This window comes from Strigops habroptila, chromosome 5 (assembly GCF_004027225.2).
Source record: "Strigops habroptila isolate Jane chromosome 5, bStrHab1.2.pri, whole genome shotgun sequence".
Lineage (NCBI taxonomy): Eukaryota > Metazoa > Chordata > Aves > Psittaciformes > Psittacidae > Strigops > Strigops habroptila.
Genome location: NC_044281.2, coordinates 18683794 through 18952268, shown reverse-complemented (window position 1 = coordinate 18952268; position 268475 = coordinate 18683794). Strand labels below are relative to the sequence as shown.

General features: G+C 39.7%; 5 protein-coding genes across 7 annotated transcripts; 2 read left to right on the top strand and 3 right to left on the bottom strand.

The window, feature by feature from the left end:
- Positions 1-24707: 24707 nt before the first annotated feature.
- SP3 (Sp3 transcription factor) lies at positions 24708-60270 on the bottom strand. Of its 2 annotated transcripts, XM_030486320.1 has the most exons (8): positions 60013-60261; positions 59561-59685; positions 59267-59383; positions 48941-49052; positions 47690-48856; positions 35498-35690; positions 28505-28701; positions 25251-25960 (listed from the first exon to the last, which is right to left on the bottom strand). In XM_030486320.1, the coding sequence occupies exons 1-8, from the start codon at positions 60017-60019 to the stop codon at positions 25644-25646; spliced, it is 2235 nt and encodes a 744-aa protein (XP_030342180.1). In that variant the 5' UTR covers positions 60020-60261; the 3' UTR covers positions 25251-25643. The 2 variants fall into 2 exon arrangements, with proteins under 2 accessions (XP_030342178.1, XP_030342180.1); XM_030486318.2 differs by having other exon boundaries at positions 24708-25960; positions 47690-49052; positions 60013-60270.
- Positions 60271-97184: 36914 nt separating this feature from the next.
- Positions 97185-198431, bottom strand: OLA1 (Obg like ATPase 1). Its single transcript, XM_030487939.1, has 11 exons — positions 198323-198431; positions 197990-198090; positions 196005-196148; positions 185995-186122; positions 149388-149563; positions 137110-137190; positions 136753-136850; positions 104707-104847; positions 103927-104023; positions 101751-101873; positions 97185-97710 (listed from the first exon to the last, which is right to left on the bottom strand). Exons 2-11 carry the CDS (start codon positions 198088-198090, stop codon positions 97609-97611), a joined length of 1191 nt encoding a protein of 396 aa, XP_030343799.1. The 5' UTR covers positions 198323-198431; the 3' UTR covers positions 97185-97608.
- Positions 198432-225765: 27334 nt separating this feature from the next.
- On the top strand, positions 225766-228450 carry SP9 (Sp9 transcription factor). Its single transcript, XM_030487937.1, has 2 exons — positions 225766-225931; positions 226699-228450. The coding sequence occupies exons 1-2, from the start codon at positions 225911-225913 to the stop codon at positions 228052-228054; spliced, it is 1377 nt and encodes a 458-aa protein (XP_030343797.1). The 5' UTR covers positions 225766-225910; the 3' UTR covers positions 228055-228450.
- Positions 228451-234443: 5993 nt separating this feature from the next.
- Positions 234444-258511, bottom strand: CIR1 (corepressor interacting with RBPJ, CIR1). 2 transcript variants are annotated; one of them, XM_030487935.1, is made up of 10 exons: positions 258347-258511; positions 257530-257624; positions 256594-256667; positions 255399-255412; positions 255250-255305; positions 254837-254885; positions 254501-254618; positions 239318-239424; positions 237763-237848; positions 234444-236037 (listed from the first exon to the last, which is right to left on the bottom strand). In XM_030487935.1, exons 1-10 carry the CDS (start codon positions 258416-258418, stop codon positions 235305-235307), a joined length of 1404 nt encoding a protein of 467 aa, XP_030343795.1. In that variant the 5' UTR covers positions 258419-258511; the 3' UTR covers positions 234444-235304. The 2 variants fall into 2 exon arrangements, with proteins under 2 accessions (XP_030343795.1, XP_030343796.1); XM_030487936.1 differs by lacking the exon at positions 255399-255412 and having other exon boundaries at positions 258347-258510.
- An 18-nt stretch (positions 258512-258529) lies between these two features.
- Positions 258530-266362, top strand: SCRN3 (secernin 3). The gene is made up of 7 exons (XM_030487934.2): positions 258530-258775; positions 258938-259119; positions 259880-260079; positions 260757-260969; positions 263545-263707; positions 264053-264233; positions 265034-266362. Exons 1-7 carry the CDS (start codon positions 258608-258610, stop codon positions 265187-265189), a joined length of 1263 nt encoding a protein of 420 aa, XP_030343794.1. The 5' UTR covers positions 258530-258607; the 3' UTR covers positions 265190-266362.
- The last annotated feature ends 2113 nt before the right edge of the window (positions 266363-268475 follow it).

Sequence of the window (268475 nt, the reverse complement as noted above, 5' to 3'; positions counted from 1 at the left end):
CAAACAAGACACAATGCAATATTTCAAAGACCATGAGAGCAGATAGCAAAATAAGTCTCTCTCCTCTCAGCTTCTCTGGAAAAGAACTAAGAAGTTGCTGCTTGTGAAAGTGAATGAGTGGAATTTATCTGCCAGCCCATTCCAATGAATAGTCAGAAAAGAAATAAAGTAGAATAGTTTAGAAAAGAAATAATGTAGAATAGTTTAGAAATTCTCACCCATGGTAATCCTTCATTGCCAACACTTCTTTTGCTACTGACATTAGTGTATCTTGTCAATAGAACTGTGTTTACACTTTGACAATTTTGTGTGCGTAAAAAGAAACAACAAAGTTAAACAGGATGAACTGAAAGGAAAACAAACGTCAGTATGTCAATGCCCTAGAAAAAGGTCATTTTTGTACTTACAATGTGCTGCCAAAATTTCAGCATCTTGATGTTACATAATACTTCATTTACGTTCCCTCTCCACTGCTTAGGGATCACTCCTTGCGTAATGAACAAAAGCAATTCAGACTAATGCAGACCATTTAATCAGTACTTCATTGCGCTTGACAAAAGCTGGTAACTGAGCTTTCTTCTCCCTCCTGCTAAGTTCAGGGGGAACTTTGAAAGTTCATGGGAGTTAGAGGTGTCTCAGTTCCCAGCACTGTTGCGAAGTACAGGTATGGTTTACAACAGCTTTAATGCATTACAGGAGATCTAGCTCACAAGATGGTGTTCTGAATGCACATTAGAAGCCAAAAACACCAAATCCTAACACACCTTGATAATGACAGATTTACCTAAACAGTAACACCTCTTTTACACATTTTTTGAAACTTTTATTTCCCTCAGTGTTATTGATCACCAAATTCAAACAACTTCTATAAGTAAAGCAAACTAAAAAAGAAAAAAGGCATATAACTTCGTAAAATGTGATGATAATAATAAAACATGATATATTGCACGTAAGAGTTACCTCTACAGAAAGAGCTCTATGGAAATGTTACAGCATTTGTATTTACTAACATGTTATAGTCCAGTGGGCTGTGTTTACTTTTCTGTGCTTGCCTTCCAACGCCCATGAAACTCTTCCCTCATGCACTGAATATCTTCACTGAACACCTTTCCTTTTTGACTCCCAATCACTATTTTCTCCAATCGAGAATGTCAGTAGCTGGTGTGAAAAGCTTTAGGGAACAACAGAGACATCAAAGCTTCTTCTATCCTCTTTCACCAATAAAATGTTTAACTTTGGTGACCAGCAAAAGTGACTTCAGTCACTGTCAGTGGCTTCATTCAGGTGCCGCCAACACTGGAAGACATTTTCACTTTTTTTTACCCAAGAAGTAAGTGTGTTTACTAAAAAATGCAGATTGAGACAACCCAAAACTAACTGCCCATTTAGTAAGCAGTTTGGGCAGCTACAAAATTTTTACTTTGGTGCTATTTGTAAAATAGCATTAGTGTTGGCAACTTACTCCTTGTACCTTCTTTCATGTAGAAACTCAGAGCACTCAGTCAGGAATTTGCAGGTATTTGAAGTCACCTATTTGTCCCATACTTGCCCTCTTCAGAGAGTGCCCTCTCTGAGAACTTTTTCCCCACTCTTTCCCTGGGATTTCAGGTGAGAAATTTCCAGAAATCAATTGTACTTCAATGACTTTTCTTCCATTAAGCTATCAAAACTCAAAATTCATTTTCCTAATTGAGTCAATCTCCAATACATTTACAAAATTTAAATCTAATTGTAATAAATACAAAAAGCAAAAAAGGTGAGGGCTATAGAACGCAAACCTGACAGTGTAGTGACTTTATCCTGCTGAAGAGAAGTATTACATGACACCAGGTCACAAGCTCAGTGCAGACACAAAAGTGAGACCACGGCAGTTACGGTCAGACTCAAGAACTTAAGTCTTCACTGAAACACCTTCACTGAAAATCCAACTGTGTTTGATTTCCAGATACAAGTTCTTCCACTCTCTGTTTCAGGGCAGTCAAATGTAATTCAGCTTTGGTCTAAAAACCCCATATTGTCGCAGTGTATATTAGCTCAGGAAAAAAGAAGCACTAAAACAGCTGTGAAGCTTTTGGACTGAAGTTGCCTTCTGCCCAGAGCTCAGCAGAACTTATGTCTGCTAAAATCAGTCTACACTGGCAGAGACAGCTTGATTCACTTGTTTATTGTTAATGATGTTCTTTCCTGATAAATTTGAAATCAATTTCACTGTACTAAACCTATTCAAAAAACAAACAAACAAACCCCAGACAAAACAGACTGTAGCTACAATATGATTCTGGGACAATTTTGATTAATCAAATTTCAACTGCTGCGAACAAACCATTTTCAAAAGTAGAGTCCTTCTCCCCGGTAACTGCCAATTACAGCCAAAACATCCTGCCTTTCCTTATCCCAGCTGAACATACACATTGCTTTTCTGACTATTCAAGCAGCATAGGCTGTGCTATGTTCCTAGTCCACTGCTTTTTAAAGTACAAGACAACAGATTGTATTTAATTTTGCATACAGCTCAAATGTTAAAGTGATTACACTAACCCAATATACAGCAGCATTTCAAAAATTGCATTAAACTGAGAAAATACCAGTGCAGAATCAAAGTCCTACTGTTTAACAGCTCCCCCCTTTTCTAGGGCTTTAAGGAATTGTCACCTTTTAAGTATAAAAACCAGACTTAAGACTTCTGAATGGATGCACTTTGACAGAATTTTTTGACTCCTTCTTCTAGGTCTATTTTGAAAATCTCTGCATAAGCACATTTCAAGTTCTAAAAATACATATAATTATTCCCATAAGTTTGAAATCTTGCACTTCTATACTTCAAAATACAAGATTCCACTTAATCATACATATAGCTGTGCAATATCAGCCTGGATAGTAACGGTATCCCTGTAAAATAAATGAGTAAAAATTGTTTTGCTCTGCAGAGCTTGATGTATAATAATTAATACCCATTTTGTTAGAGGTGTATGAAATACAGGAAAATATATAAATCCTGACAGAAAAAATCACCAGAGATACACGTGCATTACTATGACAGTCAGGGCAGATACTTCGTGGTATCAATGAGATCTGTAGTAGAGTGAGCTGAATAAATCAAACAAATTTCTAGATCAGGGAGGGAGGCAGAAGCAGCAGCATTTGGATTTTTGAGGAAGATCTCTTGAATTAAAAAAAAAAAAAAAAACATGGATTGACATCAGCCTGAAAGTTCTTAATTCTAAAGATTTCTGTCCTTCTTTTTCCAAATAAATGAAAAACGTCATTAAAAAAACCCCACAAACAAACAAATCCACCCAAACCAAAAATACCCAAAAGAGAACAATTCAGCTTTAGGAGGAAAAAAAAAATCAAAAACTGTGGTCAAATATTCAACATCAGATGTTCTGACTTCATTAAAGTTTGCTTAATTTTTTCCTGACAAAAAAGCTTGCCAGTGTTGATCAGAAGTTAGCAATGGTTTGAATTTTTCAAGATCCTTTTATGATGCGTACACTGTGAAGAGTAAAACCCATCATCCTACCCTTAGAGCTATCTTTTCCTCAACATCGTGCAAGATGTAGTAAATATTTACATCCTCACGCTTCATTCTAGTCCCCTGTATAATGATATGCTGCCATACTTACACTGTCTTTATGTAAAGTCTGATTCATTAATGATTGTAAGGCACACTGAGGCTCACTTAAAAGCATATCAGAAACAGCTTTTGCAAAGAGCATCATAAATGAAGTGTCATTATAATAAATTTTAACTTTTCTATAAGAAAAGGTACAATTACATTCATATGTATTTCTAAACACTAAACAGAATGATATCAGAAGTTTTTGATCAACAAAAATGCACTGCTATCCATGTTTAAGTACAGAAGAGATCATTCAGTAACAATTCTATTTTTAACATCTCATATTTGTGATCTGGAAGCCAAGTATAAGAATAGGCTTGAGCTGATCCTTACCAGACACCAGACAACTGAGGGTTAAAATCTGCATCTCTGCTTTGTTCCTGCTCTCCTATGCCAAGGTGCAACAAAGAGGCCTAGCTCCAGGTGATTCAATGTGCCATATGTGCTGCATTTCCTGCAGACTGTAGGAGTTGAGAACAGCATTTCCAGGTTTACAGCTAGCCCGATTTTCTTGCTTTTCATCAGTTTAAGCCTGCCCCCTCCTGTTGTTTATACATTTTATTTAATTTGTGCTCTTTTTTACTTTTTTTAATACCAGGGACAATTAAAAACATACAACAAAAAGGCACACGAAGGGAAAATGGAAGTATTCCCCGAACGACTTGCAGCCAAATTCAGCCCTTTGGAGAATCTGCTCACAGAAGCATGAAATTTTCACAGATGTCTGGGTAGTGCAAGGGTAGCATGACTGACGTGTTCTGCTGCCCTTGCTATTCAGAATATTTTTGTGGGTGGCTCTGGGTATGGAAGGGGCTTCTCTTTCACTGTGTTTCAAAAGACAAATCAGCATAGCCATTTTCAAAAGGCTAAAAATGCTAAATATACTAAAAGCTTCATATACTAAAAACGCTGAGCTTTAGCCCCTCTGAGTGGTCCTGCTGATTTTGAAGGGGCCATTCACATGCGAAAGGTACAGCATTTGGCATGGGCTCAGTTGTATGGTCAGATTTTAGGACATAGCCAGCTTTGATGAGGCTCCTCAGACTGATAACTGGTTCTGAGCTCTGTCATGGAGGGGCAACAATGAACACAGGAGACAGAGACACTGTGGGTCATGCTGCAGCCATGCTCTACAGACCTTCAACAGCATTGATGCTGCAATGGAAGGAAAACAACAGGGAAACAAGACCATTCAGACTACAGTTTTGAGGTCATTATTATAGCTGCCATGCAGCATATCTTCTATGAGAACATCCTACTGCAACAGTAGTTCCCCTCACATAGACTCTTCATGGAGCAAGCATATTCACCCAGGTTTGCAGAGGCAATAAGATGGGAATCACTGGCAGTAATTGTCCCCCTGCTACCACTTCCCCTTGGGATTTGGCACAGTGATGGTCTAAGCACTGCCAGAAACAACAGAACCATGAGATTAGTCCAATGCTGCAGACTAATCACTTCTCAGATTAATTTGGAAACTAAAGGTCTACAAAAGCATCTAGCATTGGTAAACATTTTGCATTTGTTACAAGTACTGTGAACCAGATTTCCCCTTCTCCAAATAATTCTATCCAAACCTCCCCAAAAAAAAAAGATCTAAAAGTTTTTAAATAAATTCCATGCATAAGCCTATTTTTAGCAACCAAGTGATGTATCTACAACACCAGGACTTGGGTCAACAGTCCTAATCCAAAAAGTCCTGCTTAGAACAAAACCATGTACTTAACATCACAATCCTATTTCTACATTCTGGTCTATAAGACTGTTTTCTAACCACATTCATGAAATTAAATAACAATGAATGTCTTATTAAATACAAGGTCTGATTCTCATCTCACAGGAATTGATAGCAAAGTTGCTAGCTGAAGTTTGGAACTGATCACACTCTGTTTATATCTAACGTATATAACATGCTAAGGTTTTTTTTGTTTGCTTTTTTGGGGTTTTTTTCCACAGGAAAAGATCTGGCAGCATACATCTGTTTCACAGTAAAAACAAGATATTAATATTACCCAGTCATTCAGCTGCTTCCCAGCCTTTGGGCAAACTTCGGTGAAGTAAGCAGGCTCTCTGTTTTCATACTTGTTAATTCTGCCAGCTTCCTCATAAGGAATTTACATGAGAATATGTTCATTTTCATGCAAGTTAGAGTCTGGGTTGGTTTTTCCTTTTTTTTCAAATAGCTTTCCAGAGTAATAAATATCATCTGGTTTTAAAGCTATAGCCTGCACTATGAGTTAGCTGCTGAGTGCCTGTTTAGTAAAGAAAATGTAGTAAACCAATATCATAATTGCATAAAATGGAATCCAGATACAATTCCGGTAGGTTACATTGAATGCCGATCACTAAGGAGAGAAAAAATAAGATCTTTCGGATAGTGTATTAATAACTCACAGCAACATTGGAAAAAATAATAAACTGTAAATTGCTTTTTGTATTGAACACATTCACTACCAAAAGAGGAGGAAGAACTTTCTTTTCATAGAAACTTACATTGCTGTAGGAAATACACCTTCTGGAATTCCAGCTGAAAGACAAAAAGTGAATGATATTTTCTATTTCTCCCGGGAGACATCTTTAAATTACCAAGGTAGGGACTCAATAGGAAGCTCTTTAACATACGAGTTTTATTGATCCTATCTGCCTTTGGAGTGAAATTTTTATCCTCAGCTGCCTTGATTTCCGCCACTCCTGACTCTCCTTTTGCCAATTCTCAATCCTTCTTTCAGTGTATCAGCAGAGGTCAAAAGATGAACACAGGCTTACGTGCAGTACTCCCACACTTCCAGTTTGGAACATGCTAAGCAAATGCAACATTTGTACTGCCAGGGCACTGGAAAGAGGCCTTTGTGTAAACAAAATTCAAGTCTTCAAGTTATGGCCTAGGGAAGACTTAAATAGTGCTGACATCTCTGAGATAGCCTCCACGGATATCCTTAAACTGAACTCCCAATGTCTTGTCCCAGCATGCACAGGATTCAGAGCTGGCTGCCTGAGAAGACAGTTGTTTCAATCTTCTAGTCAACAGTTTGGGAGTGACTCTGACACAGTGATAGATCTTGAGAGCCAAAGATTCACTCTTTCAGTCGAATGAGTGAAAATCACTTCTTGAAACCAGGACTACAGATGAGCTAAAATATTCACCTCTCAAAAAAAGTGAGTAGTGTTCTCCTTTAAATGTGATGGTGCATACAATAGCAAAGAAGAAAAAAGGGGGGGCGGGGAGAAAGTTTGTGTGAGAGAGATTCTGGAATACACAGAGTTAATTGCTCGACAAGAAATCCTATCACTGTTCAGAGTATAATGTAATATGCTCCTCTTAAAGGAAGTTGTCAGTGTCTGATGGGTTTTTATTACAATTGCTCACCATAAAACGCACTATTTAATTACTAGCATGAAAGTGATTCTAGCATAAAGGAAGAAGGGGAAATGAGACCTCTTCACCTTTTCAACAGTTAATGCACTTGTGCACATAAAAATACAATGCTTTTTCATATGTATTTTTAATGATGCATTGCATTTTCTTACATCTGTGGGATGTAATTTCTCTGTTGATGTCCTTAGATATGATGCAATACCTAAAGCAATATATGACTACAATATATAATTTAAATAAATCTAAAATTCTTAAGATATTGGTCAAGAAAAGATTAGTGATTTTGCACCTCACTTGACAGTCCATTAAATGGCACACAGCTAAGTGCTCAGCTTCTAAAATACGCCATCTTTCCCAAGGCATTTCATGTTGAACTTCTAAGACCAGACAACTTTCTAAAACGTTGAATTAATGTTTCTGCAATGCTGTGTATAATCTGGAACTTGCCTTTTATTTTTTTTCCTAACTAGCCAACCAGGTTTCAAAACATCCATTCTTGAAGATTATATAGATACTGTAATAACGTAATTGTCAAAATAAACAAACTAACACAGAACATAATGACAGAAAACACAAATATTTTTAACAGTGAGCACCAGATTTTAAACGAAGCAGAGCACAAGTCACAGTTTCTGACAAACAGTGCTTTTTTGGTGTGCATTTTGGAAGCTACAAACTGTAAGTGTACACGGCCATTCAAAATGTAGATGCACTATCAAAGAAATAACTGATCATAATGTGAATTTTCCTTACTCTGACTGAAAACTCTTGTACCAGGGCAACCATATCCATTGGGAAAGCAGTATTATTTGGAAAGAGGCCAGATCAGACAGATGGCAGAGAAAAGGGGATCAGTGAAATGTTCAGTGTTTGGAAAGTTTCAGTAGCAATGTAACATTTTAAAGGACAAAGAAATTGGTTGGTCTCTTCGGCTTCTGATATTACTAAAAACAAATGTATGGCATAAACAAAACACTTTTTTCTAAATTAAACCAAATAAATATAATCACCTGTGGTTTTGAGAAAAAGATGTGAAATATTTCTTGAAACAAGGTATCAAAATGCATATATTTCATAAAACTTATGATTCATATATAATCAAAGATATTTTCTTGTGTTTTCTAAATGAGTATACACTGTATTAAGAAAATCATGCCTCTTAGCTTCCTTGATTTTTAAGATAAGTTTTTGAAATTAGGGCAATCTGATTATTGTTTTCATGATCTGTATGACCATCTGTAACTTACGACCTTTTAACTATGATAAAAACTTGACAGATACAGTTCAGGTGTGTGATCAACAGGCTATTCACTTCAAGTCACTGCTCTTAATTTGATGTACTACTGCACACAAAAACCTGAGATCAACAAACAGACGCCATCTGTTTTCATTTCTCATGCACCGAGTTTATGGATGCCCAGTGAAATCCTAAAGATTTAACTAGATCTAATCAAGCTATCAAACAATGATTCAAGTAGATCTGTTCCTGTTGCCAACAACAAAAAAAAAGTTGATGTGGCTCCATCATCCAGCCGCTTTGACTCCCACCCAAGTGACTCTGGGAGACTGGTAAATTCGGGAGTGAGACTCTGACTCCTACAACTGCATCCATAGTGCTCAGGGAGGTAGGTGGCAGCTAATAATGCAACAAGCATCTGCTCAGACATCAGGGGAATCCTGGCGAACTACAGTGAAACCAGTTATCTTTTGCAGACCCTCTGAACCATTCAGGGGAAATAATTCAGATAGCCACACTATCGGGTGTCCTGCAAATATTTTTGTATTAAACCCAAGGCATGTGTATGTACATATTCTTTCTATTGGCTCCTATCCAGTTCAAACACATGGGCAATATGGAACCCACTGTGACAGTTATCATGCTATACAATTATTTTCATTTGTGCTGCCACAAATAAAGAATTAAAGATAAAAGTGGTACCTCTGGTATGAAATCTAGCTTTTGTTGTTAAGATTATTTCCTTGCCCAGTGACATAAAAGTGATCAGTATGCCATTATGTGGATAAAACAATTAAAAAGTTTCTCAGAACTAACTCTGTCATCTTGGACAGCAAAATTACTGCTGCAAGGAGCCACCAGCACATTTGTTTTCATTATTACCAAATGTACCATCCTCATCAAAATGATAATTTGACAGGGGTTTTTTTTGTTCAACTCATGACAATTTATCCATGTCAGTGTTTATTATCGTACTGTCATGAAAGCTCCTCTGCAGACTGCCAGTTCATTATCTATACACGACTTTAAAGCAGTATTTTGCCTGATCAGAAATGCCAAGCAACTTATCATTTTGCATTTGCCAAAATTATTTTGTAATAAGTCACTGTTTCTTTTTCCTTAGAAAACAATCTATACTGAATCTTTTCTTAAAACATTAGATAGCCAATACATCTACTAGATTAGTATAGTTTCATTGGAGTACAGTGCCATAGTTTCAATGGAATATATCTTGGAAAAAAAATTTTGGCTAACTAATGAAAATAAGTATCAATTCTTAACCATATTTTCCATTAAATTCTTGTATCAATTCTCAGATGTCAGGGGTTTTGTCCACTTAGAAGAATATAAAGCTGGAAAAAAGCAGGTTTATTATTAGCAAAACAGAAAGATTCATAAATGCTGAGTCTCAGAACATTTTACATACTATTCTGGAAAATCTACAAAGACATAGCAAAATATAACAACAAGATATAGCCATGTAAAGAAATACAGAAGACTACATTAGTGATCAGTGTTCAGTTATGAGGGAATTGGATTTCTGGCTGCTGCTTATTCCTTCAAATTTTAAGATCTCCTGTCTTTAAAAAACCCTCTTATAAACTCTGTTGAACATTTCCTAATCACCACTAACCCTCACTATGTTCACCTTCATATGATGTTGCTATGTACATTTTAAAGTTGTTTCCATTTTTTCTGCCTGAAATTTTTCTGAGGTAGACCAGCCCCTGCCTCACTCAGTTGGCCTCAACAGTCAGCATCACTCTTCTTGATGCCCTGTTCTTTCTTGACTTGAGGTTTAACATTTTCTTTTACTTCTAGTATCTGCTTGCCTTTGCAGGGTGTATGGAGAAATCCCTGTGACTGTGCCCTCCAGCTTGCCAGCTTTCTATCAGGTATTTTGTTTCCTTGCGCTCCCCCATCCACACCCGAAATCTCTAACCTTACACCTATGCTGCAACTCCTTTGGGCCTCTGTCCTTGGTTAGTCTTCCCCTGAAAACTCCAAACATTACCTCCTATGACTTCAAACAGAAATTCCACTAGTGCACACTCCCAACACAAATTACCTCAGTTTCCCAACATCTGCGTCATTCTGAACATACATTCTCATTCACTCTCTGAAAGCTCCTTCTGGATCACTAGCTGATGATCACTGTGGCTGAAATAGAGCTGTTACCCTCCCCACCCTCACTCTCTCTCTTCAAGCTAACCTTGCATAAGGTCTTCTGGCATAGCCACAGTGAATAATACTTCCATCCTGCCCATTGCTCAAACACGTAATCCAGACAACATCTTCGACTTAGACTTCTCTATAGGTCTATAGAGCCTTGCTGGTTAGTGCTTGAGATAGTTTTCCCACCCGTCCATACAGATAAAAGTCTTCTCCAAGTTCTCATCATCTCACATCTTGGCTAGTCCAGTATTGTTTCCTCCAATCCTGCCAAATGCCACCTTGTTAGATTGTCAAAGGAGAACACATGCACTTTATCCTACACCTGGGAGGAGCTTTCCAGAAATACCTGTGCAGGATTCTATCTTCAAATCATTCCCTCAAACTCTCTTTTAGCACCGTGCCAACTAAATGCTGAGAAAACTGCTATGCTATGCTCCCAGACTCGCACTGTCATTGGGTCCTTCCACTTGCCTGTCTCCATGTCCACCTGCTGTCATCTCATTTTACACCTACATTGCAAGGTCTTTGGGTCAGGGACAGCCTCTTGTGTTTGTATAGTGCCACCCAGAGCAAAGCCCACTTTATGACTAAGAATTCTGGAGAACATAGACCAGTACTGCAAACCACAGCAAAGTGTCACTGTGGTGAGAGCAGCTGTCTCTGTCAACATAGCTTTCCTTACCGCAGAAGGGAGAGAAACCCCAGTAGACCTTTCTTCCCACACTTGTCCGCTTGCAGCTTCTCTTAACAAAACAATGTCTGCTTGACTCTGAGGCAGTTTCTCCAAGGGACACATCAGTGTCTCACACTTTGAAGTCTGTCTAGCAGCCAACCAGTCCTTTTCCCATCTTCAGAGAACGAATAAGGTAAAGCTTTAAGAGATACAGCAAACAAAAACAGCGTCAAAACAAGCAGAGGCCAGATCCAGAACCTATTATATTTAAAGAAAAAGCTAAATTTACTTTAATGAGCTTTGACAAGGGTCCGCTTTTCTAAAGAAAAACAGGCTTTTTGCTGAAATTAGTCAAGTCATCACAGTAAGAGGCAGAGCTCTCTTCCAGTCCCACCACTGAGTTATTCAGCCATTCCCAGCCACCTGCTGGCAGTTCACACTCCCTCTCCGGGCTGCCTTCCTGTAAAACTAACATATTCCAGCTGTTCTGTGGTCTCAGGCCTTAACCCTTGCCTCCCCTTACTAAGTACTTACTGTCTTCCTTTGCATCTTCCCTTTTCCCAAGCAACTTCAGGTCTCCCTCTTTATTCAACTCTGTGATGAGGCCTAAGAGAAAGGTGAGCCATTTAGATTGCAGAGTAAAACAAACAAGCAAACGAGATCCAAACTGGGAACTTCTTGCTTTGAATTCAAGCGTGCTAATTCTGTAGGGGTGAATAAGATTAAAAAAATTAGCTCTGTTCTGGATCTGAATATTCTGCAACCATTTGGTATTCTAATTCTAATGGGAACATAAAAATAAATTATAAACAGGTCTTTAGCATTGCCCTTTCAAATTAATATTTTAGGAAACAAAATTAGTCCTTGACACCCAAGTTTATATATATACTCTATATATACTTTTCATATATGTATGAATATACACTTCCTTGTTCTAGTTCTATAGAAAAATTGCTGCCTTGGTATATTTATAATATGATATTAAAGCAGATACAGCCTTAGTACTGTCAGATACAGCCTTAGTGTTGTTGCCATGTGTTACTGGTCATCATGAGAACAAAGTCAAAGAAAAAACCCTGCAGCTTCTTTGTGAAAAGGAAAAAAAAGAAAAAGAAGTCTTATTTTGGTTTCACTAAACTAAACAAAAAGGTATGACGACAATTTCATATGTGTCTTCTTGTCCTCCACTTCTGTTCCCAGACACTATGGTTTATACTGATAATCAAATACAGCACACAGAATGAGTACTTATTCTTCAGCTCCATCCGTGGTTCCCACCTATTAGGGGAAGAGTAAACAAGATCTTGCTGCCATTAATTCTTCAAGAAGATTGCCTTACTTTGCTGCTTTTCAAAATACGTTTTTACATCCTCAGGCACTGCGTGTGGCCAGCCATCGTAACTGTTTCAGTTGGAAGGAACATCAAGAATCTGTCAACAGGAAAGTAATTGGGGTTCTAAAATGTGAATCTGGGAGATGGTGGGGGGAGAATACTTATACTTCTGAAAGGAACCTCTCAGGAATAAGAGGTACTGTACAGACACCAAGATAACATGATAGCATACATTTATAGGTATAAATATACCCCCTCACATTCCAGCTGTTCACATATGAAGAGTCAATTTACATTCTGTCTCTTCTGTCTGTTTTGTGGCAGGACATACACAGTTCCTATTACAAAGTCATTAGCTGACATACCTTATTGCAGAACTAATGTACTCTGTCAAATTCCTACACACGGAAGCACTTACGACTGTAAATAAAATATCCATGACTGGTAACATTGACTTGCACATTTTCAATCTTTAAAAATTGTTTTTAAATTATATATTACTTCTAAAGGCATCAGGAACTGGACGGCATGGAAAGTAATTAGAGCATTGCATATCCATAGGAAGTACTTTAACAGATGTAGAAAAGCAGGGATAAGATGGATTATCCTAAAGCATGCAGGAATTGGTTCAGAGATGTCTCAAAATTTTGCAACTGAATTCTGAAAAAGAATGAGCAAATATGGGAAATCTTATGCAAACCACTTAAAATAATCCTGTGGATGAGGACTTGTCTTCTCTACTGAGCTCATATCCAGAGGCTTTTCCCTGCCTCTAAGGAAGATAATCAATGAGATATGGAATCTGTTTTGGATATTTATTTCTAGATGAAATATAAATTATTCCTTGGTTCCTTTCACCTTTTGTAACTTGGGAGCTTTAGGTCCTGCCTCTTAAGCTCTTGAAACTCAGAGTCCATTTGAAAGCTTTCACTATGATATGAGTACCTTGTGAAAGAAGAAAGCCAGTAATGTCTACCAACCTAAATGACAACTGACTTTCAAGACAGTTAAATTGACAGTCACATGGGTTCCAGTATATGCTTCATTTGAAGATGCTAAAATCATATGTCTAAAAAGTGGGAATTTGAGAAGTACTGATTTAAACCCTGAGTTATGCATCTCTCTGATTTATTTTTCTATTTGACTCTTTAGGAAGATTTATAGGGAAACTGAAAACATTTAATTTCCTACTCGAGCTTCTTTTTATGGAAATTGGTATCTTAGTAAAATAGCCTTCAATTGCCACACTCTTAAAATAGCTGCAGGAAGTCCAAGGTATGGGAACACAGGGCAAGAGGCATAACTTTGCCTGTTTTCTCTTTACCATTTTTAGTAAATGGTGCCCTTACTATAAGCAAGGTTGATATATGGTGATGATTACATCCTTCTAATATACTGCACGACAATGAAGTTTAACAGAGATGCTTTAGCAAGCTCTTGCAAAGCAATGTATCAACTTCCAAAAGCAGAAGCTGACCAGTATTCAAAAGCATAGTAATTGCTATTACAAGTTGCCAAGTAAGGTGAGTTTAAAAGTCCTGATCTCTGGGCTAGCTGGCATTTTTCTGAAGATATTTTCTAATCTTTTTCTTACTCAGATGGCTTCAAATGGTGATTTGGGCAGCTGGAACCTGGGGGCATATTTGCTTCATTACATACATTATTTTGTCAGCTGGAGCCGATTTTTTGTTAATATACAGATGGACACAGAAAACCTTCAAAGACTTTACAAATATATTTTGTTTTAAATGTAAATACCACCCTGGTATCATTAATAGCCAAGCTAGCTTGTTTCTCTTAGCATTCTATGCCTTATACACCAATAATCTCAGGGCTTTATTTTGCCTGATATAAATTTTCATTAAGCCTGAGGAGGGCTCTTTCTGTCTTTCCTGACTGATTCAGGTTTAATTGGCCTCTAAGGATAGTAAGCTGCTTGAGGGTTCTTTCAGAATCTGTGTTCCTCTGCTGCTTTGCCAAATATTTTTTTTTTTTTTTAATTTCATCCAGCAATTTGTTTCTATCAGGTTCTTTCCCCCAATTTCCCTGCCAGAGACAAAGCTGCTATGTTTTTTCCTCTCGTTATATTTTATAAGCATTCTCCCCCATCAGTGTTCTCAGAAGAAATGCTGTTTTTCAGGTAGCTCCACCTTTTATTTCAAAGTCTATTATGATATGTCCTAAGAAAAGGTTTAGTCAGGAAAATTTTGCTATCTATCTCTACTCCAGTCTAACTGAATCTCCATAATAGATGTGCGGGCTGATCATGCTATTTAACCTCTTTCAAGCAGGGCAAAACTGAATATAAGGAAGTCAGAACATAATCAAATCTAAGATAGAGGAAATATGAAAAATAAAGAAAATAAAACCCCCCCCCCATACATAAAGAATTGAAAAATACACAGAAAAGCACTTTCTTTTCATCTTTCTTTCTCTTTCTTAATAATCATATAGAATTATTGCAGCTTTTTTACTTTCTTTTTAACAGGGATGACTAGGATTCTTACACAATTTCCTTTAAACTGAATTAAGAGGTTTGCTATCATTGTGTGTTTTCCTCACTTTTTGTTCTTTTCTGCATGGATACAGAAGTCTCCATTTCAGCAACATATCATTTCCATAAACAGTACCGGATCTATTATTTGCTTGCTGTACCTCTAATTTCACTTTCACAGTTTCAGAAATAGTCCCACTCTGCAACTTAAGTAGCAGATTTCTAAGCTGGTAGCTCACAATTTGCTTTCTCAAGCTGTCTTTGCAGCCACTATTCCTCTGTTCCTCTATGCAGCTTTATTTATTTAACAAATTTCCAACCATAAAGTTTGTGACAGCCAAAGCCATCTCTCTTTTCATATGGCTGAACACTCAAAGAGTCAAGCTTAGCCTGAGATGGATTCTGATCTCTCACAAATGATACTTGGGTTTTCAGTAATGTAAACTACAAATTTTTAACCACAATGTTCTCAGATATGCTCTCATGTTTGAATCATTTTCATTGTGTTCAAGAGCCTTTAAAAATGGAAAAGACATCTATTCCAGAATTTGGTGAAGTTCTGGATAGTTACAGAAGAAATTGTAACAAGAGGAGTCTAGTAAAAGTCAGTAATTTACTGTATAACATTTGTTATGCCTAAGAACTAAAAATTGCACAGAAAGGCTAAAAAACGTATACTGAGTACTATTCTCTGACAGGGAGAGAGGGCAGAGGAAAGACTCTAGAGAGATAAAGAGAATGGGAGAGAAATGATACGGAGGGGATAGAGAAATAAAACATTAAGACAGAGAGAGGAATGACAGAAGCCCTCTGTTTCTGACCCAAATTAGGCGGATGCTTCCTATTAAAGCAGCCATCTCAAATTAACAGCTTGAATTAAATCAAGGAGAACATGATTCCATCACAATCTTTGAGATAAAACCGAACAACTGGATAGATGTTCAAGACTGATGTTAGAAATGTTTTCTGTAGTCTTTCTTGAAATGAAAAGAATGAGAGAGAAGAGCATGGAAGTAAATAGTTAAACGGTTTTATGCAAGTACTTATGTTTACCTGGCTGAAGAGAAGCAGGAAAGCATGTTCTCCCAGCTCAGATGCTTGCTTGTAAATAGTCTTGGACCCTTTCACTACCTTCGTCTTCCTCAAAATATGCAGAATTTTCATGCTCCAAGAAAAAGGAATCTAAAATAACAAGCAATAATATTTCATTGCCTTCAAATGATTGCATATACAAAGGGTATATAATGAAGGATAAAAGATCCCTTTTATAAACAGTGAAGCCACACTGACCCGATAGCATCAAATGCTGTACCTGTATCTCAGCCTGTTTGGGAAGTCTTGGGATTGCAGGACCACATTTCACTTGTCTGCTATGCACAGATCTTCTGCACACACTAAACTAACAGATCACAAACTGTGCTGCCAGACAGAGAAACTAAACAAGAAAAGAGCAAAAAACTTTTGGCCTCTGTGGTCTTTTCCAGTTATTGCTACTTCAACCGTTTCTTAGACTAAGCGCAGGTTAAAATATACTCGGAGAGAAATGTCATTTTAAATTGCAGGGATCACTAAGATGTACTGAACAGTGCACTTGAAAAACAAATCACATTTTGCATGCACACACCAGTCTTTTAATATTCAGGTTGCAAACTGTTTCTATTTGACATGTCAAATATGTGGGGGTTTTGGTGTTGTTGGTTTGGGGTTTTTAACTTACATAACTTTATCAATTTTTTTAAATGATTCTGTTGTAATCTTTTACAGCTGTTTACATGCTCTGGTCCTGAAATCTGCAATCTTCTCACAGTATCTGGTGCTGAATTTCAAAACTAGTTTGTTTTTAAAGTACGAAAAAAGTCATGTACATTGGGAGAAATTTATTCAAAATACTTACTCAATAAGTGTTTCACTTGATTCATTTTTTGTTGCATTACACTGACCTGAGCTTTACTGTGGCAATCCCTCACTCTTGTCTTAAAGTAGATGTAAGCCTCACCAAAACAAAAGCATAAAACTTGTTTGTAAGCAATAAATTATTTATGAATTTGCACATTTAATCATATTTTTTATAAAAGTAAGAATGAGGGGTGTTTTTCTAATTGTATAGACTTTATTGTATGAAATTATATAGACTGTGATACGTGATGACTGGACAACAGACATTCAGAAATATCTCTTTTACCTTACTTAACATTCGCAGATGTAAAGGTCCCTCAAAGTGACACCAGGCCATAATTAACTCTTTTCCCCCTTTTACGTGTTCAACATTTGAGAGCAGGGTCCTCATTTTCTTCACACTGCCTCTCTCATAAGCAGGACAGAACAAAGTTTTGAGCATTTCTACCCCAGAGCTTTCTGCCTCCCACAAATAAACAGACAGGAAACATCTGTTGCTCTTGCTCGTAAGAGGCAGGAGGAGCAAAGGGGCTTCTAAGAAATTTGGAGAGCTGCGGAAGAGGCGAGTGTTAAGTGAGGCTGAAAACAAAAGCAGTGAGAGGTTTAACGTTGGAAGTGACAGTTCACCTCCCCTACTCATCCATGACTGCTCTGTATTCCTATTCACTAGGGTTTGACATCGTACACGTACCGAGAGGCAAAACTGTAAAATATGCCAGGTCCTTCAATCCTCCCACATTTGAAATACCTCTCATAGCTATTCCTTCCTCTGAGTCCCAAAATGACATTAAGTACTGATATAATTTTAAAAGCTGTGTTATGTACAGAAAAGACTCGAATGGTTCCTTTGGAAGCATTTCAAGCTGCTAAATAATCATGTATTTAAGGCACACTACCTGTAGTAAAACCAGCTACAAACGTACATGGAAAAATTATGAATAAATCCCATTATGTCAGACAGCAGCTTTGCCACAAATAACCCTAGACAGAATTACGCATTTAAGCCAAAAACATAAGGCGCTGGCCCGCATATGACACCCCCTCACAGCCGCAATGACCCTCCTCACTGCCATGGCAGCGCTCTGACCAAACATCACTTAAAAACGAAGCCCAACACCGACCAAAGGTCACTTAAAAACAAAGCCCAACACCACACGCTCACACCCTTGGCCTGCACCACAGCCAGACTCATCCCACCCTCAGCCCCTGGTCACCCTTTCCCTCCTCAGCCCCACATGCTGCCTGTAAAGGGCAAAGGGGGAGCGGGGGGATCCTGGGGCCACAGTGCCCACCCCACCGCTAGGCTGTGGATCCCCTGCTGCACACAGGACCTGGGCCAGCCCTTTGGACCAGACTCCAAAATAAATAATGTTACTCAATTTGTGCTCTCTGCGTGTGTGTACGCCTGCGGAGATGGATGCAGCTCAGCTGCGGCGGTGTGTGGAGGTCTGTGGGTCCTCTGCCTGGCACGAGCGTCCCTGTGGTGTCCGGGTCTATGCTGCTGTCACAGGCCAGCTTCGGCTGCCTTATGTGGCAAGAGAGCTATGGAGACCAGCTCTAGCCACAGCAGGCAAACAAAGCTTTTGTGGCGGGGGAGCCGAGAAACAACCTTCTTTCTCAGTCAACAAATAAAGCTGACATGCGAAAGAGACATAAAGCCAAGAGGCAAGCATTGATTTTGCCACAGGACCAAGCCCCTCTCTCATATTTAGTTTCCAATTCAATTCCTAAACGCTGATATCCCTGTATTTAAAACCAAAGGACAGTATTCAGCCAAGACACCGCTCAAGCAACAGTCCACAGTTCAATTTTCAGCACATAGCTGTTTTTACCCATCATAAATCACCTTCAATAGTGTATATTACCAGGTATAAGCTTGATTAGTCCTCAAGTAATAATGCATATCTGTGGCAAACCTCCACCTAGCATGTGCTCTCTTGCTGGGTTTATGGTATGTGGTGACCTGTCAGGAGAACTACGACGGGAAAGAGAGATGCACAAAGCAATAAAGAGACAAAAAGCAGCAAGGACTGCTATGAAAACATCACAAATGCCAGAAAGCTTTATGTAGCGCTCACATTTTGCCTTCTGGCCCTCTTTCCTTGCTTTATCACATCTCATCTGATCCATCTATAGCTCCCACTGAAGGGCTACTTTCGCACTTGTCTGGAACCTGGACCCCAGAAGGTTTCAGTGGAGGGTCCAGGGATTAGGACCCATAAACTATACGAACTCTCACTGTTGTGCATCTCCACAGCCTTCTGCAGCCCTGCTCCAAATCACTTGTGAAACACATCTGTTCATAGCTCTTTCCTGCCATCCTCGCTTGGTTCTAATGTTCACAAGTCTTCCTACCAGCCCATAAGCTGTGCCACAAGAGCACTCTTTTTAGTAACTTCTCGTTCAGTGGCTGGTACTAACAAGGCGCTTGTTACCAGCTCATTTACCTCAGCTCTTACCCACTCCCCAGGGCTGCTCTTGACAAATATGGCGGTGCTGCCACACAGCCCTCTATCTGCTGTAGCAGGGGTCCCAACAGGGGTCTCAGGCTTCCACAGTAAGGGATACAGCAGTGCCAGATTAGCTTGTGCTCAACACCTCCAAAACAGGCAAAGAGTGTGACCTGAAATAGCAGGAGCTCGGAGAAGCTGAAGGGCTGGTGGAAGCTCCCAGTGCAGGCTGTAGCCAACCTAAGAACACAAGATATGTCTTCTTCACTTTCAGGAGCCATCATTTTCACCACTAAAATTTCCAGTAGTACCATCTGCAGTACTAGAACCAGACTCTAGTACCAGGGAAAAGAATGGTTCACAGAATACACACACACAGAGAAAAAGTCTCCAAACCCCACAGCAAGCAGAAGCAATAGGATTTCGTTGCATTCAACTACCTACTGACAACGACTCACGCAGTGGCCTTAACAGAAAGGATAGAAAGCGAGAATCAATTTAACCAGTAAATGTAGATAAGTCTCATCAGAAACATCATCATGACATCTCCACCATGGAGTGAACATATGCAGAGAATCCCAGTGATCTTCCCTGCAAACCTATATTATGGTGTCATTTCTTAACACAGAAGCAATGGTTACTTGCAATGTGGTGGAGTAGACTGTTACTCTCCCAAGTGTTTGACTGCCAAATCAAAACACAATCTGATAGAGGAAAAAAAAAATCTAGTTAGGAAGTATCTGTGATGAAATAGCCATTTGTGGGTTTTGTGCATAAATTATGAATAAAATTCTGTGAATATCTTGCATAGAGGAGTAAGTTCTACAGAAACAGAAGGGAGAACTTAAGAACGTGGGTGGGTGGGTGGCCCAACATATGTGAAAGTCAGGGACTCCTTTGGATAACATAACATTTCAGTGATACTTTATCCACACCTGGAACCCAGCTCGACCATCTCTCTGAGGCTTCTTTTCTTGTCACGGTCCTTATTTGAAAGACCTTTTTGGAGAAAGGTGTGTTGGAATATATGATACCACTTATCAATTAATCATTAGTGCTTGAAAATTACTTGCTACAGTGATCTAGCAGCCTATAATCCTTGCAAAGGTATTGTTCTTTAAGTAGTTCTGTGAAAAATGCATGTGTTTTAAGATATATAGAGAAGTAAATCTTGTTCTATCTGTGAGGCTTGCCACTAGCATGCCCAAGATTTGAGCTTTCAGAGGGAGCTGGAAAGCTGTGCACAAACAATAGTTACAAGTCTTGCTTTGGAACTTTTTCCTGCTGGTGTCCCTCTCAATGTCTTCAAACTCTGTGCAACTGGTCTTTTTGAGAAAGCATAGCAGGGGAGGGAAAATTATTTCCTTGCAGATAATTTTCAGAGCATTCTTCTGCCAACTCAGCAATGATAGTGCTTGAGAATGTGTACCAACTTGCCTGGACAGAGGCTCGGTCAGTGTCAAGATGCAAAAAGTGAGTTCTGGAGTTACAGAGAGACTCCGGTTTGAGTCAGAAATGCCTTTTCTTTGTTTCAAGATTAAGTAAGCCTATGAAGAACCCCTTGTATAAAATATTCCTTTTGATACAATCTTTTAGAAACTAGAGCATAGAATAACCTGACACAAACCACCAGTACCCCACTGGTGTGGACAATGGGTATGATTCTTGCCTATTAGAGACACTAGGGGCAGCACAGGGTTTGTCTCTGCTGTGTGATCAGAGAAGGGCAGCTGACTTTGTTTTATGCTTTCCTTAATTTCAAAATAAGCAAACCTTAAACCTTCTTTGTATGGGCAATTTTAGGTCCCAATGACCACTAAACCATGGGATTTACCATACAAAGTTTGAAGCTAACTATAACTGTCGGAGAGAGTGGAGACTTACCACTGAAGTCACAGGCAGGAACATTTCTGCCTTCTGGGTGAATCTTCAAATAACATACTACCTCCCCACACGCACATATACAGAAAAACATATGTAAATCTTGTATCCAACACAACACATCCTGTATGTGGAACCTAAAAATTAAATTATGCTCAGATTTTATACATAGTTATTTTCCAGGTAGAGAGTCTGAGGCACTGCAAAAAAGGCATGCAGCACAATTCTAAGCTGGGGGACAACTTGAACCTTTTGATGGCTGCAAAACCCCAGAATCACACTCAAGAGCTTTTTACTCTTACCTTTTTTTTTTTCTTTGCCTGTGGTCTCTTGGTCATCTTAGGAACTGGGAAGGACCAATGAATCCAGACAAGAGATGAAGGCTCCCACACACCACTGCTTCACTGCCAGGAAGTGGTCACAGGTTCTTGTGATAAATTACTGATCCCATTTGGAGCAATACTGCAAAAAGCACCTACACATCTGACTAAGATTCTAGCAGACGTCCTACAGATTATAGATACAGATTACAAGAAAGATGTACCAGAATACACTGAAGTAGTAATGAACAGCAACTCTGGAGCACCAAAAGGAGGTGGTCTTTTTATAGAAAGTATCATCTGCTAGATAAGATTTGAGCCAGCCACATCAGCTGCTTCTGCCCTGTTCTACAGTGCATGCTCCACACTTCTGGTCGTAATGGTGATGGTAAAAAGCTGGAGGAAAGACAGCCACCTGCTCGTTAGTTCTTTACTTAAAGGAACTAAGAGCCACTTAACAGCTGACTATTAGTTTCATTCCCCAGCACCCAAAACAACTAGTCAGAGAATATACCAAAGCTTCCCTGAAGTCGTTGGGAAGGCTGATCTTTCAGATTCCAGCATCTCAAAATGCCTCAAGCCAAAACCTGATATTTCCTGTTCAGACAAGCTGAAAGAGCAGCTCTGTGCAGCCCCTTCCCAGAGGAAAATCTGAATCTTCAAACCAGAAATCCTGCTCCTCACCAGCGTTTCAGTGATTATATCTTTCTCATTAGTCACACTGCCCCTTGGCCTAGTAAATAGCAATGATTAAAACCTCTTGTCCTCTACAAGAATCAGTAGTATTTTGTAACTTGCAAGGGTTGAACCATCAGTTCATACAGGAATGAGGCCAAAAATACTTATAGCAAGTTATGTACAGGCCTTGTACTTCTGAAAATAAGTACTCTGACTGTTGAAATTGATAACATGGACTGCTCTCAAGCTCATGCTCCCTTGCAGAACCAGTTTTAAGGTCTTCTTAATTAGCAATTACTTCAGACTGCAAGAGATACAAACCATCCAAGAATCTAAAGACTACTGTACCGAGAAACCATACAAACCAGGAAGCCTAACATGAAAATAAATATGTAAAGTGCAATAGAATCTACCAATAAGAAGCAAGAAGCACACCAAGCAATCATCATCAGGAACCCAAGCAGAACTGATTCACAGACAAACTCGGAAAGCCTTCCATAGAACACATAATTTTGTCTTGGCATCGTATGAGTTGCTAGAGTGACAATGAAGAAAGCCATAAGGTAGCAACAACACAGATACACCAAAGATCTTATACTTTGGATGGTGAACCTTTGCCCTGGAGGTAAGCAGAGATATTTCAAAATTTACTATCACGGAACACGTGAACACATGCAGCAGTGTTCTCAACACTATGACAGTGCTCTGTCATAGAACACTATAACAGTGTTCTCAAAAACACTATGGCTATGAGCCATTAGGCAATGGCCCTTAGACCACAGGCTTTCCCTCACTTTTTCGTACGTATTTCCAGAGTTACCTTCTTCCAAAACTTCTACCTTCTGAAGCTTCTTAACAACAAAATATCCTTCCTAAAAAAGTGTCACCTAAACATTAATTAATTACTTGAAGCACTTAGCCCTAAAGTTCTGAGAAACTCAAAACTTTAATCTCACCTTCAGCAATGAAACATCAAAACCCTCGGCACCAAAACTGCTCCATCCAGATGCACGTCAGTGAAAAGTGTCATTCATAAAACTTTTGAAAAGCAGTTTCATTAAGAAAGTATCCCTCTTCCCTCCCTCTTAAAATAATGCACTAATATAGCTATAAATGGCTAGAGATATGAGGAACATAACCTAAATATTAGCAATTGAAGTAATTTATACTAACATACCCTGTGAACTAAAACAACTTTTGGAAACCAAGCCTACTCACCTGTCTGAAGGAAGTGGATTCAGAGTATATTAAAACATTGACAACATCCATGGAACATTGCAAGTCTAAGCAGAACTGTCTTCCCTCCCAAGCTGCTGCTTTTGTGACTTCCCAACCAATTTAATTCTCTTACTATATTGAATAGAAGGTTAAGCTGATGGTGAATTAACTCCCTTTTCTCTGTACCTGTTAATTCCTTTGCTCTGAATCTCAAAAGATTTGCATTACATATTTTTTCCATTAAGCTGCAAATGCAGAAAATCTTCCCTTTTTTCCAGTTCTCTCTTTTCTAGGCTGAACGCTACCATATATATCCTAAATTATCCAGGTCTTTCCTCTGGCCATTTGATACTCCAAGACTTCAGACTTCACAAATAAAAGCTTTTCACTTTCATTACAGCATCATATACAACCATTGCCCTCTTCAATCTCAGTTCCCACTGGTCTTTCTTATTCCATGTACAACATCCCTTTCAGCCACAGTTCCCTATCAAGCCTGTCTGTATTGTGGCACGTAAGCATCAGAGAGCTTAAATGTAACTTTATTTTCATATTCTATAGGACAGGGCCTGTGTTTCCTAGTGCCCTGCTCAGCATAAGGTCAGAAAAGTCACCACTTTATATACCAATGTAGTATACAGCAACGCGTGTCTGTGCACATACAGGTGGGGTTTTTTGAGAGCAAGGAGGTGGTGTATTACCATTTCCTCACCCACAGGCAAAGGAAGCACCATTTCTACTTCCCACCAGCTAATGCAAAATAATAAAACATCTCAGGCTATCAAGAGGCATTACGAAATTACACCTCGTTCGTTAACAAGAAGTACAGTAAACATAAGTCAAAAGAAAAAAAAAATAGTGTTTTATTAACTACCACACTGTTATAATACACTTTAAACGTACAATAAGGTAGCCTTTAAATTTGAGGTGGTTTTAAGAATAACAAATGAACAGATTTCCAAATGTTTGTAAATAGGTGAACTGCAGTAAGTATTGTTGTACATTTTTTGAAAATGGTATAGCACTTACAGACTGGCTATATAACTTCATTTTGTACATTTTTCTATAATTGAAAATATAAACAGTAATTAAAAAATAAAAAGAAAATTCAGCATAATAAAAAACATATATGTTTATCAGTTAAATGTACTGGATACATACAATTTTTAAGGGAAGAAGCAAAAAAGGAAAGATGGCTGATATTTAAATGCAGATTGACTAACCAAAAACTAAACAACAAACAAATAAAAACCTCATAAACCCCCTAGTTCACTATGACTATATCCATATGTTTGGGAGTACTGTCAATATGGAAGTGATTTTTCTGTTGTATTTGCATATGTTATATTTTACTGGTAATTTACATAATGGCTTTTAAGGCCCTGGCAGACAGATGTTTTTTGGAAAAAAAGATTTGATAAAAATCACTGCTGAGACACAATACACCTTATTTTTGGTCCTCCAATGTTCAAAAGAAGGGATATACTTCACTATAACATTTGCCTTACCACCCAAATGCCTCAACCTATACATATTTATTTCTTTAACATTTTAAGCTTTTCAAACATTGGTTATATTGCCCACCTTGGTTATTGAAAGAATATTACAAGACATCATTTTGGCAAATTAAATCTTAAACATGGCTTTTCAATAGGATTTAAAAGGTGACTATCCCTAGAGTTCCATGTTAAAATGTAGTTTTCAAAATCTTACAAGAGTAATGCTTAAAATATTGTACATAGTTAACCTAATTAAAATAATTAGCTTCAAAATGACAAGTTGATGAGCTAAGTAAAGCCTACACTATGTAACATTTGCTTGGAAACTTGATTTGTCAGTTATGCATAATAAAAATTCCAGTCATCAAGAAAATTACAAAATTTCTTTTATCATAACATGATTTCTTTTCACCCATCAACTTCTTTTATCTTACAATAGATAAATACCAACATGTTCTCATTTTTTACACTAAACCACACAGGATTGATGCATTTGGTTAGACTACCATTTCCATCGTTAAATTCCTTTTTTTTTTTTTTTTTAATATAACTTGGTAAAATTTCATCTCTTCTAGATTCCAAAAGTACCTACAAAACCCATGCAATTTTACCATTTTAATATACTATGGAATATCATACAAAGTAAGGCATTTCAGTGTCATGTATAACCAAGTTACTGTCAATCCAAAAATTTTTGCACATCAATAAAAAGATATCTAAGAACTTAGGAACAATATTCTTCTCACTACTGTATAAAAATAACCACAATTAATAGGTATCTTGTGTAATATTTACTCCATTGTCTCGTTTCCCGAAACTGTGACAAGCTGTAAAGGTATTTCAGTGTTGGTAAGAATATCCTGATTGCTGGTGCCAGATGTATTAACAGTTCCTATTCCTGAAACAGAACCTTGTTGAATATTTGCAAGGATAAGTGTTGTTCCTCCTGCAGTAATCAAAGTATCATCAGGTGTTGCTTCTACTGATGCCAGCACTGTACTGCTAGAGTGAATACCTTTTTTATTCTGATGTGTTTTAATGTGTTTGGCAAGGTGGTCACTTCTCATAAAGCGTTTTGAACATTCTGGACAGACAAATTTCTTCTCACCTGTCACAGAAGATAAGAAAAAAATATGTTTTCAAGAATATTAAAAATATCACATGTGCACCAAAAACTGGGATAACTTACTGCCTTTAACAGTCAGAATTCTAACATCATCTATACTGAAGAAAAAAACAATTCAATACGATAAACTTCTGTGTTAAATTTCTAGACACCCATACTTTAAAAGAATTGATTTATTTTTCTGTCTCACCGAGCTTGGAGAGATCTTTCAGACAAGCTAAAGACTATTGCCATCTCATATTCTCAGGCTGCTAAGTTTCACCGCAATTATTATCAATAAATAACTTTTAAGAGGAGAACACAACCTACCAAATGATGGACAGGGAAGACTATATGAGTTCCTGCAGAATCATGCTTGAGACTGATAGACAAGATTATAGAATGCTTTGGGTTGGGAGGGACCTTAAAGATCATCTAGTTCCAACCCCCCTGCCATAAGCAGGGACACCTTCCACTAGACCAGGTTGCTCAAAGCCCTGTTAAACACTTCCACGGATGGGGCATTCACAACTTCTCTGGGCAACCTGTTCCAGCATCTCACCGCCTTCACTACATGCCCTTGTAAAAAGTCCCTCTCTAGCTTTCTTGTAGGCTGCTGTAAGATTTCTGAGAGCCTTCTCTTCCCCAGACCAACAGCTCCAACTCTCTCAGCCTGTCTTCATAAGAGAGGTGCTCCAGCCCTCTGATCATCGGTAATTCAGGTTTGAAGGGACATCTGGAGGTCTCTAGTCTGATCTCTCACTAAGCAGGGTCAGCTATGAAGTCAGACCTGGTTGCTCAGGAATTTATCCAGTTTCATCTTGAAAATCTTTAAGGATGGAGACCGCATAAACTCTCTGGGCCTCCTGTTCCAGTGCCTGGCTGTCTTCTGGTCTGAATCTCTCGTTTCAACCTACGTCTGTTGCCTCTCATCCTCAACCATGCACCACCATGGAAAGTCTGAAGTCTTCTTAACGGTGGCCTTGCAGGTTATTAAAAGGTTGCTATTAAGTTTGCCCCTGCCCTTACTGTTCTCTTTGTACAGCTGAATAAGCCCAGTCCCCACCGCCTCTCCTCATAAGGCAAATGCTCCAGCTTCCTGATCATCTTGGTCACCCTTTAGTGAACTTGATCCTGTTGATCAATGCCTTTCTTATATTGGGGGCTGAAAACTAGATGCAATACTCCAAATGCCATCTAACCAGTGCTGAGAAGAAGGGGATAATCACTTCCCTAGAACTAGTGTCGCTGCTTTTGTTGATAAAAGCCCCGGCCATCTTTGCTGCTGGCTCTTGCTCATGTTCTGGTTGTCTATCAAGACTTCCAGGTACTTTTCAGCAGACCTGATTTCCAACTCTCAGTGCTTAGCCTGTATTGCTGCAAAGGTTAATTCCCTCCCAGGAACAGTACTTTGTGTTTATGCTTGCTGAATTTCATAAGGTTCCTCTCAGCCCATTCATTCAGCCTCAGTCCTCTGAATAGCAGCCTTGCCCCCAACTGCATGGACCAGTTGCCCCAGTTTGGTGTCATCTGCAAACCTAATAACAGTGCACTCTGTTGCCTCCTCGAAGTCAGTGATAAAGATGTTAAAACAGGTGAAAGGATAGATCCCTGAAGTTCTCTACCTTTTATTGGCATGCAGGTACACTAGGAACCATTAATTACACCTCAAAGCTGGATCATTCAACTAGCTTCTTTTTTTAAACACATCTGGCTGTCCATACAGATGGAACATAACATCTTGAACATTGGGTTCAAGCACCCAACATGTCTAGTAACAGCATGCCATTAGGTACGAAACATAAAATATTTTTCATGGACATTGCAAAGACATTTTTCTAAGCAATGTAAATGCTGATAAGCACTTAAATTATTTATCTATTGTCACTGGGTTTTTCGAATTGTCCAATTTTAAAAGGTAAGCATCCTGTAGAATGTAATTATGGGTTCAGTTTGTAGGAAAATAGGCAATCCAGACAACAGATTTGAAACAAACTGCTCCTGGAAAAGATGGTAAATCTAGACTAATTTCTTTTCTTTGTGTTAGACAAAAGAAATGTGAACCTGGAGTCCCTAATGGGGGGTCTAACCATGAAACTAGAAGATGCAGAATGATGCACCACCACATTCTCTCCCTTAATTTTGTGAATAGCATCTAATCTCTTCAACGTCTAGTCCACTGTTTTTATTTTTCTTTTCTAAAAAGAGAGAAAACTATTGAAGTTTTAAGCTGGAACAACAGTTCAATATGGTTCAAACAAATGAAACACATTGCTGAACCTGAATCAAAGTATTCTGATTAAGCTATATTAAATATTAGCTTAAACGTCAGTTCTGAATCAAATAAAGGTAGCTGGTTTTCCTCCTCAGACCTACCAATGACACCAAAGCGTGTACACAGCTCTAAATATTACCTGATTTTAGAAAAGTCACAAAACATTAAAATCAACCCAATACAAAGATCTGTTCTCCCCTTAAAAGCTATTTACCCAAGCCCCCTCCATGACACGTCTTTAGTTAAATACACCAGAAAGAAAGACTGACAACCTGTGTGCGTTCTTCGGTGCCGCTGAAGCTCATCGCTGCGAGTGAACCTTTTGCCACAGAACATCCAAGTACAAACAAATGGACGCTCTCCAGAATGCCAGCGGAGATGAGCTCTCAAATGTGAGGTTTTCCCATATACTTTACCACACCCTGGTATGTGACAAATATGTTGCTTCTTTTTTCCCAAATTGGAGCCTCTGCAAATAAATAAATAGATAAATAATTCCTAAATAATGGACATACATATAAGTGAGGTAACATACACCAACAGATCTGCAAACAAACCTGAGCAGCTTCTCGTTTTTATTTCAAATACAAGCAGAGTCCAGTACACTCCATAAGAAGCTGGAACTAAATTCTATAATTCTATCCCGATTCTGCAACAAACTACAAATTCATCAGCATATGAAACGTAAATGATAGAAGTGTAATGAAGCATACATGAAGTTGGAAATAGAGTCGTTACAGCAGTTTGTACCACTTTGATGCTGAAGAGCCCGTATTTTAAATTTCCTCAGTTTCAGTTTTTACCGTACCAAAGACAGTTCTGGCAAAGAAAAACACAAATGATTGTAATTGCCAAAACGGAAACTGGAGATTTTGGCAACTGGGAAGAGAACAGATGGGATTTTTGGCATCTTGAGGAAACCTGAGAAGCAGCTTGAGGTTGGAGGACAAGCGTACTAACCTGAGTATTGCCATTAAAAGGAGTGGCAGTAAACCAACTGATCTTTCTAAAACTTAAATTAATTCCTTGGTATTTCAGGGGGAAAAAAAAAAAAAAAATCTATCCAAATGAACAGGCCACTCACAGTATAATCCAGCCCACCAAGCTCGATGCTTGTTTTCAGATGCTGTCTCACTGAAACGGTACGTGATTGATTCAGGGGAAGCACCTAACACAAAAGCCTAACATTTTGTTTTGTGTTGGCAGTTTTCTTGTTTGGTTGGTTTGGTATTTTTGGTTGATTGGTTGGTTGAGATTTTTTATTTTTAAAAACAAAAACACAGATAAGAGCCTCTGAAGACCCAGAGAAAGAGCCCAGTCAGGCCAGTGCAGGACACCATGAAGGATTTTAGCCCATTTAAGTGTTTGCTGCTGATGAAAGTAGTACCCCAGGGAACAGATCTGTCTGACAGCGCAGCTATATGAATGGTAAATGCTGGCACAAGGGAGGAGATTGGAAAATGCAGCCAAAGATCAGGCTATCATATTCGTCAACAATGTTAACTTAGAACAGCTTAAGTGGATTCTGAAATCACAGTCTTGGGCACTTCATCCTCCATGGCTGATTATACAATTTTCCATTGCCTCCCCAGGGCAATTTTTTTCCTTAAATTGAGTGTTCAACTTCTTAACCATCCAGTGCTGAAAGATTTGCCAAGCAACTATTAGACCTAGATTCACATCCCTGTATTCAGACCAATTCTGGTTTACATATAATGAGGGTTCAGTTTAAAATGCACATACACTTTTAAGGAGCTAGCACTTGGAACAAGCATCTCTGAATAGGCACAGAAATTAATTCACTCTAAAAAGTCACAGCATCTAAAGGGAATTCCAACCTAAGCACATGTGAACCTAAAACATTACAGACAGTCCAGAAAAGGAGATAAAATCCAATTAAGTCCTAGAAAATGTTTCTAAGAAGTCTCAATATAGAGTGATCTTCATAGTGCTTCTTTAGTCAGTTTGTCTTAGAAGAAAAAACTATCACTTTTACATACTAATTATTTGCCATGACAGTGTAGGTTTTGATTTCAGAACAGGTTCAATGGCAGTAGAAGTAGAGAGTCCAGAAGGCTTTTGAGCCTGCTGTGGTAGCAGTAGACTCATATGAGCCTATAGATAAGGTGACAGAAGAGATTCTGCTTATCTATCTGTTTTGGTTTGGGTTTTTTATCTATTTTATTTTATTGCCACCCCTCAATCCTTAGCCTCACAGACAGTTCACCTGGGCCTGTTTTATCCAGCTTGTTTCTAAATCTCATGCAAAAAATTCTCTGACATCTGACCTGGTATGTTAAGCTCTTCCATCATTATTAGTCTTGGCAAGAATACTTTGGACTTAATTTTCCCTTTCAAACATCCCAAAAGATCACTTCTTTGGAACAGGACAAACAACTGCCCTTTTTACATCACCTACCTGAGCTGAAACACCCATTATTGGTTAACCTTTGCTACACCTAAACTGTCAGATTCACACTCTTCCACAGCCTTCCTTCAAGCCAAGGTTAGAAAATAAAATTAACTGTAATGTCACGCATTTAACTTTGTACTATGCCACCTACACAAAAGCTCAATATTCGTAAGTTTCGAACATTCAGACAAACTCAGGCACTTAGCAAAGAGTCTTTAGATTTCCCCCTTTCTTTTCTCATTTCTCAGCCTCTGCATATGCCTGGGCCACCACACAAAACACTGTACCTGTAACAGTTCCCGTGGCATTCATCTACAAGCCCAAAACTCCCAGCTCCTGGGACTCCAAGGAAGTAATTTTCTGTATTACTCCTTTTGTCCTACTACAACTGTTTCCACAGTTCTCAGGCTCTACGTTCACCTTAATGATTCAGTTCAGGTCCTCTTGTTTGGTGGCTCAAGACATTCAGCAACTGCAGTGCAAGGCAAAGGAACACCCATGGTCTTTCTCCATTATACAGTCTTGGTAACGGAAAGAATTCTCCAGAGGATCCTGCTGTTCTGTGTCCTTAATTGCCTGTCCAACTCCATGTAACCCTAAGGAGTGCTCAGCTTTATAACAAAATGTATTTCTGCATTTGAGAATCTATTTCTGTACATATTTTTTTGTATTTGGTGTTTCATCCTCACATCTTCTCCAAATATATTAGCCTTCCCCTCCACAATAATCAGTACAAATATTTTGTAACCTTGCATTATACAGTACATAAATGACATGACTAATGACATGAAATCACATCAAAATTCCCCTAAAATAATTTTAAGGTTCTTAAGTCAATCACTTGTAGTTGTTTAATTGCACCTTTAGTCTAGACTGAAGGAAACCAAGGTTCAACTCGTTGTCAGCTTACTGTGCATAGGAAGCGTAGCATATGTAGATCTAAGCACTTCACCTAACTGGTGACAGAATTCCTTAGCGGACTTCTAAGTTCGAAGTAAAGGGAAAGTTAAAGATCCACAGAATGAAACCCACAAGACTACTGTGAATGAGTAACTAAGTGTATTTAATCTATATAGCTTCATGTAGGCATCTGCATGTTTGTTTCATGTGTGCTCTAAACTGACTGGATATGAGCCAAATTCTATCTGGATGCTTTGCAGCTGTGACAGTCTGGCACTATGCCCCGACACATCATGCTAAGAGGCCTTTCTTGCTGCGCTGGCCAATAACCATCATCACTGAGTAAAACGATACGACTCAGGCCTACTCCTTGACTAGAATCTTCAAATCAATTAATATTTAAGTATTTTCATAGTACATTTTAGCTTTATAAAGATCAGAAATCATGTTTCTCAGTAACCATTCAGAATGCAATGGTTTCAGCAGGAGACAGCTTCTTTCACTGAGAAACTGGACTTTCAGTCCAGCAGTACATCCAGAAGGAACATGAAGTATTCCAAGGTTAAAACACAGACCTATGAGTTATTTTAAGAATGCGTATTTTAGAGTTGCATACCTGAAGTGGTACTGAGAAGCACTGTTTCTCTACAGATCCAGACAGTAGTAGTTACATCTCAATGTAACTGCAGATGTAACTGAGGGGAGGCTGAACTTTCCACGTAACTTTAGACACTCTAACTAGAAGCTTAACACAGTCTGTTTGGGATGAGAGTCATTGTTTGAGGTACATATATCTCTCTTTCTCCACTTGCTTATCGCCCATTTACAATATAAGCTGGAGGCTACAATGTTTTAATTTATGTATCTAATACATCATCCTCTTCCTTTCCTATCTTCCCCCTTGCCAAGTAAGGTAAAGATAACAGCCACTTCCTGCTTCAGAGGACTGGTACAAATTGAAATTCTTTGAAGACTTCAATGTAGTCTAATTCCATATCGAGAATCAAAAAACACCCAAGAAAAGCCAACATCAAAAACCAGAAGGAACTGTCCTCAACTCCCCTTGCCATCCAGAAAACAAAAAAGACAAGAAATACCAAAACTAAGGTTACGCAAAAGATGAAATTATGATGAAGTCTGAATATGCAAAGTCATGCACTACCTTTTCCTACCCCATTCAGTGCACAGGAGGGATAGTATTCACTGAGTGAAATGCTATGCATCTTTTTCTTACTGATTTAATGCAATTTTCTTGTCTTACTAGTTAAGTATTATTTAAGTACTATCTTAAATACAGAATTATTCAAGCTCCCCTGAGGTTTTTTTATCTCATCACAGGCACTCACAAGACTCAGTGCCTAAGCAATTCACAAACACTAATGAATTTATCATCTTGCAACACTCCTATGTAGTGAACTTGAACTAGTACAATCATTTCGTACATCCAAATCTGAGACAGAAAAAGATTAAGGCCAAAACTGTCAAGCAGCCACCAGTGTGAGGCGTCAAGTTCAAGATAGCAGAAGCATATTTTCTGAAGAGTACTGTAGATGTTTGCAATTCAGCTCAATCCACTTATTTACAAGAATGAACTCAGAACTTTTGAGAAAAAGGTGGGGTGGATAGACAAACACCTCAAAAACTTCAGAGCCCTGTTGCTGCAGTCCCATATCTCATTTCCTAAATGCCTTCCAGTTTCTGCAATTAGTGAAGCAGGTGCCAATTGCTACGCAGCCCTGATTCACTCCCTGTGCATCATCCATCCCATCCACTGAATGGCAGTGGGGGTCATATGAAAAAAATAGTATGCAGTCATGTGATTAGAAACCAAATTATAATGTATATGCACAAGGGATTAAAATTGCCCACGATATCTTAACTTTGGCATTTGCCAACTTCCAAGTTTTCGACTTTGCAACCTTTGCACCATTTTAAGAATTGTGACTGCTATCTGAAGAAATTCATAAAAGCAAATGTCCTATTATCCAGAACTCTGCGAGTCATCAGCAGATTTGAAAGACAAATCAAAAAACTCAGAAATACAGCACTGGAGATACAAATAACTGTAGCAGCTATGGAATGTGATCAACATATATCAGAATGAGAAGGAAAATACTTCTCCAAATGGGCTTACTCTTTTTTGCTAGACTCTGAAGGAATTCTACATTCTGGTGGGAAAGTTGCTCTAGCAACTGTAGACACTTTCACTCTTTTTTTGTTTCCCACCACTGTCTCCTTCATTATCCTGTTTCTATTCCAGTTCTAATTCTTCTCACATCCTAACTTCCTGTCCTACTTTTCCTACTTACTTTGTACATTTGATGTGTTCAGTCCTTCCTTTACAGTGGATTTAAGTTTCCCACCTATCTAAACTCTGTTCTAGCTCTTATCTCAAATCCTTCCCAAATTCCTACATCTGAATTTCAGTCAGACTAAACCCTTCTTCAGACTTTATCATCTCAAAAAGATTCTCTCTTGGGCTTTTTCTTTAAAACTTGGTGTTACAGCAACTCCAGTTAGGAGGAAGACGATTTTAAAGTACAGATGTCTCTAGATTAAAGACACTATAGTTTGGAATAGAGCATGAGGAAGATGGAACATGTGAAATCTCTGTTTTCTAAGAGGATGGCCAGTGCAAATAACATTTTCAGAGTTCTCGCAGACTGAAGCAAATCTCAACCCAGGGTACACTTTGGGCAGATCTTCATAGCAGAGCCAAGGTTCACCACGAACTTAGAAATGTCTGTGCTAGGTTTCAGTGAACTATATATGAGGATTTACGAAGAGGAAATTGATAGACAAAGATGCTGTATAACCTTAACTGCAGATACTACCACTAGCTTCGTGATGTAAATGTTTAAAAGTGTTTTGTCTCGAACACTTAATATTTACTCTGCATAGCTGCCTAAAGATATTACCTCTCCATACTTGCGAGGAGGGTATCTAGGATATACAGCAGAAACTCACAAGAGTTTTGCCAAAAAGACATATTCAGTACTATTAGAACTCTTAAAGCCATAGGACACTGACAGGTTCTTCAAAGAGAACTCCGTAATTTGCACTATAGTTCTCATACAAATAAAGATTTCCGTTTTAGGGAATAAACTACTCTCAAAATGACAAATTTTAGTGTACTGGAAAGAAGCCCCTGTCAATCATATCAAGAAACACACCTAAATATTTTCACTTGTAAAAGGCAGCCTATTATCCCCACCTCCTCTCTTATATACATAATCAAAATGTTTAAAACAAAGTGTTTTGGAATAGAATAAAATCTTTATAACAACAACAAAAAGCTGGAGAATACTTTCTTAAGACACAGAATAATAAAACATGTCTTCTTATGTGGCCCTGAAGTTTTATACGAATTGGAACTTAGTACCTCTGTTAGCCACTGACCCTCCACTAACTCCACTGACTGAAAACAATCAGCCAGTGCAAAATTTGGTATTTAGAGTTATTACACAAACCTTGTTTTTCTTCAGAAACCAATGAATAAGAAAACCAGGATAACTGTATTTTTATAACACTCTCAAAGCAATCAAACTGTGGAAAAAATGCTCAATCAGTGAGGAAATGCGGGAACACAGGATTTAATCAAGTCCTTGACATATGATAGGAAGCCAATCACGGATGTGCATATTCCAAAATATTTCATTTTCATATTATTTAGGGCAATGTTCTGTTCCTTCTCACTTGTACTAGGTGGCATCTAACTCCAGCTTTTTTCTAATTAATCTCAATGGAGTAACTCAGAGAAGATGGAATAATCTGTTCATCCATCTGCAAACTCAGAAATAAAGGTGTCAGTCCTTTATTGCATAAGCTCTTTTACATAATCCTTTAGTTTTCTTTCTCTGCAGACAATTGCTGTTAACTAAGGCTCCTTTTTTCCTCACTGATTATTTGTTTTCATCATTACATGTATTATACGACAGTGAACATTACGTACCTTCCACCACCTTCTTTGCAGTTGGGACATGTGCAAGCTACCCGTCGCAATCTTTTTGCCTCTTGATGTGGTTGGTCCCCTTCCTCATCTACCACCTGTACTCTCAAATGTGTTAGATCATTGGTATTCAGTGTAGAATCACCACTGAGCTGCCACTCTTCTGGATCTGGCTCCTCTTCTTTAATCCTAATATCTGAGGAAAAGAACAAACACAGATCCATAAGTAGCCCATTAAATAGAGAGAAGGAAACCATAACGATCAAATCTTTTTTACTGTTGAGAGCACTATGTCAGTCAAAAGTCAGCATCCTTTAGTGCATACTGACGTTGCTCCTGTGCCCTTGTAACCTGTAACGTATTTAAGAAGTTTATCTTACTATACATTTCAAAGTTGAAGACAAGCTATAATGAATTATTAAAGTTTAAGTTTGAACTGTTCTTGGTAGGGAATGCTGTCACCAGGAGGATATTGCTTGCTTGAAACTTGGGAAGAACCTGAAGAAAAGAAGTTGGACAAAGGTTGGGAAAAAAAAAAAAAAGTAAATGCATGTTTCAAATAATCCTGAGTTTCACATAATCCATTTATATTTCCACAGGATTTCTCAATCTGTGGATTGGGTGTTGTAGTAGAAAGAGCTTTTCTTTTTCAGAAGTTTTCCGTCTGCACAGTGATAGGAGAAATCAATTAAATAAAAGGTTTTGACCTAACACAGAAAAAAAAAAAAAAAATTTATGCTTTTGTTCCATTTTCCCCTTCTCACCTCAAATTGATGCCTTTTCCACCACACATAGAGAAGAAAACATTTAGGAAATAATGTTATTCAGCATTAGAGAGAGGTGAGCAACACACAATGTACTTCAACATTTTGATGAGCTAGTAGTTAAAATATGTCTTTGCAGTTTCATGGATGCAAAAAACCCTCTTAAGGGGTTGCAGATGCATGGACATTTGCAAGTATGTGTACCCTGTCCCCACAGAGTAGTCATTCAAGCTAATCCAAGAACTAATTACAGCATCATAGCATGCTGCAAAACAACTATTTTAACAGATGTACATTTTAATAGGATTTTAAAAGACAGTTTCTATATATCATTTCAGAAAGCTGAACCCCAGCCCCTTCTTTGATTCAGCAGAGTAGCTGTGTGTCTTTAAGAGGCTGCTTTCTCTGCAGAACAAACTCAGTTACCATGTAGATTTTTATCCTTAACTCAAATCCCACTGTAACACCAAAACCTTAACTGAGGGCTGTAGCCACTCTAAATTCTTTCTGCGAGTCTGTGCATAAACCATCATCTGTATAATGAAGACAAATTGCATGAAGAAAACTTAAGAAAAACTGCTGTGTCAGATCATGAACACCATCCTGTCCCATTAGAGATCAGGAAAGAAATTAATGATAAAACATGTAAAGAGTAATAGCTACCTGGTCTACCTTCCTAATCATCTCCAGCATTCATCAGACACAAGGGGTATAGCTACACACAAAAAATTTGCTTGTTGTTAATAAAGTCCCAGTCCAGTCACTCTCAACACCACAGTCTGCCTTCCTTTTACTTGCACATGTATAACCATTTGCAGGACTGTGCTGTAAACTACATCACTGATGTAACTAAAGTTAAAATAATTCTCTAGGAAGTCACTGCATTGGGAAGAGAATTCCATGTTAGAAACAGGGAAGTCTAGAATATTTATCTGGTTTGGCTACAAAAATCAATGCTAGCAAATTATTTGCATTAATATGACAGGCTCTGAGCTGTGAGAATCCAAGAGCTGCCACACTCACTTTTGCTGACTCTCTGCACATATAGCAATGTCCAGCAGAACTACTGTGGTAAGCCTGTCCAAAGTCACCTGCACACTGAGCTTCACTGTTAGCATAAGAAGTTCACAATTTCACACAGCAACTTAACAATTATCTTCCATGTGAAGACCTAGAAAACCTGTGGTTACTTCCAGACACCAAACTATCTTTCCTACCAAATTAAATTATCTTCTGACACTCACCTACAAAATAATATTATCTGTAACAATTTGACTATACACATTATGTATTAAATTTATTTTACATAAGCCAAGATTAAAACACTATATAACATACAATGAGTTATAGAATTAACCTTTCAAATTTGACACTATTAAGCATACTAATACACTCACATACAGTAAGTTTAGAAAAAGGCAAAATCCTGATTTACTCTTATTCAACAGGGTACATAACAGGAATTCAAATGCAGCAAAGTAGCAAGGCTACCAGCACAGGCCAGTTCAAGCCTCCAAAGTAGCTCTTAAGGACTGAGATACATTACGCACCATACTCGAAGTTCTTTTACGAATCAAGTGTTCCACAAAACATACACTGCATAAATTCTGGGTTTATTTAAAATACGAATTAAAGTAATGTTAATAAAACACTGAATTAAGAAGATAATTTCATTATGAATTTACTAACATTAGACATGGGCATATAATGAGTTTGTAATGTCCATAGCTGAATCCAGTTAGCACTGCACACACATAGTACAAGAGATATCAGCGTGTCCCAGCAAAGATGAATGGATCAAATTAAAGTACGGATCTGTGTTCCCAAGAACCAACTCCACTACTGAAGTCAAGCATTCCACATCACATATGACTTCTCCTGTTACACCGGCACACCCAAGTCACACTCTAATAACAGATACACCTAACAATAGAAACACCTCCAGAACATCTACTACTGCACGCCAGTACCTAGGAACTTCTCCCTTCAACTCACGCAACGTTTGTTCCACTTCGCAAACTTTCATCATGACTTCCTTCCACTTTTTTTAATCAATATCTCTATTTCCAGTTACTTCCAAACACCACCATTACTGCAGCAGCACAAAGGCTCATAATAGTTTTATAATGGTGGAGGAATAAATGAGAAAATTATTTGAACAAAAAAAAAAAAAAAAAAAAAAAAAGAGGGACACGTAAAACCCCTGAGAGTTGAAGATACTGGAGAAAATAACAATTTGCATAGACATATGATAGTTTACAGTACTATTTTAAAAAATGCAAAACCAAAATGAAATCAAAGTACTGTGTTTGTAATTTTGTGCTGTTTCCTGGTTATCCTAATAAGGCAGAAAGTGTAGCTATTGCTTTAGGTATTCCTCAGAAGGACCATCTTCTACTCCAGGCACACAAAGTACAAATGTGAACTGGCAATTTACAGACAGGACTTTTTAATACTTAATTATGTAGATTATACTTTAAATAGAACAAAATTAAAAGAAGTATCAAGAGATGAAGTGCTTATATAAACTCCCCAGGATGTAGTACAGCAGAGAGTGGACTGTATCAAAACCCGTAGTGAATGTGATTGCCTATTTTGGGGGATGCCGCTGTAACTTTGAGAACAGTAAGAAAATGAAGGAGTAGAAGGGACAAACCATGGAGAAAAGCAAAAGTTAAGAGTCATCTCCAATGTAATGGAACTGGAGATTATGCAAATTCATATAGATGGCACCAACTCTGCATTTCTCCCTCGGCGTTCCTCTGGATGTGCTCCATTCTAATTCCATCTCAGCTGACAGAATACTAGGTTTTACACACACTCTGCAAAAAATTTGGCCTAAAAAAGAAATAAAAATTATATAATCCCTAAAGCCATGACAAGTTGATACAAACACCAGCAAATTTGAGGCAACTTTTGTTTTCTACCAACTAAACACAGGCTAAATGAAGGTTACATTTTCTTTACTATTTTATTTTCATGCTTTCAAATTTCTATATGCCCTTCTTAATTAAGTTCAAAACTTAGTACTAGTTAAGTATGAAGGGGAAATTTTGACAAACATACTGTTCCAAAATGCCTACAGATTATGAAAATCATATATTCTGTTCAAATTCTTCTTAGTATCTAGTGAGCTAGATTTGTTTTAGGTTTTACTTTCCTCTAAAGGATGGATATTGGGATTTTTGTGTACAACTTTGTTCCAAAGGTAGTATTTCATAGGCACAGAAAGCCTAGAAATGGCTACAATATGAAGAAAATTTAAGTGTATTTGGCAAATAAAAACAGTAACTAAGAGATTTGTTCAAAGTGCTTCAGAGAATAATAATTAAACTGACAGGATGAAACTATGCAGGTGTAAATGGAGTTTAAACTGTTCTTGAGTACATTTCTGGTGTCAAGAGAATTACTGCTGCCCACTGACACACCCAGTCATTTACCTACTTGATCACACAAGATAAATGCAACAGTAAAGCTTCACGTTCTTGGGTCTGTTTCAACTAGAACTTTAAGAAAATGCTGTTTTCTTCATCTATGAGAAAAGTAACTAGCTTACCCAACAGCCACAGAAATAGGGGTAAACTGAGAATGGAGGAGGATACTGTGCAAAAACACTTCCTTTGAGGACTATGCCACCACTTTGGCTTTTTATGTGTCTGCCTCTGCAGAATGTCATGTAAAGGCACTCCGAGTGTTACCTCTCTCTCGAAACTGCAGGCTTCTAGTTTAGCTGTTTTCCTAGATGTTGAAAGCCATCCTGCCTTTTCACTCAGCTAAGCTTTACAGGTTCCTGATCTGCAAAGCAGAAATATAGTCTTTCAACTGAAAACAGATCTGCAACAGCACTCCACATACCTTCACACCTATTTCCTCACGGCATCACAAATTGGCTGACTACAGTTTCAACGTCTTGTAATCAGTCATGCCTATTCATTTATTTTTCTAAATAGATGCCTCTCTTGCCACCCCTCCCAAGAAAACAGATATGAACTCCCATCCCCTTTCCATCTTCTCTTGGTAATTTTGTTTTCAGTTTTCTCTACGGTGCAACCCACATTCCCTCAGTATCTTGACTCACCTTGCCTTAATCTCTGTATGTCAGGACACTATAATAAAGATGTTCAAATTTCTTGGACACTGTCCTTGTTCATTCCCATCTAAATAAAACCTCCTAAACTAAACTATATAAATTAAACCCTCCCTATTAGTTGGCCAGCTGTGTGAGTCTTTCAGACATGAAACTCAAAGTTAATGATTTCTACTCTGATTTGCCCCCTAAAACTTTTAAGTGTAAATTTAGGCATTTTCATTATGTAATAAATTACATGGCAACAGAAGATACACTACAGAATGTCATCTTGAAATACCTGTGAACCTCAATTCAGAAGACTGGCATTTAATTTCAACAGTTCTAAATCAGATTTTAAGTTTCTGAAGAAAACAACTGCTGTGTATAGGTCTAAGAACAGGACCTCACAGTGTTGAATATTTAAGCAATACCACCAAAGGGATTAAAAATAGGGTTACAGATTTTTTTCTTGCAAGAAATGCCACATACTGTATTTCCAAGTGATCCTATGCATTAGTCTAAGTTAATTATTTAAAAATTTGCATCACAGAAGAATTTAAGCCAATGCTACCACAACATGTATAACGCATCAAAGAACAGTTACTTACCCTACAGTAACTGCAGTTCTTCGAGACGTGTTATCTACAGATACACAAGATTTTAGATTCTTATGGACAGTTATGCCTTTAGTTTTAACTTTTTTCCCCATAGCTGAAAATCTAAGAGAGGATAACTAGAAAGGGGGAAGAAGAGTTATCATGCTTGATATAGAAGCAGCCAGGAACTGCTGAAATAGGTAAGGAAAGCAAGATGACACAGAGAAATCTGTGACCAGCAGGGTTAACTATTCCTACATAAAGGAGTATTATATTGCTGCTAAGGTCAAACAACAGAATTGTCAGCAGTAATTCAAGAAGGCAGAACTGTTCAATAAGTATTTCTGTTCTGTATTTAGGTACAAGCCAAATAATGGTCCTATCACTAGATGAGAATGAAAAGCTTCCCACTGATAGAAGACAGGAAGATGTAAAAACAGCTATGAAATAAACAATAAATCAACAGATTAGGATAATTTTCATTCAGTAATTTTAAGAGAAGGCTGAAGAGCTCTCTGCAGCTTTAATGTTGCAAGCCTTTGGCCATTTGAATGCTCCAGTGGGTTAGAAAAAAGCTAGCACTGTGATAATACTGAAAAAGGGTAAACAAAGACTCAAAGAAGTCAGGAAAGAATTAATGACACTCAAAATGGGATTACAGGAACAATTTGATTCAGAAGTTGTTTGTTTGGGTTTTTTTAAATCAATAATGACCTTGTTGTTGATATGATGAGAGTTCTGCACAGCAAGTGACTTACTGGGTTACAGTAAAACATTTTGACTAAGAAAAATGAAGTACAAAACATACGTGGAATACATGGATTAAAAACTGACGTGAAGTTTAAATGTAGATTGAGAACTATCATTTCGGTATGATAAATAACGATGACATGTCACGGACAACATCCTTAAAAGTTACTACCTTTTGAAAAAATGTGCTTTCTACAAGCAGTGAATGACAACTCAGTGTTATATTCAAGAGGGCAATAACAACTAAGATCCTGGTGAACATTCTTGGCATTATGAAAAGGCTGTCGTTGTCCTTGGTAGAAACTTTAGATACTATTTATGAGCCAGATGCACTGAGAATTTAGCTTGAGAGATCAGAACCAAAGCATGTGATCCTGCCAGGAGGTTCAAAATGCAAGAAAACTGCACAGAACCTGAAACAATGGACCTAAAGTGCTGAGACTGCAAAAGACAGAAGATGAACTTCCACACTTCATTAAGTTGAAGCAGTACTGGAAATAAAATCCCTTGCCTCTTTCACTTCATAGGTACTTGCCACACACCCCCACAGATTTAAAAGAGTCCTCCTTTTGGTTCAAGAGTATCTTGTAAAAAAGGGTATTTGAAAAACGAAAAAGGAAGGAGTACCTGAAACTGGGTAATATATTCTTTCGTGAACATCCTGAGGGTATCTGAGCCTAAGATAAGTCAGGCTACCCTCTTTAACCTTGACAGTCTAAGTTGCAGCATCAGACACTCCGCATACATGACAGAATATTCACTTAAGAGTAACTCATACACCGAGTTACACCTCACTACCACGGGCTGTAAGAAAATGAATTAGACTCTGAGCTGTTTTGGAACACAAAGCAGAAAGCACACGAAGTACAGACACAGAGGAAGGATGCGGCAATTCCATTTTTTCAAGAATTTAAAAAGCCAATTCTATTCCACAGCAGCAGATACTGCATTAAAAAAACCATAATCAGACTGAAGTTATGCAAACTTTCTTACACTTTAAGTGAGGTAATTTACTATATGCTGCTACAAGCAAGATTGTGAAACACATACAAGCATGCTGGTCTAATTCTTCCATAATTTATTAATTTCCTTTGAAAATTATGAGAAAATAAGGAATGTAATTTAAGCATGCTGAAACCAAACTATTTACACAAGATTGGTACATAAATAGTTCTAATTCCTGCACCAACTTAAATTCGCCAGTTTCCAATTTAATTTTTCAAATAAAAAAATAAAACAGTGGGGCAATTATTTTTAAACTATTTTAACTTTATGACATGCAAATTAAATGCCTCAAATGTAAATGGGATATCCCAAAACAGATGTTCTCAGATGAAAATATTTACTTAACATCGGTGCTTCAGTTTACCTCATGCATTTCAAAAGCCTTTTTTTAATAATCAGATTCAATTTTATAATAATACCATGACCTTCTTTCAAAAGTTTGGTATAAAGAATGCCTCAGAAGGAAAAACTGCATGACTGAAAGTAAAATTAATCTGGTTAAAAACTGGAACTTAAAAAGAAAGAGAAAACCCTAAGTTGTTTAATACTGAAAACCAGCCAAAGCTTTTTATAAAGTTCTAGATGCCAGAAGAAAGCTATGCTCAAAGTAGCACTACTTCACCAGAAGCATTAAAACACTGAAACAACCACCCCTGCAAGTAAAACTGCAAATACTCCTCTTTTAATTTTGTTTGTTTGGGGGTTTAGACTGTTTTACCTAACAGAAGTTAAACCAAAGCCTCACAAGATACCAGCAGATGAAAGACAAGTTGTCACATGGGCAACTATTTACCTTGAAAATTGCCAGCCAGCTTTTTGGCCAAATTTTGAATAGCTAAATTACTGCAGCATGATAAAGACTTCAGGTTCTGGCAGGACTGGAATGAAGTCCCCACCACAAACAGCCAACCACTCCCGCTCGCTATCAACTGGTGTAAGCTGATCAGCAGGCATGACTGTAAGCTTCAACAGCAGCAAGCAGATGAGTCCATTCGGTAACGGGGTATACCCCTGCAGAGGAGGAACTGGGCACTTTGAGCCAACTCTTGAAAGGATTCCTTTTGACTTTGTTCCAACTGTAGACCAACACGGAAAACTGTTTGCAGGGTTTTTTTATTTTTAAATAAATAAATCTTCCAGCTGAGTGTGGCTGGGTTGACAAGCAGCAAAGTCCCTTCTCAAGCCAATGCTACTTTCTTTCAGGCCACTTGCTAGTTTCTTCAGATGCTACTGGAATTGCCAAAAGAAGTATTTAAAAAATAACAAAAAAAAAAAAAAAAAGAAAAGGCATTTTTATAAAAAGTTAAGCAACCCAAATAAGACCTGGTAAAATCAGCTTTCTTTCCAGGAAATAACAAATCCAATACTGTGATTCAATACATTATAAATTAGCTGAGACAATACTACAACTAGATTTTCATTAACACTGTTAAACCTGGACAACAGCCTGGGGGGAATCCAGTAACTTAAAAATTCTTTCAAATTGACAAAACTTACAGGATCAGATACATGAAAACCAAGCTGGTACATTTCAGTACCCTGCATTTTTCCAAAAGGAATGCTATTTCTATGAAATGTTTGAAGAAGAAATCTATAAACATGCTAATAGGAATAAATACCTTTCTTGAACATGTAAGTTGCTAAAGAGCAATGGGAACTGTGAGTGCAATTTGTTACACACAATGCAGTATTTTATTACAAACTGCTAACAGAAGTAGACTGCTAGAGAGCTTTCTCGGGTGTAACTTCATCTCGAGCCCAGAAGATTGAAGCCAGGACACAGGTGAGGAAGATACCTCTTTGCCCGAGTTTAACATGTAGATACTATTTGATACAGCTTTTTCTTCCGAAAAGCGATGTAACCAATACCCTTCCCTTCTCCACTGCAAGACACCAGTAAACACAATGAGGAGGAACATGAGCTCTAACAAACATTCTAGCACGCTCAGCCAAGACTTTTCAGGACAAATTGAGTGCATGGAAGTTTCTGGCTATGTACACCAGGCAAAGCACACGTTTTGGCAGAACTGTAATTGCTGGTCATTTTTCAAAGAAAACTGTACATTTACTGGGCAAAGCTGCTAGCTTTGCATTAGGGTTGTGCTACCTTTCCATTACTTAAACAAAATGTAGGACCTAGGTAAACACATTGTTTCCTCTCACACACTCATTCTGTTGCTTACCTGGGAAGCAAGGCTTGGAAGAACACCTCTCACACAATGGGTTGTAGCTACCAAAATCCAAAGCCTCACCCACAGCTCTCACAGCTACATGGCTAACAGAGCAATCTATGTTATTTGGACTTCAGATAATTACCAACCATCTGAGACCCAAGACCAGGAATATGTTCTTTTTATTTTTGCCTCAGGTAGAAAAGTTTTGTTAAATGAAAACAAAGTACAGCCCAATTGTATCTGTTGGAAGGAAGCACATTATCTGGGCTGGAGAGAGAAAACACAGGGAAACCCTTCTTAACTTGCTTCAAAGCTTGTCAGTAGTCTGCAGAAAAGAGGAATCAAGAAGCCTCTCACCCTTTAGGTTTAGTTTCTCTCATTCTGCTGTCCCTTTCACATATTTTCCTCTTTCAGTATAAAGCTAAACTGGTTTTCCTCATTTGCAGATCAGAACAACAACGTATTTTTGACCTGCAAAAAAAATTTTATAATTTCATTACCTGCTGCTAATTGCATATTTGTTCTTCAACCTGAAAAAAGGGTGCCACACATATTGTGGAGAGTTATAAATAAGGAGAGGAACATCACTGAAGATTCTCTCAGACAACTTCAATATAGACAAAATACCAGATGCATATGGAAAAGACACTGAAGGTCAATCAAGATAATTCAGTCTGATCCTGTTAGAAGCAGTTTCACATTGATTGATACTTTGGAAAAGTGAGTTTCTTGTAACATAAAGGAGGGACCAATTAAATTCTTCCCAAATTTAGGGGATGGCAGTTTAATACCTTCCAATCCATTTACTATTCCTGGACAAGTAGGAAAAACGTCACTATAATTCTCCACCTTATCTTTAATATAGCAAGGTGTTTATAGCTGTTCAGGCAATAGTTTCTGCTATTCATCTACTGCTTCTGCCTATTTAATCACATTTTATCACTATTACTCTTTTCCCTTCCCATGTGAAATTTCTCACAGGAAAATACAGTTAAGGAAAGCCTGCATTTTATTATGAACCACCGTTAAAACACTCTCAATGGCTGCTAATAGACAAACTAATGCACACAGCAAGCTCAACTCTTTCATGTGTCTTTTTGTGTGGTTCCTCCCTCCTTTCCCCTTCTGTCTTCTCAGTTTTATGCTATGCCACTCCACAAGCAATACATTAGCTGCATGATCGCATACCAAATAGAAGTATCAGAAATAAAAAAGTTTTCATCCTCCTTGAATCTTACATTAGCCACAGAGCCCTTTTTCCACAAGTTAGATTTTGGCATCTGAGTTTAGCTGTATTATCATGCACAATACATGCTTTTTGTTACTGATGTCTATACCCCATGTTCTCATAGGTAACAAGGTGTGATGGAGACAAGGCCAAGACTTGCTGTGGTCACTGGAAATAGAAAATTTAAGAATCAAGATTGTCCCCCCAGAACAAAGGCTGTGAGCAGTACACTCATCTGTTTGGTGCTGTTGCCTACAAGCCAGTCAAGAGTAGGCTTACCTAGGTGTAGGTAATTTTGTCTTGCTAATATAGAACTTGCTTCCAAAACAAAATGAACAAAAAACCTCATCCCAGCTCATCATTTTAAATTCAAATTTTAGATCACAAAGGGAAAGTGAGCTTCCTGATGTAGAATATACCAATATCAGTAACTATGTAAGTATTATAATCAGTATGCTTCTGAAACGAAGCCGCTTCAGTGGCTCCTCTAGGCATTTTTCACTTAATACTGCACTCTTCTCACATGCTTAAATAGGGATACAATACAAAATATTTATGTTTGACTTAAACATTTATGCTTCAGTATCTTAATGAATCAGAGTCTTGGATCACATTATTATAGTAAAGCAGTTATTCCCAAGCTACTTTGTGCAACAGTGTTCCCTCCCAACTTACCTCTACTGCTCACTCTTCCCCTCATAACTAGCCTGGGCACAACCCTGCAATGATGAGATTAAATGGCTTCTGGTACAGCAAAATGTCTTGAACCTCAATCATATCTTATCCTTTCTTTTAAGTAGCTACACCCTGAAATTTGGAATGCACTGTATCACATTTAACAAAAATAAACAGGCATGTTTATTTTTTCTCACATTAAGAAACACCTATTTTAAGAAAACATCCTTTCTTCTCTGCTTACAGAGATAAAACACACTGTGAAGTTTATCGTTAACAATTGCACATTCTGAAACATAATGTAAATAAATAGTACTGGAAATTTACATACGTTCTTAAGCACAGCTTCCATTTTGATTATTACATGCTTGTTTCACTTCTGCTTACACAAGTTTTGTACATTGTAGTTACACCAATATTAAACCAGTAGGAAACGAATTTAACAAAACAGCAGATGTATAACAGCACCTCAGGGGGTTTGAAAATTTTCAGAGGAAAAAAAAAAAAAAATTCTATCAAGGGAAATGTTTGGATTTTCCATGAAAACTTCATCTATTCAGGACTGGGAATAATGGGGTATGCTAAAGATACTGCTGATAGTCAGATGATAGTCAGATTTCCCCTCTCCCAATTTAGTACACAGGTCTTCTCCATGGTAAGACTTTTAAGTACCAATAAACATTGTATTATAAGTGCTGTTAACCAATATGACCAGCTGGGAGTTACAGGAGCTTATACTAAAAGAAGCGAGGTGGGGCCATGTTCTACCATTACAGTAGTTTCTAAAGGAACAGTAATTTCAATAAAATCTGTCATCATTATGTTTAACCCACTGTATTTTGTAAGCTTCTGCAGCAAGACAATAATGTTACTATTATCACAACCACACACAATAATAAAAAACAACTTTCTTCAAAAAGAGTAAAATAAATACCTGCAGGACTGCCAGCATTTTCTCCTTGATGCAGTTGAATACCAGCAGAATCTATAGAGTTTACTGTAACTGTCTGTAGATTTGGCAATTGAGCAGTGCTTAGACTAACTGGAGTTGACGTCAACGCCCCACCTGCTGCAACTTGACCAAGAGTGAGAGTCTGCACAGGGGTTAGAGTTATTTGTTGACCAGGTGCATTCTGAATTTGCAAGTTCTGCAAGTTCTGAACTCCTTGCACTTGAAATGTCTGCCAGGTTATCTGCCCAGAAGGGGTCACTGTTTGTGCCTGAATTAAAAAAGTTCCAGGATTCAGCTGCAGTTGCAGATTTTGAAGAGCCTGTTGAGATATACTTTGACTTGCTTGCACACCATGGATTGTCTGTTGCGCAATACCTTGTACAATCTGGGCTTGACTGGTTGGCTGCTGAGACTCTTGAAGCTGTATGTGTTGTACAATTGGCTGTGCTGTGGAGACCTGAATATTCTGAGCCTGCGTGTCATCAGAGACTGATGTCTGGATGTAATTTCCCTGAAGATCAGAACTATGAACCTGACCACTAGTTGTGGTCAAGTTGTTTGCATTTTGTTCCAATATACTTGAACTGTCTATGGTAACGGGCAACTGTGATGAAGATGATGTTGGCACGAATAAGTCATTATCAGTGGCGGTTTCTGTGATTTCAGGAGAAACTTGCTCACCAGTCCTTTCAGAAGTATCTGAACTATCCATGGCGTGTCCAGTATTTATCAAGTGCCCATCTGCATTAATGCCTGCTGTCATGGTTTGAGAACCACTGCCAAGTCCCAGAGAATCTAGATCAACACTATTGATGGGTACAAAAGTAATATTTCCTGGCAGTCCAAGAGGGACGTTAGCAACTACTTGTGCTTGGCCAGGGAAAGACGAACCACCAATTGCAACTCCCTGAACCTGGACTTGACCAGACTGTGATAAGATATTCTGAATATTAGCTGAAGGTGTTCCAGAGGCAATGATGGTTTGATTAGAGCCAGGAATGATCTGAATTTGACCAGTTTCTTGATTTATACTGCTATTATCAGAAGAGGCTGCAAAGCCAAGTTGAACCTGCTGACCATCCGCTGTCTGGATCTGGGGTATTACTTGGTATTGTACGTTAGACACTGTACCATTCGACGAATCTGATCCTGGTGCAACAGAAAAGATTTGTTGATTTTGCAAACTCTGAATAGGAAGGACATACTGCCCACTTGAAGTTACTGTGGCCGCACCTGGTATCTGTACTATATTACCAGCTTCATCCTTTATAGTGGCAGGAGCTGTAGACAAGACCTCCCATCTATTTGGAGTTCCTGTTAATTGCACAGAAGCCAAGTCTCCTGTCTGAATAAAAAAAAAAAAAAGAAAACACAAAATTAAAACAAGAGATGTACAGACTACATGCTAACACAGTCATGCAATTCAACACTAGGGAAACATGCAGCGCAGCCCATATGAATAACAGCAACACAATTAGAACTATGAAGTACGGATATTGTAAGTGAGCTAATGCCTAGTTCAGGGTAACCAACCTGTGGGTCATGAGCTGCATGTTGCTCGCGAGCAGGCCAAAAGCAGCTCCTGTGCCATGGCTATGTCAGGTGACCAGCAGCAGGGTTATTCTGGTGTGGGGCTGCTGCGTAATCCAAATCCCTGGCTGTGGGAAGAAGGGAGCTGGCGGGGGCTGTTGGGAGCTCTCATCACCAGGTTACCCTGGGACTCAGCTACACTCCTTACCTAGCCCGGCACCTATCACACAGAAGTGAAGGAATTGCCATGAAACCAGGGTTGCCTGTATCTCCTGGAGCTTCACTGCCTTCTGACTGACTCTGTGTTATATATAGTATAGATGTGCATGTTGTGACTCTCAGGAGTACAGAGAGTGTTAAGAGGTGACTTAGTCACACAGTTGGAAAGACTGAATAGTCTCAGTTTAAGTTACACATTAGACAAAGTCCTAGTATTTATAAGCTTGTATGAGTTACTGTTTCACTAGGGAAGAAGGCCTCTAAACTTAAAGGACTTCTACACTGAAATCACAGTTGGATTAGTTATATGCATCCGTTAGGAGACACACACACAAAAATACAAATCTATCTTCATTAAGTTGGAGTAATAGGAAAGGTCAGTGTTTCAGAACAAACCCCCGAATGGTTAAAGAACCAAAGGACTGATGTAGTATGCTTTTGTTTCTTATTCAGTAAAGGTAAATTGCACTTACCTTTCTTTACCAAAGCAAGCTTTTTCAGAATAGAGTATTAAGAATTAGGTTTAACATCCTGCAATGCTTAGCACAGATCTGTGAGGTCAACCAACTTGGTAAGTAACCACCAATCTAAAAAAGATGTAGTTAAGTTTCTCCTTATCTGTTTTATGGCACTACAGTAAACCAATGGAGTTACTTTGTACCTAGTAATAAATAAACAACTTGTCTTACAACTCATTCAGCTCTGTGAAACAAATTTTGTCTCTTTGGCAGAGTCCACATGACATAAAGCTCTAGTTTGTCCTTCTCCACTGATCCTGTGATCATTCCTGGTAGGAAAGTTACCAGAGCATACCGCAGCTTCCTTCTGATGCTGCACTCTGACTTCCTTTAGAATAAAACTTGGACATGCAAATTACAGCACATAGCTTATTCTTCTCTAACATTACATTGAGACTTAGCCAGCCTGAATGAATCTTGTGGCATGCATCCGAGTGAATTTAGCCCACAGTGTAGGCTGGGACTTTCCTAGTTTCACTTTCTTACCCTGTTCCAAGCTGTAACACTAAAATGTTTATGCATACAAGAAAAATACTCTGTTTAAGTCTGAGTACTTATTAAAAAAATAGTTTTACTCTGCTTGGTAAACTTCATTTCCAGTAAGGAAATACACATCTTGGTTCCAAATTCCTCTGTACACATAATAACTGTGAATAAAAAAAAAGAATTCTAGCCACCTTTTGCCTTAAAGATACATATAATCTTTCAGGTAGTTTATTAGTAAATAGATACAGCATCACCAGAACAAAACTAATCTCATGGCCTTAATGCTTCAAGGATCAGAAAAAGGAGTAACGGTAATTCCATTTTATTATTTTATTTTCCTCTTACACTGATCAGCCTTTCATTTAAAGAACATATTTAAATCCTTTACTCTTTCAAGCTCTTAATTTATGAGATTAGGAAAAAATATGCAATACTCCATACCACACCATCTTACCTAGAAAAAGGCAAAAAATTCAATTTTTCTTTACTACCATATTAGCTTTATACTCTTACATTTACACATAGGTATCGGCTGCTGAAATGCTGCTAAAAAGGTTGTAACTACTCAGTTCACTAGTATAGAAATACTTATTAACTGTAGGTTTTAAAAACTGAAGGTTTTATAAAGTATCAAAAGACACAGAAAATTCATACATAAACATCAGTCAGAAAATACCAAAAGCAAAAATATGATTGTTACATGTTTAATGTGTGTCATCGTAAAATGAATGTATAATATAATGTGGTTATACTATCTGTTAGAACAAGAGAGAAAGAAAAAGTAATGGGAACCATTACACGTCTAATATAAATTTCACACTAACTTAAGACTATGTACAAGCAAATGTTGAACGTTTAGGCTATAGGTGGCCTGACCTAATACCTCATAGTATGTCTATCTCTACCCACATGTATAAGAGTATAAGAGTATCCTCCACAGAAATAAATCAAAGGGAACCCGTTTCCTTCATGATATGGAAATGACCTGCCTTATTCTTCTCCTCCCCAAACATACATTAATTTCCATATCGCCATCCAATGGCTTTTGCCTTTTTCATGTTGGGCACACATCTCTCCTCACCTTTTCATGATCTGCTGAAATCTTCCCTCAAATGCTATTCTGTAAGGGTTTTAGCTCAACCGAGCCTCTCTTTTAGTAGATGCACTTGTCAGTCCCTGGAGGAGTTCAGGGTAGCCATGGACGTGGACATGAAGCTATTGCTACACATAGCACATGAAATGCCTGTTATTCACACATTGCTCTTACGGTTGGCTTTATCAGACACTACCAGATGAATCATGAGGAGGGAGGGGCAAAAAGAGGGTGAGGCTTTCAAGAAGCTATCTGGCAGCTATCAAAATTACTAGTTTTAAAGCATGAAAAAAACCTGTATGGTAAAGAGTATTTGAGGATGATCTCTAACCTCAACTGGTTATCAATCTGCCGTCACAAGTTTGACTTATACCCTTTCTCAAAGTCTGCTGGGGTAGTAGGATATTTCTTGGACTCCTTTTCCTACTGAAAAGAGTAGTAACTTCTCACTGCATCCTCAGCAATTAAGCATTGTTGCAGTAACTCAAAGTTCTACCACTGATGTATGAGCAGCAACATCTGCAGCCCACTCACTGATCTTTACAGTGCAGTCATAGTAGACCAGAGTTTGCTTGTTGTCTATTAGCCATCCATCAAAAATACTAGAAAATTCTACTAGGGTAGAAATAAAGCAAGAGATCTCTTTCTTATCAATTGATACTCAGATAGCAGTTACATGAAAACTGTTCCTTTAAGAGAAGGCTAGACGGTTGCAATCCAAAGGCTCTGGGACAAAGATCTGAGGAAAGTTCAGCATTAGCACTACTCTGCCAAGGAGGACAGAACAGGAAGCAACGGGGTGTTCACTGGTAGCAGTATCAGGAAACAAGAGAAAGAGACAGGAACAGAGCAGAGAGGCTCTTGCACAAGGCATGCAAAGAATTAAAACCAAATGATAGGTCCACCTGAAGAAAGGTCAAGTACCACCAAAGAGTGGAAGCAACAACCGCTGTTCAGCGTCTTTTGATTCTTTAACAAGCCTTGTATAATTTCCAGTGGGGTAAAATAAAAAGATCTCCCTGAGCCAAAATTCTCATCCCTGAAGAATGAGGGGTCATACTAAACAAAAATCTAAAAACTGTCTTGTTCAATACGTTTAGAGAAAATTAAAGCGACATTAAGTCAAATGTGGAAGGAAATAAGAGAAACACGCACAAAGGATAAAATACCTTTAGAAAGCAATCTAAACCATGCTGAAGGATTGGACTTGGAAAAAAAATATAACATCCTTCACCAAAGTAAAATTGGAAAGGGGAGAAACATCCTTGTAAGAACTGATATATGTTGTAGACACCTGCGTTTGACCATGTTAAATGTGATCAACTGGACACATGCCATTACCCATCAGTATTTTACTGCTAAAGAACTTTTTATCTGTGCTGATCTATTGTGGACTGCTTTTTGCTGCACTTTTCAGAAAGTCACTTTTGCCCCATTTAGTCCTGGAGCAAAAGCATCAGCAAAATGAGCAGAGGTGGACAGATAATGAGTCATGAGCTCCTAAACATTTAAAAATCACATACCTAATGAAGAAGATTGGCCACTGCCTCATCCAAATTGTTGTTTTATGAAAGAGTTAGGGCTCTAATGCATGAGCTTAACACCATGCGTTTACCAAGCTACAGTAAACTACCTGTGCATTCTTAGGTCATTACAAATATAAGATAAAATGCACTTGCTTCAACTCTTTCATTAAGGTATGAGCTAATACATTCTATCTTGTATTTGCCATAGGTTAAACACATGTTCAACATCAGTCACTGTGGTTCAGCTGACACAAAGCTGCTTGTTAAGGCAAATTAATTCTGTTGCATGTTTTCAGCTGTCTTACAACGAAGCACTCAATTCAGAGAAATACATTTTCCCAAATCAAAAGTTTAGAGAATCAAAGAATGTTTCAGGGGAAAAAAGTATTATCTGGGGCTTCTTAAAATGTTATTTTAAAAGCCAATTCCAATCTGGGGAAATGTATCTAACATTTAATTGTGTCTCATTTAAGGAACATCTACATCTTATTGCTTGAGATGGACAACTGGACCCAAACCTTTTACAGCTTGTTCTAGTCAGCAGAAGTTCAGAACCCATCTAAACTAAGACAATACAACATTGTTGACATCAGTAAAGCAACAAGGAGGCATTTTTAACTAGATTGTATCTAACTTCATTTGTTTATTAATTATTAATCTATATACGTGTATTCTTCTCTATATAACTCCATGCCAAAACAGAATTTTGCATAGAAGTTTGTGTGAAATGGTTTGTTTTCCTTATGCCTTCAACTCAGGTGCTGAAGGCTCTATCAAATAATCAAGAAGGACATTAAAGATGACCTGAAGGCCAGTCATTCTCAACTTCATCTTTGGGAAGGCAATGGAGAAAATAACCTTGAAAATAACCTTGGAAAAAAAGAATTACCTTCAAATAACCTTGGGGAGAGGAAGAAGATGATCAGAACTAGTCAGCCTAAACTTCGGAAGGGGAAACAATGCTTAATTAACTAACCTGACAATCTTCTATGATGAGACAATTGGCTTGGTAGATGGAGTTACGCAGGGGATATTATTTATCACTATTTCCCTCAGGCTTTTTACTCTGTTCCCCATAAGAAAAAGCTTTTTTGTCTTTTATTTTCACTTTTTTTTACCATAAGGGTGATCAAACACCAGAACAGGCTGCCCAGAGACACAGTCCCGAGCAACCTGCACGCATTGACCGCGTTTTGAGCAAGGAGGCTGGGACCAGACAATCTCCAGAGATCCTTACCAGCCTCAACTGTTCTATGAAATCTTACACTTCTTAATAATGTTTACATTTCAGAGAGAGAACATTCTGGTTTATGCTATCTTTAAACATGGAAATGTTTTAAAACATATATTTTCTTACTTCTACACTTGGTTCTGATCCAGCACTAGGAAGACGTAATTGGAATGCAAAAATCAAAGAACATTTTAAAAGGTGAGCTTTTGGGAAGCATACCATTAGGCACTACATTCTACCTGAAACTTCTTTGTTTTGCAGAAGTATAAAACAGAGAGAAACAACACAATCCCAGGCAGACTTTTCTATGGTGGCTGAAAACATTCTGGTGTATCTGTTCACATGCAGCAACTTAGCATCAGCATATTATCACCCATAAAGGAAAAAATGGATGTGAGAATAACCTCAAGCTTCCTCAAAACCATCATACAAGCTAGAGAACTGAGTATGGATAACTGAGACACATGGCATTCATCCATATTTTTGCCTAGCAGGAAACATGAAATTTAAAATGCCTTCACATCTCTCTATCCTATCAGCACTGCTGACCTAAGCTGAGGTTAAGCTGCTTGCATCTCAGATGGTTAAAGGAACATTCTGAGGCATAAACAGACTGGAATTCCAGATTTTTGTTAAGTTCTGTGAAGCACTGATACTGGATTCTAAAGCTCAAGATATGCCAAAGCAATCTTGCAACACTCCAGCACTCTGTAAAAGATACAAACAAATGCTTTGTCTACAGCAGAGAAGCGATACTCATCTTCCCCACTTCCCCCCATAACTGCTAATTATTAACCTCTCCAAATGTCTTCCACATATTGTTGGTAAGCAACAACACGAATCAATCATTCCTCCTGCCTTTTTTTTTTTTTTTTTTTCAGACTAAAGAATCAGTGTAGCCTGTTGCATGTTAGATGCAACTACATACCACAACTGGGGCAGCCATCTCTGACAGCTCCCATGCTTTAGAAGCTGAGAAAGCCAACAGTTTTCTCATCCAGCCTGCCTCTTTTCTCAAATCACTCACCTTCCAGTCATCCCACCGCACACTCCCATCATAGAATCAACTAGGTTGACTCATCAAGTCCAACCATTACCCCAGGACTGCCAGTCTTGCACTGTATCCTCACCCACTCCAGTCATGTCCCGCACAGCCATAAAAACGGCCCTTGAGAGCATGACAGTTCAAGAGGGTGTCTTCAGCTTTGTGTTGCAATGAAGTAAGAGAACATAAACAACTGGTTATCACCTCAATTCTGTAACTTCTTAAACAATCATCTGATCATAATCATACGACAACCATAGAACTGGCCATCAAGACTTTGTTCGACCTGAATTTTAGGATCTGTTTCCTCTTTTGTTTTCTCTCCCATGCATGGCTCTGTCACCTTTTGCTTTGCTTCTTTTCACCTAATGCTAAGGTCTTTTCAGATGTTTAAACTGGAATGAAACTAGAGTATTTGTAACTAAATGAAAAAGAATCTGAAACCAAAAGTTTAAACTAGAATTATTAGTTAGTGATAAACAGTGAAAAAGCAAGACCCAAACTAAAACTTCTCAGACTTTAAATTCCTAAGAGAGGGAAAGACATCCAGAGAGGTCAAAGCATATGAGCTGTCATCCCGGGTCAGGCAGGAGCGCACACCATCCCAGCAAGGCTTTCACACATGCCAGCAGGTAGCAATATTCAAGGGCTTTCCATGGCAAGCATCTGAACCAGTCATGGATGCAGCAGTATGGCAACTGAAGAAAAGATTCTCAGGTAAGCAAGCCACAAGGTCAAGGCCATCTCCATTAAAACCAAACACCAGCAGGCAAAACACCAAGCACTGCTGTTGGATGACTGTAGGCAGAAAAAAAATCATGGTGTCAAAGCCTAAGCTGAAAGGCGGCAATCTCCATCAACGCACAAAGACGAGATTAGCAGTAATGCCTGCTAGTATTTTGTCATCCAAAAGTAAATAGAGCTCTAACCAGAATCCTGGGCCAAGCTGAAAACCTTGTGGACTAGAGACAGCCTGCCCAGTTCATTGACAGAATGGAAAGCAAAGAGGGTCGAGTTTAGTTCTGTCAACTGTTTTCTTCACTTGCTTTCTGTACCAAGCAGTTGTCACTTTCATTAGTATTTCTATTTCCACACTAATCCTTTCAGTGGCATAGAAGTGGCGTCCACCCAAACAGCAGGCTTGGATTCAGATATCAACACAGAATCATAGAATAAGGTCCACTGAAAGGTCATCTGGTCCCACCTCTAAGCTCAAAGCGGGGCCATCTAGATCACAGCAAATCCAATCACGTTTGCTCCAGCTCTTCCCTAAATCCCAAACACGCGATATTCCTTGCATTCCTATGGGAGTTTTTTTGTTGCTGTTGCTTTTAAATCATACTGCTGGTCTCTTGGGGAGCAGCTGCAGCATGCCATTTCAGCCAGGAAAGCAGTGTGCAGTAACCGGCTAGCCTACTATAGTGGCTCCAGCCCTGCCAGCTCCTACTCAAGCAAATGTCAGTAAAGCATTAACAAAATACTCCCAAAGAGTCAGCACCACTTTCCTTATACATGCAAGCTCTTCAAATGCTTCTAAAAGGAAATGCATAGTTTAACTTCTCCTATCCATTCACATGGATTGAGAGTTCTGCCAGACATTCAGCAGTCAGAACTGCAGTCCAGGTACAGAAAACACTGGGAAAGGGCTGCCTCCCCATCGCTGCATTAGGCACCATCACCCACACACAGGTATCAAACCGATTAATCTATACTCCTGAGAAAGGGATGAGCATCACAAACCCCAGGATGACAATTATGTCTGTGTCCATGCATAGAGATTTACTATGCCATAGGAGTTATGAGTTACCTACAATTTAAGCCCTTTTAGCTTCTCCCTCCCTCTTCCACCCCCCAACAAGATAGGCTCAGGGGACCGGGGGGGGTGGGGTGGTAAGTGTGTGTGCGGATCTTTATTGCACTAAATCCCTTGCAGCATTCTGTTTTTCACGAGGAATATATTTCAGGGACTTCAGTCCCCCCCTTCCCTTTATTAAGGTCATCTTAATTAACTTCAGTGTCTAGTTCAGCTGCTGTAGGTATCTCCTCCAATTTATATTTAGTTTCCACCCAAAATATTCTGAATCATTCAAGAGCTATGCGGTAGGAGTGTAAAAATTACCAGAATGCTATAACCTACCTCACAGCAGATATGTAGGAGGGGCCTATCTTCATGTATGGAAAGTAGTGAGTTTATATTCATATTTAGTTTTAACTAAGATTTTGGCTTCTCTTGAATTGCTTCCGCCTTGTCCTGAAAAGCCCTTATACATAAACATAACAACAGACAAATGTAACAGGAATAAAGTACTATTTCAAAACTGCTTTGCCCACTTTGAACTACCAGGAACCATTTGTCCTGTGCTAGCACTTTAGTAGCCTGTCAGACCCAGCACAGCTCGTGCCAAGCCATCAATCTATCCTCAAGACGCACAATTCCAGCTTGAAAATGAAAACAACCTTAAGGTAGATATAGGAAAGCAAGCTATCATTTAAGCATTACTCATTTTTCGCTATGTATGTTTAGGCAAGAGACAGATCCAACACTCCACTTTTCAGCACTGCATGCATCTGGTATCATGAAACAAATCTTAGAGGCATCAGGCACTTAACATTGTCTAGAAGGATCTTTAAAACGTTGCTTAAGAAAATAAACAGGTTCAGCAGAAAGAACACTTGAAAGGGGGTCAGAATCTTAATATATTTTTTCGAGCTCTGTCATTAGTCTACAAACTGCTGCGTGACCTCAGACAACTATTTTGTTCAGCTTCCTTTTATGTAAAGTAAGCTGAAACATACAGATGAAAAGTATTTTAAAGTTTAACACTCGAGTATTTAGTAAACTTAACATTATGGTTAACATTTTGACATTTGTTAAAAGCTTGCCAAAGCCACTTCATCCATCAGTACAATGCTTTGCAGTTTTATTTCCTACTTGCAGAATCCTAAGAACATACGAGGCTATTGTACAGCAGGCATAAAAAAAACAAGACTCGCTTTAAAAGCAAAAGAAAACCAGGTAATTTTTTGCGCAAGGACTAAGACCAAAAAAGGCTTAATCATGTTATTTCAGAAGATATTTTGAAACTCCCTTTTAATATACCGATATTTTTAGGCATCGGTTATTCAGAAACATGCCACCTCTTTTAACTTCAGGAGCATACGTCAACAAGAGAGTTTAGCTAGACCAATTAAGGAACATGCGAGTTTCCATTAGGCTTTTGTTCTGCAGACTGTTAAACTGGCTTCAACAAGAATACGTTTCCAGTCTGCAAGATCCATTTCACCACACAAGGTCGCAAGGTCATCAAGGCTCCTTTCAGAGCCGACAGCGCATGAGAAATAAGGACAGAAATTCGGTTTGCAATACGAGGGGCTGCACGATAACTGCGCCTAGAAAAAACAGCGTCGATACAGGAAGCAGCTTTCCACCACTGCGTTCGCTTCTAAACAGCCATTTTACTTCTAACTACATCCTTCCCTACAGCCAGCCTTCATTTTGTGTTCCTGCCTGGGTGCGCGGTTGCAGGCTGACAGCTGAGGAGAGGGTACCGGCTGCGCTCAGGTGGAGGTGAGATGCCTCCCAGCCTCGCCGGGTGCCGAGCGAGCCGCTCCGGTGCCAGGGCCGGGGGAGGGAGGTTTCCCGCCTCCCCCCGTTTTTGAAAGTAAATGAAGGCGCCGCTCGCAATGGCGGGGGAGGGGGGAGCCAGGCTCCCTCCTCCTCCCGGGAGCCCGGCTCCTCCTGGAGAGGCAGGGGAGCCCGGGGACCCCTCTCCTGGCAGGTCGGCCCTGCTATCGTCCCTCCCCCCGGGCGGGCAGTGCCGTGTGTCCCGTCCCTCCCCCCGGGCGGGCGGGCTGGCTGTGCTGTCTCTCCCCCCGGCAGGCCGTGCGAGAGCGGCGGGGCGGGCACTCACCGCTCCGGCAGAGTGAGAGGCAGCGGCGGCGGCGGCGGCCTCATCCTCCTCCGGCGACGGCGGGCCGATCTTGCTGCAGGTGGCCGCCAGCAGAGCGAGCGGTGACGGCTGAGCGTCCTACCCACAATGGGCGGGTTCAGGGAAAGAAAGTGGGTGGCGGTTAGTGCGGGACAGCGACCGGGCTCCTCGCAGACGCGCACACAGGAAGCGGCGGCGGCGGCACCGGCTCCCGCACCCGCTCACAACGTGTCACCCGGGGGAGGGGGGAAGGGGCCCGGCCAGGCCTGCGCTTACCTGGGGGGCGGCCGCCCCGGCGGAGGCCGAGGCGGCGCCGTTGCCGTGCTGGAGATACTCGCTGTGGCTGCTGCTGTCCACGTCCAAGGCAGCCATTTCCTCTTGTTTCACGGGCTTCTCGGGAGCTGCGGGCACAGCGGGGAGGGGGAGGGGAGAGTCACTGACGGGAGCGATCACCCCCCTCCCTCCCTCTCCCTCCCTCCCTCTCCCCCCCCCTAACCCCAGCGCTCCCCCCGCCCTCCCGCACGGAGCCCTCCTCCTCCTCCTCCTCCTCCTCCCCGTGCTGCTGCCCCTGCCCCTCTTCTCCCTCCTCCCCCTGCTCCTCCTGCTGCTGCTCTCAGTGCCGCTCTCGCCTCGCTCGCACACGGACGCTCCGGGGCCGGAGCGGGGAAGCGCAGGGCCGGAGCAGGAGCAGGGAGCCCCGCGGGGCGGCTCGGTCGGTGCGTACGTACCGGTCATGGTGTGAGTGCGAGCGGCCGGCTGGCTGGCTGGGCGGGAGGCAGGCAAGGCAGGCTGGCTGGCTCGCACACAGGCCCTGCTGGCTGGGGCTAGGCGGCTGCCGCCGGGGACATGCTTATTGTGCTCACGGCGGGCTGAAGCGGCGGCGGCGGCCCGAGCCTACTCCGGGGTTTTTTTTCCTATTTTGATTGACGGTGCGGGAAAGCCGAAAGGTGGGGCTTGCAGCGGGAGAGGGGGCCCGGCCGACACCGCCGCCCGCCCGCCCGCCTGCCAGCCCGGAACTCCCGCCTACGTCCGCGCTCATTGGCTGCGCTTCGCCGCCGCCGCCGCTCGCAATGGCCACCCGGCCTGCCAGTCACCCGCCAGGGGCGGTGGAGCGGGCGGGGGGAGCCCCATGCCGAGGCGGCTTCCTGTTTGCCAGGGCTTGTGCGAGGAACAATGAGCGGGACTCGCCGAGAGCTAGCGGCCTGCTCCGCCACCGGGCCCGCGCGGCCCCTGCGCCGCGGGGAGGCAGCGCCGCTGCCGCGCTCCCCTCTGCCGCCGCGCCGGGGAGGGGGGGGGGACGCGGCCCGCGGGGCCTGGCCGCCTGCCCGCGCCGCAGGGGTCAGCGCAGAGGCACAGCTGCGCGGCGGCGCTGCGCCCCCCCTCCCCGCATCACCACCACCACCCCCCCCGCCGCGCAGGCGGCGCGGTGAGCGTGTGCCCGGGAGGCGCCGGGCTGGAGCCGCGCTCGTTTGAAATCTGCTGGCGGGGTTGTCACTCAGGGCTGGTGGCGGCCGCGGCTCCCGGGAGCCGGCCGAGCTGCGCCCCGCCGCTGCCGCCGCGCTTTGTCCCCGCCGGCGCTAAGATGTCGGTGCGCCGTCCCAGGGGAGCCGGCCCGCCCGGGCAGGCCCTGCCTGGCGGCGGCAGCGCGCAGTGCCCGGTGTCGGAGCCCGCAGGACCGGCCGCCCCCTCCTGCGGGACGGGGGGCCGGGTCAGCGGCGGCCTGTGGCCGGTGGAGGCGCGGCCCGGCAGCCACACCTCGATGGCTGACCTGCGGGCCGTTGCATAAGCTTTGTGGCCGTGGGGGGCTCGCACCCGGTTGACCCGGGCAGGCTGGACCTGAAATCTTCTGTGCCTCTTCTGTAAAATAAAACCCATGGAGGATAAGGCCGCGAGTAAGATTTTAACGTGCCAGGAGTGTCGGCGGTAACAAGGTGCTGTGCTCTGAGCTGGGGAGCCAAGCCTAAGCACACAGCGAGCGTTTATGCCAGCAGGTTTTACTTTAGTCATGTTAAGGAGAATTAATAGATGCCCCTGAGCGCCGGCTTGCTGTGGTGTCCTTCACGTTGTGCAACACAAAGGAAATTGAGAGCACTCGGAAGCTAAACTAAGGCAGGAAATATGTTTAAAGCATTATATGACTATATGATTATACAGAAATGATTATTGGTGGGGCCTGTTTCTGTGTTACACCATGTAGCTTGTGAAGGGTTCCTGTAAAGGGGAACAACTTCAGCTTGGCCTTCCCTCACATCCAAGTGCACGTGTGGGGTGGTAGGACAGTGCATACACTTATAGGCAGTGAACTTGACCCTTGGCTTGTAAACTTCCCTGAAGAATTAATTTTTCTTAGTCACCTTTCATGTGGTGTTCCAGGGACTGTGTGAGTAAGGCTGAAAAGCATTGGAGTGAAGAACTCAAGCGTAGTCATCACAGAGAATTACCCGAGAGATACAGTGAGCACAGTTTCATCTGTCCATAGTTGTGCTGAGTATTTGAAGTCACAAGCTACACAGATAAACGCATGGAGAAGTTGGTAACTAGGAAACGTAAAAATATGGTCTGGATTTTCAACAGCCTCTCCAAGCAGAGAGTAAACAGTGCTTTTTAATGAGTCCAGCACTGTGACCTTGCAGTAACTGCCCAGGCTTAACCTAGAAACTATTGCAGAACAGGAAAAAGCACACTGAGAAAATGTACGTTTAGTATCAGGAAGTTATGATAGGGGAAGACTGCAGAATCTTCCCTGGCAGTGGAAGATTGCTCTTACTGTGTGATGTGTAGTCTTATTTTAAGCCCATTTACTTTTGCTGGTATGTTTAGAGTGTGATGTAATAGTAAGTTGTAAATTAATCCAAAAGCTGTTCGTCACAATTCATTTTTTTCCAGGGTAGTTCTTTAAATTAAAAAAAAAGCCAACCCCAACTTCTGTTTTTAAAACATCTGTATTTCTTTACATAGTCTTTTGTGATTCTACTTTAGAATCAGTTGTTGGCAAGTTAAATAACATAGGCATAAAGGAGAAGAAGCTTTTTCTTGCAATTCATATTTTTTACTTTAATAACAACACTCTGAGAAGTAGAAGCTGTAACTAGGAGCAGCAGTCACGTTTATTTTGGCATAATATAATGTCAGAAATAATTTTTAGCCAGTAAAAGCTAAGATACACAACCTTTAAAATGAGCCAGTATATATACATCAGCAAATTTTAGAGGAGAAATTAAAATGTGAGATTACATGATCCACAAGACTACTGTAGAATCCAAAAATACATCTGGTGTAAAAAAATGCAATTTGTTTTGCAGTATCAGAAGTTGTTAGTGAAATGTATGATAGCCTGTCATCCTGGAACCAGAACGACTAAAGATGACTTTGGGCTTCTCATAACCTAGGAAGTGGTTCATCTGAAGATTGATATGTAAGAGAAATAGTTCCTGTTCATATGCTGGGAAGATGGGAATGATATTAAAAAGCCGCCCCTTGCTAATTAGCAGGGTATTGCCAAACATTATCAATGATGTTTTGCTTTAGGAAGGTTATGTGGTCTGGGACTGAAACTGAATATGAAAGTTGGTCTTTCTTCTACGATTGGATGTACATTGAGAGCTCTGTGACTTCAGTGAGATGTTGTCAGTAGAGTAGTTTACCTGTATGGATCTGATTGCAGGTGTAACTGCAATGCTTTAGGACAGAAGGATTTCAAATATCAATAATGGGATTGGTTTTTTATGTGTAAGAGTTTTTCAGTGCAGTGAAACTCGGATGTAAATAGGCTTTACAACACTAGTTGAGGACCAAGTTTTTCCAGTCAAGTACCTAAAATTGGAGGGGCGCTGTGATGGTAATACTAAGATAAAGAAGAAGCAAAACAGTAACAGAACATTAACAGACTATTAAAATGAGGTAAATTACAGGAAAGTTTTAAAAAGGGTATGCTATTATGAAAAAGGGGTGTAAAGAAGAGAGTCAGAAAGGTTAAATAGAAAACTGAGGGGTAATAAAAATGAAGTGTGTTTATTTACTGCTTCCCAGTGGAGGTTAAGAACACGTGAAAAGCAAGAAGAAAGGAAATGAGAGAAGACATGATTTTTAGCTTTTTGCTTATCAATATACTAGCATCAGGACATTCACTAGAAAAATCCTGGGTGCATCAGGGAGATCATGGTATCCGTACTGGATGGAAGTTCTGTTAGATGGTGGTCTTCCTGCTGAGTTAGCACTGTGCCGATACCCCCGCACAGAGTGAGCTCCATGGCCAATTAGAGGAGCCATTGTTTCCTCTTTCTTGAGATTACCCACCAGATGTACTGTATCAGTATGTGATCTGAATAAACTAGCCATGACCAGTGTATTATTGAAGAGCCTTGCCTCTTCAAGCGCTTGCCTCCTGCTTCTAGGCTGCTTGTGGTAAACTGCAGGTCCTGGGATGAGTTCTTAATCCATGTGCTGAAAATGTTGTGTTGTAATTCCAGCTCTGTAGGTAATTCCAGCTCTGTAAGTCTAGAGAAAGCAACACTGGTCTGTACATAATGAGAATACCTCCACCAGATACCAAAATGCAGCTATTTCAGAACTGAGACGCAGCCTTTGCAGCAAACAGCAGTACACTTCAGGAGAGGAAGTGGTGCCTACCAGCTTCTGATGAAACTTCAGGGAAGGTTTTGAAAGATCAAATAAGATGCAAATTGGAAAGAACGCTAAAACTTACCACCTACCCTGTGGTTTGATTGTAAGCTCAATGCTGCATTTGGCCACTGCAACTTAACGTCTCATTGGTTAAAGTTTTGGAGCTCAGTCTGGGGGAATATCAGTTCAGTGGAAATTCAGAAGGAAGTGCACCACCTAATGCAATTTCCATCCAGTACAGTGCCTGCTATAGTAGGAAATGTCTTTTCTGACTGTATATTCCTTTGAAACTTACGAGTTATGACATATTTCTGTCTTTAATAGTCCCTTGTATTGGTGACCCTGCATTTATTTAAAGGCACATAGTATTTAAGGGTCATTGGTATGTGGTCCAGTTCAGTTTTCAGATCTGTGGTACTCTGTTCCTCTGTAAAGTGGTGATTTTGCCATGCTGAACCCTTGAATGCAACTGGACAAGCTGGGCAGGAACGTGTTTTGCTGTGGTGTGTTCTGTACCACTGGGAAAACTCAGGCTGGGGTTGCTTTAGTTTGAAAGGCTGGATTTAAAATTACATCAAAGAATCAGTAGGGATTCGGTTCAACAGCTACCTTAAAACACAGTCTTTACTAGAGGGACAACAAGCAGAATTATCTGTAAATCTCATGCCTGAAAAAGTAACTAGGACACAAAAATCACCAATTCAGAGGAGGTATCCTTTTGAATTTGAGGTACCTCTTTTCCTTTAGTCATCTGTTTAAAATTTCAGTAGAATCTGGAAGGCCATATGTTTTGGTTTCTAAGTGCCAAACATTTACTTGGTACTACGAAAACCAAGATAATTACAAGGTTCTCATTCAGACCTATTCAACTTACTAGAGTTCAACTTCATTCTGAACTTTGGCCTTCCTTTCCGATTAGTTTAAGCGTTAGCAAACAGGAAAAAGAATCTAGCTACTAGTCCTAGACATCACACTCTTAACTTCTGTGTCGCATGTGGGGCCATTTGCTTAAGAATATTGAGAGATCTTTACACAGAGCCGCGGGCAGGGCTGACAGGAGGTTGCCTTGTGAGGATTCTTGAGTCAGCACATAGTAGTTGGAGATAGTTGCATGACTTGAGGTCATCCCTTTAGACATCAACAGAGAAAAGAGCCCTTGCCTGGGTGTACAGTCAGCAAGGAAGCAGCAGTGGTCAGAGAAAGGTGTTGGCTGGCCTGTGTTGTCATGCCCCAGAAGGTACCTCCCTGTTCTGAGATGAGTGGCTACAGGAGCACGAATTTTGCAAGGCAGGAGCAGGCTTGAGCAGTAGGTGTGGTTTGACCAGAAGAAGCTGGGCCAACCTAATAGCTCATTGACCTCGCCGTAATTTAATCAACTTATGCAACTGCCAGAAAACAAACCCTGCAAAAGTACAGCACCCCACATTGAAAGCTAAACTGAGTCAAACTAGACCCAGTGGGGGACAGGGCTCCATGGGTGGGAGCAGATGAGGAGAGGTAAGACTACCTTCAGCAGCAGCAAGTAGATTAATTGAGGGTGTCAAGCTTGCTAGACAGCACAGGAACTTGGTTTTGGCTATGTTTGTGTAAAGTGCCTGTCAGCAGCCCAGGATTTCTAGCCTCCAGAGGAGCACAAAACAGTACTCGAGAGCATCTGAAATATCAAGCCATTTGCATGGTCCACTGCACAAGTGTGATGGTATCCCAAGTGTAAGCATACAAAAGACAAATAACATTTGTTAAAAGTGAAATTGAGTTTTAGAAGAGTAATTCTCTGTTTTAAATGGGAAAGCAATTCTGAGAACACTAGTTTCTGCCTGAAACAACTCCATTGAAGAAAGGTCAAAGAGAAATCTGTGCTACCTTGATCCAGCTGTTAGCAGGGGAGACATTTGATTCCACTGATCTGCTCACGTCCAGTGGAAGCTGTTGATGGGATAAAGAAAGGCCTAAAACTAATGGACAGCACAGTAGGAACAAGCTAGCTCCAGACACTTTCTGCACTTGGCCTGAGACACGCAACCTAGCCACAGTAAGAGGAAGAACCTGTGAATAAGTAGCCTAACAACCCAGTCTGCACACAAATCGGAAGGCTGTGACTCTTCACCAACACAGATGACAGATCTTCAAGGAATGAGGCCAACAGAAAGTCTGTCCAAGCTGTACACACGCCATTGTGTGAGGACAGTCCTCTGGAACATTGTTTCTAGCCTAGTCATTGTATTTATGAATTCTTTTAAGCAATTGGAACAAAATAAGTCATGTTCCTTTTTAGTCAGAAGTTCTTCCCTGTTCGTTACATCTGCAACTCTCCCTGGGTAATAATATTTTTGTATATTTTGCAAATTGTCACATTCCATGGGGACATCTGATATGTGACTGATAAATAGGCTGTGTCCTTTATAACATGTTGGAGAAAACTAATTCGCTAGGTTTTTCTTTCTCGTGTTAAACTATGTGACCAAAACAGGGGAAGAATTTCAGTGTATTTGCACAAGGCTTTTTTGTCCCAATTAATTGTGTTGTCTTGTTTTCAGTTGTGTTTGCAAATAAATAAAGAGCATATTAGTTATATCTTCCCTGTAAAATCTGAGTGGTTTTTATTCAATTGGCCACTTATTCCACCTAACTAAGAACTTTTTTCATTAAGGAAATTTGTTTCTTACAAAGAGGAAGACAATTCATCTAATCTCTCTCCCAGTTGGAGAGAGGTGGCAGGAAAAAGCAGATAGGTACACAGCTGAAAACTTAGCCTTTGGCAGGAAGATCACTGTAGACAGCTCTTTCATTTCACCTCGCTTAAATGAGAAATACAAATCTCTTTCTTTAAGCTTCCTAAAAGTTACTGCCTTTGGGCCTCATAATTATCCTGTTTGTTTATGCTTAATGCCTACCCTTCAAGGTCATCACAACAGATGCAATTAAATTACAGAAATAATTGGAAAAAATAATAGATCCTTTAGGTAAGGTTAGAAAAATTGTTCAGAGGAAAACGTCCATAACCATGACTTGCAGAATCGGTAATCGGGCATCTAAGAATCCTACTCCATAGCCTGTCACAAAATTGGAATGGAAATAAATAAATAGATACATAGATAAATTCACCTGAAATAAAAAAACAAGTGTCTTGTTAGGTACCTCTTGTCTAGCATAATTCTGTCTTTCTCCCGATTTGGCATTTTACTTTTAATAGTACTGATAGAAAAGTAGGCCATTGTGGAAATGAAAGAGACTGGCAAATTATATACGTGCACGTGTGTTTACTGCAAAATTGAAAACTTAATAGCAGGAGTTATCTATTCTGAAAGGAAATATTTTTAGAGGGATGAAGTGACTTATTTTTAGGAATCTCAGGCTGAATTCCCAGAGCAAGAGCAAGCAGGACTCTGTGGCTCCCTCTAGGAGGAGGAAGTCTGGGGCTACAGTCCAAACCACATCCTGTGCTCTCTCTGGCAAGTCTCAGTCTAGCAGCCTGAAGGCCGCAGGGTTAAGGTGGTCTGAAAAGTGAGATGTCAAGTAAATGTCCATTGAGGGAGATCCATAAACCTGGATAATAGCTCTAAATCCTTACATACATTTAGGTGAGGGAGGTTTTTTGTTTCTTAAAAAATCCTTGACAGGATCTTTGAGAGAGGATTTGTGGGCAGGGACTTCCAGAAGAGGGGCTGGGAGCCATGTATGGCAGGAGAACCTTCTCCAGGAGGTGTCTGATGCAGGAACGACCTGACCTCACAGCAGTTCTCAGCATTTTGTTTTAGCTGGCACTCGGGGACTGCATGCAGCCCATGCCATCTCTAGACTGGCTGGCTTGGATGCTCCCAACGTGCCTGGTCCACTCTCACTCCCGTGAGGAACCCCAGTTGTTGAATAGAGTTCTGGCGTGTCCACATTGGCATATAAAGCCTTTGTGGCTTTTCCTACAAGCATAATTTCATTAAAGTAGACAAAAGCATTAAGAACAACAGAACAAATTAGGTTTGTACCGTTCTACTCATTAACTTTGAAAGAGGAGGCGGAAAGTTCTAGGGTTCATTTCAGGTTTTTCTGTGTCTACATCGCAGAGAAGTCAAAATTGAAAATTTGGGCAAGACTGTGGTAACAGATGTGTTCACCTCACCTTCCCAGAACACCACAGACAAGTGGTTCATCACAAATACCAAGGAAGAAAAGCTGAGTGAGGTCTGAAGTTCCAGGTCTGGTCATAGAAAAAAAGCTGGTTTTGGGGGGGGAGGTGGAAGGGAAGGGAGAAAAGAATATTTTAACTACTTTTGGGGTTTTTTTTAAAGAAATGCCTCAGTGAAAGAATCATCAATCTGCTTCAGCTTAAGTCAGAAAGAAGCATATTTGAGGCTTGAAAATGACAGTAACACACTGATGATGCTGACAAACCACCAATAAACTTTTTTAAACTGCTAATTAACCTCTGGCTTCTACAGACCTCTTTAAAAAAATGCACGTCTTCGTCACCTTTTTTGCAGTTCACTGGCAATCACGGTTCATGCTACTTCTCAGACCAGGCTGCAGATGAGTCTTGGTCCTTTTGACCTGTTTTCATTTCAGAATTACAGCCCACCCTTCCCAATCTAATGACACTTGCAAATGTCTGCACTTGGCTGCAGGTGTCCTTCCTATTTCTAAAAATTAATTAACGAAAGTTAATTATTTTTCAATGTATTGTTTTTCTCTCTTGTGTCAATTAATAGCTGAATTATTGAAGTGGATCATTGCTATTAGTTTGTTTTCACAAAGTTGGAAAACTCAGAAACTCCACTGTCATCTTAATTACTTACAAATGAAGGGTAAAATGCCTTCCTTTCCATGGCAAAACTCCAAGAGAGGTAATGGAGACAGGATCTCATGGCAAGCCTACCTTCCCCATGCATTCCTCCCATCTGAGCAGGACCACTTGAGCATGGGAGGCGAAGCATGCTTGCCATGCATAAGCGCAAGTATGCGGTTCCAGGACAAGAATCCCACTACGTCTTTTACTTTACGATAGCAGTGCCAGATTTTCAGCAGCACATGTTATGTTTAAACAGAATAGTAATTGAATACTCTCTCTGCTGCATAGGAAAAAGATATAAATCAGTTCATCCTCCTTTTCCCTTCCCAAAGAAACAGCATTACAACACTTTTTTCCTAGGCTGGATTCCTACAGAAATTAAAAGGGTTTTGAGATCATTATCTCTTCACATGCATAATAAATCTCTGTGCGTGTGTGCATGTGTACACACATACGTGCGTGAACATACTTGCACGTTGTGCAAGAGGGAGGGAACAAGAACAAACAGTAGCCAACTTTAACCACATCTGACAGCGATAAAAGGCTAAAAATGTTACATTCCTATACATTTCATGAAAACAGGCTGCTAAGTAAGAAGAGAGACTTGAGTTAAACCCTTATTAAATACCAAGAAAGCTGCAAAGATGAAAGATGTTATGAATACCCACCCACAGGAGAAGCTGTAGTCAGAGCTTCCAGCTATGTAGACCTAGGAGATCCAAACAGGATCTTGCCCAAGGGAAACCAAGCCCCACCCCATCAGATGTGTAGCTTATGGGACTGTTGTTTTGTACTGGAGTTCTCATCCATCGCTTTCCAGCTCTGAGGATGACATACTCAATTTTTACCATCTGACTTTGGGGAAAAAAAGACTTCTTTTTTTCTTTCTTCCTTTTCCCCTTTGTTCCCCAACCCTGATTTCATAGTCATAATGAACTGAAAACCAAGATGAAAGGAGAGACCAGAATTTGTTCTTAAAGATCCCATGGGATATTTTCACCAGTCTCCATGTGCAGCACACTACACAAGGAGAAAAAGAGCATCTTCAGATTCTCAGACCCTGGAGACTGGAGAAAAACTATATGCCCTGACAGCCTGGACTTAGGTCTTGTTTAAGTTAGCAAGAGCCAGTGCTGTTAAAAAGCCTTTCATCCCACTTTCTAACCTGTCACATCACTGATGTCCAAGGGTCTACCATTCTCAGAAGTTTGGTGAGGGACATGCATCTTGGGTCTATCAGCTTCCCTGATTTTCCTGTGATACAGGTGAGGTACCCATGCAGAAGACACAGCAGGAGGAAGGAGTAAGTCAGGCTTCTTGGCACTGTTGTCCCTTGCCGGTGCAGTGCAGGGTTCCCAGCTCTGCTGGTCTGCTTGGAAACATGCATGCAAGTGCCATGTGTCTTTGGCATCTCACTTCAATGCCAAATGAAAACAGAAAGCAAGAGGGGGCCCAAACCAGTGCTGCATAATGTACCAGTAAACACACTGTCTTCAAGACACTTACCCGCTCTAGTGCTTGTCTAGGTCAGATTTCCTCTCTGTTCATAGCTGGGGTGCATTCGAAGTTTTGTTTACTTCACCCCAGGGTTGCATATTCATCACCTATCAGGCACACATCCAGGGACAAACTCTGGTACTCCAACATTCACAATCCCCTCTGGATGACTGCCTGCCTGTTTATGTCCTAGTCACAGTAATTCATCTTTCAACTATACCTCTCTCCCGCACTGAACATTTCAGACCCTCCTTTGCTAGGCACGTTCACGTCTAAAAATATAATCCAGGAACTTTTTATTCTTCTTCATGTTGCATAGCAAGGAAACTTGGCTCTTGAGCTCAGCAATCTTGCTCCTAGATGCTGAGGCAATCAATGCACCTAGGCTGCCTTGGATGCCTGTAGCCGTATCTAGCAGTGCTCTGATTCACAGTCCTTCATACCCCAAACAAAGGAAGGAGAGATAATGAAAGAATTCAGCAGCCAAATCCTGCTATTCCCCTCTTCTTCCCAAAAAGGTTAACTCCAAGAAAAACAGAAGTGCCCATTCTTGTCACAGGGTGACAAAGGGATGTGTGTGGCATTATTATTATTATTGCTGCTACACGTGTGTGAGGTTAGCCTGAGATATTTTTAATGAACTTTTTTTTAATCTTTTGTTGCTAAGAGAATAATAATGACCTGGCGTGGTAATGAGAATCTCCAAGACTTGGAGCAATAAAATCAATTTACAGTCTTATAAACTAGCTACATTTTGCAATTTTATGGGAAAATAAATACCCATTGTCGTCAGTACGTTATACCTTGTCACTCCTGGGTTTTCCTATGCTAATATAGAATAAATCAGACAAATAGCCTTCTTTTTTGTGCTCTGACATTCATTACTTAAGGATATACAGAGGAAGTTAGAACAGCATGTTTGTCAAATAAGTAAATATTTAACAAATTGATTTTAACAGTCTAAGGGAACAGTATCATAAAACCTTAGAAATTTGGCAGTATTCTTATCTTCTTTTATGTGACACTCAAGTTAGTCATTGGAGCCATTTTATTGTCTGGATGAATGATAATTCCTGTAGTGGGACAATTCAATATAAACATCTGCAATAAAACAGGTCAGTTTAAATCTGCAAGTTAATTCTAGGCCAGAGGGAGAAAGCTGCCTTATTTACTGTTTCCTAAGGAGACAAGACCCCAGGGCAGTAGGACTCTGCATGGACTAGAAGTTAAACACACTCTTGATTTCTGAGTTTCTGGGACCCAGACCCTCGCAGGTCTGTAATTCACAGAATGTTATGCCCATGCTCCTGGTTGGAAGTTCTATAGTCAGAAAATGTTTCCTTATTCCCATGATTTTCAGGCAATGAAGGAGGCAGGATGGGAAGCAGGTTTCTAAAGGCCATGGTGGGAGGAAATAAATAGGTGTCCAAATGATCTGTGAAACTTTGTAATCTGCCTCTTTCAGTGAGAAGAAACTTAACTGGTCAAAGTCAGCATAAAGAGCCCCAGTTTGGCTTCTGTAAAAGCATGAGTCAGATATTACTTTTGCAAAGAGAAATCAATGGGAATTAAACTATGACAATGGTTTCCCACAGGAGCAGAGAGGCAGCCTCTCGCATCAAAAACAAGTGGCAGCCAACACGACAGAAACCCTCCTTTCTCCCATTTCCTCATTGGTTCATCTGCCATTTGTCCACATTTGATATGCAGATCATTAGTATGATGATTATAAGCAGAGAACAGACTTCACAGAGAACATAATCTGCTGTACCCGGAGCGAAAAGGCCTCAACCTGCCCAATATGTCATGTTCAGTTCAACTCCGCAGTCTGTACCAGACTGCTGGGGATGTATTAGAGTACTAAGTGAGCCACCAACTAGTGGCTATGCAAAGTATTTTCACTGCAGCAGCTAATCTACAAAGCCAAATATTTTCATGTTTACACTGCAAGAAACAAAATATCCTTATCTCGCAATATAAAACATTTGCTCTTTGTTGGATACCAACACTGTTAAACTCCAAAATTGTTTGAAATCCTGGCTTGTTGCTTATCTAATTCAGCAGTGCCCATTATAGAAGGAAATCAGAGAACTCCCTCTGATACTGCTCTACCTCCCCGTCTGAGGATTCGGTCCATTGAGGGTGTTTTCATAAAATCTTTGGTCATGGAAGAGATTACCCCTTTTTCACGGACACGAGTGAGATGTGGAAGAGTATTGAGGGCCTTGCCAGAGGTCACACAACCAAGAAATAAATTCTCATTTTTTTAATCCAAATCCATCCTCCCTTCCACCATCTTTCCACCTCAAAGAAGAAAAATGGAGCGACATTCTTCCTTGTCCTCTGTTTTGAATAAGAGCCTAATAATTTGACTACTCCATTCTGTTCTTCGGAAAACATTTTTTTCCTTCCTGTTGTAGATTTTCCACATACACATGCCTTCACCGTTTGCAAATTGCTGCCATACAGCATCAGTTAACATCCCTGGGAAGCAATAAACCAGCTACAGACCCTGCTTCCAAACAGCACCAGCCCAGGTTCCACCTTTACCAACTCAAGGCGTTAATGGCGGGAGTGGTTCTGAATTCAGCAGCAGCTCTGTGTCCTCTTGGGTGCTTTAGCATCCAAGCAGGGAATCCTGCAAAGCCCACCCAGGCCCAGCCTCTCCACTTTGTACCGTTTCACGCATGCTTGTGCATAGGAAGTATATCATTACAGCCCCTGAGCATTACAGCCAGCTTGAGCTTTTCAGCCTGGATGCTAATAGAAGCCATTCCCAACATTTTGTCAATTGGTGCTATTGCCAAGATACTGGCTAGAGATTTGTTAAATCTGGTTTTACACTTCTTTTTTTTAAGGTTGTATTGTACTTCAAAATTAATTTTGTTTTTCGAAGCCCACCCTTGCGGTATTGGTGACTCTTTCCTTGTGGGACAGTGCTCCTCTCTCAGTCACCTCTATATGGTTTTCAAGCCTTGCCACCTGCCCATCTAAGTTGTTAATTCTTTCTGGCATTTCTCTGTATCTTTCTTCCAGAGAAGAAAGGGGGCATTGAAGAATATCGTGCAGAGCCTCAAGCAGTTCCCAAATTGATCCTTCAAGGCTCAGGCTGGCGAGAGGGCAGCACGGCTCAGAGGCAGAGCCCGGCAGAATTTGCTGAGGAACCTTTGAGCCAGCAGCATGCCGCTTGAAAAGCCTTTCTCCTTCAGACACGTTTGTGCCTCGGATCACTACCAAATATAGAATGTATTCTTTAAAAGATGCTACTTTCCCCACATGAGGTATCTAAAACCATTGGAAAAAGCAAAGCTGAAAACTAGAATGATACCTCTTGCCATATATGAGATGTGATTAAATCAAAATGCCCCCACAGCCTGACCGGGTGGCCATCCAGACCTTCACTTTACTCACCCTGGTAGGCAGGTACCAGATACAATCAGGCTCCTCTGGAGCGCAGAGGTATTCACACACATGGCCATGGGCCAGGCTCCTTGCACACTGCAGGCTATGTAAAGGACTACACTGGCTGTTTGTGGTCGAGTAGCCTGTTTGCACATAGGAAGGGACATTCAGCAGGATCATTGTTAATAACACAACAATAACATTGTTAATAATGTAACCAAAACAAAGACATAACATTCCCATGCCCAGGTGCACTGTGGGACTTGCAGTTGCTGCTCTCGCCTCCTCATATCTGGCTTTACAGAAATGATCTGTCCAAATATTTTGCCTCTGTCACATGGAAAATAACATGACCAGCTCCCCTCCCACCAGGGCTCCAGGCACCCAGTGTTCCCACAGCCCCTTGCCTTTGTGCCTGTCACTCTCCAGCTGCTCTTGCAATGCTGAGCATTGCATGGTGGTGGGTAAAGCCAGTGCATGCCTTAGGCACGCACACTCACCTAGAAAGAGCCCAGAGCAGTGCGTTTGGGTTTATGTTTGAAGTGAAATTGTGATATTAAGAAAATGATTTGCATGGGTTACATGATGTGTCCTTCCATCAGGAAAGGTAAAGTCCTTCCTCCCACTGCTTTTTAACCTCTTTCTTGCTGTTTAAGTTTCCATTTCCATTCTGGGAAGCAGGCTTGCAGTTTAGTGGCAGTTCTTGATCTAAAAAACATTCTAGTTTATTTCACACAAAGAAGAAAAAAACATCTCTGGTTCAGTGCTTACACTGGGTAGTTGGTTTAGTCCTAAAAACCATGGCCAGCAGGACTAGGGAAGTGATCATCCCTCTTGAGCACAATGAGTAGCCAAGGGAACTGGGGTTGTTAGCCTGGAGAAAAGGAGGCTCAGGGGAGAGCTCTCTACAACTACCTGAAAGGAGGTTGATAGCAAGCTGGGTGTTGGTCTCTTCTCCCAGGTAACAAGAAGAAGTGGCCTCAGTTTGCACCAGGGAAGTTTTAGGTTTGATAGCACAAAAAGTTTCTTCATGGAAAGGGTTGTTGGGTGTTGGAACAGGCTGCCTAAAGTGGTTGAGTCACCATCCCTGGAGATATTTAAAAGGCATGTGCATGTGGCTCTTGGGGACGTGGTTTAGTGGTAGACTTGGCAGTGCTACATTAATGGCTGGACTCGATCTTAAAGGTCTTGACCAACCTAAAAGATTCTATGATTCTAAAAAAGGAGGGATAACTCTCCCTTCCTTTGTTTCTTTTCCACTTTTGCCCAGTCTCAGGTATACTTCCCTTGCGGCTGAACTCATCTCTATTTTTCTCATGTATCTTGTGAGTTTATCACTCCATCCACCACCAGCACATCTGACAGATGTTCATTTTCCATAGGCATTTACTTCCATGGTGAAGTCCTGAGTGAGCTCTGTTATGTAGCACAAACCAGCCTGAAGCTGCAATCACTTACCTTGTATGCTGGCCCTTGGGCTTCTTTCTTTTCAGGTGTGTCCTCAATGTCCTTCCCTGCTCTTCAGGTAGGGATATAGCTTCTCCTTCTTCTAGCTCTTCTTCCAGTCATGCAGAGTCTCCTCCAGGAGGAGCTAAATCCAGGGTTTTTTGGGGCTAATCCAGGCTTTGCTGTGGGGGCCCAAACCCTTCAGAGCTGGCAACCCCAGCTGGGCTTCTTTGCTTCTTCCCACCAGTTCTTCAATGCTGTCCTGAATCACATTAAGGCTCAACATTTACCAGGAACCAGCGACCCTTGAGCTGTGCAACACAAGGTGTGAAAAGCAAGATCACAAATACTGACAAGTTAAGGTATCCTGTGTTTTGATGCACAGTTGCTTGAATATTCAGAGGTCCCAGCTCAGTCCAACAGCTCTCTGACTCGCAGACATTTGCCTTGGTGTTTCTTTCCCTCACGTATAAAGACTAACCATATATAAGCCACTATTCTGGCCAAAACTGAAGGCTACATAAGCATTGTGGACATTGAGGAAGTGTGAAGGCCCAGCATTTTTCCTCATTGACACTGCTTTCCTAGAAGGTAAATCTAGTTAAGACAAGCCTTACCCCCCTGCAGAAACTGAGGGGAAAAAAACAACACATACTCCTAGTTTACATCTTTGATCCACCAGCTCTACACATGGAATTTTGCTGAGGGCTGTTTTCCCCTCGTGCTGCCAGTGAGACCCCAGGAGGCACTGTGTGCATTACAGCTGCAGGACAACAGCTGGGGGTCAAGAAAATCAGAGGCAGAAGGAGCATCAAAACTATTTTCTGACTCATCACAAAAAGCAACAGAGGGGAAAAAAAACCACTTTAAAATCTTCTCAAGATGTTTTAATATTAAACATTAAAAGTTATACAGATGTGATACTTGCAAGTCACTCCCAAATAAGCAAGAACTTTGCAAGCAGCTATTAGAATACTACACAGTTTGTAGTAAGGCTATTAAAATGCCCAAAATATTTACAGTCTTCCCTTCTAACCCAGGGGTGTGCCAAAATGCAAAAATTTATTCTGGTAACAAGAAGTCTTACAAACAAAATGGCCTTGCAATATTTCCCCAGCTGTGAATAGCAGGAATGCATTGGTTTCCTGATTGTTCACATACACCATTTAGCAGCAAACATCAGGTTTAAATATCAGGTCTCAACCATACGAGAGACACTACAGCTCCTGCTGGTCATCCAGCAGCAGGCATCTCCCAGCTTGGATTCAAAGAGCTTAAGCAAATGAAACAACATATCACACAATAGAGACTCTTATTAATGAACTCTTTCTAGCCGATGACTGTTTTTAGCTGCTCAGTTAAAAATCTCTGTGCACAAACCAGTCTTCTCAACTAGAGTAATGCAAAGAAAACCAGTATCTGCTCAAAAGTCAGCGAGGATTTAGTGCTGATGCGGTGCTAACAGATGAGCAGAAGGTAGAATCAACCTATTTCCTTGTTACAATCTGGGACTCTAGCAGAAGCCTGCAAAGGTCTTTCCTTTTCAATGCAAACCAAGTATCTCCTAAGTGACCTGTGTCTTCTAGTGTTACTGTAACTGCTATACTGAATTAGCCACTAGGGACGGCAAAAGAAAGTGTTCCATTCTGTTCTGGTTGAGCAGACAACGGCAGGGCAACCAGAGTCCTATCCAACAGGTCTTGTGGGGAAGGGCACCTCAAAAGGGCTGTGCATTACCATCTTGGTAAGCTGGACCGACAGTGGATCATACTTTGGTGTTTTATGCTTTCTTATATCCCACCCCAAGTTCTTGTTTCACTTTCCTGACCTAGTATACCTTCTCTCTCTTCCCATCATCCCTAGCTACGCTTTGTATTTATAGAAGTTTAATTTATCTTCAGCCTGTTTTCAATCTGTATTCTTCTTGCTCTCAGTATTTCCACCTCAAGCTACATGGCTTGTTCTCTCCTTTCGACATGAACATTTGGAACAAGCAGCAAAACAGTGTGAGCTCTGTACTTGTCCCTGAGAAGTACAGAGAAGAGGGGCATCGAGTAGATATGAGAAAAACACACAGAGAAAGAGGTTGACTTCCTTACAGCTGCCATGCTGCCTCTGAGCAAGGCTAGTCCTCCCACATGAGCCTAGAGCCACCAACCTGCTTCATACCAAAAGCAATGACTTCAGCAACCCAAATGTCACAAGGCTTTGCCTCCTCCTGCCTGATATTTCACATAGTGAAGGACGTGGGAAAGAACTTACCCATTAAAATAACACCCTCGGTGGATCTTTGCTGGACCAGCTGAAATTCCAAGCAACTGCAGCATTTCCATCAGTTCAGTGCAGGAAATACATGGCTCCCTGGCATAAATCACCTTTGTTCCCAGCTCTTCTTTTTCTGAACCCAGTGAGTCCCAGTGACCCTGGCATTGCACCCAGCCCAACGTGCAGTTCCAGCTGGCTCTGTCCTACTGTGCAGTTGCACTGGGACCTGCCGGGAAAGCTCCTGTGTAAGGTCCCAGTTCGGGGAGGAGGCGGATTGCTGCCTTTGGCCAGTTGCTTCCATGTGCTCCTCAAAAACCCCACGGAAATGAATGGGCCTTGTGAGCTCTTGCATAAACCTACCTTGATATGATTATCGGATCATAGACTTCAGGGGAAAAACAAGCCAGTTCCCCCCTTCTGCCCCTTCAGTCAAAGTAGTCTTAGAAATTCCTTAAACAGCAAGCAACTTTTAAGTGTCTGGTGTCTTTCAAATACTGAGCGATATCATTTATTCAGAGAGTCACAGCAAGGTTTTTGTCTTGAAGAAGCTTAATTTCCTGAAGCATATATCAAAATCCCACCCTATGAATCCCTTCTGTGCAACAGAGCTCTCCTTGTTAAAATTCTGCACAAGCACATTTCCTCCCTGCTCCCTCAGGTACCATTCTCTCTATGTACACTACAATAACAATTGTGCCTTTACTAAGATTGAACACAATAACCAGGTTTTTGTAGAGGATAATTAACAGCCAGCAGTGAATCTTAGCGTTTATTCAATGGGGTATGAATGAGCTATGAAAATTCTTTTTTGCTGGAGAGGTAATGGGATATTGTTGCAGTTGCATATGCTTTGCCTCTTGCATGATAGCATATTTATGGTGTTCATAGTTTAAAGTCAGAAATATGTACACAGATATTACGCATTTGTATTCAGGCAGTTATGCCTCAACATGTTTGCCTCTCTTTCTGTCATTAACGAAATCCCCACTCCATCTGCATCTAATCCAAATTCCTCATGTCCATTCTGAGCAGGATGAGTAGACCTGAGCCTCTCCAGCTGTTCCTTAGAGATGCGAAGGTTCATTTCTGGAATTCAATTTCCACAGTCTTACATAAACTATCTAGACCAGTGCCCTCACACAGGACACTTCACAGAGTACTTGAAGGTAAATACACTGACATTACACAGTTCTGAAATACACGAAGCCCCTAAATTTGTGCATGCATTTCATTTCTCAGTAGAAAACTGTTATGTTGTTCTTTACTATTGAATAGCTAAGTATGTGTAAAAGCAGCAACTCTCATTTGCAGTACTGTATGTATATCTATAAAGCATATTGTGTATTTTTATGCATTATATATAAAACACAAAAATATCAGACAATATAAGACTAAAAACCAATTGTGGCATAATTTAAATGAGAACATGGTCTTTTTAAAGTAGAAATACTAATGACTACTGGTAAAATGGCAAAAGGAAGAAAAAAATGTCCAGATACATTAAAAAAATAATAAATAAACCAAAGTTTTATCGGGACTATTCCCAAAGGCCACCGTTTCAGTTCTTGTCTAAGCTACCAGGAGATGACTAAGAGAAGAGAGGACTCGGGCTGAGGAGACACATGGTTTTTGCTGCTGATTCACAGAACACCTTTTCCCTGCCTTTTTGCAGCCTAAGAAATGTTGATGTTCTTTCTAGAAGCTACTGCAGAAAGTGCCCAACTCACTGGCTGCGCATTGCAGGTGCACTCCTGTGTCATCAGGGCATACAGAGACACGACTGCTTAGGTGCAATAGCCACATCAGCATGCGGCGAGCTTTGTCACTACTGTTACTTGGTTTTGCATTGCTAAGCACACAGGAAAACTTGGGAACGCTGCCAGAAAAGGAGCCTTTTGATCTGACCTCGGGCTTGTGAAATGGGTGGAAAAACACCTTAACGTGATTGCTGGTACGCATATAAGTGTGCCAGGCAGCTGGGGCTGGTGTAGTAGTCCTGGCTGTAAATGGGCCACAATGCGGAGCCTCCCATTGCTGGTCAGGGTTTGCTGAAGCTGGAAACGTGGCTGTACATGAGCACTTCACACCAGACCTCCTGCCAGTGGGCTTCACACCATTTCTGTAATTGTTACTGAAAAGCTGGTTTTTTAATTCTCCCCTGCAACCTAAAAATCCCCTTTCATTCATGCTGAAGGTGTGCTTCCAAAGCTGCGATCTTAAGAGAGGATGTGGAATAAAAACATTGCAGCCCTCGGCTACAGCGCAGCAGCCCTCAAAGGTGACCTCCAAAGGCAGCCCGCGAGCCTCTAACCTTGCCTGCCCTTTTATCATATTTTAAAGGAGTCTTGAATGTTTTGTTCTTTGAAAACAAGCAGGGAGAGATGAGAGGCTCTGCACGAGGGTTTGTTTGTTTGTTTGTTTTCCTTTCCACAAGTAGGTCCTGTCTCTCCTGGAAGGGGTTCTGGCTAACTGGGCAACTAATGAAACAATAATATTGCCTGAGACGAGGGAGTGGAAGTCTAGAGGGGAACATGCATTTATTTATCTAGATTTTGTTTTTATTCTGGCTGCTTAGCATTCCTTCTTCCTAGTTAACGTCTACTGGAGTTCAGTCATCAACTGTAATCTTGGAGAAACAAGCTTTATGTAAAACATCCAAGAGCTCCACTCCTCCTAGCAAAGCCTCTGTACTAAACACACAGCTGCCGGCCCGCAGAATGGGGTTTCAGGCAAGACCAACATTAGTACTGTGCACACTTTAGGGGTTAAATATAGCAAAAAAAGAGGACTTGTCTTTTAAGTATCTGTCCACTGACTTTTTAACCATCATGCAAAGGAAAACAATAAAAGGAAAAAACAAAATCACCTGTGGACAGCAGTCATGATTTAGTTCATCTGCAAGGGGTTCTTTTATGCATCATAAAACATGTGCTCTGTAGTCTTTAGCTAACATATCCTACACTATGATATAAGTGGATGCATAACATTTTGAACTGCTGGCCAGAAGACCACTTGACAAGAACCACACTTGAAGTTATTCATTACAAAGACGAGTTAAAAATGAATTTGCTTCTGCACAGGTGCGAAAAAGCCACTCTTTTTATGGCAAGGTTCTTCGGTATTAGATTAGGTTCAGTAGATGATGATGGAGATGCACGTAATGGGTTTGTAACTATGGGGAGGCAAAGCATCGCTCCTGACCCAGATAAACCTGAAGAGCTCTGCTGATGCCCTCCCCAGCTGGCAGCAGGAGCCCTGCCTGCACACCCCTGCAGCCGCTGGCCGCGCAGCTCCCTGCCTGGGGCTGGCGAGGCTCCGGCACCTTTCCCAGCTTCAGCAGCCTCATCACGGCGACAAACATGGATTACTACACTAAACACGTCAGGCTAAGTCAATAGTTTAATAACCACTATTAAGGCTTTTCCAAATCCATTTAACAACTGTAAATTATTCCAAAATAAAATAGCCTCAGCCAATCAGTTGTGTAGTCACTGACCCACCACTATGTGCTTATTTCTCAATTAAGCAAATCTCTGCACCCTGGTTGGCTTTAGCTGGTTTTGTACATTGTAAGATCCATTATATAAATCCCTGTCCCCTGCCTGAGAGCCTCAGCCGGCTGTTCCGGACACCAGGTTCGCCCTCACTGGTGGCAGGGCTGGGATGACCCTCTCCACTCCTCTTATCCCATGACATCCCCGCTCCTGCTGGCTCCTCCAGCCCGGGTGCAGGACTACCCTCAAGACCTGTGCCTGCATGTGCAAGGAGAAGGGTCACTCGGGGCTGGCGCTGTCCCTGAGCTCCCAGGACGGAGCTGGGGCAGCCGCCTCGCCTGTTGGAGCAGCTCCTGAGCTCCAGGCGGGCTCCAGGGCGCGCTACGTCCCGGGTGCTCCGCCAGCGCCAGGGAGAAGCGGCGGCGGCGGCGGCGGCAGCACCGACGGGGAGGTGACGGGGCGGGGGAGCGCGGCACGGCAGCGCCGTTAATGAGCCCCCGGCACCGCTCAGTCGTTTAGAGCCGCAGAGTTTAGAGTAGCCAATCAACCCGCCGGGGGGAGCGGGGAGAGCCCGTCAGGCGCAGCAGGAATAATTGGAGGGAGCTCCTAATTAATTTGATAATAACCCTATCCTGTACTAACACACTCCACATGCAAAACCGGGTAAAAAGTGCCAATTAGTGGTGGAAGGGAAAGGAAATGCGTGATGGGGATTCAGGGAACTTCTCAGCCAAGGCATGCAGGTGTGCTGGGCCCTCAGCAGCACTGTCCCTCCTCAGGCACTGGAGCGACCTGCTCACATCTCATATAGCCCTGTATCTGCTGTAGCCTATGTCTCCCATGGAATGAGTTAGCTTTCTTCTTGGTACTTGCATCCATCAACCAGCCATAGATGGGCTCATGATACATTTCAGACGTGCTCTAAGTCATTTTTCTGGTCGGTTTTGCATGAGATCCTCATCCTCCCCACACGCATGGAAGCCTTTGTGCCCTGCATGCCTGCAAGCCATGGAGGGAGGGACAGCCAGCAGAGCAGGGCCTCAGCTTCTTCAAAAGCAGGGGTCATCAGCTTACTTGTTTTTCTTGCCACTCATCCAGTCCATCAGGAGGCAAAGAAGAGCAAAAGCTCACAGGGAGCTAGGACTCCGCAGGGACCCTGGAGCTGCCCCTTGCTTCCCACTGCACTCATCACAAGCTGCTGCTAGTCCACAGATCATAGTTAGGATTTAATTTCTAAACACTGATGTTGGCCTGCCACCAGCATTTAAGATAGCCTTTGTTTTAACTTCCTTCTATTAGTCTGTGTCAAGCTGTTTTGTATTTTCACTCCTGAATCTTTTCAAAACTCTCAGCATTCTGTATTACAGCCCAATCCCAGGGCCAAAGCTAGCAAATAATTCAATACATTTTTCAGAAAATAAGCAGCTCTGATCTAATTATATGTTCTTAAAGTTTTACCAGGTATCTTGTACTCACCACTTTTAAAGCTCCCATAAAGCATGTGGCTGTAATGAGCTCCAGCTTGCTTTCCAGGCAAATATGAAAGAGGGGGTTTATATTAATATTTGTGAGCATGGACAAAAGTCAGTGCTCTGTGGGCACTATTGTGAGCACTGGGACAGGCGGTGGTTTGCTTATTTCCTAATCTGTGCCTTGCGAAGCAGAGGGCACATGCAGCAATCTGTGTATTCCAGTAGCCCATTGGCTCACAAAGCCAGCAAGGAGAGGAGCTGCAGGGAACAGAAAGGCAATTGCTGCTGGCTCCTGTCAGGGGAAGAGCAGAGAAAGGGGACACAAGTCCATCAGCCTGTCTTACAGCAGCTCCACAGTCACAGAGCAGGGGGTGACTTCCAGCCACTCGGTATCCAGCACTTGCTGTCAGCCGAAGGATAAAGACGGTTGTGGTGAAGCAGGTTCCAAACACATGATGGTGCCCCACATCCCAGAGTCACCAGCCCTTGGGGACATCAGCCAGGGGATAAATGGATGGGAGGGTAATTGCAGGAGGGGGTTTAAAACAAAGCCAGAAAAAGAAAACCCTCCCACAACATTCAAAAGCCTCTTTAAAAAGCTTCAGTTTAAAATGAAACACAAACCTGGCACCTGGCCACAGGACTGCACAGCTTTTACCTGTCCCCATATGTAAAGTCAACCTGAGTGAGCTGTTAAACATTTCAATGCAGCCCTCCAGCCCCCTAAAGGCACCTTCCTCATGTGAATTCCGCAGCCAACTCTCTGCAACAGCAAACTTTAGATCTGGAAACATTAACTACCTTCCCATCTCGTTAGAGAATAGAAGTATCCACCGGGACACAACGAACTGTAAACCAAATGCCCAACTTAGGGAAAGGCAGTCTACATGGCTCACTGCTGTGTTCATTGCAGGAGGACCTTTTCAAACTCACTCAACTTGGCTACATGATCATACAGCTTTCCATCCCGGATAAAACTGGCCCCAGCTCAGACTCCCCACAAACTACCTTTCTACTGTAGAGTCTGCCTTTTAATTAGACAATGATAAGAAGAGCTTTCTTTCATAGCATGTGCAACAGAGACGGCTTTGGCTGTGGAAAGAATCCCTGACACTGCTCCCGTCCTAGCACACAGCACAGGAGGAAGGGTCTGCTCCTCCTTCCCTGGGAATGTATTAATTTCAGGCCACATTGCAGTAGAGCAGATTCACCCCCCAGTAGGAATAAGAAATAAAACACACGCTTTCCTTGGAGCAAAGAGACCAAAACTGAAGCATAGCACATACTTAGTTAAAAAACCCAACACACACAACTTTGATGTGTTTGATGCAGGAAATGACATGGTTTCTCTAGCTACATTGCTATGAAATCTTAAGTGAAAGATTGCTTCCAGCAGAACTCTCTGATTAAATCTGGAGAGATTTAAGAAAAAATAAGGTTTCAAGGTCCAATTAATTTTCTGATTAAGAAGTCAAGATGGGTAAGGAGCTAGGAGCAGCAGCTGAGATGTGAGTCTCCTTGATTATGCTTCTGTTTGTTAATGAAGTTTTAAAAACCAAGGTACAGGAGAATAAAAAGCTGACCTTTGATGTATGTGATATGCCATAAACTAGAACCAGCCCTCCAGATTTTTGCTTGTCAGCTTTGCATTTACTAAACAGAAGTTGTCTTTAAAGATGATTTAACAAAATTACAGGTCTGTCTCTACAACTTAAGTTCTCCCTTAAAGGTAGCCTCTATACATTGCCCCTTCTTCCTTTCCAGTGTTAAAGTAAATAAGTAAATAAATAAAGGGGCCTAAAAGGTTTGAGGGCCAATGCTCCCTGCTTGCCTCTTTTTCTGGGTATCCCAAAGTCATGCAAATCTTGTCTTTCTTTTTTCTGCTAGAGAAATGTGTAGATGCTCTGGGCTTCTCCATGACAGGAGAGGGGTTTCCTTGCTCCTATGGAAAGCAGGAGAAAGGCAGCTCCTAACAAAAGGAGCTTTTCTTATAAATGTATTAGTAATGATCATAGATATGAAAACAGCCTAAATAAGAAACATTTCTGGGTGCTGAATGAGGATACCATGCACTCAGCAGAAGTGGGCCCATATCAGCCATTCTCCAGCCAGCCACAGAGCCTCACAGAACAGATGTGCCATTTCAGTGTTTAAAAACATACAACTGAAAACAAAAGCCCTTTCCAAGATCTTCTTTACATGCTAATAATCAAGCAGCACATTATTTTCAAGGAATAATGACTAGAAATCATTTCTGCAGAACCATGTTCCTAACAAAATCTAAACCTCCAACTTAAAAATTTGCCTAAAAAGAAGGAAAACAGCCAAACTTTCCAAAGTCAAGGAATTCAAGAGACTTTCCTGTGCCCAAATCAGCCACATACAAATGCTAGAAGAGGTTACTTTAAAAAGTGTGTGTGTGGGGAGGGAATTGCCCAGGAGTAAAGTCAACTATACTGAGATTCCAGTGTTCTGCAGGCAGTGAAAATTGTCTAACCCCCTGAAGTTTGCAATCCTTGTCTCAAGTACTGTATACTCCGTAAGTAAAACCTCCTGCCCCAGAAATCCAAGGGAGGGTGAAAGAACTCGCTTGAAGGTTTGCCTCTTTGAAAAAGACCTGAGGAAAGGAAAAAAAGGTCCATTTCAGGGCTCACAGAATAAGTGTATTTAGATACTCCTCCTTAAGAAAGGACCCAGATGCAAGCAAGGTTTGTGCCATAGTTTAAATCCAGGTTCCCAGGAAAACTTGCTTACAAAAAGATCAGAAGATCTGAGCATCATTACTGCAGAGGATTCTGAGAAATTATCTCCTAATATGCAGTTGAAGGCAGAACTAGTCTTGGTCTCTCTTTGGCTTGAACCTCTACTGAAATTTAATGCTGACAAATCAAAAAGGGATATATCCAGAATCTGTAACCCTGATAAAAATGGGAAATCTGTATCATCTTAATCAAAGGATATGCCACCCTGAGCTGGATCTGTGTCTTGTCCCTTGGCCTCATATGACTCCTGTGTGCTAGAGGTTAAGGGTTTGTTAAAGAATATCGGTTTTGATTAAGTGTCACATATGGTGTAAAACATCCTCTTTATCACTGGCAGTGAAGGTTGGGGGCCAGACAGTGCCTTTTAGTGAGCTTCTAATATAAATTAGGTGTCTTAGGTAATGGGTGGTTTTCAGACAGGATTGATCTTTCTATGGTCCAGTGAAAGTAGGTGTGTTTGGCGAGATGTCACAAAAGCGAGCTTCCTGGCACCTATACTAATGGGCTGGTTACCCCTTTTGGAGTAGGACTTGAAAAATGTAGCCCAGGAATTCCCCCTCCCCCTTCCTAACTTTTTCTTTTTCTTGATGTAATGGGCAAAGGTCTATATATCCTTTACTCCTTTGGTATTTCACTCCTTGTATTTGCAGTATCACTCAGTGAATCTTAAGCCACTCATCCTTTTAGTCACTTACAGCTCCCTAAACTTGCATGAACTTAAAGATGAAGCGGTTATGAGTAGACTAGGTTACTTACTATTTTTATCAGTGTACAACCTTTAAAGAAAAATGTATCATCAAGTACACCATCGCCACCACAACCAAATGATTTCTATTCCCCATTAAGTCCTCCTTGGAAACTTTGATTGCACAGAGACCTAGGAAGAACTGTAGAGATGTTAAACCCTAAGTTCCCCTGCCTCAAAAATAAGAGCAAACATGCATTTCTATAGACATCAAAACATGTCTGTATTTTCCTCTTTATGAAGCAGAAATTCTCTCAGCTTTGTGCAGAGTGGCATGATCAAAAGCGCAAACTGAGCACATGAGAGCCAGGAGCTCTAATGCAGAGTCTAACCATGGACCTCAGGTAAAGAGGGTATATACAAAATAAGCCTTTCTTTTGTAGTTCATTGACATGTCATAGTTAAAACTTTTCTGAAAAGTTTCCATGGATTTATGAAGAAGTGAAAGCACAAATGCACAGTTGGTATTGCAGGCTCACAAACCCAGCCAATGAACAAAATCCATGAATCTCTAAATATGCAAGAATATGGCACAAACATTTTAATATTTCACTGCATTTCCCACATACCCACTCATCATTTGAGCACTGGTAAATATCAAATTGGTTAAAAGTGTTTAGAGAATTAAGATACTTAAGTCTATTCTGATCCTGACCCAGAAAAGCTTCCTTGGTCCCCCCAGTTTAACTAACCAGGATAACCGAGTTTAGAGCATAAATACCCTTAATTTGCTTATAAAAATATATTCTTCTTTAGGCAAAGACTTAAGCATATCTGTAACTTTAAGCACAGAATAACTTCACTGAATACAATGGGATTATTATGATTAAAGTTGCAGTTGCCTGCAAACCATAACAGAACCAGCCTGAGACATGGCCTTCCTTTTTGATTATCTCAGATATGAAGCATAAAAACTCTTCTGATATCATGGACAACCTAGACAACATTTTCTCTCTCCTATCTCAGGGCCTCTCATGCTTATTTTTGCTTATTTGCTCACTGTTATAATGAGGTGACTTTGCCAAAGTGCTTTTGAATGTGTTTCTAATTAGAGACATTTTAAAAAACTGATTAACCAGGTGAGGTTTGGGGTTTTTTTTCAACAGTATCAAATGAAGGACACTTATTCTTACACCCCATGTTCCCAAACTGATTCTTAGTTGTCACTGCCTACATCCAACATGGATACGCTGGTTTATTCCCAGCTCACCCTGTGTGTGTGCAGGAGTAAACAGGATGTTTGCAGGACCAGGACCAGTCTGGCAGTGTGAACCTCTGTGCAGGCCCCATTTATCCAGGGGAAAGGGAAGTTTACTGGGGCTTACCTTTCAGAGCTGGGATGACAGCAGTGTCATAGCAGTGCTTCCTGGCCTGCCCTGCCATCCTCTGTATTCCATGGACAGAGACGCACAGAGACACCATCAGCGTCCCAAACCCCCTGTGAGGGGTCATGAGACAGGATTCAGTGACTGGCAGTTCATTTTGTCTGTGTCACAGCAAAATTACTGCAAAGACAGAAAATGGAGATATTGCCCAGCTGCAAAGAAGCGTTACAGAAATATTGGTGACTCTCCACCTTATTCCACATACAGAGATTTTGTACCTCCCATGTATTATTCAATTTGGCAGAGATAAGTAGTGCTAGAAGGATAACATTGAATAGAAGTTGCCTGAAGGATCAGTTCTACATTTATTACTCTCTTTTCTGTGCTGATGGGAATACAAGTTAATAAAAGTTGTGACAAAAAGGTGATTGGATTCCTGGGATTTCCCCTTTTATCCTGTGGTCATCAAATGGTGGACAGATCACCCGGCGAGCTGGCTCATGAAGTGTGAGGAAGGGGAGGTCCATTCTGTTAGGGAATGAAGCACAGAGTGAGGGGAGGATTTAAGGCCCATTGCCACAGGGGGTTCATGGTGGTCCAATTAAATGTACAATCACATGTACTACTTCATAGGTAGGTGATGGACAAGAACAAACATTGCTGCAGGATATCTAGGAGGCAAACAAAGGCGTTTGGAAATGCAGGGTTACGATTAGAGCAATCTACTTAAAGGGGTTACATTGAAATAAAGAGAAAATGGCTTATTTTTATCCTTACTTTTGAACGCCAACACAGCCCAGAAAAGTTTATGTCTTAAATGCAGTTGGATATCCCATCCCTTATATGTACCCCTCTGAAGGGGCAATCCTGCAAACCTTACTGGTGCAAGACTTCTCTGTACAGAATTGACATTTCAAGGGTTTGACAATTTTCCATGTGTGAGTGGAGGAGGGGAAAAATAAGTCCAAGACCCACTGACCTTTAAAGAACAGGTTTGTCCAATTCAAGGGTCAATTTTCATGACATGGAGCATTAAGTTTTTCAGCGCTCTCCCTGAGCACAAGGTCCCTGATTACTATCCTGCACCACTTTGGTTTTTTTAATTCCGATTAGTCTTTCTTCATTAAATGGGAGAAGAGTGGGTTTCACGTGCTGTGGTACAGGTCCACCTCTGCCATGGAGACAAAATGGAGGCCATCCCCGCTCCCTGTCCAGCCCACTCCCCGGGCACTGAGCCTGATGCGCACACGGTGCCAGTGTCTTTCTGAGCTGCGTTTTCACCATCTCCTCTCCCTCCAGGACCCGTGGTGCTTTGTGCCACCCCAGGGTGTGCTGGGCTTTGCCCAAGGCTCCTGTGGCGGCCCATGACAGATGAGCTTGACAGCCTGTGCCACAACCAGGTGACTGAGCATTAGCTTGCCTGCAAGTGCAGGCGCTAAGTAAATCTCGTTCCTAATCCAAATCGCTTTTGATAAGAACAAAAGCTGCGTGCAAATGAATATTTCCATCTTATTTCAAATTCTAGGTTTCAACTGCAATATTAATGCTATTTTACAGTGTAATTTACTTGTAATAATATGTCATTATTGCCATTTTACAGTTTTCTCTTAAAGTAGTAAAGAAAATGTTTTAAAAGGCACAAATAGCTGCAGCACAGACCTCCATTCAGCCTAAGAATCTGTGCTCTCCCATCAGAATGGCACGTAATTGAAAACAATGACAGCCCCAATGGGCTAAACACTCCCGTCATTAACGCATTTTTATTTTGGAATAAAAGAGCACACTTACAGCTTTTTTCCTAAATAGTAAATATAAATTAAGCATTTCTCTTCCGTTCCCAGAATGGCATCTGCCAGTGAAGCCAGGGCTGACCTCAGTGCGTCTCAAACCAACACACTGGGTTTAGACATAAACCTCCCCAAGGCAAAGGGTTCCCTGCAACACAGCACTTGACAGGCAGCCTGCAATAGGAGAAGCATCCTTACCTGGTGACAAGTACCTGAGCACCAGGTGACTGTACCACTGGGCTGGTGGGAATTGCAGAAAACTCGGGCAAGCCTTCAAAATCCAGCCTGTGTGAGAGGGCATGGAGATGTCACAAGGAGGAGGCATCACTTAATGGAGAGGATGTGTGTCATACATCGTACATGTAATGTTACACCAGTTATGTTTCCACCTCTCCTATATATTTTTGGATAAAAACTGATGCACTGTTAGTCCTCTTGATGAGTGAGGGAGCTGTCCCAGGGAATTGCTGACAGTCAAAGTCTTTGCTCTGTGAAAAGCTCCACAAACAGGAGGCAGGATCCCACTGTTAATTATGAAAAACATAAATACATCAACAGTTGGACTTAAATAGCAGCCATCCCTTGGTAGGAACTTAAAACCCTATTTATGCCTTGTTCAGACTACCAGCACCATTCCATGTAGGAAGTGTCCTCATTGCTCTGTCTCATGGCCTATGTGCTTCCAACCCGCAGGAGGAGGGATGGGAGCTGTGGTTGGCAGGAATGGAGATACGGACACTGCTCCTCCAGGGAAGAGTCCTTCCTGCGGTCTGTGTGGGACATCCCTGTGCAGCGACATGCTGCTCAGGTACCACTTGGACATGAGAAGGCTGTTTGAGATCCAAGCGGTCAGGAGGGTTGTAGGTTACACATCGAGTTGTCTCCTGAAGGCTGGGAGTTTATACCAGCAGCGACAATTGTTGAGCAGCTGTGAGGTTTACACTGCATTTCCGAAAAAAACAGGATTTCTCAGTGTGATCTCTGTCTGAATTTGGCAGAAAAATATTTAATGGCTTGCAAAACATTGGTAAATAAAAGCAGATCAAGATGATGTTGTTACAATAACAGATTACATTACTATTCTCTGTCCTTAGGAAAACCCTGATTACACCAAGATCCTCACAGGGTCTTATGAATAAGTCAGGAAGGGGCTCTAATGACCCCGCGTGAGAGCATACAAGCTGCAGCGCAGCCAGCAAGGTGCCAGGTGCCTCTCAGAAACAGGCACTAGCCTGGATGACTAACAGCAGTTATCACAGGGGGTTTGCTGATTTTCTTTGATAATTCGAGCCAGATTTTCTGCTAGTATAAACCAGTACTGCTCTATTGAAGCCAAAAGAGTGCTGCCAATTCATATCAGCAAAACCTGACCCTTAATTTATTTTTAATCCCTTCATTCTTCATTACCTTATTGAAGAATTGTACCTCAATCAGAAGATTCCCCACTACAGGGATGAGCAACAGACTTTTCTTGTTCATCAATGTATGGGAAACTCCAATAGCTGAAGTACTTTTCCACCTTTGCGAGCACACCTAGCATTGATTGCTGATCTTATATCTTGAATTGCATAATTACTGAACTAAGAGAAAATTACTTTTTGCTTGCAAGTGTCAGGACAGCTCTGAATCCATGAGTGACTCACCCTCAGGCACTGGTGTTTAATTTATGAGCTATTTATCTCCTTGCACACACCCCAGCACAAACAATTATACTTAGTAATTTGTTGATCTTATCAAGGCTGTTTGATGTTACTATTGCTACCTCCAATAATGCTGTGCTTTGAAACTTAAACAGGATTTATAACCAAATTTGGATACTTTGCACACAATTCAGATTTCAGGGAACTTTAACTCTTTGGTAACTAAAAGGTTTTGCATACAATTTTCAAAGGAGAGCAAATGTTGCATCTTTGCCTGACAAATTCGGCAAGGTGGCCCTTCAGCAGCATCAGAGCCCCTGCTAGGAGCTAGTTCTGCCCCTGCATGGCACAGGTGAGTTTTCCTAGCTGAGGACGAGAGAGGGAAGCAGGTCCCATCCTGGGCCAGGGCACCTGCCCATCACCTCCATCCCATGTGTGCTTTGGGCAGACTGCAGTGGCTGGATGCGGTTCCCACATGGATCTGTGGAGTCCTCCCTCGGAGCCTGTCCTACTGCTCTGGCTTGCTCCTGGGAAACCTTTTCACATGGGCCACAGCCTTCCTCCATACTGAGCAAGGACTTTGTTAACCTTTACATTATTACACGTTTACCTCAAATCCAACTTTATGAACCCCTTTGTGCAATCTAACTCTGTTATCAGGAGAAGGTACCAAACCTGGGGCCAAACATGCTTACTTCAGGCTGTACTTTGGGTGCAGGCAGCCACTGTGTGTCCATGGCTGTGAGGTGGTGAAGGTCCTCACCAAAGTGTTTCCCAAATGCTCCTCACAAGCCTTTCTTCCTCCTTGCATGCTGCTGTGATCATTAGGCTCACTGAAATACAGCAAGTGAACTCAGTATAAGAGGTACAAGTAGTGCAGGGATTTAACTCTGCACTTTCAAGCCCAGGCTTAAATTGGCTCTAACTACAGACGTGGAGGTCCTGCCGCAGGCGAGGCGGGGGATCCCTGCCCGTGGCTGTGGCAGTGGGGGATCGGCTGGCAGTGCAGGCAGCTCACACCACACCTTGCTCTGCTTGAGCTGAAGGGTCTGGGTCACTGAGAGTAAAAACATCACCAACACAGAGCCGTACTTCTTCCATCCCTGCCCTTGCTGGAATAGCCCTTGGAGTGTTATTTATTGTAAGGCCACTTCATCAGGAACTGTAGTGATAGGACAAGGGGTAACGGCTTTAAATTTAAACAGGGGGAAGTTCAGGTTAGACATAAGGAAGAAGTTCCTTACTGTGAGGGTGGTGAGGCACTGGCACAGGGTGCCCAGGGAAGTTGTGGCTGCCCCATCCCTGGCAGTGTTCAAGGCCAGGCTGGACAGGGCTTGGAGCAACTTGGTCTAGTGGGAGGTGTCCCTGTCCATGGCAGGGGGTTGGCACTAGGTCTTCTTAAGGTCCTTTCCAGTCCGAGCCATTCTATGATTCTATGATTATCTGTGTTTGGACATACCCCCATATATAATCTTCACCTTTTCAATCCCCCTGTCATGCAGAAGAGACCTTCCCCACCACCCATGCTCCTGTTCAACCTGCCCAGGTCTGCCAGCCCACTTACTTTCCAAGACTCGGGTGAATGTATTTTGTTCACTTACACATCACGTGTGCTCTTGCAACAGGCCCACATTTTATTTTCTGCAGGGTTTATGAAGTTTTTTTGTACTGAGCACATACATTTTGCATGTAGAGAATAAAGCGCTACAGGCGTTCTGTAACTGCACAGAGCCATAATGAGCTCTGATGAGCAGGCACCTACCAAATCATCGGTTTATGACAGCAAGCACACACATGTAACTTATTTCACAATATGCAACACGCTGCCATATGTATCTATTCCCATGGATCAGGAATGGGCACTACAAGAAATAACTGCTTCAAAGAGAGCCTTGAAATGCAGCATTTACTGTTAAACTTTCAAAGCCCAACCAGCACACCACTGTTTCAATCCGCTGGGATACTGGGATGAATACCACTATTTTGATTATCATTTTTTTAAATTCTTTTCAAAGCCTTCAGCAGTTTTCTTGGTTTAATGGAAGTGCAATGGTGGACTGGCACAAGCAAACATATGGAATTAGTACAGGAGAGTAAAAATTAAAACAAGTGAGTATTAGTTTTAAATGATTACTGGCTTCTAGTGAGTCTCCTCCTCTTCCCACCCCCCCAGCTTTCATCCTCTGTGAGCTGAGGGGAGAGAAATGTTAAAATTTAGCTAGGATTTTTGAAACTTGCCACACACATCGCTCTTTCAGAACGCAATGTTACGGTCCTACCCTGCACCTGGTAGAGGAAACACGCAGCATTTAAGCCACCCAACGGAACGGAGCACACAGCATCACTGCCAGCAGCCACAGCAGAGGACCGACGGAGCTCTGCAAGAACAGTTTGGGCAAGCCTGGCAGCCACAAGAACATCAAATAGTGCACCAAGAAAGCAGAGCACGCTGTCTTTGGGCTGAGCATGCTGCCTGGGGCTGCAGCTGCTGCCCAGCCGGGAGCCCAAGTGGGGGCCCCAGCCCGCGGCAGGCACCACTGACAACCACGACCAGCATCAATAAAGTGCTGGGAGGTGTTCAGCAAAGCTACCCTAGCTACAGTGCAGGCACTCCAGCTGGGAGCTGTTCTGTGGGAGAGGAGGAAGGGAAATACAGCTTATGACATGGTGTTTCCATGTTTCATGGCACTCTGGCATAGAAACTTCTTGACCAACCAAGCCCTGCGGTCTGGAAATAGATCAGGGTGAACTTGGGTGACGAAGGGGAGAAGGTAGATGGGAACCTGCAGCAGGTAAGAAAGGATCGTTCAGGGAAGGTAAATAATTTAAAACAACTACAATAATGCTACCACCTCTACAGGGCTGGACACAGCCAATGAAAGGCCAAAACCCATGAAATTAATACTTTTTTTTTCTCTTTTTAAATAAAGATTTTAATTAAAATGCAGAACTGGGAAGGACACCAAAGAGATCATGCTCTTTACTGGTGTTTGTGGATAGACTTTGAAGAAAAGTTGCTTTGGAAAGGAGGCAAGAATGGCAATATTGGGTCAGATCACAGGCCCTTCCAGTCCAGCATCCTGGGTTCTGACAGTGGCCAACAGATGCCTGACAGGGACAAGGTATACATACCAGTTCTTCTCCCAGCATCCACAATTTGTGACTTAAGGACACTCCAAGTGCAGAGGTGAAACCTTCATTTTTAACAGTTCAGGTTTTTTTCCCCAGTCAACCCCTTTTTTCTTCCCCCAGGACTTTGTCCAAGCATTCTGAACGCTTGCGGCCTCAGGCATCCACATCATCTTGTGGCAAGAAGCGCACAGCTGAAACCATGCAAAATAAGCATTTGGTTTAGCTTGTCACCCACACTAGCCTGAGCACTGAATTTATGAAGATATCAGAATCCTTCAGTTCCTTTGTGGAATATTCTGACCCCAAAGTTGCTCAAACAACAGCCGAGAGCTGGTGGCTCTTATCGTACTAAAATGTTTACTTCAGTTTTCAAATAGCCAGACAAACAAACCCAAGTTTGAGGCAGTTAGGTGGCTATATTTAGTTCATCACCAACCACTACCTGTTTTACTTTAGGTAACATAACATACTATGGAAACAATATGATGTTTTATCTGATATATTATCCACATGGGAAGCCCAAGCCTGCTCCCCTTGTGCTGTTCTGGGAAACACCGACTAGGACAGAAAACTGTCCTACACGAGAGGTATGCATGGGTACACATAATCTTCACAAGTTAAATCTCTGTTGTTCTTTGTGCTTCTTAGTCATCTGAAATATCACGTATTGGGGTGCCCAAGCACATCACCTAGATATTACTATTGATGCTGCTGATGAAAGACAGCAGTAAGCCCTTACTTGCCTACAGCACTGTTCTTATTTGACCAGGAACACACTTTTAAAAGTGAATCTCCTGATCACACCTACACACACACTTTCACTGCTTTGCTCTGCAGGAGGAGGCAAACTGGTTTTCCCTTAGGAATCTTACAGCAAACTGGTCCTCTTTTGAGACTGAAGTGAAAACTGCGCTCTAATTCCTCATGGGACCCGCCTGCAACCAGTCCAAGGTAGCCCCTCAAATACCTGACGTGGGACCCACTTTGCTCTCCGGATCTACTCCTACAGTCACCCCACACACTGCTGCAGGCACAGCTGCTTTCACTGACATCTCCACATCACCTTCCGGCATGCTCTTTTGGTCAGCTGGAGGCAGGTAGCAGCGATTTCCCTGCTGCACTAGCACTCGTTGAATTGCAGAAATATGCCATCAACACCATGGCTATTAGGCACTGCGGAATACAAGTTAAGAGGGTTAGTACTCTTCCTCCTCCCCTTCTGCGAAATTCCCTACTTTGCATGTTTTGGAAGAGCAGGGCCTACACCGTTTTCTCACCCTTCTCCAGCTGGAGAAACAAAATGTCTCCTTCTACTCACGATCATCATCCCCAGTGAGCACTGGTCATGGGGAGTGAAGAGCATGCAGGCAGATTTCACTTTTTTTTTTCCTTAAATAGCAAATGTGAGCAGGATGGATATATTGCACCTGGAGTGCATCAAAAATGTGTGCTTGGCTTAAGCCAAATGACAATTCGATTCAAATAGAGTGCTTGAAACTTATGGATATCTACAAGTTTTTAGGAGCACAGACCCACTGGGGAGAAACACAGGCTTGCAAATACTTAATGTGGCAGTTGCCACAAGTTACCAGTGATAGGAGTGACAGAGTTTATCAGATTATTTTTTCTTTTAATAAAACTTGGTTTTATTCTGGAATAATTGATTAGCTTCAGCAGTTACAAGAACATTAGCTAAAACAGCTAAAGAAACTATTCAGGCAGGTTAGTAAGCTGAAACATAAACCATAACGTATATTTTAAAGGTGTGACAAATATTTTAGGTTTGTTTCCTATTTTCAGAATATTGAAAATATTCTTCAGAAAAACCTGTGCATCATGAGAAACTTAGTTCAATTTTTAATTATTTTTAGGACAGGGAGGTATCGTGAAGCACACACATTCAAATCTAAACAAATACAGCTTATTAAACATAACTAAAAGATGCAATAATACAAAGTGATCCATTAATTGTACTGTCCTTTCTAACAACTTCTTCACAGACATGTGATAATTAGGGAGCACGGGAATATTTTGGAAACCAGACCAAGTTTCAGACAGGAGAAGGGAACACATTTCAGCAGGTATTAGTGCAGTGAAGAGGTTACTTCGCTTTCACCAACACATATACTCCACTTCTCACTCACCTTTCATTGCATCTGAAACCCAGCATGAGCCCTTCTCTGTTACTAGCACCTTGCTGACTTCCAAGAGAAACAGGTAGGCTCCGTTTTCTTTTGGATTTGACTTTTAACACAAGATTTGGTGGTCCTAATCTTTTCTCAATTATGTAACATCAAATTAACGCCAAGAACAAATACTATCCGCACCAGGGAGAGGACATAAAAGAGAATTTCAAGGGTTCCAAACCATCTGAAGTCCTAGCTTCCCTGCTTTACAGTACTCTTCCCTCCTCCTGCCACCATGAAAAAAGGAGATGCTCTTTAAAACAAAATCAACAACTACGTATTGAAGTTGTCTGCCCTCCTTCTTTCTCCTCAGTGCAATTAAAGGCACGATGCCAACTTTTCGACAATGAGCCCTGTGGCTCTGGCTGACCCATGTCTTACTCTTTCAGAAATGAGCAATAAAGCTCAAAGGCGGCATCTCAAGGGAAGCCTTGGAGCAGGACATCACCAGCAGTCCCGGTATCTTAAGCACAGAGGGGAGGTTAGCCAGCGATCAGTTGCCATTTACAAAGTTGGTAGCAAGCAAATTTATCACAGTAACGCGAGAGGTCTGGCATCACCAATGAGCCACAGGTAACATCAGCATCTCTCCCAGCCCTGACCCCACTGAATCTGTAGCCGAAACCACAGGCCCTTCAGAAAAAGTCAGGCTGCTTTAAATACTTTAAACATCCTGCAAGCAAGGACAATTCTACAACTGGCATTGAAAGTACAAGCTTGATTTTCCTTTTGCCAACAACTTATTTTTCTGTGTTACCCAAAGAGACTAGCTCTCCCTCATGGTTAAAGGGGGAAAGAAGTACTCACAGCTGCAACCTTATTCCAGCAGAACAACTTACATATCCAGCACAGCGTGACCTCTTCCTTCTCAACACTCTCTCACCCTGCACTGGCCTGAAAACCAGACCTGAGAGGACAACACACATCAGGCACCGCTGCTCCAGCTTCCACAATTTAGTAATTTCAAGGCAAGGGTTAAATACTTTTTCAAAATTATTTGAACAAAAAAGCTTCAGTCTCAAAGATAAAATGATTCTTCTACATGTATTTCCTCTCTCCAGTGAAAATCATTTATGCTGCATCGTTCTTATTATCGTTACTATCATCTTTCAGTGAATGTCCATCTACAAATTCATTAACTTTTTTGAGACAAATCACTGGCATCCTAATCTTCTGATTCCCATGAAAGACTCACTTTCGAGACACAATTGCAGCTGCCCCACACTGCCAGTTACTGTATCATACACGTCTTAAAATGCTGTAATCAGCATCCACCAGGTGCCGTATCGCATTCAGCACACCACAGTCAGTCAATACAGACATCCCCAAACACACCAAGGCTGGTTTTGTCAAATGTTTTATTGAGTGTAGACATCTGGAGTACTGTAAAACATGCATTATCTGTAGATTCAAAAAGGAGCAAGCCACATTGTCCTCACTGTCAAACGTGTCAGGCTTGGCATACATGATGGAGATTAATGAAGTATCATGAGAGTAATATGGTTCCTGAAAAGCTTCTACAATTTGGAGTAGGGTCTTAATCGTTTGAAATGCAAAGCTGTTCACATTTAGTGAACTTGCATGTTCGCTGGGGGTGCCATATTTTAATTCAAAACAAACAAGAATAATTTCACTGGGGGGAGGGGAGGTTCCCTAGGTAGAAACTGTTATGCTTTTTGTTTCCAGATATTCCATCCTAAATAAAAATTTATATGCTTTTTGAAGCAACACAGTTTGTTTCTGAGCAATGAACAACATCTGACATTCATTTCTTCTTGGGTTGTTGAGGTGTATTAAATTTAAAGAAGATAATATCTCCATCCTCCACTATGTAATTTCTGCCTTGTTGTCTGTATTTTCCAGCAGCCTGTAAACAGAACAGACAAAAGGAAAATGGGTTATTTCATTAGACATTTTATAGTATTTTTGAATTGTAATTATTTAAATACATTTTGGTACAGAAATGGTACTACTTCAGCTTCAGATTTTGACAGCCACAATACTCCTCGGTTTCACATAATTTGGTTTTACATACATATAAAATACAAACAAAAATAATTTAACCCCCACTTAATTGGTGATGCTTAAATGCCATCTGCAATATATAGTGGCAAATCTGTAAACCTTGGCAAGTCTTAAGATAAAGGACACTAAAACTCTTTTCTTCCCTCCCTACCCCCAAGCTTTCGGGTTTTTCTTCATCTAAAAAACCTGCAGATGGCAAACACTGGCAGCAGCAATCTACAACAGTTTTGCTGGAAAGGGCGATTGGCAGCAGTCTGCATCATGGCTGCATGGCTGTCAAACTGGTATATGAACTACTTCTGAGCGGCTGGACATGTGAGCGCTGTCAAAACGAAAGATGGGAACGCTACGCAGAAGTCACAACCGTACATGTCTTGCGCTTCAAGTGGGGCTCTCATCTGCTTGTGCCCAGACAATGAAGGACTGAGGAGCACAAAACACAGGCTCAGTTTTTCTGTCAGAGACATCCTTTAGAAGAAATTTGCTTCAGAAGGACAGATATAAGAGCAGATAGGCTGTGAAACCAGGATACAGGAGAAGGCATATAGACCAAAGACATGAAAAGGAAATTCGTTATGAAAATGCTATACTTGAGAGCAGAAAATAGGCAAGGAAGCTATTAAATATCAGTATTCTCCGCATTAGAATTTATTATCATATTTTTCTGTCGTTATCTCATCGTAATTAAACCTAGTACTACAGAGGCTACAGAGAAGCTGCAGCATTCGGACTGACAGACTGGGCGGGAGGTGGTCTGCAGAAGCATTTATCTTGAAAAGTGATCTACAATATGGAAAAGTTGAGAGCTTCTGCTTTAGTTCAATAACGATTCCTGTTTTGAAGTTTCCTCTTGCAGGAGAAAGTGCTTCCATGCAAGACCTCACTGTGCCATTATTCTCAATGACACTATCACAGTGGTGGCATGCTAAGATCCCATTACAAGAAAGCTGTTAACTAATGACCTTAGTTGCAGTAGAACAGATCAGATTAATGGTACATAGTTAACTTAGACACCTTTCTTTCACAAAACCTGCTCTGTAAAGCAACGTATTTCCCCATATTGCTGTCTAGAAATTTAGAGGCTCGATAACCTTGTTGGTGTCATTCCTTATCTAAATGTCATCACCAGTGATGCCAGCCTACAGAAAATTGCAGATAAAATAGCCTTGACAATAAATACATAGTGCAATAGTAATTGATATTACCTGATATGACACTATTGGTAAATAATAACCAGTAAATTGCAAATGTTTTTATATTCCACACCCCCCCCCCCCCCCCGGAAACCTGTTTAAACTATGAAAGCTTTACTTTCAAGTAGACTTAGTAGATCTTTCCTTTGAAGATCCTAATAATGCTCAAAGTCAAGAGTAATTAGACTAATTGATGGCATAAACACTAATAAAACGGTGCTGTAAAAATCATCAGCAGGCGTAAGCTGCAGGCACAGGTACAGAGACATTTTACAGTCGAATACACTTATTACTTGGAAATATTTGTAGAAAAAACTGACCTCCACAAAGTAACAATGTGCATTTTTTTAGCACACTTTTGCACGTGGTCAAAATGGCACAGACTTCTTTAATTAAATACATTTTGACACACTAATGCAAGTTTATGTATTTTTGTCACCAGTTTACAGTTAATTAAAAGTGACAGTGTTCCTTTAAATTCTCTGGAGACCATTTAATCCATTTCCATTGCTATCAGAAACACTGGTTGAAAAAATCAATACCCATTTGTGAATCTTGAGTATGTATTAAACAAGACACGTCTAACCAGTTCATTTGCACTTGAAAGCAGCCATCTGTAGAAGCCAGCTTTGCCTAAGCAGATATGATTGCTAATAATGTGATATCCCTGTAGACTACAAAGCCCACACAGAGCTATTCAGTGTATAGTTCACAGCACTGGCATTAAATTAGTTATGCTGTACTGGTGTTAAACACACACAAAATCAAACTTAAAAATCGATCAACTTGATAACATACAAAGCAAGCGACTCCCATTACCACTGTTATTTCAGTTGACTCCTGAAAGCTCCCAAATTTAATTTTGAAATTTACCAGCAATATAAAAGTAATTAGTATTGTGTATGGCATGAAACATTGTATTAAATGCAAATTAGAAAAAACTAGAGTAATATAACACATTTTTCTAAGAGCAAGGGTTTTTTCTAACCTTGATTTAAAAACTGAGTAACAAATTCAAATATGCTTCCTTTGCAGATACTTCAAAACAATAAAATATTAACCATTAAATATCATTTGAACATGGAAGCTTGATGTTTAGAATCTCACATTGTGAAAAGCAAATAAAATATACACGCAAAACAGATTAATTTAATAGGTATTAACTGATACAGCTTCTCAGGGAAAACACTCAGATTTGAGCATCAAAAACTGTTGCTGGCAAAATTTGAACCTTGGTTATATAAAGTGGTCTCTGACTGCAGAATATTAGATTTATTTATAGCTGTGGTTTCACTTTACAACTACAACTCTACTTCCCTTTTCATAAGGCAGTTCACATGCTGCAATGAACCAATTATACTGGGATTTTTTTCCCCTCACTTCCTGGGGTTCAAACAAACCTATTAAAGTCCCGCTGCTCAGTATGATCTTCCTTAGTGATACCACTGAGAATAAGCTGAATTTGAAACCACAGTTTTGCATACCTTTCAAGCTATCAAATAGCAAACAATAAAGCTGAATCTTTTACATTCTTTAACACATCATAGTGTGTAGGAACCTTCAAATACCGCAATTGATTAAATCAAACTAATATGCTTTGTAATTGCAATTTTATAAAATACAAATCTTAAAATATCAAAAATGCTAAATGAGAAATCAAATGTGTATGAAATAAAGGCAGGTTTCTCTGCTTAAAGACGGTGGAAATAATGTCATAGCAATGCAGAGAAGAACAGTTTTTCTTACAACATTTATTTGCCATGTACAAGTTCATTTCATATTTAGTAACTTCAAATCAGCTGTAATTTGTCAGCTGTAAGAAGGGCACAACTTTGGGCACCCAATCAGTCTCTGCCCTCTAGTGTTGAGAAAGCAGATAAAATTCTTCTTAATAGAAGTGTCACTACAAAGAAGCATGAGCTCAAGAAAAAAGTTTTTCATTAAATATCTGCACTGTCTATTCAGTAAATAGTAGTTAGGAAACTTCACCTACTGTAATATATTTTTGTGGCCTACATACAGCTATTACTGGCACCCTGAATAATCAAAGCAAGGCATGGCATTTTTGAATAAGACATCAAAGGGCAATTGAATTAAATACTGAAAAGGTAAGTTTTAAGATTCTAATTATGCCTATCGGAGCCTAGGAGTGCAATCTAGTAACCCTGGGGGGGGAAGGTATATTTTTATAATATAATATTGTATTAATCATTTGCACCTGACATTTACAATACTTTCACTGCAAACCCAAAACAAGATGACAGAGATCAGTTTCTGAAGAAACAGATTTTCTGGTTCTTGCATTTCCTTTTTAGAGGTGATTTGAAAATCTGATAGCTCATGTTAAAAATTTGATTTTTAAAAATCAAGTCAATTTTAAAGCTTACTAAATTCTGAACACTAACATGTAAACAGAGCAAAAAAATTTAACACAGCATTTGATCTTATTGGCAATATTTAGTCCATAAACTGCCATATCTTGAATACTGGAATAGTTGCATTCCTATTCAGTAAGTTGGTGCATCTGAACTCTTTCTTAAGCAAAAGATGAAAATAGATTTTGGTCTATTGCTAGAGGCAACTGCTAAGATTCGCTTAGCATCAAGAACTTCTTCCTAGTAAAAAATAGACTTGAAATGGAAAAATGGCACATATGGAGGAAGGGAGAAGAAAAAGATGGGGAGCTCACCTTGACAGCAGCTTCTGAACCTCCTTCTTTAAAATCTTCATATTTCATTACTTCAGCCATAATGAATCCCTTTTCAAAATCTGTGTGAATCTTCCCTGCTGCCTGAGGAGCCTTCGTCCCTTTCTGTCAAAGGAAAGACCAGAAGAAAATTAATTGCATTTAAGAAGACTGACTGCAGGAAAGAGGTTTCTCCTTTTTGATAGGCTTTCAGGATCTGCTGAAACTTTGTTTCCTATCAGTTAAAATGCCACGCATACAGCTGGGTAATCCTTCATATTGGGACATACAGATAGATGCCTTCATCTCAGATAAACCAACTGGTATTAAAGAAGGGCAGCTTTGTTTTTCCTAATAGGTATCAACAGCAGTATTGATTTTAGAAGCTATGATTGTGTTTTGCTGTGAGATTCACTTCGATCCCTACCTCTCCACACAGAAAGTGAGGAAAATAAAGATTTTTAAATAACTTAAAAATCTGAATTACTCAAGTCCTTTACTTACGTCCAAATAATTTCAATTAAATGATAACATTCACTGGCAAACCACATTGGTAATCAAAAATGATTTATGGATCTCAAGCCCTTCATATCAGCTTATTTTTATTTCAGAATAATTTTAGTAAGTCTAATATAGAACAAAATGACTATTTTTACCAAAATGTCAACAACCGAATCACGAAAAATTAAAAATCACTGGCAACTATTATAAGATAATTTAAGTTTATGCAATAGAGGAGAATGCATTATAACTGCATGCTTTAAATTACAAGGACATACATTCTGTGCACATACAACCATGGAGAGAAATTTGAGAAATAATGGTGACCTAAAGGCTGCTTAATAAAGCATGTTAAAGTGCTAAGGAGTCTGACACTGTAAAGCACAGTTTTTACAATAAAAGATGTATTGGGTTAATATGGCTACTCACTGATGCTTACCTGACTAAATATCTTTGCACATTAAATCAAAGATACTTAAAATCAGTCTTAAGATAAACCAGCTTTCAAATTTTCTAATAAAGAGCAAGCATTTCTCCTACTGAAAACACCGGAGTTTCAGAATGTGCTTTTAAAAACTATGGCAAGAATCAGAACAACAGAACTTCTGCTTTTATATTATTTTGCAGCTATTTCAGGGACTTCAGCTAGCAGTCACGTAAAAGGAGATGAGACGAAAAGGCTAAAAAAATAAATGTGCTTTTAGGAAAATAAGTTTAACACGCTAAAACATATACATAAACATCTGTAGCAGTATTAATAAAAATATAAATTTAGTGGAAATTATGTTAATGAAAACAAATTAATTCCATTGAATGAAATTAAATACAGCACTGAAATTCACTGCACAGCACTAAATACACTGATGCAAAAAATAAAAGCTCAGTGACAGATCTGCACCTCCAAAAGTTGGCATTTTTGTAATTTTTAAGATAGATTTTGTAACTATGTGCATTTCAAAATATTTTCTTTATAACATATTTACATTCAAAGGCAAACCACTACAGCTCAGCTCTTACTGTCCTCTGGGAATAAATTAGTCAATGTCTATGGCTATAATCACTCTACATCAATATTTAAAATACATGATTTAAATTTTAGGCATTACCTAAGTTCCTGGATAAACATATAAAACTACCAAAATAAACTAGGTCTAAATATTAAAGTCAGTAAAAGACCTGAATTACTGCACACTGATTTTAGGGTTTTGAGTCCAACTGTGTATCCATGAGGAATATAATGATGTTATATTGCTTTTATTGCTGAAAATGTAATCCGAGCAAAGCAAAGGAGGAATGAACCATCCACAACCCAAACAAACTTAGTGAATACAAAATGAAAAGCAACATCAATTTCACTGCAGACAAACCCAGTCACACAGATTAAGCAAGCACAATACTGGTACGTCTTATCTCTGACCACAGGAGGAGGGTAGACAGATTCTACAGGATGAAGAAATTCAGACTATGTAATAGGCAGAATCAATTGTTACCTGCCTCAATCAATGCAGCTCCACTTTCACTGTTCAGCAGCTCACAAATAATTAAAGTTATCCTGGACAAAAACCTCATCTGTAATGACTAGCTAACCGCCACCATGACAAACTTCAAAGTCAGTGATATCAATCTGAATTCAATAGTGTGGAACTGGATATAGCTGATGAATAAGTATGAATCTTACCCTGATGGTCCATGCACGCACTTCATCTGGGCCTGCAGTGAAAAAGTATTCTAGTTGGAGTGCTGCATATCCAGCCTTAATGATCTTTGCTAAAGCACTGAGAGAAAAAAAAGAATCCAACTCATTCAACATATACACATAAAACAGCTAAATGCCCCAAGTAATCAATTTACATGGAAAGACATCAGATATTTTGAAGGCGCTGGGTCTACTTTTAAACACAGCAATAATCGCAGTAGCCTTTTTTTCTTTGAACTCTCTTCAGAAGAACTACTTTTTTACTGCAGAATCATAAAGATGGTATTTTGAGTTGTTTATTCTGCATACTACAGAAATATGGGATAAATTTAAATCCCTATCACGCAGCACTTTTGGTTTCATGCAATGTTCAGGACTCCAGGTCATGAAAGCATAACTGTTTGACTGAAATGCAATATTGAAACAATTTATTATAGTTCTTCAGAAAAATTACGGCAAAATTTTCTCCACTGTCCCTATTCCCCATGGATGATGAAACAGTTTTGGTGATCATTCCTTCTCAAAAATATACATAACTAATACCTATGTTATAATTAAAACACTGTACAGAGATGACAGATGACAGTTAAAAACTTAATTTAAAATAAATCTTTTCACTCTGTCTCATGGTAAAGAAAGGAGAAGATTCTCTCTTTATAATGGTAATTACTCTGTCATTTATTATTCTATCAGCGCAAGCAATTAAATTACTGCAAGGAAATAGTTGATAATAAAGTGTAGGGAAAATGAATGCTAATTAACCTTTGTGTCATGTTCTCTTCCAGATACTTCTGTTTCTCCTCGGCACTCATATCTTGCAACTTGAGTTCCAAGGCCCCACTAAAAGGAATGACCAAAGCACCCGGGTCGTGCTTGTCCACCCACTCTTTAATTTTTATCAACCTGTAGACAACAAAGGGCACAACATTATCTTGTAGTGCATGCATGGCTGTACCACATTCATTATTATCAAGTAGCACATACATATTCATAAGAATTGCACGGATTTATGATGCCATCTTTTTGTGTATTGCTTTCCAAGGTCAAGGCATTAACAGGCAGCAATTGCTTCAGGTGTACTCCATTAACATTTCACTGTTTCTTGGTTTCTGTTTGGCATTTAATCTATCAGAAATGGGCATAATTTGAGACATAACTAGGTTTTTGGTAGAGGTTAAATACTTGCAATTTAAAATGCTAACTGAATAAAACTTTGTAGATCTGCGGATGTACATTTTTCTGAGACTTCCAAGAGTGATATTTATCAAATGCAGTAAAACTGGGGTGTCTTCAATTTTCCCTCTGACTTTCTCCCCACCCCCCAAAAGTATCTCAGTGGCTAGGGCAGCTGACAGTAGCAGACAGAAAAAAACACTACACTCTATAAACTCCCAGAGAACAAGCGCACCCTGCTTTTTCTGGCTATTGATCTTGGAGAATGCCATAGCTAATGAATACAGGGCTGTGTTTCTACTTGTTTCTCCCATCTTTCTACTCTCCCCAGGACAACGCTTCTAGATACTATACTACTATTATTCTTTTAAATAAAGAATCAAATTTCCAATTTCTTTTCATCTTCAATAGCTGGCAGCATCAGTAATAGTTTGCTGTACAGTTAATACATTTTTTTAGTTGAATGAAACTACAAATTTAGAGCTACAGATGTATGGTGTTAAGTTTTTGAATGTTCAATATCCTATTAAAATCAAGAAAATTTTCGCAGCAATAGCTTATGTTTAAACAATCTTTAAGCACATGCATCACATTCATGACTGCAAGTACTATTTACTTTAAATTTAAGAGAGACATTCATAAATTACCTGTAAGGAGTTCAATGTTATTTATAGGGCACTATTTCTGAACAGGTGTAGAATGGTAAGAATGACAACTCTGTATGCTCAGCAAGAAAACACGAGAGGCATGGGAATACTCCCTATATACTAAGAATCAAAGTATAAAATACAGTAGTTTGGGTGCTGTAGATGTTTCAGACCTGAAGCACCCACCATACAGCGCAGGATTTTATGCTTGCTGAGTTCTTTTTCTTAGTCCTGCTAATCTCCAAGATTTAGACTAAGGTTTTAACTGCTATTATACTAAAGTGCTTTGAAACTGTGGCCTGCAAACCTTTAAATAATCAATGCAAATGTCACTTCAGAAAAAAATGAACTGAACCACAAGTTCATCAACACACATTTGTCAAAGAAAATAGCAGGGGATCAGAGCTATTATGAGATTAAGTGCATGGCCCACTGAGTAGGGCTTTAGATGGGACAAAGAATATAGAAGTTCACTCAACAGTTTTCACACGTTTGTTATATAAGGCTGGTCTTCTATCATTTACTTATGTAAATACCCCATCAGTGGTTTTCAATCCTCATTATACTAATCTTTTTGTCCTGCCGTCACCCAATGAAAATATAGTCTGGTATCCAGAACTGATACTGAAACACTATTGCCTTCAGAAACGTCTGAACTGAAAAATCACAATTAAGGTGTGTTTCTGAATGTGACATGTGACATTTAACAGCACTTCTAAACCCAACATTTGTAGTAAACTAATTGATTTTGGCTAACAAACAGGATATCAAAGTTCAGAGCTTAAAAACATGAACCTTTTACAGAAAATGTATCTAGAAATGGATCTGCTATTCATAAGTGTACTTCAACATCTGTGCATACATCATTTTTATTTATATTTTTAAAAGAAAGTATCTAACATTGATCTCTGGACATGGTCTCTGGACTAACTAAATAACGTACCAAGTGAAAGAGAGAATGAAACACACGAACTTGAAAAAGTGAAATGAGCATAAAAGTAATGTCAAAAATTGGATTCAAATTCTGTTTGGTAAATATGGTCATCCTAACTAACAAACTAAGAACTATTGTGGAACAACAAGATAAGAAATAATTACTTTGGCTAAAACACCAATTCAGAATAATAATAGTCTTAGACTGTCATTTTAACAGCTTTTCTATTGAGTCCTTAGAGGGATTATTTGCATTCCTCAGGTATTCTATTGTACGATTCAGATGAATAAAGACTTACAAATCATTCCTCTACCGCCAGTGTGAGACTTTGATCCAGTGAATACACCATTGTACCTTAACTATAATTGGCAAAAAACCTGACAGTGTAGAGCATCACAAGCTTAATAACAAAGGAGAATATCTCAAAGTGTTGACAGATGATCTTCATAATGCAGGAGCAGAGCTGGTACATTTTAGCAATAAATGAGCACTGAGGTCTAAAGGTCTCTGAAGTGACTGACATCAGACCTGCTACAGCCTCACTAAAAGAATAAGGTACTGCACCCCACTCTGTACAGACAGTCAGGTTCTCTGCCCGAGTCTTTCACTTTTGCGACTTTCAGTGACACAGGAATTACTAAAAAGTACCAAGGAATTCCCCTAATGGTCATCAGAATAAAGAAAACAAACAAAAAAGTAAATACTCAAATACAAATAATGGTATATTTCTAAATGAAATTTTCCCCAAAGCAAAAATGCTTGACTAATAATCAATTAAGTAATAGTGCAAAAAACTGGGAACTATATGAAAACAGTGTACATGCTAAAAGCAATTTAAAATATCCTCTTTCTTATTCAGGTTTCTAAAACTGATGTTATTAGTAGAGTTAAAATTAAATTCTGATTATAGAACACAAAGCAAAAAGAAGAAAGGCTTTTTCTAGTACTACTCAGTAATAATAGCACAGGATCTCTTGGAGCACTTCTGGACATCCAATAGCCTTCCCCTATCAAGGTGGCTTGGTTCTTTCCTCCAGGTGGCTCTGTGGAGAGTAGGAGCGTTTCAACAGCAACAACAGAGGGTTCCTGAATTGAAATTTTATTCTGTTTGCCAAAAATGGACAAAATATCCTTTCTGGAAAAAAAATATAGACCCAAGACACAGTAAGACAATCATGCATTCTGAGATGGCAAAAAGAAAATCTTAAATAAAATCTGAATTGAAAACTCAATTAAAAAGACAACTGTGTAAAAACGTAACACAAGAATAAGACAGAGACAAGAACAAAACCAGATGCGAACAACTTGCATGCAAAGGCAGCACTCAAAATTCTGACCAAGGAAAACAGCCAAGAGGAATTAAGATGCTCACCTGCACCTAACACTGTTACTGTTGGCTCATGAGGACATAAGGAAAGACAAACGCATGTCAGCATATCTACTGCTAATTCAAAAAAGCTATGAAGACCAAGAGGTTTTATTGTCACTACTAGATTCCAAAATTTGACAAAGCTGTCATTTCAGGACATTCCAGTTTTTAACTCTGCATCAGCCTGACAAGGAAAAAGTAAACGAAAGAAGCCAATGACTTCAAGTGCAAAGGATCAGGACAACTACCAGAGTCAGCTCCTGATAGTTTAATCAGGATGTAGAACAGACCTTGGAGAAAGGTTTGAAAATGAGGGCACTCACTAAGAAAGCCAATAAGCAAAGATCACCAGAAAGGGGTGTTGCACAGAAGGGAATGCCTTCACTTTAAAATGGGGATTGTTCCGGAGGCAGAAGAAACAAAAACCTGCAGACAACTGAAATAAAGAGGTACAAAAGTTGCAGAATGTACATTAAATACAAATCGATATTTGGCAGAGTTTCACATGAGAGATCCAGCTGGGAGCAGAGACAGAGTTCAGATGGAAATCAGAAGTAGTGATGGAAGAGAGAAACTGCAGAGAGAACGTAAGCTCAGTGGACACCTGCAAGACAAGATGATCTGAAAAACTGACCCCTGAGAAGAAAGGTGACTCTTGAGAGAGGATGCTTTTGTACAACCAAGACCAAAAAAAACCCTCATCTATCTCATGGAAGAGAAACAATTGTTTTTCTGTTCTACGCCTAACTATGAGTGGAAACCAGCAGAAACAAACCAACATGACATCGAAGAAGAAAATACCAGGCAGCACCGCAAGAAGAAACAAATGCAGATAATGAGATAAGATCAAACTAAGTGATCAAAATATACAAAAGACTAAAAAAAAGACCTACAGATCGGAGTGAGAACAAGAGGACCTAGCAATTCCAACAGGCTCTTCCTGATGGCATTTTTGGGCAATCCTGGATTTTTCAAACCTTCCAAGCTCAATCTGTTTAGTGCTTTGTTCCCCAGTGTTGAGGAGTATTCTGTATGTGTAGCCTAAGCCACCTTAATTTCGATTTAAACGCATTAGTTTAACTGAGCCTATACACTATGGTCTGGGAATACACACCCCTTATTTCTATACAGCAGCATTTTACATACTTAAAACCTGAAGTCTTTCTTTTATTTTGAGCTTTCCTTGTAAGCCAAGTATTACTTCTAAACTTTGAACCTTTTTCTGGAATCTCTCCAATTGGTCTAAAAGTTCCTGGAAGCTCTCAACGGTAATGTCTTACAAGCATTAAAAATAGCTAAAGAATTAACTCATACATTTTTCAGGTGATCATCCTGTTTATAAACCCCAATATACTATTTGCTTTTTTTTTGTGACAGCACTGCAACATTATCTCATGTTCAGTTTATAACTTACTGTATGACCCTGCTTGACTGGCTATTCTTAATACTGGATTTGCATAGTTTATTATTCCTACATAAAATCCTTCTTAGAAGTTGCACCCTAGCTCTTTTTTTCCCTAATGATCTTGTCCATTTCTTGAGATGCTCTTAAATTTCAATTTGTTCTATACATACCTGGACATCACGTAGTTTGGGGTCATCTACAGATTTAACAAGAATGCTCATCATCCAGCTCATTAATGGAAATACATAACAGTATTCAACTAGAAGCCGCTTCTGTAGATCTCATAATGAGATATTCCTCCATTTGGAAAGTGAACCACTGATAACTATGCTCTGTGTATTATCTTCTAACCAGTCTTGCACACTCAACTGCCAGTAGTTTCCATCTAGCCAATTTTTCTTTCTTGTTTATGAGATTGTTGTAAGACACTGAAACCTTTAAAGGCTTAATAAAAATACCAATATGTAGTAAAGCATACTTTTTCACTACATGCAAGACCATTAAATTTATCACAAAAAATATTAGAGTCATCTGACAATTTAGGCAACTAATAAATAGCCAAAATAAATTTGTGAAGGCAACTGGGTTGCTTCCAGGTGATTAAAAACAGTTGAATTGTTCCAATATTTTTCTTGAAATTAAAGGAAAATTCATTGACTTCAAAATGTTTTGTTTCTTTTTTCCTCTTTGTGGCTTTCTTTTGCCTTTTGAAGCCTCACACATTATTCGCAAGTTATCTAAAATGATGACGAATTAGGCAACAATTATTGGCTTTTGCCAGGTCCCAAAACATTCTACTATGAATACCACTAGGTTTAGTTGATTTGGTGGGATGGGAGAGGAAGATTTCATTTACCTAAGCACCAATACTGCATGACAAAGGGCATAGGTGTTGTCCTTCCATTCTGTTCTGTTAGCATGCACAGACTCCACAAAGATCAGATAACACTGTCCTTAGTGCTGTACATATATATATGAATATGTAGTCTTATATAAATAAGAGACATTCACACCCTCACTAATTCCAAATTTATATAATCAACAAAGAACGGAATGGTGAAAATTATGAAACCAAAGTATACCCAAAATATGTCAGTGGCAGAACTTTAGAACAGGAAACAGAAGGCACAAGTGATACTCTAACAGGTTAACATGCTGCAACTCTTTATTGCTACCTGCCTTTTTTAGGGTATCCCTTTCTTCTTGCACTACACAAAGAGAAAGGAAGACTAAACAGGAAAACATTAAAGAAAATAAAGGTACTTGCTTCCCCCCCATGATAGTTTGCTCTTACGAAGACAAAATCTACATAAGGTTTGGGAGTACCTTTTCCTGACCAAGACAATCCCGTTCAAATCATCACTGACATTTACAAACTTATTTTTTTTATTCCCTGTTCCCAGATGGCCAGGAGGAATGCAGGAATCCTTAAATTGGCTCTTTCCTAACCCCCACCCTTCACCTGCAAATACTTTCCAGTAACATTTCATAACAAAAGCACTGCCTCCACACACTAGGCTGCTCCCTGGCCGGGAGCCTCCTCTCAGCCCCTCAAAACAACAGTTTTAGGAACTCAGAACTTCATTCATCCTTTGTATCCTTAATGTGTTAAGTTCTTCAATACCTTGCTAGAGACCAATGTCTCTGTCCCCTCCAGTATTTAGTCACTGCATTCAGACGAACCTTACAAAAGAACAATGTGGAGAACCTATCCCACGTGTTAGATGCCCTCATCTCCCAACACAGATTGACTTGAGCCTTGAAACATGCAGCTTAATAGTCCTTAAAATTCTTTACCACAACATTTTCAGGGACTTGTGACACACGTCATGATACCAGGAATCTTATGACAGACTAGGTGTATAAAGTATTTAATTCTACCAGATCTGGATTTCACACTTCTTAATTTCATTACAATTTCAACTGATACTCTATCAAGAAAAGAAGAATAGAAGTTTCTGACCAACACTGTCATTTGCCATTTATTAGAGATGGGTTTATAACTTTCCCTAACATTCTCCTTTGAAACGTAAGTAATCCCAGGCTCTCTGCCTCATGTGTGTCAAAGCAAGTTTTTCCAGTGCCTTGATCTTTATCATGGCCATTATCTTAAATCTCCTATAATTCTGCAAAATTATTTGTTAGATGGGGTGATCAGTACTGCACCTACTAATTTAGTTCATGTTGCATCCCAGATTCTAAATATTTTCATAATCTGGACATGAGCTTCTCATTCCATTCCTTACCCATCTAGATATTACACTTACTTTTCTGCTACCAGCTGCATACGGAGCAGGGACCAGCACTCCCTGCAGGCATACTCAAGCTGTTCACCAACAAAAATAATCTGGCAAAGAGCAGTTTTGGGAGGGAGAATTTATTTCTGTCATACCTCCCCTTTCCACCATTCTCTTAAGGTGGACTGATTCACTTTCCCATGTATCCTTACAAGTGGTTGTGCCAATGTAACTGAAGGAAGAGTGGTGCAGGACCAGATAAAGACTGTTAAGGACAGGAGTGCATTAAATTAGCCTGCCACCCAAAAACCAGCAACGCCAGGAAGACAAGCTCAATCAGGAATTTAGGTGTTTATTACTGGGGAATGCTTGTATATGGCATGACTCCTGAGCAAAAACTGTCCTACATGAGATCACTTAAAAATAGGCAAAAAACAGTATTAGGTGACAGGGACAAAAAAAAAAATAAATTAAGGCAATATTCCAGAAATTCATATGAAAGCACTTCCTGTCCTCCAGATAGAAGTCTGTTAACAAATTGTCTAAGATAATATGGTAGTATTATACAGTTCTCAGTTTATCTAGCCTAGAAAACTACCTGGAGATATGTGCTGTTTAATGGTATGTCAAACACACAGAAGGACATTATACTTGACTTACAACTTTATCCTACTGACCACTTTTTGAACATACTTCATATAAAGATTTGGCTTAACTGATATGAAACTTGTTTAGCTGTTTGGGTTTGCAAGATGTTGGAACTGTGAAAGAAGTAATATTAGCGAACACGCTATTACGTGTAAATCAAGTACAGACAGTAGTTCATGGACAAAATACTTCTATAATTAAGAGAAATCAAGCATACATAATAGAAAAATCAAGTTGATGACCTACAACCAAGTTTGAATTCAAAAATATCAAGATGGTAGAAAGAGAGAGAGAAAGAGGTAAATTAATCCAGAATGACTTTTTCTGCTAGTCGACACAGAGGTCCAGTAAGAAAAGACTTTTTTAAACACCTTATATAGCAAATTCTATCTAACAAAAGGTCAGTAATGGTAACCCTATTTTAAACATTTGTAAGAAGCATCATCATGAAGAAGAAAGATCTTGAAATCCATTTTTAAAACATTTGTTTCTGATCTGATTTTCAAGACTTCAGTAATATCTCTTTATCCACATTATGGTCCCCATTAGAGTGATCAAAACCAATTATGACTTAAACAATAATGAAAACGGTACTACACTGCTGCTGTAGCACCTGCTGGTATGTGAAAGGCTTACAGTCTCTAGTTCTCCTTGGTCTGCCAATTGTGAAAATTAATTCTGCCTTAACTCAAAAAAAGAAAAAAAGAGAGACAAAAAAAGACATGGCTGTTGCTGTCAGCAAGGATCAAGACTGAACTACTGATGAAACTGCATAACAATGCAGACCGCAACAAATTGTGCACATTACATTTCACAGTTACGGGCATAACAGGCTCCCCTTGCAGCACTTACACTTTGGACAAAAAGAAGCCTTTGGAAAGTCACATCTTGTTGTTCTTTCTGCTATCATTTATAAAATGCAGTGTTTTGCAAGGTTATCTGTGACAAAATAATTTAACAAATGCTCATCCATAAAATATAGCAGAAGGAACAAATCTCAATCACAGGACTTATGTGCAAAATTATTATTATTGAGATACTACTGCAGGAAGAATCCCTATTCCACAGTCAGGTTTACTTTATGGCGTGAGAATTTTAACTTTTGTCTCTTGACAGGGCTTCCTATGTCACACGGAAAACTGTATTCTTAAGGATCCTGAACAAAAAAAGTGGGACAATTAATATCAACGCTATTATAGCAAAGTCTCAAATATATAATTAAAAAAAAACCCCATGCATAAATAGCATATTTAATTTTTTAAAAAGTGATGCATTAACATGAGAAACTTTACATGAAATGCACAATGGACAACACCATTTAAAATTTATAATCTTTGATTCTTCTATGTACTACTGTGTGTACACAAGCAAATACAAGGCCATACTCCCCCCGCAAAATATGATCTATGTAAATCTCTTGTGTAATGAAATAAATATATACTAACACTTGAAATAAGACACTATAAAGAGTAATTTGGAATATATTCTACTAGTGCTAATTAAAAATCCTGCAATGAGCAACACAAATGCAGACTACAACACGTGTTAATTTTGGCTTTTGCTGATGTCACACAACAATGTAATGAAACCTAAACAACCTGGGTCAGAATAGTCTTCCCCAGTTCTCTTAATGAAACATCCTCTCCTGCTCACACATGATAGAAGGAGACACCCCGCCTTGTTTTCCAGAATTAGTCTGTGTGATCTTAATTGCAGAGCCTTTCCAGACCACAGAATTCACGACTGCCCTTCCTCCATCAGTTGTTAAAATCATGTAAGTATTAAAATTGCAAGAGTCAAATATTATACCACAATAACAGCATTAGATTTTCAAATACTAATATTTTGTGATCACACGAGACTATGAGTGACATTTTAAGAAGCTATTTTAATGAGACTAGTAATAAGAGTCAAAAAAGCTGGTGATACTGGACTAACTTATGGGGAATTTAACGAGGAAAAGACCAAACTTGATATTAGGCTGGAATATTAACTTTGATACTTATCCAGAGAAAGAACATCATCCAAGCTCTCAGCATAACAATGAAAGAGTTATTTAGTTGAATGGTTAATATTCAAACTACAGCAACTCAAAGAATACAAGGCTTCATTTCAGACACCTGATTGAGATACCTAATCTCGCACTGCTCCCTATATAGTTAATGAAGCAGGAGGCTCTTCTGGGGGCAGTCCACTTAAATTAGGGCTTCTGTTCTCACTTTTCTTAAAGTATCTTCCCTCTCCTGTTTTCATAGGCTGCTTCACAAACTAACCCTTACCTTACGCGCCTAAGATGCTTACATAAAATTATGTGGTGTGCCTCAGTCTTACCTCCTGCTGATACATTTCTTCAAAATGCTGTCTACTAAATACAACAGCATACTCTGTACTTTCATACGAACATGTCCATGTCCAACTAAAACACTAAATGAGTTAGGGATTTTCACAGTGTGCAGAGATGCCTTATATGAAATGCACTTCACTAACATGAAAAGCTGTCACAAAAATGTTCAATTCTACAGACACAGTCTGTTTACTATGGTGAAATAAAAAACCACAACAAACAAAAAGCAACCGTATCTGAATCATCTACTAAAACACACTTGTCCCAGGGGAACATTAACTTTGATTTTTTTTCAGAAGCAGGAGTAAATATCTGGATCAGTGTCTGAAATTATGCTCAGTTTATCTGACACACTGTAAAGGATCTGTTAGATTCAAAGATTTTCATGGCTAAAATGGAATGACAAAGTAAATTTCTGTCAGAAATAAATTTTAGTTTTGTGTTTGCAAATAATAGTTCTGTACAGACACAGACATGGAATGAGAATATTTGATTTTTTATAAAACTACTAGTTTACCTAACTAATCTTCATTTTCTTATCTATTATGGAATTAGGATACTCTCAATGGCCCCAGGAATTTTAGCAACAAAAAAATCATTTGACTAAAAAGAAGTTCCACCTTGAAGTGCTCTGTGGTATGTTTTACCCTTACAAACCCCAGTCCTAACAACAATGGGATCAAAAAACCAAAGCTAAAATGCAATCTACTTTAATTTTTATGACTTGGACTAGAAACCATCTTTCAATAGAAAGTCAGAATGTAAGCCCCAAAACATACTAATTCATGCTCAGTGTCTTCTGAGTAAAGAACAGGCTGCATGTGTGGTGGCATACATGATAGTTGTCAACATAAATGAAAATGTTCATGAATAAAAACCAGGCTGTATAAAGAGCTAATTATAATATTACTATCAATTGCTAGCTTGCACTTGCAAATCTTTCATATCATATAAATGCATTGTTTTTGACATTTCTCTGTAGCTAAACATCACATCATTTCACTTTTCAAAGTAGTTCAAATATGCACAGGATATACTATAAGGAATGTGGTCTGATCTACAGTTACACCAAAAAAGAAAAAACCTAAGACATAAATGTGCATTGTCATTAAAAATTAATTTAAAACATTAATCAGCTCCCAAGTAAAAAAAGAAAAAAAAAAAATAATCTAGACTTCTAACAGCCTTTCTACATTCTGTATATTCATCCTTTCTACCCGAAACAGCAGTTGAAAACACTTCAGCCAATCATGCAATTGAAGACTCAGATAATACATACACGCAAAGCAATAGGGAAAATGTGAATTATTCAACTTGCATCCAGATTTTTTCTTACCATTAGAAACACTTTATTTGCTTAAAGCACTCACACTCTTCTAGTACATGAATTGTAAGAAAAGTTCAGTAACCAATGAAAAGCACCATTCCTATTTTAGTGCTCAAATGGATTCTTCTTCTATTTTAGAAGTGCCATAGAATTAAGTTTGGAAAAGGCCTGCTCAACAGGCAAGAGCCCTAGTAAGGAATATATGGTTAAAAGCAGACCTAGCCAAAGGAAAATACTAAAAAATCATAGTGGGCAGTTATTCTGAGACACGATAGTCTATCCATTTCTCCACCAAAGAGTCATTTAATCAAAAGATACGGTGCCATTTTAGTTTTACTTTGTTTGAGCAATGACACCCTCAAAGAAGAAATGATCACAGAAAATAACCTTGGTAAACACAAGTAATTTGGTTTAAAGGAAAAAATAAAGCATGCCCTGATAAATTTATTCTCTCATTGATATGACATATGATTTTCTATGCAGGAGGAATAAATCTATAAAGCATTTGATAGTGTACTGTGTGAAACTACCTATTCAGCTAGAGAAGGGGGGAAGTGGATTTGTACAGACCGTGTACTGAGTAGTGCACTGGATCTGTTAACAGGAGAACGAACTGGTGTTTAAAGATATCATTAATCAAGTTTCACAAGGATCAAACTTACAACTGATCTTGTTTAGATATGTTAATGACCTTGACATAAGTATTACTTGCATGCAAAGTTTACGTTAAATGCAAGAGCAGGAGACATCTTCCTCAAGGAAAATCACCATCATTACCACCGATTGGAAGTGAGAGAAAAGGGGATCACTATGGGTTAGTATTCTTCAGGGCAATCCTAAGCCACCAAGACAATGCAACAAGGAAAAGACAAATGTAAACTACAGATCCTACTCGAAATAGTTCCCTTCATTTAACAGGATGCATTACGTCTGCATACAAGGTATTCATAAAAGCATGTGGAATACTATGTGCAGCTGTGGTCAGCTAAATTCAGAACAGGTCTAAGTTTATCAGAGGAATAAGAACCTCATCTAAATGACAGAGACGAAGAGAATATAATGCCTGCTTTAAATAAGTACTGGAGGTAAACACCAATTAGATAATATACCATTTAATCTATAGGACAAAGCTGCTAGAACCACCAACGAAATAGGACAGCCATGGAAAAACATAGGCTGGAAACAAGCAGAATATTTTCAAGCCAAGGCAGCAGCAAGGTTCTGTGAACAGCCTCCCAGTACTAAGTACAAAACAATCAGCTACTGTTAAAAAAAAAAAAAAAAATTAATTTATTTATGAAAGTCATTATACTGTGTAGCTACCAACAATAACTGGTTCTGTACTGAATGCAGAGGAGGAATTACAGTAATTTAAGGATTACCATTTAGTTACAAGGAAGTACTACACTTTGTGAATTCAGAAAGACATAAAGGCTATACAGAAATGCAAAAGGAGGACAAGGAGGTCGCAAACTCATACAAATCAAGTTCCTGCAGGTTTTGTAAAAACCAATGCCTCCACTGGGCAAAAGGCATGAAGAACTCAAACACCACATATTCCACTTGGCTGGAGCTAGCCAGCTGACCAGCAGCAACAGACTGGCAGATTGACCATTATGCAAAAAGTCCTCCCAAGACACAAAATATGCTACCTGCTGTTTAGTGCACCACTCAGTGCTTTTTAAAGGATGCATGCAAATTGGGAATCATTGTTGTAAGGAAACAATACTCTAACTCTCGAAAAACTAGACTTCAGAATTCAACCTTTTGGAAAACTTCATGAGTTTTGCTCTTCCAAAATAAAATGTAATCAATCAAATAAAGGTAAAAAGTAGCCCATAATAGCATGTACCCGTACCACCCACGAGGAGAGCATGGGCAAGGCTACAGTACTTGTATCACAACTTGGCAGTACGTCATTTCAAAATTTGGGCAAGGTACACATTTTATAAATAGCACTAATGAGAACACTGGACTTCAATAACCTAATTGGTCAAATGAAGAAAATTAAGAACATGGTTACTTAAGATGGTGTGAAAATTTAAATGGAATTTTCGTACTGGGCATCACGAACAGAAATCTAGAAGAGACAGAAGTAAAATCACCAAATCTCCAGCCATGTAAAATGCCTTTAACATAAAGCCATCCCTTTTTCTCCTCCAGTTCCACATCAGTATCTAGAACTGCTCCAGAGAAAGGGAATCCCATCATCAGAAGTCGTCTTTCCTATCCAACCCTATACTGCATCTTCAAGAGCTAGCCTGTCCTTTGCATGGAGCAAGACAAGGCTGGCTGTAAAGGAAAGGGAGCCGTCTGGTACAGCCATGAGCAGGCAACCCTTTGGCGCAGGACACGCGTTCTGAAATGCACTGGCAACCTTCATTCTGACATTTTCTGACTTCAAAGTGTTTCCTATTACAACATTAAGATACTTAATACAGCTGTACATAATTTCCGATTTCCAAAAAAAGCCATCAATAAACATGCTAAATTCTAAACTTAATGTACTCAACTACATACCCATTACACAAACCTATCTTTCAGCTAATGGATCTACAGTGAGTATTCAACCTTCAACAGACAAGAAGCTGGGAACAGGTAAGGTGTTCTGCTATAAGATGTCACAAATACTTGCTAAGAGCAGAGAAACAAAAAGACATAGTACCTCTGAATTTCATGCCATGCTTTGTAAGGAGAAAAATCTAGTGAGTACAGTCTATTCTGATCCTTCTTCATAAAATATGGCCACTTTCCCATCCCATTCAACAGTTCTTTGCATTCTGCTCAGTCTGGTTTCTTTTCCCAATGTCATTCTCCAGTCTTCAAAGCCTTCCATCCTGGTCCAACAGCTCTTTAGCAAGATGCTTCCAAATGCAACCCCCCACCATGTCATTCAATTCACACCTCCCCCCTAACCTGGCTTTTGGTCACTCCCACACTCCTACTTCCTTTTACCTTACTTGTGGGGTTAACATAATCTGGCCCTGGCCAGGCACCCACCTCCTATTCAGTTTCATTCGTTCTTCAACATACAGAGGTAGACACATTTGGATCAGAGGCACTTCCAAATTCCTGTCAGGTCTGCTCAATTCCTAAGTTCAGTAACAGCTATTTCAAAGAAAAATTCTTTAGCTGCTGCGTATCTCACAGTATTTAGCACTACATTAAATTTACCACTGCACTTTCTTACATTTTGTTTAAAAAATATATCAAATACTGAAATTTTAAAATCTGTGTTGTGCAAAAGATCTAATGCATTTTGATGATGCTTCTCACTAGAAACAGGACAAACTAATTATGTAACAGGCTGAAATGAAATAAGCACAGAGACAAAATGCAATTTAAAAACCAAAAATGAAAAAAACTAATTCACTGTATAGTTACTTAAGTACCAGAGACACAAAAATAATTCAATAAAGGTATTAGATCTTATCAGACGCATAGTGTAATATCTGTTTCAAAGAAATATTCCATACAAGTCCTTTGCTAGAGACTAGAAAAGCACAGAACATAGAGTTGTACTTCTAGTGCCTCCGCTTACTAGATGATATCTTCTCTTTACACAGGTGAAGGACAAAAAATGGGAACCTAAATAGAGCAGACAAACATGGTAAAGCTAACAAACATGGCATCTTTCCTACAAAGAGAAATTTTTCTTGGAAAAAGATGCAGCTGGTCGTTTCTCTAGCGCATTCACCTAGTTATTGCATGCTGTACTTTTGGTACATACCCGTGGAGCACGCGACAAGAAATGCCAAGAATGCAGGAGACTTAATATGACTTAATATTCTAGATGTAGCTGCCCGTATTGCTATTTACCAGAAAGAAACCACAGCTACATATTACATATAAATCAGAAAGAGGGTCAATTTTTAATGTTTTAATGAAAATAATGCAAAGTCTCAAACTTCAGATTGATGAGATCCCTGAACCACAAGTATTTTCCCAGCTCAACAGCAGTTATAAAATACTACATAATAATCCTTTATGGAGAAAGCACTTAACTGAATTTGTGCAAAATTTATATAGTTCAATTTTCAGAAAAGCACCACACTACAAATGCATTCCATTCATTCAGAAGCAACACAGCCTCAGTACTATAGAAGCTGAAGGTACTGCTCAATGCAATGATTCATAGTTTCCCTAATAGAAAGATTCAGCAGTTTTCAGTCGAGACCTTTATTCCCTCTCTGAATAAATGATGCCTGAAATTTTTATTCTTGTTCTAATGGAATTTCAATGGCCTTCACTGCAAATCTACTGGAAATTTTTGCATATTAAGTGGAAAAAATTAAATGATGTTAACCACGTTTTAATGTGATTAAGGCTGACAGGGTCATTATTTCTGCTAATCACTCAGTTTAAAAAGCTCAAACAAAACTTTGTAACAGCCAACGTTTTTTCTGCTTTTCCATATGTCTACTGTAGTTCAGAATTAAAATCGCTACAGAATATGAGACACAATGTATCATAAAAAGCATATACCAAGTGTTTTCTGCAATTTGTGCATGGAGTTCATTATAATTAATATCACGATTAAAAGGGGGGGCGTCAATCTTAAAATATGTATACCCCTTTACTTCTTTAGTTTTCCTCAATCGAAAGTCAAAATACAACAAGAGAATATTTCTTTTCCTGTAGCTCCTATTTGCTAGTGAAAAAGAGAAAATATTTCAGCATGTCTTTACCATGAACCAAAAGGTATGTGTAATCACTGAACATAATTTCTTTGAAAGTGTCTGTTGGGCTCAGCAATACAGAGTTCTGCTTGTTACCAGTTAGGTCAGCATAACCTGGAAAATGGGCATTAAAGTGGAACACAGGCCAGCTGCCATGACAAAGAGCAAACAGTATATAGTTTTCACAGTGTTTTGTATTTCCTCTTATGGACGATCAACAATAGAACAGAAAATTATGGAGACTGAGACTCCTCTCAGCTTGAGAGCCACAGCCTTACAGCCAGCCCTGCCTGCTCTTGCTCAAACATTTGCCACCGACAGCAGCACTGAATCCTAATGGAGCAACTCCCCAAGATCAGTAACAGAGAACACAGAAACCTTGAAGGTGATCAAAGAGGCTGGAAGGACTTAAAATTATAAAACCAGACATAAGGTTGTCTCATTCATACTACCAGAAGAGAGGGGGATGTTGTTTGTGGGATTTACTTTTTGTTTCTTTCTGGGTGGGAGGAGGCTGGTCAGAGGTTTTTTTGGGGTTGGGTTTTTTGCAGGATTAGCATTCTCTGTAAAGACCACCACTCTAACGCTTACTGCCTGCTTAATGATTACTACTACCCTCTGTGGATCCTCATTTCTGGAGGACCTGTACCTCTCACATCATGTTACCTCTCTCCTCACAAACCCAAAATATACAGATGATAAAAAAAAAAAGAGGAGGGAAGAGGAAAAAAAAAGGCAGTTCAGCATCCAAATTTATTTTTCTACTAACTAACTGTGTTTATACTTAAGTTACTTTAGAAGAGAATGAAAGTGCAGACAGACTGATTCGCATTGATCATTCCCATCTGGTTTAATAGATACATTTCAACCTTACTAAATCACTAAAAATAAAAACTGTATTACAGCAGCTTCTTGAATTACAAAAAACATTTTAAAAAACAGTAAACAAGATCATTACCTTCTTAACTTTGAGGCACATGAAATTTATCTGAAAAATATTTTATTTCCCTCCCATTCCTTGGAAAAGTATCCAATCACATATACAGAGATTTTTAGATCTACTTCATGATTACAACAAAAAATGCTGAGAAAAGAGACAGTGATTAATCATACAGAAGTCTTTTAATATAAGATTTTACTTCTACCTTCCTATCTAGCATGTACTACTAACTATATTTCAACCACCAGCAGCTTTTTCTTCCAAAAAGACTATTTGCTTCCTGCCTGAAAACCTTCCGTAACAAGAAAACATACAAACAAACAAAAAAAATCCAACATTAGATCATTTACTATCAAGGAACAAACAACGTTAACATCAGTATTATATTACAGCTGTAGTTTGTGATGTTCTCAAAAAGAAACATTACTTCTATTGTTGGACTTTCTAGTTTTAGTGTGAAGCCATGCACTAGTGCATCAACTAACAACCTCACTGAATTCTTGTGCTCATCTAAGAAGGGACCCTGCTGAATGTCCTAATGCATCTTATTGTGAATCTTCAGCAAATAAGACTTCACGTATGAGCTCATGATGTGCTTTGCTGCTGGAAAGTCACAGGCTCTGTGGGAAGCTTTTTATCTTCCCAGCAGTCAGTTCTCTGAGAACATCAGTGCAGCTACTGTAGTTACCTGTAGATTACTTGTATTTTCTCACATCTGTGTCCAGCAATCTAAACCATGATGATAAAGGGTCATTAGGTTTTGAGTGAGGAAGGGGATGGACTAGACAATTTGCTCTGATAAGCTCCTTGTTGTGAGCGCCGGTTTAGAATGTGAAATGCGGGGTTATGCACATTCTCAACTCAAAAGACAGTCCTCTTGGAACACCAATTAAAAATCATGCTCAGCCCATCTTAAACTACACAGACACATCTTACCTGAAATTTTTACAATTAATAATACTGCAATAAAATAATTCTGTCATGGTAAGAAGGACATCAACTGTCCATTAGCCACAAAAGAATTCAGGTACAATTACTAAGATAACTGCTGTTTGGAGCACAGCAAAGCAATTTCCCACAGTGGGACTTACAGTTCAATTTACCAGTTGGGCAAATATTTTGTGCTCTGTAGTGGTCTACAGAGTTAACAGTTACCTGTAACATTTGAGCACTATTATACTTGGAGAAAACTTTCTTCAACCTAAACAGGTGTTTCTGCTTTATGTGTTCCCATGAATATACATTTCTTTCCAACCCTGTTCTAGAAACTATTCTACGGCTTTTCAATTAATATTAAATGCAAATTTATGAAAAAGCCAATGGCTCTCTTCTCCCATTCCAAGCTACTCACAATGAGGTCTTGTAAGTTATAGGCTACTTGGAAGAAGGATGGGAATAAGCACAATGTCACCTATAAAATTATGTTAGTCCTCAAGTAATTTGGCAAGGTGGTAATAGGCTACTTTTCCTTACACGGTATTCTTAATTCAGTAAAACAATAATAATAAAAAACCCCCACATGAGTTAGACAATACTGTCACAAATGGAGAGACATGTACACAAAAATGGAAGAAGGCTGCATTTTCATATGCAGCAAAACCAGATTATACCATGAGCACAGCATACCGTGAGAAAGTTCCACTGATGTGCTCAGTGATAAAGCTGTAAGAATCCTTAAAAATATTTACAGTGAAATTTTGTGTCAAACTCCAGAGAGTATCATGGTATTATGTTAGGCAACAGACAAAATTGTTAGGCAAAAGACAAAGGAGCCATTGAGTATTTTTCTGGTCAACATACAAATTCAGAGATTTAAGAGTATGAAAAAATGTAACTACACTTCCCTATTCTCGAAATTAAAGATTAAAATGATTACCATTCAAACACTAACTCATCAGCTTAGATAGTTCAAAAGGCTTTTTCTCCATTGCCCTTGCAGAGATGATGATATCCTGCTATGTTGCTTCTGAGTCTTAATTTCAAGTCAGTGAAGAAAAACAGAAGACTGATATTTTACACAAAAAAATTAGATCTATTTCCAAAGTAGGGTAATAATAACAATGCACGCCCATAATGGATTTTCCACCAAAATCCAAAGACAGCATTTGAAAAAAAGCTTTTAAATTTTATCAGCTACTTTTATTTTATACACATATATCTCCTGGTTCTGACTTCTGCAAGAGGACTAGCTACGTACACTTGTATTTTTTTTTTTTTTACTTTTTTTATTACTATGTGTCCTTTAATGAAAATGCAACATTTTGAGAACTAACATTAACAGTCTGCATCATCAGAGAAAATGAATCCTTAATAATTATTCATACACCAAGTAACTGTAAACCCAAATCATTTCAGAAGACCTGAATGTGTCAAGAACTTTGACAATTATGACTGGAGCCAGGAAACTGTAGCACTGCAGAATTTCTTATGAATTTTTCTAGTTACTTTTTATAAATGCTGTCCTAGATGACAGCTTAATGTGTACCACATGCAATATTTATTCTTCTTCAGTGTCAGACTGTCTAGCCATCCAAGGGAATACAAAGAATGTCACTTGTTAGGATAAAAGCACAAGGAAGGTAATCAAGGACATATGTAACATCAGCCAATCATGCCCTATTTCAACATCCTATTCCATTCATAACAGTTCAACAATTATTTGCTTACTGATAACTTGCTTTCAGGCTGTTTGTGTTCCCCATAATGGTGGTTTGCATTTATTTTGCTCTTTAGAATTGGACACTTGCTGTGCCATGCATGTTTGTCAAAACTTTATATCTTCTGTCAGAAATACCTTTAGCATATCAAACAATTTCTGTTAGTCAGAAATCACTAATAGAACAATCTAGTTACCTTCTATGTCAATAGGGTACTAACATAACTAGAAATCACGAACAAAGGGTTATCATGCAACCACACACTACTGCAAGACAGGCAGCTAAAACCACGTTTCTGTTTAATATACTTTGAGCATATAGCTGTATCTTCAAGGAAAACCAAATACAGAAATTAGCCTTTGACTGGAATGGAAAATATTTCAGAAATATACTGTCTAAGCACAAAGACATTAACCTTTGGGTTTTAAGCTTGAATAACTAAATTCCTTGCTAGTCCTCCATGTCTCTTTACCATATTTTATTTATTATTTTACAAAATGCCTAGAAAGAATACTTGCAGACATCATTAGCTGCTGATTCCAATCCATCTGATGGATCAAGTTATGAAAATGCATTAATTCACAAAGACAAGTAGAGACAGGCAGATAGAGGGAGCCAAAGACAAACATTTACCCTCCATAAAGTTATTTTTAAATAATAATAATAATAATTTAAAAAATCCTATGGGAAACTGAACACGCATGTACATGCACGCACACTTCATTAATCTGAATACCCTGGGACACAATGATTTTATTAAATAAAAACAGGTATGGATTTAATGAGCCTCTGAAATAAAACATAAGCTGGAAGAACCATCACATGTTTTAGATTGACAACATTGTGCATGTTTTCAATGTATTAGGTGTAAGATTTTCTTCTCTTTTTTTAATATAAGCCATGTTTGGATTTAAATACATCTTCACTTCAGAAATGTAACACTGTGCCTGTCCATGAAGACAAGAGTGAGACTTGATATACGGTGGATCTGATTAATGCATTTTCATTGTTCAAGTCAATGAAGTACAAAACTAGCACATGCACTTATTTTCTTTCAAATATTTATCTTCTAAACATCTTTTAAGGTTTTAGAAACTATTGCCAGAGCACAGTAAATCCCAAACATTGTTTTATTTAACTTCTCTCCAAATTAACAATATTAAGGGTCAAGCATTGGTAATAAAGGATAACATGATACCCACACCAAATGTCCCATTTGACAGTTCTTCCATTAAACATATATAACCTAGGGACTTTCCTCTCGAATTTAAACACGAACAAGCACCTACTCCTGATTTCAAGATAAAGATGCATAGTTTTACGCATTGTAAAACTAGTGACTATCAACATTTGAACATTAGTCATTAGTATTAGTCATTAGAAGAAACTCAAGTTGTGAAAATAAAATACTCTGCCAGAACTTTAGAGCATAATCTAATCTTTCTTGGTCAAAACAAGCAGTTAAATGAAAACATATTTCCATTACTTAATACATAAAATTGAGCTGTAAATAACCATAAAAGTAAAAGGAAAAAATAACATGCATCAGATTTACAAAATAATCAATGAAAAAATGTCTGTCAATTATGAAACAAAGAATTTATTTCAGAGCAAAAGTAAACTTGAAAAAATAGATGCCCAAGCCATAGCAGCCTATATTTCCAGTTACAAAAAAGAATCTTCCTTCTTAAACAATATTTTTCTGTTCATACTAAATTATTTTTCTATTGGTTGATGTTCCCATTTACTCCCCATTCACAAGAAACAGAACAATAATCCATAAAATATTCCCCCAGAGAATGGAGATGCTGCAGACCATTCATGAACAATTTCAAGATAAGAATTGTTCCCAGACCCATAAATATCTCAAATACTAACTGCAGTGAGATAAAGAATGATAGATGAAATAAAATTAACTTCAACTATGAGAACTTAAAGGATTAACAGAACTCCATAGCATGTGAGAGCAAGAAATGCTTCAAGACATGATCCAGACAGACAAATTCAATAAGCAGAATTCTAGAGGTACATACATGTACTTGTTTGCAAATCAGATACACCAATACTAACAGATTATGAAAGGAAAGATACTTACTAATTTGGACATTGTTTAAAAGATACCATTATAGTGATACTGATTGCAATGCTCAATCCAAATTTCTACATACAGATGATTCTGCAAAAGCAATACAAGTTATTCTCTTGTTATTTCAGAATAGCGAAAAGTATTATCAGAGGGGTTTTTGCTCAAAAAAAACCAAACCCTGAAATGAAAGCTCATCTGCCAGTTCTTGCAGTTATTACTGCTGAAGTGTCTACCATAAGAATGAAAGACTGTCCTTCATCTAAAAATCACCAGTTACAAGCAGCAAGGAGGTATTGGATCCTACCACAGAGAAGGAGCTACTCAAATTGCTCCCATCGCACCCAGTGAGACCACAGCCACTCACCTCTCTACAGTCATTCAACAGCCTTCCTCTCCATCTTCTATATTCTCAATAGGATGCCCACAAAAATTACTGGTGGCTTTTAAAAGCCATGTCAGATATAATAATGACCCAAGAGATGTTGAAAGCTGGACACATACCCATAATCCCTATTTTCCCCTTGATTTGAAAGAGTAAATTACTTGCTTTATGGACTATGCACAACAACTTGTGTTTCTATGTTGTCCAGTTGACAAAAACAGGCTAACAATGTTCATTCATTCTGAAAGGCATAGAGCTTAATAAATTAAGAATAGTAAGTAATAACTCAATATACAATAACTTAATAAATAACTGCTATTAAAAATAATAGTATCTTGCACAATTCTTCATTAGCTTATTTGTAAAGCAAAAAAGGGCAAAATCCCCTTTATTAAAATAAAATAAAATAAAATAAAATAAAATAAAATAAACCTACTTTCTAGGTTAAGACCTACTCATTAATGGAACCAATTCAGGTTATTCTTTAAGCTCATAAACCAAACTATGGCATATGCAGATTAGTCTCTACTCCTCTTTCCCTGTCAAAATTCTCCTGAGGTTCAAATATGCAGAAAAAGGTAACTTGATTCAGTTATAGCAGTTAGCAGATAGCATTTTAACTGCAATGAGGGAAGCGTAACTGGACCTCTGTAACTTGCATCACAAAGGAGATACAAAATATTCTTGTAAGTCAACAATAAACTGAAAAAGCAGCAGAACTCATCTTCTCCAAGTAGATTTAGACACTCACTTTCAATCAAAGAAGAATCTTTATCCCTGGGAAATCTGAGTAGACTACTTCACCTTACTTCCTTCTCTTTCTCTCATCAATATTATTACATCCAAAAATGACTGCAGAGAAGGTGGCTGTGCTTGTAACACACAGGACACAAAAAAGTAAGGAAACAGAAGTTCTGCTTCTTCATTAGCAATGATGTTTCTCAGCAGGGACTCAAAATATGAAAGGGATTTTGACACAAATATCTACAGGCTTACATGCACAGTCAAACTGCTTTACTCTAAAACAAGCAAGAAAGTACTACTGAACTATTTGTCACTGGAAGTAGAGTTTAAAATCTGCATCTGAGGTAATGATATTGTAGAGAGATGACAGCGCTGATATGGTGCTTAGTACCCTGGTCTCCTCCAAAATCCCTGTGGACCTGTTGATGGGGTTGCATTGATGATGCTCAGGAATAACAACCCTGAACTAGATGATCTTTAAGGTCACTTCCAACCCAAACCATTCTGTGATTCTGTGAATGGAACACAGTGTAAATTACAGAATCTGGTCCTCAATACAAAAGCTGGGTTAAGTTGCTTAGCCTTCCCCTTTCTTCCGTTCTGTGTCAAAGACAAGTGAGAAAAACGTTTCTCCTTCACTTTTTCCACTCTGTGTTTAAGACTTCACTGACTCAGAGTACTATGAGAGATGCTTATTCTCCTGAGGCTAAAAATCTCATTTTAGAGTATCAAAAAAGATATCAAACTACTGAAAATTCCCAAACTCACTGCCAGTAAAACTATATAAAGATTGTCAAAAGCTATGCTCTGACATACAATAAACAAGAGGGAAGCACTGTAAATAAGAATTACTTCAAAGAACTAGAAATCTGCATTCAGGCGAGCAAGCAGCACACTGCTGAGCCAGCTAAATCTGTGGGAGCAGCGTTCAGTGAAGGACCACAACTACATACAACATACACTTAAGTATCACTCCAAGCAGATTTGGAAAGCCTTTGAAAAAGAGGACTGACAGAATACATAGTTTCTTTGCAGACATCATTCAGGAGATAAATCAGTGATATAATTTGGGGCGGGGAGGGGGGGGGAAGGCAACTATCAATATTTTTATTGGGTAACTTGATTTTAAAGTAGAGAACATTTCCCAAAAAGATTTTGTCTATGATTTCACCAGCACCAACATTTTTAGGGAAATAGTAAAGAAAACTGAGGCACAAAGTACAAGCTTCCCAAGAGTGGAAAAAGAGTAGCAGAAAATTGAAGTAAGCCCTTTACATACCACACTGGGAAGAAAGAAGGGCATAGTGTCTGCTTTCTCCATATCCACTACGTAGTAACAACATATACACTCAGACATATCTCTGCATCTCGGTTTTCTGAGCAGTTTAAGCATTCTTCTGGTTTATGAGGTTTGAAAACGATGTTGTACCTCACAATGCATCCAGAGTCAGGAACATGTCACATTGCAATGATTTTAAATTTACATCACTGTAAATGTTTGACATTGACCATTCTGTGGAAGTTCCTCTCTTCAATGCTCATGTTATCTATACACTGAATGCATTAAGTTGTGCAACTGATTCGAAATCTAGTGCCACATTATGCTCTCCTCAGTACTATATGTCTTAAGTAGCATGTGTTTATAAAGGTGTCAAAAATATTTATTGAGAAGTCCCAGTTCCAATGAAGATCAGGAAGAAATAAAGTTTCTAAAGTGTTCAGACAATATATACAAATAAAGAGACCCCTTCTTATCCCTGCACAGGTTTGGATAACTTTTAAAGTAGTTACCTCTTTGCTTGTTGAAAGCTAGCATCTATTGGTTTAGATTTTGTCTGTGAAAATCCAAGTGTCTAAATAAAATAGATACAAATTGCTTGATTCTCCAAACTGCCATGGCAGATTAAAATAAAGTATCATTAACAGATAGCAATTCATAAAACTACACAAGCCAGCTATAAAAGTGGTGGAGCATCTGAACTCAAAGCTGTGGTTGTTCAGTGCTACAACTGCACCCACAGAATTGTATATAAACAGCTCAGAAATTATGGTGATGACAGCCAAAAATAAAAAAATAAAAACACCAAGAAGAGCATCTGGAGAGAGAAGAAGAAAATGAAGAGAAGACAGAAAGCAAAGCTGAATTGTTCAAAAGGCGGTTTGGTATGACATGCAGCTGGTAAGACAGGGATCATACACACAGCAATGAAGTCGAAAAGTTACTTATAGCTGCTTTCACTCAGCACAGCTTTACTGATACAAAGTGTTAATACGTAGCTCTTTTGCACTACTCTGATAGTATAATCAGCTTGATACACACGGATGCTCTCAGAGAATATAAGAGGCTCGCTGGGGTATGCCTGTGTTGGGCTGGTGCTTGGTGTTGTGGTATGCTGGGCTGTCATGTATCACTCACAACACTGTAGAAACTGTTCCTCATTACTCTCGCCACCCTGCCCTCTGCAGTCTGCAGCCTTTGATGAGTTGTAAGAATAGCTTGAAGCTATCTTTATCTGCCCAGGACAGGCCTTCCCAAAACCAGGAGGTTCCCTTCTACCACCATCCCCCTTTTTACCAGTTCAAGACTCAGTATGTAAATTACTGAGGCTTTATTTCCTGACTTCGTAACCTACACTTTAGCTACTTATAAGTGCCATGTTGTAACCAGGTGGACTGAATTTTTTAAAAACAGCTTCACCATATAGCACTGCCCATTTTTAGAATATCCTAGAAAAATTTTATTTGAAAAATTTTACTCTCGTAATGCTTAGGAGCCAAGACTTTACATTTGGCACAAACAAATTTAGTATCAGAGATACTTGTGCGCGAGTTCATCCAAATGAGAAATTCATGCCCTCAGTAGCAAAACTGCTCAAATTTAACACTGAAGAGTTTCAGCAATTTAATCTCGTTCTATAATCCACAGCACCCGCGTGCAAGTGGAGCTAGGCTTTTCCTGGAAAAGTTCGGGGTGAGGTTACACACCAGAGCTGAGAGCAAGGTCCCATCTTCCCCATGCTCAGAGACATGTCCCCCCACACTTGCTGCTACCCAAACAATATGCATTCACATTTGAACGGATGGGGGGCTCCAGAAAGGGAGGCAAAAGAAAGCAAAGCAAAGCAGGAAGTCTGGTGAAAGAAATCATCCAGACCAAAGGACTGGACTGGAACTAAGCCAGCAAGAATGGGGTAAAACCAGAGATGAGAGAGAGACAATCTGGCAAAGACTCATGGAGAACATGTCAGCTAGGAAGAAGATGGGGAAGAAAGTCTGGGATAGACACAACTGAATGAAAGTCACTGGAATTGGTTAAGACAGAATACTACATGAAAACAACTGGCAATGTCAGGCAAAGGTGCTGGAAAGAAAAGAGACTGCTATTAAGTTGATAGATGATAAATTAATTTGTATTCATTAATTTGTATAGGACACAATAACTGTTTATTAAACAAACAGCGTGCACCATCCCCTACTACAGTAGTTAAGTTCTCTATGGAAAACATATGTCATCCTCTAGTTAAAACAACCTGAGCTGTAAAGTACCCTCTCTCAATCAGGCAGTAAAGATGCAACAGGAAGCCTAAATTCTGGATCTTGTTAACTTTGAGTATTTGACTTCACAACTTGTGTGTGCAAAACTCCATTTATACACAGATAATATCTTTTAATATTTATTAAAAACATTTCAGTTGTAAGGCAGGGACAAGAAAGGCAACATATTTTAAAAACCATAATTTTCCAAATCTGTCAGCATAGAAAATAACATTAAAATCATTAAGCAGCTATGTCAAGAAAACATCTCAATACCAGAATGGCATTACAACTTACGATTTAAAGAATCCCACGTCAAATACACTCTCCAATGTATTTCTAAAATTTATCTGCCTAAATATCCATGACTGTATGACCTATAGTATACTTAAATATACACTTAATGTAATTCAGAAAATAAATGTAATTCATAAGCTGCATTCTGCTCTCAGGTGGGTATCTTGCTACATGACTAATATGCTGTATTTGCAAATAACTGTTTGCTCTAAGTGATGTAATTCTATTTGTCTCTGCAGAGGTTCATTAACAGCAGCAGCTCTCCTTTTAGAAGAGGGATGACGTTTAGGTATTTGGTCCAACTAAGGAATTTTTTGTTCTTAGCAAAATTTGCAAAGTTCATCTGTTTCAGACGGCATGTGAAAAGGGCTGAAACTTGGACAGTGCAAGGAGATTGTGCTTCTGTAGGACTAAGATGGAGATGTTTCACACTTTTATTGAGCCACCATATTTCTAGTTGTAATTGAGATGGATCTGGCCTGCAGCTGTTCCTTCCCTTATTTCCTGTGAATTTATTTACTACGATTCTTAAATATACATCTCCTTATACTACTTGTTAAGTCATCTTTTGCTTCAAGGTGTAGTACGTTAATATCATCATTTCCATTAATCTTTGCTTTTAAAATATTTTGAAAGGTCTCAAACCAAAATGCAGGTTAAATGATAAGGAAGAACTTTCACTGTTTTTTTTTTCTTACATAGAGATGAAATATTTATTGCAAACCAATTTAAGAAGAGTCTGTACGAAAATAGTATCTCCAGGACTTTTCTAAAATCAGAAATAAATTAAGGGTGGAAGGGGACATTTGGAAGCAGAGGGGTTTTTTGCTATTGAGTTTCTTTGGTGAACTGAAGCCATGAAAACCTTCCGGATAGAACTTCTCTTACCATCCTCTTGCTCTACTAGCACATGGCATCGCCTTGCTCTTTTGCTCAGATGGTAAACACACAACTATTAGATCTATTCTACCACTGAGCATGTACCCACAGAAATACAACCAAGAACACCAAGTCTCCATTTACTACCAGATAATAACTTACTTTCCTAACTAGTTTAAAGTGAAAGACTGAGTGAAGCAGATTAATTCATACTAAAGTCTATTGAGTCTTCCTTGTACTTTATCCTTGATATTTATTTCTTCATGTCACATTTCCCCCCCAAACTCCTTTTTTTTTTTTTTTTTTTTTTAATATTTGGAACATCTGAAGCAATATGGAAAAGATGAATAGAAAAGGATTATTCCCTCTCATACTATAAGATCTAAGGAGCATCAAATGAAATTATGACGTGGCAGATCCAAAACAAGCATAAGGAAGTACTTCTGCATATAGCACATAGTTAAACTATGGAAGTCGCTGCTCCAGGATATTGGGATGCCAAAAGTATACTTGGGTTCAAAAGGTCTATGGCTAAATTCACAGAATAAAAATCAGTCAAAAATTATTAACCACAAGTATATTGTATCTGGCATAGCCAGTTCTACAATAACAGATTGCAAGAAGCTGGATGCATACGCTCTCTTTGCTTAATCTGTTCCTATAATCTTCCCTGGACATCTGTTAGTGGCCTGTCAGAAACATGATACCAGAAAAGACAGACCTTTCATCTGACCTAATTATGCCTCTTCTGTTAAAAAATGCTATAAAAATCAACAGGGAAAAGGTTACTTATGATAGCATATATGCCACATTTCTAAATACACGAGTAAGATACTTCAAAAGGTACCCTGTCCCATCAACGCCCAACTTATTTTTGTTAACAGAATTTCTAACGTAACATTTTGAGAAACAACCCCTTGAAAGTAATGTTCACACACATCTGGATACTCAAAAAGCCTGAGCTATATTTGAGAAAACAATGTTTAAAAAAATGTAACAACTGTCAGACAACTTAGTTATGATGTTACAGATACTACAAAATCTTTAGCAGCATAATCAGCTCTTTGAATGACAGTCTGCATAGGACGAAAAAATTCATTTCTTTAGACCTGAGAAGTTGAGTCAAAAGATCAGTCTGTGCAGCTTTGACACATGCATTATTCTTGGTGCTCACTGCAAAGAGTAAGTCCAAAATACTGAACCAAACCATGCTAAGCATGGTCCACTATATCTGCTCTTTAATTAGCTCAATATATTTCATAATTGGAATCCATATTATGACCTGCTAAAAGCACCCTCTCTAGCAATTCTAAAATGAAAACCTCTAGTTAGGTGAAGGGCTGATAAATCTCATGTCCTGGATTTATCTGACATCCTGTGACTCATAAAGCAGTTTTAACAGAAAATTAATAGGCTTATTTAGAATACTTTCATGGTAAAACTTGAATACAGGTATACCATGTTAACATATTAGATCCATATAAAAACCATTAGGAATTATTAAAAGAAGGGTTTAAGTATTCATTTAGAGCACAGCAATATGCACTAAGAATGGTTTCAGTGGATTCCCCCATACAACATCATGATTACTGTCATCTGATCATAACACAAGTGCGACTAACACAGCTGCCATGTCAGCTTCTCTTCAGGGGCTAGGTCTTAATCATAAATCAACTGAATGACTAATTCAACATTGTTAAAACCAGCAAGTAACTGCTTGGAGCCATTCCAGTTTTTACATCTTTCAAAAGGTCAATACACCTACTCAAACACACAATAGTCCTATCTTTCACAGTGTTTTCTTCTTTTCTGGGATTGAAAAATAACATGTTAGCACTTAAGTGTGTGTTTTAACTAACAATTAAAATGTTCATTAATTCTGAAAAGAATGACCCAGTAAAACAAGGACAATTTTAGTTTTCCTATCTACATGCAATCAAAAAGCCTCTCCTCTCCTTTGCTGCTTTAAACACTTATAGAGTTGTAGAAGTCTTATGAAAACATTTTACTGCTGAGCATTTCCTGCATTAACCTTACTTTTGTTATAGCAACATTAAGAATTAAGCTCAGAAATAAACTTTTTCAAGTTGAATGACTAGTCTAAATGTGGCTTGCATTTCAAATATGAACCTCTACCCCCCAAAATAATAACAAAAATCACAAAGTAAGTGGCATCTAACAGTAAAATATATTCTAATCATTTACATCTGCTTGCACCACACAAATGACAAAAGCCTACCGTTAGCATCCTTCATAGAAAACATTTATTCTGCTCTTAAATATAAAAGCTATGTTGCATAAACAGAGGATTTAAAGCTGTGGCAGAGTGGCTGAATGAAAGAAAATGGCAATCTTTCTGGTTCTAGTAGATGCCTTTCCCTATCACACAATGTTTCCCACTCATAAATACATGACAAATACTTCCTCAATCATTTTTTACGAGCAGGGATGCACAGGGGGTAGTCAATGGCTAGCTTGAGGGAAAATAGGAACAGCAGGAGGCAGAAACTGTACTGAAAATGGCTATGTGGTAAATTCTCTTCTGGAACATCACTCAGCTACCCAGGCTTTGATCTTTCAGCTACAATTACACTCACATCCACGAGATCTGGGTATACTTCTTAAAAACTAAATCATTAATTGTAATAAAAACAGTTAAACCATTTCACTCTATGACTTCTCAACTCAAACATCTGATTTTCTACAAATTAAAAATTGCATTTTAAACAAAGATTTGCTTTCAATTGGGTTTAACTATGTCATCATTACAACTAGTCTCACAAAAAACATGGGGTGACTGGCGACAGCTAAATCACAGACTGGCGTCTCCTAAGTAGTCTGTCTACCATTAGGGTCTGGGAAATGGTATTTACTGTACAATTAAAGCCAGTGAGCTCTACCTGTAATCATCAAAATACAGGTGCGAGGATCCTTTTTTTGGACAGGGAAACCGACTCATCCATTTTCACACAAACTTCCCCATCTGTAGTGTTATAGCAAACCTTAGGAAACCTCAACATTTGTACTCGGAAAAAAATACCACCTGGCAATAACAGAGCAAATACTACTATCCTGATTTTAAAGACTTTCCTTGGGTAGAACCACTTTCAATGTTTAAATCATCATACCCAAAAAAACATTTAAAGAAGGAACAAATTCACTTAAAATTATACAACTTGGCCAAATATGAAAAGCTTACATTAGTACATTGATTATCAAGTTTATTCCAAAGTCTGTGTTTTAGGCTGAGAGGCTTTGCTATTAAATAGGTTAAATTTTGTTCTTTAATACTAACACAAAATGTCTTGGAGTATCAAAAGGACAGTTTTAGTTGCAGTAATTTCACAGAATTTATTCTAATGATTTATTGGAGTTAACCATCTGACATTAATTATTGTTTTGGCTTCCAGTCTATGAATGTTTATTTTTCAGTTTAAAGCCTTCTCACTCTTTGATATCATATGGAAATGAGAATTTTTAATGGAAAATTGAAACCATGTGCATCTAAGTACTTAATGAAGTACAGGGAGAAACAGAGGGTGTACTTTAGGAGAATTCAGATATTCCGCTTTAGATACTTTTGATTTGTTTGGATGAGTTACATGCATATATCTGTTCACAAACATACATTTATACATCTTCAAAGTATCACACAAGTACAGTGCTTAAAGATCTGAATACTAAGAAAAGGTTTGTTGTCTGCTTGTTGGGGTTTTTTTAACTAAATCCATGGCTCTAGATTCTTCTTCATCATACACTAATCTGTTCCCTCCTCTTCAAATCAAATATTTATCCCATCTAGAGTTTCCAATGACAAGCTTAATGCTGTACTTCTCAACAGCGGATTCCCACCATATGTCTACCATGTTAGGACTGGATCTTCATCCAGTTCACTGAATGTCTGATAGATTGATTTTGTAACCATCATGTATTTAAGTCATAATATTGATGTCAGGAATACTTGGACTAAAACCTGCGCTGTTCATGGCATTAAACCCCATCAAAACAGGCGTGTAAACCATAAATAAAGTGCAAGCAGTGGCAAGGAAGCCAGGCACCCAACTGCAAACAGAAGAGTACTGTTAAAATGTTCAGTGTTGCCACAGTTTGAAAGATGTCTCTGCAGCTTGCATAGCATTAGTCCTTTGGCATTCAATTCATTCCTTCGGAATGAAAGAGATGTTGTTCAGACAATCAGCATTACATAACATGATAAAACCATATGTTTATTTCAATCAGTACTTCTAAATCAAATCTGTTTTCTTCATGGTTAACAGTTTCATGCAAAAATGTAAGGAAGGAAAGCATATTCTTTTCTATTCTGCACTTCCGTTCGGGGTTTCACCACATGCATTGCACACAAGCACCATGTCAATGGGAGCATATCAAGTAACAGAAGTGCAACATTAGTTTTTATTCCCATTTTAATTAATATCCTTGGTGATTTTAATCACAAGGAAGTGTTCACCATTGAAAAAATGTGAAATAGAAACATAAATTTAGATATATAACCTGAACACACTCACCACTTGTTTTTCTTCCTTATGTAGTCTTTTTCAGAGAGGTTAACCAAGTAGATCATCGGTTTTGAAGTAAAAAACAAATGTTTGTTCAAAACATCAATCTAGAAGTGAAAATATAGGAGGAGAATTTTAAAAACAAATTATACCAACTTGAATTAATTTTATGACCATTTTCCTCACGGCATGTCTGAAAAGGTAACAGAATTAAAGTGTAATCTATACACCACTGACAAGCACAGAATCAGCTGATAAAAATTTAACATTCAATACACTAATGAATATGAAATAAAAAAAAACTTTTAAAAAGACAGTAACAGGTAGCAAAATTAGTCAATTCATGGGATAATATTCATAGCCTACCTCTTTGTCATTCCAATCATGATAGAAGCGGACAGCTTTCTTTTCATCTATTACCCATGTCTTGATTTTGCACATTACATCCTATGCAAGATCAAGAAAAAACAAAGTCAAAAACTCAGCTGGATATCAGACCATTCTCCTCCATACACAAGGCATGTATATATTAAGAATCAAAACATACACACAAGTTTAAAATTAGGTTATACCTTTTAAAAACAAATTCTTACTCTCCCATGAAAATAGAAATTGCTGCTTTATGTCTCTAAAGAGCAATATCGATTATTAAAGTGATACAAATCCTGTAATTAGGAAGTTAAATGCACAACACTCAAGGATCATCTCTTGCCACCACAAAAATTAGCAGAGCTCATAAAATCTATGCAAAAATCAGTACATTTTAGATTGCTTTTCAAACTCAGTAAGACGCAACATTTCAGCATCCAGCGGGAGAGACCACGTACAATATAAACATGCCATTAAGAAAAGGGAATGGGTGGGAAAAAACACAGCAAATATCTTTTTTTTTTTTAAATTGTGAGCAAAAGAAATTGAGCCTATTATTGATGATCCACCCTTCAAGAAATTAATTCAAATGGCCAAAGCCCTTTTTATTTCACATTAATTTTTCGCCAACACCTTCTCCCTCCCCCCAAAATGAAACCTGCCAAAGCCTCCATTACACAATGGCAAGAGCCTTGCACTGGTGACCTCCAACCAGCTGCATTCACTTTCAGAACATCTCTCTCGGCAGGAAATCTAAAGGCCTTTTAGTTAGCAAGCTAGTGTGCATTCAGAAGGAGTAACTGCAGGAAGAGCCCAATGTGCTTTGTTTCTCTGGCCTTTCTTCACAGAAAGATTAATCATCTGTGAAATGGAAACGGCAAACAGCAAGTGACACAAACTGAACCCTTCAAGCCTTTCCTCATCAGTTTTGTGGTCGTGAATCCGAAAGCTGCGTGTGGCACGGTTCTCCTTACAGGCAGGTGTTAATAAAAGGCTCTTGGGTCTGAAAGGTCAAACTCGGCTCTTCTAGGACTAGTACATTTTAGAGTTGCCTATTTTTTGTTGTAGATAATTTATGATCATGCTTTAAATAATGCATTTGTTAGGTTATAATTGATGCAACTGAGAATTAAGATCCTTAAAATACAAGGAAACATTCCCTAAGCCATTGAAAGCACAATATTTTTTGCGCTTAATGCTGTGTGGTTGAAGTGCATTTATAAACAACCACAAATAACATCAGTATTTACTACAGTCTTTTCTAGTCTTGCAATTGCTTTAGAGAAGGAAAAAAAAAAAGTCAAAAAAAAAAAAAAAAAAAGAAAAAGCTCTTCTAAATCTTCAGATCCTGATTTGAAACCCTCCAGGAACAGGACTCCCCACAGATTTTAACAAGGAAGGGGCAAGCTAAAACTTTTAATGAAATCTAACATGTTCTGCCTAAGAATAATCACTTTTACTCTCCTATAACTGAATTTCACTCATAAATGTTTAAAAGTGGCTAATATAACACCATTTCCTACAAGGAGAAGATCAAAGTGCTATATTACAAATGCATTATGATTAAAAAAGCACTGTGCAGCTTTGCTATTAACTGTTCTTTAAACCCTAAAAGGCTTCCCATAGATCTCACTTGGCACTGCATATACAACCTTTGACAAGTAATGTAGACCATTTTTATTCATTGCCTAAAATTGTAGGCAATTATGTGCGTCACACTGGCCACCTGCAAATTCTGAATGCCTGCTCCAGTTGTCAGAGCAAAAAACTAATGTCGGAGGGGATTAATCTAGGGGGAGAGAGTCCTCTTTAATGGCTCCAGCAGGTGAAATGGCCCAGCTGGTTACTATGATGAGTGGCCAGAACAGCTTATGTAGAGACATGCAACAAGATTACATATAAAGAAAACACTGGTACCATCTTATCTTTAACCCTATGTGCTTTTTATTTTTTAATTAATCAGTACAAACAAGATAAGGGAAGCAATTCTACCAATAGGTACTTTTCACTGAAGATCTTTATTCTCTGCTTTTGTTTAGATAGATATGTAAAAATCAACACAACCTTCAAGATTCCTGTTCAGCAGTGAAGGAATTCAGATTACACACTATTTCGGGTTTTAAACCAATTCTGTAGACACCTGCCACGTGGCTTTCAGCATTACAGTTGTCGTCCCCCCAACAGCAACATACTATTGCATATAAATTGGAGCCGATAAAACACTGACATTAAAAAAAACACATAAAAGTTATCAAAGCCAATCTTTTAGCTTTAAGCAACAATGAATCACACTGTGAGGGTACCTATATAATGCAGAACCTCCAGAAATTTCAAGCATCTATGCAGCAAATAAAGTTTGCTCTTTCTAAAGCCTAGCTAAGCACTTAGCTACTCATCCGAATTTCTCCTCCACATTCATTCACCTGCTACAGTGACACATCTAAACCCATTCTGGCACAGACCTAATCTCTCAGAGTTCTCATTTAGATACCTGACTTGATGCTGTTTGCAATTGTTGTCCTAAAGGAGTAATAACATGGCTAACTTCATCAGGAAAGGCTGGTCAACAACTGAACCTGCTGGGGAGAACTGACAGCTGAATACTTGCATGTCGGCTTTACAGAGAAGGTGCCTAAGTATTGGAAAACATTATTTAGCCAAAAGGATGGAAACTTAAAGGCAAATACAGCATTTATGTCTGAAGCTGGTGGGACAGTAAGACACAAAGAATTTCTCTGCTAGACTATCTAGGCAGTTGTACCATGCAGAATGTAAGGCAGACAGTCCAGAAACAAAAAAAAGGGACAAATTCCCCTGCATCAATGGTGGTGTCCCATTTAAATGAGATTTAATATGACCCCTTAAAAATTAAATACTAATGCCAGTATGAAGAAAGGCAACTATTTCCACATATTTCTTTTTCACTCAGCTGCCCCAATACTCCAAATGAACACCAAAAAGTAAAAAGCACATTTTAAGGCTTTATCACATATAGCACCATTTTGAGTTTTATTAATTACTTCTATTTAGGCCTGATGAAAGAGTATGAACTGACCTTTTTATCTTCACTATCACTGTAACAGTAATTTAAAAACATTTAATCACTACTCTAGTTAACCCCGAGATGCTTAATAACAGAATACAGAGCAATGATCCACTTTGTTTCATTAGATCTGGCCTCCCCAGTAGCACACATTGAGGTCAATCTGTCACCAGCAGAATGATCCATTTCTCCTTGTTTGATGAGAGAGGTATTCTTGTTCTGTTTTTCAGCTAGCAACATTATAGCAAGAACCATTTAAAAAGTCACCAAAACCACCTCCAAAATCCAATTTACTTACAGCTGTCAAGGCATATGAAACACAGCAAACTTCATGAACATCAAACACCATTGTTTTAAACACCAGTTAACGTCTGACTATATCCTTGGCAATATATTTAGCATGGGTAAAAACTTAGTTATTTAGCCATATGCAATACAGTGATTTTAATTTATGTCCTGCTCTCATTTTCCAAAGGTGGCAAGTAGTCAACCCATAAATGCTAAGCAGGACTTAACAGTAAGTCCCAACAGTATAAAATACTCCACAGAAATACATTTAAATTGCATTTAGGAGATTTATCAAGACATGCTCATGAGACACTACTGCGTAGGAAAATGTGCATACATTAATAAACTCTCTGGATGGATGATAGTAATAATGTGTGCCAATGCCAAATTCTGCTTACAGCATGAGGGACTAAACTGAAGCTTGGAAAACTCACTTGCCTACTTGGCATCAGAGAATTGTGAGTTTTTTGTTGTAAATTAGCAGGGCATGTAATTAACTTCTGCAAATTTAATAAAGAAGTAAGCAGTTGTGAGGATTATCACTTCACACTTCAAAGTGCAAGTGAATTCTCTGTGATCCTGCAGGCAGTGCAAAAGTCTCCGCTACTACAGAGAGCAACTGTGAGTACAGTAGGCTTTCTCCCCAGAAGCACCTCCCGTGGTGGTGGGGAAGTACAGAGTATGAAGTAAGGAGCAGCTTATTCATTCCCTTCAAAACTTCCAAGCTGTAATAAACGACCTGCTCCCTATAAACACATCAAAAGCAGTTAAATATTCTTTATTAAAATGTTTCAATTGCCCAAAATGCTATCATTTTCATTGCTCTGCTCCTCAGAACAGCTATAAGGAGCCACTAAAATGTTACCTGTAGCTCTTAGCTTCTCACTTTTCATTCAGAAGTCCATGCCATGGCATACCAATACTGAAAGTAGTAGCGTATAATTAATATATTCAGACTTCCCTAAGAAATCTGGCTCAGTGACACAAGGTATTTAAATCAAAAAACACTGCATACACTTAAATGGAGTCGACACCACCTAACCAGTAGGTCTTAGAATGTAACTGTAAATAGAAAATCCAATGAGTGTGTTTCTGGTAGCACTCCAAACAAATTATTTGCATTTCACTAGTTATCATCTTTCATCAACAGCCTAAAAAAAGACCATGTTAATGACACAGATTTGAGAATAGTAAATTACTAAGAACGTGAATCATGCATGTAGTGACCAGAACTACTGGACAGACAGTGAAAGCAAACAATGTTTTTCAATACAAAAAAAAATCAAGTTCATACACTTGCTGAGTGGGAGACAAGGAAGGAAGGATACAGTATACACCAAGTAGAGGACTTCTCCTTTTTGAGAGTGACTTAGAAGACTTGAGGGTCACAAGCAAATGAACTGTACCATAATTAAAAGACTAATACAATCTTTGAGTATATAAATAGGCTAATGTCCAATTTGAATAATTCTACACTTGTCTCTGCTGACATATTGAAACTCTGGAGAAAAATAGGAGGTTTTGAAAAAGTGTTTATATATGTATGAAGACTCAGCTTAAACCTCATGCTTTTATTCTTACTGCATTTCATATATATATAATTAACAAAAATCTCAGTACAAGGCTTTTCACACTAGCATAGAGAAATCAAATGGCTAAAAGTTGAAGTCTGACAAATACAAACTAACTCTGTGTCTTATTTCTAACCAGTAAAGATAATTAATCACTCGCACAGCTTATGCAGTAATTTATCTCTACCTAAAAAATATTTAAATAAAGGTTATTTTTTCCCCTAAGAGATATATCCTGTTTTAACCACAGTTGTGAGAATTAAACTGGGATATGCAAGAGATCAAACTAGATAATAATTAGTATTGTCTGGCCTTCAAAATGGCTATGATGGTTTTTCAGATACAGAACTACGCTATTTGAGGTGAAGAGTACTCAGAACTAGTTAAACTGTGCTGCACCAAAAACACTTCATTGTGTGCACACCAATTTCCTTGTTAACGAAAGATGTATGGCGCGCACCATACCCATAGTCCTGCCATTCATTGCTTTCCTTGGAAATCTTTTTCAGTTCTATCTAGCTTAGCTTCAGCTCTCTGCTTTTCCTGGAGGTTTCTGGTGTTTTAGAAGAGTGAGGCTGAAGTGACAAAGTAAGAATTTATTGTAAAAACAATGTTTTGAGACTGTTTTTTTTTAAAGGACAATTAAGACAAATTTTGCAGTTAAAAAAATAAAAAAAGGCTAGGTCATATTTTTCAGTTGTGTTAAGCGCTTAAATAAGCTGTAGCAGCTGGGTGCAAGAAAGAGAACAAGTCAGGTACTGCATCAACTGGAGTGACAATGAGCTCCTCTGTGGTGCAAAACAATGTCTAATCTCTCACAATTCCCTTGCTCACTGACTTAAATAAAAATACAATGGGAGAAGTAATGGATTTAGGACAAGTGTATTATTCTTACTTCTATTCAATACCTTCTAACAGAGCCAGTACAAGCTGCACGTGATATAAGATTTACTCAGAGCTAGATGCCAATAATGTTTATGAACCACAGCAAGTACTTCCATCCAAAACATCCTACAAGCATTCCAGGCAATGTAATTCATGTCAATAATCCCCAAATTCTCTTGCATGGGTCATCCTTGGGATTGGGTTCTAAGGCATTATACATAAAACAATATTATCACCGGTAGCTTCTCAAACAAAAAAACAAGCAAGAATATAGAAAGCAGTCTATCTACAGGTGATTATTTCTAGCATTCAGAAATTCAGAACAGGTAAATTGCACTGAAAAGTAAAATGAAACATCTTCCACAGAGTTCCACTAAACTTTCCTTACTGCATTAGTCTATACACGCTTAATTCCAAATAAATCCATATGTGAATGCATTTGTTCTAGATATGAATTATTATGGAGTTATTTTGGCATATATATACTATTTAAAAATTTTACCATAGCTTGGATCTGGACGTACCAAGACAGACATTATTTACAACAGTAATTACTTTAAGCCACTGTTCAAATCTACACAGGAAAGATCAGCCTTGACAGAAAGTATTTAAGCATTGACTTCTCTTTGTCTATAGATAATACCAAAAGAAATCCAAATGTATAGTTACACATTGTGTACTTTTAAGTCGGGCTTTACTAGCAATTAATTCACAAACATCTGCCATGAATATTTTCCTGTTACATTCAAAATGTTCTCCAGAATGAACTTTAATTTCCTCTAAATACCACATTAAGCACAGTAAATGGTCCACTAAAGATTTTAGGTGTAATTACATGTATTAAGAATATAAATATTTTCTCGATTCCCTATGATTTAACATTTAAGTTACTAATTGTAACAGCCATCGGCAGAAAGTATGTCAACATGTACGCATATGCTGTTCCTTTCCTTCTATCTCCAGTAGAACAAACGGGCCTCTCAAACTCTCCTCACAAAACGAGACCAAAGAAACTGGGAGGGGGGAAATACAATTCATCGCTGTATTTATCTTCAACTTGGAATGGAAGAAAGGTGAAAATTCCCAACTGACATCATCAGTTAGAGGAAATAAGAGTTCATCCATCCGTGAGAACTCTGGTGAGCGCTTGCAGCATGAGGTCAGTGAATTCTGCTCTGCACCATCCCATTCATCAGAATATTGCACGAAGGAAAGATTTTCACCCTGTTTTCACCTAGAATATATTGGTAATGAGAAGAAACAGAATCTACCAGCTCTCTGCTGTTTGTGGAGTATCTCTCGCACTGTATCGGTCATTTTAAATGAACAAAGAGACCATGTTTCAAACAGTTACTGTATTATAAGGACAGGACCAAGATGTTGAATGGAAGAGAGGAGGAGGGAAGGGATTAAAGCTACTTAAAACATCATTAGGAAGATTTTTCTTTACTGCTTATAGTACCTATATACCAACAGATACTTACACTCTGTGCTCATGGTCATTGTATCAACTATTAGCTCACTGCCCATTGCAGTAGCAAAACAAAGCTTGATGCCTTTCTCACAAGTTAAACATGCACTAGATGGTTATGGTACCATTACATTAAGAAGGAGTCTCTCACTGTTCTTTTCAGAACTGTAATTACTTTTGCTCTTATAAAATATGTTTGATTTGGAAAACTAATCTTATTTTAAAATTGACAGACGTTAACAATGGAATTTAGATATATCACGGACTTGCAAAAGCACCCCTTTCAACTGAAAACTGGAAGTTCAAATGCAGTGAACATTGATCCTGACCTGTAAAAAAGCCTTTCAGCTGAAAATTGGAAGCTCAAACACTGTGGACGTTGATATTTTGTCTTCATACCACTAACATCAATAACCTATGTGAACTCAACTACAAATAATATTCTTGTGGTCAGATATATAAATCACAATAGCATTATCATTAGGAATTATTTTGTGCTGGAATTCAAGATTCAGTGCACTAACAAAGGGCTGAAGGAATAGTGATCTGTTGCAGAGGGTCAATCTCTAAGGACTAGAACTGAATCACGCAGAAAGGATAATGGAAGAGAATCCTGCAATAATGTTCACTTAACTATATTATATTGTATTAACTTGAAGACTTCTGTCTCCAGAAATGAAAATCCTATAAAGTAATAAATGTATTTTTTTAAAACAAGTTTAAAAATTTGTACGTTCTGATCTATAAACTCATACACATTTGAATTTTACTTTGAAATCTCCTGCTACCCAAAATGACAGATGAATAATAAGCTAATGATAAAGTTTAACTCAGTATCTCTCTCATGTCTCTGGAGATACCAGCAACAGACAAATTTAAAATATAAAAATCAAAATTACTCTGATTGCTTTCTGAAATTATATTCACACTGTTTTAATACATGCAAATAATTGGTATTTTTATTCTATATCATATCTTTAGAAGGTTATAGCCAAAATAATACTTAAAGGTATACTGAGTCTGAAAGAATAGTACCCTTAGTAAAAGCAGACAGTCATTTCTAAGAAGGCAGTGAGAACACTTGCAAAACAGACAAAAATATACATGTAAAGGAAGCTATTCTAAACCTGTGTCAACATTTCATGTTGCTGATCTTGGACCATATCGTGTCATTGATTTTTAAGTAGAACTTGAAAATTATTTCATTGATGGCTCCTTAACAGCAGTTGGCTATTTTATTTGTGCTGACAGGGGATTGAGAAATCAATTCTGAGAGAGACAGGATGAACAGTTAACACTGTATTCAACTGCAAAGCCAGGTCACTGCACAAAGGTGAACTTACCAACTGTATGCAGTGTGGGCTTATGTGAAGGAAAAATGATAATTAACAAGTCAGAACACAGGTGCAAGAAGGCAGACAATCAAATACAAATCTCAGATTTCAGAACAGGTGACAGATACAGACTGACAATTTTCTTTTTTTCTCCTCCTAAACCTTTTGGAGATTTCAGACTATGAAGTAACAGTTGTGAAGACTTACTAATAGAGAGAATCCTCTAAAGCAGACAATTACTACTTATGAAATAAGAAGAATAACTTCTATTTTCAATCAGGTTCCATGAAACACACAGTGAAATCCCCTTTGATGACAAAAACAATTTTACACAGGTCACATGGAGATTATATCATCTCTGAAATCAGCAACTTTTCCTTAGCTTTCATATTAAGGTTATTTGTTATATTCAGCAAACTACCAAAGGAAAACCATACTTGACTAAGATCAATATTTTTTCTTTTCTTTCCTCACCTCCTTCTTCTTTCCCTAAGCTTATATAGCATTCTTCTTCAACAGATCTCAAAGTGCTCTCAAAAATGTGTAAAGAAACAAAAGAGGCAATTCAAGTGCTTGATGTTTTTGTTCAGCAGGGGCACACAAGACAATGAAAAGTCTGAAAGTGATACAGGTAAGAAAGCTTGCAATATCTTTCTCTGAATTAACCACAGAACTTTCACAACTCTCAAACAGTTAAAACTCTTAAGAAATTCTCATCTTTACCTTAAATTACTCCCAAAATGATAGCAAAAGGAAAACAATGAAAGAGCCTAAAACATTAACGTTGTGCCTTAAAACCAAAACAACCTGCAAATACTAAGGTTTTTTTTTCCTTGTAATTGCCTAGTTTTCCTAGGGAAAATGATTGGGAACAGGGTACAGATAAGAGCCGTTTGTTGTGCACCTCTGCTACGGAAAGAACAGAGTATTAGCAATGGCTGTGTATTATTCTGGTAAATAACTTTAAAAGGCAAATCCTGATAAGTTTTCTCACAGCCCTTTCCCTCTCCTCTGCCCCTTCCCCCTTTCTGAAGAAAACCTGTTTGGAAAAAAGTATTAATTCCAGTCTATACTGTCTCTTCATTACTTTTCTGCCCTGGAAAGAGCAAGCCTTGAACAGCAGCCACAAGCTGCATGGAAACAACACTACAAATTGTTCTGGACAGGGAATTCTCTCTGTGGCAAACCCAAACAAGCTAATTGCAAAATGCAACAGATTTGGGAAGTGCAGAATGATCAAACAGCCAAAGCACTCCTAAGATTTGGCTACTGCTTTAAGGAGGCATAATCTTTAATTTTTTTTCACCAATCCCCTATGGTTTCTCTCTTAGTACCATAAGCCATTTACCACACAGTTAATCACACAGTATACGATACAAATGCAACCACAGGCCTTCTCTGTAACACGGGATGTTAAAGGAGAAGAGGCAAAGCAAACTGTGCAGGAGAGCCTCACAACCCAGCAGCTGAACATCTAAACAAACCCATCTACTCACTGGAAAAGCCCAAGAATTACTGTTACAATCTTACGACTATACAAATTTTATTTGTAGAAGCTGCAAAACTAGACTTAAGGAACAATTTACCAGGAAAAATAACCAGGCAGAGCTTTCACAGGCCTTTACCATTTAAAAGCGCCCATTTTACTAAGATCTACTGTCTATCTTGCAACTCAAGCATGCAAGTCACAAAGGAAGACAAGCAAGAACATCCAAGATCAGCAGGGCTCACAGACGTTATGCCCCACAGCACTTCCCTGAAGAGATTCCCTAGTGACTGTAGTTCCTGTGTGCAGTCTTTGTCTCATGGGCAGCATTAATTTGTGCCTCTCCATTCTGTTTGGCCACCCCTTCCCATGAAACAAAGGAATTTAATGCCTTTGAAACCTCTATTGTTGTTGACAAACTCAGCTGAGACTGGTCAAGTGTAGCTGTTACTGAGAACAGAACTGGCAGAGCAACGCGACTTCAAGAACTTGGTGGGTTTAGTGCATGTGTTCATAAAAAAAGGATTAAAAACCCCAAGGAATGATGGGAAGTGTGAGTTACAAACACAACATGACAAAGTCATTTTGACGGGTGAACTAAAGATTAAATAACAGGAGACTGAAAGGACAAAGAAGGATGAGAAAATAAAGCTGGGTAATGACAGATTAATAATGCAGATTTAAAAGTTTTCTTCAGTTAATTTAAGATGTGTTTCTAGATTTGAGGATTTTATTCACTGTCTCACTTGATTTGAGAATAATCTGACATTTTTTGTTTTCAAATACATACCAAGTTCCTGTAGTTAAAAAATGAGTTAAGAGCAGTTAAAATGAGTTAAAATGAATTAAGAGCAGTTCTGCAACAGTAACTATACCTACCACTGAAATAATTTTCACCATTTCATACCAATGTAAAATTCAGCCTTAGAATTTTTAATTTTCTATGGACAGGATTTCTACTTGCCCCTTTCTTTAAGACTAATTAAAAGGTGAAATGTTATTTGAAACTGTAGGAACAGTAAAAATCACTGCCCATGTATACCCGAGGCTGGGTTGACACGTCAGGTAAGACCTTAAATGAAGGTCTTCATACCTTCTCTCTCTGGGCTTACGTGAAAGCCTTCAAATCACCCAACAATAGTTCTTTTTATTGGCTCAGACCAATCAAGGAATAAAGGCCTTTTCAAGCCAGATGAAGACCAGTTCTTCACCAACAGAAGCTACCAAAGAAGTGATTTTTAACACAGAATCATGAACACTTTGGACAGGGATGTTCACTTTCAGTTCCTATTCACTCCCAAACATTACGTAGGGCCAACAAATTTCACTGCATTTCAATGCTGATAAACTAACACCAGCACTGATGTGACAATGTTTTTCTTACTACTTGCTATCTAAAAAGCCATGGGAGAAAACACTATTTTTACTACTTAACTGTCAAGCATAAATTGTTTATTTCCACACTGATACACTGCTGTAATAATTAGCGAATGTGCTTTATGTAACACCTGAAATATTTATGCAAGATTAATGAAGAAAAATTAATAAACCAGACTACTGGCAAAGTACAGCAGACTCAAAAGTCAAGTGGCAGTAAAATAATTATTTACAAAAATATACTTGGAAGTTGATAATTATTATACATTTCTAATTTACAAAGAAACACCACTACTACCCTGTGATAATTGAGCTCATTTAAGCAGTTTTCCACAACAACATTCTAAAATTAATTTCAACTAACAGTCTTTATTTAATGTGCACTAGAAGACACAAAGTGCACCTATACCAAGAAAATACATTCACTTGGTGGCTACAGGAATGCTAGTATCAAGATCAGACTAGAACTTAACACCAGTAATAATTCAGAAGGGACTGCTGGACTTTGAATTACAGCTAAACACTCATTTAAGTTTGACGAAGCACTGGCAATTCTCATATGAAGCTGTGTCAGCAAGAAAACAACAGGTTAATTTAAAAAATTATAATTAGCTTTATCAGTGAAAATTTACACTGTCAACACATCAAATAATCCATTCTCATCAACTCATAATAATGATTAGTCTAAAATACACATAAAAATAGTAGTAGCGTATCATATTATACATGTGGGAGATCAATAACTAAACCCAAGAATACAAAAACTTCAATTCAGCACAGAGAGTACTTAATGACCTACTTTTATAGGTCATATACTTACATATTCAGGTTTTAATTTCTTGTCTCCTCCTCTTACAGCTACTTTTTCAAGCTTGTCTATACTCTGCATGATCAGCTCCTCATCTTTCAGTCTAAGTTCCTCATGTATTATTTCAATGTCACGAACAGGATCTACACTTCCTTCGACATGAGTGATATCATCATCTTCAAATGCTCCTAGATGAGAAAAACACAAATTATATATTAAACTAAAAAGACAAGTATATTTACAACATACTGTGAAGAGTCAGAAGAGTTTCAGATAAAAAGTAAATTAGTAGGTCTGTCATACTGCCCATACCCAAATATCACCTGCAGTATTTTACATCATACTGTTTCAGTCTGTTAATTTACGTATCAACTCCAGAATCCAAAGCTTTATGCAGACAGATACAAAGCATAGCACTTTGCCACTTCAGGAGAGCACATAAACATATTTAAGAGTTTCTTCTAAATAGGAACAGGCTAGAGAACTGTCCTGAAAATAAGTACCACTGTATTTAACAGTACCTAACCCGGCAATGGCAAACATACTAGCTAAATTGAACGTCGCAGAACATTTTAATACACACAGTAATGACTCATGGAAAGAAAACCTTACAAATCACTCTGGCAGCCCTCACTGGCTGGCCAATTTTATGCATTAAGCAAAGAAGAAGTTCTAGACAAAGCATTCTGAAGTTCTGAATGACTCTTAGTGTTTCCAAGGGAAACAGGGCTTAGGAAAGAAAAAAAAAAAGAAAAAGGCCTGAAATCATCTGGCAGACCTCGTCCCTGTTTCAATCTACTTTATCACTGTGGTTCTGACGGTGATTAGATAATGAACCACTCAGACACACAATTTACACAGCAGCTAATTTCATCGGCCTGATTTGAGGGTATGGTTTTTAGGGGGCCATCAAAGAAGCAGATGAAGGTGCATTTGTCATATATGAGTGACAACCATTCACACTATCTGAACAAAATGGTGCTGGCCCTTATTAGAAACACATGCTATTATCACATATTTAAAGTGCAGTTGAAGCCATAATTTCAAATTGCCAACTGGAAACATAAGGTTAAAACAACCAGATATTACTGAAGCATGTGTGCTGACTTCATGCCCTTCTGAAGACAATCTGGCAACATAATTCAACTAGGATTTAAATTATCAGATAAGCAGCAACAGCAAATAAAAGTCCCACCCCCCAAAAAAAAATCAATACTTATTTAAAAAATAAAAATATTAACAATTAAACCCAGTTTATTTCTTATTCCTGGATCAATTTTCAGAATATTTGTATGCCTATCCTGTAACATTAAAGATATGCCTGAGATATCAACCATGAAAATAATTTTACTTTAATATTATAAAAATAAAATTCAACTGGTTTCTTTTTTTACACAAGGAGGAAAAAAAAACAGCCAACCAAAAAAACAAAAAAACCCAAGACATTTCTTATACAACATATAAGATAGGAAATGGGTAAACTACAAACAATTTCTCAACTGATATACACAACATTTTGGTTCTTTGTTGCCATGCACATCTGAAAACTTCATCGTTCCTTTTAACTTAAAGGAAACAGTGGGTTTAGCAACAAAGGGTTTACATCAAAACACAGGGTAAACAGGTTTAAAATTATGTTGACAGCCAAATGTCAAAATAATTTTCACATAAACTTATGAAAAGTCTTTAAAAAGTAGTTACCAGAAACTCCCTCCTCTCCCATCAGCTGTCTCTCTCCAAGATCATCAATGAGCTCCCTTGGTACAAGGAAAATAACCTCAGCAATTGATCCTGGTGCTGGCCATGACGGGAGAGCAGGCTGCTCTGTCAAATGGAAACTCACTACACTAAACCATACCAGTGCCAGGCAATTAAGGAAGAGATGCTGTAGCCATTGCCTTCCGTAAATCCATATCATTGAGTCAGTGCACGTGACTCAATGGGACTTGGGGTGTTCAGATGAACAAATACTAGAAAAAATAATTCAGCAGCTCTGTTCTCATTTACATCTTTCTTCCTTGTACCAAGGAAAAATTGTCCATTACCATCTAAATAATACATTCTCAAGTTGTTTATATCTTCCTTCTGCATTTAGTGTCCACAGGTTAAAAAATAATAAGAAGAAAACCCACTGTTAAAGCCAAGAGAAAAGCTGCATGACTATAAAGATCTTACATTTAGAATATAAAAATAAAAAGTAAAAGGTTTTGGTCTTAAGGAAGAATGAAGGTTTTTCTGAAAAAGTGTAAGGTGAATCAGTAATAATGAAACACTTATTTAAAGCTTATATACTTGTCATATTTTTTCCATTTTCTTCAGCAACAGTAACATACTTCTCCAGCAATTATCTTCATTTCTTCACATATTCCCATTCCTTTTTACAAAAAAATCCAGTCCTTTATTCATCCAAAACCAATGCAGTGCAATTCTACCCCTGTAAAACTGTATCTGTACATTTCACCTTTGTTCTCAAGTCCACTAAATGCTTTAACCCATGAATACTTTCAATGTCCTGCCAGAGTTTTCTTCAAGTCTCCTCCTCCCATCAGCTGTCCTCAACCCCGTATCAGCAGCCATCCTGCAGCTCATTTAGACAACATCGATGACAGAGACCCATGTCTTGCAACAGGAAGTTGGTTGGTCAGGTAAATAGCCCATCTGCCGTGCTGATGATTTCCCATTCAAGGTAACAATCTAGCCTTCTTTCCTCCTCACTGCTTGACTCTTCTCAAAAAAGAAATGAATACTAGTTGCATATTCCATTAAAACATTGGATTTTGAGCTTAAATTTTCAATTCTCTATTTAGAGGAAAAGTGCATTTTCCTAGCTTGGAAAAGAGAAAACCTATCAACAGGTGTGCTAACAAAAGTCACACAGTTCCCTTTTAAATAGATAGGAAATCCATTACATTAATTTAATCATGGCACTTTTTTTTCTTACATTATCAGGAACACTTAGAGAAATTTAAATCTCTTCCCACTGAGACAGCCACAGTCCATAAGGAAGTGGTAGGTGTAAGATTTTACATATACAAAAGGCCAAACTGGCATTAACGTCCAGATTTTAGCATAAATTGAGAGACTCTTCTTGATAAGCAACGGGCAGTTAGCTATATTTGTGAATCTCTTGTTCAGTGTTTGCCAATGTTGACTTCAGTTGCCAACCTAAACCAGATGAGCCTCTGACTGACAGCCTAGCCCAAAGTGAGACAAAACTCTAGGAAGAACGAAAGGAAAAGGGAGAGAGAAGTAAACCCCGTTCTGATTATGAGCTGTGTTTAAATACGGTGAACTTCAAAGACAATGTGTCTGTCTTGTTAACATAATGAGAGTTCAACTTCTGTAAAGATAAGGGACCTTTCCAAGGTCAGAAACTTGTCTACACACTCTCCTCTGCAGCATACTTACACCTGCCAGGCTCCTGGCTGCTGAGCTCTGTGGTGCAGCTTCCAAAGCTTTCAGTAAAAAAAACCAACAAACATTTTTTTCAAACCTGTGCTAAAAAATCTGCTTAAAGAAAAACAAACAAACAAAAAAACCCATTGTGATAGTCTGGAATTTCAAACAATAAACATCTAACTATGCCATTTTATTCATTTACTTATTATTTCCAGGGAAAAAAAAAATCTGTTTTATATTAATTTCTCCAAAACTAGCCATACCACTGCATTCTCAAGACAGTATGACCTATGGACAATAATTTTCTCTACTGAATGTAATGAAAATCCCATGTCTTCACCAACTGCATTTGCTTTTAGAACAGAAGAACTTGGCATTTTTCAAACATTACGCCAAACCACAGGACCTTCCTTTTGCCTGCTTCCTAAAGTTATACTGTTTGTGCTCCAAAACTGCCCTCCATCTACCATAGGAAACTATAGCGTGCTACTGTAAGAGGAAAAAAAGGCATCAGTTTCCTATATGGGGAGGAAAAACTATACACATAAAATAGGATCTTCCCAACGAAGCATGTTTGGCAACAACTAAGCTAAGCACACAGCAATACAGGAAGGTCAACGGGGAAACACTAACCAGTAATTTCATTATTTAAAAAAACTGATTATGACTTCTCTGGTGTCTCACGTATCCCACCAGAGGTATATTTTTCTGAGAATTTATTCAAAAGGAAGTTGAGCAGAATCCACCTCTTTATGTTTTAAGTATCGAACTATAACCCTTTTTCTAAACAGTCTCCCAGAAAATGCTGATGTATTTGCACGCTAGCTTGAAAGAAACGCTCCTGCTACTTCCTTTAGTATAAAAGAACAAAGACTACAGAGTTCGAAACATCAAGTTTGCTGTAAGTAAACAAATCTGCTGTGGTAAATTCCCATAATGTTTAAGTGGCATGCAGATACTGCCACTAAAACAAGGCAAATATTTACACAGGGAAACAGTAAGGCATAACACAGCAGCAGAATTCATTTTGCCATCTAACAGCACCAAAAGTAGTGACTTCACCTGTAGTTACTAGAAATGAGGAGCTTGGAAACAATTACTGCCACATCCAGCTCCCTCTTCCATTGCCAGTGGCCCCAAACCTAAAAGATCTTTCAGTTTCAGGGAAGGATTTATCTTCAGCTGAGCACTTTATCTGGGCTGTTTGGGTCCAAGCGTGGTGGGCCCAGAAATATTTTAAACACAGCAGTAAAGAAGCAACACGATGGCTGGTTCTGCACTTTGATTTCAAGTGATCCTAGATGATAAAGATCCAGAAAACTGCACAACTGGCTGGAGAAGATGTGAAACCTGGTTCTGTTTTTTCCCTGAGGAAGAGCAGGAACTGTCTATTTGTCAGGTCTTGATGGCAGCCAGGACACACAGACTACGTCTTTTCTTCACATGCAAAAGTAATAGCACATAAATATGTATACAGCACGGCAGTAACAAATACCACATTTTAAGCATCATCTAATGGCATGCACATTTCTTTCCATTTCTTTCAAGAATCAGCTTCAAAATTCTTTGACAAAATTTACCTCTCAGCCTCCAGAAATTTTTGCATTGCTTATGTTATACCTGTCAAGATCTGATGACTGTATGTTATGTATTCATCTGAACAGAACCACTACACTTAGTTACAGGCTATCATCAACCAATTCATTCTCTTGCTAAAATCAAGTCATCCAATTACTCCTTGACTAATCAAGGCTGTTTTGGCTTTTTCTTTTTTCAAAAGGTACTCAACAGCATAAACAGTTCACTTACAAGAAATGGAAAGGGGCTAATCAGCAGAATTATTGTTTTGCTGCCACAATTTGCAGTATTTAAATGTAGTTGCTGATTGGACTGAAAGTTTTATGATATAGCATATAAAACTAGTTTGACACAAAAACGAAGCTGCTTATAGCCTGAACTTTGTTTCTAGCTGCTCCAAGCTGCCACCGAGATGCTAAAAACCAAAACAAGATACTACTACTAGATTTATCTTATTCTGCTCCTAATTGCAGTTATGGAAATTAATTAATATCTTCAAGATTAATTTATATTTGATATTCCAGTTGCTTCATTTCTTTAATTATCCTTATCCTTAAAGTGAAACTGAACCAAATATTTGGCTAATATTAAGCTCCACATAACAGCATTTCGGCATCTTGTATTCATGTACAAAAGGTAAGAAACTGCATTGGTATATGTTATGCTGTAATTAAGAGCGATACTTACAATTTCATCAGAATCTGAACTGCATCACATGCTGAAACTCCCATCGGTATTTAGGGTAATGACCAGCCTTTTTTGTCAATAAGCTATAAGAGAATGTTTAATAACACCACCAAAACCCAGACCTAGAGAATAATTGATACTTGCATTTCCTCTCCAGCACACGTTCAACGACTATTATCAAAAAGAGCTGCTCATCACAGACTGATATGGCACATCACAGTACACATACATATATGCACCCTGTTATAAGCCCTGAAATAAACCAGTAATAATATCTATCTGGCCACTTACTGGGGTGGGAATGGGGGAGAGAACAAAAAGAAATAAAATAGGGTATCCTGGGTGGGGGGCTAGAAGCAGGGAATTTCTTTGAGCTACCAAAAGAAACAAGACTACAAGTGTCAAAAAACATTAAATTATAAATAATATCTGTACTTAGACTGGCTTGACATGCTATCATCAGTCTTATAAAGATTTAAACGGTAAAAGATACTGCTATTTCTGACTGAGGTACAAGTACATTTAACATTATAGAATGTATTAAACTTTGATGATGGTACATTTTACTATGCATACTCATGACTAGAAGGGCAAAAGAATATTATCAGAGTCAACATTTTACAGCTTCTTCAACATAGCACGTGTTAACAAAGAACCAACAAATAAACTAGGTTTAGCATGTTTTCCCTTGCAAGCTAATTTCAAGTGAAATTAATCACCTGTAACACAAACCTAATATTCTTTAAGCAGAGTAATTTTCGGTTGAAGAAGGTGCACCTGCCTACATCTTCAACATAAGCAAAATCAAGTACAAAAAACATTAAATAAAACGCTGTAGTAAACCTTGACTTCTGAAGAAAGAATTTTTTCAGACATCTTTTGTGGCTTTGTTTTGTGCTACAGCCCTTTAAGTTTTGTCTTCATAAAGCCCTAACTAGTTGTAATCACTTGCAGTCTAATTGTGGACATTTATCTGCTTTTCTTATGCATAGAACATAGCTATTAAAGCTGAATGGTGATGGTGTGAAGTATGGGTTAAATTGAGTGAAATTAAAGCAAATTACTCTGGGATGTGGAACTCTGAAAATAGAAACCGCCAATGATTTGCAACCCTCTTGATGATCAGCTTCACAGAACCCTAAATGACAAGAAAACTTACATATTTTAAAGTTAACTAGATTTTTTTTTTTAAATAATATGTATAAATTTATTTAAAATGCAAGCAGTCACTGTGGCAATAATTATTTTGTTTTACCTGCATGGTAGAAATATAAGAAAAGGTTTTAATTCCCATTAAACACACTTGTTTTTATTCTCAAGTTCAGCTGATTTTTAGCAACAGAAAAACAGTTTGGAATATTAGTTGCAGCATTAATTACTTTGAACACAACGTTACAGTTTATGTGTACCATATGGCTATACAGACACAGGATGGTAAAAGCAGCTGCTTTGGGCTCTCTTGACTGGTGTGGTATTAGGACTCAAATTCATTACTTACCTATATAAAAGATAAGCAGCTACATTTACCCTGCTGAGCCCTAATACCGCACCAGTCAAGAGAGCGCAAATCAAGCACCCCTCCCCAAAAGTCTGAAATAGCGGCTGAATGGCAGTCCTTTCAATATCAAATCTATTGGGAGTATTTGACAAAAAAGGGCAAGTCTATTTCTGCACTGGCAGACACACAATGAGAGCATGTAGCAGCAATACAGGATTTTAAATGACTGTAGTATCAACTTCTTGAGCATACAAAGAATTTACATTTGCATAGAAGTACTCATCAAGCAAGTACCGCACAAGGTCAGAGATGAGAATTATAACCTCCCCGGGAAACAGTGAGGCAAAGTAATTCACTTCAGGACACATCAGTCGGCAGAAGAAACCACGATTCTGCTCCTGGTGGAAGCAGTTTTAACAGAGAAAAGTTGTTACCAAGACAGTCGCTCCAATGAGCTTATCTGTAAAATCCTGTTCCAGAGCCCTTACCCTTGAGTCTGACAAATATTAGTGATTTATTTCAGATGTAAAATGTGTTTACTTGCCATTGCTCTTTCATCCTAGCACCACTGGGATGTAGTCAACACTCTGCAGGCAAAACCTTCTACCTGCTGAGATTTGCTATCAAGTTGGTCACACTAGGTAAAGGACATTATTTGACAGCTGAAGGAATAAATCTTTGAGCCCTTCATGCCTCCGTTTGCAGAGGGCTCGCTCTGACTGCCCTTGATCATATATTTGAAATGCTATCACTGCACTGCCTACCAAATAGTGCTTAGAACAAACTCCTTGGTTACCCTTCTTGCAACAAACTTTACCCAGGATCACAGCACATGGTAATTCGCATGGACTCACTATCAGAAGACTAGGAAGGGCAGTACCCGATGTAAAACTTCAGGATGGCTGACATACCACTTAAATTATTTAAAATATGAATTCCCCAGGAAAAACTAGCCTCTCTGTTCACATTTTTCTAAAACATAATGGTGATTTAGAAAAATGCCCCTTCTGTGGAAGAAGGGGCATTTGGAATGTAGTCTGGATTACTGCAAAATGTCCAAAAGCCAAAAAGGTTGAAGAACGCAAACATCTCCTTCAGAGACAAGCACTCCTGTCTCTTGAAGTTCAGCCATGCTCTGCTCCATGTTACTTTCTGTTCCAATGACTGCAAACCTTCCTTTGTGAGTTGAACTCGTGAAAGGAGAAGCAAACAGGAACAAGGGAAAGCTTCCACAGTACCACCCTCCCTCGTGAGCGCTCCCATGGCAGCACTGCCTCCATGGAGGACAGCGCATGCAGGAAGGTCTGGCCACAAACATCAGTGGGTAACTTTTAACATGCCTCTGTGTACCACATACCCAGCTGTTCACAGAAGACAATGTTCCTAATTAAAAGTAGACTGGAACTCATGTATTTGCAATCTGATCGTGTCTACACTGTACAAAAACATGGTTCCTAAACAGAAACCATTTGGAAAGTAGAAATATGCCTATATATCTAACTGTGTATTCCTATAACTTCCACCACCTCCATGGTGCATTTTACCCCTTCTTTCTGGAAGTCAGTCATCAAGGTCTTTTCTTTAGGAATACCCACTGCCAAGCTCTTCAGTGTCCGGTCTTACCTGGAATCTCTGAGACTCACCCTTAAAAAAATATAACTGCTAACAGTAACTGTGTTTTTAAGACAATATATTTACACAGATCATGAATAGCAACTAGCAGCCATCAGCAGAACCCACAGGACAATTCTGTTTGTCCTTGAATGACCAGATATACAGGAAACATTTTAATTATTCATGGACAATTTATTTGTGTGTCCTAGTTTCGGCTGGGATAGAGTTAATCTTCTTCCTAGTAGCTGGTACGGTGCTGTGCTTTGGATTTAGTCCGAGAATAATGTTGATAACACACTGATGTTTTAGTTGTTGCTAAGTAGTTCTTACCCTAAGTCAAGGACTTCTCAGTTTCCCATGCTCTGCCAGTGAGGAGGGGCACAAGAAGCCAGGAGGAAGCAGAGACAGGACACCTGACCCAAACTGGCCAAAGGGATATTCCATACCACAGCACATCATGCCCAGTATATAAACCAGGGGCATTGCCAGCAGGGGCTGATTACTGCTTGGGGACAGGCTGGGTATCGGTCAGCGGGTGGTGAGTAATTGTATTGTGCACCATTTGTGGGTTTTTGAGGGGATTTATTCCTCTCTCTCTCTTTTCTATTATTATTATAATTGTATTGTATTTTATTTTGATTATTAAGCTGTTCTTATCTCAATCCACAGGTATTTAGCTTTTCTGCAATTCTCCTCCATATCCCACTGCGGGTGGGTGGGGGTGTGAGTGAGTGGCTGTGTGGTACATACTTGCCAGATGGGGTAATTCACAGCCCTGGGTCACAGATTGACTACACCAAAGACAGAGAAATAGCAAAAAAAACCCCACTTGAGCCCTGATGGTTTTATTGGGTCTGGCATAGCACTGCATAGCAGTTACCACGACTGTACTCATACTGAACCACTTCAGATACCTAATGCTGAAACAAAGCACGAGCCACTAAACTCTGCTGAGTCCACCTTGGCTCCTGTGCAGAGCCAGCTCAATGCTCTTTTCTGCATTCTTCAACACCTTGGAGGGTTATTAGTCTTTGTAAAACAATGAACACAGAATGGATAGTTCAGCTCAGCACAGAATGCAAAACCATAATCCTCCTGGAACCCACAACAAAGGGTGTAAAATTGTTTCAATAAGGCATCTTCTCTTCAGAAACATTTAAAGCAATGTCTTAAGCTATATAAGTGCCTAGACAAAAATCAGTAATGACAAGTTTTCAGCTACAAGAGGTTAGTTATCTAAGCAGTTCCCAAATATTCTGAAACTCAAAATAGATCGTCGTTACGATAAAACAAGAGCCCTACAACATTGTCAAACTTCTTGCAGTGCCTTACAAAAGTGTGATAAAAATGGATTATGGAATTTGATGGAGGGGGGGAAGTTATGTTTACAAATTCATTGTTTACAAAAAGTGTGAAGGAGTTTTTGGAAGAAGGGTATTTAAAAGGAGCTGTAAATGTAGCTCATCGTGTATTAACACAGAACCTTATTCTCCATATCTGAATGTTTCTCTTCTGAGGATCTATTTCATTGCACAATGGAGATGAGGAGTAGTAAACATACTAGAGGAAGGACCAGCCAACAAAACTGAGAGTTGATAAAGACTTGAGCAAAAATTGTTCTATTAGTGCCATTACGTACACATATGCCCTGCATAAGTTTGTAATGAAGTACTGTGTTGCTGAGTGAATAAAATATCTTTAAAAACAAAAGCAAAAAGCCTCTCAGTAAATTTACCTTATATAAACATGCCTCATCATACAACCTTCCCTCTGGACAATCTGGCCCACATTCATAACGTATTACATAAACTTAATGCAAAAGCAGCAATACAGTTCATCCAGATTTATCCTTTGCAAATCAATTCACATTTTATAAGAGTGCTGCCTATTGGTTTCTATTAATAGAAATCCTGTTAATAATAATTTAAAAATTTAAATCATTAGCTGGTTAAGAGACAGTTTGTTCTTTATACATGATTTTTCACACGCAGTGATTAATTTTCAATAAATTAATTGGTGATACCACAGTTTTTAGGACCTCACGTTATGGTACAGGCTTGGAATCGCAAGATATATCAAATGATCTTTCTAGAGCAGGACCTGAAATACCAAAAACAAAAGGTAATATATGATTTGCATCTTATTTGAGATGCTAGACCTGATAAAAGGGATTTGGAATGTTTCCTGTTCGATATTCACATCTTAATGTAACAATTTTACTTTGGATGTTAGTCCCTTCTTCCTTATAAAACTCAAACCAGCATCCCAACAGAAAACTAAGCATATTACTTGCTATAGATTGGCTGATCAATTACATTTTAAGTAGATAACTTTTTTGCACATTTTAGCAGTGAAGTAATCCCTAAACTCAGGAATTTGCTTTTCTTACTAGTAACATTATACTTCAACGGTAACTACATGTCAGATGTGTTCTGTAACTATCTGGCACCATCTAGTAGCCACTGCCGTCTTCTTTACTAAATCCCATTAACAGATTATGTTAAGGGATTGTGACAAGGGAGATACTCAACAGATATGCAAGAAATAACAACACAAGCTTCTTTATCTGAATCTCATATGGTCAAGAAAATGTTTTATGTTTAATTAGATACAGTTAAAGTCAGTAACTACTTGCACACTAAGCAAATGCCTTCTGCCTTCCTTGAAAAAGTACATTAGATATTTGTGTGTGTGTTGAAGTTTCCAAGAAAGAATTTAAGAATCTACTGGCAAATTTTAGCAATAGTTGACAGAATGCATTGTTTCATGCACTTATGCAAACATCTTCTGTTTATTCCCTTCCCCTGTCCTGAAAACATGCAAGTAAGTTAGAAACTAAGGAAGAAAACATATGGTTTGATTAACTTGAAGCCTGGATATACAGGGTGGGTTTTTCCATGATTGTCAAAGCAGAGTGTCTTGTAGTCCCTAAAATTGGGAAGGAAGGGAGGGGGGCAGCAATATGAACATATTGAGACTACTTCATTATGTTCCCGAGGTGTGGCTGGGTAGAAATCTTTGTTTCTAACAGTACTACTCCTTTAGCCTGCAAGCAAATACAAATACGCAGCCCTACCATTCTGCTCCTTGCAACATAAATATATAAATGTGATACTTTTGCAACATCTAACCACAGCTTTTTAAGCTGAAACAGTTCTTCTCCTTTTACTTTAGATGTCAAATCCATCACAGAAAAGAATTTTGTTTTTAAAAGACTTCCTCAATGAAGCAGTTCATTTCTCTGCCATTTAGCTCACTGTATTTTTACAAGCACCAGGCTGAGCAAACTATGATTGAGAGAAGCCATCTTATGCACATTGCTGTTGTCCCACATCATTCAGAACAAACCTTTTTAGATCGTTAACTACCACAGGAGTGCTGATTACACAGGCACCAGCAATTTCCTAACCAATGACCACCTGAACAATGATGTGTTCAGCTTCTCAGACCCTGAAGCCTTTCAGAGGTGAATCATTTCACAGTTTGGAACTAGATCTCCATAGCAACTTCCCTTTGAGGGTTTTAGAATCACCATCCCGTAATTCTATGATCATCAAGCTCAACCATTCCCAATGGTTCTTTTCACAGCAGATGGAAAAGGAAGCCTTGAAATTTTACAGTCTATTTCAAGCAATTCATCTGGCAGCCTATTAGAATTCAAAATATTTCGACCTTCAATCACAAAGCATGTTATCTGAAGCTGTGGTGATCTCAAGTCAAGACAAGCAGACGTTTTAGTCTAATCATCCATGATGAGAAGAGACTGACAAAAACTCTTAATTCAACCACCATCAAAATGCTTATTTTAACTGCATGAAAGTCTTTCAACAGGCAATGAAAACACACCATGTACCATTTTATCACAACCTTCCATTCAAGGGAAATATGAATTCTGAATATTGGCATGGATCTTTGCACTCCCCGACTGCTTTTGAACAAATATCTGCTTCCTAAAAGTCAGTATAAATTCAGTTCTACCACAGTATTTTTCAACAGCTGTCAAGAAAAATGATGGAAGCAAACTGCAATTAAACTTCTCATGATTGAGTACAATAAAGCTGTAAATGAGTTACTTATTGATGGATCCAGTTTGTTATAGGCATCTTCTAAGAAATCCGAATCAGTTACGTCTGAGAAAAAAAAATACCAATTACATTATAAAAACATAGCATTGGTTAAAATCTTGAAGCAAAGCTCAGTTTCATGATAATCATCATCAGAGGAGGGGTTTAAAGTTTCTTTTCCCCCCTCTGTTCCTAATTCCCAACTCAATTCCCTCGGTTTAGAGTTAAAAAAACATTTTCCTTCTCTAAAATGTTTCAGCCAACCACTGAAACAATCCCACTGGGGCCACAAAAGCTTTATATTTGAAAATCTTTTCACCTAAAGGCCAGGTTGATTCATTCATATTTTTTATCAACCTTAAGTACGAGTTAAATTCAAATGTTTTAAGATCTCAGTTGTACCCTGCCTAGTCTATTAATAACGGTGGTTCATCAAATTCCCACCCCTCCAAAAAAAGGGAAAAAAGAATATTTTCCCCACCCCAAACAACTCTGTAAGGTTAACTCTAGAGATAGCTTATTCTTGTCATGACATTTTCAAAGCACAAAGCATGAAAATGCAGGAGTGAATAATTGCCAGCTACATAAACACAAGTTACCTAGTGACTAAAGAATCCAGAAGACTTGCAACTTCCTATACAAAAAATGCTCCCAATAGTATTATTTAACAGGATCAGAAGTTTAATAAAAGAGTAAAAAAAAAAAGGGGGGGGGTGGAGAGAGAGAAAATATATTACCATTTGGTGACTTGACAGTGAGATTTTGATACTTAAAAACTGCTTAAAAGAAACAACAACCCACCTGTACCAAAGCCCCATTTCCCACCATGAATAGTGAAATAAGGAAAATTAACGGGTTTGTTACATTTTATAACATTTGTAGAGGCAGGAACACTTAATTGTTTTATTTTCTTTGAACGAAAATGCATCTTCAGTGTCCCTAAAGAGTTTCTTAACTGTGAGAGTGGCCACAATTGAGACCCTCTCCACAGCACTTAAAATGCCACATTTTATTAGGCTACAGGGAAAAAACAATCAACCCACCCCCACAGCTGACCTTATCCTCCTTGGTACGAACATTGTTGAGCCATACTCTGACTCTACTTCAAAGAAAAACTCTCTGAAAAGAGAAACTTACTTAAAAACCCCACAAAACTAAAAGATCTTGAATATAATGATGTACTAACTGGTGGTTTATTGAGAGTTAATATTTTTGGTGAAGTCGTTTTGAAAACATTTCTGTAAAAGGAATTATGATAAAAAACTCTGAGGGAATAAACTGGCACAATAGCGATTTATCTTCACAGATTTTGCACCATTTGCAAAGTTAGCTCACAAACAGAGCTATACAGCTGCTTACATTGAACTTCTTGAAGATCTGAGGGGGAGTATGTGAATATAACCACATATACATATAACCACTGAATGAATATAACCACTTCATCTAGGGATGAAGCTAGAATTTAAGATATAGTAACACAAATGAAAAAGTTATGCATCACCTGAAAATGTAAACTGTTTATTTCTACGCACAATCAACTGAAATAAGTATGAATTTTGTTCTAGCAATCTGAGAAAGAAACACCATGGGAAAAAAAAACCACCCATATCTCTTGAATATTTAAAGCACCACCTCCTGCAAAGACCAGAGATTAAAGCAATTATACATGAACAATATTAAAATTCTTAGTGGTTTCCAGTGTTAGATCAGCTACGTCAATAGCCAACATAAAACTACTGGAAAGATCTTCCTAGAGGAGACAAAGAAGTTAGAGGATACATTTTACGATACTCAAAAGTTTTGCTCAAAAAACAATTTCACCTTTTTTACTTTAATATGGAAGGTAATCAAATGTATTTATGAGAAGTTTTAACTCATCTATAAAGCTCAGCTTACTTTTTTCGTTTGTTGACCAAACATTACTTAACTATTAAGTACAACCTTTTATTTAGCATAGTTCTATCTGAAACTGAATATAAAACTGCCCATGAGCACCAAGTTACTTAAGCATATTCCTAATTAAAAAGTACAACTGTCACTGCAGCAATACTTACTTACATGCGCAGACAGAACTACATACATTACAACAGTAATGTAGCTATTACTAAATGTAATTTGAACAGGAGCATTTTTTGAAAGTTCTGAAGGGATAGCAAACGATAAGTATCTTGCATTGTACAATTAGACTGTCAGCAAAGGATGCCTATTAGTAACACATACACAAATCATCTGAGAGTTACATCTTTACAATCTGTTCTATGATTACGCACAGTTATGATTCAAAGTATTTTCATGGTATTTTCCAGGTATTTCTCACAAACAGTAATTTTAAAAACTTAAAATTGTCTTCATATACTAAGAATAGGACTGCATTTTTAGTTTTTCCTCTTCTCAGTATTCCCACCACCGTATCTGGAAAATCTCATCTTAAGCATAGTAGTTATATATTAGCTCACCGTTTAACAATCTAGAATAACCTTAAGTTTATTTCATAACATATAATCAAGCAACATATGGCAATTAAAGCACACTGAAAACAGCAGTTACTAGCTAATTAACATTACAGAAACACTTTTCTTAATGATAGAAAAAGACAAAGATGCTATAAAGTACTGTAGCATGAGGAACAGTTTGTTAAAAATCTTTTTGTTTAAAACATTAAAAACTTCAACTTGGGAGTTTGAAATTACAGCACTTGATGAATTAAAAATGTCAATGCAAGTTATGCTTAGTTAGGTAAGTGGTTTAGGGACTACGCTTTCACCACACGGTTCATGCAGGGCAAGCACCATTAACACAAATAGCTGCACCCCTCAAGATGGCTCAGCATTTGCAAACACCCCCAACATCTCTATTATTCATGCAGAGTTTCACTACTTTTATTTCATAGTAAGTAGTAAGATCTATTCTGCCATCACCACAGCACCTGAACTGCAGTTAGGGACAAGCAGCAAAAGATAACTCGAGCTGTGACGATGGCACCCTGGGCTGAAGTCAGGGGACCGCTGCCAAAAAAGCCACTGTGTTCTTTTAAATGCACTGGTTTGCAACATCAGTTCAGCAGCATACTTGTTAGATAATTGGTTTATGTTTTGCAATTAAATTACCACTTTAAAAATAGTGGCAATATTTTACCTTCACATGCTATTTTTAAACCCACCTTCTACTTATTACATTATGTTTTATATTTGTCTGTATTAACAGTAGCACCTGAAAACGTCAACACGCAAAACTGTGTGCAAACACACAGCCCTACCAAGTAGTCTCTTTGGAGATTAACACTTTCATACAAAAATACCTTCTGATTTCCTCCCCACCCCCCTGCCTTGTATCCCACCATTATTCACCAGCTTTCATACATGCTTATGCATATGAAGTTGTATTAGCTTTCCCCACAGTTTCATGATTACTAGATGGGTAAACACAAGGATTACAGCGGCAAATTAGTTGTTAGTAATAAACAAAATCAGGCCTTCCATGAAGTTTGGCACACAACCACAATTAATTTTATGCTCACATACAGGCACAGGACAGGGCACAAGCAAAAACATGTGGCCAACACTGAATGGATGGCAGAGAGCCTGTCTCAGCAGTATTGCCTTAGTTTCCTAGTCACTACAAGCTGGGAACCCCCCCTTCGGAGGGTTTTTTTAATTCTGAAATCCAAAAGAAGTGCTTATATAACTGTACACTCAAATTCTCAAAGTATCCACAGCTATCTGCATATGAATATCAGCATGAACATTTGTTTCATGCAGCATAAAAGTCAAGCAGGCCACCAGAAATTGCCTTTTTGCATGAGTAAACATCTATCTTAGAACACTCCCGCTCTTGATTTATAGATGAAAAAAAGATGTATTTGAAATCCAAACATTTCAGAATGAAAAATAATCAATACTACTGTTATCATCCTTCTCTTGATCACTGCCTTTTGAAGCACCACCTCTACTGCAACTTTTTTAATAGGTTGGGATATAAACTATCAGACTCACAGGCAGTCAGAGAAGACTCTAAAAATGATGATGTCGGTTGCTAATTCTAGCATGCAACATCTTTTGTTCAAGGTCTGGTTTGAAATTGGTCTTCTTTTCCTGACGAAATAAGCCTAAAAATCATTCTTGGACAGAATGAAGATCCTCTCCATCTCGAAACACTCTGGCTTTCAATGAAACTCGCTAGAAGAAAAGGACCATACCCGCCATCGCACTTCTGGAAATTTCTGAAGTCCCTGAAGAAAGTCCTTGCAATCAGCACTTAAATCTGTCTATAAAAAAAAATAATAATCTTAATCCAATTATTGTAGCAAGGTTCCTTGCAATTTTTTTCCCCAAAGTTACCATTTAGCATTTGTCTTGGACCTTGTCTATCCTGAAGAGGCTATCATTTGTATAAAAATATACATAATTATTTTAGGGTTGCTAAGCCTAGTAGACTCTCAGTAGATGCTGACCCACAATACTTACACATTTTCACGTTAAATGAAAGACAGATGACAAGGACATGAAAAGGCACATATAATATTTAAGCATTCACACAGATGCCTCTAACACTATGATTACAGATGGCAAATCAAGCACCACCACAAAGTTTCAACTCAACTTGCAGCCTGCTCACCATTTGCCCACGGGAAAGAGGGCTAACAGGAGCAAGCCAGAGGCCAGAAGAACTGTCCCAGCAGACTTTACGTCACCTGCTAGTTGAAAGAGGAGAATCTGACAGAAAATAAGATCTCTTCAGAGTTACATCCTATTTTTCAGTAACCTTACGATTTCAAATCAGTTTAACTTTGTTATGAAGACACAGTTCACGGTTTGATTTTTCCCTTTTTGTAACAACCCTGACAAAGAATACTATACATACCTTTTTACATAATGAAACGTTCTACCCTAAATTGGATCAGGAATAAAAAAATTCCATATCACGTAACACAGAAAGAAAATGTTGTCCATCTAAGATCCTTTCCCTTTCATTTGGCAGGAAAACCCTGATGTTCAGAGCTTATGAAAATGTCATGCAGAAACTTCAAAAAGGTTAGAAACACATCACAAATCAACAAGGGGCTTCTTTTCTCTTACCAAAAGAAAAAAAATAATGAAGAAGCATAGCTGCTGCAGTGGTATAAAAACAGGCCACATTTTACTATCAGCAAGCCAGCGTTTTCAAACAATTTGTTTCTATAAAATTATTTTCTGAAGTTTTATGAGACGTTATCACAGAAGCGAGGAACTCCCAAAGAGCTACAAAAGCTGGTAAGTTTCTGTTCTGTCATTTAATAGTACATACACATACAAAATTCTTTTCTTTATATAAATTGGTAGGCTGTATAGCTAAGAAAAAACATGTTAAGTGAACAGAAGATGGATTACCCTTGACTAGGCTCTCGATTTCGGTGAAAAATCAGAACTCTGATCACAAGATAATTTTCTTTGTGGTTTGCTGATTACTAACCTTAAAAATGTTCTCCGAGTCATTAAAATCATCTGCTTCTTTACAATGTGCTTTCAGTTACTGGTTTTCAATTTTCAACACAACATTGCTGATAATATTACAATATCCCCTCCTCCTAAGAGAGGCCTTTAGATGCTGGCTTGCTCTCGGATGCGGCTCCATCTGCCTTCCTCCCCCACACTGCCATCCACAAGCCCAGCTTACCCATCTAGTCACTCCATCAAGACATTAAAACTGGTGGCATACCATACATATGAGACTGATTTATGCATTCAAGCTGCATCATACAAGTAATCTTTTTCATTACCAAAGATTTCCAAAAGGCTCTTTCTTCTTAAACATGCTAAGTATTACATTCTAGTTATGTGGAAATGCTTCTACGGAGTGCTCGTATAATACAAAAATAATGCACTTCTGCATAATTACGCTTGCTCTGAAACAAAGAACAGATATTTGTTCTCCAAGGCAAAGCTTAAAACACAGAAAAAAAATGTAACTTCACACTGGTTTTATGAATGAGATTTTAAACCTGTGTTAAACTGGGGGCAACCTATCAAATTCCACCAAATGTAACATATCCATTTAAAACAAATTTCCTATAGCTGCAGTGGTCCCAACACTATTTAGTGAAGAAGCTTTTAGCTCTCTAAGACTGCAAACAAATTACTGTTTCTCATGTTCCCTGTTCTAGTACAATAAATTAACAACATTCAAGTAAATAGCACCGCTGAAGTACAAAACCCTGTTAACCAACTTCACCCTGCTGTTACATAGCAAGAAAACAAAAAGGAAGAAGGCAAAAAGGAATAAACCAGCAACTACTACCACGTGCAGAGGAATCCTGGGGAAAAAAAAAGAAATCCATAAACAGAGAGAGATGAGAGAAAAGCGTAACTTGAGGTTTTTAGCTGACAAAGGCAGTGTTTCTCTCCAGCACAGAGGGAATTTCGATGTTGCTTATGAGAACCAGATGAAGGACATTGAAGAAGTAAGGACTCCTTGTGTAACTGTGACACACAAGCTGGGAACAATGGCAGTCTACAACAACCTGTCAATATGCAGGCGGCTCAGGCAGCCTGAAGGCACTTTCCAGATAGGTAGTGCTGCCACCCCTGCAGGCTCCTGGCATCACCCCTCCTGGGAATCCCACTTCCCTCTCCCAAATATGGCCTGAAATGCTCCTGACACACAACACAGCAGAAACTGAGCAAGCTGCCCAGCCTGCAGTAGCAAGGACCAAGCGCAGGGCAGACAAGACCAGGCTTGTATGCCATAAGCTAATCACCTTTCCTATAAGGGATGCAGAGGCGTCTGCAGGGGACGAGTATGACAACCACAGTTTACACATCCAGACCCCACATACACTATGCTCCTGGACTTAATTGGTTCCCTTAGTTCATTACACTGCAAGCTGTACATTCCCATCTACAGCAAGACTAGGAAAAGCTGTGACACATTTGTCTGAAACGGTGGCTGATTAGGAAGATCAGAATTGTGATGTATTTACCTTTTGAAGTATCTAGTCCATCAGATTATTCAACAACAATGCTCAAATGAGGTAGTCAAAATTTCTTAGCATGACAACATTGCATTGACAGCACGGGAGGAAAATGAAAATAAGACCAAAGACTTTTTAAAAAAAAAAAAAGTATAGGGCTTTACTAAAAGTGAATTATTAAGTAATTCTGAATATTTTTTCTTCTGTTAATAACTGAAACCCTGTTGAGGTTTAGTAAGCAAGACACCCAAAAAGCTGAATAGCTGATTCGGCTGGCAGGTACCTTTGCTCTGCAAGGCGTATGCATGCTGCACTCTCCTGTTCTAATAATGGCTAAGGCAAGTCCAGCAGAGATACTGTAATGCTTCTGCAGAAAGGAAAATATAGGCATGTAACAAAACTCCCCAATTATTTACTGAATGAGTGCAACTGCATCCATTAATACTCAAAACCACTCACAGTGAAAACATGCAGAGAGGAAAAAAAAATAATCTAAACAAGCATACGGATGTTATTTTAATTCAATATGGGGCAAATCATCTACAAGGAAACATTCTTTCCACACAAGAAGAATGCGTATTTGTAAATGATCAATTAATTCATACACTAAATTATTCATTCTATGTAGCACAGACACATTAATGTCAGTCTGCAAATTTAATCAATATAGGAGAGGGGAGGGTGTTTATTTTTGGTTTTTGTAAGTATATACTGATTAGTTAGGTTCAGACCAAGCCATCTTTATTCACACTGAGCAGAACTTGACTGCAGTTCATGGCATTTAAATCACAAACACAGTAGGAGTAAATAAAAGAATTGCACCCTTGGAAAGGACACAGAAGTGTTTTAAAAGGTCACTTTCATTCTCTCTTCCTACTTGCTTAACATACATGTTCCAAGGCCAACAACGACAGGAAAACATATGAAAAGATGAAAGCAAGAATCACTAATTTACCAGTCAGCAGCTTAGAATGATGTTGGAATAATAAATAAAAAACATCATCTTGGTAAAGTGATTGTTGCTAAATGGTTTATCAGTTTAAACATAACTGTGAAATGTGAGCATTAAAATTATCATACTATTATCAAAGCCACTACATGGGAAAAGAGACTATATGAGTACAGTTGCATTTTTTTATACTGTTCAGCATGGTCTTTAGCTTGTGTTTATTTCCTCTTCACACCCCATCACTACAGGATTACTGTCGGAACAGTGCTGTAATCGTTGTCAGCAAGCTACTTTTAACTATATTTTTATTTGTGGATTGGAGGATTACCTTGAAATACAATTGTTTATTTTTCCCCTTCTCTTGCAAAAGCTTTAACCAGCAAGGCAAGAAACCTGCCAGCAATGTGATATCTGGTTTTAAGACACTCGGTATCAAGCTTCAGTAATTTCTGTCCAAGGTGTAACTAGTACGAACAGACCCCTTGCTCCAACAGGGCCGTATAAAGTGGTTGGAACACATGAGCAAACAGAGTGGGATTTATTTCACTTCACCATTAACACTAGTGGGAGGAGGTTTGAGAAAAAAAAAAAAAGAAATGGAGTTGCTAGGGCAAGTGGTCCCTAATCTGCAGTATTGCTCAGAAGGACAAGTTACTAGATCAATATTATGTGAAACAATATTATGTGAAAGAATAGAATACGAATGTTGAGCTTATACACTCCTGCCTCAGTTCTTCTGGCCCAAGGAGGAGGGGTGACAAGGCGATGACTAATGGCAACCTTCAGTGCTCCAAGACGAATACACAGCCAGAGATTTTACTGCAGATTCAGTAGAGCCAGTAAGTCCTGCATGCAAACTACTACAGAATTACACACTTCTCATGTATTCCCTACAAAACTAAAGCAATTTAATATAAAAATCAGTAATGATGTAGCTTCCTTATAGCCTAATTTCTTCAAATGGGAACTATGCCTCATATAATTTTAAGTATATGGAAATTCTGAAGACATGTTATTCCTTTCCCAAGGTTATGTAGAATAAAACAGACCTATTGCATACTTAACACAACCAACATACAAAAAACTATACTAATTTTACCTGCTTTATTGAACTATTCACAGAAAAAATCACCTTTTACTCAAGACTACAGAATTTGAGGAGGGGACAGCAGTATTTTCCACAAATTTCTATAGCACTGAGTATCTGTTTTAACCCAAGGAATACAACTTAATATTAAGAAATCACAACCCAATCACATGCAAATTTTTCCCATTCACTTCTAAGTGGAAAGATACGTAAATAAAAAAAATAAAAGCAACAAAAGAGGAACAGAACATCACAGATAAGGTATCTCCAACAGAGAAAGCCATTCCGTAGATATCTGTACAGTCATTAGTACAGTAGGGTCAGAATCAGAAAACCCTGTGTGTGTTATAAAAACCAGAGTTTGCTTTAGGGTTTTATTTTAAACCACATAAACTAAAACTATTCCGTTCATGTCAAAATGTGTTCATATGGAACAAAACATCTCCTGCAGTCCAGATCACTTTACTGCAAGGCTTTTTTCTCTGTTGCAATATCACCATGTGCCATTAATTTGCTAGTTGGGAAAAAAAAAAATACTGAAGCCTAACATGTATTTATATCTACTTGTTAAAAAAAGTACAAGAAAAGCCTTCCATAATGGAGAAAGGCGGAGGAATGGAGGGGGTGGGAGACAAGAACAGGACACAAAAAAACACCTTTTCCAAAGATTGTTCAAGGCAAAAGGGACATGTCATGTTAAACAGTAGTCAATAGCTGTATACAACCAGTAAACAAATTCAGCTCTATGAAAAAAGAACTACATCACCGTTTAGTGGTTGCAATTTAGATTATTCTAGCGTGTAATACTTTAATTGTATAAAACAAAGCTGATGTCACAAACACAAAAGAACTTCTTGCAAAGCAAGCACCACAAGTAATTTTTATGCTGCCACTGATGGCTGACAAGTGATGAGCACTTTGTTCGAATTTATATACTTACGCATCTAAGGCAACAGGTGGCTTATAAAAAGAAAACACTGGGAGCTTTTTAACTCTTCATTATCAAAATTTTTATAATATGTTTTATGATAATGACTAAACAATCGCTCCAAATAAAAGCTCAACATACTAACTACAAAGATGAACTATGGCTCCAGGAAAATTATCCATTCTTTTGATAAAAGCAGAAACCGAGGTAAGGTTCTGGATCCCACTGACTTGAGCTCTGCCTACACTCACAATGTTTTGTAATTCCACCAAGCACTCGGTACTTAAACAGCACCATGTGACATATAAATTATATCAGTTTAAGACAAGAAATTTTATATTTTCTTGCTGACTGTCTTTTATATATCCATCTCAAACAATAGTTGAATATTGTAGCACAGTTGGAAGGGCATTTTTACATTCAGGTCTTTAAGCCAACTGAAAGAGTGATGTGCTTCCACTGTTGTTTGATGTAGTTTTGGGGCAAGAGTGGTGTTACAGAAGCACGTTGGGTTCTTCCTAAATACTGCACAGTCCAATTAACAGGTTTGTTTTCTTTAAGCACACAGAGTTATAAATAAATAAATAAATAAACCATCTCCACTACACAGAATGCAGGATAACACTTCACACTTGCATTTAAGTGCAAAAGACTTCCAGGCAAAATAAAGGATACTATAAACACAGAAGTAATTCACGTTAAAATTAAAAATAAATACATTTTTTAAAGGAAACTTAGAGTGGTATTGACTGATTCAGTTACATTAGAAAAAATTGGATGATAAGTTGAGAAGGCAAAAATGCAATAAGCATACCAAAACAATCTTCATATTCTGCCTTGTAATTAAACTATGAAATAACCATCTGCTTATGATTAAAACATCTTAGTGTTTGCTGTTTTGGATAGATTAAATGCACATACCAAGATATTAGACTTTTTCCTCTGCATGGTAATTTTACCATACCATCCCTAACAATTAAAAAATACGACACATCAGTATTTTTATCTTCATATATATACACACACACACTTCATATATATACACACACACACACAATTTCTATGGTGACGTTCACTGGATTAATCTTTCTGCTTTGTGACAGTTCAGAGCAGTGCTGAGCAGCTCAACCCAGAGTCTTAGACTGCCTATCTTTCAGATTCCCTCTGCTTCTTTCCATATTCTCTCTGAAAGCAAGCAATCCCTCTCAGGTAGCCTACATTCTTGTAGCTACATATTTCCCCCCTTTTGCAACTCTTTCACACACTTGACTTCCCATTCCTACTGCTATTTGGTTTTGAGACATCAATTTTCACATCAAATTACCAAAGCTTGGTGCATAAAAATATTCAATAAGCCTCAAGGAACTGTTATCTCAGTAACAGCTATCTCAGTAAGTACTGAAATGCAAACCTATGCTCAAACGTATTTTTGAAGTTTAACTAGTAAAGTGAGCTTGAGGTATGGAAGCTTATCTGCCATCATCGTTATTGGGGGAAAAGCCTGTATGATGGGATGGTGGTGGGGGAAGAGAAGGAAGAAGGCAGAAAGAAGGAAAGAAGCAGCGCTGGAGTTTGATTTTATAAGGACAGCCTTTTAAACCAACTTTAACAGAACTTCACCATTTAATGCTTGAATACTCGGAAAATTAATTCCATATCTAAGGATAAACACTGAAGTTCTGCAGAATCTTGTTGCTGTTGTATCCAAAACCAGACGAAGTCCCGCTTTAGCTGTGAAACTCAAAATCAGAACTGAAAGTAGCATTTCAGAAGTATTCCAGAAGAGCAAATGGTTGGGTTGATATTTAATGCATTTTATTAATTGCCTCTAAGCACTGAGGCTTCAGGATATCATTTGAGGCTAGACACCCCTTCGCACCAATATTAAAATAGCAGCTTTCAAAGCATCTCTAGCAACTACCGCTGACATCAATATCCAGAGCTTAAATCCAGCCCAATCCTAATTTTATTCTTCTGCATAAGATTTCAGGATAAAAATACATCCTGAAATACACTAAAAAATAACTGAGAGCAACCTGAGAGTAGAAAATGCAACTTCCAAACAGAAGAAAAACCCCAGACCATCAGGTTTTCCATTGAGATGCCATTGGTAACTAGTTAATAAATGATCACCTGTAAACCCAAGCAGAAAAGTACAACTTCATCCTTAGCCAGTAGGAAGCTGGGCTTCATCACGACGGAAGAGAAGTTTTGGAAAGCATATTGGAAAAATACCAACCATCTTTGTTGAAGGATCACCAAAAGAAGTCCACAGATTTCCATATCAATACTTTATCATTACAACAATGGCATAAAAGGCACATTTGCAACCAAACCCTGCATCTCACTAACATCTCCAGCATACATGACAGTCATCAAAAAGTTAGTTTTCCTCAGGGTCCAGTGGACAAAATGCAAGGTTTGACAGAAAACATCTCCAAGCCTTGCAGTCTTGGAAGAAAAAAAAAAAGCTAATAAAAAATAATGCAATTTGCATCACTTATTTCTTATGGCTGCCTTTTTACAAACATTTTTCAACTTACTGTACGAGCTTAATGCTCCCTCAGCTAGAACAGCACGACTGTTTGCTGGATTACATGTTAAATCTGATTAGAGAAACAACCTATTTTTAAAATAACCCAGCAAGAAGAATATGGTTATTTTTAAAAACCAAAAGCCCTTTTACTACATGGTTCTAAAATCAGTCCAACAGTACAGGAAAAAGTGGCAGCATAGAGATGAGAAAAGGTGTTGGAGTACACAGCTGCTTCAGCTACCAAAAGACAGACTTAGCCAATGTACAAGTTAGGCACAAAGTGTGACTTGGGAAGTGGCACTGTGGTCATTGTGAAAACCAGGACTACACCAATAAATGGCAATTCCGAAAGAAAATCAAACCAAAGGTTTTTCTGTCAGGTTATCAAACATTCTCATAGACTGAAAAAGGTTACATCTGAATTGGATGACAGCTTTTGCTTAGGTGCGACCTCTAAAGCAATTCCTTTGGTAGAAATAGATACGCTCTTCGGCTTTCTAATGTGCGCTAACTGCTGCCAGGAACTTTTAAGCACTTGAGGGACTATGGACCAAGAAAAAGGAAGCACTCTGAACTGACACCCCAAGGATCTCAGACAGATCTGCTTGAAACATTAAAAAAAAAAAAAAAAAAAAAGGAATTATATTTAATTAAGTCTTACAATTACATGTCTTAACTAAGCTAGAAACCTTGTTTAGTTTGTCTAGAATAAGTAACTTGTAGCCAGCATAAGAAACCCAGAGCCAGCTTCCTCCTGGTCTTCATTTGCAGTATTTACTCTGCTGTTCAGGACACAGCAGTATCACAGACGTACATCATGGAAATACAAGAAATACAGACAATGAGGGAGAATTTAATTCATACATTTTGAGGGCCAGAAGAGCTAGCAGAGCATAAAGTATATTCAAAACAACTTGCAAGTATAAAGTAAATACAGTGAACATCTGTCCAATGATGTGCACGTTTGTTTTAGGAACACGAATTGAACACAAGCCCATGACATGGCAAAATTCTTTTTAATAAAATAAAATAAACCAGGGCAAAAGAGCATTTGCAGAGCTCACAACTGCTCTTCTTCAAACATATTTTATCCCCCTTCATCTAGTAATTCCAGACTTCTTACTTAACATTCTTAGACTTCGGTTTCTATTTAAAGAGAGAAAGAGAAGAATCTTCAGAGTAACTTGGTCTCTTGCCTCAAAGCACTAAAAGCTCTATCACTGCACCTCTAGCAGAAGCCGAAGCAATGGTTCCCCTCACCTGGAGGCCACCACTCCCACAGATAATGCACCACAATCACTTTTGCGAGCGTTCCTTGTCTATTTCAATATTAACTCACCTAATTTCACCTAATCAGCCTCAGAATTAATTAAATCGGCTCATTTGATACTGACACACTTGCATACTTGCTTTCCATACTCAACTCTGGAGCAATGAAGGACAATGACGAAGACCCCCTGAGCGCCAACAGTTAGCTCCCACTGCTGTTTCCAAACCCAACACAGGTCTATGCCCTCAGCCGTGTAGGGAGCAGAGCCATCTATGGATAAATTAAGAAACAAAGAAATGCAGAGCCTATTTCAAAGTTTTCATTAAAACTCTGCATTAAGAAAAATAATACTAAATGAAAAACATCACCACCAGAAAAACCCAAACCTAATTCATTGTCTCTTCTGAAGAATGCACTCTTGAGAAAGCAGCTTTCTGAGAAGAAAGCTACAATATTCTCAGTCTACAAACCACTCATCTTTCTGATGCAATCACTGCGCCTAATGAAAGTGATGCTTACTAACAGTCACCCACTTATCTTTTTCTGTCACCAAATGCTTGCAAAGAATTGTTGATTTTATCCTGAGGTGGCCTTCTTCCAACCAAAGGAAAAGAGGCTTTCACATTTCGTATTACAACCAGGAAAAATAACAATAACATACAAACAAACCTGCAGTGTTTCCCTTCAAGCTCTCAAGAAAGTCCATGGCGCAGGAAAGAAGAATTACTTAGCAAGTATTAAACTCTCACTGTCTTAAAGCCAGGATACCATACACCATCAGTAATAACACCTATTCAAACAGGTAAACACGTTTCAAAAACAGTCACCTGAACATCCTCTAACACTATCGCATACTGATAATTCCTCTGAAGTATTACAGAGACTTATGTCTCATCTGTATAGCAATTATACACTGCCATATGACAGACGAACTGTAATGAAAGTAGTTGTAGGTCAAATAATAGCAATGGCTCGTAAAAAGAACCTGGCTGGTCTTTATTCTCAGGGAAGGGGGGGGCTTACTGGTCAAGTACTTTATGACTCACAGTACAGTATATTAGAAATTTTCTATGTATTCTTTAGAATTGAGAGATTGCCCTTGTAGCTCAGTAGGTAGCTCTCCTGTCTCTGGCCTATGAGGTCATAGTCCCTGCTGAGGAAACTTAACAAGTTCCATCTATAAATAGAATGGCATTAGATGCTGCCACTCTAGCAAGGGTGGTGGCCTTTAGCAAGAATTTTTTATGTTTTCATCTGTTCCGATACAAAAAAGGAATTGTACATAGAAAGACACAGGATATTAGGGTAAAGATGAATGACAAAGTGGGCTACAAAAGCCATTGTAACTTCAATTAATATGAGACTTATAATTCCAGCATTATCAAACTACAGTAAAGGCTAGAGAAGAACGCAAGAACAATAATTTTCCTTCTGAATAAGCATAAGTAATTAACTAAAATTACAGACTTTACAATATTTGAGACTGAAAAGAAACCTCCTAGGTACTGTACAATCAAAATCTGACTTGCAACATCAAGAGACAATCTCAATATAAAACAAACTTTGGAAGTTTTTATTAGTAACAAAAATGTTCGAGCATTCACAGCTCTCATCTTAGTTTTTCTGAAGAATTATATCCTTGAGACATTTATTTAATTATCAGGCATTAAAATGATACCACTTTACAATGTTAAAATTTTTGCTTCTCATAAGCACACATTTGGGGCAGCTTATTCAGCTTTCAGAATAACAATTACCTGTGGCCAGAATAACAATTACCAGTTTCAGAATAAAGCCTATTTAAAACCCTTACCTAAGTTTATTTGTACTTTAAACTGTAGTTATGTGGCCTTAGAGGAATATGGATTAAAGCTCAGGTATCTCTTTCACTCAGCTTGGAAACATAATTTACTGTCAGATAAAGAGAAAGGCTAACTCAGAGTGCTGACAATTTTCCAGCACCTGTTCCACAATCTGCATCCACAAGCCCAGGAAAACAAATTCACTCCTCTGTGGGAGACAAAGCTGCAAACAGCATACTGCAAACAGTTTTGAGGTACAAACCCGTAAGTTGTGTTCATATACACGCATCAAAAGCAAAGAAACCCCAGTAATAAACCAGGAGGTTAGGGTGATTTTACAATGTGGCTTCCTAGATCTCAGAAACGCTAATATTATGCTCCAGTAAGAACAATGACAGGTCTTGCAAAATTCTTCTGCAATAGTTTAGCTTAGGTTACTGGCCTTACTGTATTAATCTTATTTGCCCAGGTGAGAAAACTGATTAGTTAGAAGTTTTCCACAGCTGGCCACATTAAGCTAGCTGATTCCTCACTGGCACTGACCTATTGAACAGGATGTGGGTATTCAAAACATCTCCATCTTGCAGGTTAAGGTTTAGTGGTAGCACTAGTTGAAGCTGCGTGTTGGAAGATCCAGAAGAATCCCATCCTTTAATTCCACTACCAATACCTGGGTCAATAATGTACTATCCAAAATGCACACAAAGCTCTTTTCTGCTCTTCAGGTGCTTCTGGGAAGCAGACCACACCAACAGACAACTGCTTTGCGGCATAAGCCTTCACCCTAGGGCCTCTTCCCATATCGTTGTATTGAAGAGTAGGCATGCAAGAAAGGTAAGAGCCATGGTACCACACCATAGGATGCCTGGTCTTGCACATAATCTACTCCCAGTTTCACCTACATCCACTGTCCCCGCTGCTGGATGCTACACAAATGCTTACTCCAATCCTATGTAGTTATTTCTCAAGAAGCTTCTTGGAGCAGTTGTCTGTATGCATGTTTCTTCTCTCTCCCAACACTTTTCCTGAGCAAAAAGACCATTATGCTTCCATCCTTGGGTCAAGAGAGAAAAATCCAACAGCACTAGAGCACTAGCTCTTCAAGATGGCTCAAGGCTAGTACATGACACTAATGACAACTGCATGTGTTTCCCTGCAACAAATCTTTCGTCAAGGCAGTACTTCTTGAAAATTGGTCTTTCATGACTCATTACTTCTTCCAATCTCTTTTTTATTGGGCACTTTGTGGGTTAGACTTGGGGGGCTTTTTTGGCCTCAAACTGATTTGGACTCTTCATTAGGGACTGGAGTGGTAGGACAAGGGGTAATGGCTTCAAACTTAAACAGGGGAAGTTTAGATCAGATATAAGGAAGAAGTTCTTTACTGTGAGGGTGGTGAGGCACTGGAATGGGTTGCCCAGGGAGGTTGTGGATGCTCCATCCCTGGCGGTGTTCAAAGCCAGGCTGGACAGAGCCTTGGGCAACATGATTTAGTGTGAGGTGTCCCTGTCCATGGCAGGGGGTTGGAACTAGATGATCTTGAGGTCCTTTCCAACCCAAACCATTCAGTGATTCTACGATTCTACGATTTTTGTGCAAAAAAAAAAAAAAAAAAAAAAAAAAAAGGAAAAACAAACCCCCCAACTTTATTCAAATACGTTTCCTTCTGGCTGCCTCACATTATTTAAAAGGGAAAGACTTGTATGCATATAGAATTCCTCTATACAACATTGCTTCGGAACTTAACTTCACCTGTTTTCAGATGCACTTTCCCCAGTCTGGTTCATTACCACGCAGAATGTGGTACAGCATTAAGAAAAATGCCAAGACCTGATCAAATTCAGCTAGCAGTTGCTACATGTGCAATCTCTTTCTACTTGCAGGTATAAAAGCGCTGTAAGGAGGAGAGGAGAAATCTAGTACTCCGCTACTTCTGTTCATATCATCTAAACGAACAAAAGGTCTGAAGTAAAATAAAGCTAAGCAGCCTCTGAAAAATCTGCCTCTCCTGCAACAAAAGTATTTCCTTTTTATATGAGGAAAAACTGATAAGCAAACGTATACGGATCTCTCAGAATAATTTTGTTAGCCTCTCTTCCCTTTCAAGGTGGTGGGCTTCATGTCTGAATGCTGAGAGGTAAAATTCAAAGACAGATAACACAAGGCCTAAGACAAACTACCTCGGGTTGGTTTTTTTATGACCTGATATTCTGAAATTGTAACACACAATGCACAAGTAGTCTTGCTAATAAAAATTAGTTCAGTTTTATTTAAATTTCGCTAAAAGGGGTAGAGAAATGCCATTTTCACAACTTTGTGATAAAAAAAAGTCCTATGCAAAGCCTTTTCCCAGAATCAAAACACTTTACAATATTAAATAAAAAGTGCATTAGGTTAATACAATAAAGTTTTCCACATGGCCACAACCACCACTTTAACTTGAAAGCTTTCACAATTTCTGGTTTTAATATGGAGAAGTCACTGAAAGCTAACTGGAAGTTTAGCTGAACTGTAAGCTACTCCAAATATTTTATTAAATTTTAATTTAGTTACTCTAACAACAAATAAGAAGGAAGAGAAAAATCTCATTAAGAACTATTATCTACTCAACAGCATACAGAAATACATCTTGATTTTGTAATATTAACAAGTTTAATGTGTGCAAACTACTTTTAAACTTTGGTAGCTCAGCAGTGAAAGGTCTGTATTTGTAAACAAGGAACCCTAACTTTTTTAACAGGTGACAATTACGTTCAGTATCATAAAACAAAGCATCTTCAAAAAATTGAACTGAAATATGTGAAAAAGAAGATCTGGTAAGACAGCTATGTTTACATCATTTCAAGTTGAATTTTGACACGTTATCAAGATGAAAAAACAGCTTTGCATATTAGAAGTGACGAAGCCGAGCTACAGCTGCGTCAACAGAGCCACTATGATTCCCAATGCACAGAATACACATTCTGAAGGGAGGAGATGAGACTCATACTTTGTTCACCGAAATGCTAGTGCAGTGGAGTGTGGCTAAATGGTATCATCATATGCCTCCTCTCTGTAGCAGTCAGCTTCCAGGAGCGGCAATCAGCAGGTACAATACCTTCTTAGAGAACATGGGGGAAAAAAAAATGCACTGTGCCTCATGTATATAAAAGCTACAGAATTACTAGAATCTTTATACAGAAAATACACACGTTTTAATATAAAGTCAAAAAGTCAGCACAGAGGATGCGTCTTACCCAGTTAAATAATATTATCACCACTGATTTTTACAGGCAAATCAAAACACCGGCAGTATTACTGCAAGTTCCCAATAACCCTCACGATAATAAAAAATAAAGCCAAGTCAACTTAGTTTTAAATGCTGAGCAAAAAATCAGTACAAATATTGTCAACTCAGTTTTGATCAGTTTTTATCTCAAACAAGAATAAACTACATTCAACTTACGTGATTCATATCCATACAAGTTTTAAATTATATATATTATAGAAGTTACCTAAAACCCTGAAGGAGGCAGAACCCCAGGGTGTACTAAACATTTCCAGTTATAACAGACATAAAACTGGAGTAAAAGCAATTAAAGCTTTTTAGGAACCAATTCACGTTGGTCACATCAGCCACCTCTGTAAGACTGCAGGGGATGTTTACCTAGCTTCATGGTTCTTTCACTCTTGCCACAAAGAACAACCTTTCATGTATCATCAGTCGCCAAGCTCCCCATCCTGCCCCTAAAACGCAGCTACAGCTCCTCTGCTGGGGAGTCAGCACTTCCAGGCACAGGAGCAAAGCAGGAGCTCCTCACCCCTCGCTGCCTGCACTCCCCCAGCACTGCGTCACCCCAGGCAGCTCACGCGTTCCTCTGCAGGTCTGGAAGACCAAGTGATGGCATGCAGGCGAGCTCTCAAGTTCTGCCACCAAAGCCAACATCGCCTGCCCTACTTCAAACACTGGGCATCAAACTCTAAGGTTTTTTTATTTATTAAAAAGGAGCATTTGATAACAAAGTACTTTTACAGACAAATCTCCTTCCAATTTCTGTAACTTTGAAGAGAAAGACTGGCTTTCATCAAAGGAACTAAAAATAAGAGAAAAATGTGGAACATATTTTCTAAAAAACTAGGACTTTGGGTATCAGTGGGAAGAAAAACTCAAGAAAATGAAGAACTCTGGCTGTTTATCATCCAGTAGATTCAAAAAACTTGACAGAGCTCTAGCAGGGACTAAATGCTGACATCTACCATTTTCTTCACCAAAGCATTATTTAAGAGTAATTTATAAATTTACACTTGTAAGAAGGTTGCCTTTTTTAGCCCACCATACAAAGAAAGTGATTTTCCACAAGTACTTGTGACTGAACTGCCATAAAAGTTGAAAGGTGGTTAAAACCCTGCAGCTTGGGAAGAAACACTCCTACAATCTTCAAACAGCCTCCCTCCAGCCACCACCAAAACATTACTGCCTCAGTTAAATCCACAGCACACTGAAACATGGTATATGCACTATCAGAAATGTTTCAAATTAAACAGTGAAACTTGGAAGATGAACAAAGCTGTAACTACTTTAAAGCATGTGTCACGTTACTATGGTACCAATGCTGTAGACACCATTACCCAGAACAGAAAACCATTTATAAATTAAGTTTCCCATTCATTCAGCCAGTAAGTAAGCAAATATATCTGTCTGTTTTCACCATTGGATTCGGCCAAAAATAAAATATACTCCTGCCCCTAAGAAACTGGGAAAACCTCTGAAATATTTTTAAGTGTATTGAGATCATCAAATGGTTTATTTTAAATGTCAGTAATTCATTTTCAGTTTGTACACTTTAATAGAAAAAAAAAAATAAGTCTATAGGAAGTATCAAAATCCAAGAATGTAATTCTGTCTAGGAAAGCTTATTCACCTTGTTTATTGAGCTAAGACTCTTCTTCATACTGTTACTATCATGTACAAAAATACAGTGGTGCTCAACACAAACTTCCTCTTTTACTTGCCCTATTAGTTTACCACATGCTGCTCTCACACACATTGCTGCTTCTTTAGAAATATTAAAATATATGTTAGACATAAACCCAATGTTTTCACTGATTTAATGAACATTGTCTCCCTCAAGAAAAATAACAGTGTATCCAGGATATGGAAATTTGAAGGCTGAAAATCCATAACCAGTTCAAGGTGGAGGTACTTTTATTTTTCAAATGAAGTACAGAATTAGCAAAACAGAAGTAAATCTTGTTTCTCCTCAGCTTTCCGCCATGCCAGAAACAGTCTAGGTAAACATCACACAGAATTTCCACAGTTCCAACAGAAATATAGTTATAATTACTTTGAGAGTACTACAGCTGCAGCTCACCTATGTATCCTGTGGTGGATAAACTGATAGGCAACAACCTTCTTCAAAAATCGTCTCGTAACACAAAAAGGTAACAACAGTGATTTTGTTACAGCAGCCAAAAAGACCTACAACCAACCTTTTGTCACACAGAAAACAGTTTAATACATTCTCAATGAATGAAGGAAACAGGATCAAAACCTTTAGCCTAGGACTATAAAATACCTCCAGTGAGATTCCCAAAGTTTGCCTTATCATACTCAACAAAAGCTCTCCATTCCTAGATAGCCACTTCCTTGCCCATCATTACCTTCATTAATACAACTTAGTGAGTTAATTCTCAAACTGCTTTTTCCAAAAAATGCCAACTGAACCAAGCTAGTCAAAGCCTTAACAAGCTTTTTCTTCAATATACTCTGGCATGCAGACCTTGAAATCTACATCACAAAACCCCACAATGACCCGCTTCACATACTAGCCATTGTAGTGCATACTGCAACAGCATAAAGACAGAGAGGTTTCAGTGCTCAAAGGTGAAAATGCATTCCAGATCAACTCAAAACTTAGTGAAAACAAGCACTAAATGTTTCATGCTTTGAAAAAGCATGGTCCACAGACCACTTCCTAGTGCATCTCTTCTTAAGAAGATTTTATCATTCTCATCTCTTCATCATCTTCAGCAACATCTCCTTTCCAGCTTGCTGGCATACAAAGCCTCACCTTCCAGTCCACTGCCTATTTATTCCCCTTTCATAGAAGCAACCTGTCTGGGTTCCTTTTAAGTTAACTTCCACCAGACTGCAGAGATTCGGTGCCTACCGCTGAAAACTGGCAACCAGCCTCAAGGCACTGGCTCCTAAACACACACTCCGTTCAGAACTTGGACCAAACCCTGGTAAAGGACAACAAAGAAGCTCCATCCTCTCAGGATCTGGAATGTTTAAGGATATACAAAAACAGCTTACGTGGTTCCTGTAATCCGATAGAAACTGCAAACTCCAGGTATGCCAGACACATAAAAAGGGAATTTTACATTGGAAACAACTTTGACAGGTGGGTGGGTGTAAGCACATTACAGCATTTAAGAAGTTTTATACATTTTTATAATATAAGTTGGCATGGTATGTTGAAAGCTTCAGTGAGTTATAGGCTTTAACCAGAGCCTGTGCTGTGTAACCAATAGCTTCTTTTTTTTATTATTATTCCTTTACTAGAGGGCTATTAGTAGCTTTTAGTGTCAAATCTTCAGTTTTATAGTACTGTGGGGAAAGAAAAGTAGGACTAATATGCACTTTGCAAGGGGAAAAAAAAAAGTAATTTTACATCTCTCGACCACAAAATTTTGCATTAGCTTTTTATTATTAATGTTCCTAAGTAATATTTTGAAAATATTTTGTGTTTATTGGGCAGTCAACACACAGAATGTCTACCTCAGTTCATCACTAGCTTGTGTTCTAGTTAAAACATCTAGAACAGCGGCGTCAGAGATAAGGTTGAGATTTTAAAAAGAAAAAGGAAAAAGTGCTATTTAAAAAGTAATTCCATTATCTTTTATGCTCCCAAAGAAGAAAACCAGCAACAATTCTTTCACAACCCTTACATTTCAGAATCTTTGAAAGAAACTAAAACATATAACAAGTAAATGCAAGGCTAGATTAGAAGAAATTGATGTTATTATAAAGTATCCAAATGGTTTAAAACCCCACAATAATCTCATTTCTCTCAATCCCTAAAGAAAAATACAATGGTGTTAACTGTCACAATAGCTACCCCAAACAAATGCTTAGGATTTTCAACATATAGATTAGAATGGATCTTCTTCACTGGCTATTATAGTAATCTGTTCCTTAACAAGCATTTATGATACGAGCATCAAAACAGAGCAAGTATAATGAGTTTATCACTTGTTCTCAAATGACACTATGCAAAACAGTAATTACAATCCCAGGTTAGCAATAGGATTTGGAAGAACTGATCCCCCATTTTTCCTCTGCTCCAAATCATTGTCTAGGTGTTCTTGGTGCATAATAAATTGCATCTGACTGAGGTAGCATACTTACCTACTCACCGAGCATGCAGACTGTAGAAGCACATCAGTCCAATGTTCTGTATAGAATACTGCACGCCTTTGGATTTTGTTTTAAACACCCTGCCCACAAAATAAATTTTTTCCTCCAATCACCAAATAAATTTCGTTGTTGTTGTTCCATTATTTCATCACTCACTGTATAATAATGGCCAACCAAAAGACAGCAACAAAGGTATCTGGTTTCCTCAAATCTGAACAAACATTATGAAGTTCAATCTTTTCAGACCAGAAGCCTTTTTCAACCCTCAAAGTGTATTACAAACCAACATGCACTTTCAACAAGCTGTTAAGTGCCAAGTTTGTAAGTGCTGTTAATACTCTGAAGGCCAGTTCTGCATTGTGGTAATAGGTGATGACAGAATCAAAGCCCTTGGTCCAACTGAAAAATGTTCATAATTCAGAGATGAGGGCAGGGTGGTATGTATTCAAGACTCAATAAAAGTCACACAGAAATCAGGAAAAGGAAAGCGAGGCTTGCCCTGTGAGAAACAGAATCCCAGAGTCTGCTACTAGCTCCATATTTTCATTTTCTACTCCCATTTCAGCCTTTTATTATCACATTTCATTCCTTCTCCTTCATAAAACTAAACAAGTCAACTTTCATGCACTGCTGGCAAAAGAAAACACTAAACCATTACTGCAGACTTCTAAAAACCCAGTTTCTTTTTAAATCTTTAGCGCAATGCCAATGAAGAAAGATGCACCCATTAGACAGCAGATGGGGATTTGATTTGAACGGCAAAAGTTGAAACTATAATGGGTATTTGTTCCACAGTTCTTTATTTGAGTACAGCAATGCTGTCCTTAAGTTATAGAGAGAACATATAAATAAGTTTACATACGCATCAGATGAAAGATCCCATCACAGGCGTTAATATGAGACAAAAAGGAATTTCCTAAGCCTTGGCCAGTGTGGGCTCCTTTCACAAGGCCAGCAATATCCACCACATTCAGAAAGGCTGGAATTTTGCTGAAATATAAAAGTTAAAAGTTTCATTATTGAAGTATATTAGCCAAGACTTTTGGGACAGAAAAAAATTCAGAACATAAAAATCCAACACTTCTCTTTTCCAGAACAAGTTAGATATGATAGTAACTTTCTTTCTTATTTAACGTGTAATGTATAAAAGACAAGATTCCCCTCTCCCATGTAAAACATGAACCATTCTTTAATTTCTCTGTCATTGTTGATGTAAAACCAAGTAAACTAGTTTCCAAGTGTGGAATCATGCTGACAGCTATACAAACTATACTCAGCCAGGCCAGGAACACTAAGGCATGAAGTCAGTCATCTGTAACAAGCAGTTTTCATACTGCTAAAGGGATAAGACGTACCAACGGCCACTGCACTCTACTATCTCTAATACACCTCTAAGGTTACCATTTAGCAACTTTTTCAGAAGACAAGGGCATTTTTTTAATACAATGGTGAGCAAAACTAGCAGTGATCAGGTTATGCAACAATTTGAAAGAAAGCAGAAAACAAGTTAAGCAGCAGCTAGCATTATAAAATAAACAACTGTGATGTTTTCCACCATAAACAGCAACGGGTTAGCAGACATGTCCACACACATTTCATACAGCAACAACAAAATAGTCATGAAGTTCAAATTAGCTGACAAAAAATGGAAAAAGCTTTTAGAGCTATGGGAAATGCATATGGCAATTTATAAACTGCAAGCCTTTTATCCTCTGCAGATTCTCAAGCTGTTCTAAAATGAGCAAATAACTTAATGGATATTAATCTTTTCAGGTATATTCTAAACCAAATTACTTCTCAAAATCCAGCTGAGGAAGAAAAAACAACAACAAACCCACAAACACAAAACTTTGTGATAAGGTGTTGACTAAAAGCACCTTCATCTGGTCTATGCAAATGACAACACTATCATAAACAGTGGCAGAGACAGAACCACACTGAAATGCCGCAAATTCCTTGCTTGCAGAAGAGCAGAAACCGCAAACCAGAGCCATCAAGACTTCCAACTTCATGGCTTCAAAATAAATAACTGGAACACTACTTGATTTCCAACAAACGCTTTAAATTATCACACATTTCATTAGCACTATGCTAAGATTAATGCAACAGTTCACTACTTTACTGACAGTAAGTATAATGCAAAGCACCCAAATCCATAGCCTCAATATCAACAATGAGAAGGGTGTAACTTACACTATGAAGTCTGCATGAACATACAGTGCCAATTTGTAAAGCAGTGAAAAGCTGTCTTCTACAGTGAGTGTTCTAAATTCTGTGGTCTACCTCAAGATGTCTTTTCCAAAGAACTAACCATTGCAGTGCTGCACACAGCTGGAAGTAACCACGTGGGTTAGGAATGAGTGTTAGGGATGACCTAGCCAGTGACCTCCTAGCCAATCCTATATAGAAAGCTTCTCTGAACAGCATTGCACTTCTGAAGTCTGTATTGTCTACAGCTCAAACTGAGCTTTATTTTTATAACAGCTTGCTGGTAAATATATTTTAAAAAACAGGCCAAATATTGAAATATTTGACAGAATGACTGCTGTCAAATCTGTAACAGCAGAAAATTCCACTAGCATCAGAAAAACACCCTGCTCTTCTTACCCCAGTGCCTGGTATGGCATCTATGGCCCAGACAGAACAAGCTGTAGTTGAGGAAATCTATGATCAACATCTCTGCTCAGAGCAACGGGCTTAAATAGAACAAAACAAGTTTGCAACTTTTTTTTGTAGTGCTACCTCACTTCCATTTGACTGCAAATAACACATTTTTGTTATATTGTTTAATATCGTTTAATTGTTGCTAATATTGTTTAATATTAGCAGATACACTGCCTCACTTGAAATTAACTCCCTAACTTGGTAAGATACGGTCCGTTAGAGTCTGTCTTAGCATGCAACAACAGTATTTCTGGAAGTTTGGTGACACAAAAGCAAATGATCTTGTCCTGGTTTTGTTTTCAATCTTCCTCTAATGCTTCCCAAGAAAAAATATTTCTTTCAAGTAAACTAATTTCATAGTACAAGATCTGGACAAAATATTTTTCTTATCACAGTGAATTTCGAAGTAGCACTAAACCTGTCAGGTGTAATAAATTAGGAATTTAATGACATGTTTCATTAAATGTGATGTGCTTAGAAACAAGCATAAATAGAATATAATATCCAAAAGAGTGAGTTTAAAAAGAATACACAAGAAAATATTTACAACCTAGCACGAGTTAGTTAAATTCTGGTACACAATATGTTGACTTTTAGCTTTAATTCACTAGGTCCATGAAAAGAAGAGCCCATCCTTGGGAAGACAGATGCTGTGTACTGCAAGTTAATGTTGTTGAATGCAGTAGAAAGAACATGAATGCAAGAACATTCTGAAGTAAACAAACTCTGAAAATGTCGATTTAAAAAAAAAAAAAATTTTTTTTTTTTAATAACTACCAGTACACAAACTCAAACAGAAAGAGCAAATCCTCAAGTTTAACACGCTACCAAGAGCAATGCACATTCGGAAGACAGAAACTACTAACTCTATTAATGCAATAACCCAATAACTCCTTTTGCCTGACAGAACTGAAGAGCTAATACGTACCTAATACCTAATACATACATACTCAGAAGCAGCAGCAAATTCCCAGTCAGAATTGTTATAATTCCTTGCTTTCTGACACACAACTAAGTCAACAAGAAGGTAGAAAAATGCCACTCTTTAAAGCATTTCTCCATTGTCATTTTAAGCAATGGAGAAAACAAAGCTGGTGTTAGAAATGTTCTCTTCCTATGCTTCTCTCTGTTAGGATTCACTTCCTGGGCAGCCATCACAAGAATTCACACTTTCACTACAAAGATGCCACATTAGAGCATATGAAGACAGATGCCTTCATATGCAGATGGACTACTCTATCACCTGAATCCACCTCATTTGCTAGACAATGGAAAGAAAACCCCAGCACATTTATTTCACAATTGACTAACAGAAGCAAGAGATAAGGATGTTTTCTCACCTTCACCTTGGGTACCATAAAGCTAACACAAAACAAAACCATCCCCATTCTCGGCAGCCCCTTTCCTAAGCCTCAATCTCTATTTCATTACAGAAAGATGAATACAGAGAAAAACATAAAAAGGCATAAACTAGTCACACTTGCCTATGCTCTGCTCTTAAGGCCAAGGAGCACACATTATGAATCTAAATAAACAGAAAACACAGCAAAGAATGGGGTAAGAGTACCATATATCTTGAGTGAGGTTTGGTTCTTTAAAATGCAGAGGACTTAACTGGATTGTTCTTTTTTTCCTCTCCTCTAAACAGATTAATTTCCATTTCTTAAGATTCGTTAGTCATCATTAGCATAATGTCACTGAGCCTGAAATGATCATCAGGAACAGGTGACATCAACTGATCGTTTGTACAAATCAGTGCAACACCGATCTACCATAAAGCATGTCACAGGAATTTATAATACGAAACATTACCAAATGCAGAAGTATCTCTGTATTTTAAGCATAGATATAACCCCTGAGCAAAGATTTTTTCACCTCACTTCGAAATACAGCAGCAGTGGTTTTGTGCTTTCACATACTACCTCCGCTGTATGAGCTACTGTGCAACAAAGAGCATAAGGCTCTCTGCACCAAAGAACATACAGTTTTGCAGTCCACTGGTTAGGGTATAAGAGACTTGGGCATCCTGCATTTTGTAGGGGACGACGCCTGTTTCTCACTAACTTTGTTTCAAATTTCTGTCCAAAACAGTTATTTTACAGGCAGGAAGAGTTTCTTTACCCAACCTGTTTGTTCAGTACAGTGCAACTCAGAAGTACAGTGCAACTAGTTACCTTTTTTCTTTTAAAATGCGCACACATACAGTAGCTGCAGTTTGTTGTGCATATTTATTTTTCCAAAGTTTGAGGCAAAGAGGCATAAATTTATTTCTCGAGTTTCCACGTTGTTTAGTTGAGAAACCTCACAGGCAGCATACCCCTGAAGATTTGACTTGGATTGAAACATCTTAACCAAAATGCTGTTTCTCTCCCTGAGTTTTTTTATTCTTCTAACTTTCCATAATCTCTCTTCTCCAACAAAAACAATATCCCAATAATTTCTCCGCAGCATTTACTACAGGTTACTGAAATCTCACATTCACCAGGAAACCCTGGAAAGCCACATAACAGCTTCAACTGAGTTCAAAATGCAGCAATTTTCCAGTAAGCCTGGTTGATTATTCTCATAACAAACACATGCTTTTTACTCATTTCTTGAACAGTTCAAGAAATTTCTCTCGACTCAAACTCTACATGATTTTACATCCCCCATACTAAAAAGGCCAAATTCTTCACTACTAGGGTAAGGTGTCCAGCTCCTCTTTTCTCTTCACTAAAGCCAAATGTGCTACTCATCTCCTGGTTACAGCACAGGCTCTTCTGCCTTTAAAACCTGTAATCCAAAATCTGTTAGGAAAGGGTAACTCTTCTTCCTTCCTGAAAATTCATGTAACTTCAGTAGGAATCATCTGTTAAAGAGTTCATAAATGACCTGAAGTAAAAGTAGCAACATAGGAGAACACGCCTATTGTGACAACCTCCTACAAAGCCATTCAACAACCAGTCTGTCCTCACTGCTTTTTTTTTTTCTTGGCTCATTTCCAAACAGAAAAGAACAGTTCATAGGCCCTCCTGCCCTTCCAGGAGACTGTACTCCCTTACTACACCTTCTGCAGTCAATCTTGCATGTAGTTTTGACCAATGTCAGTACAATACCTCACAGGGTAAAGGAATCTGCTTCTGAAGAACCAGATCATGCAGATGAACCCCAGTCATTTCTAAGCAAGAACAATTTCGTTAATAGCATTGTATCCATGGTACTGACAAACAAGACTTGAACCTAACAGCACAGGAACCAGAAGTGAAAAATCTACTAATTAAATTTCATTTACATGAACTATAAAAAAGTAGGATTCGATGCAGATTATGACACATATTTGGTGTCCCGTGTATATCAAATGCCTGCATTCTCAAACTATTCACAAAGTTATTATGCCAATAAAATACAACTAATTAAATTTTGCCTTCTCCCACGAGACAGACAAGTCAAGTCAAGGCTCAAGTCACCACTACTTAAGGTCTTTCATTCACTGCTGGCAAATTGTTCATTTGCAATGCTAGAACACACATCACTGCCAAGTTGATTTACACAAGCTCAGAGCTAATTGAAGAGCAGTAACACCAAAGGAAGAAGCACATTAACAACAGGATGTACTTGCCAATTTTCAGTTGCTTTCTGTAAAAAATGGGATTCTCCTACAGACGCTGATATATGGGAGTTACATTCAGCTAAGTTATTCATGTTTCACTCTGGAATTACAGGTGGGTTTCATTTACATAAATACTCTTTTTAAACCTAGAATAAGTCCCACATGATGTCATTCAAACAGTCCCACTGCTGATCTGGTTTCTAAGCAGAACTTTCCACCAATTGATTACATAATTTTCACTTCAAAACTTTATCTAGTATCTGAGTATGCTATCATACAATAAGTTCAAGAGAACTTGTATCTAATATTAGGTAGGACATCCATGACCTAGGCAACAATGGAAGTGACTCAGATTTAGTTCAGTAACCATTGCTTGAGCACTAGGGATCTTGGTGCACGAACTTTAACAATCTCAAAGCAATAGAACAAATCAAAGCAATTTACTGACAAAAAGGATGGAGCTCCTTAAGTACATGGGACAGTGCTAAAGAGCTGAAGAGGGGTAGCTGCACTTTATATATTATCCTCCTGTGAGATAATAAGGATTGCCTTAAAATTTAAGTTTGGAAAGTATATCCAAGATAGATTAAAAAGAGTCTAAGTTAAATAGAAATGGTTGTGGTTTGCAATAAGCATTGTGCTTTGTGAACACGTACGTGCAAAGCTACGCACCTGCTTACAGACACAAACAAGGAATTAAATTAATACTGATAACCTAAGAAAGGATGAACTAAACTACTTACATTTTACTCACTCCTGCTTATAATCTTGTTTGATTTTAACCAGAGGAGGAAGCAGAAACATAGATTTTAAAATCACTTCTTTCTTAATGTTTTCATACAGGTTGATTACTATCAGCCAATACAGTCCTTCAGTTTTAACCATTTACAGTTAAAACATAGCTTAGGCTTACATCGCTTCTACCCAAGTTAAACACATAGTTTAAAGAAGAAATAATATAAATAGTTGTAGTGAGGAGGTTATTTGGGCACAAAATAAATAAATGAATAAATGAGAAGGAGGAAACAGCAGTTTCCTCCACCTCCCCACTCAAAATCATTTTGAGGCTTGAATCAAATGTCACCACTGAGATACCTGTCCTGGTCAGGCACAGTAGACTACAGGCATGGTAGCAGGCAGGGTAGTATGGGCTAAACCTGGTGGGTAGAAAAACTCAAAGGCTTTTGAGATACTTGTGAGTTAGGACACAAGTCACTTATCCAAATGACATCAGTTTGACATACTTACACTAAAAAATATTTTTAGGCTTAAGGAGATTAAGCAGTATCTTAATTGAATTTAGAACAAAAAAAAAAGGCACAAGAATAGCTTTATTAAAGCTTTAAGTTATTTAGATTTCTTTAGATGTGCTACACACACAGTTCTTGTCCTGTGTAAGAAACCCATCACTTCTAAACACAAAAAGTCCCATTAAAATACTAATGTTAAGAGATCAGCTGGTTTTGGCTTTCAAGTCCCAGTTTTCAAAGCAGGAGCTACCTGCTGAGATGAAGAACCTCTCTTTTCCATTTTAGAATTAGCAGATCCCATCCTCTGCTACCTACTTAAGATCCACAGATTGGGGCAGGGGGGACAAAAAAAAATAAATTACACCTTTCTGCTTTAGTTCCTGCTGAAGTTAATCAGTCCAAAGCAAATACTCTTTCCAGTTACTGAACTGTAACTAATTCAATCATTAGTCAGTCAAACCTTGCCAGAAAGTACCGGACAACAAAGAAAGAAGCCAACACTCTCCTTTCTGAAAAAGCTGCATGTTGATACAACGTAACAAATATGAGTTTTCACTGAACATTGTATAAATTTAAAACAAACAAATTAGTTGCGTCCATAAAGTTATTAACAGAATATAAACTAAGACCTTAAAATAACAAGCATTCAGAATTACTTTTTAAAACATTCAAGTCTGTTTGTTTTGGTGGTGTTTTTGTTTTTTTTAATATCCACAGTTTCATTCACACCAGAAAGCGAGCCATAGGTAGCATTAAAGCTCAAGGAAATTTGCTCATCTAATTCATTTGGCAGTAACATAGCAGTTTTTACTGGAAGTTTTTGGAGCCCACCTTCTGTGCACAGTCTGATCACTGAACCTATTTATTGTTAACAGTCATATACATCATCCACTGCTGCAGAAAGGAAAAAAAGCACTGGGTATCAGTTCTGGCAGCATACTTTAATATATTAAGTACAGATTTACCTTGATGTAATAGTCTCCAAATTGTTGCCTACATGATTTCATTTACAAACATTTACATTTCCAACTAAGTAATACCACTCAGCTTTCAGCATGGGCTAGCAAGTAGCTGCACACCAGTCTCATCCAAGTTGATGCTTCCTTCTCTCAGGGATAGGAATGGATCTTCAAGCAACAAACAGTACCTGAAGAGCCTAACTCTTCCTCCAGTGGCAGAACAGCTGCAAACTCATACTAGCAATATTTCCAGCAACAGAGTCTGTCTCTCTGTAGCAGCAGCAATCTCAGCTCAGTGTGACAGACAGCGACAGACAGCCCAGCCCAGTCCCACTCTTCCCTTCCCTCGCTCACAGCAGGCAGCAAGGCAAAATCACTGGCCTGTCATACAGTATTTTAGTTAAGACAAAGTCCCCCCCCTCCCTTTTTTTTCCCCACCTCCCAACAATGACTGCAGTTATGTGATGACTAAGTGTAACATATGGGAAATAAAAACCTGAATGCTTTAGATTTTAAAAGACAAAATCTTGAGGCTAGACAAGAGTCTCATTTAAAGAGAACTCACTGTTTATAAAACATTCTGCAGGCACAGATGGATTACGTCTACTAATCCATACAAGTAGAAAATTAACACAGAACGTATTACATAAAGATGAAGAATAAAATCAGGACTATACAAGAGAAATTAAGGAGTTGTATGCAATTTAAATTCAGTTGTGGATCTTCATGACCATAGCCTTGTTATTCCTGAGCTAGTCTCAGACAGACCAGCACAAACAGTCCAAGAAGAGTTACCTCAGTCTACTGTGCTACTGAATTATCACTAATTATCACTGCTTTATTGCTGTTATAGTGAAATATATGTAGCATATGTGAACTCAGGAGCTATAACTACTCACTAATCTTCACATCCCTTGATTTTAAGTAACAAACACTCTTAAAAATGCCAAGAGACCATTTAAATGAAAGCTGGTTATCCAGGTTATTATCCAATTTCATTAATATTTTAATGTATTATTTTTTGTTATTAAATATATCTCTTTCCGTTGATATTTACAGGTGGCTTTTTTCAGGGGGGAGGAGAGGAGGGCAGAGTTTGCAAGTCAGAGAACACACACAGGTTCTTAGCACTCCTTGTAAGGTTAGATGGCCAAAGGCAGGATGAGGGGAGAGATCATAATCTCTTCGTCACTTCAACTATTAATTTAGAAGTAGCCAATTATAGCTAAGTGAAAAGAAAAAGAGATTACTGACCTGGCCAAAGCAGCAATAACACTACAATTTAGAAAGATTTTGTCAACAAAACTTGAAAGCCACACCATTATCTCTGCAGAGCGAACAGCCAGAAAATTTGTCTCAAATTCAGCAGAGTTTTGGTTTATGATCCATATGGCAACAAGTATACTTAATATTCCCTTGAGCAGGAAAAACAAGATAACACCTTGTAACAATCCAGCTAACCAAACAGCTCCATATTAATGCATTTTTCAGTATTTAAAAAGTGCACAGGAATTAGTGAAAGCAGGAACCTGTTTGGACCTGAAAATTAAGTGCAAATGTTTTTTTGACCAGTGACTAATCAATCTTCTTTAATTGCGGGTGTGATCTCACTTCAAAACTGAGGCCCAAGTGTTGAACAAAGAGTGCGTGCTAATTTACTCTATGATTTATGTACATTCACTTTATTCAAGATCCCTTTGCAAGTAACTGCAAACTGAAACTAACAAGTCATAAACACTTATTTAACTTTGTTTTCTGAAAATACCTTAAGTTTTGCTGTTCAAGCAAGAATCCAGTTCCCACACTGAATATATATAGTAGATTACAGTAACAATCTATAGCAAAAACCATTAATGTGACAAAATTAATACAATCCTAGATTAAAGAACCATTGTAGTAACATCCCTGAATATACCAGATAACAAGTAGCAGAGCCTATAAAAAGATCAGGGGAAAAAGGCTACCCACAAAGCTTACTGTAGAAAGACTGAGGACACAAGTATGTTGACAGATACTCGTCTGGCTGCCTACAGCACATGCAATATTTTGAGTAACACAAAATACAGTGCAGAAACTTTACAAATGAGTGATCTCATGACACGTTAGGTATGTCCACAACTGTTCATTTTCCAAATCTCTTCAGAAGATCCTCCAAGTCACCCGCAAGGCACCAGCTTCAAAGACAGGTACACCAAGCACCAAATGGTGTTGAGCAACAACTAGCAGCACTAGACTTCTTGTTCTCATACAGCAATGCGTGTATATACTACAAGAATGTAATTTTACATTCTAAAACATATGTTCATAAAAACTTAAAGACATTACAGTTGCATTAAAACTCTATGAAAACCCTGTGTTTGGTAATACTATTTCAGCTTAACTGCAGAAAAATATGAAGAATTTGAGTTACCTTGGAGGTTTGTGATACTGGCATAGGAAGTCAAATCTGTCGTCTGGCACAGGTACTCGACTCTCATTGGGGTCAATAGTACAGAAAGGAAAATTTTCTGCTGCCGCTTGACTCTTTGTTAACACATTGAAAAATGTCGATTTCCTACAAACAAAATACACACGTTCTTAAAGAAGTTCAGAGTAGAATTATTTAAAAGGGCTGGATAGAAACACATCTTATTCCAACCCAAAAGCAATACTGAACTTTCTTTGTACTTCAACAACAGTGACCACTGCCCTCATTCTAGTACAGGATGCTTTCAAATACACATATGGAGTGCCCCATTGAAACGCAATGATGCTTACCTCTTCCCTGCCCTTGAAAATTCCCCTAAGTGACGATATTAGATGTGACAGTTAGCAAACAAATTTTCAGTCAAAAGCAAAGCACAGTTGTACTGGCTGTGCTTTGTGTACTCGTTTTCCTCAAGCACAAAGTGAGAAACGGATAACTTATTCTGAGTGAACTGGTTTTGCCAAGACTGCCAAGTCCTTTCCACAACTGTATTGTTTCTTCAGATTTATCTATGTATTAACATAATTTCAGTATCTAAGCAATAAAAGTCAACAACCAAAAGAGAAAAAAGGGGCATAGAAAGCAAACCACAACAATTAATCGATTACAAGTAATTTTCTGTGTATATGAAGAAGATACAGTTCTACTTTAGCAAACATTTTTCATCCTTGTTAAATATCAGTGGAAAAAAATTCAAGTGGTACCAGGGAAAAAAAGAACATTTCCACTTAAACCAAGTAGCTGATTATTTTGCTAGTTAGCATTTATTTAACCAAGAGAGAGCAATTCTTGAGTTCTTGCTAAGAGAAAGTTATTAATCAACTCCTGAATCTTCCACCATAAGTGTACTGGTGTTTTGTGGTGGGTTTTTTAGTTCCATGTAACTTCTGAGCCACAGGGGGAAAAAACATCTGACAGCTGCCCTGCATGCAGCCAACATGCTCAAAAGCCAGTCACAGTCGTCTCTGAAAGTTACATCGTAACATAACTGCAAATGCTCTTTTTCCCTATTGACATGTTACACATACAATGCTAATGCTAATTATTTCCTTTCTGGTGTGCAACTTACCTACACCCCGAAAAATAAAATAATTCTAATGAAAAGAAAGCAGCACTTATAGCTCTGAGACATGCTCAAAGACTTTTCCTCTAATTTTTTTTAAATATTTAAAGTTTGAGACTGCTGAAAGTTTCTTTCAGTAAATAGGATACACAAATTAATACCAACAGTTTCACACAAATATTCTCCAGGTAATTCATCATCCTTTTTAAACGCCTTAAGTATAGGTTCCATAAGGAGCCATTACAACTACAGATGAGAAGCGTGACAAGAGTGATTCATCTTGCCTCATCTCTCCCAAACTGTAACAACTTTTTATACAACTTTTTCCATTACTCTGAAGAAGTTTCAAGAACGGAAGTCCTCTTTACCGCTAAAGACACTTACAGTATCTTTAACCCCTTCCTGTGCACACCATCCTCTCCAAAAAACCCCACGATATAAAAGGAATTTGTATGCACGTGCATGCGTGCGTCTGTACTTGCATAAAAACTTGCATTACACGTACACTACAGAGGAAGGAAAGAAATGCAAAACATGTAGTATTTCATTTAAATCAGCAATTGGTAAGACTTTTTCTTCCTTTTAGTTCTATACTGCTACCGAGTCCGGACTTACACATACCAGCCTCACACTACCTGTTTTCTGTCGCCCCGCCTATACGCAGTTCAAGCTGAATATGTAAGTCTATCATGGCTCAAAAAGACTTACGCTGTATCCCCCAGCGCATACACACACACACACACACACAGACACCTCTCTCCACGCAGGAACTGTGCCAGCTTCCTCTACCTGGAGCAGACGCAACCTCGGGGAGCCCCGGCCTGCTCCTCCGCCAGCCGCCCGCCCAGTGCTCCCCACCACCTACCCGACGTTTGGCAGCCCGACGATCCCGATCTTCAGGGACGTCCCAAACCTGCCGATGATCGGGTGAGATTTAACCCCGTCGCCTCCCTTTTTCGGGGGCATCTGAAAGCACAGAGCGGGAGCACGCTTAGGCCCGTGCCACAGCCCCGGGTCCCGCCGCGCACCCTCCACCCCGGCTCCTCCCGGGGCCTCCGCCTCGAAAAGGCCGAGGAGAAACACCCTCCCCGCGCTGCCAGCCGGAGCCGCGGCCGCTCCCCAGGGCCCGGCGGCGCTTCGCTCCGGGCGCGGCGGCTCCCCCCCGGCAGTGCCCGCTGCGCGGCCCGGCGGAGCTCACCTCCGCTGCCGGAGCCGGGCTGCGCGGCCCCCGACCCGCACTAGGAAGAGGCGCCGGCGGCCCCTCCGCACGCGGAACACGCCGGCGGAACAGGCGGGGCCGAGCCCGCCCATTGGTCGGGAGCGGCGCGAGGGGAAAGGTCGGCCCGGGAGGGCGGCGCTGGCGAGGGACCTGCCTCGCGTACGGGCCGCGCCGGGCGCCGCGGCTCTTGCGGACCTGCTCCTCTGCACGCGTGGTCTTAACGTAAGGCGCCAGGCGAGGCCCGCTGGTGGCCACGGCAGCGGGTCGTGAGGAGAGCGCCGGCCACCCATGAGGAGAACGCTGGGCTCCCCCGAGGTTCGTCCCTGGAAGCAGCAGTTGGCCGCCCGCTCTCCACCCCTCTTCCCAGGAATCAGCGAGGCGCGGAGCCGTGCCTCTGGGAAGAGGTGCCACGTGGTGAAACTGGTGGGAGAAAGGTGGTGGGGCAAAAAAACACGAAACTGCGGGGTGTGAAGTACAGAACTGGTCTGAGGATCCCATGCAAGGAAGAAGTGTCCACCCAGGGTTCCTCACCCTTTCCTGCCCTAGGAGTAGGACAAACCCTTCTTTGGCTGCACTTTCTCCACACTATGGGTAACGAAACTCAATTAGGTGTACTGTTCTAACGTTTTCTTTTGTCCTGTAACCCTTTCTCTGAGGGATGGTTCCCTCATCGTTCCCCACCAGGCACACAGTGTGGAAATAAGCCACAAAGAGGATACACAGACATACGCTGCACCTCTCATGCATGGCACAATGAACCATTAGGGTTTTTTTCCCCCATAACAGCTTTTAAGACTTACCAGCTACCTGCCATCAGGACTCCCAGCTACTTTACAAAGCTTAGTATCTGCATCATTTCTATACAGGAAACTGGAATGTGAGGGAAAGTCATTTAATTTCTCAAGCCTGGTGGCTCAGAACTGGAGGCAAGAGCAGAACCCCAGGGAGAGTAGCTGCAAATGAGGAGTCCAATCTCCACTTCCAGAAGAGGAGCAGTAAACCCTGCTGTGGGTGTTCTGTCCAGCAGTATCCATCAAAATGGGCAGGAGGAAGTAAAAGGGATCTGCAAGAGCTTAAAATTGTGCTGGAAAAATTATCTGCACATAGGGGTTCCATTTAACCTGTAAATAGGAATTTAGTGTAATGAGCAATCATTATAATAAACTGCATTTTTGCTGCTTCAGCAATGGCTCTACAAAATCAATTTTGCTGTCCCTAAGAAGAGCAACACAGGAATGCAAAGCCTGTTTATTCAGTCTTCGCATGCAAGGCTAGATTCGACCCTCGGGTCAGTTCTGGAAAGAAGTGGCTAGTTTCAGAAGTCAGTATTTCTAGGACGCATTAGGCAACAGCATGTACATTTAGGGCTAAGCTCACAGTTCTCAGAATAAAGGGGTTTTTTCCATTTGCTGTTTCAAACAAACAAGTTTATAGTTTTAATCTATAAACAGAATTGAGGTAGTTTTGTCCCTGCCCATGGCAGGGGGGTTGGAACTAGATAATCTTAAGGTCCTTTCCAACCCAAACTATTCTATGATTCTAACCAGCTATAAAATCCATTAAGATCACCAATTCCCATGCATAGCATTATTTTGATTATATAATTTGTACAGAAAAAGGTATTTTAAATTAATATGAGTCAGTAATGATTACATCTCATGTGCATTCCATGTCTAGGTCAATTTTTTTTGTCATAAATCTGTGCTCACATTACCTTCAGAAACTACCGAGAACGTAAATACCTTAATTGTATGTGCAATATCGTTTTATGAGTCTTTTAAAAGATTTTACCTGACAAAGAATTCCTTTTCCACCTAACTTCATCTAAGTTCTGTTGAAAGAATTTGCAATAAATAAATAAATAAGTCTTCAGCAAGAAAACAACAATTCTCTCAACCTAAATTGGCCCTGTCAAAATAGATGATGCTGTTATTTAGGATGTCCTTCTCCACAGGCTTTTTTAGTGAACGTGAACTTCAAAAGCTTTCCGCGATGATTATGGCTTGCAAGGAGACTGAACAAGAACCTGGACCCTTGTGGAAATAATAACATAAATGAAAGGGAAACATCAAGGCACAAAGAGTAAGGTTGTTCACTGCCAAGTAGAGACGCGGGCTCACATTTCCTGGTCTTCTGTTTCCTGACCCAACAATCCTGCACCAGAGTGGGACGCTCTGGAAAGGTGAAGCACCCAGCACCCCGAAAAGTGTCGTGAGCATCCGTATGCTCTTTGGATTCAAAGGAGCACTGGTGGTTAGGCACATTACTACATTTTTGTTCGTGCTTATCTAGATACTTACAAAGATGGTGTGTGGTCAAGGGGAGCCCATTGTAAACACATTGGATTTACTTTATAACAATTCATGTGGCAATTGAATAAACAGTAATCATCCTCTTGAGAGGATGATCAGGGAATAAAATAGAGAATTCAAGAAGAAAAGATGAAACCTTTAGGATCTATGAAAGATCAATTGTGGAATGTTACAGAAGTCAGACCAGGACTTTTCAAAAAATTAAAGACATTTTTTTAACTCGGGCTCTGCTTCTCTGAACCATTAAAGACAGGCACGATCAAGTGTTTGCCTGCTAGGAAAATTGAAGGAGAGAAGGCAGTAAAAACTGTTCTTATAGCATGTTCTATTTTAAGTCCATAAGATAAAATTCTCAAAACTTGAAAAACACCAGAGTGAAGGAGTCAAGGTGAGAGTATCATCAGACTATATATCATCTCTGTCACAATAAAAGGAATATAATCTTGAACATTTAAAAAAAAATAATCTTTTTCTTTTTTCTAAGAAAAGACACTTTTACTAAGACTGATTTGGAATTACATGTAAAAAAATATCGTTACAAATTCTTTTTCTGTGACATGAGATTTTTTTACAACAATTTGGTTGAGGAAAAGAATACAGCATCTGCTCAGAGCTTTTCTATTGATACAGCGATAATGACGGCAAGAACAGCCAGTTCTTGCTGGTAACACGCTTATATGGTCTTTCTACCATCTTAAAAGCTAGCATTAGACATTTAAAAGTGAAAAAAAAAAAAACAACAGCCAGCTAATTCGGATTAAAATGTAATTACTTAGTGGTTGAATAAAGCTAATGGATTAGTACACTGAACATTCAGAAATATTGACAACCAAAAATATTTACAAATACCTGCAGAACAGCCCTTGCATCCTTCACATCCCTAAATTACAAACTTCCGTAACCAAAATTAGTTTCCTTTTCAGGAATGGCATAAACACATCTTAGTTTTCCACCCTTCTAAAGTTCAAGACAGTCCACTTTTATCCATCCTTGTCCTGAAATAGGGTTATGTGAGAACATTTCATAGCACCAATAAGGGATGATTTGCCTAGCTCTATTAAAAAGACCACAGACTTTTTGAAAGGCTACTTCTGGGGAGCTTTTCCATTTACTACATTAATCTCTGTATCTAATTTACTGCTAGCATGGCCACTTCACTAAATACAGATATAGGACTTTAAAGCTTTTGATTCCTTCAGCTAGAAATCATTTCTTGACAATGTAAGACTTCATCTTACATGCTTTTGATTTCAAGTTGCTTTTAGAATCATGGTTTGCCTTACTTGGTTGAATGTTCCTATCCAAATCTGTCGTAATGGCAAAACCTCTAATTTTAAACTGGCACACATACTTTAAACCATTATAAAATCTTAACTGTATTACATTCAAAATGTGGTTTATAAGTTTAGTGGAAAAAAACCATCTAGGGAGCAGCCATCTCAGTGTCAACTCTCCAACACAGAAATAGTGCACAAATACAGCTTATTGTACAGCTGGAACACGTGCAGAAGTCAAACAGCCCTGGAGCAACTCCACCTGATTAAAAACAATGTTTAAGGGAGAGTAATAAAACAAACTCTTTGTGGTTTGTGCCACCAACATACTCTTTGCTTTTTCCTGCCCAGAACATATATTTACTGCAAAGTCACCGTTAACTGCAAAAATAAGTGGTTTTGTAGAACAGAAAGAATAAAGACAGAGCCCCTGATCCTTGCTGACACCAGGCAACGTTCAGTGCAACCCAGGGGGTGAGAAGAACACAGCTGCTTTTGCACACCACCACTCCTGAATTGCCTGGGTCTGTGCCACTTGGAGGGAACTGGATGGCTCCCAGTAATAGAGTCTTTCTAAAAAGAAACACTATTCAAGGGCACGGTCCAAACTAGATGGTGTTCATTGAGTTGTGTGGAGTTTAAAGGTACTCATCACCCCGCTGAACTGTGCTTTAATACAATATTCTTAAACATTATGTTTGGTAGGGTTCAATAGTTTGTTCTTTTAACTGTGGATTCATCCAGTTTCATAGATAATCTAACCTTATACCATTCTTTATACACTTAAATTCATACTATACTTTGTGGTTCGTATTCACTCATTTTCACACTTCTGTAGTGTGCTAACTACCCTTGTTAAAACAACGGTTTCCCCCTCCCCCCCAAAAAAATAAAAGCTAACACTATACATTTCAGAGGGGGAAAAAATAATATCAACCAACTAACTGAGGTTAAAATATAGTTACTTAGTGGTAAAGAATGGTGTTAGTGCTGCTCCAAAGTCAGTCAGGATCACTGTGGAGGCATAAAGCAACTCTCCCCCCTTTCTGCAATATCCCAGACTTTGGCAGTCTAGAAACACATAATGCAGAACAGTCTGATCTGCCACATATTGATAATATTTCTAAATCATGAATCTGGAAATTTCAGCTCAATTTCATAACTCTAACATGGACGATGTCACTCACACTCAGTATAATGCGTGCTGAGATTATCATAGCAAGAATAGTGAAAGACAGATTCGCCCACAGAAAAGGAGTGAAAGCCAAGAAGAGAGAGGTACTATAGGAGGAGGAATTACCTAGGAATTAATGAAATTTCAGTTCAAAAATGACAGGTCTACTTTGAACTTTTCAGTAGCCTAACAAATGACAGCATAAAAGAAAGTACCAATCTAAAATAAAAATAGTTATATGATTACTACCAATAAAAACAGAACAATGTCTTAAATTGGGACTGATTATAGAATGGGCAACATGAAGCTTTTTCTAAGCTTCGAAGATGCAAGGACCGTTCTGGCATGACCACTGGTGGTTGTTGGTTTGGGTGTTTTTCTACAAATGAAACCCTAAGGACCGTTAGAAGAGAAGAAGTGGCAGTGGTCTAAGAAAAAGCATAGATTTAATTTTATTTAGCATTGGGGGTGGTAGCACTGAAGAGTAAATTAATCAAGACGCTTGATAGTCAAACAAGTATGAGAAGGGAACATGAGTGTAAAATACTTCTTGTACCTTGAAAGGTATTATTAAACATGGAAGGAGGTGCTCTAATCTACAAGTAGGGAGACTTCTGACCCTGAATTTGGGCTATAATTCTCATAATTCTCTACTTGGAAAAGCTCAGCAGCTCGGCACAGCTTCACTTAACACCAATGTTTCCCCATAATTTACTTACAAAGTTGTTCCTAACTTTCTGCTCCAAACTGTGCAGTACTCTCTGTACTCAACTGTTAAGGGGCCAATGCAGCTGAACACAGAGCTATGTTTAGCAGTCATCTACCCACCCATTGTATCCCATGCCCCGTTTTCCCAAAATGAGAATGACATTCCTGTCAGTAATAGGAAGAGCTCACTGTCCCACCCTGCTAGTGCTGAGATGGAGGATGCACTCAGCAGGACAGAATTGGTACACCAGCAGTGCTCAGTGATCAGCCAACAGCCTAAGAACACCTCTGCAGAGGGGTTCTGGAAGGACTATGAAATCCTAGTACCAAACACCAGGAAATTACTCACCAAGTGGTAAAGCTTACTACTACTGTGTTTTGAAATAAAACACAATCACAGAAATGCCATTGCCTCATAATCCTGATATTTTTGTGGGTGCAACCAAAGTATGACTTAACAGTGTGGATGCTTGAATACAGATTTCACCAATATGGATTTCAAAACCCAAATTCCACACAGGGACTTTCAGCCAGAGTTTAACTATGGACTGCCACTAGGTAGTTCCTGCCTCCCTGAAGAAACACAAGAGCATGGCCTACCACAAATAACTATTCTTCTGCAAATCTAATCCACATCTATATATACATTTTATATACCAGTCTCCCTTTTAAACCAAGATTTGGCTTACAGAGTATTTTAATTCCTCTCAATAGCTTTACTTAGATCACTATGCCCTTACTACAAAGTAAAAGAAAGGTTAGTGTATTAGCAGCCAGCGCAATGTGAACACTGAAGTGGAGAAGACTACTGCTGAGAAGCTGTGGCAAGGCACTGAAATAATATCAGTGACCTGCCATGGAAGGAAGAAAAAAAACATGGGCCACTCTTCTGTCAGATGTAAAACCTTTAGTAGTTTAATTTGTTATGAGTGAAACGGATCAACTGATTGTATCTCTGCGATGCTGAAATTTTGCCCGTCACAAGGAATTTTCATAGGGAAGAGCGATCTTTATCAGGAAAGGTACTCACTTGCTCTGCTTTCTCACTAAGCGAGGTCTTACAACATTTGACATGCCAGCTACAATTTACAGGACTCCTGACAACATCATCTGAGAAATTACACATTTGTGTTGGTCTTTTTTAGAAATCAGGTGCTTAAAATGTGACCCCTTGTTTCTAACCACAGGCTATCTGACGGGGAGTGAATACAGTTGTCAGCTGGTGGGGCAGAAATTTTTAATGTCAAGAATCTCTGAAAGCTCCATAGCCTGTAGTCATGGCTGTCTAATGTGAGTGGGTAGCTTAAGTAATTTAGGAAGAAAAGTTTATTTCCTGCCTGCACAGAACTGACTGCCAACATATAACACATATTTATTCTTTTTTGAAGTTCAAGGTGGGGAACAGTATTTTCTTGCACATTATGTGAGCATAAAGTGGAATATATTACTAAGGATTTGAGATGCCTAGCTCTCTTACAGTGCTTGAAAAAAAATCAAGGACTGGTACCTGAAGATATACAAGATCCTTTTCAGACATTGATCGATCACCAGATATCAGAAAATATCCTTTGCTTACTTTCCTAAATATCTCATCTATAAAGCATTGTTTTAAAATATATGTGTGCTGGTAATTAACATTTCTGTAGTTCTCTTTTAAGAGTTATGTTGTGATTGTTTATCACACTTCCCATAATAACATCTTTTGCGAATTCTGTTCATTTTCCTGAACGTCTCATGATCCAATCTCCAACCTATTTAAAAGAAAACGCTTTGTGTGCCATTTTGTACTCATGGTCATTTGGAGTTCTATTTCAGCTTCATTAATATTGATGCAACTTGTCTCTCCACTCATTCTCAGCAGATTCTTTGAAATTAATCTTCAGCGTTTGCTGTGATTTGTTTCTGTTTTGTGCTTCAGCCCCGAGTCCAGCTCTTCTCTAGTTAATTTTGTTTTCTTTCTTTTTAACCACTTGCTATGACTGTTCTACTACTTGTGCCACTGTGGTGTGTCAGTCCTTTATGGGATCCCTGTTTCGTCTCTGCCTTTCACTGTGATTTTCCGTCATTATGGGCCTCTTGAATAAAAATGTAGCCCTTGTTTCTGACAAAGTCCATGTTCCTTTTCTTTCTGTGTGATTTTCCATCATTACAGTTCTTAAATTTCTTGAATAATGATATATACTATGAACAAATGGATGGAGCAGTAATGGCTTCATCAGTGTTTTCTAAAATATATCTGCAGCTTTTAGGGCATACAGTGCTACAGCAGAGCCATGTTTGTAAAAGCATGATTTTAAAAGTGTATTTTGTAGCCTATTGATGACTATGCCACTCTGCGTTAATAATTTGCCTTCTTTATAACCTTATCTACTTCTCAGAATAGTGGTTCCAAAATAATATCGAAGTTGAAGTATTAGCACTGCACATCTTTGAAAAAAATGGTGAAAACATAATCACTTTGTGATGTTTATAGCAATACCACTATGTTATGGAAATAACAGGATTCTTATTAGGCCTTTTACACCCAGGATATATTCATAGATTTCAAAATCATTATTAAAATAAGTCAAGGTTCTAATCTGAAGCAGCATATCATAATAAACAAGTAATCAAAATAAATGCTTTAAAAATCTATCTGCAAAAATGTGATAAATCAAAAGTTGTACTTTAGTACTAATTAGTTACATTTGAGTTATGTCAAATACCTGATGGAAACCAAAGGTGTGAAAACATTTAGAATTAAAATCTGAATGAACAATGTTAATTTGCTGATTTGAACAATGGAAGTCTTTAATATGTCATAATTTGAGGTAAAAATAGGGATCAAAATACGATAAAATATTTCCTACCTTATTTTGTAGTAGTGGCACAGTAACTTAGTCCACAGAGTCCTTCAGTGATTGACCAAGTACGTCAACAACATTAGCATTACTTTTTGGGTTTTTTGGGTTTTTTTCCCCATCTTCTGTTAAATGTTAGTATTTCATTGTGGATGGCAAATGAAAAGCCCAAAGGTCTCAAGGATCTGGAGCGACTTGTAGAAGTGAACCACTGTTTCAAAAAAACATTTGTAATGATATTTACAATTAGCCTTTCCCACCCATAGAAATGGGTCTTTTGGTTTTAATTAGAGGAAAAAAAAAATATGGTTCCTACGTGCCCCGTTCTCTACCATTTGAATTACATGTTTCCAAATTCCTTGAAGCTCTCTAAGGGAGTCTCCAGGGCTGGAGACACTGTCCTCTTCCCACCAGGGCATCTGGTGGCCTGGAGCAGGCAAGCTACCCACAGAACCCCAGCAGGAGCAGCAGCCCCACAGTACTTGAACAAGGAGAGCAAAGCAGATTTGGTAACAGCAACCAGGATCAGCCAAAAATCCAGTAATTGCCAGAAAAGCTCATAGCAACAAAGCAGGTCTGCGGTCAAGCCGGGCAGCCAAGTAAAAATAGGTTGGAGATTGGATCACAAGACCTTCACAAAAGGTCACAGAACTAGGAGCAGGCACACCTACCACCTCACACCTGAGGGTATATGTAGCTCTTGAGCACAGACAACAAGCCACCAGCAAGATGCTCTCACAGCTCTATTGGCAGCACCCCAACCCCAGGTCAGACACACCCCTGCACTGCACCAGAGCTGCCCCAAGCACAGGCAGGAGGAAGAAGCTGCAGTGCCTTTATGTTTCACTTGGGCTTCACCCAAGCAGCTTTCAATAACTGATACTCCTTACCTTGATGCCTTGATTTAGCCTGAAACATACAGCTGAGAATGTTTATATATCCCATTCAGTTTATCTTTCCAAGGAATCAGTGACTGTTTAATAGTGTTTGTATTAATGATTTCTTCTTACTACTTTCCCTTACAATGCGAGCTTGGTGCCTCAGTGACAACAATTTAGCTGTGCTGCTGGTTCAGTGAAAAGCCTTGGGAAGATTGCTAATTTATGATATGTATCTGCCAAGTGATGATCCCACTCCAATTGTCTTCCCTCGCAGTGTTTTGTAGGTTGGAATGTGTAGGTAGGTGGCCAAGTTTGAATAGCTGTGTTATGTTAGCTCAGTAACAGTGAAGTGTTATTATTTTGGGCTAACGCTAAAGTATGGCCTGACACACATCTGAAATTTTTACAGCCTCCAAAAAAGAAATCTACACAGTCACTTACAGGGCTATGTCCAATCATTCTAATGAGAAGATAGAGATTGTTTTGCACAAAGTGGGAGAAGACTTAACAGAATCAGTCACAGTTTCAGTGGTACCTCTGCTTCAACACCCAATTTATGTCAATTTGTACCCAATTTTCTTAAGTGGATGGTTGAGAACAATATTACTGTTTTTTATCTTCCAGGTAAGTGTATTTCTCTTTTCATTTTAGCCAAGATAAGTTATGAAGTTGCTTCTCAAATGCAAGTTTCAGTCCATCATTGAATAATAACTTGAATGATTGCCCCTCTTTTCTTAACCCTTGGATTAGAAAGATACTTGAACAGTCTGAATCTGCAAGTTTCAGTCCTAATCATTCTTTGTTTCAGAGAAGTACTGGCAAAACTATTATTTGACCGCTGTCCCTAGCAATCTCAATATATATTTCAGCCAAAAAGTTATAAAAGGTTTCAAATGTATCCAAGATGTTTAACTCAGGAGACTGAGGGATGCAACTTCATGATTAAGTTCCTGATTATGTTACACAAAGAGTCAAGCAAAGCCGTGCCTTGTTTTCAAAGTAAAATGATAATTAAAATACACAGAAGAGAAAAAGGCTCACGGTATAAGAAACTGCAGTTAAAAATCAAGAAACTAAGTGATTAAGAATTTTGCCTCAAGAGCCACTATACTTTAGAATAAACACAGAAGCTCACACATTCATTGCTTATTTCACTGGCTAAAACTGGAAATCCAGATGATTTCTGAATCTTCAATAAAGTTAACCATTTTCATAGCAATTGTCCATGATACTTTTCATGTTGGCTAGTGCTTTCTGCACGTTCCCCACAGAAACACAGGCCACTTTTAAAGGCATTCAACAATCCAGCAAGATTTCAAATCCTTGGAAATGCAAATCTCAATACACTTACCAACTCACAACATTTTCTTGTAGGAAACTGGTGGTGATACTCTGCCTACATCTTCATATTTTTGTGCTGCTAGCATGTGGCGACATAGAAAGTCTCCTATGAGCTCACTTTCAGTCTCATGGGTCATATATTAAAGGGGATTAGCAACAGCAACATTTGGAAACTAATATATCTGCAAGGCAGAGTAAGAACTCCTCATCATTGAGGTCAAAGCTGATCTCAAGTTTCTCCTGTTATTTCTTCAGTTATTTCTGGGGGTCTTTTGTTCAGCACTTGGCGTATCAGTGGAATTAGATGAGACTGAAATACTATTTGCCTCAGGATTCTTTTGAGCTTAAGATTCCCACTTCTCTGAAGAGGTGTACTGTCAAGCACAAAATGCCTAAGAACAGCATTCAGTCAGGAAAGAGATGATGGTCACTAATGCCAGTATTCATCTCACTACTGTGATAACGCAAGGGGCTAGATATCTTCCTCAGCATTGAAGCTGAAGTTATGTCTGCTGTCAGATCACTAACAGTGTTAGCCACAAAAATATCTTTAACAGCCAGATTCGGTAAAGCACAAAAAAAGCAACACATTGTTTGCATAAATGATACACAAATCCCAGCCACCTCCGCAGTCTGTACCTGGAACTACAAATGACAGAACAGCCCCAATGCAGTCCCCACTTCTCAAAGCTGGGAGAGAAATAAGACAACTAAAGACCTGAACTGGCCTTTTATACCCTTGTTTCACTTAGCACTTGCTTGAATTCCTTCTGCCCAGCTGAGAAGCATCAAGCTGTTTTAGAAACACCCAACCAAGGGCTTTTGGGAAACAGCCAAAGCTCAAGGACTCTTTGGCAACCTCAGAGCTTAGAAAAGAAAATCTAAAAATCTCTAGCGTTTCAGGAAGCTACGAGATGAGTTAAAGCCATTAATTGCACAATTACAGGTGGTGTTCTGTGGGTGAGCTCCTCAGCCATTTTTCACAGACCTCTTTAGAAATAATCCAAAGGTCCCAGCAGTCCATGAATCACAAACGCTGCCTGGGAGATGCTATGTCTAAGAGTATGCCACGAACAAATGTAATCATTACATTTACAAAATAAGTATTTTCTGGTTTGTTGGTTTATTTGTTGGGGTTTTTTTAATTCCTCAAGAGGTCAATTTGATATCAATATTATCTAGTACTCAACATAGTGTTTGTTACATGCTATGCACTGAGATTGTTTATAGAATAGTTTCAAAAGTAGTTTTACTTCTTCTATATTCTCTACTTAAGATCAAATAAGTATGTATGCATCAATGTTTGACCATCACAGAACTCAAAAATCCCCCAAAATTCTGACTTTGACTTGAAAATAATAAGAACACGCAGCATTTTGAAGGAGGGAAAAAAGGTAAACCAATGACCTGAGTTTTATTTTTGCATCTCTAAGGAGAGCTGATTAACTCCTCTTTAAAAATTTCAGCCTTCAGTAAATTTATAAATATGCCTGGCTGCAGCAACAAGTGGGATGCAGAAGCTGCAGGGTACTGAAGCCACTCCTGTAACATTTAAGTGAGGGTGTACATCAAACCGGGAGATTCATAGCAATCCCTTGCTATTAGACACACCTTTCCTGAAAGTGTGAGTTCCCCTATTAGCTGCTCTGCAGGGGACCCCATTTACCCTGCAAGCTTCCTGAAGTGGTCTGAGGCATGCAAAATGTTTAAATTTTGGGAGAACCACAACAACCAGAGATATCTCGAGAGTACAAAACATGACCTATTTTTTTTTTAATTGCTCACAAAACAAGACACGTTCAAAGTGACACAGATACAAATAGCTTCACTTGAACTTGCCTAGAGCCAGCTCTGTAACGTGCACATCATAAGAAGGATTTGGTTCTGAAACCTCATCAGTTTAGTCAACAATCCATCAGGTGAAAAACTGATGCTCCAGTATCTCGGAGCTCAGCCTTCGTGGAAAGAAGACGTTATAACAAAGACAAGGCCGCCTCAGGTGTTGGTTAGTTTCCTCCTACCTGACAAAGAGCCCACTGGTAAAAAGCATTTTGTCAGCAACTTCAGTACTGCAGCTTTATATTCCTGTACTTCATGGAGACTACAAGAGTTAAGCATTTTCAAAATACTTGGTATCTTAAAGCTCTAAGGTCTTTCTCCCTTTTTCAGTGTGTACCTTTCAGCATTATTGACTGGAGAAATAGTAGCCTGCTTAATTTTTAAATGTGAAATTGTGATATATTGTGAGCTGTGGTAGGTATCTGCATCTACAGACTGAGAATTCACCCAGGGAAAGCACCTAGGGAAAAAAAATCTCCTAATTTAAAAAGCCCCAAATACTGTTTTTCTTGTGATATTTGATAAAACGTGTTTGTTCTTAAGAAGACCAATCTTTTGTTTAGCTGAGGTTAAAAATGGTAATCTAAAGTCTTGGAACCCTGAATCACAAAAATTTGTCACACTTCTGCTTATAAAAATGTTATATTAAAATCTTCATTATATTATCTCTGAGATGGGATGGATGAACGCTAAACAAGAAGTTCTGTAACTGATTCTGAATTTAGGTTCCAATCATTAGGTAATAATCAGGTTAGGTATCAAGACATTTTATTATAAGGCTTTTGTTTATTATTTAGATTTTGTTTTCACAACATCTAGCTTCAACTCTTCTGAAAGAGATTAAATAAAGACTATTTTTAATTTTTATACCAACAACTGCAAAGTAATCCTTGAGATTTAGTAATACCGATCCCCAGTTAAACAATTTGCAAATGTGGGCTAGATATAATTAGTATGGCTTGCTGAATGAGCTCTTTCCTTTGCATTTTTAACAGTCATGGCTATGCTGGTCTGAGGACAGAATCACTTTGGAGTCAATGTCCACCTCAGATAGCAGAGCAGTGCTGAAAACATATTTCTGTAGTAACCACTACCCATCACTAATGGAGAACTGCATTTGGAAGGCTTTTCTTCAGACCGATAGATCAAATGTGAATGCAGGTTATGGGTCTTTTCCATTGTACATATCTCTGTGGCTATATACTACTCCCAGCCATTATTAAAAATAATACTAATATTGAAATCAATAAGAATTGCAGGTACACCCCATTTTCTGACAGTTACATCTGGACAGTTGCAGCATGGCACTGGCACGTTAAATGGCAACTTGCATATTCAGGATGTTAATATGTTCACAGCAAATAGATAATAAGTTTGCATTTTGCTTCCGTCATAGGGAAAAAAAATAAAATTAAGAAATCAATGCTTTTGGCCTTCCCCCCCCCCCCCACCTTGGCTTGTCCAAAAATAGAAATTAAAGTTACAAGTTTTTTCTTTTGGAATTTAAAAGGTATATATGCAACTGAGCTATAGACATATGATGCCAGAGTTGCGTAGGCCTTTTCTCCTTTTCATTTAATAAAATAAATACTTGTTTGAAAACATCAGATCTCATCCTAGAGCTAATATATACAGCTAATATATAATTACTATGAGATTAGATGTGATCCTAATCTAGTAGCTAGCAATTAGGGTATAAATGAGGTGGGATTTTTAAATTAACCCTTCTGTGTAGGCCAGTTCAGTATCTCTTAACATCAGCCCAAGTCCTTTCCTTGGCAAAACTCCACATATAGCAGTATTTTACTTCCTTAGACAGAGTAAAACTTCTTTTGGCAGAGTGAAGCTGCTTTTATGAGCAAAGTTTCAACATTTGAGAAGACTGTGAAACTATACAGGAATTTAACTACAGTCAAAGGTTCTGAGGCCCTGTGATTTCAGCGTCAGCATTCTCTCCAAGACGGTTATACTCAACTAGTTTTCCTGAGTTACCTTAGTATTATTCATATACTACATATACTAAAATATTTGGCTAATGTCCCCAAACTGTTCTCTGCTGGGAAGTCAGTGTTAACCAAATCCAGGGTTCTGCAGACTCATACACAATGTGGTCATTTGAAGAACAAAGCAATAGTAACCAGAACTGCCTCCACTGCTGAAGGAGCATCCTTTCCAACCACAAAGTTGGAGGAAAAGTTTTGGCGCAAGTAGAGACAACAGTTTAATATATTCCTAAAGAATTGTTTAATTGGCTTTGCATAACTGTTTCCCTCCTGCTCAGATATTGGTATGTCCCCATTCCTAGTCTCCTAACCATGTGGAACACATACTCTTCTGCCACATGTTAGATTTCATACTTTATATTATTTAAATACAACGGGACTGTGTGTTATTAATCAAAATCTAAATATTTTGGAGCTGTTTGTTAAACAATTTTCTAGCATCAAAACCTTACAAAATCAGAGTCTGAGACACTCAGCTGCCTTGAAGCTCTCTTCAGAGAACACTTCAAAGAGGGAGTCTTTTGTAGAGGTCACTTAGCTGTATTCAACCCTACAAATGCAATGAAACATTTTTTGTATTTTAAAAGTTAGAAAGAAAAAACATTATGCAATTGTTTTAAATTGTTGGACTATTGAAAAAGTCATGTTAAAGTAGTTAACTTCCATGATGAGACTTGTCTTATAACTTTTGACATGCATAAGCTATAAAGCATGCCTATCATTAATTTCAGAAAGAGTTTCAGATACCTACACTGAATTGAACTGTCACAGTTAATGTAATTATTAATCAAGATTATAGACCGTGCTCAGAAGTTCAAATACTGCCCATTTCAAAAGTCCCCTCAGTAGTTATGAGTCCTAGAGCAAGCTACAATGACTGGTCACACCAGACGGAGCAGGGTATGAAAGCTCTTTTTGTTTAAAGCTTGTCTTCTCAACCCTAGTTACAGCAGAGTGGTGTCAGTGCAAAAGGTTTTAGTTATTAATAAATTTAATGCATCTCATTAGCATTTTTTACATGCACATACAACCAACATGGAGCAGAAAAAAGGAGTATGTAGTACTTGTCACTTGATTTCAAAACTGCGGTTTTGTTGCCTGTATGAAATGATCTCAGACTGAGTAACCTCACTGCAGCAAATAAAATGTAGCAGACAGTTGTGTGGATGAACATTCTTAACATTACCAATCAAACTGCAGGCATCTGTAGTACCACTTTCACCTTTTTATATCAAGTGATGTGTGATCAAGAGTGTTAGATCAGCCCCGACACAGCTCTGTTGCTAAACCAGAAAGAGAGACTCCAGCAGACAGCCTAATGCTGGACATGCTGCATTCTTAAAAGCAGAGTTAATATTCTTAAAAGCGGAATTAACATCTTTGAGAGCAGAAATACATCAATGTGTGTATGCTTTTAAATACACTGAAATGTAGGGGAAAATAATTTACTTGCAGAAATATACTTGGGTACATATTAGAAAAGAAATCTGAACAACACAGGAAAAAATTGCTGTCTAATCTGAATTTTAAACAGAGCAAGAGGATTTGTGATGCTGTTTACAACACTGCTGTTTTCAGGTTCACTGGAATGTTTGATATCTTCACAAACTAAACTGAAGATTCGATCTTATAGCAGTAAGCTCACTGAAGCCTTATGACCAGATAACCACTTCATTTTACAATGTCATTTTAACTTGTGCGAATCTGGAATATCCTCTCTGGAATTAATTTAAACTACTCTTGTGAATGCAGATTTATGGAAGAAGAGAATGGAAATGAAAGCACATTGTTTAACAACTCTTTTTGCTTTTAAAGATTTAAAAATATTCTTTTTAGCTACTACAAAGAAAACATGGGCACACATGCACACATGTGGATGTACACACTTGCACACCTTCCCTAGGAAAGTAGCAAGCCAGTGTTGGCTGCTAAGCATTTTCATCCAGGTAATCAATATAGAAATAACATACAGCTAGTTTTTTTTCTCCTCTGAGAAATTTTAGATAACAACACTAATTCATGTAATCTTTCATGTAAGTAATTCATGGAACCTTTTCTTGTTCTGTGTTAAGAGCATAAAAAAAGTAATGAAACAACTTACACTAAAACATGGTTCTAGTTGATTATAAAATTATAAAAAGCTGATTATAAAATAAGCCTTGCAAAAATAAATAGATTTGTTCCTGTTTCCAGAAACAAGATGGTATTAGCAAAAAAATTACTAGATATAATAATCTGGATATATTTGCTGCTGTCAAGTGTGTGGAAGGCTTGGAAAAGTGATTATTTCTTAGTCATGCAAATTACTTGAATCCAAAATAAAATTGCCAGTGTTTCTGGGGCAGCACCGGTGTTTAAATCACTTAAGATTTAAGTCCCTTTCTTTTATTTTTTTCCAATTGTTTTTATAGTAACTTCTGTTTGATTGTGATAAACCACTCTCATCTACAGCATTTACCTTAAGAGTTTAGCAAAATACACATTGTAGAATACGGAAAAAATACTGGCCTCCTGAAGCATTTGTACCTCCTTTCTTCCTCCTTCTCTTTTGTTTCTGTTGTTGTTGTTGTTATATATATGTCTCTAAGGTCTATCTCTTGGTATTTGGTACGCTATCGCTATGTTAAAGGAGAATCTACAGTTCGGTCTGATCTAGTTTTTCAAGGGTGGAACACTTTCTTCTGACAGGTATCAAGCACCTTGTCTCCTGGCAAATGATCATTTCCAAATCCCATCCTAACTGATATTTGCTCTTTGGGGGTAGGAAAAAACCCACAACATGTTTTATAAAGCTCAAATTGGCCTTATCAAACAAAACATCTGCTAGACTTGTGAGTGGCTTGTGACAGCAGGAGACATCAGCACTGGCCTCCTCAGTAGAAGTCACTGCAGTTAATGGAAGCTATTATGGAAGAATTCTGGCAAGAATTTTTTTTTCCCAAACAGCTAAAAAAAAAATTAAAAGAAAAAATATGTTGTTATGGTAACAGCTATTTGAAAAATACTGTAACAAAAGGCAATCGAATATCAAACTACCAAGCTGCTACTCTATTTGGTTTTCTTTTTAAGCACTTAATTTACAGAGATCCCCTCCCTCTTCGTCATGCAGCCACAAGTGTGATTGGGCATGCTCAGGTAAAACACCATCTGCAAATAGTTTGTGTTCAAACAATTTCAGTCTCGGAGCTGCAAAACTCCAGATACCGCAGATTTTTACACAACACTGGAACATCCAGCGTTACATGGGCTGGGTCCCTCCCTCACATTTTGTAGCGTTTCCAGCTTGTGCTTTTGGCACAAAGAGGCGTTCTTCCTGCGCTCCTGTTGCTGCATGGGATATGACTAGTCTCTTTGCAGGTACCACAGCTACTCCCTGGAAAAGTGCAGTATCACATCTCTCTGATCTGGGAATCAGCACCTCCCAACTGCTGGGAAAACAGGGTTCTAAAACAGTTTCGGGAGTTAAAGCAGAACACAGCAACGCACCTTTCCAAAGCCTGACACTGTATTTTGCACTTTACAATTTTTCAGAACATTTTCTCTGACAGAGCACACGTTTCTACATGCACAAACTTCAACACCTTACTTCAAATAGGAGGAGCAGGTAGTGCTCACTCAGATAAAGCTTCTGTTGAAGTTAGCATATAACGACTCGGGTAATGGCTGAAAGGTCTGGCTACTCCGTTTTACATCCTGATATATGTACAGTGGTAATGTGAAAGAGCTGGAGGACACTGCCAGCGCTTCCTCTTAGACCTGTGCTTTCAGCTGTCACGTTTACAAAGAAAGAGACAAACAGCACACAATTTTGTTGTACTTGTCTCAGGCTGAGCAAACCTAGGAGCTTTGCTAAATTTCCTCCAAACTGCATAATGGAGGATGAAGTTACGCTGTGTAAGTAAGTACTGCGCAGGAATTGTGAACATCCTATTTCTTAATACATAGATGAGATTTTAGAAATGTAAACTTGCATCTTGTTTCACTGCTTTCAATCCCTCTGAGGGGTCTAACGGTCTGTATTTACAGACAGTCTCATTTGAAGGAGAGTAACTGATGGGGTTTATCTAACAGGATTATGAACGGCGAGTGGGGCGATAGAGATGCTGGCTTCTAGGTGCTTTGCTGTAACTGGGAATTTTGTAGTCGTGTTGTTTCCTAAACAGACAAATGTTTGTTAGTGTCAACATTAAAAATTAGTCATGTTCATGTGCAATAAAAGCCATGAGAAATAATGGATAGCAAAATCCACAATGGCTTGTTTTGAACTGCTTTGCAAAAGAGAAGGTGAGCTATCTGTTCTCTGTGATCCTCCAAATTCAGCACCAATGTGCTATATAGGTCCTACCGGCGCTCATAAGTATACATGGGACTGCGTTTGGAAACTGAATGCAAATGGTGGTATTTTCTAACCCAGCCAAAAATCCCTTGAGCATTTCAGACATTCCAGTCAAAGTGATTCTTTAATGTGGGACCTAATTACCACATTTGTTTTACATTAGAAAATGCTGTATAGGTTGTTTACATTTGGAAAAGTCAGTGGAGAGGGATTTCTGTAAGTGTTCTGAAAGAAAGCTTGCACCGTTACTGTAAAAAGGACAATTATGGACAGACGCAGGTAATAGCTGTTTAGAAAATGTTAGGAGCATTATTGTGGATAATAGGCATTCTTTTCCTAGCATTGCCCTTGCCTGAGATTCATTTTCCATTGGTGTTGTCCACCTAGATTGCTTAAAACAGCTGTAGTCTTCTCATTTACGTTAAGGCAACAGAAAGTTGACTGCTGGGTTGTCCCAGACAGCCTTCCTCTGTACAAAGGTCTGAAACTGTGAGGGAATACCTAAAATGTCAGATATGTCCAGTATCTAGTGCTGCTGCAAATTATCAGCTCTTCCAGGTCAGAAAGGCCAAAATGATTTCCAGCTCTATTTTTCTAAAAGCCATTTTCATTTAATCTGTCCTTTACAAATGGTAAATTTAATGAGAACTTCAGGAATAATTCAAACTAAAATTAAGAAAAAACCTTTATATATATGTATTAAATTCAAATGTATTTTAGTAAGCAACAACCTGGCCACTATTGAAACAGTTCTCGAGTACTATTGAAATAATAGGCATGTTCGCAAAGGAAACCTGCTTTCTTTTAAAGTGACTGTATGCATTATTTCAGCTGCTTCTGATAATAGCACATTTAATACCCAGGCCAAGATGCAATCAATCTTTTTTGTTGGAGGAAGGTGTTATATTGTACCCGTATGCTTGTATTCACCTAGCAGTTTCAATCTGCTAAGCAGCCTGAAGTTCAGCAGGGCTGCTGCTTGCTTGGCCTCCGCTGTGTTCCTCTTGCCTGCTTTGCAGGGGGAAGTAAAGGAGGTGAGAGTGCGAATGGGGAAAAGGAAGAGGCCTGTCTCTAAAGAGACACTGAATTAGACTGGAGTGAATAGTTGACGTTCTCTGTAATTATACACACATTGAACTCTTTACAGTTGACTTAAGTTACTTCGAACTGCATTGGTGTGGCCCTCCATATTGATTAAAAGCAGCATCTATTTACCTTAACAATAAATGTGGAGATTAGTAAAAGTTCACTTGATCACAATAAGAAGACGGATAATTAAAGGGCAATGCAACCCAGATGGAATGTAAATGCCTGAAGCAGCATGTTAGGAAGCTCAGGCTGCTTTTGTACAAAGACGGTGTACGTGTGTAGGTTAAGGCTTGCAGAAGGCACTTCAGGTAGGCAGCTTTTGTAGAGATACTTAAAGTAGAGGAAGGCCAGAACCTGTCCTGAGAAGGCTGGCCCAGCAATTCACCTGGGCAAAGTGACAAACACAAAGCTCTGGAAAAGCAAAAAGACTTTAAAGCACAATGTGACTAAAGGGATAATCTCTACACAGGATTTGAAAGAGGCCTCCATATCTTTTATTCTTCTTTCTCACATCCTCTATGAGAAATAACAAGTTTAAGGTAAGCAGGACACTGCTGATTTTATGGGTTAAAAGTTCTTGATGGCATAGGGTCTATAAGAAAAGGAAGAACTGGGTTTAGTATGTGACAGATTCCACAGAAACACACACCTCCTCTCATTGTGGTATCTCCTATAGTGAAGGGGAAGGACACCTCTTATTCCTGTCACATCTATCGTTCCATTTACATGGTAGACACTGCATTTTACTAATCCCTTTTTATCAAGCAAGCAAACAGCTGATAACCATAGAAGTAAGTGAATAGTCTCAATCCCGTATGGACAACTTGGAAAATCAGAAGTGGCCATATCCATGCTTTGTAACAAAATAGTCATATCTCTTGACAGGACTTGACACCCATCTCTTGTTTCTTTTCTTTGTACTGATATTGATGTGCTGCGTGCTTACCTCTTTGCAGAAAACGACGTGATAAAATGGTGACTTCTGACAAGCATTGCAGTGATTGCCAGAGACCAGAATGTAGCAAATAGTAGACCAGACTGCTACTGAAACACAAATAATAATAGGGATCTTAATAACGTTCTCCCTCGTGTGAGATCTCAAAATAAATTTCCATCTGAACAAAACCTTACAAATGTTTTGGGTTTTTTCTAACTAACACTGTCACCAGTTACACTGCTCCCATCAAAGTCCCATTTTGAAGAATGATTTACCTAGTTCACGTGGGGGTGGTTTGGTTGTTTCTCAGTAGTTTGAATTGGAAACATGTCAGAACTGTTTAACCCCAAGCCAAAGATTCATTCAGTCACTTTGTAGCTATAGAGAAGACTAATTTTGCAGTGCTAAGTAGCAAAGTGAATAAGGTTAGCAAAAAAAGCAGGGAAAATACAAGAGACGGAGGCCATCCATTGAGCAAATCCAAGGCATGATCCTACCCCTTCCAACCTGCATCTCTGTACCCCTAACAAACTGTTGGCAAGTGCAAAGTCACCAGCCTCTCCCAGCCCCTCGCTTTGGGGCTGCCAGGAGCTGGGAGGAAATTCCCAGGCATGAGATGTTCCCTGAGCCTTCTGCAGGGGAGCAGACACAGGCAGACCAAGGCCTACAGGGCAGCTGCTCCGGCTTTCATAGCAGCTGATACTTTGACATTTCTTCGTTGTAGAATGGTTAGAATACTTATCCATGGTGAAGAAGGCTGCTCATACCCCCTTTCCTCCCTCACCTGGCACATCCCAGCCCGCTCTCCACTCCATAGCTGCCTTGGAACTTCCAGGGCTGGTGGTCCTGTGTCCACAATGTCATTAAAAGGCTACCGAAAGCTACCCAAACATTTTGTTAAACATGTGTATGCTACTGCTTTCCTCCTTGCACTGCATATGCACAGTGGATTAGCGGCTTGTTTAGGAAGCAGTCAGGAATCTCTTTGTTTCCTTCTTTCAGGTACAAGGTGAATTAATCCGTTTGGCAACCAGCAAATTCACCCCTCCCCTCCTCCCCCCATATGCCTGATTTCTTCCAGCCTGCATCTCTTGACAATAAAGACAGATAAAGCTCGGATACCCTTCCAGATGAAAGAACTGAGCCTGTTTCTTTGCATGTAAGTTTTCTAAATAAATCGCTTTTGTTGTTTAAAGCTGTGATGAATGGAGACATAGGGCCAGGTTGGTCGCTGGATTAGTACAATGGATGTAAGAAGGTTTTTTTCTTTGCCATATAAATCATTCACATTGTTTAAGGTACATTGATCAATCTAATGGCTTGTAATAGGCTCCTAATTGCCACTAGGAAAGTATTGCAAGCTTGCATTTGAACGTGAAATGGTTCATGATCTGAGCTGAAATTCACCTTAAGCCTGAGCTCCAGTAATTACAGAACACAGAAGGAGCACAATGAACGGTTCCCTGTCTTTCCTTGCCCTAATCCCAGGACAAGGGGAGGGAGGAGAGGGGAACATACAAAGGGGGGTGGGGGTTATCAGCGTATTTTCCTCTTCCAAACCAGCAATTCATTAAGGGGCGAAACCTGCAGGAGGATTTATTGGTCATCGTGGACGGAAGAGAACTTTGTAATGTCAATCATCCTGCCTATTACGCTCCCACATGTCTCTATCTGAAGATAGACAGCTTGCTTAATCACAGCCAACATTCTGAGTCACGCCTGGCTAAAAATGTGGTATAAGGATCTCGGCCGGTATCAGAGGCGGGATACCAGGAGGAACGTGGGCACGGGACTCTTGTGCCATGAGGACGTTCTCCCGCTTCCCTGAAGGGTGCTGCCGCTCTCCTTGGCCCTGGCCGGCCCCGCGGGGGGAGCGTCGGCAGCCGTCGGCACCCCCCGACACAAGGGCACTGCCGCCCGGGCCGACCGGGATCTGCCGGGGTGGCACCACCGCCGGGACCGGCTGGGACAGTGACGCTGCCAATGAGACCCGCCGGGACATGGCACGGCAGCCGGGACCAGCCGGGACCGTGGCACTGCCGCCGGTGGCGGCCGCTGCTCCCGTGCCTAAAACCAGAGCTCATCACCAAGTCACCGGAGCTTCTTTAATAGACTTGTGTGAGAAGGTGGTTTTACGCTCTATAAACGTGGGTCCAGCCGTTCCCTAATTAAACTCCTATTTAGAAACACCTTCGTTTTACGAAAGCTTTATGAGCGCTGGCACTGGCTGAATTTCAAACCTGCTGCAGCAAACCCGAGCTTGTCATGCCCAACCTATACATCCTAACAGCGCTGGGAAGCGTGTGAACCAAGAGATAAAATCCTCGTACAACGTTCCTCACACAATGTTCCTCAGACTTTCCTACCAAGGCAGAAAACAAATCCATGATGCTGTTGAATAATCTTCCAATAATTGTAGTAATTAAAATCATCACACACAGGCTGCAGTCACCTTCCTTCCTTTGACACTAGTCTTCCCCGGAATTGTTAACGTCTCTTCGGTTGAGATAAACAGAACAAGGGAGGTTTAAAATACACGGTCCAAATAAATTTAGCGGAAGACAATTAGTTCCACAGACACGTTTTTGGCTGCGTTCCGTAGACGAGAGGGTCTCCAGAACTACCCTGCGGATTTTTTAAGCGCCGGTAGGATGGGTGGCCCTGTCGCTCCTGAGCAGTGTCACCTTAAAGACCGAGGAAGAACTGCAAGCCCGGTCTGATGCTCCACCTCGGGGCTCTCCGTGCGGGGGGCAGGAGGAGAGGGGACTCCTGCGCTCTGCCACAAACATTATCTGAAAGCTCAAGCAGGGGTTGTTGGAGAGTGCCATAATTTTCATTTAATTCCCATGATCTATTTGATCCCAGTGCTCATTCCCTTTTTATTAACTATAAAAGATTTCCTTCTAATCAAAAGCTGCTCTTCATCTTTACCCACAAATGAAGAACTCTGTAGTGGCAAGAATTCAGTGGGCTCAACAGGCACCAGGGTCTGTATTCTAACACTATCCTTCCCCCTTTTAATAGCTAGTCTTGGGCAGAATAGTGGGGAAGCTTTTCCCTACCTGAAGTTATTAATTTATCACTAGGTCCCCCTCTGCGTTGCTCTGATAATCAATGGGGGGTTCTAGATCACGTAAATGCAAAGTGTAATTGAGAGGGGGGGATGAGAGGGGGGGGCTTTAGCACGGAAGTCCTGTTGCTAAAAAAAAATAAAAAATTAAAAAATTAAAAACCCAAAAGCTGGCAGCACGCGATTCTTCCCCTTGGCGATGAGCACTTCGCCTGTTTCCTGCCCACCTCCCTTCTGCTTGGCAGGAGCGGAGGCTGCTTCTCTTCAACTTGGAAGGGTTTGCCCCTCTCCCACCCGTAACATCCATGTGTAAAACTCCGTGCCCCTCCTAGGATTCAGGGGGAATCGTACAGCAACCTCACGTTTAACTGCTGGTAAATCGATTTAGTTGGGAAATATTTAGCAGCTCTGTCCCCAAGCTGCATTTGAACAGCAGAGCCATTCCATCTGACGCTCTTGAGGATGAACCCAGAGCCTCCCAATCAGCTTTAATGAAGGAATTGTTTCCCAGCTTTACCTCCTAAAGACAGCAACTTTAGTAGTCGCGCAGATCAAAAGACACGCGTGAAGGGAAGATGGGAAACAATATTGTTCAAAGGAAGTGAACTGTTGCATTTAATTAGGCTATTCTTTATTAGCATTCATACGGAGGGGTTATATTATTATTTTTTTTTTTATAGATTTATGTTGATTTAACCGTAATGTATTTCTGATGTAAATATATTCCGAGATGAAAACGTCACGGATCAATTGTAAAGGACCCGGATACATAATTTTCAAAAATCAGTTTCAGTTTATATGAGGTTCTCACCCCACTTTCGCTTCTTAGTCAGATTTGTTTATGCAGAATCGACATTTAATAGTGCTAATTGCACTCCAGTTAAATTGCCCTGATTGCAGAAAGGGAAGCAATTTTCGTGCTCTCTGTCTGGGTTTGGAAGAAATTGTTTTATATTCACCTCTTTATAAAGAAGTGGAGATAAGGCACCGAGCCTTTGCACAAATTGCACTTACGGGCTGACTGGCAGCATTCAGGCGCTATAATAGAGCATTATTTGGCCGTTTTGAATAATGTAAAGCGTTTGCTGAAAGCTATTCTCCTGAAAATTGCTTTAACTTTTAAAAGGGTGATGATTCACTCCAAACCAGGCCTTTGTTACATTGTCATTATCCCCCCAAATGTTTTAACAGTCAGCTCAACACTTTAGCATAACACATTGATCTTTGTTTAAAAACTCGATTTTTGGAGTATGGGGAAAAAAAAAAAATCTGTCAGAAAATACTTGACCCCCTAAAGATTTTAGCAAGCCTTCCCCTCCTCGCCGCCATCCGCACAGCCTTTCCCCGCCGCCTGCCTCGCTCCCGCGGATTTCAGCCCCTTTCCCGGTTGGGAAGGGGCGCGGGGACGGCCGGCGGTGAGGCAGAGCCGCCCGCCGCAGGCACAACGGAGACCCGGCTCCACCGGGGAGGGACGGCGGGCGGGCAGCGGATGCCTTTACTCGCTGATGTGGAGGCAGCATTTCCGAACGTCATGCTCTCGATCTCTGCCTTCCAGCCTTATTTTATTGATGACTTTCCCCGAGGAGAGGGGAAAGACCCTCTCCCCCCCGCCGCCCGGGGGCTGGCCAGAAGCGCCTCGCTGCCACTTGACGACCACCTCGGCAGGCTCCTGGGAAGGAGAGGGGCCCTCCCCGGAGGGAGGAAGGAGGGAAGGAAGGAGGGAAGGAAGAGAGGAGTCACCTGTTGGGCGATTGCTCCCGGGTGCCCCTGTCGGACTCCTCGCCTCTCCCGCGGGGGTTATGTCGCTCCCCCCCCGCCACCGCCTTAAATCGCCACCGCCCGTCGAGCGCTCCAGCCCCCCCGGGTAAAGCCGCCGCTCGCCATCCGCGCCAGGCAGAGCTCCCTGCCGGAGGAAGGGCTCGCCATGCACTGCCCGGACCCCTGGCTGGCTGCGAGTCAATGTGGAAAGAATTAAGCGCAGAACAGCGTTTCCTCCTACTGCCCCGACTCTGCTTAATACGCGGCGACAAAAAGGCGAGCGCCCTTTGAAAATAGCCTTAGACGTTTAAATAAAAGCTAATCTCCAGGGACATGCTTTCCTAGCGTGGCAGGCGTCCTGCAGGTCGCACAACACAATGTACAACAAAACGCAATGCCTGCCTTGTTTAAGCACAGGGAAAAAAAAACCAAAAAAACCAACAAAAAAATTACATCAAAACAAGTAAAGAAAAGCGAAATCCCCTCAAATTCGCGGCTTCTCCATCTTGCTCCTCAGCGATGCCTATTTTGCATCTGCTAGGAGGTTTTACACTGGATGGCTGAGGCGGCACCGAGGAGAAGGAAATATTGACTCAAATGCAGAGCGTTGCTTGAACGCATTCGTGTTTCTGGTTCAGAGCTGCACCCAGCTGCACGGGGGACGGCAGCAGCACAGGGAAGAGCTCCTACTCCCAGCCTCGCAGGGACGGTCGCAACGATGAAAAAAGTTGCACGCCTATTGATCTTCCGCCGACACAGTACGGGCAAGTTCTAGCCAATTAAGTAATTGAATTAAGAAGCCTCCACTAATTGCGAATCAAAGGGACTAGCTCGCAAGAGATGGAGGAGCCGAGGTTTGGACTGACACGTCGCACATGCAGAGCGCAGGTAAAGCCTGTGTCGCTCACTGGGCGTGGGGAGCGTGCAGAGGCCACAGGCGAGTGCTGGGAAGGCTTGTTCCGCGGCACTGCCCGGAGGGAGCCTGCCTCCTGCCTCGAGCAGCCCTGTTCCACGGGGGTATGTGGGGCTTGAAAACCTGCTGCAAGCTGCCAATTCCACTTTCCAAGTATTTTGCTGGGGACTACGCTGTAAAATAAAATCGTCTCTCTCAAACGACAGAATGTCATATGCCCCTCGTTCCCCCCTCCCGCCCCGGTACGAGGGCAAAGGGATGCCTTTGGATTTCTTTTTTTTTCTGGCGCTTCATATGACTAAACCCCCCTCCTCGGTTCCTGTAGCAAAGAAACTCGGAAATACGTTGTGCCCGGAATCACGTCTAGTATTTAGCAAAGCAAAACCAAAAAATTAACGCGCTTTCATGGAATGCCATGAGGCGCTGCCAGGCTGCTTGTACCCAGCGCGGACAGCCGCCCAGTGACGGCCTGCAAAGGGCCTGTTGAACAGCAGCGCTGCAGGTAGGGCTCGGCGGACGGGAGGACGGCAGGTGGCTGCGGCGCAGCGGGGGATCTCGCACCCCCCGCCGCACACGTTACAAGCGGCGGCGCCAGGCGCGACCCCGGCCCCGTGCCCGACCCCCCGGCTCTCGACTCCTGCCCTCTGCGGCTCCCCTCGCCCCGGTGCGGGGTGCGGTGCCGGTCCCCGCGGCCGCACGCCGGCGGCTCGGGCCGTCGGGAGTCACAACCCGGCGTTTGTAGTTAATTGCGGCCGCGATCGCCGCAGTCCGGAGCGGGGAGTAGTTGGGGGGAGCGGGCGGGGGGGGGGGGGTTTACCTCCCCGCGCGCTGACTGGCACGCGCCCCGCGCCCCGGCGCCGGCACCTCCGCCGCAGCCTGATTGGCTGTCGGGCCGCTCCGGGCCGCTCCGCCCGCGCCCTCATTGGGCGAGCGCCGCCGCCAGCGGTACTTCAAAGCGGGCGCTGCCCGCACTTAGGCAGAGTTTAGCCCCGCCGAGCCGGAGTGTCCTCAGCGCCGCCGGGCAGCGCGGGGCGCACACCGAGCGCCGTCCCCCTCCGCCCCGCGCCCCTCTGCCCGGCCCAGCGACGTGCTATGGCTACGTCTATCCTTGGGGTAAGTCGGCTCCGCGCGCGCTGCCCTCCGGAACCACCAACCTTCCAAAAACCAACAACCAAACAAAACTGTTGCTGCCGCCGCCGCGTCGCGGCTGCCCCCCGGGCAAATAGCGCTGGCCCGCGGGCGAGGGGTGATCCCGCCCGCCTCGGGGGATTTCGCTGCGGGTCTCCCATCGAGTCGTTTGGTCTGAAAACTCGCTTGGCCGGAAAGAAGCCGGGCTGCTTGCGCCTTCTTTTCTTCTAACATTTTCTTCCTTTTTTTTTTCCTTTGGTATTTTTTTTTTTTGACCCGGAGCGCCACGCTAAACGTCCAAAGATTTTCCCCGCTAGCTCGGCTTCGCGATCGGCGCCGGTCGCAGGGCTCCGCGCCCTGCCTGCTTTCCTGCCGTCTCGGTTCTCCGCCGCTCCTGTACAGGGGCCCGAGGAGATGCCGCATCCTGCTCCCACGGGGTTTTCAGTTTACCGGCGGCGGGCTCCAGCAGCCCGGCGCTGCGCGGGGCGCCCGTCCCCAGCCGCCCTCCCGCGACACGCGTGTCGCCCGTCCCCGTCGGGATCCGCTTCCGATGTAAATCCCTCGGGCGCCGAAACCGGTCCCCGGCGGAAAACGAGTTGTGCCGAACGGGGCAGGGCCGGAGCCTGTCCCCAAAACAGGAGCAAACTTTTCCGCCGTGTCGCTCGTCGCGGCGCGGTTCCGCCCGCGTCCCCGCGGGAGCCTGGCGTGGCGGCAGGGGTGAGGTTGACCGGCCAGCTTTGTCTCTCCCGCAGGAGGAGCCGAGATTTGGAACGACTCCCCTGGCCATGCTGGCCGCCACCTGCAACAAGATCGGCAACACGAGCCCCCTGACCACCCTGCCCGAGTCCAGCGCCTTCGCCAAAGGGGGCTTCCACCCCTGGAAACGCTCCACCTCCAGCTGCAACCTGGGCTCCAGCCTCTCGGGCTTCACGGTGGCCACGAGCAGGGGCTCCAGCGGACTGGCCAGCGGCTCGGGCACCGCCAACAGCGCCTTCTGCCTGGCCTCCACCTCGCCCACCTCGTCGGCCTTCAGCAGCGACTACGGCGGCCTCTTCTCCAACTCGGCGGCGGCGGCGGGCGTGTCCCCGCAGGAGCCCGGCGGGCAGTCGGCCTTCATCTCCAAAGTGCACAGCTCGGCGGCCGAGAGCCTCTACCCGCGCGTGGGCATGGCGCACCCCTACGAGTCCTGGTACAAGTCGGGCTTCCACTCCACGCTGTCGGCGGGCGAGGTGGCCAACGGGGCGGCCTCCTCCTGGTGGGACGTGCACACCAACCCAGGCTCCTGGCTGGAGGTGCAGAACCCGGCGGGGGGGCTGCAGAGCTCGCTGCACTCGGGCGCCCCCCAGGCCTCGCTGCACTCCCAGCTGGGCACCTACAACCCCGACTTCAGCTCCCTCACCCACTCCGCCTTCAGCTCCACCGGCCTGGGCTCCACGGCCGCCTCGCACCTGCTCTCCACTAGCCAGCACCTGCTCACCCAGGAGGGCTTCAAGCCCGTGCTGCCCTCCTACACGGACTCCAGCGCGGCGGTGGCGGCGGCCAGCGCCATGATCTCGGGCGCCGCCGCTGCCGCCGCCGGGGGCGGCTCTGCCCGCTCCGCCCGCCGCTACTCGGGCCGCGCCACCTGCGACTGCCCCAACTGCCAGGAGGCCGAGCGGCTGGGGCCGGCCGGGGCCAGCCTGCGGCGGAAGGGGCTGCACAGCTGCCACATCCCCGGCTGCGGGAAGGTGTACGGCAAGACCTCGCACCTGAAGGCGCACCTGCGCTGGCACACGGGCGAGCGGCCCTTCGTCTGCAACTGGCTCTTCTGCGGGAAGCGCTTCACCCGCTCCGACGAGCTGCAGCGGCACCTGCGGACTCACACGGGCGAGAAGCGCTTCGCCTGCCCCGTCTGCAACAAGCGCTTCATGCGCAGCGACCACCTCAGCAAGCACATCAAAACGCACAACGGGGGCGGCGGGGGCAAAAAGGGCAGCGACAGCGACACGGACGCCAGCAACCTGGAGACGCCACGCTCCGAGTCCCCCGACCTCATCCTGCACGACGGGGTGGGCGCCGCCGCCCGCGGACCGGGCAAGGAACCTACCGCGGGGCCCGGCGACTCCTAGGGGCAGCGCTGCCCGGCCCTGGCCCCGGGCCCTGGCCCCGTCCCCGCCCGGGAGCCCCCGGGGAGCGGCCCGGACTCTGCCCCGCGCCGGCCGGAGGGACGCGAGCCGCCCCTCGCCGCGGACGGTGCCCGGGGCCGCGGTGGAGCGGAGCGGACGGCGGGGCCGGAGAGGGGCGGCCCTTCACCCCCGTCCCGCCCGGCCAGTAGGTACCAATTGACACTTTCTTCCGTTTCCTTTTCTCTTTCTGTTGGAAGGAAAGCATCCTGAGAGAGGCTTAAGGTGAGAAATCAAACTGCAAGTCCGAGACGGTTCCGCTGTATCGCATAAACATCTGTATAAATAGGGTTCAAAAAAAGAAGAAAAAAAACAACAAAAAAAAAAAAAAAAAAAAAAAAATAAAACCAGATCGTGTTCGCTTATTTTTCTTGTAAATGTTGATCTGACGGGGGTTTGGGGGTTTCCTTTTTTTTTTTTTTTTTTTTTTTTTAATTATTGGTGAATTCCTGAAATTCAGGGAGGTTTTGGGGGTTTTGGTTCCTTTTTTTAATTATTATTTTAAATTTCTGATGCACTTTGTGGAAGTCAGTATATATGTAAAAGATATTTAAAATGTTGAGTTAACATTTCACTCAAACACACGTAAGTTAAGGTCTCTTAAAGAAATTTAAATGCGTTTATCTGTATGGAAAAAAAAAATCTTGACATATTTTCATTTTGGTATTATTAAAGGACTCTGAACCATAGACTCACGGGTTTTGTTGTTCTTCGTGCCCCCTCCTCCTGCCCAGCCCTCGCCGGGGTCGGGTTTTTAGGGGGATCCCTTTCCACCCCTCCCCGTCCCCCTTTCAGTGACCGGGATTAACAATCCGGCGGGTGCTGAGAGCCGGCAGGGGACGGAGCCGGCCCCCGAGCCGAGCCAGCCCGGTCCGTGCCTCTTTTCAAACCGCCTCAGTTCTGGTTTTTAGTTGGCGTTTGGTTTGTTTGGGGTTTTTTAAACGCATTTAAAGCGCACCCCACTCCGCCAGCCGGACCCAGGCCGAGCCCTCAGCGCCTTTGGCAAAACCGGCCCAAACCCTGAACTGTGCCGGGGAGCTATTTATTTAATTTCAAAAAAAGCCTTCAGCGCCACAAGGCTGCCGAGGCTGGGAGGTGGTCTCGGGGGAATAAATCGCCAGAGTCAATACTCCGGAAAAGACATTTCATGCCTAAATGAAAATCTTGTTAAATGTTATTAATTTTGACTTAGAGCACACAGCAGCCCCCTGTGCCTTGTATTCCCTTATTAGGGATTCATGTCTTATCAAATATCTAATTAATCTCCTAGACATCATTTGTTCTGGCCAACTTTATCTCAGCTGGTCCACGGGGAAAACTCCGAATATTCTCGGTGACAAAGCTCCCTTGAAGATCCTTTTAATTGTCCAAATTAACTGCACCAAATTTGCATGTCAAACGGTAAAGGGCAACCTGAGATAAAATGTAAACGTTTTAAAAGCCCCAAACTAAGCACTTGATTTGATAACTAGGCTTTTTAATGTTATGGAAGACAACTGCTCCTTTCCTTTTCAAAGACAGTTGATCTATGCAAATAGTGAATTGGAAATGCTTATGTCCCCATGCAGTCAAATGGTCCTTGCATGTTATTTGAATATCAGTGGCTGTGCTATTGAAAAGGTTCAAGGATGCTCTCTGACTTCTTTGTGATTACTCAGTGCAGCGTCTTATTCTGAAGAAAAAAACCTCGGGAATAATTAAAGGCTGGGCTAAGGCCTGGGAACACATTTGGGACAGGAATCTCATTTAGACAGGCTCTTTCAAAATAAGGCACAGTTAAATTGACCAGAAGGCAATTATTGAAATGAAAATTATTTTCACTCCCTTTGTCTCCTGACCACCAACCTAACAGCCACAGTATTTTTTTTTAAAGGCAAATTGTTAAATGACATAATTGTGTTATTAAAAAAAATATATATATATAAAGAGGGGGGAAGGAAAAAAAAGTTAATTTGATCTGCGCGGTACAGATTGGAGGAACACAAATATTTTAATCCTCCATAAAACAGGGAATGCAAATAACATCGGGAAACGGATTCTGCTGTCGGCCACCAACTGCAATAAAGACGTTGCGTTAAAGAAAAATACATCTGCCGTGAATACTAATAACCGCGTCCCACCTCCGCCGCACAAAAGCGGCCGGGCAGCGCCGGCGCCTCCTCTGCCCGGGGCGGCGGGACCGGGAGCGGGACCCCGCGGGCCGTTCCGCGAGCAGCGGGCAGGAAGCCTCCTGGGAGAGGCACCTCGCTGCCCGCAGCACCCTCCCCGCGATAGAGCCGCGCCGGAATTTTTCCGGCCGAAAGCATCCCGGCAAGGTCCCGCCGGCTGCAGGGTGCGGGCAGGGGAGTGGGCGAGGGGACGTGCTCGGGCAGAGGTAAACCACCGGCGGGGCACGGCTGCCCTCCCGCCCCCCCCCTTCCCTCCCCGCCGGGCGCTGCCGGGGTTGCGGAGGAATGCACCGCGCGGGGTGCGGGGCAGAAGTCAGCTTTGTTTTCGATTTATAATAAAACACATCAAAGGACACCATCCAGGTCCAGTTTCTGCCAGGCCGGGGTTACAATTCTCAGCTCAATGATCAAGGACCTCTTCGCATTGCCTTTGCCCCTTCGGGTCAGAAAACGTCCATCACTTACAGACTCCCCAGAAACGAAGAAGGGAGCAGCTCTGGGCCGCAGAGCCGGTTCGTTTAACCAGGAAAATAGAAAGCATGTCACCTTTTTAAAAATAAATGACACCATTCTTTCGTACATGTTGGCGATAATTATATGGTCTGGGGAACTTCTACACAAAGAAAAACTAAAGAACAGGCGGTGTGAGAATGGGGGGGGAGAAAAAAAAAAAAGAAAGAAAATCTAATTTCACTCTTTGAATCCATAGTTCAGCAACGGGGAGACGCCGACCCGAGAGCAGAGGAGCACCGGGAAGGAGAGGGATACCCTCCCGGGCGCCGGCGGGGAGGGTGGCAGAAGGCAGAGCCAGGCTCCCCGCACCTCGGCCCCGCTCGCCCCGGGAGGTGAGCCCAGCCGAGCCCGGGCGGCTCCCACTCACATCTCGCCCCAGCTACCGCTTCCCGCTCCCATACCTCGCGGGCAGCAGCTTCACCCCTTCCCCTCCAGCCCCTCCGAATGCGGCTAAAACCCGGCCAGCGACTGCAACACCAACCGACGGGAAAGGAGAAAACGCCCGGGGAAATCACTTAGCAAACGCCGTCCGACCAGCAAGTCCCTATTCGCAGGAAGCGTGTCCCCTGCCCCCCGCCGCGACTCTCAGCCCCGACGGCTCGTTTTACACTTAAAAGGTAACATTAATGGTTTTGTTCTAATGAGATAATATATAAACACCCGATCCCGTGCCCGGACAGTTTCTTAATTGCGTCTTTCAGCTCACATGGAAACTTTATCTGCGGGAGCTGTAATTTATTCGCAGCCATTATCTGCTCGCCGGGGCCCTCTCCCACCCCTCCGACACGCAGATGAAGGGAATCCAACGGGAAGCCCGCCCCTTCGGGTAATTGGTGCGCTAAGTGTTTATTTTAAGTGAGAATAATTTCGCTACAAATTCCCCTCAAGGAATAACATTCTTAACACATTAGAAAAGACAAGACCCCCCCACCCTGCAACCCGCGATTCGCGATCGCGCCCGGCCGTGCCCCAGCGCGGCCCGCACGGCAGCTCCTGCGCGCCACCTAGCGGCCCGCGCTGCCCCGCGCTCCGCGCTCCGGGAGCTGGGCTCGGGGGCGCGGACGGGGCCTGGGCCGAGCCGGGACACAGGGAGAACCGGCGGCGGGAACGCGGGGCGACCGCGGCGGCCGCAGAGCGGGGAGCGGCGGGGCCGGACCCCCGTGAGCGGGAGCGAGGGCTTCACTGTGTGAAGTCCTGTGGGGGACGGCGGGGCGGGCCCGCGGCGACACGGACCCACCTGGGGGGAGGCGGCGGGTTGGGCTCGGCTCGGCGGCTCCTCCGGGGCCGTCCCCGGGCGGGCCCAGCGCAGCGAGAGCCGGCGCCCCGCCGCGGGGAGGGGAGTCACCGCTCCCCGTCCACCGCGCGGCCCCGGGGGCCGGCCCCGCAGCCGCGGCAGAGCCAGGGGAGTTGGGGCGCGGCGGCCGGGGTCACCCGGCGGCGGTGCCTCGCCTTCTTGCCGCTGTTTTAACACAAACCCGCGGCAGCGCCTGTTCCCGAGATGCGGTAATTGCTACTTGGGTGGCAGGGCGCGAAGTCCTTGTCCGTTCCCTAGTACAAAGTAGGTTGCTAGAAAATTTGAAATTGCCTTTCAGCCTAAAGCTGCCTTACCTGAATGTCATAATTACAGTAATTATGTACATCCAAATTACATGCTAATTAAATTAGAATCAAATCGTTCTAAATCGAAATCAAATGAGGTAGCGAGAATTAATCAATGACAACATAAATAAAGAGCTTCCTTCAGGGATATTTATTGTAACGATCCACGCAGGAACCCGATCTGGAATCACCTGTTTATTTACTGGCGGAACAGTAATGACTCGCGGCTCAACGCTAATTGCAAACGATCGGTTCCGCGGGGCGGCAGAGCTGAAGGGCGGCCCGGGCTCCCCCCGCCCCAGGACGGAGGCCCTCCGCCGCCCGCCCGCGGGGCCGCCCCGAGGGCCGCTCAACCGAGCCGGCCCTGTCGCCCTGCCGCCGCCCTCCCCTCAGCGCCGCCCGCTCGCCCCCAGGGAGCCGCCGGCCCGCTCTCGGCCTCAGCTACTCCCGCTACGGCCACGGGGAGCCCCGTCCCCGGCGCAGGGCTGCGCCGCCGGGTCCCGGCCCTTCCCGCCTCTTTCCCGCCGGGCTGAGGGAGCCGCCTCACGGCGCCGCGGTCCCCGGCCCGGGCAGAGGGTTAACCCCATCCCGCGGCTCTGGAGAAAGAAATTAATAATAAATAAACGCTCTTACCGTCATCTGTGAACCGACAGCACCTCCTACCGGGCCCCGGCGGCGCTGCCGAGCAGCCGTGCTACCGGGCCGGGGCGGCGGCGTCCCGGGGCGGAATTACCCTGTGGGGCCGGGGCGGGGCGCGGGGCGGTCCTGGTGCCGTGAGGGCCCTCAGCGGGAACATCGCCCCAGCGACCCCTCCCCTTCTGCTTTTAAGCGCGTTTTGGCGCCCGATGGCGGTGAGGGTGGCTCGTCCCTCCGCAGCCGCCCCGTCGGATCGCTCCTCACGCCGGTGCGGTGGCGCAGGCTGGCCTAGGGAACACACCGAGAGCCTTCCTCCAAAGCGGCACCAGCCTTCCCCACGGCCACACTGAAAGCAGGACAGGGTCACGAGGATGAATGTTCTGCTCTTCAACAGGTAGTCTTTGAGATACATCCAAAACGCTGCTATTCTTCTGGTTTCATTTTCATTCACCATGGCCACCACCACAGTAAGCCCATGCCATCTGCCGCTCTTTTGGTACGTGAAAAGGTGAGATGTACATCACATACGGTTTAACTACATGTGAAAAAAGTGAAAAATAGAAAATGCATAGCCCACCAAAATGCCCAGACTGGTGGACGTCGAGCTGTCCTTCTTTCTTCAGCTAGAAGTCAGCTGCATTGCAGTTGGCAGATTCCTGTACCACACACAAAACAACCCGACAGACCTGTAAGCAAGAGACCTTTCTTCAGAACAGAAGAACCTTCCAGTACTTACTGGTTGTTCCTCCTATCTTTCACGCTACACTTAACATGAAAACGTTCTACCAGAATACGCCTTTTCCCCTATCACATTTCTCTGTCCTCTCTTACACAGCAGCATAATAACTTCTTCACAAGGGGTTTTGTTCAGATTGTTCGTATGGGCGTTTTGTCAGTCTCCTCCTGTTCTCTCTATATTGGAGCTCCCACACAGACATGAATATGGGGCCTGACTCTACTAAATTGTGCACGCCCTTCAGCTCCCAGGTGCTCCGGCAAGAATGCCTGGAGCAACCTAGCACAAATGCTCATAAAAGAAGAAGGTGACATCCCTTAATGGCTCACCCTTTCAAACCCATTCACATGCACTAGAAGATAAGCCAGGTCACTTCCACCATATATCATACTCTGTGTGATACTGAAAAGCTTATGAGCGACCGTTGTAAGAAGAAGTGGACTGGTAATAAAAGACAGTCCCATTTGTCCTGTGAGTGAGGAGGGGAAGAAAGTTCTTTGCCAGAATATTGAGTGTTCTGAAAAGGTGATGCCTTTTCACCTGCCTTAAAGTGAAACTAATGTACTCCCATTGGCAACCCCTAAATGGCAGAGAAGCATTTCCTTCACAAGAAAAACCCTGTGAAGTGTCGCCTCATGCATTTGTACTGATTCAGAACTTGGAGAAGGCGGCAATTCTTACCATTTTAGAGAATAAGGTATTTTATTATGGCAGTTCATCTTCATAACAATGTGTGCAGAAAATGACCGACAATCATTAAAAAACCCCCTCAAAAGTTTGTTTCATGAAAACAAAAGGATGACTATTTACATTCAATTTCTACCACAAACAATGAAATACCTGAAGCAGTTGAGGCAGTAAATATTCTTTTCATGTCTTGAGAGATTATTGAACAATAACTTGACATTGTACTGACACATACCAACAGGGGTTCAAGATGTTTAGATAGCCCTGACCAAGCTGTACACTGCAGGAGGTCAAAAAATGTTGGCTACACACTTATGTGAACTATGTCTCTCTGTTGTTTTAACTCAGGAAATTGATCTCTTACAGGGAACTTTAGGAAAAATGCTTCAGTATGAAAAAAACCCCAAACCCTTGACAATACAATGTTTTGATATCTGAAGCAGTGACTTTATCCAGAACTATCTCAAATGTTTGTTAGCATTCAGCACATCCCAGGACTCTTCCCTAATTACTCTCTGCTTCCCCTGACTGTCGCGTCTAAACAGAAATCATCATTGACAAAACCAAAAATATTACATACTGCTCTGAAATATTTTAAACCCCTAAAATCAGGTCTATGAATTACTGCATGTGTACAAGAGGTATTTGCCAACAAGGATATTTATACAGTAAGAAAAATACCGTAACATTTATACCTAATTTACAAATATTCCAACATTATAGAAATGATGTCGTCGGCTTTATGTAGGAAAATCTAGTTACAGAGGTTGGAAAATGAACAGCAATACGTAATTGAGCCCTTGTTAAAGGTATTCATCAAAACCCAGAGACGTTCTTGTTCGCACCTGTCCCCTCTGCTATCTGGTTTTTTTCCTCTCTCTGCTTCTGCTTCTACTGCGTCTGCTCCTTTCTCTGTGTTCCACTTTACTGCACTTGTCCCCATAGCTCTCTCTGCTTCTTTTCCTCTCTCTGTGAACATCTGTGCTGGGGCTTCTGGTTTCATGTCTCCTGTGCCGCTCTTCACCAAGGCTTTGACTTGGACTTTCTCTTATTTGCCTTTGCCTGGAACTGCTGTGACTTGTGCAAGGGCTTCTCCTGCTCCTCTCATCCATGCTTGGGCTTCTACCATTCCTCTCCTTTCTTTCAGTCTCTCTCTCGTTGGTGCTACGGTATCTGCTTCTGGACCTTCTTTCCCCCTCACAGGAGCTCCATTTGTTGTTCTCCGCAGAACTGTCTTGCTTTAAAGGCCTGTATGTCTCCCTATCTTTGTCCTTGTTACCGTGACTACTGGGGAGATCTTCATAAAGTTTTTCCTTCCTTGTCTTTGCCTTTCCTTCTGAATCGCTGCTGCTGCTGCTGCTAGCCTCTGAAAACTTGTCTTTTTTTCTTTTCTTAGAATCCATCTTCTTTTGTGCCGCTTTATCTCTGCTGTCAGTCTCACTATCACTGCTGCTTAGTGAAGTCTCACTGGAGGATGAGGAAGAGGATTTCGTCTTATGTTTCTTGTGTTTACTTTTGCTTTTTTTCTTTTGCTGCTTTTTCTTCTTTCTGTCTTTCTTTTTCTTTTTCTTCTCCAGACGATCCAACTTCCTTTTAATTTCAAAATAGAAGAGTAGCGCAATCAGATGTGTTAAGATATTCTAAATTACAAAGACTTTTAAAGTTCACTACTTCTGATGACCTAACACTATAGTAAATATGCTGCTTTCCTAAAAACATGTTGAATTCCTCTCCTCTTTCAGCAAAGTATTATTTTTAAGCCTCTAACCTGAGGTTAACCATATTAAGAATCCTCCCGTAATCCATAGCTGCTCCCTCGAAACAGGGGGATATGATTTTTTAATTCTTTAATTTTAGAAAAGGTAAGTAAGATGTGTCAATTTTAGCCTTATAACTAGGAATAAATACATTCAGTACTGCTTTTCGCCCTTGTCAGCCTGCTCTGGGGGCTTTGGAAAATCATTTCTGCTTTTGTTTGTACATTTTTAGAAGAGGTTTTGAAAATGAAATAAACTCCCCACAATTAACATTCACTTCCTTTTAATGATGGAAACAGACACTCTAAAACCTGAATCTCCAAGTTTTCCAGCCAAATAGTATGGTCTTTTCAATAACCTCTTCTGACACAACTCAATATTTCCATCTTCTAGCCACAAGTACAATATTCCACCATGCACATGATGCATTCACTGTTATTTGACTGCTTTCACCTCGTTTTAATTTTGTTTCCATGCTTATTCTTCTCAAAAAAAAAGTGACTGAGTAGTGAAACTACTTTCAGTGTATTTAAAAAAATCCCTCCAGACTAGTAAAATGTAATGGTCCCAAACATTTACTGAACTTCAGCTTTCAAAATATAAAGTATTATAATTTCATTGTGTTGGGCCAGAAGAAATTAAAAAATACCATCTTTTTTTAAATTACTCAAACTACATAAACAATCCTTACTTAAAAGTAACATAAAATACACCAACTGCTTTCAGAGAATTATTTATTACATATGCGAATACTATACGTACCTACCTGCTCATTTACCTGCTTAGCCATTCCCTTTCTCCCTTCCTCCCACTGCCCATGTACATGCCCATGTCTTTTAACCTAAAAGGCCATTTTAACTAACGATACTCTTATGTGATCTACTAGGCAGTAGTTAGTATTTTTCATTTTAAGCATTTTTAGGTTATTTCAAGATAACGTTGCAAAATAACAGAGCAAAAAGAAAGGGAAATCAGTAAGACAGAAGCAAAGAATGAAAAGCTCATTAACTCCTTATTAGAACAAGACCACAGGGAGCTCCCTCTGCTGGAGCACCAAAAGGGAAGCCCTGAGCCGAGAGCAGTGTGGAGCTGAGCCAGCCTTGGCCCTGGGGTGCAAGGTCAGGTTCAGTTTAGCCACACGGGAGAAGACAGCGAACCTCGCCAACTTGTAAACCAGTAAAGAACAACATTGAATTTTTAATCCTGGAAGAAGATACTATGAACAATGGAGTGCAAAATCGTATTTTAAAATAGCAACTGACAGCATCTTCAGCGAGCCAACTGTTACCACCTCAGTATACCTGATAAACTGGAAACGAGCCCCAGTGCAAAGGCATCACAACTAGACTAGAACAGCCAGATTAAAACAAAACCAAGCGGATTAAAAGCCCATGCTGCATAATGCCATTTGTGGTCAGGTGTATGTTCAACTAAGCTGATTTTCTTCTGTACTGATGGTGCTAAATTCTTCAGTGGCATAGAACAGTTATAGGGACAGCCACGGAGTCAGAACTCCTGGTGATACAGATCTCCTCCACCACTAAGGTATCACACTTACCTTAGAAGTTTCTGTTTTTGTTTGGTTGACAGTGATTTTAAAAATTCAACTTCTGGATCATCCTCTCCTTCACTTGCAATAAATTCCTAGGAAAATGTGGCAAGACATTAAGTTCTTACATATAAAAATGATCTCTTCATTCAGATTTCTGTATTTAAAGTGATGTCTCTATGTACCTTATTTTTGCACTGGCACAAATATATTCATATTACTAAGTCAGCTTAAGACTCTTTGAAAGAGCAGCATACTCGCTGCAAAGCAAAAAAATCCCCCGCATTCTGTCTCAAAAGCTGAGTAGGTGTTTAATGTGGGGTTATACAACAGGAGTTATTAGGAACGTATGAAAAAATCACTGCTAGGGAAAGAAACATTTCTGAAATAGTTAATAAAAATGAGCCCATTCTGGAGCCCACATGATTCTCCAGGATAAGTCACTCCATTGTTATCATGCTTGGATGAATAGGTAAGATGCTAGTCCTGCTCAAACCCAGAGTAATTTAAGCAAATTACTTTTCTGTCTCGCTTTAGTCATTAGGAAAATGGGTATTAACACATCTACCTCACTGTTGTGCTATTAGTCTTTAAATGTTCATAAAGTGTTCTATCAATGCAAAATACCGTAATCATATAATCTACATACAGTAACGCAATCAGCAAAGCATAGCTACTTTGAAGACCCTGAATTCTTCAAATTACGTGCATCTCGTACACTACAGTTCTCCACCATGATGTTTTTAATTTTAGCCACACTCGGGAGGAGAAACAAGAAATAAAGATTAAAAGCGCATCCAAAAGAACCCCTCCACCACACCTAACATGAACTAAACACATTGGTATCACTGTGGTTCATTTAACAGTGCCTCCATGCTAGGTTTTTCTGGGGGTACAAAGCTTTTTCAAATGCAAAGGTACATCCATCTGTGGAGACACAATTAATTGTTGATTTGCTCAAGATTTCAAGACCAGCTTGAGGTCGTCCTCTCTTTACAAGTGGTTTGACTATCCTGCCATACGAACAAAGGGCATTTCATGGTGGCTCACTCAAGAAGCGTGTATGAATTTTTCACTTTACGCTTTTATTAAAGCACCTTAGCTAGAAATGTACCCTGTGCAGTCTAAGTAAAGAGAATTATGCATTTTCACTCCCCAAAATAATAAATGTAACAATAGTCAATCAATCGATTTGACTGACTCTGATACAGCATTCCTGGCAGTAATTATTTGTGCGTACTTCCTCAAACTTCATCCAAAGGTTAGCATTGCATCAGAAGTATGTGGCAAAAGCCCCAACCACCCCCTTCAGGAAAAATTCAATTTCTAGTCACCCAGAGGATGGATTTAATTTATTATATGTGATTTTAAAAGAAGTACTTTATGATTCACCATTCTGACTGAAACAAAGCTGGAAAGCAGTAAGGTTTTGGACATTTTTCTACTGGTATAGCTATTCAGCTTTCCTATGGATATGCATATTTGAAAACATTAAGTAACAATTCACAAGCAATCACATTTAGATTTATAGACATTTTCAGCTTACTGGTAAAAAGATCATTACCTGTGATGGATCATTTGCGGTCAAGTTTCTCCCCAGTACATTTTGTTTCAGTGCAAACCCACTGTTTCTCATCTCCGCTATTAGCTCCGAGGGGTGCATTGATGGCCCTGTTCACAAAAATCACAGTTTGAATGTATCATTTATATCTCTCTACCTTTTTTGGACTCCACAGTAGGAATTCAGCTGAAGCTTTGTTAAGTAAAATCACAGCTAAATCAACTCAATAATCTTCTGCTGAGCAAATAATCAGATATGATTTTCTAAAACAGCAGTCTGGAGATTCAGAATAGAAAATAATTGCATTTTTCTTTAAGTACAAGGGGATTCTCTTATGTAACTTTGCCATGTTGAAAACAATATATTTAGGTAAATCTAGAATATATTTTTACTATAGTAAAAAAGCACAGGAAACCTAAAAAAGAACATTAAATGAGACTTCTAGGTACCTCCTCTCCCTTAAAACAACAGGAAAATGCTTTTCTAATATGTCACTAATAAAGCATTCCTCATAATGATACAAATTTTTGAACTTGAATGTAAAAAGTCATCATTATTTGAAACTCAGTATACATATGGAATATAAATAAATACATGAAAAAATTACCTATGTCTTTACTTATTCTAGGGACACTCATGTATGTTTAGTCTCAAGGCTGTTACCTCCTCAGAGGTTTCTGGTTTATCAGCTGTATGTTGCACTAGAGTAGGTGTTTGGGATTAGGCACATCTTCACAAAGATCTAACAAGGAGTAAAATATGGGATGTATTTTGGGTCATTCAGACTTGACTGCATAATTTATAACCCCTGTAACTCACTCTTTTGCTTTAACTGAATACCTGTGATCATCAAAACTTCACGTCCAGTTAGGCACTTTTTCTTCACCCTAAACACACGCTCTTTTGTTAGGTCGCTTTCACTAGATTTCCTTACTAGTTCATTCATGAACCTTCCTGTCAACGAATTAGCACAACTGTGTAAGGTAAATCTAAATTAGCAGGAGCCTAAAATAGAGCATGGAGCACATGACAACTATTACTTCAGTAAACTAACTGTATATTATAAGATTAAATAGTCTTATGCAACATACTGATCCTGCTTTGTGGTTTTAAGAGTTTCTTAGTTACTGAGATGGACAAAACTCTCAGATTTTTAACGCAGAATAGTATGGAAATTAAAGGAAGATTTTTACTATAAAAAATATATGGAAAGTAAAATAGCACTGTCTCAAAACCTGTTAGCTTCAACGACTTCTTAGTTTTCCCATATAATACACTGCGTACAGACAGGCCTATATATAAAGCAAGAAGGAAGAAAAGAAAACCTTGAAAATGGTTTAAGGAGCTCCTGCATTACTTTCTTTTCACAAGTCCCTCATTTTGCCTGGCAAAAGAATTTTCTAATGAGCTACCTTACAGGTTTTCCTTGCGTTTACATTTTTATTAAGTAGGGGTTACTCCCTGTCCTCTCCCCCTAGATTTTACCAAAAGTGCTGCTGCTTCTTACATGTTACAGTGTAACTGTAAGCTCACTGATAGTTGAAGAATGTAGACAGGCTTTAGCATCTACATTTTGTGCTTATTTCAAATTCATAACCCTTCTCTGCTTGCCCAAATCTACCATGGCTGCAGCTGAAACTGACATTAGACAGAAACCTAACAATAGAATCTGGTACCAGCAGATGTCTTGTTTTGAAAAAGCAATATAAACCAGCCATGCAAGTCAGTCAAATACCCTGTATGAGGAAGCTGAATGGAGACAAAGTGTAGAGTCATTTCACCATACCACAGAAACCATTTGACCAGACCGAAGCCTGGAACACCCCTCCTATACAAAGGCAGTAAGAGCTATCGCCTAACAAAGTAACCAACTAATTTTTCAGGTATTTCCCCTTCAGTGTCTCAGCACTGTACACATTTTGATGCGTATTGGATACCTATTCTCCTTAGCATGATTAGATAAACAGATGAATACGACTTGTCCCGGTCTATACAGGAGATTTGCAAAAGAACTAAGACAGAAGCCCTAACTTTGTGGATCTACAGAAGGACTACAGGCAGAATCTAGACCAGACAGGCATAAAGGCATACTGGCCTTCAACAGCAGAATTCAACATTATTTTCTAGAAACAAATATTTCAGGTGTATTTTGCGCATAGCACTGGAAAAAGGTAAGCAAAACCATTTCCTCTTTTACTGACAATGCTTACAATGAATGCGCAGTACTAGTGATCTCTGTGCATTTGTGCCCAGCGGGTGTCAGTTGTGCTATATCACACTGGTCCATGCAAGCAAACAAGAGACCTATCGGAGTGCTGCTCCAGCTGGGATCCAACACAACCGCAAACTTTTGAGCTAGCTTCCACATGCGTTTTAGAAATGAAATCAACACAAGGTTTAAAAAGCAAAACCACAGGTAAGCTCAGGAGGAAAACAAGCCAGGCCAAAAAATATTAAAAATTGCATGACTTTTGTTTCCTTGTTTGTCAGTGATGTCAGAGATGTTCATAGCTCCACCTACAATATTTTAGTCACAACATGGCACTACCATGACAAGGACAGTTAACAAATCCATGTTATTCCTGTTTTGTAGATGTATACAAGCTACATCACATGCACCTACAGAACCTTGAGACTAAAGCACTTTATAAGATAAATTATTCCTGTTTCGGTCTCCCTTTAATTATGAGGGAAACAGCAATTTAGGTTCAGCCTAGCTTGTAAGGAGCTGCAAGAATCTCCATGAAGATTTATTAGGTACATGATTTTTACTCTAACTGAAAGTTTTAGACAACGCCAGGAAATGAGATTCACAAAATAAGTGCTGCCCATAAACAGAAATAGAGTCAAAACACAGTGTAGTTTCACAACCCTCCTGTGTGCAGACCCCAGCTGGGCACAACACAAGCACACTGTCCACTATGGTTGATTACAGAGTACTCTATAAGCATCATATGATCTTTGCAGTTTAAAAAACATGAACATTTTTGAGAGGATGACACAGGTGATCAGCTAATGCCACTGAACTTCTCAGTTGTTCTGCTGCACGATGACATCAAGAGACTGCATCGCTACCTTTGCTCAGGTAGCAATGCTAGGCCGCAGTAGGGAGAAAACAGTATCTGATCTAGGAAGTCTAAATAGAGTGTTTTCTATCTGGTTACAAGGCCAAAAGGTTTACCTAAAACACTGTATTTTACAATAGCTGCAGAGCTTAAAGTAAAGCTCTATTACTACCTACTTTCTGCAACACAGCAAGAATCAAGAAAATTTTTAATCTCACAATTAAACTCCTTTGCTTGGAATCACAGGAATCAACACTTGGTGACTTTCTTTTCCCTTCCATGCCTCAATAGACTGCTTTTGATTTATACTTTAATGATTTTGATAAGCAGATCTGATTTTCTTTGAAATATCAGCGATAGTTTGAAGTCTCCCAGGATTCCTGGGCACAGCTATTCCATGTGACAGCTCTGGGGCTTGTAACACACTTCTTTTTGGGCTGCTTCTTCAGAGTGTCCTAAAAGATGTAGATGCCTAAATGTGTGAACAAACAATCACATTCCCATTTCCACACTATAAGTAAGTGTGGAAGCAAGGGATTTCTCCTGGCCAATACAAACAAGGGAGACAAAAAACTGTAAAAGCAACTCCAAACACTGAACCTCACTTAACAGAGGTCTGAAAAACTCAGCTTCTCAGAAGCATCCCTGGCTTCCTTACTCAGGAGCCAAAGCTTGTATCTTGGAGCCACCAGTACACTGATTGGTAGAGGTCCTCTTCCTCTGTTTTGTGAATTGACTCAGGAGTCCTGCTTCTTGGAGATGCGACTATGTCCAGTGTGATCACACCTGATTTGCTTGGTAAGCCAAAGAGGTCAATCTTTTCAGCCTTTGGGTTGTGACTACACTTATATCATCACCCTCCAAGATCTTCAGACAAAACAGTACTAAGTATACCTGATAGCCAGCTATCTTTACCTGGCTAAGTTCCAACTAAGTCATAGACTGTAGAACAGATGGTAAGATTGAGCTGAGAGGCTCTCAGCTGGTTAAATTTTGGGAATTGATGTTAGTTAAGTATTCTTAAACAGCACCCATCAACTTGTAAAAAATCACTCCTCCATCAGGCATAAAAAAATACCTTCTGTAGTATGAAAACTGATGGCCTCACGGATGCATTCCTTATGGACTTGTGAGAGCATCTGTGATCAAGCTACCTGCGTGATTTCAGGCAGGTGAAAACATCTGGAGATGACATTATGCCATGAGTTGACAGAACGTTAGATATAGGAATCCTGCAAAAATAGCTGAATGTTACAACTTCTGACAAGTAGTCTCTCAGCATTCATCCATCAGCAAGCTAAAAATAAGTTCAAAGTTACAACGTTTCATCATCTGTTTCTTATTCTTTCTGAAACAAGTCAAATACAGCACCTTGCTATTTTTGAATCTGACTGTCAAGCTTATTTTCTGGAATTTACATTTTGATAGAGGAAAAAAGGAAAAGAAAAAAACCTTTAAAACTTTTCCAGATGACACTTGCTTAAAACTAAAACATTTATCTGCTTTAAAATTAAGTCACAGTCTTGGAAAAGCTTTTTACCATATAGTGGAATTAATTGCACACTGATATCATACTTATTTTCATGCATTGAGACAACTGACAACTTGTTAAGTTTTCTTCAGCTACAGGTACTTAAGATTATATTAAGGGCTTGCACAAAAGAGGTTCCATAGTTAAAGACCCATCAAAGGATTTTTAAAGTATTTTTTTCACGGCTTTTACAATTCTTAAGAAAGTGTTGTCAAGCAAATAGGCTACAGCTTCTTCCTGCTTCTTAATTCCCACAGAAGTTCTTGCCTCATTAATTCCGTGTTATCTTCTGTTTAAGATATTAAGGTGAAAACGCAGACAGCTCAGCTGACTCGAAGAGTCAGCGTGCAAAGACTGGACACTCAAACCATTCAGTAAAGTATGAAAAGAAGGATTTTAGTCTTCGCAAAGTACAACCTGAGTGCAACCTTAGCTCGACAGCTGTTGGTGCCCCTTCATAATATTTGTACATTTGTACATAATTAAACGTAACATTTGTACATAATTAAACAAACAGAAGTGCTGTAAATAGATTTTTTTTCTTCTGAAGCCTATATGAGCATCAATTATACTGGATTACAGAAGGATAACACACTAGGATTTCTACAACATATTGTAAATGTCTTTTTTTGTAAGACACAAAGATCACTCTGATTTCTTATCGCACTTACTTGAGAACTATTTAACAGAATCAGTTCTGCTTCTACCGAACAACCAGGGGGGAAATAACAATTCTGGATTTCAGTTACTTAAATGCCTAGCTTACAGCAAGCTCTCCCCCCCTGCACTACTGCCCCCCCTCCCAGCTCAGAAACAAGAGAAATCTATAGCTGCAATTAACGTTTGATTCTTTCTGTACTGCTCCTGAAGCTGCAAATGCAGAACGTACGTAACAAGCTGTTCTTGCCAGAGTGTTTCCTCTAAGGAGCTTGGGCACAGGAGAACAGCACTAGCTGTAATGTACCATCTAGCAGGTCTCCATTAAAACATCTACAGCATGTTTTTCAAGTTATCCAGTATTAGAGAACAGTATGCTAAAACCTCCTTTCTAACGATTGTGATGATTAAATACCACTTTTCTGCAATGGTTTCAGCGGCAGTAAAGACAGACCATAATGTTATGATTGCCAGTATCATCAAAAATAGCAGTTTTCTATCTACTCATGATGCACAATCTTGACAGTATCTGCTCAATTTATTGATAAAAGCTTTCACTGCTGTCACCAGTGCAGATGAGCAAAGTGAATTATTCTTTGCAATCAATTAAGTTTTAAATGGATTTTTATTTGGAATACATATAGAAAGCAAAGAGATAAGAAACAGTAATAATGGAACCACTATTCCCACCTATGGCAGGGGAAATTACAGTAACTAGTTGCACTTAAGATAGTGGCAGTTATGCATTGTCATGAAATGAAATAGACTACTCGGTATAAAAATTACTGGAAAATGCAGTATATTCTTCATGGTATCATTTTAATTACAACTTTTTTAACCTTTATTTAAACTAATGCCCATCTTGTGCATCATTAAAACTGAACATTTAGAATAAGGCTTTTCTAGAGATTCCCCTTCCTGAGAATGTCTTCTGGTGTGGGACATCTTTTAGTTTATAGATGTGATGATTTTAACCTAAAAGTATCACCTTCGGACTTGGTAATGGAGATGTAATTTATATGAACATGAATGCAAATAAAGCACACTTGCATATCTGCTATCAATTCGCCAGTATTTGTCACACTCAGTATACTCCACCACGTTTAAGAATTAATTTATGAACGAAGGACAAGATACTTTCAAGGCTTATCCTTTATTACTACATAATTTTTGTTAACAAAGCAGGCCTAAAGCATGTTGTCTTTGTTCTTTCTTATATACATCTTGGACAACACGAGGCCATAACTCTTCCAAATGGACGTTTGATTTTCTGCATAACAGTGATAACTAAAGCCACGCTCTGCTGCAGAAAACTAACTAACTAACTAACTAACTACTCCAGGGAGTATGCAAACAACTCTTCCACGCTAAGTACGTTTCCAGAAACCATTCTGCTGGTGGGTTTCAGTTTAGCACACAATCACATGGAGCATGAATATACTCCGAAGTCAGAATGCTGCCTTCTCTGAGTGGTAGCAAAGGCATAATGCATCATACAAGGCTTTTTAGGTTTTGCTTTGAAAGAGTAACTAACTTTAAAATTAGCATAGACGGTTTTGTCAATACATCCACGTACTTTCTCTGTAGAGTTTTGTGTGTCTTTTTCTCATGTGGCTTAAAAGGAAATTGAATAAAAATGGCAAAAAAAAGTCACAGACCGAGCCTAATCACACTGTATCGTCTGTGAACTTTTACTGCAGTTACGACAGAGACAGGAGTAGACATTTATTTATCTATAGGACAAAGAACTATTATCAAAATTATGTGATCATGATCCTGGTTATGAAGAATGTAGCAAATTTATGCTGCCTCCACTAATGCAGATTATTGATCATTTTTTTTACTGATAATTTTCCCATCCATTTCAGAGATGACTGCATTCAGACCATATTTACACTTCAAAGCAACTGCTGCAGTTGGCATTGAGAGAAATTGATGAATAAAACAACTCTAGCTTTTAATTAGCTCTTCTTCAGAGGGTCTGCAGTTGAACTGAATTTAACACTTTAGCACAGAATTTCAGTATAATTTGCCATGCCTTTGTCATTGGGTATTTCAAAGAAACCAGAGTTTCCTTTTGACTTTTTTTTTGAGTAGTAAAAACCATTTAACATTATCAAACTGCTTTAGGAATCCATATTTATTGCTTTAATGCTAAGCACAAGACTTCTGATAGAAATCTGTATTTTATGCATTCACACCAAATACAGAGACTTCTGAAACATAAATAGAGGATTATTCTAAAATATGACAGTTAACTATGTGAAGATTTAGTTAAGGTTCCTACTGTTCACAATCAAAGGTCTCAGCTGCAGATCATAAAGGAAGGCTTCATACACTGTATGTTTTTACAGATGACCATTTATACAAATATTCACTGTTAACATATTCAAATACCTTTTCTTTGTTATTGTAGATTCAAGAGAACATAAATCAAGAGAACATAAATCAATTTCCTGATAGAATGCAGATTTTTATCTATTTGGAAACAAAAAAAAAATACCATATTTGTCACTAAAAAAAGTAACAAGGTCTAGACATAATATAATATAGATTTCCTTTTTTGCTGTCTCCATATGACTGATTAATTTCAGTGATTACTATGGAAAGGAATTTCACCCAAAAGCTAAATATCAGATGAACACACTAAGTGATAGACTGATGGAAACTACAACCACAATTAGTTTAAGGGCACTCAGGCAGTGAAGAAAGAGGACATAGACTGCAAGAGCTGATAATGAGTCTTTAGAAGGCTCCATTTGCATACACATACCTAGAGTTTCTTTCTCTTTGTAGACCATAAGACACTAGATGTACACACATGTTGCTCCACTACATTTTTACCATTTTTGCCTGAATTTTCCACAACATGCTGATCCCTTCACAGCATTCTATTTCTCCTTGGGTATTTTCAGTGGACAGATCACATACAGAGCCAGTTGGCTGTAAATCATTCAAAGTAGTCCATAGCAGAGAAGAATGCCCAGCACTCTCCAGGCTTAGGTTTCACAGACCAAGAGCATAAGAACCGTTTTTAATCTTACCATCCCACTTCTAACTATGCCATTCATAAAATTACCTTCCCACCTGAGACACTAGCCTGACTTGCTAAGATAGTAATAACAGGTTATTTGTTCAAAAAAGCAGATGATTAAAGTTGTAAGCATTTAAGCTTTAACAGCTTTTTATCAATCCCAACTCCTCAGCCCTCAATGAATAAGATAGATTGCCTGTGGGGAAAAAATAATATAAAGAATAATAATAATTAAAAAATTAGTATTAAGTTTGTCCTAACTTTACCTGACCAAGAAAATTGCAGGCAATCTTGAAGTATGACTTCAAAGCATTTGCACAGAAAACCCACCAGTCTCTGTTCTAACAAAGTCAAAGGCTTTTCAGGCTTCACAAAAGAAAAAAGGTACTGAAAAGCACATAAATCAACAGATGCTGCTGTTTAATGATAAAAAAGGATTGTAAAAACAGGCAAACTTTTAGATACTAGTGATCTGGGGTTGTTTTGCTGGTATATATTACATATTTTATACATGCACATATAGACAGTGACACATGAAGGCAGAACCACAACTGATATTTTCATCTTGTCTGAAACCTGAAAGTTAGGATTTTATCAGTAAAAAACCCTGTAAATCAGTTTCGCCAAAGAAGCATTTTGATTGCCTAATTTAGCTTTGTAAAGGAGAAATAAATCTTATAAGTTGGTCCCCGTAAGCCTCACAGCTGGAATATTCTAACACTACTTTGCAGTTTCCAGTGATCAAAGTAAGTTACTTTCTATCTAAAACTAAGAATTTCATAATGGAAATAATGCAACACCAGGGGGTGCAGTTATCATGAAATAATTACACTCCTGGGAGATTACAGACAAGGCTGTACCCCAGGGGTGTGATTATCCCATGATAACCACATCCACTGAAATTGCCTTATTGCAAAAATAATCTCTATTCACTGGTGAGATATTACTCAATAGGCGCTTTTTTAACGGTAAGATTATTATTTTTTTTGTATGAATTACCAGCTAGATTAGTAAAATGGTCCCAGAAGCAAAATAACCAAGCCACTATGCCTAAGTTAAGGCACTGATTGTGATTATTTTTGTTTGCGGGAGCGCTGCAGCGTACGTTAGATCTTGAAAGACAAGCAGTCTCTTCTCACAGAACACAGTCCTGTGCCACAGACATGCGTTCACCTTGCAGCAGTTCTGCCTAAGTGAATTCAAGTCCATGAGTGGTCTTTGCATACTAGATATTCAACACTGAATCCAAACCAGCAATTGCCATCAGTTTATGCGCAGAGGAAGATTACAATGCAGTCTTCACATAAGATTCTAAGACAAGTATCCTTCTGCTGAAATAAGAGAATCACGGCTTGTAGAATTTATGGGGAAGAAAATGCCTGTATTGGTGGTTATTTTATGATGTGGAAAAAAAAAAGTACGTAGGTGATCAACTCTTCTTTTTACTCTCAGAGAATCAGAGCAGCAACTTTATGTAATACAACTAAATCAGACACAAGAGTTTCATTTTCATTTGTCTGAACTCAAACATTTCCTCTGCGGCTGAAAAAATAGTCTCAGTCCAAACAAGACATTTTGGTTTGCTTTCTTTCTGAAGCAGGAAAAAATTAGAACAAAACACAAACTGCAGTTTTATCAAGTGCTCTTGAATTTGGCTTCTGCATTACTCAAACTTTTTTTCAATTCAAGTAAGAAGTCTACGTGCTACTGAAACTCACTCATTTGGGCATTTCAACAAACCAACCAACCAACTCCATTAATTCCTGGGGTTTTGTTAAATGGAAGTTACCTTCAACTAAGCCCTTTGAAGGCCCAGCTCTTGGACGAAGCAAGCAAGATGGGGAAAGGCTGTTTTTGCTGTATTTAACTCAATAATTTGGTTATCCTAATAATATTACCTTCACTTTCTGTCAAAATTTTGCTTTTTGTTTTTGTCCAAGGAGAAGGATGAAAATGTTCCTCCAATTAGGCAAGTGCCAATCCCCTACACATGCATGAAGATTTGTTAGCAATACTATGGTTACCACTGTTCGTACTGGTTTTGGTTGGGATAAAGTTTTTTTTTTCACAGTAGCTTGCATGTGGCTGTGTTCTAAGATTGTGCTGAAAACAGTGTTGATAATTCAGGGATGTTTTAGCTATTGCTGAACAGTGCTTGGTCAGCATCAAGGCCTTTTCTGCTTTTCATGCCGCCCCACCAGCAAGCAGGCTGAGGCTGCACAAAAAGTTGAGAGGGGGCACAGCTGGAATAGTTGACCTCAACTGACAAGAGCTAAACCCCACACCATAGGACTTCATGCTGAGCATATAAAGACAGGGGAAGAAGGAGGAATGGGGGATGTTCAGAGTTAGGGCATTTGTCTTCCCAAGTAACCGTTATGCATGGCGGAGCCCAGCTTTCCTGGAGATGACTGAACACCTGCCTGCCAATGGGAAGTAGCAAATGAATTCCTGATTTTGCTTTACCTCATTAAACTGTCTCTCTTAACCCATGAGTTTTCTCATATTCACCATTCTGATTCTCTCCCCCATCCTGCTGTGGGGAAGCGAGCAAGTGCTTTGGGGCTGAGCTGCCCACCTGTGCTAAACCACCCTGTTTCCCTTCCCACTCAACTAACTCTGCTTAGTAATGTTCCTGAGAGCAGCCATCCTTCTATAGGAGATGTTTTTAAAGACTTTGAAGTTATTACATGATGGAATTCAGTCATGAGTCTAATTAGTATACAATAAACTTCTCCTGTGGTTCCTAAACTTGTATGTATGAGGTGTTTCTGTCCTTTACAGCAGAGCATTTGAAGTTCCTATATACTCTTCTGTGGACAGAAATACGTTTGGGTAAATACAGTAAGACAGCAATGAACAAAACAACATTAAGAAAAATAGGTTGACTTTATGTGCGTTTCTCTAAAGCAAAAGAACAAGGTTCAGAAAAACAAGGCCTGTTGAAAATTTCCTACAGGGAAGCCAGACCATTTCTTAAAAACTATGTCTGCAGAAATTAGCGATGCCAATGTCCTTACAGTATCAGATTCAGAACCATGAGGCCAAGGCTTCCCGAGCACTGACTGCTTAGAGATTCATTACCAGCCAAGATGCTTTGCAGTGAAGGGACTAGCATCTTCCAACACTGTGCTGATGCACGGTGTGCTCTAGCAAGCGAGAACGTTTCCAAATTTTGAAGAATCCTAAGCTAAATTTAACTAGTGTAACTACCTCACACTGACTAGGAAAAATTATTCAGTTCAGTTTGCAAGAAAAGGATGAGAGATTGTCCTTTGTTAGAATAAAAAGATTACAACTCACAAGAAATAACGTGCTACCAAGTAACTAAATTGGAAGCAATAGAGATATTTTCAAATACTTTATAAGAATATTACAAAAATCTGCTCTTTAAAAAATATTAAATGAAATGATTTACAGCCTAAATTGGGTCCTTCTAATATACTTCATAAAAGAATTGGAGTCCAGGTATATTGACTATTGTACTAAAATTTTATTCCTTATTATATCTGTAGTTCTCGGATGTACCCCTCCATTTATCATTTATGAGACAATATTTATATTTCAATTTCCTGACACACAGGCTAGGAACAAGCTTTCAAAGATGACTTTCTACATATACAGTTACTTCCTGACCTTTGAAAGTATTATTTGCTCTAAAAATTTAGCCCAACATGTGTCAAGAGCTGATTGCAAACATATTTTTTTTTTTTACAAATTTATCTATTAAAGCCCCCAGTCAAATAAACTAAATACACATTTCAGACTTGCTGTATACCACAAGCAATCAGTCCCTACCCTTGAAAACCCTATTTATTGTTCTCTTCAGAGACTAGTTTTCTTCTAAAAGTGAACAAACTGCTTCTGGAAATTGCTCTTTGGAATTCAGACCTTAGAAGCCAAGTGGTTTCATAATTTACATATATATATTTATTGATAATCATAGCAAATGAAAACTCTTGACTATTTACATGGGTTTTACCAGTTTTCTAAGCATGAGGAGACACTTATTTGTGATACGTGGTGGGGGAGTGTGGAGATGGGTGGGAAACAATCCAAGTGCTTTTGGTTTGTCTGGGGTTTTTTTAAACCTAATCATAAAGGTTTCATAAAAAAAATATTATATCACTACAAGTCTCTCTCCCTCACAAAGCAGTGTTTTCTGCAGTTCTAGTCCATCTAAAGAATAGTGCAGCAACGGACGTGTTTGCACTACTATAAAGTAATCAGAAAACAATTGGCAATTTAGTTTAGAGACACAAAAGCAGCTTCGGAGTGCACGCAATTACTGATAAAGAGAAGCAGGAAGTAGCAGAGCTTGAGGAGATGCGTTGTACAGAGGAACAGAAGAAGGTCCTTAGAGGTGGATACCAATTCAGCATTAGGGCTAGCAACAAAGCATTAAGTAATGAGAAGAAACAAAAAGCCATAAAGAGAAATCATCAGGACAAGATTACATTGTTGGGGGGTGTTGATCTGAACATGATAGAATTTGTCTTTTTAATGTTGCAGCGTCTTGATAGGAAATGCAAAAAACACTGTGTTACCCCCAGTGTAGGTTAGTATTACAGAGCTAACTGCAGATCTGCAGCACTGTAACAACTGGGTACAATTACCAGCAATGCAAAAATAATTACTTACTCCCATCCCAGACAACATAGGACTGTTGTCAGGGTTTAGTTAAAGAAACCCCCAACTTTTCTTTTAAATGTGTGATGTAAGCTTTAACATGCCATGTAGATGAATCATGAGTCTTAAGAGAATCAGTGAATTCAATAACTTGGGTTCTCACTTAACTGTAGTGCTTCATTTACATACATGGAATTTCCAGAAGGTGTCATGGGAACGTAATTTAGCTTGTTATTAAATCAGATGAAGTTTTAGAAAAGCTGATGAAAGGATTGTATTCCTGGGGTTAGAAAAAGCAGGCAACCTTTCAGATGATGATCTAATTAATGATATTACCACTTCCTATAAGCCTTGTTTCTGCTATTAAATCAAGAACTTAAAATTGTTTTAAACTTTACCTACAGTGTTTTTACATAGTTTCCCTGAAAGAAAGAAAATGTATCAATATCATTACAGCTGACTATTCAAATCCAGGAACAGTGTCTTACAAATTATATATACAAACCCTGATCTGTCACCCACCCCTACGCCCTGAAATCCTTCCTCAGCCTATAAAAAAGTCTATGCTCAGCACAGAACACTGTCTTCTAAGTTCCAGAGTTGAAAATGAGAGAGCATTGGCACAGTGCAAGACCATCTAAGTAATTTTACAGCACTGTACTTCATACAAAATTCATCATCTGTGCTAAATCCTTCTCTTTAGGCTTAGAAACATGGTTTGGAAAGCTACCAAGAGAAAATTTATCTGGCTAGGAAACATCCACAGCAGCCATACGTTGCCTACATCTAGATAGATAGTTCAGTTAAGTTTGAAACAAGCAGTTAGTTTTATATTAAAGTGTCCGTATTACACTGTTATGCGTGAACATTTTCAAGGTCATACAAGCATGTACAAACACTTTCTGCTTTCCCAGCCAAACACATCTAAAATTTACCCATTTGAACTGGGGAGGGGTGGGGGGAAAGCAAGTTCTGCAGCACAAAAGCATATCTGGCATGCAAGAGCTGCACAATACAATTCTACCACCACTGAATGCTCCAAGCACAATTTCTTCTAAGATAAGAATGGTGCAAGAAAATAATTTAATGTTATAACCTACTGGAAAAGAAAGGCTAAGAAAGTCAAGTACAGGATGGCTAATACAATGGTATAATAACCAGACAGTGCCTAAAAGCAGGGGAGTGCAAGAGGCACTGTTTCCTTTAATTTCAGTCTTCCAGGACTCATCTCAAAGAAATGATATATCCAGGTGATCTAATTCTGAAAAGCAAGATTGTTGGTAGGCTAAATATGGAATAAAACTAAGAGCTACTACATAAAACAGATAACCTGAGGAAAGACGGAAGAAAGTAGATATTATCAAGCGTGCAACTGCAATGGCATCCCTGCAAAACTGAAGACACAACGTGATCTTAAAGCACAGTACAGCAAGGCTGAAGACTCACCCATGTTACCAAGTGTTTCTTTAGCGTGCCACAATTTTATGAATCTTAAAAGTGTTACAACTTACAGAAAACAAAGTATTGTAGGTAAAAAATAGATTAAATTTGAATGTTTATATAGAATCATAGAACAGTTAGTGTTGGAAAGGACCTTAAGATCATCTGGTTCCAACCCCCTGCCACGAGTAGGGACACTTCACACTATAATACCCACTTCTTTAAACCCCATCTAACATTGTGTGACTTCAAGTAACAGGAAAGCTAATACAGGAAAAAAAACACCAGAAAATGCAGCTCAGGAAGCAACAAGAAGCCAGCTGAAAGGAAACTAGGCATATGGAAATCTAGGTTTCAATTGCTTGTCGACTTAAGGAAACACATTTACATATATAAAACAACCCCAAACCTCTCTTTTTTTCCAAGCAATTCACAAAGATACACTGATACAATTCCAGCTTTTCTGAGCAGTTTGCTTGAATCTGAACTGGGACAGTCTTTGATGATCTATTACAGGTTTTCTCTTTCGTGACACAAATATTTCATGCTGGTATGAACAATTACATTGCAGCTTCTCAATTTTTGCCACAGATAGAATCAAAGCAACAGTCATTATGGCATCATTTTAGAATGCGCTACTAAGTAGAAAATTAAGTCTTTGTCATTTGAAGTAATTAACTTGAAACTGTAGATCCTCACTTGGAATAAAAAAGCGTTTTCCCCATTTAATCAACTCTCTGAAATACTGAAACTTAAACCTCTTAAAATTAAACATGATGAGTTCCCCAAAAGTTTCTAACCAGCACCTTTAAAAGACATTCACTGCCTACCTGAACCATCAGTGGAGACAGAACTCGCGTTAATTCCAGACAGGCCAAATAAGGGACATTCTCGGTCAGTGTTTACATGGCCCCACTTGTGGCATTTAATACACCTCACATTCCGCACCTAAAAGGAACAAAAAGAATAAAAATAAAAGAATTGACATAATTTAGTTAACAACATAGCTCAACATTTACAGAAATGTCTGTTACTAGGCATAAAAGAAGCTTTTAAATTCACTGAAAAACAGATGATAGAAATAAGAGAGTTCATGTGAATGTTGCAGTTAGGCAATATTTGAAATATACCCAAGACATCTACAGAGTGAAATTTATGTAACTTGCCTGGATACCAAACGGCTGATCTCTGATATTCATATCATCCTTAGCGTATCTGTTACACAAACACAAAAGAAAACAAATACTCAGTTTATATTATTTTTTAAACCATCATATACAAAACTATCTTTGACTGTTAAGTGTGTATCCATTTCAGAGATATACTTACAATAAGCATCAGTTTTAATGTGTTTCAAAGACAGATGTAAAATTCAAACAAGAACTTAAGCTTATCAAGGAAATAGTTCCAGGTTTACAGGTTTTACTAATTAACTGCCAGGATATGATGAGATTATACAAGTGACCTGCTCAAAAATAAAATGGGGAGAGAAAGGGGAAGGGAAAAAAGAGAAAAGGATCTGAAAGTTAGGTAATAAGAAAAGAAATATATTTATTCAGATAAAAGCCACACATCTTACTTTTCTCGAGGGGCGACTTTTTGCCATTCAAATTTGTACTCTGTCTCTCCTTCTTGCTATAAAACAGAAAACATGGCAAGTTTGAGGTTTTTTTTTCAATACACTTCAAGTAAGTAAGACAAAAACAAAGAAATGATGTAATGAAATACCTCTTTAGTTTCCTCTTGGAATTTTCAGAAATCATGGAAAGAAAAGAAATAATATGTTACTCAGACATGTAAAATGCAGCTGGTGTTTAAGCTGGAGACAAAACATTTTGTTTATACTAATACAATAGTGCAAATACTCAGAAAGTAACTTTATTTAAATAGAGCACGCATATAAATAATCAGCATCTAGTATATGGTTACAAATCCTGTGAAACAAGAATCACCTTCTAAAACTACATTGATTTGAGACACGAATACAAAAAATCCTTTTTTTTTTTCAAAAGTAGCAACAATACTTAATTTTAAAATTTAAAAAAGAAGATTTTTTAGCAAAAATCACTAGTTTAAAATTGCATTTGCTCTAAGCTTAAAGGATTAATTTAAGAGCTTTAAAATTAATTGCATAAGTTGCTCTATGAGAATGAGCCCCTCCAAGCATTTCCCAGGGTTTTCATGCAAATGGGAAAGATGCATTTTAAAGGGAACATGTTTTCTTTTAACAGGAGTATGTTTTCTTAGTTCCACACTTATACTCAGATTTCCCTAAAATTGACTGATGTAAGTATCCACGGGGTAGTTAGTAACTTCTGTTTATGAATCTACTAAATACAGTCATAGTCACACCTACCAGAGTCAGGTCAGCCAGCATTTCTGACTAAAGAATCTCAGTATTTATAAAACTTCAACTAATTAACTTATTGTTTGGGTATTTCCTATGCATGACACACAACAAGCTGATTTACAGGCAGAAATGTAAGCAAAAGTAACTCTGCCAAAATACAGGTTTGTGTGGTCTGAGTCATTGCCTCGGTAAGGCGTAGTCCTCCTCATCCAATGGCCTTAAAATTGGCTACAGAAACACCTCTGGACAAGGACAGTATTTCTACTGTTGCCAGGAAAGATATTTTATCTTTCTTTTTCCCTTCACATTGAACTGTTGCTTAAAAAACTCCCCAACCATTCTCAGCCTGAAAGTATTGTGAGATCAAAATTATTACATACTTACAGTATGTAATAGTAATAGTATGTAATAGTATTACATAGTACGATTAAAATTATTACATGCTATGTATTCCCAGAGGAAGAACTACAAATAATGAACACATTATTTTGAAATAACAGACATTGTGCTTATTTCTTGTGAAGGTTTTTAGCTCTGCAGTACTGTCTGCTCACGATCAGGAAACCGCAGTACCTTTCTTTGCTCCAGGCGGGGCCTCATACATGAAATTAAGCCCATTCTTCACACGCTCATCCCCCATAAGCAATCTAAATAAAAAGGACAGAGTTTGGGGTATTATTTATATAAAAAACAAGTGCAGCAGGAAATTGTTATAATAACTGGCAATTTTTCATTTGTTGAGTAACAACAGTTGAGTGTCAAAAAAACTGAGACCAGTCAATACTTTTCCACATTGCATTGAATACCAAAACCTATACATTTCAATCACAACTGAAACATAACTTTGTTTCCACAGAATTATGAAAGACAGATTTGTTCAGCCTGGAGAAGAGAAGGCTCCAGGGAGACCCTATAACACTCTTCCAGTACCCAAAGGGGGCCTACAAGAAATGTGGAGAGGGACATTCTACAAGGGCACATAGTGATAGAACAAGGGGAAATGGCTTTAAGCTGACAGAGGGGAGATTTAGATTTGACATTAGGAAATCCTTTACAGTGAGGGTGGTGAGACACTGGCACAGGGTGCCCAGGGAAGCTGTGGCTGCCCCATCCCTGGCAGTGTTCAAGGCCAGGTTGGACACAGGGGCTTGGAGCAACCTGCTCTAGTGGAAGGTGTCCCTGCCTGTGGCAGGGGGGTTGGAACTGGATGAGCTTTAAGTTCCCTTCCAACCCAAACCATTCTATGATTCTATACAAAATATTGTTATACAAGGTTACCTGCTGTTCTGTGCAATGCAACATATTTTGAAATGAATTAGAAGACACACACAAGCCACTTTAAAGTTCTTGTGATCTCTGGTTAATCAGACACCGATTTATGAGCTACTGTCCTCCCCTACTACCACAGTCAATGGGAGGCAGCATTTCAAATAACTCACAATATGTTCTTCACTGCCATGAAAACAAGCAGCAGTGGGAAGAAGTGTGTGATCTTATGCCAGTTCTTACCTGTTATCATAGGATTCCTGTTCTTTCAGATACTGTTGCATTAATTCTTCTTGTTTCTTCTTATCATATGATATTTTCTGTTCTGCCATCCATACCTAGTTAAAACAAGTTTCTAATTTAAGTAAATACAAAACCCACCACTAAATATATTCATGTATAAATACTTAACTAGCTTAATCTATTGAAAATACTTAATTCCCATTCTAATAGTATAAAATATACTATTTTCATCCAGCATTTCACCAAATGAGCTTCACACAAGGAGTGTGATTTTTATAAGCTACAACTCCAATATGACTTAAGAACTGAAAAGATATGAGAAAATTTCGTAATCCAAAGGGAAAACCAGGCTCAGAAGACACCCTGGTTGTGCCACTGTCTTTCCCATGGCGACACTTCCTCACCGAAGTCTCACAGCCTCCAAATCCCAGTTCTGGGAAAGAGACACCTGGAACCAGGTCAAGACAGGTGTGAAACACCGGGAAAACATGGGCACATCGCGGCAGTGTTGCTGTGTGGTGCCGATTCATTCAGAGAACCGGGACTGAAACGGCGGAGCCAGGAAAAGGGGACACGGCACCGGTTACACGCACCGGTGAGCGAGTAAACCTGCACTTCAACTCTCTCCTCACTTTTCTCCCTGCCTCCTCCTGCCTCTTCCTTCCCCTGCCCCAGCCCCACCTCGGGAAAGCCGACACGCCGCTGCGGTGCCCGGCCCCGGGCCGCCCCAGTGCGCGCCGCGCACGGCCTGACCGACCGGCTGAGGGGCCAGAGCAGCCGCCGGCAAGAGCCGCAACGGCTCCGCCGCCCCTCTCACCTTCTTGATGTTGGACTTGGAGGCGGGGTGAAAATCCTTCTTGCACATGAAGTTGGCGAAAGACTTCCCCATGGCCGCGACAGCGCTGCGGCAGAAGCCGCCGGCCCCCCGCACCGACCCGGTCCCTCAGCCGGCTGCCCCGCCGGGCCTTCCGGGTCGGCGGGCAGGCCTTCCTGTGGGGCGGGACTGAGCGGCGGCCCGGCCCCGCCCCGCTCCGCCACTGCCGCCGCCGGGCCCCGAGGAGCGGCCGCTACCGCCAGCATGGTCCCGTCGCCGCCGCCCCGCTCCTGTGACACCTTCGTGGCGCTGCCGCCCGCCGCGGCGGGGGGACGCGTCGTCTTCGGGAAGAACTCGGACCGGCCGTCGGACGAGGTGCAGGAGGTCGTGCACTTCCCGGCCGCCGCGCACCCGCCCGGCGCCGCGCTGGAGGTGAGGGCGCGGGGGGGCGGCGAGTCCCTCGGGAAGAACCCACCGTTCAGTCCTATTTTCTGTGTATTTTTAGCCCGCGGTTTGGCGGATTAACCAAGGGCAGATGCTCGCCAAGGAGATGGCGTGAAAGATAAATCTGTTGCGTGCTCTGACCTCTTGCAGTGCACCTACATCACGATCGAGCAAGTGGAAAAGACCTGCGCCGTGGTCCTGAGCCGGCCCGCCTGGCTCTGGGGGGCTGAGATGGGCGCCAACGAGCACGGCGTGTGCATCGGGAACGAAGCGGTGTGGGGCAGAGAGGAGGTGGGCGATGAGGAAGCTCTCCTCGGCATGGACCTCGTAAGGTTTGCACGGGCTGTTCTGGTAAATGGTACCCAACTCGGAACTTAGTTTTGAAACATTTGGCTTGAGTCGCATGGGGAAATACGTGCTTTCACTGTCAGAACGCATGTCTGCCTGCTGTTCTAGAGCCATGGTTAAAAGTTAAGTATTTCTTGGCACAGGCATTAGATCTCTGCCAGGAGCTGAGAGCCTATGAGAGGTATCAGGCACAAGAACAGAATCCAGCAAGAAAATAATCAAATGTTTATTTTCTGTCTACAAAGTTGATGCTAAACTGAAACTAGACTTTGAACAAGAGCACAGCTGGACCTCAGGAACTGGGGTTTGGGCCTTTTTCTAGGGTCTGTACTAATTTCCTATTTCCCTCATCTTTCATACACATATTCTTAAGTTTCAGTCTTAGCTACACATCTCCACATAAATAATGCAGCTTCTTCTGCCTGTCTTACTGGGTGCCAGTGTAACTCCCATTAATCTACAGCAGACTGTCAGTAAAATACCTGCACAGGTCTTACAGGCATTTCCTGTCCTAGGCCCTCTTCCTGCTTTTCTGTATTGCCATTTGGTTGTTTTTCCCCATGTCAAGGGCAAAGAGGACCTGCTTCAAACAAGCCCTTTAAGTGACTTGCTCCTTTCTCTTACTGGAGCATACAAACATCAAGTGCATATAGAAATAGCACTCCAAGTCATTTTGAATACTTAAACTGTATCGTTTTATGTAAAGGTTATAGTTCCGAAGATAACATCTTCCTTTTGTTTTAGGCTTGGACTTGAGAGAGCGGACACAGCTGAAAAAGCTCTTACTGTCATAGTTGATTTGCTAGAAAAATATGGACAAGGAGGAAACTGTATGGAGAGCCACATGGCATTTACATACTATAACAGCTTTCTGATAGCTGACAGAAAGGAAGCGTGGGTGCTGGAGACATCAGGAAAATACTGGGCAGCAGAAAAAGTAGAAGGTATGGATGATGCTTTTCGTTTTAAACATTTCAAACGCAATGATGATTAGCAGTTCTCTGCTTTTCGTTTATCATTTCATTAAGGCATCATATGTACGTGTGCCTGTAAAACAACAGAAGTTGCTTCCTAGGGCATCAGTGTGGAGTAGCTAGCCCTTTCACAGAGGAGCTGAGTCACAGGGAGCTTTTTCAGAGTCAGAGGACCACTTCTGCTCTTGGAAAACAGAGGGCAGCAAGAGGGTCAGCATGAGAATGACAGCATATGGTCTTAATGATGGTGGCAATCGATGACCATTTCATTTGGTGCCAGGGTAGCACCAACTCAACAGGTCGACAGGATCGATGCATCGGGCCCTCAAGTGGCCAATTCTTCCGTCAGACTTAGAAGGACAAGCTTTGGAGGTCTAAGAGGAAGAATGTAAAGATGAGAATAATCAGGACAGAACCTGAAGTATGATGTTAGAACTAGAAGTGAGTCAGAACTGAGTGCCAGTGGAATTTCAGTTGGAAGGATACATATAGCTAGGGATGGAGGGCCAAAAATAAAACCACAGGACTCTCAGATCTTGTAGGAAACTCTTCGGAGCATAATTTACTTCAGTAAGCTAATTGTAAACAAAATGCCAAGAAAAAACATTCAATGTATTAAAATTATTCTTTCCTCACCTTACAAACAGGAGGTGTACGGAATATTTCCAACCAGCTCTCTATCACAACCAAGATTGACAGAGAACACCCAGACCTGAGGGAATATGCCAAAAGCAAGGGCTGGTGGGATGGGGAAAAGGAATTTGATTTTGCTGCCACGTATTCTTATGTAAACACTGCCAGAATGACCACATCCAGAGGACGATATTGTGAAGGCTATAAACTTCTGAACAAACACAAAGGTACCATTTTCTATATATATATATATTTTTAAGATATGCAAAGCACTTAGTAAGCACATTAATTTAAATCATTAATTATTAGAAATCTGATGTGGATAATCATTCTCATGATTTGGTGAACCAGAACTTACAAGAATAACTTTTTGCCCAAAGGAGAAACACTGAAGTCTTCCATCCATTTTTGCCAATTTGTTGATGAGGAAAATATAAAACAAAGGTCAAGTATCAAACACACACAGCTACAGTAACAACACTGAGAGGTCACATTATGACCATACCACTAAACACTCTGTAAGACGTGGTTTGAAACATTTTGCTATGTATTATTACTATACTTCTGAAAAAAAAAAAAGAAGCAACCCCTAAAGAGATGCTAAAATGGACTCTCAGTAGTTTGCAGCCACAAACAGAACCTTATGAGCAGCTTCAGTCTGGTACCATTCATAGAGGCCTGAGACAACAGCGCAGCATTCAGATGCATAACTTGCATTTATTTTTTGAGATTGGTTTTAAACCTTTGTAGTTTCACAGTAAGCACTACTCTCACCTTGTGCAGTCTGATAAAACACCCTGAGAGCAGAGCAAAATGTTTTTCTGTCTATGCAGGTGCTCCTAATCACTAACTTATTCACTTAGTTTTCAGACTTCTATAGAAAGAAGCTATTACTTCGCTTCTGACTGCACACACCTGGCAGGTTTTTGCCGCATCTGTATTCACTTGCTCATTTGAAGTAATTAATCTGAATCCAAATTACGTTGCATCCCTGTGTTTTTTTATTTATTTGGCTGAGCTCTGCCGGACCAGGTTTAGCATTTAGTTAATGCATCAGAATGAATCACCTTTTGCTATCCTGCTCTAGTGATCATGTAAATCCTGCATTCATTTTGGGAATTGCAGGTTCTGAATACTGAAAGCATTTTCATAATACCTGTATTTACTTGTATTATAACAATGCTGAGATTCTATCAGTGTTTTCATTCTAAATCCTCATTTTCAGGCATTTACCTGAGCCATTTTAAAAATCACTAGGTGTTCTGGTTATCAGCCTTGTATGGTTTCAGTTTGTTTAGATTTATTTTAAATAGGTGCCCTAACTAAAAGCTATTTGATTTACAGCATCAGTAAAATCACTGGTTTGCTAATGTATCCTTCCCAGCTTTTTCACTCAGTGGCATTACAGTTTTTTCCAGGCTGCCTACCATGTGAAGACCATTTTCAGATAATCGTTATTTATATTTCAAAAAATAGGGAATGTATTTCAGGAATACAAAATAATATAAATGTCTAGTGGAAAATATGCACTACCTTCTTTCCTGCTGGACAAGTTGCCAACTTGCAGTTGACAAACTCATTGTTGCTTCTTTTAATATCTTTAATTCATCTAGCTTGCTGATTGCTTGAATTTTCTGACTTTCCCAGGCAACTGCGGGAACACTTAAGAGCGCTTCCTTGCTGAAATGTCATGCTGCATGCCTGTCCACAGGCAATTTGAATTGTGTATAAAAAATAATACTGGAGAAATCTGACTCAGCAGCAGAATCATTATTTTGAGAGGAAACAGCAAGGCAATTAAAAAAAAAAAATCTTTATGCAGTCAGAACTTCACTGAGGGAAACACTAAAAGATTAAATGGTAGATGACACCTTCAAGTGAAATAAAATTGCATGAACTGATGTTTTTCTGCCATAAGCATACCATCAACTGGTATACCAGAACACTACTGCAAGTGCTGCGTGTTAGAGTATTGGATTGTTTGGTGATACTGTGCTGGTATTTAAGCTTCAGTGTATGTTTTATACAACCAGCGACATCATTTGAACACTAGATGCAGAGGCATATGTGGAAAGCAGTTTGTATCACATGAGAAGAATTCAAAGAGATATTTGGCAGCATAACTCACATAAGTAGTTGATTAACACTCCTTTACAAATGGACTATTGTAGTTTCTGAGAATAGAACATGTTACTCCAGTGCATCCTTTCTATTGTCAACTTAAAGCTTAAGTGCTTGGGAAGGTCAGATGATTGAAAATAAATAATTTAAAAAAAAAAAGTGACAGTCTTGGTGTTTCATTTGCAAAGTTACACACAAAATCCAGGCACAGTTGTTACTATTTTTACATTTCTAAAGCAACACAGTGGTATTAACTGTGTACACATACCAATAACTACAATAATGATTTATCTTCCGCACAGTACTGAGAAATTTCAGCCTTTAATTCAAGCTAGTAATTTTCATCTGAAAAGTTACTGCGTGAATGACCATTTGCTAGCCATATGTATTTTACCTTTCTGGGAAGCATTATGTGTCGTCATCCTCCCCCTTCTCTAAGTCATAAATATTACAGCTCATTATCACCTACTCCTTGAAATAAATACTTTGGGGAAAACAGTAACATTTTAAAGTGTGTTACATATTAAGGTATGCTGTTAAGATGATATTTTTTTTGTGCCAACACAAACTAAAATTGGCATTGCCTACTAAAGGAAAAAGCAGCCAGTTGTAAAGAACATGCTATTTAGTTGATATTACAAGTAGCAGTGTGTGTAAATAATTGTATTGTATCTTTAATAGGATCTATTACTTCTGAAATAATGATGGAAATTCTTCGTGACAAAGAGAGTGGCATTAATATGGAAGGTGGATTTATGACAACTGGAAGCATGGTGTCTGTTTTGCCTCAGCAGCCTAACCTGCCATGTATTCACTTCTTTACTGGAACTCCAGATCCTGCAAGGTGATGTGGCAGCAAGTAATTAGGATAAAATTCACAAATATCTAAATTAAGAAGTGTTGCAATTTTTCTAATTATATTCTTTTTTGGTCCATCCCATCATGTCCCGTGTCGTCCCCCCACCGAAAAAGCACAATCAAGAAGGAGGAGGAACATAACGCACATTATACTATATACCAGCCTACTTAATGAAACACTGCTGTGTCACTGACTTAAACATCAGGAGACTATTTTTTTGTTTTTAAAAGAAGGAATGAGAAGAATGGGGAAAAAATACAGCAATTTACTAACTCAACAATTTTATCAAAACTATCAGTAAAGGATCTCTGTTCTGTTTTCTCTTTCTAGGTCTGTATTCAAGCCTTTCATTTTTGTGCCCAATGTTACTCAGTTGCTAAAAACTAGCTCCCCGACTTTTGGCCAAGATGATCCAGTTAAGAAGCAGCCACGTTTTCAGACTAAGCCAGATCGAAGACACGAGCTCTATAAAAAACATGAAAGAGCTGCTGTAGTTATGGAAACTACTGAGGTACGTTGATTAAATTAGATTTCAATGCAAGCAGGTGGTTTATATAAGCTCCTTGCTCACATTTTGTTAATGTGATACCATATAATGCCCTTTGATGGATTGTGAAGAACATCGCAGCACACCAGAAGCAGCCCATCGTGTTGGCATCTGGCAGGCATATGTTTCAAACACTAAAAACTGCAGCTAGCACTTTGCTGTACTCCCAGGCCTAGCCACAGATAGGTATCTGTAATGCTCATCTTGCAAAGCAGCAGGCCACACATGCTCCTGCACCAGTCAGATAATGGGGAAATACTTGAGCAGCCCCAGGCACATACACAACTCTGGGTAAGAGTACTTAAAACTCTTCAGGGCCCTGGTCTCAGGCAGTAAGGAGGGCATGCCTTTTATCATTGCTTGGTATGGACAGGAAAGGAAACAAGATCACAAAGGTAGATGAACACAAAAGTGAAGCAGGGATATAGTTGCTTGCCTTAACAGTAGCATCTCTCCTATTTACAGATACATGTTCTAAAAAATAAGGCACATGCCCACTTAAGTTGTGGTAGTATAAATACCTAGAAAGGCTTTAATTTTGTTTATTTTCAATCCATCAGACAAGGATGTAGGCAGATGAAGATATTACATATCAGGAAAGATATCTAGGAAAGTCTGTCATGGTGCTAATTTCTACCAACACAAACATGGACCCCAGCAACTATTAAGAGGTTAAAATAGGGACAGTAGAAGAGAATTTTGTTAGGGTGAACACTACATGCTCTCTATAGCTTTTTGTGAAATACGGATGTTTCTTTCTGCAGGGCAAAGGTAAAGAGATGCTGAAAGAGATACAGAAGTTGGAGAAACAGAAGATAAATGAAATGGAATCAATCCTGCAAAATGGATGTCTTGACACCGGCCCAGCAGTTAACCTTTTTTCACAGTGTGTAGAAGAAGAACTCAAAATATATAGCTAAAACTACTATTTGAATGTGGTAAAATTCAGCTTTATGATGAACTTTTCTAAAGAAGTGGCTATATAGATTACATCTTATGTTTGATATGCCAGTTAGTATGGACAGTTTTAAAGATGCGCATTCATATTCAGGCCAGACAGCTTTTGGTTGTATGAAGCAATGCTGAAAAGGCTCTTAAGAGCCAGGCAGTGACTTTGCCTGTACGTGGCATAAAGCTGTCAGCAGAGATTGATTTTGCCAAGAAACAGATGCAGTTAGACTGTAATAGCTTGATTAAATTGTGGAACAACCCCATCTCTGGATGAAGAAGACCAACTCAGATTTGGAGAACTCAGTTCTAGCGTACACACATGCAGCTTTTATAGTCAAGATAATCACAGCAGAATTTCACATTGCCAGAATTAAAATGGCCATGCCGAAGGACTTTCTAAAATGTAGAAGCTATTACTTGCACTGAATAAAAATGATACGCAAAGTCAAGTAAGATTGACATTCAGCTGTTTGATAAAACCATTCTAAAGTACATTTCATATATGAACCTTCTATTCCTTCAATGTAAAATGAGGCTAAGAGTTCAAGGTATATTAGAACCAAATCACATTTACAATTTTAGCATGATTTATTGTGAAATCTGATTACATGGAATTCAACAATGCAAGCACCCTGCTAGTTACCACACAATTTTCACTTCCCTGTTTTATTTCCCCACCCTGATACTGAAAAATAAACTCATTTACATACAGTATAATTGTCAAATTAATTCTGCAATACACTTTATAACATCATGTGGAAGTTTTTTTAATGTTTCTTGAATTGTCACTTTTTAAAATCAGATAAATAGAAAGGAAGAGGCTGGGGTACACAAGTGTATACTTGTACTCAGCGGGACACTTAAAGGGACTTTTACTTCATACAATGCCTTTTAACCATGACTTGTCTTGCCAAAATTACTAGACTATGGAGTTAATTTAATCAAGCTTTTTTGCCCTGCCAGGAACATCTTCCTCCCTGATCCTGCTTAAGAGTATTGATAAACAGGTGACACTAATTTTACTATCTCTGGCAAAGGGCAAACTGAGCAAACAGCAAAGAAAGAAGATTCTGGCTTTACTGTGTGATCAAGCAGGATAAAAATTATGACTGGAAGAAAAAAGCCCAAACAAAACAAAACCTCAAAACGCAGCACTTCTGCAAACCTTCAGAAGAGACCATGTAACGTGAAATGGAGCATTAGAGCTGCAGTAGCAGTATGTGACATGACACAGCATCCCCACAGCAGACCACAAAAAGACCATTCTTCAATGTTTTTTCTAGATTTAGTCAGTTTCTAGAATCAGCTCAGATACTAAAGGTGGGACTACACACATGCATCATTTTGAAAACTGTTCTATTCCCCCACTGCTAAAAAAAGTAAGAAAAGGCAAATGAATATATATACAATGAAGTCTGCAGAATGAGTTAGAAAATTAAGAACTTGACAGAGTTTGTTCTTCCTAATGCAACACTGAAAGTATAAGTTAATTTGGGATACTGTATTCAGAGCCACAGCAAGAAACTAATGAGTCAGCAAGGGTTCTTGAACTTTCTTGTTCTAGCGATCCTGTGTACTGAGTGGCAGTAGCAAATAAGACAGAGTAGCAGGTAAGACAGAAAGTAAGCTGGAGTTGACTCAACCCTTTTGTGCCAGTGTTGCCAACAAAATTTCTTAGAAGTTCAATACTACAGTGGGTATTTATGAACTGGATAGTATCTTTAATCAAATTTTGCTGTATTTACCTGTTTTCCTCGTGGATGTCTGTATCTGACAATTGTGTATATCTTTTCCCTATTTTTCATCATCAGCTGTCCCACACTAGCTCTTTGATAACTTCAAAGCATCAATAAATACCTGGTAAAACTTCTGGAAACCAAGGTATGAGTCAAGTTTACAGGTAGCACAGCAAAAAGAGAGAAACAACTTTATGCTACAATGCAAATATAATGAAGTTACACATGAATGAAAGTAGTGAAGGTGGTGGAACAAGCCTTTAAGTGAGCTTCTTGGCCACTTAATCATGGGGTGGCAATTTACCAGATTAAGCATATTGGCCTGGTTGTAATATAGGCAGATACACTCCAACTGTTCCTCTAGTTTCTGTGCTGGTTTTTAATTTACTGGTCTATAGGATGCAAAGTAAAACCAATGTGATGTGTGGTGAGAGATCAGTGATAGCCAACAGAGTACAGAATATTTTGGTACCTTTTTTCCCAGGGATTTCATCCTCCTAGAACACATGCGGTGTAAAAACAGAAAATGAAGACGAGATGAGAAGGAATTAATACCCCCCTCCCATAACCATACACCAAACAAAAACTCCCAACAAAATAATTCCGAATGTCCTCTAGAGGGCAATCTTTGCATGTATTTCATCTAGCAATACTCTCACAGCTTATTTTAAAAGGTCTCGTGATTAATGAAGGATCACTATTAAAAAACCCCCATACTAACACTGCTACCTAGAAAACTGAAAGTTTCATCTCTGCCCCTGCCCATTATCATAATTACCGAGATTAGTGCTAGAAAAAAGATCCAGTGTTTCACTGCAGGCTCCTCTGGGCTTACTTGTTCAGTGGTGTTTTCATGGAACATCAGTTCAATGAACTTCGAGTTAACTGAGATTTATCCCAAACTAATCCACCTTCAAAATAAAAGAATCATTGCACCACTGACCACATCTTTAAAGCAAAGTTACTTCTAATCACCAAAATTTCACACATCAGTAGATCAGCTATTAACATACATCGTCAACTATTTTAAAGCTTGCCAGTGCTCCTTGATAGAAGCAAATATTTATCAGATAAAAGTTAGTTAACTTTCTAAAATCAATCAAAGTCTCTTTTTAGCTTCCAGAATTACCCAGTGATTTAGAAACAGATGATTATATCCCATATTTCATTCCTAGTTTCTTTAGTTATTGGACTAATGGGTATGATACCAGCAGTCACAATGTTGGAACAATTAATCTAACAGAAATTGGTGTCAGTTGTTAATTAAAGGTGTTCTCTTCATTAGATTTGTAACAGGGAGCCTTCTCTAAGCAGATATTTTGAGCAATTCCTTAACTTAAAACAGACACATGTTCAAATCTAGGGAATAGCATAGCTGTTATGAGAAAGGAGGGAAGGGCGGGACTTCATGATGAAAATGAGAAAGACGAGAGTGCAAGAACAATGACTATGCATAGGACCATAAAACTTACCTAAGATCAACTTCTTGAACATTTGAAGAACAAACAAAAAAAGCATG

What these genes read in the sequence shown, in the direction of transcription:
- SP9 (XM_030487937.1), top strand. Translation starts at nt 225,911, where the DNA reads ATGGCTACGTCTATCCTTGGG. An exon ending in TGGCTACGTCTATCCTTGGG is followed by an intron (nt 225,932 to 226,698) that starts GTAAGTCGGCTC and finishes TCTCTCCCGCAG; the next exon opens with GAGGAGCCGAGATTTGGAAC.
- SCRN3 (XM_030487934.2), top strand. Translation starts at nt 258,608, where the DNA reads ATGGTCCCGTCGCCGCCGCCCCGCTCCTGTGACACCTTCGTGGCGCTG. An exon ending in CGCCCGGCGCCGCGCTGGAG is followed by an intron (nt 258,776 to 258,937) that starts GTGAGGGCGCGG and finishes GACCTCTTGCAG; the next exon opens with TGCACCTACATCACGATCGA. An exon ending in ACTTCTGAACAAACACAAAG is followed by an intron (nt 260,970 to 263,544) that starts GTACCATTTTCT and finishes TATCTTTAATAG; the next exon opens with GATCTATTACTTCTGAAATA.
- OLA1 (XM_030487939.1), bottom strand. Translation starts at nt 198,090, where the DNA reads ATGCCCCCGAAAAAGGGAGGCGACGGGGTTAAATCTCACCCGATCATC. An exon ending in CAGTATCACAAACCTCCAAG is followed by an intron (nt 186,123 to 196,004) that starts GTAACTCAAATT and finishes TTTATATTTCAG; the next exon opens with CAAAATTCCAGCCTTTCTGA. An exon ending in ATGATTGGAATGACAAAGAG is followed by an intron (nt 136,851 to 137,109) that starts GTAGGCTATGAA and finishes TTTCACTTCTAG; the next exon opens with ATTGATGTTTTGAACAAACA.
- SP3 (XM_030486318.2), bottom strand. An exon ending in AAATGCTGGCAGTCCTGCAG is followed by an intron (nt 35,691 to 47,689) that starts GTATTTATTTTA and finishes TCTTTTCCTCAG; the next exon opens with ATATTAGGATTAAAGAAGAG. An exon ending in TGCAAAGAAGGTGGTGGAAG is followed by an intron (nt 28,702 to 35,497) that starts GTACGTAATGTT and finishes ATTTATTTGCAG; the next exon opens with AGGCTCCAATTTGGGAAAAA.
- CIR1 (XM_030487935.1), bottom strand. Translation starts at nt 258,418, where the DNA reads ATGGGGAAGTCTTTCGCCAACTTCATGTGCAAGAAGGATTTTCACCCC. An exon ending in AAAGTCGCCCCTCGAGAAAA is followed by an intron (nt 254,886 to 255,249) that starts GTAAGATGTGTG and finishes TTTGTGTAACAG; the next exon opens with ATACGCTAAGGATGATATGA. An exon ending in CCGCAAATGATCCATCACAG is followed by an intron (nt 237,849 to 239,317) that starts GTAATGATCTTT and finishes ACATTTTCCTAG; the next exon opens with GAATTTATTGCAAGTGAAGG.